A 288358-nucleotide genomic window follows, 5' to 3' on the forward strand; every position below is an offset into this window, starting at 1 on the left:
TGTTATGGAGCACAGGCTTCAGCAGCTGCCGCACATGGACTCAGTAGTTGCAGTGTATGGGCTTACTTGCTCCACGGCATGTGGGATCTTCCCAGATCAGGGACTGAACTCATGTCTCCTGCATTGGCAGGCAGATCCTTACCCACTGCACCACCAGGGAAGTCCTCTTGGCAATTTATCAATCAATTAGAAAAAAACATCAGTAGATACAGAGAGGAGCTGAACATCATTATTTATTTTAACCTAATTTCTATTTATACATCATTAGATAGTCTTTTCAAATACACATAGAAAATTACACATAATGATAATGTAAAATTTCAAAAAAATTAAAAGATCTGAAAATATATGAAGTAAATTCTCTTACTACAAAGTAATTAAATTAGAAATCAAAAACAATAAGATAAATAAGGAAACCTCTAATATTTAGAAATTAAACTACCCACCTCTAAATCATTCATGTTTCAAAACAAGAAATCAGAAATAATTCAGAAAATATTTCAAACTGAATGATAGTGAAAAAACAGCATATTAAAAATGTACACTATACAGCTCAAGCAGTGGCTAAAGGGAAGTTTCAGCTTTAAATACATATGTTAGGAAACAAGAAATGTCCACCCCAAGAAACTAAAAGAAAAAAAAAAGAAGAAGAAGAGCAAAGTAAACCCAAAGTAAGTGGAAGGAAAGAAGTAATAAAGAGCAGAAATCAACAAAATAGAAAATAAACAATGCCAAGAAATTGCAAAGCTAAATCTTAGTCTTTTAAAAACAACAAAATAGATAAACTCAATTAAAAATTCATAACAGAACATCTCATCAATATCAAGAATGAAAGATTGGTAATCATTTTAGATATTCTAGATATTAGAAGGATAAGAAGCCAACTTTTTTAAAGCTCCAATTTTCTTTAACATTTATTTATTTGGCTGCATCGGGCCTTAGTTGCAGTACACGGGATCTTTCATTACAGAGTGTGTCCTTCTCTAGTGGCATGCAGGATCTAGTTTCTCTGCGGCATGCGGGATCTTTGTTTCCTGACCAGGGAAACAATCCACATCCCTTGTATTGGAAGACAGATTCTTAACCACTGACTATCAAGATGTCTCTAAGCCAATTTTGTAAACAACTGTTTGCTAAGCACATTGGCAACTGAATAAAATGGGCAAACTCCTTGAAAACTACAGCTTACCAAAATTTACACAAGATGAAGGAGAAAATGGGAATAGCCCTATATTTACAAAAAAAGTTGAGTTTGTCATCACAAACCTCCCCACCAAGGAAACTCCAGACCCAGACTCCAAACAAAACCCACCAGGTATTATAAGAGAAACCTGTCAAATATTCAAAGTATCAACATCAATAGTGCACAAACTCTTTCAGGAAATAGGAGGCAGAGGGAACACTTCCCAACATGCTTTCTGAGTAAAGCATGACATCAGCACTATAATGTAACAAAAAATGACCTCTAAAAAAGGACCTTTTTTAAAGCATCAAGTTAACAAACTAACACTTTCATGAGAATTTCAAAATCGAAGTCAGCTCCACTGTAACAGAAATGACTAATTCAAGCCACTAAGAACCAACTTCAACTCCCATTGTAATATTAAACTTCATTTCATGATGTCTTTTAAGATCTTGCAGTGTTTGGTAATAAATGATTGCTTCAAAAGAAAAAAATAAAATGAACTTTGGGCAAAGAAATCCAGAAAACCAAATTACTGGTTTAGCAGAAACCCAAATATAGTACTTGAACCCTGGAAAAACTATATGTGTTTTGAAGGGAACGTTATAGAAAAATCCAGGAAGCAAATGGGCCTATGCTCCTAGTAACTGGCATGTTCAGCAGAACTTATAAACCTGTAAATGTGAATTCTTTGAAGAAAGCATTGCAGTTTCTATTTTGACAGATGTTCTTGTGGTTTTTCACTGTGTAGCTAAAGTGACCTTCCTGCTCAGAAGATCTGTGATAATGAGAAGTGAGAACTTCTTTAGCTAGTTATTAAGAACCAGCATGCTACCTAGAGGATAAAACTGAGTTCAAACAGTGACTCTGACCCAGTGAACATGCCCAGGGGTCATTCAACATGGCCAAGCATCCCTCCACAGAATAATTTCATTAGGATTTCCCAGAGAGAGAAATACACACAGCTATAGAAAACCAACAGTGACTACATTTCCCAATTGAAAATTCGGGGACTACATTCTGACAAAAGACTTTGTGGCTGGCAGCCTGACAGTACTGGTGGTTTATAAGAACAATATAAAGCTTGTTCATGATTGAAATAGGAACACAGAGAATCTGGGGCGTTGGGCTGCCAGCATGATTCCAGTGTGGTCTGCAGCCTTGGCCCACTTGCAAGCTGCTCATCTTGCTCCATGTCAGGGACATTGAAAGCAAAGAGTGAGTGTTTAGAACTTTTATAGCAATCTGAACTCTGACCACATCCAATATGTGCCCATTTTTCACTAATTCATGCTTATTGCTTCTTAGAAAAATGCTAGTCCAAAAGAGATTGAGAACAACTAAAATGATGCAGTCCTTCACCAAAGATTGTGTGTGATGCACTGTCCTAGAAGAGTCTCTAGGAAGTGTGATTTTACAGCTGTCAGTTCTGGTGGGAATTGCAATTAATTAGCTACTGATAAGTGGCTTCCACAGCAGCGCATTGGTAAAGAATCCACCTGCCAATGTAGAGGACGCAAGAGACGCTGGTTCAATCCCTGGGTCAAGAAGATCTCCTGGAGAAGGAAATGCCAACCCACTCCAGTATTCTTGCCTGGGAAATCCCACTTCAGAGGAGCCACAGTCCATGGGGTTGCAAAGAGGTGGACACGATTGAGCACAAGCATTAGCTACTGACGACACTCAGGGTGTCAAACTTCCCAGATGATGTTTAAAATAGACATGAATGAGGAATTCCCTGGCAATCCAGTGGTTAGACTCCCTTGCATTCACTGCCAAAGACTCAGGTTCAATCCCTGGTCAGGAAACTAAGATCCCGCAATCTGTGCTGCACAGCCTAAATAAATAAATGAATAGATAAGTAAATAGACATGAATGAATGCAAGATTATCTCTGCTGATCTAGTCACATCCTCCACCTTCCCCTGTGCTTCTGGAGAGAAAAGTGGGGAGGGTGTCTCGGTCTTTGTGCCTAGAAATACCAGGTCTGAGACGTGCCTGGCAGCCTGATCTGCATGTGAGATCATTCCTGGAGTGATGACAAAGTGGGAGAAGGATTCTGGCCCCAGACAAGGAGCAGGAACTTTCCCGCAACTCCCGGGCTGAGAAATTTCTTGCTTCAGAGCAGAAGCCCCGCCCCATAACCACTCCTGAGTGTTTGCAGGGCAGACAGCAGTGTCCTCAGCTGGACGCTGACAGCACAGAGGCCTGGGTCGCCTCACATCTTCCAAGAGTGCTGGAAGCTCCTCCGTTTTTCTGAGTCAGCCCCAAGCTTCACCTCAGTGTGGTTACTTCCAGATGCAAACTGGAAATGATGTGGCCCTTTCTTGTTCTGCAGCCTCCACAGTGAATGCGTGTCCCGTGTCCTGGGATCCCATCATCACTGGTGATCCCTTTATTTTCTTTTCTTTTAAAAAACTGTATTGGAGTATAATTGCTTTACAATGTTGTTATGGTTTCTACTGCACAACAAAGTGAACCAGCTATATGCATTCATACATCCCCTCCCTCTTGAGCCTCCCTCCCCACCTCCATCCCACCCCTCTAGGTCATCAAAGAACGCTGAGCTGAGCTTCCTGCGCTGTACAGCAGCTTTCAACTAGCTATTCATTTCACGTATGGTGGTGTATATACGTCCGTGATACCATCCCAGTTCGTCCAACCCTCCTCCGTCTCCCACTGTGTCCACATGTCCGTTCTTTGTCTCCAGCTCCATTCCTGTCTTGCAAATACGTTCATCTGCATCATTTTTCCAGATTCCATTCTATGAGTGCATGCTCAGTCACGTCTGATTCTGTGCAACCTCATGGACTGTAGCCCGCCAGGCTCTTCTATCCATGGAACTTTCGAAGCAAGAATACTGAAGTGGATTGCTATTTCCTACTCGAGGGGATCTTCCCGACCCAGTGGTCGAACTCCTGCATCTCCTGCAGTGGCGGGTGGATTCTTTACCACTGTGCCACCTGGGAAGCCCTAGATTCTGAATATATGCATTAATATTCAACATCTGTTTTTCACTTTCTCACTTCACTCTGTATGACAGATTCCTTTCATTTTCCATGTAGCAGAGGTTTTATTTCACAGAGTTAACAGTCTGCAACCTGCTTACACTGCTCTGAAGGAGGCTGACCCCATTTACCCTCACATTTTAAGGACAATCAAAAAATTCCAGTGTGATATTTGATTTCATGATAAACCCACCTTGCGGCTCATCAAGTTTGCCTGCAGAAGGTGTGTTTGCCAGGGAACAAGCCGAGTATTTTTTCTGTGCTTTGGCAGGGAAAATTTCTGAGGTGGATAAATTTGGGGACACGGGGAACAGAACTCAGGCCATGAGAGGGTCCAGCTGAATATGAAGGGACAGCGGGGAGGGGTCTGGAGCTCAGAGAGGCAAAGCAGAAGCCAGCAGAGATGTGGACAGCAGCTGGGGCCTGGCTGGAGACTCTGAACATTATACACATGCTTCTCAGCAAGGCCCTGGCTACATGGCTCTGCTCCGCATTCCCATCAGCCTTGGGCTAAACATCCCACAGAAGGGAGAGCTGAGCTATTCAGGGTGTGGAGTGGGTAGAGGAATGGAGGCAGCCACCAAACATTGGCCTGTGTCCCTGGGGGCCCACACCTGCTACGTGCCCCACCTGACACTTGGGATTGACTTGTTACTGCTTCTTCACCTGGATGGGCCTCTCGGACCTGCCAGCATTTTTAGGGTGATCCATGGCCACACCGCAGGCCCATTTCAGGAGATGAAGGCAAGTTCTTGCCACTCTCCTTGGCAGAGGGCCAGACGTCAGGTCAGCCGATAGGGGACCTTGTTTATGACAACCAGTGAGGTACTGGGCAACAGCCCAAGGCTCACAGTTACCTAGGAGCAGTCAGGGATCTCATGAGAGTTGCTTAAAATCAACATTATTTGTGTAATGTTATGCAGATAAAGTGGGCTTTGCAGGTGGCGCTAGTGGTAAAGAACCCACTTGCCACTGCAGGGAATACAAGAGATGTGAGTTTGATCCCTGGGTCAGGAAGATCCCCTGGAGGAGGCCACGGCAATCCACTCCAGTATTCTTGCCTGGAGAATCCCATGGACAGAGGAGCCCAGCAGGCTACAGTCCAGGAGGGTGCAGAGTGTCGGACATGACTAAGCACGCCTGCACACGTGCACATAAAGTGAGCCATCAACTGGAGGACGAGGGTCGCTGGAAGTCTCCAGGGGATCTCAGACCCTTCCCCGCCAACCGTGTCATCTGAGGACAACTGTGAATTCTCCCACACAGGGGCAACTCTGTCCCTCACCCTGACCCCTAGGTGGCCGCTGGCCCATTCGTCACACAGGTGGAGCAAGCTTTCAGCAGTGGGTGTGCAGGCCTGGGTGGGAACTTTGAAGGTGACAGAGACATGGATTTGTTTAGATGTGGCCCTCAAGGAGCTTAGGGAAATCAATCACTACAGATGGTCACAAAACAAGGGGAGAGTAAGAAGGTCCAAACTAGCAGGTGGGCAGCCCGAGCAGGGCCTCCACAGCTTGTAAAGATCCACATGGGCAGTTTTCTATGGGTCCAGGGTCAGGTTGGTGAGTTTTATCCTCCCAGCATCTGTCCACTTGGCCCCTCTTTCCAATCATCCCAGCGCCCCCAAGTTCACTGTCCCCCATTAGGCATTTCTCCTCCAATCTCTCTGGCCCTAGACTCCTCACAGCATCCACCTAATCTCCCCAACTCTGCATGATTTGGGGGAAAGGTCGAGGTAGACATGGCCCACCGCTCTGCACTGTTGGGGGCCCTGCATCCCTCACTCCAGCCTCCGTGGCTGGTATATAGTTCCCCATAAGGACCCACACACTCTTCAGGGTGGTTGACACTGTAAGGCTAACCAGTGCAGATCTGGCCTGGTCAGCAGTGGCTCTGCTTGACTCACTCCTTGACTCACAGGAGTGGGCCATGGTGATATGCACTGCCCTCTTTGTCTGGACGCCCCCTCCTACCACCCTTGCCCAGAGAATCAGTACATGTCCATCCAAGGGGTTCTTTCCTGTGGTCAGCTGAACAAGCCCCCAGAACCATCGACTCCTAATCCTGGAACTTGTGAAGTTCACCTCATATGACGAAAGGGACTTTGCTGGTGTGATTAAGGATTTGGGGGTGGGCCCAATATAATCACATAGTTCCTTACCCAGGGGGAGACCGACAGCAGAAAGGAAGAGGATGTGATGGTGGCAGAAAAGCCTGGAAAGATGCATCCTGAAGATGGAGGAAGGAGCCAAGAGCCAAGGAACACAGGTGGCTTCTAGAAGCTCAAACAACCAACGAAATGCATTCTTCCCCAGACACCACGGCTTCAGCCTGGTGAAACTCTTCTGGCCTCTAAAAGAGAAAAGGGATAGAACTGTGCTGTTTTAAGCCATACATTGGTGACAATTAGTTACAGCAGCCCAGGAAACTAACACACTGCCCAATCACTACCTTGGAAGGCCTTCCAGTACAGGCACCACGAGAGAAGGGTGGGGCCTCCCACAACCCCCATGTCAGTGGCCCCACAGCTCCCCGAAGGCCACAGTGACCACCGCAGTGCTGGGCTTTGCAGACATCTGTGAATTGTTCCCTGAGGATGTGGGGAATTGAACCCCAGCCACATGGTTCAGCAACAACGCCATCTATAAGCATGGCCCCACTCGTGACTGACTGGCTGGCCTGGTGACAACTACCACCTGCTTGGTCAGAGATAAGGACTGGCTGAGGAAAAGCCTCTGAAGTTCTTCTGGGGTATTTCAACTTGGAGCTGAGGGTGCAGGGCCAGCCTTCACTGACTAGTGTGAGAGGCAGGCCAGAGAGCCAGGTGAGGCTCAAGGCTGGTCCCTGTAGGCCTCTGGGCAACCTTGACTCCTGGCTTGCCCTTGCCAGACCCAGTGAGTCCAGAGATGCTGGCTGTGTGTGTACATATTCAAAGCAGTGTGAGTCTGATTAGCCATACTTCCTACTTGGAGCGTCCCTCGGAGAAAGGCAGGAAGAGTGGGCCAGCACCCAGGGGCTGGGCTTCATTCTCTCACCTGTATAGAAAAGAGCTCCAGTGCCTCGGACATGTCATCGGCCCATCATGCCTTGTAGCCTCCAGGGCATCAGGAGGGAAGGACCATCTGTCTTCTTGCATATATGTTCTCCATCACAGCCTGGGGGTGGGGGTGGGGGCCGGGGCCATAAAGCAAGTTGGGAACCCCAACCCAAGACTCCACCCAGAGCAGCCACCTCCTGTCTTGGGGCCCACATCTCAGTTCCCACTTTATCTGGGATAGATCATAAATTCCACACAACAGGCTCTTAAAAAAATTTGTTTACTGATGTAACCTAAATACCTAAAAACATTATGACACACACACACAGATAGGGACTTAGTGATCACTTTTTGGAGGAATGACAGCTCATGATAGATTTGGTTTGTAAGCATGAGCACTTCAAAAATATTACAATTGGAAACAATGTCAAGGTTCCAAATTTAGAACTCTTCTTTACCTAAATGTGCTAATTTGGCAAATTGAAGGCTTGAGTAAATTGTGGATTGTCATGTCCGTACATGGGTTTTTGTTGTTGTCGTTTGTAGAAAAAAGGATCAGCTATAAAACAGTGAAGGCCAAAGAACATATTGACACTGTTCAGAACGGTATTTGCACATTGCATGAGACAAATGAGAGGCCATCACACAAATAATGACTACAGAAATGCAAATTAAAATAAGGACAGCATTTCTCAATGATTGGGTTGGCAGAGCCCAGGGCTCTGTCCACTCCCATGATGAAGTGGAGAGAGAGGCCTCCACCATCAGGGGGAATGGAAACCAGCACAAATCTTGGTGAGTAATTAAAATTGTGTATCCCCAACCCAGGCCAAGCCTTGCATGTGTGACAGAGAAACCTCAGAACAACCACATGCCCACCAGGAGAGGAGCAGCAGCCCTGGAGGAAGGCAGACCTCCTGGGAAAAAATTCGTGATTATTGTGAGGGGAAAATAAGAGCAAACTGCAACCCCACATGGAGAGTGTGATGCTATCGCTTGTGGGAAAAAGTGTGTGTGTGTCCACAAGTCTGTGTGTGTGTCTGTGCATGTGTGTGAGTGTTCATATGCCTGTGGTTGTGCATATGTGTTTGTCACATGTGTGTGCATGTGTCTACTTTTTTAAGCATAAGGTGCAGTCAGGAATAATGGTGATCATCATAGTTAATTGATTTTCACCCTGTGCCAGGTGCTGTTCTAAGCACTTCACACATATTCATGCATTGAATTCTCCTAACAATCCTACAAGGGGGTTACAATTGTTACCTCTGCTTTACAGGCTAGGAAACTGAGGTAAGGAATAGCCACATGACCTCCCTAAGGTCCCATGACCTCGTAGGGAGCAAATCTGAACCCAAGTGGCCCAGTTCCAAAACCCAGACCAGAATCACTTTGTTCTGCTGCAAGCCCAAAATATGAAAGGCAGGGCAGGTTATTGAACATTTTAAGGACTATAGATGTTTTTCAGTTTCCTATTGTACTTTTAAATTATTTTTAGATTTAAAGTTATTCCTTTAAAAAAGGAAAAGAGTGACACCTTTTCCCTCACAGTAGAAGAGTGCTGTGAGATTCCTCCTCCTCCTCCTCCTCCTGAGATGATGTAAGTGTGCTTGATGGAGAAACATGGGTAATATCATGCAGTTATGCAATCAGGTGTACATTTCACATGAATTACAGCGCACCTGGAGACACTGATGAAATCCTGGATGCCTAGAGCTGTCAGATGCGGTTTTTCAAAAAAAAGGAATACACCAGCCCACACCCTGACTTCACAACCTATAATTAATTAGGGAAAGAAAGAGAGATCTGTCTGGTTTTGTGACTTCAACTTTCCACCTGAAATATAAAGTTCTAAGAATATCATTTGGCTCTGCTCATTGCTGCCTTTGCTTCTTGCTCTAACTTCCAGACTTTTTTATTTCTATTTTCAGTGCTGCTACCAAAATGAGAATGCAAATATATTCTGCATAATTCATAAGCTATACTATGAATGTTCAAGTGCTACTACTTGTGTCACAGCCACAAACGTAAGCACAAGTACGTCCAGACAGCTGCTCTGTCTCTCACTCTCGAGCCAGCCAATAGAGCCTGGAGTTAAACCCAAGACTTGTCCGCAATTCCGGTCTCAAATTCTATGTTTACTTAATTAACTAGAAAAGGCTAAGCTGTTCATCTCACGTGCTAAATAAGTGGGAACAACTTTGCTGGTGGAAAGCACAGCAATGTTTGTGCCAGGCTGGTACCCCATACACTGTACCCTTTCCCATTTCTGGTACCAAGTATCTTTCTTGTCCACAGTTAGGTTTAAAAAAAAAGTACACATTGATTGAAATTCTAGGCACAAGTCCATTCATGAAATCAATGACTGCTATTTGTGGGTTGACCAGGACAATAACTTGTATCCCACCTCCAGAGATCCTGATCTAGTGGCCTAGGTGGGCTCAGGCATGTGGAGTTTAAAAACTTCCCAGGAGATCACAGTAGGGAGTCAAGTTTTGAGCTTCCACACAAAAGAGCTCCTTGAATAAATCCCATCCCCAGAAAGAGAAGCACCAAGGATGTGTGGTTGTGTCCATCAAGCACATGCTGCATACACCCCACATGCAAGCTCCCTAGGACAGAATGGACACAAGGGAACTACCATGGACACCAGCTGAGGACCAAAGCGGGTCACAGAAATGAAAACACCGCTGTGTGGGGAATACTGATCAATATTGGCACATGCTGCTCTTTGTCCAAATATAATCTCATTGAATTCCTGCTCTGGCTCACAGGCTTAGAGTCACTTCCTCTTCCCTTGAAACTGGACTGGCCAGTCTATTGCTCTGACCACAGACTGCGGCAGAAATGACCTTCTGAGATTTTTGCATCCAGTCCTTAAGAAGGTTTGTACTACTTTCTCCCAAGTAATGTCAGCTCACTGTGCTACCAGGAGGTCCAGGCTGGACAAATGAGTGACCAAAGGTCCCCAGGAGAGGCCCGGGAGATGAGACACCATTTGGGACATTCCAGCTGGTAGAGCTCTCAGTTGAACACAGCCGCAGGAGACCACAGATCCCAGCTGATGTCAAGTGGAGAAGAGCTGGCCCTGAAGAGCCCTGTCCAAACACTGATCCACAGAATTCTGAGCAATAAAATATAGTGTGGTGCTGAGCACCAAATATGGAGAAGGTTTGTTACTTGGCAATAACTAAACCCCACTAAATCTCCTCTGTATTACTGAGGCTCTGCTAACCTATAGTGCCCAGGGCACAGACACACATGTCCCTTGAGGAGGCTTGCAAGGTGGAGGTGCTTGGTAGAGCCAGATGCTGGGAATATATTCACTGAGTGATCTTTTTATGAAATGTCTCCAGTGGTCTGAGGTGACCTGTCCTTACCCAGTCAAGGTGACGGGCCCGTAGGGACCTGGGGGAAGAAGCTGACACTCCACACTGGATGTGCAGCTCTTTACTGATTACCCGGATCCCAGACTCATTTTCTGTCCTGCTTTGTGTCCTCAGAGGTTGCCCCTTGGAACTCTCATGCCTTGTGAGAGTCAGGTGTAGGTCAGTAAGTGCAGGAGACTGGAGGGCGCATCCTCAGGGCATGCAGGGCTTTCTTTGGTGCCACAGTCGGGAGAGGCTAGGGCATCTGAGATGCAGTGATGCAGCTTCCTGCTTCTTTTCCAAGCTGTAGTGTACCACCCAGATCCCCTTCAAGACAGCAAGGTCTATTCCCCTGTGTAGGGAGGTTTGCACAATTTCACTCACCTCACATGCTAGCAAAGTAATGTTCAAAATTCTCCAAGTGAGGCTTTAATAGTACGTGAACCAAGAACTTCCAGATCTTCAAGCTGGGTTTAGAAAAGGCAGAGGAACCAGAGATCAAATTGCCAACATCCGCTGGATCATAGAAAGAGCAAGAGAATCCCAGAAAAATATCTACTTCTGCTTCATTGACTGCACTAAAACCTTTGACTGTGTGGATGACAACAAAATGTGTAAAATTCTTAAAGAGATGGGAATACCAGACCACATTACCTGCCTCCTGAGAAACCTGTATGCAGGTCAAGAATCAATAGTTAGAGCCAAACATGGAACAATGGACTGGTTAAAAATTGGGAAAGGAGTACATTAAGGCTGTATATTGTCACCATGCTTATTTAGCTCCTATGAAGAGTACATTATGTGAAATGTGGGCTGGATGAATCACAAGCTGGAATCAAGATTGCCAGGAGCAATATCAATAACCTCAGATATGCAAATGACACCAGCCTAATGGCAGAGAGTGAAGAGAAACTGAAGAGCCTCTTTATGAAGGTGAAAGAAGAGAGTTTACAAGCTGGCTTTAAAACTCAGCATTCAGAAAATGAAGATCATGGCATCTGGTCCCATCACTTCATGGCAAATAGATGGGGAAACAATGGAAACAGTGACAGACTTTATTTTCTTGGGCTCCAAAATCACTGCAGATGGTGACTGTAGCCATTAAGTTAATAGTTGCTTCTTGGAAGAAAAGCTATGACCAAACATAGACAGCTTATTAAAAAGCAGAGACATTATTTTGCCAACAAAGGTCCATATAGTCAAAGTTATGGTTTTTCCAATAGTCATGGATGGATGTGAGAGTTGAACCATAAAGAAGGCTGAGTGACAAAGAATTGATGCTTTTGAACTATGGTGTTGGAGAAGAATCTTGAGAGTCCCTTGGTCTGCAAGGAGGTCAAACCAGTCAACCCTAAAGGAAATCAGTCCTGAATATTCATTGGCGGGACTGATGCTGAGGCTAAAGTTCCAAAATTTTGGCCACCTAGTGCAAAAAACTGACTCACTGGAAAAAGACCCTGATGCTGGGAAATATTGAAGGCAGGAAGAGTAAGGCCCAACAGAGGATGAGATGGTTGGATGGCATCACCTACTCAATGGACATGAGTTTGAGCAAGCTCCAGGAGATGGTGAAGGACAGGGAAGCCTGGCGTGCTGCAGTCCATGAGGTCACAAACAGTCAGAGAAGACTGAGTGACTGAACAACAGGGAGGTCCCTGTCCCAAAACCACATCCCTCCAGGCAGCTGACATCCAATGACTGGTTAGGACAGAGTGGAAAGCCTTGAGCCTCTGCCCAAAGTCAGGGATGCTTTGAAGGACACTCCAACTGGGGGTCAGCTGAGGTCACTGTTGACATTAGCTCTGTTCTGGCCTCCCTCTGTCCCACACTGCTCCCTTCCACCAGCTGTCCCCTCCAAGCCCCCTAATTCAGCTCTCCCCCCAACTCCTCCCTCCAGGCCCATCCCCTCCCTCACCACCTCTGTTCCTCTCTCAGGTGCAGATCCCCTGGATCCATCTGGGTGGCAGCCAGCTCCTGTACATTATAGTGTGTTGTCCCTGCAAGTCTGAGGTCATGTTATTATCACCCCCTTTTCACAAGGAGAGAAAGAAGGAAGGAAGGGGTGGAGGAGGAAGGAAAAAGAAAAGGAACTGGAGAATCAGAGAGACATGAAACTGACCAAGCCATCCACTGGTAGATGAGGCAGGTTTAACTTCCATCCATCTGGTTCCAAAATCCATGTGACTGTTAGGGGAAGCACGCTGATTGAAACTGCCCACCCTGGCCAGGCACCATAGTAACCATTTGCATGAGTTGTTTTATGACAGGAGATCCTGATAAGGAATACAGAACTAATAAGCCACCACCAACCGGAAGAGTTCAGGAAAGGTCTAAAGGAGACACCGCATGTCCGTTCACTTCCCGGAATCCCTCTTGCTAGCATCCATCTTGGCTGAGTGATGCGTGTGCCATCAGGAAAGACTTTGAATTAGAATGACTGGCCAAAGACCACCCAGAAACTAATCCCATCATCATAAAACCAGAGACTGTGAGCCATGCGGCAGAGCAGTTCTCCTGGGTTCGCTTACCCTACTGCTCTCCACCCGGGTGCCCTTTCCCAATAAAATCTCTTGCTTTGTCAGCACATGTGTCTCCTTGGACAATTCATTTCTGAGTGTTAAACAAGAGCCCAGTTTCGGGCCCTGGAATGGGTCCCCCTTCCTACAACATGACCAAGGTATTTATTTGATTGTAAAGAGAGTGGCCCTTCTTAGCCTGTCAACTGAGGAACAGAGTTGTAACTCTCTGAGGTGAATTTCATTTCTAAAAGTAGAGGAATAAGAAAATAATTTTTAAGTTTTCCTTTTAATGTGTGAGAAATATGCCTTCTCTCACATGAGTGGAGGAAGCTGTAGGAACCAAGTGAACAGAGGGCCACCATGATGATGGAGTTATTGGGAAATGCAGAAAGAGAGAAATGAAACTTTGGGGACAAGCTTGTCACCCTACTCCTGACGTCACCTCCACAAAGGCTTCTCTTGGATCAAAACTCTCCTCTGCCCCCGAATGATGGATCAGCTCTCTTCCAAAGTAGAAAGATGTATGCTAACAAAACCTTTTTCCCCTGAACCTCACACAGTCAATTTCCACAGAAGAGCAACAGCAGAAAATAAAATACCACCTACACTCAAAGTAAGAAAGGGGAAACCACACATTAACTTAGAGATAGCCAGTCAGGGCATCTGGGCACAGTGCCCAGCTCTGACTCCTTTGCTTATACACACAACACACATACACACCCAATGCATACATCACATGCACAACACAAAGCAGAAACAACACACAAAACATATACAACAGACAATATACACAACCCATACAGCACACAACACACATACACCCCATCACACAACATAACACAACACATACACCCCACTGTACACAATACACACAACACATACAACATACACACAACACACATAGCACCCACAAAACAGAGAAACAGACTACACAAAGCATGTACAACAGACAACACAACACAAAATATACACAACTCACACAAAATAACAGAGAACACACACAATTCACATACACACACTTTTGAGCAATCCAGTGGGAAGAAGCAAAGTAGATATGCCCTGACCACCAGAAACAAGGAGATCCCAGGTGGAGTGATGGAGCCTTTCAAGGGGCCAACTCAGCGGCCAGGTTTCCCCCCTGGGGACCCTTTGGTGGGAGGGATGCTGGCAGGTGGAGGTCAGCCACTTAGGGACTTTTCCAAGGAGAAGATGAAGCAAGGGAAACACAACCAGAGCCCTGGATGGCCCAGGAGCTAATTCAAGTCAAACACCACTTTCTAAGGGTCCCTTTGACCGTGGAAGAGTCCCAGCTGTGTTAAACCTTCAGGGTCCTCTGCCCTTTCCTCCTCAGGCTGTAAAGGGAGTGAGAGTACTGGGTGCAGCCCAGAAACCCACTGGGGACCAGCAAGCTCTCAAGAGGGAAGGCCTAGTCTCTCCCTAAAATGGTGCATTTCTTTTTTTTAAATTTTTGTCCATGCTCTGCAGTATGTGGGATCTTAGTTCTCAGACTAGTGATCGAACCCATTCTCCCTGCTTCGGCAGCTCAGAGTCTTAATCACTAGACAACCACAGAAATCCCCAGTGCACACTTTGGATTTTTTAACTCAGCTCAGATTTGAATGGGTGAAGACAGAGGAGGTCCCAACAACAGACTGTTTGTGTTTTCTAGTGCAACATTGAGGGGCTTATGATGACATCTACAGAACATTAGTCAGGGGGGATCTTAATAGTAGCATTTACTGCCACCAGCAAAATGAAGTCTCCTGGAGGATACAAGAGGGAAATTGGTGAGCCCAGGGCTTCCCCAGTGGCCCAGTGGTAAAGAATCTGCAAGCAATGCAGGAGCTGCAGGAACTGCGTGTTCAGTTCTTTGTTCTGGAAGATCCCCTGGAGGAAGGTATGGCAAGTTCAGTTCAGTTCAGTTCAGTCACTCAATTGTGTCTGACTCTTGGTGACCCCATGGACTGCAGCACACCAGGTTTCCCTGTCCATCACCAACTCCTGAAGTTCCTCAAACTCATGTCCATTGAGTCAGAGACACCATACAACCATCTCATTCTCTGTCATCCCTTTCTCCTCCCACCTTCAATCTTTCCCAGCATCAGGGTCTTTGCCAATGAGTCAGTTCTTCACATCAGGTGGCCAAAGTATTGGAGATTCAGCTTCAGCATCAGTTCTTCCAATGAATATTCAGGACTGATTTCATTTAGAATTGACTGGTGGATCTCCTTGCAGTCCAAGGTACTCTCAAGAGTCTTCTCCAACACCACAGTTCAAAAACATCAGTTCTTCAGCGCTCAGCTTTCATTATAGTCCAACTCTCATATCCATACATGATTACTGGAAAAGCCATTGCTTTGACTAGATGGACGTTTGTTGGCAAAGTAATGTCTCTGCTTTTTAATAAGTTGTCTAGGTTTGTCATAGCTTTTCTTCCAAGGAGCAAACATCTTTTCATTTCATGGCTACAGTCACCATTTGCAGTGATTTTGGAGCCCCAAACAATAAAGTCTGTCACTGTTTCCATTGTTTCCCCATCTATTTGCCATGAAGTGATGGGATCAGATGTCATGATCTTAGTTTTCTGAATGTAGAGTTTTAAGCCAATTTTTTCACTTTTCTCTTTCACTTTCATCAAGAGGCTCTGTAGTTCTTCTTCACTTTCTGCCATAAGAGTGGTGTCATCTGCATATCTGACGTTATTGATATTTCTCCCGGTAATCTTGATACCACCTTGTGCTTCATCCAGCCCAGCATTTCGCATGAGGTACTCTGTATATAAATTAAATAAGTAGGGTGACAATATACAGCCTTGATGTACACCTTTCCTGATTTGGAACCAGTCTGTTGTTCCATGTCCAGTTCTAACTGTTTCCTCTTGACCTGCATACAGATTTCTCAGGAGGCAGGCAAGGTGATCTGGTATTCCTATCTCTTTCAGAATTTTCCACAGTTTGTTGTGATCCACATAGTAAAAGGCTTTGGCATAGTCAATAAAGCAGAAATAGATGTTTTTCTGGAGCTCTCTTGATTTTTCTATGATCCAACAGTGTTAGCAATTTGATCTCTGGTTCCTCTGCCTTTTCTAAATCCAGCTTGCACATCTGGAAGTTCGTGGTTCACATACTGTTGACACTTAGAGAATTTTGAACATTACTTTGCTAGCATGTGAGATGAGTACAAGTGTACAGTATTTTGAGCACTCTTTGGCAATGCCTTTCTTTAGGGTTGGAATGAAAACTGACCTTTTCTAGTCCTGTGGCCACTGCTGAGTTTTCCAAATTTGCTGACATATTGAGTGCAGCATTCACAGAATTATCTTTTATGATTTGAAATAGCTCAACTGGAATTCCATCACCTCCATTAGCTTTGTTCATACTGATGCTTCCTAAGGCCCACTTGACTTCGCATTCCAAGATGTCTGGCTCTAGGTGAGTGATCACACTATTGTGGTTATCTGGGTCATGAAGATCTTTTTTGTGCAATTCTCCTGTGTATTCTTATCACCTCTTCTAAATATCTTCTTCTTCTCTTAGGTCCATACTGTTTCTGTCCTTTATTGTGCCCATCTTTGCATGAAATATTCCCTTGGTATCTCTAATTTTCTTGAAGAGGTCTCTAGTCTTTCCCATTCTATTGCCTTCCTCTATTTTTTTGCACTGATCACTGATGAAGCCTTTCTTACCTGGGCATGGCAACCCACTCCAGTATTCTTGCCTGGAGAATCCCATGGACAGAGGATCCAGCCCACGGGGTCGCAAAGAGTAGGAAACAAGTGGAGTGACTTTTCACAGCACAGCATTGTGTTGTGATGAGCAGAATACTGTCCCCCTCAAAGATGTCTGTGTCCTAAGCTCTGGAACCTATAAATACATTAGGCTACATGACAAAGGAGGATTAGGATAGCAGGTGAAATGAAGGAAATTAAAATGAAGGATGCTAAGTAGCTGACCTTAAAATAGGGAGATTTTCCTGGACAGTTGAGTGCATCCAACATGGTCTCAGGTCCCAGCTGTGGGTGAGGACACGAGAGACCAGAGGTGTGGGAAAAGAACTTGATCTGCTGTTGCTACTCTGAAGGAGTGAGGACATGATCCCAGGGATGCAGATGACCACCAGCAGCTGGAAAGGCTCCCTGCAGCCTCCAGACAGAATTGCCACACTAACTCCTTGCTCTGAGCCCCAGGAGACCCATGTCAACCATCTGGACTACTGAAGTGTGAGATAACAGATGTATGTTGTCTGAAGTCACCAGGTTTGTGATGATTTGTTACAGCCACAGTAGGAAACTAATGTGTGTGTGTTAGTTGCTCAGGTGTGTCCGACTCTTTGCAATCCCATGGACTGTAATCTGCCAGGCTCGCCTGTCTATGGAATTCTCCAGGCAAGAATACTGGAGTAGGTTGCCATTCTCTTCTCCAGGGGAACTTCCCGACCCAGGGATCGAACCTGGGGGCATTGCAGGCAAATTCTTTACCATCTGAGCCACCAGGGAAGCCCTAGAAAACTAATACAATTGCAGAAAAATTAGGAAAGGTATTATATTGCATGAAAATTGAACCATATTACATGGACTGAATTGTAACCTTTTTTTTTTTCATATAACAGCACACAGAAAATGTTCTTCTTTGACAATCATATACACACTTCTACAACACAGTCTCAGTACATGGAGTACATGTGCTAGAATGTGTTTTTTCCACCCCTATTGTTACGGTTGTTTGTTTCAGAGGTTAACAGTCTGTGTGCACATCCTTGATTAGTATCTCAGGACAAACCCCTAGAACTTCAACTACTTTGACAAAGAACGAGAACTTTCTTTTTAAATGTGTGGCTTTGGATTTCCAACATCATTGCTATGACACACCACCCCTCCTTTGGCCCCAGACCTTGCTGACACAGGGCATTGACCGTATATCTTCTTGATCATTTCTTCTGAGAGGTACTCCCTCCACCTCCTTTCTTTACCGCCAGACACTTTCTCTTTGGGATCACATTGCCAGAGGCTGTGACTGGGTGAGCTGGAGCCATGGCTCTCTGGACTACAGGTAGCAGCCCAAGGGTAGGACAGATGTTCTTCCAAGGTTTAAAGACCATTAAGTTTCATTGATCTGCTCCACTTAATTTTTGAAGTACTTTGTCCTTTCTATTCCTCTTAAAGCTTTGTTTTTCTTTTTTTTATGTAGAATTTAAATTTATTTATTTTAATTTGAGGCTAATTACTTTACAATATTGTATTGGTTTTGCCATACATCAACATGAATCCTCCATGAGTGTACACGTGTTCCCAATCCTGAATCCCCCTCCCACCTCCCTCCCCATACCATCCCTCTGGGTCATCCCAGTGCACCAGCCCCAAGCATTCTGTATCCTGCATCGAACCTGGACTGGCGATTCATTTCACATATGATATTATACATGTTTCAATGCCATTCTCCCAAATCATCCCACCCTTGCCCTCTTCCACAGAGTCTAAAAGACTGTTCTATACATCTGCATCTCTTTTGCTGTCTTGCATACGGGGTTATCATTACCATCTTTCTAAATTCCATATATATGCGTTAGTATACTGTATTGGTGTTTTTCTTTCTGGCTTACTTCACTCTGTATAATCAGCTCCAGTTTCATCCACCTCATTAGAACTGATTCAAATGTACTCTTTTTAATGGCTAATACTCCATTGTGTATATGTACCACTGCTTTCTTATCCATTCATCTGCTGATGGACATCTAGGTTGCTTCCATGTCCTGGCTATTATAAACAGTGCTGCAATGAACACTGGGGTACTCGTGTCTCTTTCAGTTCTGGTTTCCTCAGTGTGTATGCCCAGCAGTGGGATTGCTGGGTCATAAGGCAGTTCTATTTCCAGTTTTTTAAGGAATCTCCACATTGTTCTCCATAGTGGCTGTACTAGTTTGCATTCCCACCAACAGTGTAAGAGGGTTCCCTTTTCTCCACACCATCTCCAGCATTTATTGCTTGTAGACTTTTGGATCGCAGCCATTCTGACTGGCGTGAAATGATACCTCATTGTGGTTTTGATTTGCATTTCTCTGATAATGAGTGATGTTGAGCATCTTTTCATGTGTTTGTTAGCCATCTGTATGTCTCCTTTGGAGACATGTCTGTTTAGTTCTTTGGCCCATTTTTTGATTGAGTCATTTATTTTTCTGGAATTGAGCTGCAGGAGTTGCTTGTATATTTTTGAGATTAGTTGTTTGTCAGTTGCTTCATTTGCTATTATTTTCTCCCATTCTGAAGGCTGTATTTTCACCTTGCTTATAGTTTCCTTTGTTGTGCAGAAGCTTTTAACTTTAATTAAGTCCCATTTGTTTATTTTTGCTTTTATTTCCAGTATTCTGGGAGGTGGGTCATAGAGGATCCTGCTGTGATTTATGTCAGAGTGTTTTGCCTATGTTCTCCTCTAAGAGTTTTATAGCTTCTGGTCTTACGTTTAGACTTTTAATCCATTTTGAGTTTACTTTTGTGTATGGTGTTAGAAAGTGTTCTAGTTTCATTCTTTTACAAGTGGTTGACCAGTTTTCCCAGCACCACTTGTTAAAGAGATTGTCTTTTCTCCATTGTATATTCTTTCCTCCTTTGTCAAAGATAAGGTGTCCATAGGTGTGTGGGTTTATCTCTGGGCTTTCTATTTTGTTCCATTGATCTATATTTCTGTCTTTGTGCCAGTACCATACTGTCTTGATGACTGTGGCTTTGTAGTAGAGCCTGAAGTCAGGCTGGTTGATTCCTCCAGTTCCATTCTTCTTTCTCAAGATTGCTTTGACTATTCGAGGTTTTTTGTATTTCCATACAAATCTTGAAATTATTTGTTCTAGCTCTGAAAAATACCATTGGTAACTTGATAGGGATTGCATTGAATCTATAGATTGCTTTGGGTAGTATACTCATTTTCACTATATTGATTCTTCCGATCCATGAACATAGTATATTTCTCCATCTATTAGTGTCCTATTTGATTTCTTTCACCAGTGTTTTATAGTTTTCTATATATAGGTCTTTAGTTTCTTTAGATAGATACATTCCTAAGTATTTTATTCTTTTCATTGCAATGGTGAATGGGATTGTTTCCTTAATTTCTCTTTCTATTTTCTCATTATTAGTGTATAGGAATGCAAGGGTTTTCTGTGTGTTGATTTTATATCCTGCAACTTTACTATATTCACTGATTAGCTCTAGTAATTTTCTGGTGGAGTCCTTAGGGTTTTCTATGTAGAGGATCATGTCATCGGCAAACAGTGAGTTTTACTTCTTCTTTTCCAATTTGGATTCCTTTTATTTCTTTTTCTGCTCTGATTGCTGTGGCCAAAACTTCCAAAACTATGTTGAATAGTAGTGGTGAAAGTGGACACCCTTGTCTTGTTCCTGACTTTAGGGGAAATGCTTTCAATTTTTCACCATTGAAGATAATGTTTGCTGTGGGTTTGTCATATATAGTTTTTATTATGTTGAGGTATGTTCCTTCTATTCCTGCTTTCTGGAGAGTTTTTATCACAAATGGATGTTGAATTTTGTCAAAGGCTTTCTCTGCATCTATTGAGATAATCATATGGCTTTTATTTTTCAGTTTGTTAATGTGGTATATTGCATTGATTGATTTGCGGATATTGAAGAATCCTTGCATCCCTGGGTAAAACCCACTTGGTCATGGTGTATGATCTTTTTAATGTGTTGTTGGATTCTGATTGCTAGAATTTTGTTAAGGATTTTTGCATCTATGTTCATCAGTGATATTGGCCTGTAGTTTTCTTTTTTTGTGGTATCTTTGTCAGGTTTTGGTATTAGGGTGATGGTGGCCTCATAGAATGAGTTTGGAAGTTTACCTTCCTCTGTAATTTTCTGGAAGAGTTTGAGTAGGATAGGTGTTAGTTCTTCTCTAAATTTTTGGTAGAATTCAGCTGTGAAGCCATCTGTACCTGGGCTTTTGTTTGCTGGAAGATTTCTGATTACAGTTTCAATTTCCGTGCTTGTGATGGGTCTGTTAAAATTTTCTATTTCTCCCTTGTTCAGTTTTGGAAAGTTGTACTTTTCCAAGAATTTGTTCATTTCTTCCACGTTGTCCATTTTATTGGATACAATTGCTGATAGTAGTCTCTAATGATCCTTTGTATTCCTGTGTTGTCTGTTGTGATCTCTCCATTTTCATTTCTAATTTTATGATTTTACTTTTATCCCTTTGTTTCTTGATGAGTCTGGCTAATGGTTTGTCAATTTTATTTATCCTTTCAGAAAACCAGCTTTTGGCTTTGTTGATTTTTGCTATGGTCTCTTTGTTTCTTTTGCATTTATTTCTGCCCTAATTTTAAAGATTTCTTTCCTTCTACTAACCCTGGGGTTCTTCATTTCTTCCTTTTATAGTTCTTTAGGTGTAGAGTTAGGTTTTTTATTTGACTTTTTTCTTGTTTCTTGAAGTATGCCTGTATTGCTATGAACTTTGCCCTTAGCACTGCTTTTACAGAGTCCCACAGGTTTTGGGTTGTTGTGTTTTCATTGCGTTCATTTCTATGCATATTTTGATTTCATTTTTTATTTCTTCTCTGATTTCTTGGTTATTCAGAAGCGTGTTGTTCAGCCTCCATATGTTGGGATTTATAACAGTTTTTCTCCTGTAATTGAGATCTAATCTTACTGCATTATGGTCAGAAAAGATGCTTGGAATGATTTCAATTTTTTTGAATTTACCAAGGCTAGATTTATGGTCCAGGATGTTATCTATCCTGGAGAAGGTTCCATGTGCACTTGAGAAAAACCGAAATTAATTGTTTTGGGGTGAAATGTCCTATAGATATCAATTAAGTCTAACTGGTCTATTGTATCATTTAAAGTTTGTGTTTCTTTGTTAATTTTCTGTTTAGTTGATCTATCCATAGGTGTGAGTGGGGTATTAAAGTCTCCCACTATTATTGTGTTATTGTTAATTTCCCCTTCATATTTGTTAGCATTTGTCTTACATATTGTGGTGCTCCTATGTTGGGTGCATATATATTTATAATTGTTATATCTTCTTCTTGGATTGATCCTTTGATCATTATGTAGTGGCCTTCTTTGTCTCATTTCACAGCCTTTGTCTTAAAGTCTATTTTATCTGATATGAGTATTGCTACTCCTGCTTTCTTTTGGTCTCCATTTGCATGGAATATCTTTTTCAAGCCCTTCACTTTCAGTCTGTATGTGTCCCTTGTTTTGAGGTGGGTCTCTTGTAGACAACATATATAAGGGTCTTGTTTTTATATCTATTCAGCCAGTCTTTGTCTTTTGGTTGGGGCATTCAACCCATTTAAGTTTAAGGTAATTATTGATAAGTGTGATCCCGTTGCCATTTACTTTATTGTTTTGGGTTTGAGTTTATACACCCTTTTTGTGTTTCCTGCCTAGAGAATATCCTTTAGCGTTTGTTGGAGAGCTGGTTTGGTGGTGCTGAATTCGCTCAGCTTTTGCTTGTCTGTAAAGCTTTTTATTTCTCCTTCATATTTGAATGAGATCCTTGCTGGGTACAGTAATCTGGGATGTAGATTATTTTCTTTCATCACTTTAAGTATGTCCTGCCATTCCCTCCTGGCCTGAAGAGTTTCTATTGAAAGATCAGCTATTATCCTTATGGGAATCCCCTTGTGTGTTATTTGTTGTTTTTTCCTTGCTGCTTTTAATATTTGTTCTTTGTGTTTGATCTTTGTTAATTTGATTAATATGTGTCTTGGGGTGTTTCACCTTGGGTTTATCCTGTTTGGGACTCTCTGGGTTTCTTGGACTTGGGTGATTATTTCCTTCCCCATTTTAGGGAGGTTTTCAACTATTATCACCTCAAGTATTTTTTCATGGTCTTTCTTTTTGTCGTCTTCTTCTGGGACTCAGGTCAGTTCAGTTCGGTCGCTCAGTCGTGTTCGACTCTTTGCGACCCCATGAATTGCAGCACACCAGGCCTCCCTGTCCATCACCAACTCTGGGAGTTCACTCAGACTCACGTCCATCAAGTCAGTGATGCCATCCAGCCATCTCATCCTCTGTCATCCCCTTCTCCTCCTGCCCCCAATCCCTCCCAGCATCAGAGTCTTTTCCAATGAGTCAACTCTTCACATGAGATGGCCAAAGTACTGGAGTTTCAGCTTCAGCATCATTTCCTCCAAAGAAATCCCAGGGCTGATCTCCTTCAGAATGGACTGATTGGATCTCCTTGCAGTCCAAGGGACTCCTATGATTCAAATGTTGGAGCATTTAACATTGTCCTGGAGGTCTCTGAGATTGTCCTCACTTCTTTTAATTCCTTTTTCTTTTTTACTCTTGATTCATTTATTTCTACCATTCTATCTTCTACTTCACTAACCCTATCTTCTGCCTCCATTATTCTACTATTTGTTGCCTCCAGAGTGTTTTTTATCTCATCTATTGCATTATTCTGCAAAGGCTTGCAGAGTGCGGCAGAGAGGAGCTACTCCATGTCCGAGGTCAAGGGCAGAAGCCGGGAGGACCCCATGCCCAAGGGGTGGCAGCCGAGAGGAGCTACCCCACATCCGAGGTCAGGGGTGGTGGCTGGGAGGAGCAACCCCACATCCAAGGAGCGGTGGCTGCGAGGGCACAGGAGGGCCTAGAGGAGCTATTCCACGTTCAAGGTCGGGAGGGGTGGCGGTGAGGGGATACCCCTCATCCAAGGTAAAGAGCAATGGCTGAGCTTTGCTGGAGGAGCCATGAAGAGATACCCCATGCGCAAGGTAAGAGAAACCCAAGTAAGATGCTAGGTGTTGCAAGAGGGCATCAGAGGGCAGACACACTGAAACCATACTGACAGAGAACTAGTCAATCTAATCACACTAGGACCACTGCCTTGCCTAACTCAATGAAGCTAAGCCATGCCCTGTGGGGCCACCCAAGACGGGCAGGCATGGTGGAGAGGTCTGATACAATGTGGTCCACTGGAGAAGGGAATATCAAACCACTTCAGTATTCTTGCCTTGAGAACCCCATGAACAGTATGAAAAGGCAAAATGATAGGATACTGAAAGAGGAACTCCCCAGGTCAGTAGGAGCCCAATATGCTACTGGAGATCGGTGGAGAAATAACTCCAGAAAGAATGAAGGGATGGAGCCAAAGCAAAAATAATACCCAGTTGTGGGTGTGAATGGTGATAGAAGCAAGGTCCGATGCTGTAAAGAGCAATATTGCATAGGAACCTGGAATGTCAGGTCCATGAATCAAGGCAAGTTGGAAGTGGTCAAACAAGAGATGGCAAGAGTGAATGTCGACATTCTAGGAATCAGCAAACTAAAATGGACTAGAATGGGTGAATTTAACTCAGATGACCATTATATCTATTACTGTGGGCAGGAATCCCTTAGAAGAAATGGAGTAGCCATCATGGTCAACAAAAGAGTCCAAAATGCAGTACTTGGATGCAATCTCAAAAACGACAGAATGATCTCTGTTTGTTTCCAAGGCAAACCATTCAATATCACAGTAATCCAAGTCTATGCCTCAACCAGTAACACTGAAGAAGCTGAACTTGAACGGTTCTATGAAGACCTACAAGACCTTTTAGAACACCCCAAAAAGATGTCCTTTTCATTATAGGGGACTGGAATGCAAAAGTAGGAAGTCAAGAAACACCTGGAGTAACAGGCAAATTTGACCTTGGAATATGGAATGAAGCAAGGCAAAGACTAATAGAGTTTTGCTAAGAAAATGCACTGGTCATTGCAAACACCCTCTTCCAACAACACAAGAGAAGACTCTACACATGAACATCACCAGATGGTCAACACCAAAATCAGATTGATTATATTCTTTGCAGCCAAAGACGGAGAAGCTCTATACAGTCAACAACAACAAGACCGGGAGCTGACTGTGGTTCAGATCATGAACTCCTTATTACCAAATTCAGACTCAAATTGAAGAAAATGGGGGAAACCACTAGACCATTCAGATATGACCTAAATCAAACCCCTTATGATTATACAGTGGAAGTGAGAAATAGATTTAAGGGCCTAGATCTGATAGATAGAGTGCTTGATGAACCATGGACGGAGGTTCGTGACATTGTACAGGAGACAGGGATCAAGACCATCCCCATGGATAAGAAGTGCAAAAAAGCAAAATGGCTGTCTGAGGAGGCCTTACAAATAGCTATGAAAAGAAGAGAAGTGAAAAGCAAAGGAGAAAAGGAAAGATATAAGCATCTGAATGCAGAGTTCCAAAGAACAGCAAGAAGAGATAAGAAAGCCTTCCTCAGTGATCAATGTAAAGAAATAAAGGAAAACAACAGAATGGGAAAGACTAGAGATCTCTTCAAGAAAATTAGAGATACCAAGGGAACATTTCATGCAAAGATGGGCTCAATAAAGGACAGAAATAGTATAGACCTAACAGAAGCAGAAGATGTCAAGAAGAGGTGGCAAGAATACACAAAAGAACTGTGCAAAAAAGATCTTCATGACCCAGATAATCACCATGGGGTGATCACTCACCTAGAGCCAGACATCCTGGAATGTGAGGTCAAGTGGGGCTTAGAAAGCATCACTACAAACAAAGCTAGTGGAGGTGATAGAATTCCAGTTGAGCTACTTCAAATCCTGAAAGATGATGCTGTGAAAGTGCTGCACTCAATATGCCAGCAAATTTGAAAACCCAGCAGTGGCCACAGGACTGGAAAAGGTCAGTTTTCATTCCAATCCCAAAAAAAGGCAATGCCAAAGAATGCTCAAACTATCACACAATTGCGGAACCATAGATCAAATTGCCAATATCCACTGAATCATGGAAAAAGCAGGAGAGTTCCAGAAAAACATCTATTTCTGCTTTATTGACTATGCCAAAGCCTTTGACTGTGTGGATCACAATAAACCGTGGAAAATTCTGAAAGAGATGGGAAGACTAGACCACCTGACCCGCCTCTTGAGAAACCTATATGCAGGTCCGGAAGCAATAGTTAGAACTGGACATGGAACAACAGACTGGTTCCAAATAGGAAAAGGAGTACATCAAGGCTGTATATTGTCGCCCTGCTTATTAAATTATATGCAGAGTACATCATGAGAAATGCTGGGCTGGAAGAAGCACAAGCTTGAATCAAGACTGCTGGGAGAAATATCAATAACCTCAGATATACAGATGACACCACCCTTATGGCAGAAAGTGAAGAAGAACTAAAAAGCCTCTTGATGAAAGTGAAAGAGGAGAGTGAAAAAGTTGGCTTAAAGCTCAACATTCAGAAAATGAACATCATGGCATCTGGTCCCATCACTTCATGGGAAATGGACAGGGAAACAGTAGAAACAGTGTCAGACTTTATTTTGGGGGGCTCCAAAATCACTGCAGGTGGTGACTGCAGCCATGAAATTAAAAGACGCTTACTCCTTGGAAGAAAAGTTATAACAACCTAGATAGCATATTGAAAAACAGAGACATTACTTTGCCAACAAAGGTCCATCTAGTCAAGGCTATGGTTTTTCCAGTGGTCATGTATGGATGTGAGAGCTGGACTGTGAAGGAGGCTGAGTGCTGAAGAAATGATGCTTTTGAACTTTGGTATTGGAGAAGACTCTTGAGAGTCCTTTGGACTGCAAGGAGATCCAATCAGTCCATTCTAAAGGAGATCAGCCCTGGGATTTCTTTGGAGGAAATGATGCTAAAGCTGAAACTCCAGTACTTTGGCCACTTCATGTGAAGAGTTGACTCATTGGAAAAGACTCTGATGCTGGGAGGGATTGAGAACAGGAGGAGAAGGGGATGACAGAGGATGAGATGGATGGATGGCATCACTGACTTGATGGACGTGAGTCTGAGTGAACTCCGGGAGTTGGTGATGGACAGGGAGGCCTGGCGTGCTGAGATTCATGAGGTTGCAGAGTCAGACACGACTGAGCCACTCAACTGAACTGATTGCATTTTTCATTATATATTGACTCTTTTTTATTTCTTCTATGTGCTTTTTAAACCTTTCTTGCATCTTCTCAATCCTTGTGTCCAGGCTACTTATCTGTGAGTCCATTTTGATTTCAAGATTTTGGAACATTTTCACTATCATTATTCAGAATACTTTATCAGGTAGGTTCCCTATCTCTTCCTATTTTGTTTGGTTTGGTGGGCATTTATCCTGTTCCTTTACCTGCTGAGTATTCCTCTGTCTCTTCATCTTGTTTGTATTGCTGAGTTTGGGGCGGCCTTTCTGTATTCTGGCAGTTTGTGGAGTTCTCTTTATTGTGGAGTTTCCTCACTGTGGGTGGGGTTGTACGGGTGGGGTTGTACAGGTGGCTTGTCAAGGTTTCTTGGTTAGAGAAGCTTGTGTCAGTGTTTTGGTGGGTGGAGCTGGATTTCTTCTCTCTGGAGTACAAGGAAGTGTCCAATAATGAGTTTGAGATGACAATGGTTTTGGAGTAATTTGGGCAGCCTATATATTGAAGCTCAGGGCTGTGTTCCTGTATTGCTGGAGAATTTGCATGGTGTCTTGCTCTGGAACTTGTTGGCCCTTGGATGGTGCTTGGTTTCAGTGTAGGTATGGAGGCGTTTGATGAGCTCCTGTCAATTAATGTTCTCTGGAGTCAGGATTTCTCTGGTGTTCAAAGGATTTGGACTTAAACCTCGTACTTCTGGTTTTCAGTCTTATTTTTACAGTAGTCTCAAGACTTCTCCTTCTATACAGCACCGTTGATAAAACGTCTAGGTTAAAGATGAAAAGTTTCTCCACAGTGAGGGACACCCAGAGGGGTTCACAGAGTTACATAGAGAAGAGAAGAGGGAGGAGGGAGTTAGAGGTGACCCGAATGAGAGGAGGTGGAATCAAAAGAGGAGAGAAGCTAGCCAGTAATCACTTCCTTATGTGCACTCCACAGTCTGGACAGCTCAGAGATGTTCAAGGACTTATACAGAGAAGAGAAGAGGGAGGGAGACAGAGGTGGCCAGGAAGATAAAAGGGGGGAATGAAAAGGAGAGAGACAGATCCAGCCAGTAATCAGTTCCCTAAGTGTTTTCCACTGTCTGGAACACACAGAGATTCACAGAGTTGGGTAGAGAAGAGAAGGGGGAGGGATGAGACAGAGGGGACCTGGTGGTGAAAAAGGAGTCCAAAGGGGGAGAGAGCAGTCAAGCCAGTAATCTCGCTCCCAAGTAAAAATGGGTACTGTAGATTGGGTTCTTAAAGGTACAAAATTGATAACAAATACCAAAAAGTAAAGATTAAAAATCTAGAGCAGATGTTGGATTTTCAAAAATACAATATTAAAGAAAAGAAGAAGAAGAAAAAAACAAAGTCACAAAAATTATTAAAAAAAATATATATGAAGTTTGCTTTAAAAACTAGGGTCTTTTTTTGGAAAGTAATAGGTTATAAAAATGAAAACTAAAGGAGTAATAGAGGACTTAAAATTTTTAAAAGTTAAAAAAAAAGAAAAAAAAGAATGATTATAAAGATAGTAAAAATATATCTAGGACTTTCTCTGGTGTTATTGTGGGCAGTGTGGGGTCAGTTCATTTTCGGATAGTTCCTTGGTCCGGCTTATATTTCTCAAGATCTATAGGCCCCTTCCTATGTAGTTGGTACTAACTACAGGGTTTTAATCTATTGCACCTGTCACTTCCAAGGCGGTTCCCTCTGTTTTAGCTTCTTCTGTGTGCTGGTCTCTACAGGGTCTGATTTCCACCCTGACACAAGGGGGGCGGTGGTGGACACTTTTTAAAGGCTCACTTGTTCAGTTGCGCTGTGGGGAGGGAGGGATGCTGCAAACAAATAACACTGGCGTGTGCGTGCAGTGTCTCAGCCACACTGGGCCTGCCCCCACTCACGGTGCATGTGCCCTCCCTGCCCACACGGCTCAGGGTCTAGGTTGCTCCACTGGGAACTGTCCAAGGCCAGCCCTGGGCTGCATGCACCTCCCAGGTCTAAGCTGCTCAGGTTCAGGAACTTGGGTAGTCCTCAGAGGCACAGACTCCATGGGCCTGCGTTTTGTGCCCTTCCCAGGTCTGAGCAGCTCAGGTGATGAGGTGTTTGGAAAGTGTGGTCGCTGCGACTTATCACCTGCCCCGACCCTGCTGCTCAGTTTTCTGGGTGTACAACCGGCTCACTTTCTCAGGCGGATGTTGACTGTCCAGAAACCCAAGAAGTCTTAGTTAGCAAAGAAGCCTGCTTGCAGTTTGGTGGATAATGTCTCTCTGGGGCTGCGATTGCCCCCTTCTGGATCTGGCTGCCTGTCACTGCAGGGGGATGGTCTGCAGCCAGCTAGTTCTGTTCAGTCCTTTGTTCCGTGCGTTAGAGCTCTTCGCATGGTAGCTTTCCCACAGTCTGGTCTGCTAGCCCAAGTCAGTTCACTCTGATTGCCCTCAGGGCATTCAGGCCTGGTCCATACTCTAAAGCAATGCAGCCTGCACCTCCCTGCCCAGCCCCCACTTGCTAATGGCAGGTGCAGGTCTCTGCACTGCTTCTCTGCTGGGGGAGTTACAGTTGGGCTCGTAATCTGTGGGTTTTAATTATTTATTTATTTTTCCTCCCTGTTATGTTGCCCTCTGTGCTTCCAAGGATCGCCACACACTCGGCAGTGAGAGTTTTCCTGGTGTTTGGAAACTTCTCTCAAGACTCCCTTCCCAGGACGGAGCTCAGTCCCTACCTCTTTTGTCTCTTTTTTTTTTTTTTTTTTTTGTCTTTTATATTTTTTCCTACCTCCTTTCAAAGACAATGGGCTGCTTTTCTGGGTGCCTGATGTCCTCTGCCAGCATTCAGAAGTTGTTTTGTGGAATTTACTCAGCGTTTAAATGTTCTTTTGATGAATTTGTGGGGGAGAAAATAGTCTCCCCATCCTATTCCTCTGCCATCTTAGGACCGCCCCCAAAACTTTTTCTTTCAAGAAAATTTGGGACCTAGACCAGTCACTGGCAACCTTTCAAATTGCTTTGAAATAGTCAAAAGCCTTTGATTCTTCCATGTGCTTTTAGCTGGAAGAAAGGCTGTTAAGAATTGTCATACAGTGTCCAAAACACACATATATTCACCATGGTCTTTCTTAGTGTCACTCACTAGAAGCCAGGCATGCACAGAGCACCCTTTAGTGTCCATAGGAACCTGGAGCCTCTGGTTGGCAAATGAAGTGATGCTCCCTTCGAAAAAGTCTGTGCATAGAGGGGAGGTGTACGGGCTTCCATTCCAGCTCAGCCTGGGAAAATGGCTAGTGGTGAGCCTAGCTGCTCCAATTCAGCACACACAGGCTAAATTAACTCATGGCTAATGAGATCATTCCATCAAAACAGTTCATCAAACAGAAACTGGATGGGAAGATTCCCAGAGTCTCCAACACTGTCCAAGACTGACCATCACCTGAGCCCTCTCGGATGGCCTGAAGGAGCCAGCCTGGAGGTTCTTAGAGCCCAGCAGCCATCTGGCACTCGCCCAGCCCAGCCTCACTCTCTCCACCCCTTTCACCACCAAGCATCTCCCTAGTCTAACTTTTTCTCCTCTGATATCCCATCTTCTCCATCCCAGGAAAAATTGCTCATCATCTCAGCAGTGTAGGTGTGTGTTTGTGGTTTGTGTGGGAGAGGGGAAGATGTGGATTGTGTGCCCACATGACCATGGTAAAGGCTCAGCAGGGGTGTGCAGTCCCAAGAGCGTGCACTTGCTTGGGCCTAGACTGAGTGTGGGTATCACCAGCACAATTCTCCACAAGTAGAAGTGCCATTTCCAGCTTCATTTTAATTCTCAAATTCAAGCCAGTCCCTTCCAGGATGAACAAGGGCTCCACCTGCCCTTGACTTCTCTAGGTTTTACACACCCTGTTTAGTATGGGGGGAACCTCATTTCACAGACAATAATACTGTACCAAACCCCCACAAGTCTGGCACAAATTGCCCACCAGGCAAGATAGCACCAGGTACTTTGTGAAGAAGGTGAGTGCTTGGCCATCTCAAAGCCCAGTGCTGGGGCCATCACTACCCAAGTCATGACAGGCATCAGACCACCACCCTGGACCTCACGGCTACCCCATCTCCAAGCCAAGTGTCTTCACCGCACCACGGGGGCAACTGCTCCCAGCATCAGGCTTCATAGGATCTGGCTGACCTTGAGATACTGAAATCAGTCCCTCCAGAGGCACAGAGCTGGTCCCATCCTCAGGCCCCGTTTTCTAGATGGGCAACCTGTCTCCAGCTTCAAGTGGGGAGGAGGACTCATCAGCTTGAGACTCTCTAGAACAACAGATGGTAATTTGTTGACACTGAGAGATTTAAGGGGACTCAATTGCAGTCCTACTGAAAAAGCTTTCTCTAAAATAAGAAAGCACACAGATTCCTCAACGCACAGAAATTGCTGACAGCTTTGTTTTCAACCCAGAAGGAGTAAAAAGAAGCTGACAACTTATTTTTGCAGGTTAGGCTCATTCAAGTCTATTTTTAGATATTTTTCCTAAGTAAGTGCACCAGAATAGCATTCAGTTTGAAAAATCACCATCTGTTCCCGAGCAGTAAGCCCTGTCTGGAGGGTTCTGGGGTAGGCATGCCCGGCTGATCAGAGCCGGTGTCCCTGCAGACTAGAACAAAGGGTATTTTGTGTCCCCAGAGTAGTGCGGAGAGAATGCCCCGCAAGAGTCACTGCCGTTGTAAATGTCCATCAAACAACCCCTAATCTATCTTATTTGTAAATTGAGCACCACAAAAAATGCCCTCGCCTTTTAAAAATAAGTTCAAATATTCCCTTGTATTTAAATAGATTTCTTATAAAAAGATCATTCAACCTTATCTTGGTTGTTAAGATAAAAATTAACCTACAGAAAAAGCCAACGCAGGATACTATAAAAGGCCCCTTCCCCGCCTAGATTTCCGGCTTACGAGAGCCGCTCCCTCCCACCCTAGCCAAGTTCTTTCCCAAAGCCCCACTCAGGAGTGACTCACGCTTTTCTATGAAAACGCAGTTGGTGCATGAAATAACATCACGACAGTGGGAATCTGACATATGAGTAACAGGCTCTGAGCACCTCCTGGAACTAGCGTCGGCATGTGGCACCCGGGGAGGGCTAGGGTGACGGCGGGCGGTCCCTAGGCCCACAGGCCTGATCAGGCCAGCTGGGCTCTGGCTATTTTTAGCCTCCAGTGGACTTAGTTCCCGCCACCCTTTGGAATAGCCTAGCTCTAAATGTCGTTTTTCTCCTATAAGCCAGAAAAGGCCTGCAAGGAAGGCTGCAGATTTAGTTGGTCAGTACAAGCGTGGAAGGTCTGACAACCAAGATGAGAAGCCCAGCCCAGCGAGCACAGGGAAGGGCCGGTTCAGGGACCCCATGGCCACCACATAGTGCCTGTTGCTGTTTCTCAGCACAGGGTGTGTGTGTGTGTGTGTGTGTGTGTGTGTGTGTGTGTGTGTGTGTGTGTGTGTGTGTGTGTGTGTGTGTGTGTGTGTGTGTGTGTGTGTGTGTGTGTGTGTGTGTGTGTGTGTGTGTGTGTGTGTGTGTGTGTGTGTGTGTGTGTGTGTGTGTGTGTGTGTGTGTGTGTGTGTGTGTGTCTTTGCATAGAGACCCCCAAGACCCCAAGATCTGCTCATTATTTTTGGCCTCTCTGAACAGTTTCCAAAATAATTATCAGAAGGAACTCCTGCTTGCTCACATACATTCCCTTTCTCTCTGTCTCTCTCTCTCTCCTCCTCCTCCTCTCTGTCTCTTTCCCCTCTCTATATATACACACAGAGTCCTTCTTGGGGAAGTCACTACTAAAAAATCCTATGTGCAGTAGTTATGACATAGGATTTTGTAACTCGCAGTGAAGTTCAACGGAAACTCAAGCACAACAAGCCACCTCTTATCTAAGCCTTGTTCCAGGAAGCAGCTCTGTTCTTGTTACCACCCTCTCCAGAGCCATCAGCACGTAGGCAGCATCGGACAGCCCAGAACTGCTTCCTGCACCTTTGCACCAGCTCTGGGATAACTCCAGAGTCAATGTTTACCCACCCTAGTGGCTTTCAATGAAGCCAGAGTGTGGGAAGTCACGGGGACAGGGACCTCTCCCAAGCTTGATGGTGGGCAAATGTGACCCCTTAGCAGTGAAGCTAAAACAACAGGCTCCCCTGCTGAAGTGGGACAAAAGGGCCATCAGGGTAGGACTGTAGCCTGAATTTCACACAGCTCAAGTCCCATCTCCATTAAAACATTTGCCTGCCACCGCTGTCCCTCAAAGCCAAGTGCACAAGGTTATTGTACAGTCTGCTCTTTGAAGAGTAGGGGCTTGGGGCTTTGGAGAAGAGTGTATAGGCAGAGCGGTGATGGCTGGATTCCTGCTTCACCATCTTTTCCCCTTTCTCATTTTTCTCATAAGCACATGCGGCTGCCCTGTAGGCTAACTAATCTTGTATCCTTTCTAAGTGTCTCATCAAACATGCAGGCATTGTGTAAGATGTTCAGGCAAAAGAAAACCAAGCATTCTCTTCTTTAGAAGTTTTATTTAGGGAACAGGACATGCTATTTACTTATTTCTCTCTCTTTCTTTTTCTCTCTTTTTTAAAGTATAGTTGATTTAGAGCTTCCCTGGTGGCTCAATGGTAAAGAACCCGCCTGCCAATGCAGGAGACATAAGAGATGCAGGTTCAGTCCCTGGATCAGGAAGATCCCCTGGAGAAGGAAATGGCAACGCACTCCAGTATTCTTGCCTGAGAAATCCCAATGGACAGATAAGCCTGGAGGGCTATGGTCCACGGAGCCACGAAGAGTTGGACACAATTTAGTGACTGAGCATACATAGTTGATTTACAAACGTGTTGGCTTCAGATGTAAAGTGATTCAACTATATACATATTTCTATTCTTTTTCAAATTCTTTTCCCTTATAGGTTATTACAAAACATTGAGTACAGTTCCCAGTGCTATACAGAATATATAGTAGTGTGTGTTTGTTAGGATATATTATTTAGAAAAAGTCCACAGGTGTTGCCTAGTCATCTTACAGCAGGAAACTGCAGAATTGCTCCAGATGCAATAAAAAAAACAGGGCACCTGTGTTTCTGAGTGTGGACATCATTATGTTTTGAGGGGCCCTATCTGAAAGTAACTGGGCATTTATCAATCTCTCTTAGAAAATGAATAAAATGACAAATAACAAACATGGATTGAGTGATGACTTAATATAAACCAACTTAAGATGAACCAGCACTTTATTAAACACAGCAGCTCTTACAACACTGGGGAAGCATGTGCGTACCTGTGCCAAGCTTACTTACCCCGTTAGTGGCAACGTGGATTTGTAGACCGTTACAATAACCAAGTGATTTCCTGAGTGTTCAACCACAGTGCAAGTGCAGAGGTGAACAAGAAAACCCATTAATAACTGGAAATATAGGCACATGGGCCTGCCCAATGATACTCCATATGTATATCTGCTGTCATTAAAACCAAGTGTGGTGGGGGTCTCCTGCATTGTATCCCCACCTCTAAGAATGGAGTCCTAATAAAGGCTGTCGATTACAGCACCTCGCCCTTGTCCCAAGTCTTCCCAAAATATAGAGGTAAGATCACTCTCCACTTTGGTTGAAAGACAGGAAGACACGACCTGGGGACCACCAGGGGCACGTCCTCTTCTGTGCGTAGGGGAGAGGGAGAGACGAGAAAAGATGGAGACCACAAGTCTAGTTGTCCCAAAAGCTGGCTGGTCAGAGAATTCTTTCCCTGCCTAATTTAGTTCAAGTTAGGTTTGTGTTACTTGCTACCAAAAGAATTCCTTCATGGGCCTTGGTGACTTATCCTGACCATGCCCCCTCCATCACTTGACCCCTTTCCCTGACAGTGGATTATGTATCTTACCTACCTGGCTAATTTAGGTCCTCACTGATAGGGCCACACACTGGAGCACACTAGTAACCCCATCACCCTCTCCCAAGCCCTCAATATGCTATTGGTCTAAAGCAAATGCCTTTAAGCTGAGGTCTAAAGAGAGCAGAATTCCCCAAGCATAAGGCTTAGGAGGCAAAGCCCACAGATTCCACCCAATCCAGGTCCCAGACCACTCATTTAACTACAATCACTTTATTGGTTATTAGATAATGGACCGCCTCCCCTATATTAAATTTACGAAAAGTCAAATACAGTTTTTAGGGGTCTATTACCCAGCTCATGAAAACCTCCAGAACCTTCTAACAACACTCACAAAAGTCAATCAATGAGGGATAAAAACCCCCATGAAGAGCTTCTCTCCAATCATCCTTCAGGGGTAAGCATATCAGCAAGAACCTGGTGAGGAGATTACTAAGCGGCTTAATCTACTGTCAGGGAATGGGGTCAAAAATGGACTTCTGAGACCTACTAGCCCTGTCATGCACCCCCCCCCCCGATATGGATTTTGTGGGGACAGAAAGCTCAGTGTGCTTAGCCCCCATTTATAACTGAGTTCCCTTCCTCGCTGCATACAGTGTGCTAAGGTGACTAACTAGCATGGAGGCCACAGGCTACCTGGGTCTGAGGATGTGACCTAGAGGGGTGGGGGTTAGAGCTGGGGACAGTTGCTGGCAGGACCTGAGGTGGCTCTTAGCAAACACCTGCGTTTGTGGACATGCTTTAACATAAGTTGTAGACACAAAAAGAGAAAATGCCTTTAGGGCAAGTTGTGGATGGACAAGGAGGAAATGCTTTAAGGTGATTTGGGGGCATCATGGGGGATGGATGACCAGTTGAGTCAAGGTTGGCCCTCAGGGGCTGCTGCGATTTTTCTGGCCGGAATAGCAGCCCTCCCTTCAGTTGGAGAGGCCTCCACCCCCCCACTTGGGCCTTCCCTGGAGGCTCAGGCGGTAAAGAATCTGCCTGCAATGCAGGAGATCCAGGTTTGATCCCCGGGTTAGGAATATCCTCTGGAGAAGGAAATGGCAACCCACTCCAGTATTCTCGCCTGGAGAATTCCATGGACAGAGGAGCCTGGCGGGCTACAGCCGATGGGGTCACAAAGAATTGGACGTGGTTGAGCGACTTAACACTTTCACTTTCTTTCACATCCCCCACTTATAATGTCCACTGCTGTGGCCACAAAGGGGACATGTGATCTACAAGGCCCACCAGAGGCCACTCCTGGGAGATTCTGAGTTAGACCTGAATGAAGAGAGTCCCCCTTCTTCCTTAGTGGTCAGGCAGGCAGCGTGGAGCTGAGACCAGCCAGAGGATGAAGCCATATGCCAGAGGACACATGACAAGAAGTGAAGACTGTCCTGAAGCCCTGAGACCCTGGTTCCCCTGTCTGTCCAAGTTCCATGCTGAGAATCATGAAACTCCTTTGTGCCTAAGCCACTTTAGTTGATTTCCTCACATTCATATCAAAGAGTCCTTATCCCCAAGCATGTCACACTGTACTCAATGAAGATTTAAAAATCTTTAACAAGATGCAAAATTTTAATTTACTATTTAATCATGTGAAATTAATAACAAGCATCATATTAACTTATCTGTCATGTTGGGGGATATGAGAGACATAGCTTTGTGGCCCCAAAATGTTAAATAATAGCAACTGTATATTCACACTACTATGTATAAAATGATAAACAGAACCTACTGCATAGCACAGAGAATGGTGCTCAATACTCTGTACTCTGTAATAACCTAAATGGGAAAAGAACTTGAGAAATAATAGATACAAAAATATGTGTTACTGAATCACTTCGCTGTACACCTGAAACTAACACAACATTGTTAATCAACTATAATATAAAAAATAAAGAAAAAAAAACTGTATATTCAGTTTTGAGCTCATAAGATGGAGCATTGCAAAAATAGATCTGATGTTTTTCATAGCAAATTAGAATACAAAAGGCAAAACTAAAACAAAATAGAAGTGTTTATGCATGAACCAAGCTCATGAAACCCCCTTCTCTGGACAAAATTCCCAAATAGGTTTCTCTGTTTCACTCAGTAGCTTTAAAGCAGTTGTTAATCACAGACCCATTAAGAAGCCAAAACACATTCGGTTATTTCTGAAGCACGTGATTTTGGAACTCTGTTTGAATCTTCCATAGTGGCGTGATGAGAGTTATGTCACAAAGTTAATCATTCCCAGTATGCTTGTATTCAGGGTAATGAAAAACTTGTGCAAGCAGCCATGAATCAGTGAGCGGCACATTGCATAATGGGTTTTGAAGCACGTGTCGGGGATCCAAGCCCACGTCTGCACAATGCAGGCCAGTTTGTGCCTCCTATTGACCTTTCCTGAAGCAGAACTGGAACCATGTGATGCATCCTTCCTGCCAACAGTCACTTATTGCCAATAATTAAGTTGGATGATATGGTGAAATAGACATTTTGGTTCCTTTGGAGTTCTAAAAAGAAGACTCTTTGAAGTCCCTGGTTTCTGGCACAGAGCTGTGGCTGGCTGGGATGTGTTACACTTGGTCATTACAAAAACTATCCATTAAAATGAAAATCAAATATTTTGCTCAAATAGTTCCTGGCATTTGTGTTGGAAACAATAGACATAGCCCCACTGTAAGATTATTTTATACATAAGAAAGGTAAAAGCTCAAAGATGCTAGGAGCCAAATCATACGTGTAATACATCAAATCTCAATCCATCATGTTTGATGTTCTTGAGCAATACTGTTAGCGAGAAACTATTACTTAATCTTGCCAGTATTATCCAAAGAGAACACTTGCGAAATAGGACAAACATGCTGTAATTACTACATGAATAAAGAGTCTGTGTAGCATAAACTGTTTCTGTAACATCAACACAGACTCTAGTGAAGCACACCAGTAATTAGCCATGTTAACAATGGCCAATATGTTTGAGGAGCTGTGAGAATTAACAGTGCCAGTAGAGGTGTAAGGACTCTGAAAAACTACCTGTTGTTTTCAACGACACTGTAACTAAAAAATTCTTCTGAAACTTAACCCAGGGACAATTATACATTCTAGGTACCAACTGGAATATAGCTGGTTTCCCAGCAGATATTAGAAATAATCAAATCAGTAAGTGTTATTTTCATTATACTTTTTCTTGTAGGAAAATAACTCTTGGATTCTGTCATTAACAAACTCTTACTGTATTTGAAATCTTGCCCAAGATCTAACAAGGTCAAATTAATAAGCTGCTTTGTCATTACAGTCTTCATGTTCAACAATGGAACATGAATTTAACCACATAGAAGAAAAGTTTATATTTCTCCAAAAACATAAAACACTTATAAATGCTAGAATTGCAATAATTAACTCTTGACTTTTATTATTTGAACTCTGCATTTATGGATTGACTTGCTTTAATCTTCAGCTATCAGTTTAGCCACTGATGGATGAATGAATACAAATTCTCAGCAGACCAAGCCAACTCATGATAAGGAGGGGGCAGCCTCAGCTGGAGCAGAAAATATCTGTTTCCTGAGTCCATCTTCAGAGCATACAATTAAAAGACAACACAGCAATAAACCCTATCCTTTACTGACTGCAAATAAACTTTACATTTTGGCTGCAAATATTTGGGGCTGAAATAATAACAACAGTAAATACTATATTGGTGATAATTATTAATATATTCTTAATATTGATAGTTAATGATTAATATATTATTTTTATTCAACAAACATCAGTTTATTCAATAGACATAAATTCTGATGTACCAGAGGTCAGACAGCTACTCTGAATACCTTATTTATCAATAATATCGCTTGATACACACAGTTGCATTAGAATCAGCTGGATGAGTGACATCAGTGGGAATGGTACAATGAGAATCTCCAAAAATCTCCTCCTCTATGGAAGCAATAATTGTTAAAATTAAAGTTTACAGAACTTTGGAATTCAACCAAAGGCTTGTAACAATCCAAAGAACATTTAATCATGAAAGATGACTGAATCTCAATGAGAACATTAAGCTCTGTGACTTTTTAAAGATTTATTTATTTAGTTTTGGCTGTGGTGGGTCTTCATTGATGCACACAGGCTTTCTCTAGTTGTGGTGCCTGTTGTATATAGAGCCTCCTTTCTAAATCCCTTGTGTATCTTGAAAGCCAACAACCTCAAAATCAGCACAGCTGTGGCCTGACTACCACGTCTATAGCCTTCCCACAGCCCTCCTCCTAGAAATTTGTATTATCTGACCTGTCTGGCAGCTCCTTGGAAAATCAATTAGTGGGAAAACCCCACTCATATCAAAAGGCTTGCTTTTATCTGACCTGACTCAGAGCTCCCTCATTGTGAACAGATTTTTCAGCAGAGTACTTGTGGAAAACAACCAGTGACAACTGTTTAGCATCCAAATAGTCTGAGGCAGTGATTACAGTTGACACAAACAAGAAACTGACCAAAACACTGAAAATGAGAAAAGGGTGAATGAGATGTCCACAAGGGGCTATGTAAAGCTCTGACATATTCCTAGTAATGTAGAATGCAATGGGCGCATGCAGGACTGTATACACCATCGGGAATGACTTGAGGAGGCCCTCTTACCTCTGGTTGACCTTGAGGCTCTGCACAAATAGGAAGTGAAGACTAAACCAAAGTTGCCAATTGCCTGACCAAGCATTCATGACATGCACCAACATGCTAGTATTGTTGCCTGGGAAATCCCTGGACAGAGGAGCCTGGTGGGGTACAGTCCATGGGGTCGCAAAAGAGTCTTAGCAACTAAGAGACTTAGCAACTAAACAAGAAGAGGATAATTCAAATCCATGCAAAAAATTAGGTGTACTGATAAAACAAATTGTTATACACATATTAAAAGCAGTAGAAATTGTTTTTCAGTTTGTAACTTTATCCTTCCCCCTGGAATTCAACTGCATAAGTTAATCTTTATAAAGCTATTCTTACAGATTTATAATGCATAAAGATTTAATTTACATGGTGATAGTAGTACAGAGGAAGAGAAGGGTACAAAGCTACATTAGAGCAGATGTTTTATGTACTATTGGAATTAAGTTGGTATTAATCCAAGATAGATTTGTAAGTTAAGGTTGTAATTTCCCAAAAAACTATTATGAATTAAAATGGTACACTAGTAATTATCTGTTGAACACAAAGAAAGCAGTAATTCAATAAGAGAGGAACAAAAAGATGTGACATGTAGTAAATAGCAAAATGGCAGATGTAAATATCACCTTATCAATAATTACATTAATTGTAAATGGTTAAACACTCCTTCAACAGGAAGAAGGAGCAGAATGAATTAAAATAACATAATCCAACTTTGCGCTGTCTACACGAGACATGCTTTAGATTCAAAGACATAAGTAGGTTGAAAGCAAAAGGACTGGAAAACTATACCATGTAAATTAGATAAAACAAACTTTAAGATAAAAACTCTGGGAGATAGTGAAGGACAGGGAAGCCTCACATGCTGCGTCCATGGGGTTGCAGAGTTGGACATGACTGAGCGACTGAACAAAAATAAAAACAGTTGGTATAGATAAAATAAAGGAGAACACTTCATAATAATAAAATTGTTAATCCACCAAGAAGACATAATACTTATAAATATATATGCATAACAGCAAAGTTGAAAATTAATGAAAAAATGAAAGAACTGAAGGGAGAAATACACAATTCAACAATAATAGTTGCAGACATCAATTCCTCCCTTTCTATAATGGACAGACCAACTAGACAGATGATCAAGTAGGAAATAAAAGGACAAAGCAAGACTACAAACTAATGAGATTTAATAAAACACTTCATCCACTAACGGCAGAATACACATTCTTCTCATATACACGTGAAATCTTTTCCAGGATAGATTACACTGCTGCTAAGTCACTTCATTCATGTCCGACTCTGTGCGACCCCAAGGATAGCAGTTCAGGATAAATTATATGTTAGGCCATAAAACAAGTCTTATTAAAATGCCAAGAACTGAAGTTATACAATGATGTGACTGAAGTGGGTTCACCAAACAATATGAAATTAAATTCAAAATCAATATTACAAGGAATCTGGGATATTCACAAGGCTGTTAAAATTTAAGAACACAATCCTAAAAACCCCAAAGGGTCAAAAGACAAATAACACAAGGCAAATTATAAAATACATTGAGATGAATGAAAACAAAATTGCATGTCAGTGTCCCAATACCGTCTTCAGATTCAGTAATTCACTAGAAGGAGTCACAGGATTCAGCAAATATTAACAGCTATGGCATACTACACAATCAAAAGGATACCAAGCAAAAGCAGCAAATGAAACAAGGCAGGGGCAAAGATCAGGGGAGACGGTCACATGCTTCTGAGGGTGTTCTCCAAGCGGAGTCACACAGGATAAGTTTAACTCCTCTAGTAATAAATTATAACAATATGTGAAGTGTGTCCAACATCTCATTAGAGACTCAGAGACCAGGGTTTTTGCTGGGGAGTAATCATGTAGGCATACCCCAACTGGCAAATATCCAAACTCTGTAATCAAAAAAGGAAATCAGATGTTTAGCATAAACCATATTGTCTGTACAAACAGTTTAGATATAATTTATCAGTTCTGCAAATGGTGGGAATTGTACATCATCTAAGCTCCCAACTGCAGACCAAGGATCAACCTTGAATCAGTACTTCCCAAGGATAGCAGTTCAGACCTGTTATACTAACTTTTCCACAAACATATCAAAATTTATGGGATAGAACCAAAGCATTCTTAGAGATACTTGCATAGTTGTAAATGCCTAAGTTAAGAAGATCTCAAATCAAATAACCTAACATTCTATCATAAGGAATTAGAAAAATATGAGCAAACTAGACCCAAACCAAGTAGAAGAAAGGATATAATAAATATTAGGGTCAAAATAAATGAAATAGAGAACAAGAAAACAATGAAGAAAAATCAACAAAATAAAAATTTGCCTCTTTAAATAGCAACAAAATTGACAAACCCAGACTGACATTAAAAAAAAAAGAGAAGACTAAGTATTAAAATCAGTAATGAAAAAGGGTCATGTAAAGGAATACTATAAACAACTGTGTGTGAACAAATTAGATAACCTAAGTGAAACAGAAAAAATCCAAAAAAGACACAAACTATTGAAATGACAACATATTTCCCAACAAATACTTGTACACCCATGCTCACAGCAGCATTATTTATAACAACCAAAAAGTGGAAACGACTATAAAAAAATCATCATCAGCTGATGAATGGATAAACAAAATGTGGTATATACATACAGTAGAATATTTGCAGTCATAAAAATAAGTATTGATACATGTTACACCATGAATACGTCTTGAAAACATTGAGTGGAAAAAAATCAGACATAAAGGACTATATATTGTATAATTCTATTTATATGAAGTATTTAAAGTAGACAAATTCAGAGACAGAAAGTAGATTAGTGATTACTAGGGGCTGGGGGGAGGGGCAATCAGGACTGACTGATAATGGGTACAGGGCTTCTTTTCAGGGTGATGAAAATATCTAGAATTAGACAGTGGTCATTGTTGTACAACTGTGAACATACTAAAATCGCAGACTTGTACACCTGAATGGGTGACCTTTATGGTATGTGAATTACAGTCCAAAGGAAAGTTTATCAAGGTGGCTTTTATCTCAATATCAATTTTAGGGCTCCAAACACAGAATCAACTCAGAAGTTATGGAGTAGAGTCCCCAAAACACACCTTGGTGATGCCTTTTTCAGGTTCCAGCAGCTTTGGAAATCCTTGTTCTCAGGTTGAATGAATAGACAAGATGAAGTCTTTTTTTTCCCTCATAGATGTGGCCTCCATTCTGAATCTGCTGAAGACCTCAGCCAGGTAGGCCTGGTCCAGGCCAGGACTTGGCTGGCTCCTTTCCCTGGTCCCTCTAACTACAATACTCCTCATATTCACTTTCCAAGACAAGCTTATGCCTGGGGGAACTTAAAAATGCCAGGTCTGTCTAGTTTTTCAGGAAATTTGACATATATTTTCAGATCTACGCAAGCGAACATTTTTTAATACCCATAGTAAATGAGAGATCACACACTCTACCTAAACTCAGGAGTACCAGTGTCATGGATGGGCTGGGAAACACACCCTGTTAGTCTTTTTAGAAGAGTGGTTGGACAATAACAAGCCACATACACATTCCCACAAAGACCATAGCAAAAACAGTACCTTTCATATTAGATGAACACCTTTCTTTGTGTCCTGTAAGCATCTGAGTCACTGATAGGTAGTATGCACAGCGTGCATAATTATCCCAATCAAACCACTCCAATAATTACATTTCTTTCCCCCAAGTCAGATGTGGGATGTCATTTCCTGTCTTTTATGGCACAAAACACATTTCTTGTATTTTTAAAATGCTCAAAATAAGGCCACTCATGAGCAAGTTCTAGGCTTCATAAAAAGTTTGTTTCAGAACAGTGTTAATAGACAACTCAAAAGAAATGTTACTCAATGTAGGAGAGGCGGTGAGGAGTTTGAACTTTTCTCAGTTGCCAAACTGCTCTTCACTTTCTGTAAACTGCACAAAGGATTCATTCAGAAAGGTTTAGAGGCTGAAAGTGAAAGTGACTTAGACTACTTTCAAAAAGGTCAAGAAGTGCATTTGCCCATCCCAGTGCCTCTGAAACCTTGGCCTGTGAACAGCACGACTAAAACAACACAGTTCTTTCGTGAGCTGTCGCTTGATGCCATGGTGATTTTCACTATTTCTCTTAGAATTCAGGCCCTGCTCTGTGAAATGGGTTCATAAGAGACTGTGTTTGCAGAACATTTGACAATCAGTCTTTGAAAAGGCGTTAGGACTGAATCTCGGCAGTGAGATGTGGGGAGTAGACAGGCAGCCAACCCACCATGCTCCCACGGTTCAGTGGCCATAGGGAGCAAATCTCCTAGAGTCTCCTAAGGGACAGGGAGCCCACCAGGCAGCCACGTGAAAGCCAACAGGGCGATGAGAAAATGGACAATCCCCCCTCCCCAGCCCTCGAAACTGGTACTATAAGCACGGCATTCAGGCCTGAGGATGAAAGCGAAACTGGTAGCGGCTCAGTCGTGACTGACATTTTGCAACCCTGCAGACTGTAGCCCGCCAGGTTCCTCTGTCCATGGAATTCTTCAGGCAAGAGTACTGAAATGGGTAGCCATTCTCTTTTCCAGGGGATCTTCCCAACCCAGGGATCGAACCCGGGTCTCCTGCATTGCAGGCAGATTCTTTACTGTCTGAGCCCCAAGAGAAGCCTGATACTTTTTCTCAAAATATTAAAAGAACTACTGCTAAATTATGGATTATCCCAAGGGCCAAAGTAGTTATTAAATACAGACCAACTTAGGTCACTGCTCTCGGTGCTTCTTTATGACCCAACTCGCTAGTGAGCTGTCCTTGCAGCCGCGTATTTCCCATCTCTTCAGCCTGTGTTGGGGTTGAAGGGGAGCCATTGGATGACTTCTGGGACAGAGCTGAGTTGGAGCAACTGTCCTCTGCCCCAACCCCTTGCCCACTTTCTTCTTTAACCTCAGTGGCAGGGAGCTGCTTCCGGGCCTGGGAGTATGGAAGCAGCTTCCCCTATTGATCATAGCCTCATCTCTGTGTGTGGATAAACACAGAACAGAGCAGAAGAGGAGTGTTGGGGGTGGGGACCTGTGTGGCTTCCTCTGGCCCCTGGCAGCCTCGAAGGTTCCAGTTTCACACTGTAGTTAAAAACAGTCACCAGATTTCCCCAACCTCGTTTCCTTGGTGAACATCCAGGTTCCTGAACATGACCCTGAACTGGGCGGTGGTTGTGAAATGCGCCTACTTGTTCCAACAGGTCTCTTTTGAAACATGAAAAAAATCAAACATCACCACCGCTTCTGTAGAAGATGACCTTACTGATTCCACAGCCCTTTTGCAGGGACACATCCAATCTGTCTTTGCAGGGATCACAAACAACTATTGGATTCCTTTATAGGTGAAGAAACAGGCTCAGAGGGAGGAGATGCTTTTACCAAAGGGCCTCATCACTGGTTTCAGAAGAGTTGAAACTTGGGTGAAGAACACCTGTGAGATGTGGGGAGTAGACAGGCAGCCAACCCACCATGTGCTTTCCAAAAAAGCACAAAGTAAATTTACAAGCACCTGAAACCGTGACATTGAGAAATGAATACAAGACTCGGGGTGGCCCTGACTAGTGTAGAGTAAGAGCAAGAGGCTCATCATTCTTCCCCAGAAGCAGCATGGGGTGCTCTTGACCCACACGCGCTTCTTTCCGATGTGTATTCTTACCAAACACGAGTCCTCGACTCACTGTTCACAGCTGCCAAGACTGGCTCCATATCCTCTAGGTGTCATGATGAGCGTCGGGGGCTCTGAATTCAGAATGCCCGCCACAGACATAGCTCTGGCTTCAGTTTCTTAAACGATAAAATGACAAACCCATTTCCTAAGGTTTTTAAGTACTAGATGTGACCAGATAGCCAAAGGGCTTAGTTTAGAGACACTGAGCAGGCATCGCTTTAACCATCACAGTCTGCTCCTGTCTTCTGATCCCTCAATATGCACACTTAGTGTCTCGCCAAGTCACAAGAAAACTAGAACCACTTTGAGCAAAGGTTGACACACATCTATTGGTAGTCTTTGGTTGTGCTGTTCAGCTGTTTTCAGGCTTAAAAGTAATGACAAGTCAACAGTCTCAGGTTCAGTCCCGGACTCCACCACCCGTCATCAAACTGTGTTCGTTTCCTGCTCTGGATTCCAGGAATAACCAGCACCTCTCCTTCCCTGGACGCTATGAAGAGTAAACAACTGCAAATGGACACACCTGGAGGTATTTAGGGCTTCGTAAGTTGTAGTCATGATCATCCTAACAATACCCAGCTCTAATTCTCGTCTCTTGCACATTAATATCCTCAATGATATTGTCAAACTGTTCCCTTGAATCCAAACATGTAATACTGTGTTTTCTATACTTCAAAATGGGATTGACACCCTAGTGGCCATGAGCTCACTTTGCTGGTCCCAGGGAAAGGTCACCTCACTGTAGCAGGGCCACCTTCCTACTTTGAAGCTGGTGCTGCATGGATGAGTGTCACAAAGGCTGGCCCTGACCACTTGGGATGTGTGTGTCTTCGAGGGTCCTTGGGGCCTTTTATTCTCTCCACCAGGTAACCAGCTCTCTCATACTACCCTGGGGTTTGGTTTGGAAAACAAACACTGTGAACCAAACTGTTTGATGATTAGGAGCCAGCCCTCTGAGGGGTAGCTGAGTTTTGGGATGTTCCCATCTGAAACAGTAAGTTTTCAGGGCTTGAGATCCACAAATATTTTAAGCAGTTTTTCATCCTCCTACCTGCCAAAATATCCCCAACCACATCTCACAATCTGTAGCCTGTTTCATCAACACAGAAGAATGTCTCTTCATTTTATCAAAATATCAAGTAACTTTGAAATGCTGTTATTTTTTCTTTTGTGATGCATGTACATGTCTTGTTTAAATATGAGAAAATTTCTGTCTTCTGATAAAATCCAATAAATGTCGATATACACATTAGTTAATATTTAACTAGGTGAGTAGACAATAACAGAAGGATTAAACATTTAAAATGTTTGCCTGTCAGGATTTTGGACACCAAATCAAAAAAAAATGTAGGGCCTCCCTTAACTAGAAGATGGAGTGGAGATCAAGTGAGGAAATGGGCCAGCGGGTAGCCAGCTATGAGTCCATTCAAAAAACAAGCATTTTCTGTAATTACACTATCCACAAAATGACACCCAATTACTCTAGTCCGTATCCAGAGCGCTATTCTATGTACTGTCAGAAAAAGTCTGTATGACAAGCCAATTTTTTTGACAGCAGAAGGGGGAAAAAAAAAAGCACAGGAAAGCCAGGTGTTTTTTATTGAAAACAACACAAACTTGAAATGACCATTTAAATCACAGAAAACGAATCACAGGAAATCCGAGTCTTCTCTAAGCTACGATTATAAGTCCTCTCTTGACTCAGAACCACTGTAACTTGGATACCTCTTTTCCTTCCAGATAAGTTATAAATTAACCAGCACTACGTTACCTCAAGGCTAGTAGGTCTCCTGCTCGAGATAACACGAAATGTTTTTGCCCTGAATTGTAAAAGTGCCTGGTTAATCACCCTCCCTCTCTCTCAGCCGCCTTTAACTTCATCTGAATCTATGGCTACATCCACTGCATTTCCGGCTTACTGCGTCAACTTGACGTGGTTTCAGTTTAAGGACTTGAAAACACTCTAAGTTCTGGAGGAAAAGAAAACAAGTTGGGGCTCACCTGTGAGAGCAGGTGCTCCCTTTGGAAAAAGCAGCTCTCCTACCTCCCCCGACCACCAGCCATTGGACCTCAACCTGGATGAAGTGTTAGGACCACTTTCCAGCAAGACTGCTCTGCTAAAGGGAAAAACAAGAGAAATGCAAATATCTGTAGACAGCTGAGCAGACACGTGGAAGTTACTACAGGAGGATGTCTTTGCTTTCAGATCTACTCCAGTGACTTAATCAGAACTTGTTAAATGGTGTTCAATCAGCAGCAGACTACAAATCCAAGGCAGGAGAGACAAGTCACTCAGCACACTCAATTTTCCCCATGAACCTAATTATTTCCTATTCAGAAAGGAAGTGACCTTTGAATATGTCATGGACAGAGAAAAATGGTCCTGAAACGTTTAGTTCAGTTGCTCAGTCATGTCTGACTCTTTGCGACCCCATGGACTGCAGCACACCAGGCCTCCCTGTCCAACACCAACTCCCAGAGTTTACTCAAACTCACAACCATTGAGTCTGTAATGCCTTTAAAGGACCATGAGAACAAGGACCAGCACTTTATTTGCAAGTTATCCTGTAGGAAATGAAGTAGGTACAACTTTGTCAGCAAAGTGTACACACCAGCAGATACAATCACCAAAGCCAAACATAAATTTTAATAAGCTCCTTTCATACAACGCTGGTCAGCTGAGCCAACGTCACAGTCTGCATAGTGTCAGTGGCAAAGGCGACAGGGCACGGGGCTGCCCATAGCACAAGGGTGTGAGCTGTAAGCAGGCCTGCCTCTTGGCAGGGTGTCCGTCAGCTGAGGGTAAGTTCATGCTTCTCTCTCTCAAGGATTTTAGAGTCGAGACCGAGAGTTCAATTTCTCAAATTAAAAACGAAGTTTCGATGATTTCAAAAATTCCAAGTCTATGCTTTCCAAGAACGAAGAAGCTGTGGTGAGTGTGGAAATGCACCAAACAGGCAGTCACCCACGTGCTGAACTTGACTTCACTAAAATGAAGCACAGCTGCAGTGTTTGGGGACAGTGCGGCACCCCAGAGCTGGCAAATAACAGGAGTGGGTGGGTCCCAGAAAAGGGAGGCTTTGCCTGTGCTGCTGGACTCAGCCCTGGATGCAGCCCCAGAAAGCAGTGAACGGTTTGATAAAATGAATACAAAATAAAGGTAGCTCAGATTCATCCAGGGAGTGTACTGTTCGTCTCCCTTTTGTTGAATTACATAGCTAATTCCCACATATTTCCTATCTGCCCCCCAGGCAAGGCCATATAAACTCACATGACCCCAGAGCCCCTCCATCCCTAGGTGCTTACCTGGACAGGGTTAGAAAGGTATGATGGTTGTTAGGTGGGGGAGAAAGGGTTGCCGTGTTCACCTTCTTTCCTTACTGAAATCAGGTACAAATAGCTAGGGAGAGGAAGTGAAGAGCAAACTCCGCTTCACCCTTAATCCACGACCAAGGCACTTCAATGGGCCAACCTTGGTACACCACTTTACTTCTGGGTTAGGCCAGGGAGCCAGGCCACTGGCTAGGAGGGCTTCGAGGTTGTTCCAGGCCTCCAGTTGGCTGTACAAGGCCCTTGGCCCCAATCTCTGACTGGATTAATTCTCCACCATCCACACTGTATTCTCAGACTGACTACGTAAAGAGGTCACCTGACAGAATCAGCAATAGACAGGTGGATTCTTCTAAAATCCAACATGCAATGACTTATTCAATATAAAAAGAATGGGGTAAGAGAAAAAATTTCCAAGTTTTCTTTTCACTAATTTTATTCATACTTGGTAATTTTCACTCAGAATCCTATCAACTCCTTTTTCAGTATGATGTAAGTCTGTAGGTGCATGTATATACAATCCCTTAGAAACTTTATTTGGTATAACTTCACATTTTTGGTGTATAGAAATAAAATTTATTTTCATACTATAGCACAGGAGACATACAATCAATATTTTTTCCTAGAGTGTATAATATATAAATTATTCACATTAAAAAATTAAGAACAGAAAGCCTCATATGCAGGAGGTATTTAAAAATGTATACCTAATTTTGAATTGGTGTTTTTGACAGTGCACACAACTAGCTTACAAATCTGAATGAGTATGATGATACATATTTGAACAAAGTACGCAGATGGGCCCACTCCAGATACTTAATTCAGTACAGATAACTCGTTCTTCACTTTGGTCACTGCAACTCCAGGTGCTGAGGCATATGTGGATCTGAAAGGTACTTCCAGGAGTATTATTTATTACACTGGCATTTTAAAGATTTCTGTTCCTTCTATTCTCCTTTATAGCGAGGGGTCCTTTTCTCTTTAAAAGCAAGAAGACCTTCAAGTCTGTCTTTTGTTGGAATAGTCTAAGAGAAGCAAAACAGTATGTTATCTGTGCCCAAAATGAAAAAACAACTATAAAAGTTTAATGGGCTTTATCTAAGGAAACTAATTAGAAGACGATCTAAAATGGTGAAATCATCTGAACAATTTAAATTACATGAACAAATTTATCATTCTAATTCCAATATGCTTTTTTCTTCCATTTTATTGAACATACTTCAATACAATTAAGAGTTTATTTTTTAGACAATTTTAGGTCTACTAAAAACCTAAGCAGAAAGTTCAGAGTCCCATATACTCCCCTCAAGCCCCTCACTGTTTCCCCTATTATTAACATCCTTTATTCATGTGGTATATTTGTTATGACTAGTGAGCCTATACTGACACAGTATTATTAACCAGTCCATAGTAACATTAGGGAAATTCTATGCGTTTTGACAAACACGTAATGTCATGTATCCACCATTAATTACAGCATGACAGAAAACAAGTTCACTGGCTACACATCCCTAATGCTTTACCTAGTCATCCCTGACCACCCTCCCCACCACCCCATGTCTTTTCCAGAATGTCACATAGCTGGGAGTCATAGAGTATGTACTTTTAAGATTCAAATTCATTATTTAGCAATATGTATTTAAGGTTCCTTCTTGTCTTTTCCTGGCAGAGTAGCTCACTTCCTTTCACTGCTGAGTAATAAACACCCCACTGAATGGATATATTAATACCACAGCTTTTATTCATTCACCTACAGAAGGTCATCTTGGTTGTTTCCAAGTTTTACAAAACTTAGGAACAGCAGCTTTATAAAGCTGCTATAATAAACACCACTGTGTAGCTGTTGTGTGGACATGGGTTTTCAACTCATTTGGGTAGATGCAAACTTGGATGATCACTTTAGGTCATGTGGTAAAATTATGTAAGAAATGGCTAAACTGTGAAATCCTGTTTTTATGTGCATTTCTTAATGTCATATGATGTGGACCATATTTACTTATGCTTATCTGCCTTCTGTATACCTGCTTTGGTGAGGTATCTCTTCAGACCTTATATCTTCTTCTTAATGAGTTATCTTCTTACTATTTCTTACTATAAAAGCTATTTGAGATTTAAAAGTTCTTTTTGTATCTTGGATATAAGTCCTTTATCAGATATGTTTTGCAAATATATTTTTCCCAGTCTATGGCTTATCTTTCCATTCTCTTCAGTGTCTTTTGCAGAGTAGTAAGTTAATTTTAATAAACATAAATTCTTTTTCTTTCATGAATTACACTTTTGGCATTATATATAAAAAGCCAGTGCCAAACTTGAGGTCACCTAGAATTTCTACTATGCTAACTTCAAGAAGTTTTATAGATTTTCATTTTACATTTAAAAATAAGTCTATAGGTCATTTTCAGTTTTTATAAAAGGTATAAGGTTAATTTTATTTTATTTTTTTTGTAGTTGAATGTCCACATGCTTTTAGTACTATTGATTTTCAAGACTACTTTTCTTCATTGAATTGCCTTTGCTCTTTTGTCAAAGATAAGCTGACTACATTTGTATGAATCTATTTCTGAGTTCCCTATTCTGTTTCATCAGCCTATTTGTCTTTATTTTTGCCAGAGCCACACTTCCTTGATTACTGCAGCTTTACTGTGAGTCTTAAAATATGAGCAGTGTCATTCCTCCAACCTTGTTCCTTACTAGTGTGGTGGCTCATCTATGTCTCTGGACTTTACATAGAAACTTTAGAACTGGTTTGCCAGTATTAAGAAAATAGCTTTCTGGTATTTTTATTGGGATTGCACTACACGTATGATCAAATTGGGAAGAAGTGATATCTTAAAATATTGAGTCTTGCTATCCTTGAATATGAGCTATCTATTTATTTAAATAGTGATTTCTTTCACCAGAGTTCCTTCTTTAGCTTGGATTGTATTGATTTCTGAGTGCTGAACCAGCCTTGCATATCTGGGGAAAAAATATTACTTGGTTGTAGCATATAATTCCTTTTATAGATTGCTGAACTTAGTTTGCTATTATTTTGTTGAGGATTTCTATATCTATATTCATGAGAGATAGTGGTTACAGTTTTCCTTTCTTGTAATATCTTTAGTTTTGTTATGAGGGTAATACTGTCCTTGGGCTTCCCAGATGGCACTGATGGTAAAGAACCTGCCTGCCAATGCAGGAGATGTAACAGATGAAGGTTTGATCCCTGGCTTCAGAAGATCCCCTGGAGGAGAGCAAGACAACGCACTCCAGTATTCTTGCATGAAGAATCCCATGGACAGAGGAGCCTGGCAGGCTGCAGTCCACAGGGTTGCAAAGAGTCGGACACGACCTAAGTGCCAGCACTCACACATGCATTGTCCTAATGGAATAAGTTAGGAAATACTCCCTCTGCTTCTATTTTCTGGAAAGACTGTAGATAACTGGTATCATTTCTTCATTAAATGTTTGGTAGAATTCACCAGTGAAAACTATCTGGGCTTGGTGCTATTTCAGACGCTTATTAATTATTGATTTAATCTGTATAAAAAACACAGGACTATTCAGATTATCCGTTTTTCCTTGCATGAATTTTGGTATATTTTATCTTTCAAGGAATTGGTCTATTTCATCTAGGTTATCAGATTTGTGGCCATACATAGTTCACAGTATTCTTTTATCCTTTCAGTGTCGACAGGATTGGGAATAATAACCTTTCTTGCATTTCTGATAAACTGATTTCAGAACTTTCTTTTCTAATATACACATTTAATGCTATAAATTTCTCTCTAAACATTATTTTTTATGTATTCCCACAAATTTTGATAAGCTGTATTTTCATTTTGATTTAGCTCAAAATGTATGTTAAGTCCTCTTGAAACTTTCTCTTTGACACATGACATTTAGAAGCACACTGTTCAATCTTATTAAAAAGATTAAATCTCACTATTAATAGGTAAGGTTCCATCTATCTTTCTTTTACTGAGTTTTAATTTAATTCCCTTGTGGTCTGACAGACTACTTTGTATGATTCCTGTTCCTTAACATTTGATAAGGTGTGGCCAAATATGCTTTTAAAATTTTTCTTCAGACTCTGAGGTTGTCCATTTGTAAGAGGTTTGTAATTTAGTTCATTCATGGCATGTGTTCATCAATGACAGGTGGCAATTTATATACACAGACTACAGTTAACACTCTAGCTCTTGCTTCTAATTCATGATTCTGCCATGCTTAAACAGAAGCTAACACAGTTTCCGATTCTCAGAAAACCCAGAACAAAACTCTTATGCCACTTTACATGCCCTAAAACAAAATGTTATCTTTCATTCAAAAAAAGGACAGAAGAAAGGAAGGGAGGAAGGAAGATTTGTTCCTCTACAAAAAGCCCTATTAATTTGTGTATAAAAAAGAAAACTGTATGTAATTATTAGTGAACAAAATTTCAGTGGGTAGGAGAAAAGGTTCAGAACATCAGGAAAAGTCAGTGAGTCTCAAACTCTGATGTTCCCTAGAGGCACATGGTCATAGCTGCCTTCCTCCCATCTCTCTGCTCTGGAGTGAGGGTTCAAACCACACCCAGAAAACACAACATGAGCCAGAGACACATCTACAGAACAAATGCTACTAACAATTATTCCAAAGGTTTTCTAAAGTATGTAGACAGGAGTCATCATTAAGTGAAACAGAATCAGTCACAAGAGCTGGTGATAATTAAAGAAAAGAAACAAACAATTTCAACCCATTTGTATGATTTTGTAATAAGCATGAGTCGAATCTGCTCATGATATATAATTTAGTTGACTTATACAGAAGGTAAGGGGTATCTGCACTGAATTATAGAGATTTTATCACATACCTGAGCATAACATGCTTCTTCTATGGCTAATCCTGTTACTAAATCAACCTGATAATAAAAATATAACTCATTTTAGCAAGAATTACTTTTTAAAAATATGGTATATCAAAATAAATTCAAATTTAACCCTTATTCCAAAAGAACAGAATTCTTTGATGTAATACAGCAAATCAGAAGTATGACCAGCATAACTTAGTTTGCCTGGGTTCAAATTCTGACTCTACTATATGCAAGCTGTGTAGCCTTGCTTACACAGGTTCCTTAAGCTCTTTTGCCTCAGAGAGGTGCATTTGAACCAGTAGCTAATTATAGTATCTACCAAATGGGGTTACTGGAAGATTAAATGACTTAATCTAGGTGAAGTCTTTATAAAGTACATAAGATATATCTATATATTGCCTGGCAGCTCAGACAGCAAAGAATTTGCTTGCAATGAAAGAGACCCAGGTTTAATCCCTGGGTCAGAAACACCTCCTGGAGAAGGAAAGAATTTTTAAAACCCAATCAAATGCCTTTAAAAATTTTTTTAATGTATTTACGGCTAAAAAATTCAACCCTGTTTTACTGCTATGAAGCCCAGGAAAATATAGCACTTCTGGGGCTGTAAGGAAGAAGTATCTTTTTTAAAATTCATATAATTTATCCAAGATACAACTGCTATAATGCAAAGCCCAAAGTAAATGGGTGGCTGCATGGATCCCTTGGCCTGCTTCTCTCTCCCCTGTCCTAAGGCCTCCACTCCTTTGGACTGTATCTCCAGAGTAACCCCAGGGCTCCCTACAGGGTTCACATAGGGAAACCCTATGTAAGAAGGAGGCACATGGAGAAGTTAAAGATGGTCTCCATGCTTAGTAGGAGCTTTGGAACAGGAAGCTCTCCTTAGAACATTTTTTTTTTTTTGGTAGTATGATAATGGTGCTGAGAATACACAGAATACTCTTGTTTTGGTTTTCTATGAACTACTAGCCAATAAGTCTATTAACTCAATGGCAAAAATAATAAGCATGTTATATGCTGCAGGGCACAAGTGAAATTACTGAATTCTGTGATTATGACACGGAATCAACTACAGCTAGAAGCAGAATGAAATCACTAATGCAGCTAAAAAACACCTCAATAGCTTTCAGTAATCACAGCAGTAAAGTAAATATTTTAGAATATGAAAAAATAATGGTTCATTTAAGTTAATCTCCACTACCTATTCCAACAAAAAGCTTAGGACACTCACCTCCATTCCTTGATTAATTGCTAATTTTGCCACTCTCATTGCAACAGGTCCCTAAAATTCAAACAAAACATATTTTAAGTGTTATTTACGCAAATCATGTTGGACATCTCAGTCAAATTCAGAAATTCCCTTTGCTGGATCCATAGTATAGAAGCAACAATGGCTGTAAGACAACTGACGGAAAATTCATTTTAGGAGATTTGCAAGGCCTTTGGGCTTCCCTGATGGGGAATCACCTGCGATGTAGGAGATGCAGGCTTAATCACTGGGCTGGGAAGATATTCCACAGGAAGAACACCAACCTACTCCAGTATTCTTGCCTGAAAAATCCCAAAACGGTCACAAAGAGTCAGACACAACTGAGCGACTAAGCACGCAAGCAAGGCTTTTAATTAGTAATAAATCATAATTGTAACAAACTACTGCACCACCATATGATGCAGAGCCCACAGCATGCTAGAGCACAGCACAGCACACTAGATGTTTGGAGGTCAGCAGGTGGCATGTGTCCAGTAGAGGGCTTTCCATTGTTCAGCAAATCTTCCTACAAGTTAAGTAGGAAAAAGAAAAGGAGGTAAGAGTGTTTGGTACAATTAACATACCTATCAGTGGTTTGACAGAAGGTTGGGCTGTATATTGTCACCCTGCTTATTTAACTTATATGCAGAGTACATCATGTGAAATGCCAGGCTGGATGAAGCACAAACTGGAATCAAGACTGCCAGAAGAAGTATCAACAACTTCTGATATGCAGATGACATCACCCTTATGGCAGAAAGTGAAGAGAAACTAAAGAGCCTCTTGATGAAAGTGAAAGAGTGAAAGTTTAATCTGGTTTAAAACTCAACATGCAGAAAACTAAGATCATGGCATCTGATCCCATCACTTCATGGCAAATAGATGGGGAAACAATGGAAACAGCGACAGACTTTATTTTCTTAGGCTCCAAAATCACAGCAGATGGTGACTGTAGCCATGAAATTAAAAGACACTTGCCTCTTGGAAGAAAACCTATGACCAAACTAGACAGCGTATTGAAAAGCAGAGACATTACTTTGCCAACAAAGATCCGTCTAGTCAAAGCTATGGTTTTTCCAGTGGTCATGTATGGATGTGAGAGTTGGACTACAAAGAAAGCTGAGCACAGAAGAATTGATGCTTTTGAAATGGTGTTTGAGAAGACTCTTGAGAGTCCTTTGGACTGTAACGAGATCAAACCAGTCAACCCTAAAGGAAATCAGTCCTGAATATTCACTGGAAGGACTGATGCTGAAGCTGAAGCTCCAATACTTTGGTCACCTGATACAAAGAACTGACTCACTGGAAAAGACCCAGGTGCTGGGAAAGACTGAAGTCAGGAGGAGAAGGGGATGACAGAGGATGAGACGGTTGGATGGCATCACTGACTTGATGGACATGAGTTTGAGTCAGCTCCAGGAGTTGGTGATGGACAGGGAAGCCTGGCATGCTGCAGTCCATGGGGTTACAACAAGTTGGACATGACTAGAGATTGACGCTGAAGGTCTTGATTAACATGGGAATGCAGATATCATCTGTTTTAGGTAGTGGATCTGTATCGTTCTTCCCTGGGCATCAGTAATTCATCACAATGATGATGTACTAGTAAAGACATGTCCTCCAGGCGGTACTCCCACATTACACAAAAGCTGCAAGTCCAAATGAGTCCTTCAAGATGTGTGAGGGTCAAAACTGAGAGTCCTCTGTGAGAAGGTTTTGTCTTAGAAAACCACAATCCTCCAGATGGAATTTATTCGATCACATTTTAAATTCCTGAAAATTGTTATGAGTGATGAATTAGAATTCATGTATAGTTTAAAGCACCTTTTGAATTAAAATGCAAGAGGCTCTAAATAAGAGGCACAACAAAGGACTCCAATAAGTGCATAAATGCACGATAAGTGCATGATGGCATGAAAAATGCCTTTTTTTTTTTTTTTTGGCTATCAGTTTTAACCTACCTAAATTCTCTTCCTAAATCATATGCTGAAAAAATTTAAGACCCTGCAATTTTCTGAGACTTACGCAAGTATATTAGATAGAATTCTTTCAAATGTAATTTGTATGTGCTAGTTTTCTTTTTAAGAACAACAATTCATGAAAACACAAAATAAAACAAAACAAACAGAGTACTTTTCTCAATGAGAATTTTATCCTTTCACTTTTATCACCAGCTGACCCAGACAAATGCTGGCCAGACTTCCACATGCACACAAGTCCCCAGGTCCCTTGTTAAAACGGTGATACTGATTCAGGGGTCGGGGATGGGCCGTGCTCCCAGGGGATGCCTGGACTGCTAGTACACAGACCACACTTTGGGCAGCAAGGTTTAGGAAACTGAAAAAATAGGAAAGTGAAAACACTATTAGATATAAGGCTTATTCAATTAGCTTCTCTTTTAAAATATGAAACCAGTGTCTCTGCTATATATACAAACCATTTTCCCCCTCAGATAGAAAAACAGAAGTAGATACACACAAATACAGAAATCACGCAGATATCCTAATTGTTTAGAAGTTTCCTAATTACTCAGAGACTAATCATTTAGTAACAAGATCTTTAAAAATAAAGATTATTCCATCTTAAATTCTGTTTTGTAACATGCATAGAGTTTCATAGTTACACATTTTCCAAAGTCATCTGACATCTCCCTTCAGCTGGGGGAAAAATAATGTTAGCAATTAATGTTCTCAGAGGGGTGTCCTTCAGACAAAAGGGACGATGAGGACAGCCTGGTTTACCACATGGCAGGGTGCAGCCAGATGTCAGTTTGGAGGTGGGGAGGAGGAGGCTCTAGGGTGGGGTGAGCTGCGGGCACTGAGAGAGACAGAAAGAGAAAGAGAGAGCACGCATGTGCGCGAGCGAGACAGCATATGAGAGCGCCAGTTCTCAGGAGTGAGATAAAGAATGGAACCACAGAGGCACCGAGGGGCTAATGAGCCACCCGCCACCCTGGCAGAGATCTGTAACAGGGAGCTGAACACTCACATCCAAGGACCATGGGAGGCTGTGAAAGGCTGTGAATCTCAGAACTGGAATTACGCCCAAACCTTCCTTAAAAACACTGCTTTATTTTAATTGAGACATGCACTGGTCGTCAAGTTTTAAGCTAGAGGAAGTTGCTAAATCTGTATGGAGTTAAACTATCACTTCTCCTGATATGTGTACACCTTTAATCTCTCTTTAGCTAGATGTTTCCTTAACATTTTGAAGAAACATTAATACTAAAGTTACAGTGAGAGCTTTTCTTAAAGTAGTGAAAGTCTTGTATTAGCTATCGATTCAGAGTATAATGCTGTGCGATACCTCATACAGGGAATGAACATATATAAGGGCCCCACCCTGAAAGAGTTTACTTAATTGAGAAGGACTGAAATAGCACCAACACTAGGCAGTGTGGCTTTAGAAACCAACTCAATTGAGAGGCCTCATCTGACAGCTTGCAGGGGACAGGTGTGCCACAGCAGACCTGGGCTCTGTCTCACAACAAAGAACTCCAAGGATGCCTCCTGAAACTGGATACAGAACCCCGAACAAATGTGAAGGGTGCATGCATTTTTCTAGAGAGAATGATGAGAGTTCCCAAAAGAACTTATGGCCTCAAAAGAGGTTACAAATACTGTTTGCGTTAGAGAGGAAGTGATTTTGACTCCAGAAATGGTTCGGTTCAGTTCAGTTCAGTTCAGTCGCTTAGTCGTGTCTGAATCTTTGCGACCCCATGAATCGCAGCACGCCAGGCCTCCTTGTCCATCACCAACTCCCAGAGTTCACTCAAACTCATATACATCGAGTCGGTGATGCCATCCAGCCATCTCATCCTGTTGTCCCCTTCTCCTCCTGTCCCCAATCCCTCCCAGCATCAGAGTCTTTTCCAATGAGTCAACTCTTCGTATGAGGTGGCCAAAGTACTGGAGTTTCAGCTTTAGCATCATTCCTTCCAAAGAACACCCAGGGCTGACCTCCTCCAGAATGGACTGGTTGGATCTCCTTGCAGTCCAAGGGACTCTCAAGAGTCTTCTCCAACACCACAGTTTAAAAGCATCAATTCTTCAGCACTCAGCCTTCTTCACAGTTCAACTCTCACATCCATACATGACTACTGGAAAAACCATAGCCTTGACTAGACGGACCTTTGTTGGCAAAGTAATGTCTCTGCTTGGTTGCTGCTGCTGCTACTGCTAAGTCGCTTCAGTCGTGTCCGACTCTGTGCGACCCCATAGATGGCAGCCCACCAGGCTCCCTCGTCCCCGGGATTCTCCAGGCCAAGAACACTGGGTAGGGTTACCATTTCCTTCTCCAGTGCATGAAAGTGAAAAGTGAAAGTGAAGTCGCTCAGCCATGTCTCACTCTTAATGATCCCATGGACTGAAGCCTACCAGGCTCCTCCATCCATGTGATTTTTCAGGCAGGAGTACTGGAGTGGGGTGCCATTGCCTTCTCCTCTGCTTGGTTAGGGGACAATAAAAGTTTTACAATCCATTGGGAATAAAGACAAATCACTAATTGTTTATTTAGTAAAAATCCTTTAATCTATGATTTCCAAACAAAGGACTATTTGAAAAATACTTCTGAAAGAGTGAGAGAACCAAGAGACCCTTGAAACAGGTCCCTTGACGCTCTGTTTATTATTAATACTACTGCTCACGAGGATTAAGATCTGTGAGTAAATGTGCAGTGATTCCCAGACTTGAAGTGTACTTCTGAAGAAGTGGATTGTGCACAAAGGAGTTAAAACAAGGTCTCCATCACCATGAAAACAAACACAGTAAGATAAACAAACTGGTGCTATTTAAGCAGGTTATCTCAAGTTAAGTGATCTCAATGAAAGCTCGCTTGACATAATGGACTGTGGGCTCCTTATTTATTTGTGTTTCAGTTTGGGGACAATCCAGCGTGAAAGCCCATGTGTACAGTTCAGGTCAGGAGGACTAGCTGGCAAACAACTTAAGTTGCTGGGAATCTCTGTTGCATGTGATAAACACGCATGTAATATATTATCAATGTACAGCTACAGTAAGGGCCTTGAATTACCTTCAAATCTTAATTCTAAAGGCTCTTAATATTAATCCAGTATACGATTTCTAGTTTTACAGCTACCTGTACACTTCTGTACTTGGAAAGCAAGCAAAGGACATTATAGGTAGGTAAGATGATCACTGGTTTTGTCAATTTGTTGTAAGGTTATAACAAAGAGCAAAAAAAAAAAAAAGAAATGTAGTTAAATACCTGAGGTAAAAACTCTCTTGCTAGGTCCAAGGCCTTTCTGTAGGCGGCGTCCCCCTCCTGGTTCTGTTCTAGAACATGGCTGATCAAGCCCACTGACTTGGCTTCTTGGCCATCAAGCACACGCGCAGAGAAGATGAGCTCTTTTGCCAGGGACATCCCAATGGCACGCGGCAGTCGCTGCGTTCCCCCTACAGCGTGGATGAGACAGAAAACGCGTGCAATGACTTGACACCCTTTCGTTTTAACATCTCAATTTTTCATTTCTTCTATTGTAAAAACAAACCAGGGCCAGAAGTTTGTATGTTAAAATTAAGTAACTGGAAAACGAGTTCAAAATTTAATCTCATTTCTTCATTACTTTATAAAATTATTAAAACTTAAAATCACTTGAGAATCTTGTATCACTATTAAGTGATTCTGACACTGTCCATCACTGGCAACATAGCTGGCATGTTCCTGAATCCAATCCATAATCATTACTATGTCAGGAACCAAAAGATGCACAGTAGTGGAGGGGGCTGGGGGCAGCCTCCTTTCCCTTAGCTCATTCACTAAGAGGAATGACAGGTCCACCAAGCTTAGCATTTCTCCTTCAGTTTAGATAAAACATCAAATTCTGAGAAATTCAACTCGTGTACTTTTAAAGACTTATTCACGGTAAATGAACTGTAAACTAATTGTAATTTAATGAAAATAAAAACAGATAATTGCTCATGAAAACAGGCTTTGTCCCACGGTTTTATTTTTTTAAGGCAAGTGCTAATCATCCTCTGTTGCAGTGTTCTATTAGATCCATGCTCATTCCAGTATCTTTAAGTGAGGAGACTGCAATTTCATTAAATAGAAAGCTAAACACAAGCAGGTCATATTTTTACTGGTAGCTTTAATTTCTACCAACAGGAAGATGAAAATGGCTGCAAATTTTAAATCTTATCCCTAAGTCTTATCCTCGAAGCAGCAGCTGGGCTGACCAGGAGGCGGAGGAAAGGCTGACTGTGAAGGTTCTGGGGAGAAAAAGAAAACTGTTGGTCACACATCTGAGCGAGCTCACTGTGTGTCTCTTTGCCCATGAAGTTTATTCTGCATTAGTTGCCAACATTTACAAACTGAGTGGGTGATTTCATATAAAAATTAGTTTTAACCTGGAAGTTAACTGCAGCTGTACCTTTTAGATACAATGCACTCAAGCTGCCACAGCCTCCACCACTTCCAATACGTAGACTGGGAGGTTTTGATTTTCTTTAAGCGATTTTAAAAGGAAGGTAAAATCATTTCTTATCCACATCTCAATCAAAAGTTGGGGGGGTGGGCATGAGAGGCAAGTTTCAAGAAAACATATAATCCCTTCAATAATTAAGTATATTCCTATGTGTTTAGCAAACAAAGCGCTCTGGTATTGGAAGCTTATGATGATATTATTAAACAACTATGTTGAGAACCATGACCATGTTTTGAAAATATAGGTGATTTATTAAAAAAAGAAATAAAAACAAAGCTCAAACGGACTGACATTTTCTGTAGGGATTGTTTTTGAACATAAATGAGTTTAGGCTTCCCTGGTGGCTTAAGTTGCTAAAGAATCTGCCTGCAATGCAGGAGACCTGGGTTTGATCACAGGCTGGGAAGATCCCCTGAAAGACGGCACAGCAACCCACTCCAGTATTCTTTCCTGGAGAATCCCCATGGACAGAGAAGCCTGGCGGGCTAAAATCTATGGGGTTGCAGAGTTGGACACAACTGAGCGACTAAGTACAGCATAGCACAGAGTACTGCTTCTATAAACTGCAGCTACTTATTGCTTATACTCCCCAAGCAGTTAGAGATGGTAAGTTTAAAGGTATTTTATGCAACATGGCAAAAAATGTGTGTGTAAAATGAAGCACTGACAAATTTAAATCCAACTGTAAACAATCATGTTGCTCAGTGTAGGTCTGAGAACTTACTGCATAAACTTCATGGAAAAAGACAAGTTGTTTATGGTATTTCTAATGGCAGCTGATCAAAACAGAGAGATGCAAGTAATACAACCCAGATAGTTATATTTACTCATGGAACTGAGGAGGATTTTGAAGAGACTAAAGAACGTACAGCTATAGTATTCATAATAAGCACAACATTAGAGAATGACTCTTTGTTGTGTTCTATGAAAAGTTTAACATGTGTTCTATGAAAAGTTTAACAAAATTAACATGTTACCCTCAATGGTCATTGTTAGCGTTCACTTCTTATTCAACGGAAACTCAGTATTTTGCAAGTCCAAAAAGCTTAAGCACATTCATCACATTATTTTGTAACAATTTAACAAAGGAACAGCATAAAACTAACCTCATGAAACAGTTGAATGGCACAAAACTCTAAACTCTCAACTTTGCTAGATGAAATGTTTGCAGACTTAACTGTCTGCTGGAGGAAATGATGTGAGGCTGAGACACCTGGTACTGAAGAGACCTTTCTGTCTGCCGAAAACAGCGCATCATAGGAGCTAAGGAAAAATCATCAACTTGGCTCATCAACAACTAACACTGCATCCAAGACTTGGCTTTTTGGTTGACATCACAAGATATCTACGTTAGGAACCTCATGTAAGTGCAGTCATACAGTATTTGTCCTTTTGTGGCTGGCTTATTTCACTTAGCAAAATGTCTTCAAGGTTCATTGATACTGTAACATGTGTTAGAATTTCATTGCTTTACAATGCTGAATATGTTTTGTTTATTCATTCTGCTGAACATGTTTTGTTTATTAATTCATTAGTTGAGGAACATACGGCTTGCTTCCACCTTTTGGCTATTAGAAATAATATTGGTATGAATATGTGTGTACAAACATCTCTTCAAGACCCTGCTTTCAATTTGTTTGAGTAGACGTCCATAAGTGGAACTGCTGGAAAATACAGAAGTCTGTGTTTAATTTTTGATGAACAGCCATACTTTTTCAAAACAACTTCACCATTTTCTATTCCCACCAACCTGGCAAAAGTGTTCCAATTTCTCCACATTTCTTACCAACACTTTGTTATTTTGCTTTTTGATGGCAGTCATCTTAATGGGTATAAATTGATATCTCATTGGGCTTTTGATTTGCATTTTCCTAACAACTAGTAACTTGAGCATCTTTTTATGTGCTTATTGACCATTTGTATATCTTCTTGGAGAAAAGTCTATTTACGTCCTTTGCCCATTTTTAACTGGGTTGTTCTGTCATTGTTGAGTTCAAAGAGTCCTTTATAAACTCTGGATATTAATCCCTTATCAGACACATGATTTGCAAATATTTTCTCCCAATTCATTGGTTGCTTTTTCACTGCTGATAGCATCCTTTGAGGCAAGCAAAATTTTTAATTTTGTGGAAATTCAATTTATTTTTTTCTTTTGTTGTCTTTGCTTCTGATGTCATGGCCAAGAAGTAATTGCCAAATCCAATGTCAAAAGTTTTTCCACTGTTTTCTTCTAAGAGTGCTGTGCTTTCAATACTTACATTAAGGTATCTGATTCATTTTGAGGTAATTATTGTATATGGTGTAAATGTCCAACTCCATTCTTTTGCAGGTAGGAATCCAGTTTCCCTAACACTATCTGTCAAAACTGGCATGCTTAAATAGTTACACAAAATATGTGATTTGACTTCCTCATGCTCACCAAAACTTAATCTTCAGGAAACCTGTTTGGTAAGAAATCATCTGATCCAATCTCATATGCTGCAATCCAGTTAGCAGAAATCAAAGACTGATAGTTTGAACCATATTTTTATTTTATGGAATTAAAGGTAACTGACCCTTTACTATCCTCAAGTATATAAAATTTGTGATTTCAACCTTTATAAAGATGATAAGACCTGTTTGTTTGTCTCTGTCAACTAATACTGATAGCGTGAGCAAAGAGCTGTACAAATAGACGTGACTGAACTGCAGTCCAATACCACACAGAAAACTAAACATGACTGATGTGGAATTTCAGATTTCTACAAATATCTCAGGAATAGTTACTCCAAATAGAAAATCTGTGATGCCAACATTCTAGTCCAATTTGGAAGTACTTCTGTTTAGGCTATTTTCTATTATGAAATAAAGCAATTAACTCATTGGAAAAGCAAGGCTCAGTGCATCACTGCATCCTGCAACCTGAGAGAGAGAATGTGCCACTGATATGCAGTGTGGAAGAAACGGCACCAGAGTTAAGTTCCAAATACAGAATGCAGTACCAGAGAGAATTATTTCAACTCACCTTTCATTAATTCTGAATATTAAACTCCAATATTAGCTCAGAGGTAAAGCGAAGATAAGTGTGTTATATTTTTCTGCCAGTTGATTTTCTTATATTGGGCTTACTTCAGCAGATCACACAACCTGTTGAGTTCCAATAGGGATTTGAGTTCAAGATGACAAAGTGCCATCTCTAGATAGTCTTAACGACTGGTGAAATTAATCAGAACTAAAAATAGGGTCATCCCCAGTGGAATTAAAATAGTTCCATTCTGACTGCTGCCCTAACATATTCAAAATCAAACAGGTCTGAGACTGATTCAGACTTACACTACTGTCCATCCCAAGAGCTTCCAGCATTGACCCCTGACTCCTTTGGGCCCTGCTCTGAGACTCACAAGAGTTTTGGTAACTTGCCCAGAGTCACAGAGTTAGGTTGCAGAAACAGAATCCAAACCTACCTCTGCCTGATTCTTATCTACTATGTGGTAAAAAAGTAAAAAGCAACTTATGAAATAAATTCATGGCTTGACTTTATTTTATAAAATAAAAGGTATGCATGGGGTATATATACGTAGCTGCATAATATTAAGTAGGCACATACGTATTTAAAATGTATCCAGAAAGCTGTCTCTGTGGGACCAGCTCATAGATAATGATCATTTTTTTATTCATTCTGCTTGTCTGTATTTCAAAAATGTTCTGCAACATACAGGTAATAGGAATAAAAGTGCTACATCATTTTTCAAGAGCACAGTACAGGAAGACAAAAGAGCTGGCCACTAGGTAAAAGCCTCCCAAGCCACTTTCTGCCTGTGTTCCCGGGAAGCTCTCCAGGCAGTGGGAAGCCTCAGGTCTCCTGGGTTGCAATGTTAATACTATGAAATCATGGTAAGAGGTTGGCCATTCATGTGACATACTTGCAAGTATCCCACAGAACTACCAAATAGGAAGAGATATACGAACATGAGCTTCTGAGAACCCATGCAACAGCTCACAAGAATCCTGCTAAAATACAAGTAATTTAACCCTTCCCAAGGGTAGTAAATTTAGAGCATGTTTTACTTCCACAAAAAACAACTATTCTTAAGTCACTTCATCACCAACCAGAAAAAGCGCTTTGTTGTGTTCCACGAATCTGCATGAAGGGCCATCAGAGTAATAAGCAGAAATAGCATACCAAAGCCACACTGCTATGTCATGAAGAAGAGGGAGCATTGTGGACAGTGACCCTCCCCTTTCTATTGTAGGCATGCTCAGAAAATGCCAGTTGTTTTTAAGGCTTTTTTGTTTTGTCTCTGTCAACAAGGAGACTTTGATTCAGTGGGATCTGTTGATCCAGTGCTGTAAAAGAAGAGGCAGGAGATGATTCATTTTTAATAGGCGACATAATTTACATAACCAAAGGAGTGCGTGCCACTTTACAACAGGCACCTCAAATGCTGTATACTTGTTACTTGGGACCATTTTGGAATTTCTCTTCTGGAACTCATTTCCAAAATTACACATTTGTTCACTCATTGAAGTACTTACTGCAACTCCCTATTCTAGGCAGGCAGCTACAGCTGTGAACTGAACAAATCCCTGGGGTGCACAGTTTAGATAGAATGGCCAAGGAGGTGACACTAGGGCAAAAACAGAAGGAATCAAGGGCATCAAGGGGTGCAGAGCACACAGATCCTGTAGGGGCTGCACCTGACTCTCAGAGCCGCACAGGAAGACCAGAATGGCGGGAGCACAGTGCAAGGGGAGCAGGCCCGGGTCCCATGGGTCCCTTGGACCTGCACGGAACTACAGCTTACTGTGTGGGTGACAGAAAGCCAAAGAGCATCTGAGAGCATCTTCTGAAAATAGTGGTGTAGGAATATTAATCACTAGTGCAGATTTGGGTCTGAGGACAAGCTATGGTCATTATGAGTCAAGAAGATGGAGGAAGTAGGTAAATGTTCATCTGCCTTGTGGCATGGCTCCAACAGGCTCAGAGAGAAATTTCAGAACAACTTCCCAAATGCTTCAAACGTCTGTCACGTTTTGGCTGCCCAACATCCACTGTCCCCATTAAAATCCTGATCTTGCTGTTGGAGAATACCCCCCAGTCTCCGCCCCCCCGCCCCCAGCCCCTGCCCCAGTTGTATACAGGCTGGGACAGTAGAGAATTGCTCCAATGGAGGCCAAGAAAACCAGACCCTTCTTCTCTCTGCCCTGGCATAGCAAAGCAGGCATCCAAGACAGGTCAGTCACTGGATGTTACTTCTCAGGACTAGGAGTCCTGAATGGATGATAAATAAAAATAAATTTTCCTTTTCATATATGGCAGCCGAAGTCAATTTCTATTATGTGCTTTCCAACATCACGAATGATACAATGACATAGTAGGACTTTTGCTTTTCTCTCTCCTTCAAAAATGGTTAGATGAAGCTGAATGGGGGTTTATTTGTTCTACTTTTCCCAAATAAAATCCATTTGTTCAATCTCTTAATTTATTGGTCAAGTGATCAAATATGTGCTAGATGCTGTCCCAGGTGCTGAACAAATGGCAGTGAATGAGACAAGCCATCCCAGATGTTACAAAGCTTACATCTTAGAGAACAAAAGGAAAGAAAAGGGCAATTAAACAAGGACAAGAGAGAACTGAGGTTGTGATGAGTGTTACAAAGAGAATTTAAGGCGGGAAAAAACTGAGATAAACATTCAGTTCAATTCAGTCACTTAGTCGTGTCCGACTCTTTGCAGCCCCACAGACTGCAGCACGCCAGGATTCCCTGTCCATCACCAACTTCTGGAGCTTGCTCAAACTCATGTCCATCGAGTCACTGATGCCATCCAACCATCTCATCCTCTATTGTTCACTTTTCTTCCTGCCTTCAATCCAAAATACTGACAAAGAACTGATGCAATCAAGTGGCCAAAGTCATTAGATGACTAACTTAGTTTGGGTGGTTGGGAAGGACCTGTTTGATAAAGATGAGGCCCATGTCTGAATGCTAACAGGGAAGCTACATGAAGATCAGACAGAACACCAGTGATGAGATCAGCCATGTAAAGACTCTATGGGGAAGCCAAGCTTAGCATGTTTGAGGAAGAGAAGGAGGCCACTGTAGCTACGGTGAGGGAAGTGGCAGAAGTGAATTTAGACAGGCAGGGTTCACATTATATAGATATAGTAGAGGTTTACATCTTATTCTATGTGTGATGTAAGACACTGGAGGGTTCTGAGTGGAAGTGACATAATTCAATTTGCATTTTAAAAGCTCCTTTGCAAGCTTGGTAGAGAACAGATTATAGGGGTAAGATCAAAGTGGGGTGTCCAGGTGGAGACCACTGCTGTCCTCCAAGTGAGACACAATGGCAGCTTGGACTGATAGAGGGCAGCATAGGAAGGGATGGGAGAGGGACTTGGGGTGAGTGTCCAAACTTGCTAGTAAAATGGTGTAGGGGAAAGGGAAATCAATCTAATGCTTAGGTATCTGGCTAGAGTGCAATTAGAATGGAATGTGTTTACTGACACTGGGAAAAAGGGGGTGCACTCTGGCCATGTTATGGAGCAGTCAAGCATGTGATTAGATATACAGTCAAATGGTTATTAATAATCACTATCATATAGATGGCATTCAAGGTCAGGGGCCTGGATATAATCACCTAGGGAGACTGTTTGGATAGAAAGGAGCTGAGGAGGAGTGAGCAAAACCCTGAGAAGTGCCCACTGAAATGAGTGAATAGCAGAAATGCAGGAGGAAGGTAATGCTCAGCTGGACACCCACCCCCATCACTGCCCTAGCCTTCTTCCACGGGAGTCAAGTTTGCAGGGGTCTTCTAGGAAAGTCTTTCCTCACTGAAATAAAGACACCCAGGAATAAACAGGCCTTCTCGGAGGATGCGTCCATGTCGACATGTGACACCTGGAGCAGTGACAGCCACCTTGCAACCGTGATGGAAGCCAGCAAGGGCAGAATCTTCAAACTAAAGACTGCACAGCCGATAGAGGTCACTAAGCTGCTGAACTTAGCAATCCTGAGACTTCCCTATTGTGACTTCTTATGATTTTACCCGGTATTTTCTTACTGTTTAAGCTTCCTGACATGTAGATTCTTGTTATTTGTACCAAAACTGTCTGTAACTGTAGATGAATTAAGGTAAGAAACCTGAAAATACATTTTAGACAGCAGAAAGCAAACACACTAGGAAAGTAATGGCACAACTTCTCGGCAAAATTAACTACATATTTGAGATTTGTGGTTGTGAGATGGTTAGCATGGTTTCTTCTAGTAACCCCTAGTCATTTGGGGGCAAAAATGGAGCAGGTAGATAAGCTAGAACTTCACTAGACAAATGTTAAGAAGAGACGAGGTGCTAGGCAATAGCAATGGTTGACATGTATTGAGCAGACTATGCAATAATACCATGTCAACTATCCTAAGCACTTCACACATATTTAATTAGCTCATTTAATTCTTACAGTTCCTCTATGAGGTTGGTGCAAAGGCAGTTAAGGTCATTTGTAAGTTGTCATATCACAAAGGACCATAAAACCTAAGTTGGGTAAAGAGAGGAAGGACTTGGCTGACAGTGAAACTGCCCATAGACTTGATGATTCAATGAGGTCCCTATCTGAAAGGTTAGGATATCACAGAGTGAGATGCAGGAAGTCTAGATTCAGAATGGAGTGATTACTGATGATGCTGGCCCATCATTTATCACTGCACCACCTGGAAAGCCCTTGGATCACAATAAACTGTGGAAAATTCTGAAAGAGATGGGAATACAGACCACCTGACCTGCCTCTTGAGAAACCTATATGCAGGTCAGGAAGCAACAGTTAGAACTGGATATGGAACATCAGACTGGTTCCAAATAGGAAAAGGAGTACGTCAAGGCTGTATATTGTCACACTGCTTATTTAACTTATATGCAGAATACATCATGAGAAACACTGGACTGGAAGAAACACAAGCTGGAATCAAGATTGTGGGGAGAAATATCAATAACCTCAGATATGCAGATGACACCACCCTTAATGCAGAAAGTGAAGAGGAGCTAAAAGCCTCTTGATGAAAGTGAAAGAGGAGAGCGAAAAGTTGGCTTAAAGCTCAACATTCAGAAAACGAAGATCATGGCCTCCGGTCCCATCACTTCATGGGAAATAGATGGGGAAACAGTAGAAACAGTGTCAGACTTTATTTTTTGGGCTCCAAAATCACTGCAGATGGTGACTGCAGCCATGAAATTAAAAGACGCTTACTCCTTGAAAGAAAAGTTATGACCAACCTAGATAGTATATTCAAAAGCAGAGACATTACTTTGCTGACTAAAGTCCGTCTAGTCAAGGCTATGGTTTTTCTAGTGGTCATGTATGGATGTGAGAGTTGGATTGTGAAGAAAGCTGAGCGCTGAAGAACTGATGCATTTGAACTGTTGGAGAAGACTCTTGAGAGTCCCTTGGACTGCAAGGAGATCCAACCAGTCCATTCTGAAGGAGATCAGCCCTGGGATTTCTTTGGAAGGAATGATGCTAAAGCTGAAACTCCAGTACTTTGGCCACCTCATACGAAGAGTTGACTCACTGGAAAAGACTCTGATGCTGGGAGGGATTGGGGGCAGGAGGAGAAGGGGACGACCCAGGATGAGATGGCTGGATGGCATCACGGACTCGATGGACTTGAGTCTGAGTGAACTCCAGGAGATGGTGATGAACGGGGAGGCCTGGCATGCTGCGACTCATGGGGTCGTAAAGAGTCGGACACGACTTAGCGACTGAACTGAACTGAACATATGTTTAAAAAATTTAAAGCGAGCTTTTTATTTGATATTTCATAATTAATTATAATGTAATATGTAGCCAGGAGTTGGTGATGGACAGGGAAGTTTGGCATGTTGCAGTCCATGGGGTTGCAAAGAGTCAGACACTACTGAGCAACTGAACTGATGTAAATAATATAATTTATGGTTTTGTATTATAAATTATGTCTTAGCAATATGTATAAGGTAGAAAATTTCAAGTCTGTCTGTTTTTGTTTCATTAAAATATAAAACTTTTAGTGCTTGTATTTCCCTGTCTTATGATTTCACGAAGAAAGAAGTCATGCTAATAAAGGGCATTGTTGAAATACGTTAAGTTAAAAGTTATCTAGATGCTGCGTTAAGGGCATTTTGTTGATATAATTAGAAGTGACTGCTGACTATTAAGAAGTAAGTGTCACCTTTTGATTATTTCTAAATCCCCTCTCATAAACAGAAAGCTCCACTTAAGGTTGTATATTCCTTGAATTGTAAAGGAAACATTGCAATAAAATGTTAACATTGGGGGTTCCCTGGTGGCTCAGTGGTAAAGAATACACCTGCCAATATGCAGAAGACACAGATTTGATCCTTGCTTGATCCAGGAGGATCTCACATCCTGTGGAGCAACTTAGCCTATGTGCCACAACTACTGAGCTTGTGCTCTAGAACTGGGGAGCTGCAATTACTGAGCCCACGTGCTGGAACTATAGAAGCCCACACATCCTAGAGCCTGTGCTTTGCAACAAGAGAAGCCACAGCAATGGGAAGCCCATGCACTGAAACTAGAGAGTAGCCTCCACGTGCCACAACTGGAGAAAAGTCTACACAGAAACGAAGATCCAGCACAGCAAAAAAAATAAACAAAATTATTTTTTAAAAAAATGTTAACTTTGGATTAAAATGTCTGTTGCAACTGATTACTGTGAAACTCCGTCAGAGGGCTTTAGGCAAGAGTTTTCTTAACAAATCTTGGCTAGATGTTTACAAAACAGACTTCCTCTCACTTCTACAATGGAAGAGAAGTGTTTTATGTGAACTAACATGACATGTTTACTGGTCTCATAATAGATCATGTCACAATCATACAAAAAGCATAAAAACAACTATTTTTCAATTTGTGACCAATGTTTAGAGTGTTGTAATACTTCATATTTCCTGGGATTTTTTACCTTTTTCTTAGCATGTTTTGAAACAATGAGAAAACATAAGACAAACCAACAGACAGACAGACAGACAGACAGACAGACACACACACACACACACACACACACACACACACACACACACACTTACATACAGGAACATATAAGACAGGAATACATGTGAAGGAAAACCTGACAGTCTGGCTAAATCCCAGCAGAAACTATCTAAAATATATCAGTTTGAGCTCTGCTTGGCTTATACTAAAGGAGTACTTAGGACAAACTTGGAAACTTTCTGAGACCTGGGGCACAGAAAGAAAAACTGGACATAAAACATTTTTCTTCAAGAGCAAATTAAGCTTCCTGGCAACAAATTAAAACCTTTGTGATAAGGCCTTCATTAATATTATAGAAAGTTTTCTTGACTAATATCCAATATTCTGTTAGAGAGACAGGTTAAGAACAAAACTATACTTTTAAGTGTTTGCAAACACTTTTCCCAACAAATATCTAAAGCATAACTGTATCTTTTTTTTAACTTCTAAAGAATATAATTGCTATATACTGCATGAAACAAAGCTGGTGTTCAGTGGCTCAGTTGAGTCTGACTCTCAAGCCATGGACTGCAGCATGCCAGGTTCCCCTGTCCTTTACCATTTCCCAGAGCTTAACTCAAACTCATGTCCGTTGTGTCAGTGATGCTGTCCAACCATCTCATCCTCTGTCGTCCCTTTCTTCTCCTGCTGCTGCTACTGCTAGGTTGCTTCAGTCGTGTCCGACTCTGTGCGACCCCGTAGACCATAGACAGCAGCCCACCAGGCTCCGTCATCCCTGGGATTCTCCAGGCAAGAATAGGGGAGTGGGTTGCCATTTCCTTCTCCAAGGCATGAAAGTAAAAGTGAAGTCGCTCAGTCATGTCCGACTCTTAGCGGCCCCATGGACTGCAGCCTACCAGGCTCCTCCGTCCACGGAATTTTCTAGACAAGAGTACTGGAGTGGGGTGCCACTGCCTTCTCCTGCCTTCCATGAAACAAAGTGTCTTACTTTTTAAAATGATTTGTCCATTTTGAGCCACCCCATGTCCACCACCAGCACAACATGCTCCTCTACCACTCTTTGTAGCTGTGCGGGCTCTGAACTTAGGTTCCCTGGCAGCACTAAGTGGTTACTGGAGTCTTCCTTCGTGGATACCTCTCTCCCACCCCAGCACAGCTAACGGGTAGGCAAATGACTTAAATCAGACCAGTCAAACTATCTCTTGCAATCTCATACATGGGGTCACAAAGTGTTGGACACAACTTAGCAACTGAACAACAACATATGCATATATGTATACATGACAGCCTTAGAGAAAATTATTGATTAGTTTTCTTTAATACAGTGATATTTACTAAAAATACAATGTTTCACGTCTACCTCACTGGGTAAATCATGTAATATGAAATAAATAAAATTTAGCAGCTTGATATTTTTTAAAACACTGAAAACAAACCAACTGTGCAGTTAACATTCCCTAACCCAAATGGCTGGTGAATACAGTAAACCATAAACCAGGTAGTCCGCATTTAAGAAAAAACAAGTTTCACCATTTCTAATGATTAAATAAGGACTGTATCAGTTATTTCTTGTGCACTGCAAATCATCTCAAAACTCAGTGGCTTGAAATAACAGATATATATTCCAGGACTGGCTCTGGGTACCTCTGAGGCCACAGTCCTCTGCTTCCAGGCTCACTCACATAGTTGTTGGGAGATTCCCTTGGTCCCCTCTACATGAGTCACTCCACAGGGCTGTTTCTTCACAAGGCAGGTGACTCTTGAGTAATTCAAGAGAGAGAATGCACAAGATGGAATCCATAGATGTCTAATAACCTATCCAAGAGGTAATTTCCCATCTCTTCTGCCATATTCTATTGGACAGAACAGAGTTTATAGCCCCAGGCTTCACGAGCAGAGAAACGGCACACAGCATGAACATTTAGAGGCTGCTTACCACAAGGTCTAAGACTGATTAAGCAACACATGCTGTAAAGGTCATCTTTTCTTCTCCCCATCTTTCCTTTAACTAAAAACAAGTTTTATCAGAGCACATTCTGACTGTTTCCCAAAACTTTAAAACCACCTTTCATTTATTTCAAAATTAAGGAGGACATGAACAGAACATGTTAACCATTATCTTGAAAAAAGTAATAGAGGGGGAAAAGTAGGGAAAGTACAAAATGAAAGATGTTCCTTTGGAAAGCTCATCCCATTACAAATAGTCTTTGCCAACTACAAGCAGCAGAGAAAATGACACCCACATATCTAGCCTTTCTATAGAATGCACCGATTTAAATGATCAGCAAAAAGCTTGGACACTCTGATTGTATATCATAAAAACTGGACCCTAATATTTTCATTAAATGGGAGAGGGGATCTAAGAAATGGTTTAAGATTCTCAATGTCCAAATGATTTCTCTCTGGATTATACAAAACTTCCAAACAAGTACAATTGATTAAAGAAACCATATGTATAAATATTTGACTAAATGACTAAACAATGGAGTGAACATGAAGATCTGAATATTTTTAATTTTTCTTATCAAAAGCAGGTCACATGGTAAATATTTGAAAATTCTGGCAAAGCTGCATCATTATTAATAATTTACTACATATTATACAATTTAACAAATTACTTTTTATGTTTTTTGCAAGAATCCTGAGGCCACTACTATTACCATCCTTATTTGGCAAATGAGGAAATCAGAGGCTCAGAGAAGTAAAGTGACCAGCTCATGCCCACTAGGTACACCAGTGGCTGTGAGTGAATTAGGTATGTCTGATTCTGCAGCCCACTTGATTTCCTAATGGCAAGCTACTTCCCCCTAGAAAAGACCAGATGCACAGCTCCTCAAATAGTTATTCTTCATTAGGGCAAGGCTCTGGTAGGAGTTATTATGGTGAGGCAAACATAATTGCAGTTTCAGACCATGAATTTTAAATCATGATAAAGTGAAGTCACTCAGTTGTGTCCAACTCTTTGTGACCCCATGGACTGTAGCCTACCAGGGTCCTCTGTCCATGGAATTTTCCAGGCATTTCCAGGAATTTGCCATTTCCTTTTCCAGATAAATCATGATAACTAGGCTCAAATATATCCTTATTAATCAAAATAGGAATCATTACAATCAACACATTTTTGCCAATGAGAAATAAGTTTATTCCCATAGCAAAAAATTCATGCTTCAGGATTTGACGAACTCTTGGAAAGCGTTTTCTGCCTCTTGCTAGTTGCAGGAGCAGTTTACCTGCAAAAAGTTATTGAGATGCTTGAAGAAGCGGTAGTCAAGTTGGCGAGAAGTCAAGCAAATGTGGCAGATGAATAAGATTTCCCAAACTTCAAAACTTTGTAGCCCAATTTGTTCAACTTTTGAAGCATTGGTTGTGCAACATATGGTTGGACTCTGTCATGGAGAAGAATTGAGCCCTTCCTGTTGACCAATGCTGGTTGCAGGAGTTGCAGTTTTCGGTGCATTTCATCGATTTGCTGAGTATACTTCTCATATGTAACGATTTCACCAGGAGTCAGAAAGCTGTAGAGAAGCAGATGGACAGCAGACCACCAAACTGTGACCTTGACCTTTATTTGGTACAAGTTAGGCTTTGGAGAGTGTTTTGGAGCTTCTTCTTGGTCCAACCACTGAGCTGGTCTTCACCGGTTGTTGTAAAAAATTCACTTTTCATAGCATGTCACAATCCAATCGAGAAATGGTTCGTTGCTATTGTATAGAATAAGGGATGATGACACTTCAAAATGACAGCTTTTTTAAAATTTGCGGTCAGTTCACAAGGCATCCACCTATCGAGGTTTCTTATGTTTCCAATTTGATTCAAATGTAGAATGACCGACGCTGAGCTCTTAGTTAACTTCTTAAGTAGTTATAAGAGGATCAGCTTCGATGATGGTCTCAGTTGGTTGTTGTCAACTTCTGACGGCTGGCGACTATGCGCCTCATCTTCAAGGGTCTTGCTTTCTCTGCAAAACTTCTTGAACTAACACTGCACTGTATGTTCATTAGCAGTTCCTGGGCCAAATGTGTTGTTGATGTGATGAGTTGTCTCTGCTACTTTACAGCTGATTTTGAACTCAAATAAGAAAACTGCTTGAATTTGCTTTTTTGTTTAATATCATTTTCTTATATGTGTGTGTTTACACGCACAAATGCACACTAAATCACTTCAGTCGTGTCTGACTCTTTGCAACGCTATGGACTGTAGTCTGCCAGGTTCCTTTGTCCATGGGATTCTCCAGGCAGGAATACTGGAGTGGGCTTCCATGTCCTCCTCTAGGGGATCTTCCTGACCCAGGGATCGAAGGGGTTCGGGGGTGGGGTGGGGTGGGTGGTTACCATTAAAGGAAAAGGTCAGAAGCATAAAAGATGTGGAACTGACCGCAAGGCACAAACCCTAAGATGAAGGTGCCTGGGCCAGTGGGGCCATGCCTCCTCACCCAGACCTCCTGTGTCGAATAGCCCACTTAAAAATTTTTTTTTAACTGTGAACAGAAAAACACCATAATAAGCAAAATAAATTAAAAAAAAAGATATTTCAAGTAGGCAAAACTATAAAGATGAGCTAATTAGTATTAGTTCTCATAGGGAGAACCACAAAACATTTTGTGTAATGAGTAGAAGATTTTATTATTTCTTTTTTCTTTTTTTTCCATTTTATTTATTTTTTACTTTACAATACTGTATTGGTTTTGCCATACTTTGACATGAATCTGCCACAGGTGTACATGAGTTCCCAATCCTGAACCCCCCTCCCTCCTCCCTCCCCATATCATCTCTCTGGGTCATCCCAGTGCACCAGCTCCAAGCATCCTGTATCGAACCTAGACTGGCGATTCGTTTCTTATATGATATTATACATGTTTCAATGCCATTCTCCCAAATTATCCTACCCTCTCCCACAGAGTCCAAAAGTCCATTCTACACATCTGTGTCTCTTTTGCTGTCTCGCATATAGGTAATGATCTTTAGAAAGATCATTACCATCTTTCTAAATTCCATATATATGTGTTAGTATACTGTATTGGTGTTTTTCTTTCTGGCTTACTTCACTCTGTATAATCAGCTCCAGTTTCATTCACCTCATTAGAACTGATTCAAATGCATTCTTTTTAATGGCTGAGTAATACTCCACTGTGTATATGTACCACAGCTTTCTTATCCATTCGTCTGCTGATGGACATCTAGGTTGTTTCCATGTCCTGGCTATTATAAACAGTGCTGCGATGAACACTGGGGTACATGTGTCTCTTCTGATTCTGGTTTCCTTGCCCAGCAGTGGGATTGCTGGGTCATAAGGCAGTTCTATTTGTAGTTTTTTAAGGAATCTCCACATTGTTCTCCATAGTGGCTGTACTAGTTTTCATTCCCACCAACAGTGTAAGAGGGTTCCCTTTTCTCCACACCCTCTCCAGCATTTATTGCTTGTAGACTTTTGGATTGCAGCCATTCTGACTGGCGTGAAATGGTACCTCATTGTGGTTTTGATTTGCATTCTCTGATAATGAGTGATGTTGAGCATCTTTTCATGTGTTTATTAGCCATCCATATGCCTTCTTTGGAGAAATGTCGATTTAGTTCTTTGGCCCATTTTTTGATTGGGTCATTTATTTTTCTGGAATTGAGCTGCAGGAGTTGCTTGTATATTTTTGAGATTAGTTGTTTGTCAGTTGCTTCATTTGCTATTATTTTCTCCTATTCCGGAGGCTGTCTCTTCACCTTGCTTACAGTTTCCTTTGTTGTGCAGAAGCTTTTAATTTTAATTAGATCCCATTTGTTTATTTTTGCTTTTATTTCCAGTATTCTGGGAGGTGGATCATAGAGGATTCTGCTGTGATTTATGTGGGAGAGTGTTTTGCGATTTTATTATTTAGAGAACTAGTCAGCAACTGTTTCATATTAAGAAAGCAGGATAAACCATTCATTATTCAGAGCATATCCAAGCAAGATGAAGCAACTCTAACTTACTGGAAACAAATTATTTTTATAAAATACATCCAACATCTAGTCAGTTTTTCATAACTCTGAAGTCATGTCACAAGGAAAACAGAAAGCCTGTACAAAAATAATCTCCTGCCTATACCCTAAACAAAATAAAACAATCATATGCTATAAAACAACTAAAATCTCTCTCTGAAATGGGGAGATAAACTACCCCCAACATACAATGGCCACCTGTAGACTTCTTGGTTACTCATTCTGCTCGTAGTTACTCAGCGTTTTCATAAATGAACAGAAACCTCAGCTGCAGTTTTAATAAACATGTTTTTTATATATTGTTTCATATTTTAAACTACATTAAGTTGCTATTGGATGTAAAATATATATGAATTTTACTTTTCTAAAGTCTGACTCTCCTTCCCTCTTACCCACCTTTTACAACCAACATGCACGGTTGAGTATATGAGCAAATGACCAGGATGAGACAGGCTGGTCGCTGCCCTTTACTCCTTCTGCCACGTCCTGATTATACACCCACACATGGGAGGTTCCAGAGGCAACCCCTGCCCTCTCCCTGTTCCAGGAGAACATCTGAAGGAACTTTCACACAAAATAGGGATTAACTGCTGCCTTCTCAGCAAGAACAATGAAAGTTCTGTCACGACCACCCGATAATATGTCTTATTCAACAATGGACTGACGATGGCGATCCTGTGAAAAACTAAGTTTGAGATACAAATGTTAAAATTAAGCCATACTGTCAGTATTTTAAATGAAAAACCTCTATACACACTGGAAACATAATAGGCACTGAGGACAAATTAATGTACACAGCAGATTTTCCTAGGGAAGATATTTGGCTAGCATAGAGCTAATTCCTCTACTCTCTTTAAAAAGCAATAAAAATTAGTTGAAAACTCAATGAGGGAGGGAATGAGGAGAGGGGAAGGAAAGAGCAACGAGAGAGAAGTGGCACAGTCGTGGAAAAGCAGAGGCCAGGTCATGCACACAACGGATTTCAAGTATGGCCACAGCACGGTGGGACTTTGAACAAATAACACAGAAGCCATGTAGAGTAAAGATGGTAAATGGACAAAACTTTGTGTCAATACTACACAAACCCTTTCCTGTTTGGAAAAAAAGGTGCTGTAGAGGCACCCCCAAGAAAAAAATTTAAAACCCTGAGGGACAGGGCCCCTTTTTTCACTAGGTTGTCCTACAAAATGGAGAGGTTGCCATTCTGGTTTTTATATGGTAAGAAAACTGGAAAAAGAAGGCAGAAATTATCATGCTCATCTCACCACTAATTACCTTCAACAATAAGGATTTAATAAAAAGAAAGGCAAAAGTAAAAATAAAGAAAAGAAGATCACAGAGATCAGGATAACCGAGCAGGGAAAAGCACGCCAGTAAGCCAACCATGAGCTCTCGAGTGCAGCTTTTTACCAACTCTCTGGAAGCAGGGTGTTCCTTCGAGACCTTCTGCAGCCAAAATGGCTTCATAAAGCAAAGAAGTGGTTACCTTCGGACACATCTTGCTAACAGACACATAAAATCAATCGAGCTCAAGCACAGACAGATACTCACAGACACAGTTCAAAGCTCTAGCAGCTTGATGCAGAGGTGCTGAGGGTGACTGCTGGGGAAGGAGCTTGGTGGCGCCACTGCTGCCCCACACGGAGGCACTGCCTCTGTAATGGCTACTGCAAAGCAAACCCTCAACACTAGTCCTAGTTTTTGTCTCTTTTTCATAAAAGTGTAAACTCTCTTCAGATTCCTTTTGGTTAGTAAAAACAGGTACTAATGTAGGTCTTTCCTTAAAAAGTGACATAAATGGGACTTTCAAAAAGAGGGATATGCCTGTACTTGTATACCAATGCAGGAGGTTTAAGATATGGGTTCAATCCCTGATTAGGAAGATATCTCCCAAAGTAGGAAATGACAATCCGCTCCAGCATTCTTGCCTGGAAAATTCCATGAACCGAGGAGCCTGGTGGGCGACAGTCCATGGGGTCAGAAAGAGTCAGACACGACTGGACAACTGAGCACATATCTGTATCTGCTGAGGGTAGCAAATGCTGGTGTTAGGGACTTACAAGTATCACCTCATTCAAACCTTCCAGCCTCCTTATGAAGTAGGACTATCATTATCCTCTACTAGAAAGGACACCAGAGGCCCCACGTCAGGGCTGGTAAGGCAGGAGTCAGCATGCAAACCTGGCAGTTGCTCCACCTACAACGCTCTCACTCCATGCCGTCTCAGGAGTCACCCTGGGCCCCAGCCACGCTCCCCAATCATACCCATGTGCCATGTGTGGTCTCCCCATCCTTTCTATCTCAACCTGGAAACAGAATACACACAGGGTCTGGTGGGAGGGGATGGGGACAAGAGCAGAGCCCACGCACACCAGGGACCTGCTGTCCTAATATTCCAAGGCCCCAACCCTAGGGAACAGAGGGTGTGTCTCATGGGACACGGCCCTGGTGGAGAGAGCCTGGGAAAGGACTCTTATAACGCTGCACTAATAGACTGCCTCCAGCCCTGGTGGGTGACGCCTGTCTCCCCTCATCCTCTCCTCTCATTCTCTGAGAAGACAGGAAAAACAAGCCACACTTAGCCCTGAACCCACAGTTCACTCACTGTGTAACAGAACAACAATCCTGATAGAGACGATAAAAAAAAAAAAAAGTGATAAAGAAAAAGTATGTGGATGTATTCATAATTGTGTTTTTATCTGTATATTTTTGGGTAAATTCAAAATTCTTTCTAAATAATATTTAGAACACTAAAAACAAAACCAAAAAAAAAAAAAAACACACACACATGGTGATGAGAAAGACATGGCATTCTAACAACAGAAAAATACACCAGTATCCTCACGGCTCAAAGCAGAGCAAACAAGGCACCTTCAGAAGACAGCAAAAGCACACAACAGGCTAATGACACAATCTTTAAGGAAGCTCAGCGCAAGGACTGAGGGCAAGTTTAGATAATTTAGAGAAGACATGAAATCAATGCATAAGACAAAACTGATGATAAATTAAGAAACTGGCAATGAAAAGTGAGGTTGCAGAGTTTAGAAAAACACTGGGGAACAAAATTAACATTAATAGAGAACTAACAAATGAATTGGAAATAGCACCATAAAAGAAGAAAGACAAGAAGCTAAAGGCAAAATACTTGCAAAAAAAGGTAGTATATGCACAAGAAGTTAGAAGCTAAGTAAATAAACATAGGACCCTATTTAACACAGAAAAACACTGTTCCTAACAGAATACAAGACAACAAGGCTATGGATCAAAAGCCAGATGATCAGAATGTCAAAACAGAAAGCTCGAAAAAGTGTGGAAACCTTAAAGTCGTCCATAAGTAGCTGAACCATGCTGCCAACCGCCTTCCGCAGACTTTTTACATAAAGACACTCAAGTCCTCACTTAAACCAGGATCTCAGTCTCCTAAATCCTCCTCTGCCCTCCCCAATTCTCCAGCCTCCTCACACTGCTCTTCCCTTCTCTGCAGCCTACCTACCCTTCCCACTGCCAGAACCCTTCAGACACATTCTTGTCAGGATCCTTAACCTTACGTCTTCTCCTTAATCTTGCCATTGCCTTAATCTTTCATTGCACCAAACTGGCAACTCGCAACCATGGGCTAAGCCACCCTTTTACCTTCTTGGGATTCTGCTGCTTGACAGTACAACACTCTGCAAGAAGTCATGAGGATCTATGGAGTGGTACCTGGAGTTCAGCCCCAGTGCCAAGGAACAACCCTGGTCAAGAGAAGCCCTGGCAGACAGCCAAAGCTCTTGTTCCCATACAGATGGGCCCACAAGCTAGCACTCCCTTACCCCACCTCAGCACAGGAAAGTGTCTCTCATCTTCTCTCTGGTCACACGCATGCTCCGAAGGATATCCTCTCCCTCTTGGTCACACACACACACACACACACACGCAATACCTCACCCCCTAACTTCTCCATTTCCTGCCCCTTTCCTCATCCACTGACATCACTGGTCTTAGAAGGAAGAAGTATTCCTTCTCCAGTCTAAAAGAATCCCTCTATTTCCTTCAGATCAGAGACCGGGGGTCACTATACCATTATCATTCTCTCTGTATTACTGACCCCCTCCTGCCTACTGTGTCTTCTTCCTCTGACCGTAAGCACACTCCCTGTGTTTCCACAGATAAAACATTCACTAAAACACAGTCTTTCAGTAACAAGAAACCTGACAAACACTTAAAACAATGGCACAAACCATTATTTCAAGGATGATTCCTGCTGGTAATGATTTTCTTCAAGAATGATTATGATAGTAATCATAGATCTTCCTTTAAGTAACCTAACTTACTAAAAACTAAATTCATGTATTTTATTTTTTTGATTTTTAATAAACTATTGTCATGATCGGAGAAAGCAACGGCACCCCACTCCAGTACTCTTGCCTGGCAAATCCCATGGGCGGAAGAGCCTGGTAGGCTGCAGTCCATGGGGTCGCTAGGAGTCGGACATGACTGAGCGACTTCACTTTCACTTTCACTTTCATGCACTGGAGAGGGAAATGGCAACCCACTCCAGTGTTCTTGCCTGGAGAATCCCAGGGACAGGGGAGCCTGATGGGCTGCTGTCTCTGGGGTCGCACAGAGTCAGACACGACTGAAGCGACTTAGCAGCAGCAGCAGCAGTAGCAACAGCACTGTCATGATAACTAGACATAAGAGATACCTCAGGTTTAAAAAAAGCACCTGTTTCAGGCAAAGGAAAATGCTGGCTAAAAAAAAGCTGGTTTTTAAAAAAATTAAGTTTTTCTGAAAGGTTCTCCAGTTAATTTTGGATTAAAACCAAGAATGGTAAAACAAACAAACAAAAAACAAAGAATGATGTAAAAGAAATGTTTGATAAGGGGTGTCCAAGAAAAAGAAGTAAAGTAAAAGAACTTTGGCTGCTGTCTTGAGGTTCTGAATTCAAATGCCACACCTTCCCCACCTACCCCGTTGGCCACCCACCCCAGCCAGGGGCAGTCCCATGACCTACAATTGGCCAGTGGTGCAGAAAGCAGGGGCTTCATTCACCAGCACCTGCAGGTCTCCACCTACACTCAGAACATGCTGGAACCAGTCAGCCTGTGGAGGACAGAAGATGAAGGATGGAGGGGAAAGACTTAGTCACCCTAGTTAACCCAGGGGGTCTCTCCTGGACCAAATAATTGGGCCAGCTACCAGGCCTGTGGGAGGCCCCTGCAGGAGCAGACCTGCCCAAGGCACCTAGCCTAAATCACTCACACATGGGCACAGGACCTAAATAAATGGTTATTGTTTCGAGCCACTTACTTTCCGATTGTTACACAGCATCATTGTGGCAAAGACAGCTGGCACACAGACAAAATCTCTTGGGGGAAAAATCACTAAACATAAAGAGAGGCACAACTGTATTTAATTTCTCTGAAACATGGACTGAGAATAGAGTGAATCCACAGTTAAGCAAGGGAAGTTTTGATTCATCCTATCAGAACACAATAGATGAAGAAGACAAAACACTGGTTAGACACAGACAGAGGCCAGATCTGTACCGCTGTCTGCTCTGAACACTAAGTCTTACTGGGACACAGCCACCATGAGCAGCCAGGACAGAGACCATAAAGCCTGCAAGGCCTGATGACTTTACCATCTGGTCCTTTATAGAAAAGGTCTCCCCACCTCCCCAATATACATGATTGGATAAAATACAAATAACAAGTTTCACCTAAAGAACTCTGTACCCTATTTGTTACTTTCCAACATATAAGCAACATGTATGAAAACAAACTATATGCTAGGTCACAGAGTAAATCTTAACACATGCAAAGTAATTCACACTAGATAGTCTGTGTTTTTTGCATACAAAGTAACAAAGATCAGATATCAAACAAAAATAATCTCCAAACTATCTACATTTCAACATTAAAAACATAAAGATATACATACTAAATGACAGGTAGGCATAATAAACAAGATAGTTACAAAAACCATATAAAACTTCTGAACAACTGACTTATGCATAAGAAAGTATGGTAACATGCTTCTAAAATTTATAAGTTTAATTTAAAAATTTTAAAAATATGTAACAAGTTGACTACAGCTCTAAGAACTAGGCTATTTGGATCAGACGATTGTTCCCTCTGTAAACAAACATGCAGAAACTTAGGTGTCAAGTTAAAAAAAAAAAAAAAAAAAGATAGATAGCACTAGACATCCCAAAGAACAGCAATGACCTTCCAGGCCATTTTAGGTATGAAAATGGGAATCAAAATCACAGAAGTGAGTAGAACACAGGCACCCCTACAGTTCAGGTTCTTGTTTCAAGGCTCTAGGGCCACAGGGATACAGAAGGGAAGTCAGGGCTCAGAGCATGAACAAGGAGGCCGGAGGAGACCCACCCAATGTGCAGGTGGGACTTCAGAGGGGGCTCTTAAGGAGAAGGTAAACCAGATCTCCATCCTCATAAGCATAAAAGGCTGCTTTGGTGCTGAACAGAGCAAGAGAGGGAGGGGGAAAAGAGGGAGAAACTCCCTGCCACCGTGAAGTTCCATATCACAGAACCTGGCTACTTGTGGACCCTGAATGTGATCTAAGGGATCCAACTGTCACTGCTCTGGGACAAACGGCAGAACAGATGCAAATCTCTGGGGTGGGGGGAGGGGGTGAGAGACACACAGTCAACCCCCACTAGAGGCCCTATGAGTAATTTTTCATGGGGAATGGCCAGCAAGCAGCCAAAAATATTCAGACACACACACACAAAGATAAGAAGAAGAACCTACAGAGACAAGGGAGTGAAAAGACCCACGCACACTTCAGAAACTCAATGACCAGCTACATATTTTAGAGCAACTACATTTACCATATGCAAACAAATGACAAACTTGAATATATTCTCAGGGAACAGAAAACTAGAGAAAGTGACATAGCAGATTTAAAAGTGAACCAAACAGAATTTCTAGAGAGGGAAAACTTAGTAACCAAAATGGAAAACTTGACATATATTTGGCAGCAGACTGACTGAACATAGCAAAAACAAAGTATAAACAAACTGGAAAATGGATCTGAAGAATTATCCAAAATACAACACACAGAGAAGGAAAAAACAGTGATTAGGTCTAACATAAATCTGATCAGAGCGTAAGAAGAAAGGAAAGAAGGAACAGGCAGAGACAATATTTCAAGAGATACGGCTGGGTACTTCCAAAATACTGAGGATATGAATTCATATATTAAGAGTGCCAGTGAATTAGGAACAAGCCAAATAAAAGAAAAATTTACCTTAATGAATAAAATGGAGTTCCAGGAAGCCAGACAAGGGAAAAAAAAAAATTGTTAAAACAACCAGGCCAAAAAAAAAAAAAAAAAGACAGATTATCTTCAAAGGAACAAAAGCTAGACTAGAGCCAAGTTCTTTGGTACGACAAAAGCCAGGAGAGTGGGATATCTTCACAGGGCTGAAGGAAAACAAATGCAAACCTAGAAACCTACATCCCACGAACTTACTGTTCAAAAATGAAGGCAAAAACATGAGAAAAAAGAGAAAGTTGTATTTGTTTCTCTCAATATGTGTCAGGTTAAATTCCAAACAGATTGAGATCTAAAAGTGAAAAATGAAGCCATCTAAGGGCTTAAAAAAAAAACAAAAAACACTAGAGTGAATTATTAATAATTTGGGGACTATATCTTAAAATCTATAGGTAGTAAAAAAACCATTAAGGCATTAAAAATAGAACTGCATAAAAAAAGAAAAATTCCAAGGAAAATTAAAAGATATATAAAATAGGAAAAAAATTTGCAATTGGAAAAATATCACAGCTAAAGAATTAATTCTTAATATGTAACAATACTAAAAATTGAGACTGATAATTTAATAAGAGAAAAAGGCAAGAGTTAGACAATTAAAAATTCAATTGGCCTGAAGGAGGCCAGAATATGCTACAATAAAATATCTCTTTAAAATAAGGATTACTTTGAGCTGAAGGTTAACTGAGGTACAGCAGACATAAGAAAAGACCTAAAAGTAAAGTTTTTCTTTTACAAAGGAAACATATATTTATAAAGGAAATTTCCATTTGTAAAGATGTCTCCCACTCCAGTACCAGGAAAAGGAAGACAACTTTTAACAATTCTTATAGGTGGCAACCCACTCCAGTACTCTTGCCTGGAAAATTCCATGGACAGAGGAGACTAGTAGGCTACAGTACATGGGGTCGCAAAGAGTCGGACACGGCTGAGCGACTTCACTTTCTTTCTTTTCTTTTCTATAGGTGAAGAATGCACAGACTTCTCTGCATTATGGGACTTCCTTGCGGTCTAGTGGTTAAGAATCCACCTGCCAGTGCAGGGGACGTGGGTTTCCCCTCTGGTCGGCAGATGCCAGGGGGCAACTAAGCCCATGCACCATAACTACTGAGTGTGTGCTCTGTAGCCCATGTGAAACCACCACTAAAGCCCAGGAGCTCTAGAGCCTGTGCTCTGCAACAAGAGAAGCCACTGCAATGAGAAGCTTGCATACCGCAACTACAGAGCAGCCCCCATCACCGCTACAGAGAAAGTCCATGTGTATCAATGGAAGCCCAGTACAGCCCAAAAGTAATTACTTACAAAAAAAAAAATCTGTGTGCTAAATCTTACTAAACAACCTCTGTTTACTGTGTATTTCCTTGTCCTATTCCATAACCCACCCTACTCCCCACCAGAACCCCAAACCCCTTTTCCTTTTCTTAGCCTAAGACAGTACACGTTTTCAAATTCTAACTGCGTCCCTGAGCTACTCATAACTGAGTCTCTCCACATGTATGTGTGCTGCACATGCTAATAAACTGCTCCTCTCTGACTCATCTGTCTTTTGTTAATTCCTAGCACCCCCACCAGAGAACCTAGAGGGCAGAAGAAAAGTGTTTTTCCTCCTCACAGGCCCTTAAAACATGTGAAAACTACCAACTCTGCTTATAAAGAGAAATGCAAGTTGTATAGCTTCAAAATACCCTTTCTCATCTGCTTGCTTGGCAAATATCCCAAAGATCGACAATGCTGTTAGGGAGGCTGCTGGCCTGCAAACTGTTACACCCCCATCACAGGAAAGTTTGCCACCTATGAGTAGCTACCCCTAGCCCCAGCCACTACCTCATTTCCAGGATTTTACTCAAAGACAGTCTAGTAAAAACGTGAAATGGCATGCATGACAGACACATGCGGTTTTTCACTGTGACATTATAGGTACTTACAAAAGAGCAAAAACAAGCCAAATGTTTATCATAAGACAGTCTGAGTGGATTACAGTAGCACACAATGGCGGGGGGGGGGGCAGGAAGACATCTATTTTTAATAATAACTGCTTTATATAGCGTGTGTATGTGTGTGTAAACTTAGTTTTTTAAGAAAATGCCCCTGTTTTCTAAATCTGTTGTACCACTTTACATTCCTATGTGTGGTGTATCAAAGTTCCAGATATTCTACATCCTTGTCAACACTTGGTATAGTCAGATTTGTTTAATTTTTAGCTATTCTACTAGGCATTAATGGTGTTGTGGGTTTAATTTGCACTTTCCTTATGACTTTGAACACCCCTTTATGTATTTATTTGTCATACACACATCTTTGGTGAAGAGCTTTCTCAAATAACTTGACTATGATTTAATTAGAGTGTTTCGTTTTCTCACTCTTGAGTTTTCAGAGTTCTTTACATATTTTAGATACAGGTCCTTTATGAGACATAAAATTTACATGTATTTTCTCCCAGTTCGAGACTTAAACCATCTATTCTATCAACAGTGTCTTCTGACAATTGATACTCTTCATTTTGATCAAGTTTAGTATTTCCTTTTTTTCTCATGTGGATTATGCTTTTCGTATCTTACTTAAGAAATCATAATTTCTAGCCTAAGAGCATAAGGCTTGTTTTCCTAAGTTTGCTCCTTAAGTTTTATAATTTCAGTTTTCATATTTTGGCCTATGATGCATTTTGAGTTCATTTTTATATATGCCAAGAACTATGGATTGATGCTCATTGTTTGCATGAAAGTGAAAGTTGCTCAGTCGTATCTGACTCTTTGCGACCCCTTGGACTATATATGGTCCATGGAATTCTCCAGGCCAGAATACTGGAGTGGGTAGCCTTTCCCTTCTCCAGGGGATCTTCCCAAGCCAGGGACTGAACCCAGGTCTCCAAAATTGCAGCTGAGCCACAAGGGAAGCCCAAGAATACTGGAGTGGGTTCAGTTCAGTTCAGTTCAGTTCAGTTGCTCAGTCGTGTCTGACTCTTTGTGACCCCATGAATTGCAGCACGCCAGGCCTCCCTGTCCATCACCAACTCCCGGAGTTTACCCAGACTCATGTCCATCGAGTCAGTGATGCCATCCAGCCATCTCATCCACTGTCATGCCCTTATCCTCCTGCCCCCAGTCCCTCCCAGTATCAGAGTCTTTTCCAATGAGTCAACTCTTTGCATGAGGTGGCCAAAGGACTGGAGTTTCAGCTTTAGCATCAGTCCTTCCAAAGAACACCCAGGATTGATCTCCTTTAGAATGGACTGGTTGGATCTCCTTGTAGTCCAAGGGACTCTCAAGAGTCTTTTCCAACACCACAGTTCAAAAGCATCAATTCTTCGGTGCTCAGCTTTCTTTACAGTCCAACTCTCACATCCATAACTATACCAAAGTCTTTGACTGTGTGGATCACAATAAACTGTGGAAAATTCTGAAAAAGATGGGAATACAGACCACCTGACCTGCCTCTTGAGAAACCTCTATGCAGGTCAGGAAGCAACAGTTAGAACTGGACATGGAACATCAGACTCGTTCCAAATAGGAAAAGGAGTACGTCAAGGCTGTATATTGTCACCCTGCTTATTTAACTTGTATGCAGAGTACATCATGAGAAACGCTGGGCTGGAAGAAGCACAAGCTGGAATCGAGAGAGCCGGGAGAAATATCAATAACCTCAGATATGCAGATGATACCACCCTTATGGCAGAAAGGGAAGAGGAGCTAAAGAGCCTCTTGATGAAAGTAAAAGAGGAGAGTGAAAAAGTTGGCTTAAAGCTCAACATTCAGAAAACGAAGATCACGGCATCTGGTCCCATCACTTCATGGGAAATAGATGGGAAACACTGGAAACAGTGTCAGACTTTATTTTTCTGGGCTCCAAAATCACTGCAGATGGTGACTGCAGCCATGAAATTAAAAGACGCTTACTCGTTGGAAGGAAAGTTATGACCAACCTAGACAGCATATTAAAAAGCAGAGACTGGAGTGGGTGCCCAACCTAGGAATCGAATCGGGGTCTCTTGCATTGCTGACAGATTCTTTACCAACTGAGCTATCAGGGAAGCCCCAATATGAACAACCAATAGTTGAAAAACCATTATTTCCCCCATGAACTACTTTTATGCCAAGCTTTATTTTTAAAGGTTTAAGTTTATATTGTTTATTATTTTTGTCTCTAAAGGATCTACTGAGAATGCCTCAAAATAAAATATATACCTCTTCTCTAAAAATGTGGAGTGCAATGATATACTTCTATAGTAATAGAAGAAAGAAAAACCAGAAGCATAAATTCTTAACAATGTTGGGCTTTTGACAAAGGACACCCTAGTGAAAAGCTGTAATACAAAGGATACCTGGGGGACCTGGGAATGGCTCCAGAGGTAGTGGACACATAGCCCAACACGCTGTCATGACTATGGGTTAAGACACAGGAGTTTTAAGAGCTGCCTGGTAAGCCTTACATTCTTACCGCTTCACACTTCCACAACACTAGCTATTGTCTTCACTGCTTCACATTAAGTGTATACCACATTAGCTACACACTTGTACTCACATGTCATAATCAGTAGGCTAGCATGGCAGGTATTTTTGCTCGTGGTCAATAATGTAACAAAGCTGTTTGTCTGTAGTGGAGAGCTCCATGTAAATGACGCAAGAAAGAAACACAGAAATAAGGAAAGAATGCAATACTTCTGAACACAGTCCTAGAGTTCTGCAAGAGCTCTACTGGCTCTGGGAAAACTAAAGCCACAGTGGCTCTGTGACACAACTAAGGAAACAATATCTCACAAACCATCATGTCAATCCCCCTTTTCCTGTTACCTCACCCCTGCGGCTGTTCTTTCAGCTGATTACACAAAAGTTGTTTGTTCAGTAGATTTTTTTTTCCCCCATAGCAGTAACATAAAATCAGCAATGTAATATATACTTAATGCTCAAATATCATATATCTTTGCTCATGATTATGAATGTGACAGATAAAATATACTTAATGACCATGTTTAAAATATGCTTATCAACCACTGCTTTTCTTCATTTTAAGTAAGAAAGTTATTTAAATTTAAGAAAATCCTGGGTTCCTTGGAAGCTGTAGTCTCCACTAACATCTTCTTTTAAAAAAGGAGGGAATAAAACTACTGTCTCCCTGAGAAGGTTGGCAGTACATGGCCACCCCACCACGTAGTGATACAGGGTAGCCTCAAAAGAGCCTCCTCATTGTGCTCCCACCGTCCTCAGGACTGGTCTACCCCCAGCCTGTCTTGGTGTGCAGCTTTTCTCACGCCTCTGTAAAACTGTTTCAATATCACAATCATATTAACCCATTCCACAAAGAGACATAAAGACTACTGTATCCTTTAGCAAACATAAGTTTTAAAGTTTATCTTCTGCCAGGTCTGCTGTAAGGATCAAAAACAACAGGAGAACTTTCTCCTCCCTATTTCCACACACAGATGGCAGTTGTGTCCCCAGACAAAACTCCCCACCATCCCCCCTGGCCTCTTTCCCCCTTGAGTCGCCGGATGCCTGACCCATGCTTATGGAGTATGTGTTTCTAAATCACTAACTAAAAATCTAAAAGAAAGAAAGTTGCATATTATACTTTTTTCTCTCCAGAAAACAGTTTCTGTAACTTAAATCTCATTAAATAGGATAAAGTTTCAAGTTTCCAATATCAAATGAATCACTGATTTTCTCCTCAAAGGTGGAGTGACAGTTTCTCTTAAGACAAGCCTATCAGAATGTGGACTGACTGTGGATTGAGACGTGCTGACATGCAACCCAAGAGCTCTTGGCTTCTGACAACTCAGAAAGGGATACAGATTTCAGTCCTGGAGGACTCCTAATAGTATGCATCAATGTGCCCCTCTGGGTAAAAAGCATGCTGTGTCTAACAAAAAGAAGAAACCACTAGTAAACAAACTGATTCTTCCTCAGTACCTGGAGAAGTGAGTGAGCCCATCAACAGGTCTGCTCTGACCTAACAGAAAGGGCACTGTCCCGGGTTGGGGTACCGGGGGTTCCACAGTCCCCAGAGGGATGACATTTTACTTTAGTGAATTCTAGTTTCCTCATCTATTAGGGGAGGAAGATGAATGAGCTTGCTGCTCTAAGTACTTGCAAGAAACATATCAGCTCCTGGCTCGTACCACTATGTACAGTAGCAGGGGTGTTCCAAGGCCCCACAGCAACAGAAAGGGTCTCAGAAAGTTTGGAGTGCACCAAACACATGTCTAAGTGGTGGACTCTCAGCTGAGACATGAAAATGAGTTCTTCTCTCCTAACTCCATCTCCAGTACAGAACTTTCTCCTCCTCTCGTAGGTTCTTCTATAATGCAGATGCTGCCAAGGTGTCATCCTCTTTGGAGCGTAATTAAATACTCATAGATTTACTCATGTTGGATCTTTACTACTTACAAAGTAGCTGGGTTTCTGAGAGGAGTCACTGGAGAATGGAAAATACAAGTCTGTCACTGGCTGATCGTGTATTCACTATAAAAGTCAGAAGCTGTGGTTTCCACTGATATAAGCTCCCAATCAGCCTGTAAAAGAAAAATGAAAAGGGAGCCAAATGTCGACTGCAGGCCAGGAGAGAGTCAACTTTCCCTGTGCTCCTGCTCGTCCTCAACCACCTACTTTAGTCCCTAATAATTCTACAGCCCGTGTACATTCCATTTAGCAAATCTTCTGATAAATTCTTATACTGCTCAACCAAAGAATTAATTCATACTGCCCCACTAAGTGCCAAGATTCTGTGACTGTAATTGGTAAGGGGTTATATACATTGTCACTATTCCAGTTCTTTCAAAGTCCTCTCCACTCTTACACAGTTCTCTGAGTCTAGCCGAGCCACCAACACTGCTGAAGAAATCAGTCAGTCTACTAATCTTTTTCTTTTTTCCCCTTTTTCTCTACTTGGTGGGGGCGGGCGGGGGGGTGGAGTGGGTCATTTAAAAAATTTTTTTCATATGATCAAGGAACAGATACATACATGGCAATAATAATGCCTTGGGAAAAAAAGCACAAAACAGCAAGCATTTATCTAGTGCTTATTATGTGCCAGGTCCTTTCTAAGTACTTTATAAATTGATTCAACTCCCAGGCCAACTCTTGGAGAGTAGTGCTTTAACCCCTGCTTCAGGCCTCAGAGGCAATCATGAGCAGAGCAGTGTGTCTCTGGGACAGGGGCATCTGTCTCTGTGAGGCTCACAAAGACTGGGCAGCAGTCCTCATTGAATTCCAGCTCTGACTGTAGGAGAGTACAAAGGACAGGGGACACCTGGCTTACCAAGGAGGTCACATACTGGAAATAAAAAGCAAAAGAACACTTGAAGTCAACACTATTAAGAGTAAGATACCACTGGATGTGGATGTAATACATGTTTTGACTAAACTGGAACAAAGGTATCATAAAACCTTAAAGGCAAAGAAATAAAGCCAGTAAAATGGACTTTAACATGGAAGTAGCAAAACAATCTTTCAATTTTTACATTTGTACTACAGGATGAAACTCTAATCACATACGGTGCAGATGAATATTTAATAAGAACAGACTGTTTCTAAACAAGTTGTTATTACTAGTGGCTTTTTAAAAAATCTTTCCCTTTAAATCTACTGTATGATTTATAATTTTTAAAAGTACACTAGGGAATATTACTCTTTAGAAAATAATTCAGCATATAAACTCCTTTTCATTGTTTGAAATTATGAAGTTTACAAAGACTACAATAGACCTTCAAAAATACAGAATGAAAAGCAAGCCTGTACTGAATGGACATTTCAACCTCAGACTATATGCAAGTGATTTCTTCTCCAAGGCAAATCCGGAAAAATGAATTGGCAGGCACCATTCTCATATTTCACAGAATGCACATGTCAGGCCTCTCCACAAGGCATAATGTGAAGTAAAAAAACTGCAACTCTCAAGTTGTATCAGATAATCTGATGTTGGATATTTATACTTATACATAAATCATGACTTACATCTCCTAAAAACTAAGTCTGTAAATAATATCTTCCTCTGTATTGTTAAGTTTATAAAGACATTCCACCGAACACCTGTCAAAGCAGAAAATAAATTATGGGGGTATGATCCAAAATGCAAGAGAAATCTGAGAGATTATTAATTGGATGGAGGTGGCCCTGCATGACTCCTCACCCAGAACAGGCCTCTCTCTGCTTCAGCTGAACCAGATTCTTGTCAAGTATGGTGAGGAGTTGGCTTTCATGGCTTTGTAGCTCTTCTGTGATCCTAAATCTTGGTGCTGGAGAGCCAAGGAAGACTGAGGCAACAGGCAGCTTTGGAAGCTGCTTACTAAAGTGATTTCCTTATCCCCATGCAGGCTGCATGTGAATTAACATTCAGAACCTCTTTCTGACCAGCCAATCAGAATAAAACTTTGGGGATAAAACTATCAGGTTTTAAAACTAAGAGGTATAAATCAAGTGCTAGGTCAGGGAACAGGGAAAATCTTTCAAGAGGAAGGGGCAAAGGGGCAGTGCTGAGATGGCGAGCAAAGAGGGAGGTCATCCACCTGCAGCTCAACTCAAAGTCCACTCAACAACAGGTGAGGTTTACATGGGTCACAGAGATGAAATGGGAAGGGCAAAATTGAGAAGCAAAATTCAAGTTCCACGCCAGGATGAGTTCATGCTTCCTTTGATTAAGCAATACGAGGTAGGTACTGAAAGTTTTGGAATCAAATTAACCTGTTAAACATCATATGGACATAAACATACTGAGACTAATTACAAAATACTGGATTAGCTCAGGTGGCAGGTCGTGGAAATCTGAATCAACATAGTGGCAGCAGAAACAAAAATGAATTAAAAGATGGCTAATCTAAAATAGCAAGTTGTTCAAGAATCTCTTCAGTTAATACAAAAGTAAAGACCTGTCTATATTGGTAAACAATGCACTATGTTTACACTGCAAAGATTATTTCCTGAACATGCAGCACTTCTCTTAACAACAATCCTAAATGGTGAAGTGAGGTCATCAATACATCTACTAGATATAATATCCTTAATTAGTTATGTAACCCTGAAGAAGGTCCTAAGATTCAGTTTCCATATCTATGATACAGGAATAATTTACCTCTTGGCTTGATGGTGCAATATGAGACAATGGGATAATGCCTATCCCACCTGTGGATGCCACAAACGAACCTGGAATCTAGTATAAACTCAAAGGTCAACTAAATCTGATGTTCACAGCCTGCAAACTGAAATGTATCAAACTGTCACACAAAAGTTGCAGTGAGATTTTATATTCCAAAAGTCCCTATTTGGGCCACAGGTTTGGAATTTAGACTTCTGACAGTCTTAAATTCACTAAATGTATACACTAATATGTAAGCAATTCTCAGTATCAGAGCAAACTAATTAAATGTTGGCATGCTATTAACCCTCAGAATTAGTAAATACAGTTAAAGCCATGTAAGCTGCACGGCTGAAAACACCTAAGAGTGATAAAACAAAATCATGACTATATCGTTTGTATGACTTCTGAAAATCTTAGTATCTTCAATTTAATTGTCCCAAAAGGGTAGCTTTTCCACGAAGGTATGAATTATACTGACATTATGTATTTCATCTAGTTCTGCAGTTTACTTGCCTTTAATTTGCTGCCCAAATGTGTAATGTGTGAATGATGGCAGCACTACAAAAGAATGTAATTTTTAAAAGAAAAAGCTTTGCACAGCTGCTTGTAATAAAATAACAAAACCTAACAGCAAGGGCTGATTAGATAAATATAGTAACACATGCGTAAGTCTGAAATAGATCTGAGGAAAACTGTTACAGAGGACATTTCCTTGACTATCCTGACAAGCAATTTTAATGATTAAATGTGCCCATGCATGTATATGTACACATTTAAACACTAAAAGCTATTTAAAATACTCCCTTAAAAGAGTCAAAGTTTAGTTTCTTATTTTAAACTATCAAATGCTAACTTGGTACACAGTGAAGCTATCATTTATAGAAATAACCTTTATTATTTAAAATCAAAAGCATAATGTGAATTAGCTTAGAAAATGGCTTTTTTAAAATTTCCAAAAACAATCTAACTGCTCATGAATTAAAGCACTGTAACTTATGCAGCTCTATTTAGAAAATAAATGAAAGACAAACTTTAAGTTCTGGCATTTAATCTGCTATTTTACAGAAACTAAATATAATTAAATTTAAGTAATGTCATACAAACATTTTGCTTCATTTTCATCTTATTTTAGAAACAATAAGGGCTGATCATTGGTAATATATGGAAGTATTTGAAATTGCTTTTGGCTAGTCTATTAAATCAGTTAGTGAGGCTTAAACTGTAAAACAAATACACATCTACCCAGATTGCAGCAATTAAGCTTATGGTTTATTTAGTGGCATAAAATAACACTTCATAAAATCTGTCCTAAAATAACATTTGCTAATAAAACTGACCAAGATTATTCTGAAATTCTATACTTCTTATAATGAGATGACAAATGGGACTCTTATTGCTGCCCCTCCCCACTTCTGTTCCCTAACCATGTATGTTTAAGTCTATTTATGGAATTTTCTATTCTGTATGTCTGTTCTCCCACAAGTATCATGCTGTCTTGATTTTTTTTTATACAGTATGTCTTGAAATCAGGAAGTATGATTCAGTCAACTTTGCTCTTTGCCTCTCCATAAATATTTTTAAATCACCTTGCCATTTTATTAAAAAAAATAAAGCTGCTAGGATTATCGCTAAGATCTATAATCTATAGATCACTTTGGGGAGAATGATATAATAGCAATATTGCATTTTCTGACACATGAATGTCTTATGTCTTTTCATTTACTTCAGTCTTCTTTCATTTCTCTCTACCATGTTTGATAGTTTCGAATATACAGATTTTACACATATTTTGTTAAATGTATTCCTAAATATTTCATGTTCTTTGATGCTACTATAAATGGGAATCTTTTTTAAATTTCACTTTTCAATTGTTCAATGTAACATTATAGTACAATTGATGTTTGAGACTCTGATGAATTCAATCACTAATTCTAATAATGTTTTTGATAAACTACTTAAGATTCTCTCTGAACATGATCATATGGCACTTGTGAGTAAAGAGTTCTTCACAACCGTTTCTTCTTCTTGCCTTACTGTACTGGCTAGACCCTACAAGTAGAATGTTGGAGACGTGGTGAGAGTGGACGTTCTTGTCTTGTTTCCATTATTTGTGGGAAGGGGTTCAAGTTTTCATCAATGAAAACCTATAAGCATTTTACAAAGGCCTTTTGCCAGATTGAGGAAGCACGCTGTTATTCTGAGGAAGCACCCTGTTATTCTAATTTGCTAAGAGTTTTTAAATCATGAATCAATACTGAAATCTATCAAAAGCTTTTTCTGCAAACACTGAGATGACCACAAAATTTTTCTTTTATTCTGTTAATATGAATTATATACGTCTGTAAAACACATTAAGCCCCACTTGGTTACGTTACCTTTTTAAATGAAAAAATTTTAATGTTTGTTGACTACTGACTGATTCATGTAGAACAGTCTGTCTCTTAATTCAATAAAATGTTATGCAATTTAACCGGGGTGGATAAGTGATCGTGATATTCAAGCTCCTTTAGGATTTATTACACCAGTTCAGTCGCTCAGTCGTGTCTGACTCTTTGCAACCCCATGAACCTCAGCACGCCAGGCCTCCGTGTCCATCACCAACTCCGGGAGTCCACCCAAACCCATGTCCATTGAGTTGGTGATGCCATCCAAACAACTCATCCTCTGTCGGCCCTTTCTCCTCCTGCCACCAATGCCTCCCAGTATCAGAGTCTTTTCCAAGGAGTCAACTCTTCTCATAAGGTGGCCAAAGAACTGGAGTTTCAGCTTTAGCATCAGTCCTTCCAAAGAACACCCGGGACTGATCTCCTTTAGAATGGACTGGTTGGATCTCCTTGCAGTCCAAGAGACTCTCAAGAGTCTTCTCCAACACCACAGTTCAAAAGCATCAATTCTTCAGCACTCAGCTTTCTTTATAGTCCAAATTTCACATCCATACATGACCACTGGAAAAACACAGCTTTGACAAGATGGACCTTTGTTGGCAAAGTAATGTCTCTGCTTTTTAATATGCTGTCTAGGTTGGTTATAACTTTCCTTCCAATGAGTAAGCATCTTTTAATTTCATGGCTGCAATCACCATCTGCAGTTATTTTGGAGCCCCAAAAAATAAAGTCAGCCACTGTTTCCTGATCTATTTCCCATGAAGTGATGGGACCGGAGGCCATGATCTTCGTTTTCTGAATGTTGAGCTTTAAGCCAACTTTTTCACTCTCCTCTTTCACTTTCATCAAGAGGCTTTTTAGTTCTTCTTTACTTTCTGCCATAAGGGTGGTGTCATCTGTATATCTGAGGTTATTGTTATTTCTCCCGGCAATCTTGATTCCAGCTTCTGCTTCCTCCGGCCCAGCGTTTCTCATGATGTATTCTGCATGTAAGTTAAATAAGCAGGGTGACAATATACAGTCTTGATGTACTCCTTTTCCTATTTGGAACCAGTCTGTTGTTCCATGTCCAGTTCTAACTGTTGCTTCCTGACCTGCATACAGGTTTCTCAAGAGGCAGGTCAGGTGGTCTGGTAATCCCATCTCTTTCAGAATTTTCCACAGTTTATTGTGATCCACACAGTCAAAGGCTTTGGTATAGTCAATAAAGCAGAAATAGATGTTTTTTCTGAAACTCTCTTGCTTTTTCGATGATCCTTGCAGTCCAAGAGACTCTCAAGAGTCTTCTCCAACAGTTCAAATGCATCAATTCTTCGGCGCTCAGCTTTTTTCACAGTCCAACTCTCACATCCATACACGACCACTGGAAAAACCATAGCCTTGACGAGACAGACCTTTGTTGGCAAAGTAATGTCTCTGCTTTTCAATATGCTGTCTAGGTTGGTCATAACTCATATGACCCAGCAATTCTACTCCTGGGCATACACCTGGAGAAAATCATAATTCAAAAAGATACATTCATCTCCATGTTCACTGCAGCACTATTTACAGTAGCCAGGATATGGAAGGAACCTAAATGTCCATCAACAGAAGAATAAAGGAGATGCAGTATATATATACAATGGAATATCACTTAGCCATAAAAAGGGACAAAACTGTGCCATTTACAGAGATGTGGATGGACCTAGAGACTGTCATACAGAATGAAGTAAGTCAGAAAGAGAAAAACAAATATTGTATGATGCTTATATGTGCAATCTAGACAAATGATACAGATAAAATTATTTGCAAAGCAGAAATAGTGATACAAACATAGAGAACAAACATGGATATCAAGCAGTGAAAGTGGTGTGGGATGAATTGGTAGACTGGGATTGACATATATACACTACTATATATGAAATATGTAACTAATGAGCACCTACTATATAGCACAGGGAACTCTACTCAGTGCTCTGTGGCAACCTAAATAAGAAGGAAATCCAAAAAAGGGGAATATATGTATACATATAACTGATTCACTGTTGTACAGCAGAAATTAACACAACAATGTAAAGCAAATATATTCCAATAAAGATTAATCTCAAAAAGAATTTCTATGTCTGTTTTTATGAGAGATACTGGTCTGTAAATTTCTTTCTTTTCCTTTGTTTGGTTCGGTAGGAAAGAAATGAGGGAGGGCCTCATAAAATGAGTTGGCACCTGTTCTCTCCTTCTCTGTTTTCTGAAAGAACTTAGGTAGGACTGGTCACAATTCTTCCATAAATGGCCAATAAATTTTACCAGTGAAGCCATCATGCTCAGAGTTTTCCATCTGGAAAAAAATTTTACTTACAAATTCAATTTCCTTTTTTATAAAGTCGAGGTATTCAGATTCTACTTCTTATAGCCTTAATTTTCGTGATATCCTGGTATAAAGTTATTTATGATATTCTCTTATAATTCTTTAATAGCTGTAGGATTTGTAGTGACGACTGATCTTTTAATCCTGATATTGGTAATTTGTGTCTTTTTTTTTTGTTTTTTATTTCTTGATTATCAAGTTAGCTGACAGTGCTAATGGCTTTTGGTTTTACTGATTTTTTCTCTAATTTTCTGTTTGTACAAAGTCTTTTTCACTAACTTTATCTTTATTATAAGTAGTGGTTCAGTTCACTGACTCTAGATCTTTCCTTTTGCTTCCTAATATCAACTTTTGAAACTCTAATTCCTCTCTAAAGAGCACTGCTTTAGCTACATAACACAAAATTTAATGTTGTTTTCATTTTAAGATCAGAATATTTTCTAATTTTCTCTTGTGATTTCTTCTTTGACCCATGGATTTACTTAATATTCATTTAATTTCTAAACATCTAGAGACTTTCATTCATTTTCAGTTACTGATTTTTAATTTAACTCTGCTGAAGTCAGAAAATACACTCTGCATTATTTCAACCCTTTAAAGTTTATTAAAATTTATTTTATCGTGTTCATCTTTCTATTTTAATAAATATTCCATGTACAATTTAAGTTTTCTATAAACTCACTGATTTTCTTTCCATTTGCTCCAGTAATTATGAAATCTTCAGCAAAAATAGTGGATTTCTTGTGGCTCAGCTGGTAAAAAGTCCAGCTGCAATGTGGGAGACCTGAGTTTGATCCCTGGGTTGGGAAGATCCCCTGGAGAAGGGAAAGACTACCTACTCCAATGTTTTGGCCTGGAAAATTCCATGGACTGTGGAGTCCATGGGGTAGCAAAGAGTTAAACACGACAGAGCAACTTTTGCTTTTCCTCTCCTTTTCATTTTCACTGTATCTGCTTCCATTATTTTGAAGTTCTGTTACTTTAAAATATCCCTCATTGTTATTAGTAAGATTTCTTATTCTGCAATCTAGTTTTCTGATAGTAATATAGCTATTCCAGCTTTCTTATATATCGTTAGCATGTATATCTTCTTCAATTCTTTTAGTTTTAACCTATCTGTATCTTTATAGTTAAAACATAACTCTTATAAACAGCATATAATTGAATCTTATTTTTTTAATCCATCTGTTTTTAATGACATTATAAAGAAAATTTTACATTTACTATGATTATCAATACGGTTAGGTTTAAATTTACCATCTTGAGGTTCACTATTTTTCTCATCTGGCCTTTATTACCTATTCTTTGGATTTCCCTGGAGGCTCAGACGGTAAAGAGTCTGCCTGCAATGCATGGGACCTGGGTTCCATCCCTGGGTCAGGAAGACCCCTGGAGAAGGAAATGGCAACCCATTCCAGTATTCTTACCTGGAAAATCCCATGGATGGAGGAGCCTGGTGGGCTACAGTCCATACGGTTGCAGAGTCGGACGGGACTAAGTGACTAACACCACCTATTCTTTTATTATCTTCAAGATTTTAGCATTTTTAATATTCTAGTCTATCTTCAATACTAGTTTATTAACATTTTTTTTTAATGAGTGGTAGCCTTTCTCAAGTAGGGTTTTGGGAGAGAACAAAGCTAAGAGGAAGTGACATGAGTAAGTGTTTTTAAATGTCCCAATGACAGTACACGACTCCCGATGAACAAGACAGAAGTTAATTAACTATGTCAATACACTCTTCTCTATCTTTCCACAACTCACCCTGGGTCAGCTATGCTATGCTTTTTCTTTAATGATATCAACTGTAATCATTCATATCTCAAAGTCAATAGCAATCAAACCTTCTTTAAAACAGATTAGTGCTAAAAGTTGAAAATCAACAACCAGCATCTACATTACGCCAGACCAAGAGGTGAGCTAAAATTACATTTCATTCTTTGTAAGTCTGATCACTCTAAGAATTAAAAAAAATATATATATATATAGTTCTAAAATTAAATAGACCCATTTTTCTCACTGAAAAGTATGGCCTGTCCACCACATAGGTCACAAGAGGAGTTTTCCCTTGGGTTTCTAACTTTTTTCTTTCTGGGAAGTTTGGGAGGGGGTGTGACAAAGGCTATCTCCAAGCTGTCACTCCTTGCTTTCCCCATGAGTTTTATACTCCTCCCTCCAATTTGGAATGGTTACTATCAGGACCTGTTTTATTGCTATTATTCCTGGATTTGTATTGATGCCCAATTAGGTTGATTCATCTATTTCCCAAAGGCCAAGTTATTTCTTAATAAGGGTACTTGGGAAACAAATTTTCTAGCCTTTATACTGAATAGAGAATAAAGTATAAGGAAATGAAATGTCTCTATTAGGACAGTGAAAACGTCTTCATTCTGCTGTTATAACTGAATGTCAGTTTGTCAGGTATAGAGTTTTGGGTTACATGTGTTTGCCTTTGGACTTAGTTGGCAATACTTACAGTATCCAGTGTTAAGACTAATAAAACACTGATGTGAGTTGGAAACTTCTTCATACTTGGATAATTTTTCTTCCTCTGAAAATTTTTATAATCCTGTCTTATTCTTGAAACACTGAAATTTCACAAATATTCACCCATGGGTGACTTGTTTTCATTAACCGTGCTGGCTCTCAATGGGTCATTTTAATGTAAGGACATGTGTCTTTTCTGCCTCTGGGAATTACCTTGCCTTTCTTTTTTGATACTTTCCACCCCTCTTTTTTTCTTTTCTCTCACTTCTAATAAGTCAAAAATCAAACATCATAGATTCATTTCCTAAGCACCTTTTGCATTTTTCTTTTTGGGGTCTTTGTCTACATTTTGAAAGATAACTTCAACTTTCTTAGATTTTCATATCAGCAATCCTTTAAAAAATACATAAATCTAAAAGCATTTCTTGTAATATCATTGCTTCTGCAGTAGCAGTTTTCTTAAGGCCCCCCCCTTTTTTTTCCTTTCATGTTGTCAATTCGTCTTATAAACTCAATGACCCCTCTGGCTGTTTGTTCATTTAAGATGGAAAGACAAGAAGACAGAACTGCTCTCCTTTTCTCTGTTAGTTGGTCTATTTTTTTTTTTTTCCAGAAAGGCTTCTTTTTTAATTGGAAATTATAACTCTATGTTTAATCAGGATAGGCAGGCTTTACTTGATGTGAACAGGAATCAACCTGACTGCTGAGCAGGAAACCTCCCCCAAAATAAGGAGGGTTTTAAAGTGATACCAAAATCCTTAGCAGAAGTCTTAATTTTCTAAATTTAGTTATTAATACATATATGAAGCAGAATCAGTTTTTACCTATTTTGCCTAATAGTACATACCAGCTTGCCTCTGTTTTAAATATGTGTGCACATATGTGAATATGTGAGCATGCGCACTGTGTATTGGGAGAGTGGGGCAGGGAGACTGATCTGTATCATTTAACAAACGCTTCAATTATATCCTGTTTTTCAAAACCTCATATCTAAGTTATAACCTCTGAAACAGCTGCTGACTCTGAGCCCCTCCAAGATTCCCTTAGAAAGACTGCCTTCCATTTCTTCCGAGGCCCCCAGGCAGTATATCTAGGTTCAGTTCAGTTCAGCTCATTTGCTCAGTCGTGTCCAACTCTTTGCGACCTCATGAATTGCAGCACATCAGGCCTCCCTGTCCATCACCAACTTCAGGAGTTCACTCAAACTCACGTCCATCGAGTTGGTGATGCCATCCAGCCATCTCATCCTCTGTAGGCCCCTTCTCCTCCTGCCCCCAATCCCTCCCAGCATCAGTCTTTTCCAATGAGTCAACTCTTCTCATGAGGTGGCCAAAGTACTGGAGTTTCAGCTTTAGCATCATTCCTTCCAGTGAACACCCAGGGCTGATCTCCTCCAGAATAGACTGGCTGGATCTCCTTGCAGTCCAAGAGACTCTCAAGAGTCTTCTCCAACACCACAGTTCAAAAGCAACAATTCTTCAGCGCTCAGCTTTCTTCACAGTCCAACTCTCACATCCATACGTGACTACTGGAAAAACCGTAGCATTGACTAGACGAACCTTTGTTGGCAAAGTAATGTCTCTGCTTTTGAACATGCTATCTAGGTTGGTCATAACTTTTCTTCCAAGGAGTAAGTGTCTTTTAATTTCATGGCTATAATCACCATCTGCAGTGATTTTGGGGCCCCAGAAAATAAAGTCTGACAGTTTCCACTGTTTCCCCACCTATTTGCCATGAAGTGATGAGACCAGAGGCCATGATCTTCATTTTCTGAATGTTGAGCTTTGAGCCAACTTTTTCACTCTCCTCTTTCATTTTCATCAAGAGGCTTTTTAGTTCCTCTTCACTTTCTGCCATAAGGGTGGTGTCATCTGCATATCTGAGGTTATTGTTATTTCTCCCAGCAATCCTGATTCCAGCTTGTGCTTCTTCCAGTCCAGCATTTCTCATGATGTACTCTGCTTATAAGTTAAATAAATAGGGTAACAATATATAGCCTTGACAGACTCCTTTTCCTATTTGGAACCAGTCTGTTGTTCCATGTCCAGTTCTAATTGTTGCTTCCTGACCTGCATAGAGGTTTCTCAAGAGGCAAGTCAGGTGGTCTGGTATTCCCATCTCTTTCAGAATTTTCCACAGTTTCTTGTGATCCACACAGTCAAAGGCTTTGGCATAGTCAATAAAGCAGAAATAGATGTGTTTCTGGAACTCTCTTGCTTTTCCATGATCCAGCGGATGTTGGCAATTTGATCTCTGGCTCCTCTGCCTTTTCATAAAACCAGCTTGAACATCTGGAAGTTCTCGGCGCGTGTTTTGCTGAAGCCTGGCTTGGAGAATTTTGAGCATTACTTTACTAGCGTGTGAGATGAATGCAATTGTATGGTAGTTTGAGCATTCTTTGGCATTGCCTTTCTTTGGGATTGGAATGAAAATGGACCTTTTCCAGTCCTGTGGCCACTGCTGAGTTTTCCAAATTTGCTGGCATATTGAGTGTAGCACTGTCAAAGCATCATCTTTCAGGATTTGAAATAGCTCCACTGGAATTCCATCACCTCCACTAGCTTTGTTCGTACTGATGCTTTCTAAGGCATGTTTAATATAAATACTTTATAGGCTAAACTGCAAACTTTACATAAAACTGTAAAATAAACTGAGATTTTAGAGAAACTATGAACACATCACAAGCTGCTTGGGATCCCTGAGTGCATGTGTTCCCTTCAGGTCTGCTTTAGTAGGAAATTTTAGAAGCACAAAGCTAGTCAGGAGTAAAACCAGCTCTCCTGCATCATGATGCAGATTTCTTTAGTATCAGTTCAGAGAGCAGAAAAAGAAGTGTCCCCCTAACCTGCTGCTGTATTTCTAAGAGCCAGAGCTAGCAATGCATGTGCTAGAAAGGTACCCCAACTTCCCAATGTAAAATTCCATGGAACAACTAGCATTTGCATGGCACTTTGCAGCATTCAAAGCAGTTTTTAAGAAGATAACAAATCTAATAAATCTTACAACAGCTTTGTAGTAGAGATTTATCATTACTCTCATTTCACAAGGAAAGAAAAGCTCAGAGACCTAACCTGCCAAAATTAGTAACCTGCGGCATAATTAGTAAATGACTTAAACGCAGCCTCTTTAACTCCAAAGCTTCACAATGTAGAATAAAACCTGTGTGTCCCTTAACTGTTCACCTGCTCCTTTTTTGGGCTCTCTGGTTCTTGTTTAATGGTTGTAATAGCCAAATAGAAAAACCCAAGGTTTTCAGATGTATGTTTTCAGTTGCCTGCATTTTTTATTCCTTTGGCCCTCATCTACTTGCCCTACAAGTGTAAAGCAGATGTGAAGCTACTGCTGGGAGCATGCACCCTCCTTCCCTGGTTGTGTCTTCAACTGAATTGATTACTGGCTTCAACTGCCATGTCCCTTTCCTGCTCTCCCGGGTTCAAGGGAGCTTGAATCTCACATGGGTAATACTTGGTCACCTCTTCTCTGCTGTAGAGGGTACTCCAGGCAGGCAGGTTAGATAAGTGATGAAAGAAATCATCTCCATCTTCCTAGTTCCTTTTTCCCTACTCTGTGAAGGCTTTCCTTCCCTAAGGCCACTACCACCTTTTCCATACTAGTTCTTAGAAGACAGATAACAGCGCAGTTTGGCTGGTTCTAGCACCTCCATCTATAAATACCACATTCCTGCCCAGAACTCCTATTCTTGGAGTGACACGTCTGTCCCACTAACTCTAAGCTTTACCCATGAAAGCTCTGGTCACCAAACATCAACTCCAGAGCACTCTGAGGATGCCCTTCAGGAAGGTAAAATGAAGACTGTAAACCCAAGGAGTCAAATCTCTGGACAACATTACCATTAAAAGTTTAGTCACAGAATACTATTTTCTTTTACACTCAAACGTACAAAGTATTTCATCCAAACTCTGTACTAAATTACGCTTGAGTACTATCCCATGGGCCTCCTCATCCTAGGTAACATTTCTATGACAAGAACATCCTCTGGGTTAAATTCATTATAACATAACTCACTCCTGTGTCAGGAAGGGCAGAAAATTTAAAGTGCTTGCAAAACCTATGAATATGAAAAGAACACACATGTACACTTACATTGAGAAAAATATGACCCTCCATGTACATATTTTTTAAAACCCCAAGCTTCTATTTTTTATGCTGATATACCAGTTGCAACTATTTCACAGTCTTCTTTTGAAAGCTGGATACCTTTCCAGCATATGCACTGCTACGTCTGGGTCTTCTGAGGTAAATCCATATATCCTCAGTTGTGATGAGTCTATATTCAAAGCCACTGTGCATGATACATCTAAGCACAGAGAAGAACAGCATATACTTAATAAACAGCATTAAGATGCTGGCCTGACTACCCTTTCACCAGGTTTATCCTACACCAAGGTGACATGATTCAGATAATTAACCCTTTCCAAATGCTGAAAAAGTTCCCTCCTAAGAGATGGGTTAGCTATAGAAATGCTTACCTGTCCAAAAGGCCAAATGCAAAAGGATGTGACAGAGTCAGAGAGTGATCCAATACAAAAACCATGCAATGACAGATCTCAATATAAATGCTCAATTTTTCATTTCACTACTTCTGAAATGAAAAGTTTCAGAAAAATAAAAATTTTTCAGAAAAATTTCTGGAATTTCATTTCAAAAATGAAAAATGACTGAAAAAATTTAATTTCTTTTCAGTATATAATTCTAGTACTGTTTTAATTTTTATAAAAAGAAATGTCTTCAATGATAAAAGTATATTTTATTCTATATGAATTTTTAAATGCTTCAAGTTTAGTCATCTTCTAACTCTAAAACTGTCACTCTGAAATTAGAAGAGAGAAAATGAAGTACTTATTTACTTCACTTATCTTTTTAAAAAACCTACACTATATAAAAATTCAATGAGGAAATATTTTATTTCAGCTGCCTTTCACACAACATCCAGTAACTAATTAATTGGCTTTAAAACACTAGGGCACCTGGGTAGCATTTTTAAATACAATTCAGCAAAAAGAAAAACACTGCCAAATACCTTTATAAAGCCTGCTATCCAGATGGGTACAAACTCTGTCTACAAACACTAACCAAAAAGAGACAAAAAGTCAAGGTCTACAGGCCAAGTTTGCAGACTGTCTCTGAGCCACAGAGCTGGAAACTGCCACCAACTGTATAACATGAGCTGGCATGACATGTTTACTAAAATTAAAATACCACTTTAGACTTGGTATCTCTGTGACTCTCTGGACTGTAGGCTCCCCTGTCCATGGAATTTTCTAGGCAAGAATACTGGAGTGGGTTGCCATTTCCTCCTCCTGGGGATCTTCCTCTCTCAGGGATCGAACCCATTTTCAGGTCTCCTGCATTGGCAGGCGAGTTCTTTACTGCTAGCGCCACCTGGGAAGCTTTTAGACTTGAAAAGGATATGCTTTTTTTAGCCAATTAAAATTCTGGTGAAGGTAATAAGCAACTAAAATTCATTCTGCTTAGTGTAAGGAAAATGAGATTTCTGGAAGGATGTCAAGGAAGGCTCTGAAATTTAACAGGCACACACCTCAAGTCCATCTGAAAATGCCACAGTCAGGGTCATGCTGTGGGAGCTCCACCACCCCCTGTAGGGTCACCTGGGAGAGCACCCACCCTGGGGGAGCTCAAGGTTACATGCCCAAAGGACAGGAGGGGGCACTCTGGCTCCCTCCTTAGTGGGAACAGGCTAGGTGATCTCCTCATGGAAACTGGAGTGTTTTCAGAAAGGAGAATGGACACTAGGAAACCAAAACCCAACAAATGCCTACGGCAGACCATCAACAGTCTGTCAATACTAATATTTCTCAGTGTAATTTGATGAAGTCAAGTCATATTTACATGGTTATGGCTCTCAGAGGACTCCAACTATTTAAACATCCCTATATAGGGCATGTTTAATCAAGATAATCATGATGGTGTGATCACTCACCTAGAGCCAGACATCCTGGAATGTGAAGTCAAGTGGGCCTCAGAAAGCAACAGTATGAACAAAGCTAGTGGAGGTGATGGAATTCCAGTGGAGCTGTTTCAAATCCTGAAAGATGATGCTGTGAAAGTGCTGCACTCAATATGCCAGCAAATTTGGAAAAACTCAGCAGTGGCCACAGGACTGGAAAAGGTCAGTTTTCATTCCAATGCCAAAGAAAGGCAATGCCAAAGAATGCTTAAACTACCGCACAATTGCACTCATCTCACACGCTAGTAAAGTAAGGCTCAAACTTCTTCAAGCCAGGCTTCAGCAATACGTGAACAGCAAACTTCCAGATGTTCAAGCTGGGTTTAGAAAAGGCAGAGGAACCAGAGATCAAATTGCCAACATCTGCTGGATCATTGAAAAAGCAAGAGAGTTCCAGAAAAACATCTATTTCTGCTTTATTGACTATGCCAAAGCCTTTGACTGTGTGGATCACAAGAAACTGTGGAAAATTCTGAAAGAGATGGGAAAACCAGACCACCTGACCTGCCTTTTGAGAAACCTCTATGCAGGTCAGGAAGCAAGTTAGAACTAGACATGGAACAACAGACTGGTTCCAAATAGGAAAAGGAGTCCGTCAAGGCTGTATACTGTCACCCTGCTTATTTAACTTATAAGCAGAGTACATCATAAGAAATGCTGGACTGGAAGAAGCACAAGCTGGAATCAGGATTGCTGGGAGAAATAACAATAACCTCAGATATGCAGATGACACCACCCTTATGGCAGAAAGTGAAGAGGAACTAAAAAGCCTCTTGATGAAAGTGAAAGAGGAGAGTGAAAAAGTTGGTTCAAAGCTCAACATTCAGAAAACTAAGATCACGGCATCTGGTCTCATCACTTCATGGCAAATAGATGGGGAAACAGTGGAAACAGTGTCAGACTTTATTTTGGGGGGCTCCAAAATCACTGCAGATGGTGATTACAGCCATGAAATTAAAAGATGCTTACTCCTTGGAAGGAAAGTTATGACCAACCTAGATAGCATATTCAAAAGCAAAGACATTACTTTGCCAACAAAGGTCCGTCTAGTCCAGGCTATGATTTTTCCAGTGGTCATGTATGGATGTGAGAGTTGGACTGTGAAGAAAGCTGAGTACCAAAGAATTGTTGTGGTGAACACCGTGGTGTTGGAGAAGACTCTTGAGAGTTCCTTGGACTGCAAGGAGATTCAACCAGTGCATTCTAAAGGAGATCAGTCCTGGGTGTTCACTGGAAGGACTGATGCTAAAGCTGAAACTCCAATACTTTGGCCACCTTATGAGAAGAGTTGACTCATTGGAAAAGACTCTGATTCTGGGAGGCACTGGGGGCAGGAGGAGAAGGGGACGACCGAGGATGAGATGGCTGGATGGCATCGCCAACTCGATGGACATGAGTTTGAGTAAATTCTGAGAGTTGGTTTTGGTCAGGGAGGCCTGGCGTGCTGGGATTCATGGGGTCGCAAAGTGTCAGACGCGACTGAACTGAACTGATACAGGGCAATAAAAGAATAAACACATTATTTTGGGGCTCCACATAGAATTTTTTTCAATTCAGATTGAATCAATATGTGACAGGCTCTGGTGCTGCCATATGTGGTACCTGTCAAATCAAACACTGTAGTTATTCAGCCAGGAAAATACGCTTTAATTTCCAAATAAATTTGCAAAGTAATATTCTTTACTTTAAACAGATAATAGGTTTGCCTTAACACTTTTCAAAAGACCTAAATTTTATGAAGATTAAATATTAGTATTTATAGAAAATTCCACTGAAGGTTACCTTTCAAGTAAAAAGGGTAAAATATAGAGTAAAAGTAAACACCATAATAAGATCAAACTACTGAACTGAACCGTAACAAAAAATATTAAGGTGTAAGTTAGATTTCATATATCTAGAAAAAATTAAATATTAATAGTTCAAAAAGGGTAGATACACAAACTTTTATTAAAAAAGGTTTCAAAATACTTTAAAAATAATATTTATAAAACAATAACAATATATAATATTTATAAGTTCTCCTCAAAATACTCAGTAATATGAAATTTGAAAATATCACTTACATAGAGTACTTAGAATTTAACTGAAAGGACTGTTTGTTTGATGGAAATTATGCAAAAAATAAATCGGAAGTTATAGCAGCATTCATCCAAACCCATCATAAAATAGTTTACAACAAATTAAATACAAAAAAGCAAGCTTCCAAACGGTGGCTGCGGTATGCGCATTTACTCAGAGACAATTAACGCATGCAGCTGGTGCTAACCTTCAGTAAGTTTCAATCAAAGCTTGACAGCCACCAGTTATACTTCACACACAGGGTAATTATAGCAAATGGCATTTAGGCTTAATGTTCTGCCATTTCTTTTTCTTTCTGGAATGTAATCAACAAGATATTAAGATTGCTTCTGCTTAGCTCTTCTTTAATCTTCACATTGACAAAAATAAATATTCAATCATAAGGCATTTAGCGTAAAGTATAGGTAGGGGAAAAAGACCTGAGGTTCAGTAGAATTTTCCCTATGTCAATTATTTCAACAAATGATATATTTATAGACTTTCTACATAATAGAATAATTTAGCCTTTTCATAGAGAAATACAATATCTTCACTATGCTTCTCGTTTTCTGCAACACCCATACTTCTCTACATACATTGTACTCACATACAAGCATCAGTGTGAAATGCTTCTGCATGCTCACTAAGGAAAAACTACAGCAGCTCCCCAGGAGGTGATGCTGTTCTGAAACCCTGTGCTTCTACATGTTCTTTGTGTGTGGTAGGACAACTGAAAAGGATGATGAGCATATGGTCTAGATTTAATAAAGCAGGTGCTTTCATTTTTATGTAAAGTATTATAAATGCTAACTCATATGTGAATGTACTTTTTAAACTATATTCTACAAAAATTGCACATATACATATATATACACACACACAAACATATGTAACACCTCATTACATGTATACTTGCTGAAATGAATTTAGGCTGGTCTTTAAAAAGTCTGCCTATCAGCTATCTATGTATCTGCCATCACTCTCCCGGACCAATCAGCACATCTTGAGAATCAAAGTGGTCCAAAAGCTATGAGTGTTCTGGGTGAGCCTTGCTCCCTTCTGGGATTCCAAACTGCTTCACTAGAAATCGCCTTTGGGTACCAGCAGTCCCTTACCGCTGTTGGTAAGACGAGCAGTGCATCTCATTCTAATGGCCTTTTGGTTAAGACTCCTTTTCTTCTCTCTTAATTTTTATCATTACCACATTTATCATTATCTACCAAAACTATGTTGTTTATTGTTCAGTTGCTCAGTCGTGTCCAACTCTTTGCAATCCCATGGACAACAGCATGCCAGGCTTCCCTGTTCTCTGCCATCTCCCGGAGACTGCTCAAATTCATGACCATTGAGTCGGTGATGCAATCCAACCATCTCATCCTCTGCTGCCCCCTTTTCTTCCTGCCCTTAATCTTTCCCAGCATCAGGGTCTTTTCTAATGAGTCATCTCTTTGCATCAGGTGGCCAAAGTACTGGAGCTTCAGCTTTAGCATCAGTCCTTACAATGAATATTCAGGGTTGATTTCCTTTAACATTGACTGGTTGGAGCTCCTTGCTGTCCAAGGGACTCTCAAGAGTCTTCTCTAGCACCAAAATTTGAAAACATCAATTCTTCAGGGCTCAGCCTTCTTTATGGTCCAACTCTCACAACTATATAAACTGGCTATAGGTCTGTCATAGCTTTTTTTCCAAGGAGCAAGCGTTTTAAATTTTATGGTCCTAATCACCATCTGCAGTGATGTCTGGAGCCCTAGAAAATAAAATCTATCACTGTTTCCACTTTTTCCTTATTTGCCATGAAGTGATGACACTGGATGCTATGATCTTAAGTTTTTTGAATGTTGAGTTTTAAGCCAGGTTTTTCACTTTCCTCTTTCACCCTCATCAAGAGGTTCTTTAGTTCCTCTTGACTTTCCGCCATTACAGTGGTATCATCTGCATATCTAAGGTTGTTGACATTTCTCTCAGCAATCTTAATTCCAGCTTGTGTTTCATCCAGCCTGGCATTTCACATCATGTACTCTACATATAAGTTAAATAAGCAGGGTGACAATAAGCCTTGACAAACTCCTTTCCCAATTTTGAACCAGTCTGTTGTTTCATGTTTGGTTCTAACTGTTGCTTCTTGACCTGCATACAGGTTTCTCAAGAGACAGGTAAGGTGATCTGGTATTCTCATCTCTTCAAGAATTTTACAGTTTGTTGTGATCCACACAGTCAGAGTCTTTAGAAGTAGATCTTTTTGTTGTAATTCTCTTGCTTTTTTCCTATGATCTAACAGACGCTGGCAATTTGATCTCTGATTCCTCTGCCTTTTCTAAATCCTTGTAAATCTGGAAGTTCCTGGTTCATGTACTTCTGAAGCCTAGCTTGAAGGATTTTGAGCATTACCTTGCTAGCATGTGAAATGAGCGCAATTGTAAGGTAGTTTGGACATTCGCTGGCACTGCCTTTCTTTGGAATTGGAATTAACACTGACCTTTTCCAGTCCTGCAGCCACTGCTCAGTTTTCCAAATTTGTTGACATGTTGAGTGCAGCACTTTAACAGCATCATCCTTTAGGATTTGAAATAGCTCAGCAGGAGTTTCATCACCTCTACTAGCTTTGTTTGTAGTGATGCTTCCTAAGGCCCACTTGACTTCCCACTCCAGGGTGTCTGGTTCTAGGTGAGTGACCACATTGTCATGGTTATCTGGGTCATTAAGACCTTTTTTGTACAATTCTTCTGTGTATTCTTGCCACCTGTTCTTAATTTCTTCTGCTTTTGTTAGGTCCTTGCCATTTCTGTCCTTTATTATCTTTGCATGAAATGCTTCCTTGGTATCTCCAATTTTCTTGAAGAACTCTCTAGTCTTTCCCATGCTACTGTTTTCCTCTATTTCTCTGCACTGTTAAGAAGGCTATATTTTATTTTTTCAAAAATCTGCCTCCTAAAATGTGAACTTCATGAATGAGAGGTTTGCTCTCTTTTACGTAAGTTAGCATAGCTTCTGGATCACTTTGATTCTCAAGATGTGCTGACAGTTCCAGGACCATGTTGGCAGATGCACAGGAAGCTGATAGGCAGGATTTTCAAAGATCAGCCTAAATTCATTTCAGCATTTTTTCAGTCACTACAAACTCTTGGTACATAATAAGCACTCAACAAAATACCAAACAGATAAATGAATACATCTCACAGATCTATAAACCAAAAATAATACTTTACTGGGAAAATCAGGTCAGACATACTAGGCACAGAATATATTCTAAAAAAAAAAAGAAAACAAAATTCTGAGTATACAACATTTGCACCTGACCATCAACTATATCTCACTGATATGGAAGTGGATGGATAGAATAATCTGTATTAGTCAGACTTCTTGCTGCTGCTGCTACGTCACTTCAGTCATGTCCAACTCTGTGCGACCCCATAGACGGCAGCCCACCAGGTTCCCCCGTCTCTGGGATTCTCCAGGCAAGAACACTGGAGTGGGTTGCCATTTCCTTCTCCAATGCGTGAAAGTGAAAAGTGAAAGTGAAGTAGCTCAGTCCTGTCCGACTTTTCGCGACCCCTTGGACTGCAGCCTACCAGGCTCCTCTGAACATGGGATTTTCTAGGCAAGAGTACTGGAGTGGGTTGACATTGCCTTCTCCAGACTTCTTAGCTGTTGGCAATGTAAATTAACTTTGGCTGATATGCACACAACAGAATTTACTGTAAGTTTTCTGGACCACTCCAAGAATTGCCATGAATACTAAAAAGCTATGTTTAATAGACAGAACCAAGAGTCACCATGAGCCAGGATGGCAGCTCCAGTCCACTCCAGAGAGGTTAGGACAGTAAGGACACTATCTCCCAGGATTTGGACAAAGCTCTCACCACTGCCCAAAGGACCCTTCACTGTCTCTACCTGTAAAGGTCAAGCTTCAAATTCAAAAACCTAGGCAGAAACTTTTGCTAGCAGGTACCCACAGACTTAGAAAGAGGGGTTCAGAAAAAATGAAAATTAAAAAAAAAACAGATAAAAAGGTACATTACAATAGTGGTGTAAAACAAAGTTCACTTGGTATTAATATAAATAACAAAGGAGAATGTTCTTCCCTGTAATCATGTAACTCCTAATATCTGCATTACAAAGAATTCTACTATACTTGACTAGAGTGAAATAATTATTGAGGTGGCTGTTCATTAACACTGTGAGAATAGATAAAACTTCACGTATTTGAAAAATTCAGATTTCTGCAATATCACCTAGTATTAGAAATGCTATACTTATTTAAAATTGCACAAAACAAAGGCATCAAAATGAAGTATTTTAAATCCTCTACTTTGAAATGGTTTTAAGGCATCTAAAATAACAAGCATGTGTGTACATTCGTGAAGCAAATCAGCAAAAAATAATTGCAGAGCGACCCAAATAATAGGGTTTGGGAGGGGCTGACTGCTCCAGTTACAGAGCAACCACTGACTCATGAAAATTCAGTTGTTTGCATTTTTAAAAGGGCCTGAGCTCTTTGAGGAACAGCAGGGTGTTTTTCTGTTTTTTGGGGGGGCAGCTTTATTTTGTGTAGCCACACACACACACACACACACACACAAACCACATGAATTTTAATCTACTTTATTTTTTCTCTTCTCAGAGGTGTGAAAGGGCCAGTCAGGTAAGCTTGAGTTTTAGAAGACAATCTATCCCTTTCTTCTTCAGCCTCCTCTAGCTCAAATGATGGGCCTTAGAAACCTCTGTCAAGATCTGCTATTTACAGCAGGAAAAACAGTTTTTACAAGCTCCCTGGAATCCGAAGAATTTGTCCCCAAAGGGCACTGAAACATGCCTAGTTAACAACAAACTACAATAAAGAAAGTAACAGAAGCAGAAAACAAATGTACTGAACACACCGTTAACCAAAAGCACTCGTCGAAAATACTTACAAACAAAATTTCTAGGTATATTGCCTAAAAATCCTAGAAATAAAACATTTTTAAAAAGCCAACTTCTTTCATTCAAGGAATATTTACTAAGCACCTATCATTTCAAAACAGTGCACTACATAGATGTTGCTGACACAAGTCAACAAAATCGACCAGTTCCTTCCCTTGTAGCACTCAGTGCTGAGGATGCATGCTGAGGCAAGAATAGATTGCCCCAGGCTAGGCATTTACAACTGGCCTCCTGTTTACATTTCTTGGGGCGAACAAAAGATGGGCTCCAGGCCGAACCCTTAAAACTAGCCTCTTGTTTCCATTTCCTGAAACAGGGGATAGGTGGGCTCCAGATTAGATATTTATAAACAGCCTGTTTGCTGGCTATAAAATACTAAATTCAGGCGATAAATCTTGTTTGGGCAAAGGGTCAGGAGGTCATATATTTCCCATCCTTGGTGCAAGGGAGACATTTCACATGTGCAGAAAGGCTCCTTGGAGGTCAAAAGGAGGGAGCACCACTCCATAATATGTGATGCTAAGAGCGCCCCATAGGCCTCTGGGCTGGAATCCACCTTGGAAAAAGCTGTGTACACATGTCAGGGAGGATCCTAGGGCAGGTCAGGTGTGGAAAAAGAAACCAAACAAAAAGAACTGTTCTATATAAATGATTTAACCACCTCTTTGCTGAGCTCCTCCTTCCTAGGGGGAACGCCCACACCCTTTCTCCCCAGGTGTGCATCTCTGCCTTGCTTCAGTCTTAACCGTTTCTCTGTGTGTTCACCCATTTGGTGCAGTGCTATATCTCTAATAAACTTTGTATTTGCATTGATCGTTTCTTTGCCTCAGTGAGAAATGCATTTTTCACTGGGGGCAAAGATCCAAGGAAAAATAGCTTTGAGTTTCTAGCCCTGGCTGGTCTGGTGGCTAGGATTCCTGGTTTTCATCCAGGCTACCCAGGTTCAATTCCTGGGCAGGGACTGAAGATCTCGCTTCAGGCCATGGCTCACTGCTGCCTCACTGAGATCACATGGAGAACATAATGAAATGGGCAAGAGATATAAATTAATTAAAACAAGGAGGCCATTAGACTACGGGACTTTAAATGCCTTGGCAGCCTATGTAAGCAAACCAAAATCTAAGTCTGTAAATGCCTCGAAGTTACAAAATCAAAACACTAAGAGTAACCAATCACAAACATCAAGACTCTGCTATAGCCAATCAATAATTTCCTTCCTTTGCTTCCACTTTTTCTCCATAAGTCTCTCCCAAACCACCTGCTGGTGGAGTGCTCCTAACCACTTCCAGTTTCAGTTTAGTTGCTCAGTTGTGTATAGTCGCTTTTGCGGCTATACAGTCCATGGAATTTTCCAGGCCAGAATACTGGAGTGGGAAGCCGTTTCCTTCTCCAGGGGATCTTCCCAAACCAGGGATCAAACCCAAGTCTCCCACACTGCAGACGGATTCTTTACCAGCTGAGCCACCAGGGAAGCCCAAGAATACTGGAGCGGGTAGCATAACCATTCTCCAGCAGATCTTCCCAACTCAGGAATAGAACTGGGGTTTCCTGCATTGCAGGCGGATTCTTTACCAGCTGAGCTACCAGGGAAGCGCAAGACCAACTAATCACAAACATATAGACTTTCTACTACAGCCAATCAATAATTTCTTTCCTTTGCTTTCCCTTTTTCTCCATAAAAGTCTCTCCCAAACCACCTGTTGGTGGAGTGCTCCTAACCACTTCCAGTTTCAGTTCAGTTGCTCAGCCGTGTCTGACTCTTTGCAACCCAGGAACTGCAGCACATGCCAGGCTTCCCTGTCCATCACCAACTACCGGAGCTTGCTCAAACACATGCCCATCAAGTCAGTGATGCCAGTTTGGTGCTGCCCAATTCAATTCAAATTTATTTTTGCTCAAATAAACTCTTAATATTTTAGTATGTCTCAGTTCATCTTTTAAAAATTACAAACTAGAAGAGGACAAGATATTATAAAGTTCTTATTTCAATACCTAATGATGTGATCATAATATAGGTTATATAAAAAAATTCAAATCCTTTCAGATTTTGTAAATTATTTCTCACTGAATTCTCAAAGTTGTCAAATTAATGCATGAAAAATTAACAAAACCTTTATAAGTGCAAAGTCACGTGTATGAAAACAAAGAGAATTAAGTAAATATCAAAATGGCAACTCTTTATGTCTCTGAAAAGTATTTAAATTTTATTAAATAAATCTATGTAAATTAACAATAAGATGAAAGTAGACCTTAAATAATGCTAAGAAGAAAAACATTTACTAAACAAATAATTAAACTGACACACAGAAAATATCCTAAGTCCACAAACTTCCTTACAAGCATTGTCCTTTAATTCTACAGTTTGGAAAAGCTCCAGTTCTACTGGAATACATTTCCTGAGCAGGCGAAATGATGCTATTTCTAAGACTTGCTCTCTTGGCAGAATTAAGTGAAGCATATACCCCTCCTTAAGTGGCACCCCACTCCAGCACTCCTGCCTGGAAAATCACATGGACAGAGGAGCCTGGAAGGCTGCAGTCCATGGTGTCGCTGAGGGTCAGACACGACTGAGCGATTTCACTTTCACTTTTCACTTTCATGCGTTGGAGAAGGAAATGGCAACCCACTCCAGTGTTCTTGCCTGGAGAATCCCAAGGACGGGAGAGCCTAGTGGGCTGCTGTCTGTGGGGTTGCACAGAGTCGGATATGACTGAAGTGACTTGGCATTGGCAACCAGATGGAATGACAATATATTAGGCAAGGAAGGGGCAGGAGTAGCAAGAGAAGAAAGGACACTTAAAAATACAAACACATTAAAAGGATATTGATGATGATGAACATACTGCATGCTCATTATCTACCAGAAAACTTTTAGCTCATGTCCATTTATTCCTTTCACCCCCACAATGCCATTATAAATTACTCATAATGATTATAACTCTTTATATATTAGGAAAGCATGGAGAGGCAAGCCACAAACCCACTCCAGAGTCCACACTCAATGAGGTTTTCTCAATCTCTTTATGAGACACTGAACTGATACAAAAATGCTTTCAAAATAGCTCATTTTAAATATCAGGCATTTCAGGACCTACGGATAATTAATTTTAAAGCAGTCCTATAGTTACTCCTTATTTTCCAAGTACTTGCAATGGCATAGGGAACCTCCTTGACTGCATTTAAAGTTGGCCAAAGTAAGTCAAAGTGTGACAGTGAAGTCACTCAGTCGTGTCCAACTCTTTGCGACCCCGTGGACTGTAGCCCACCAGGCTCCTCCGTCCATGGGATTCTCCAGGCAAGAATACTGGAGTGGGTTGCCATTTCCTTCTCCAGGGGATCTTCCTGACCCAGGGATTGAACCCAGGTCTCCGACATTGCAGGCAGATGCCAAAGTAAAACAGAATTCAAAATACATATATTAGAACTGAACCAGCAAATCCTACCATGCACCAGGCTAAAGTTTACTTAACAAATAGCTCCTTGTTTTTCATAAGGTATCAACTACTCCAACAAGCCAAATCTTCAAGCTGAACAAAAATCCCATAATGTATCATCTAACAGGGTGACTATGACCATTCTCAGACACTTCTTCTGCCTCTGAAATGCTGATGACCAAGTGTAACTATTAACAGGTCAAGAAATGAATTAATTCCGGGGCACTGGAAATTATGTTCATGAAATGAAAAGTGGTCTTGCTGACATTGCATCACTATTTCTAGGCAGCGCACCTGAACATCAAATAAATCTGACATCACGGAGACCTGCCAAAAGCCAGTGACCTAGTTTCATTAGGGTGGGAAAGGAATAGCAATCTGTCCTTTGAGACTAGTACAAAAATAACTTCTTTAAAGAACAACTTCACACTTTTTAGCAGCTTTAAATAATCTTTTCATGCAAGGGCAAATAGAACAGCCAGAGCCAACAGCAAATAGGAATTTTGTTTATGTACCCCCATAAGTTAAGATGAACTCATTATGTTATCAATATTTCCAAAGCTTGGAAAAAATTATGGATATGTAAAATTAAATAAGAAATTGTTTTCAACATCTAATAATTCTCTTATATCAAGTGATTATTAGACTAGGCAATTATGAGACAATCGTGGGCTTCCCAGGTGATGCCAGCAGTGAAGAATCTGCCTTGCCAAAGCAGGAGAAGCAAGAGGCTCAGGTTTGATACCTGGGTCGGGAAAATCCCCTGGAGGAGGAATTGGCAACCCATTCCAGTATTCTTGCCTGGAAAACTCCATGGACAGAGGAGCCTAATAGGCTACAGTCCACAGGGTCACAAAGAATAGGACATGACTGAGCACAAACACACACACACAGACACACACACACACAGACACACACACACACACAGCCTAATACAGGCAATCATACCACACCAGCAGACTAAGATCATTTTTGAGAAACTCGATAAAAATAATTGGATGACTTTGCCAATGCCACAGTCAAAGAAAAATATAATAAAATACAAGACTTTAAAAGAAGTATCTTTATATTACATGTATATAGAAATATAAAGAAATACTGAACCTATGCACAGTACCACAGAAACATTATCTGACACAATAAACACTAGCAAAAATTAAAAACAATTACTTTACGAAGAGCTGAGCCAAAAACAAGTCTAAAAGATGCTGGGTCTATGAAACCTATTTACTATGGGATTTTCTTCCTGAAATAAAGAATGAGAGAAAGAGGATAAAATTACCTCTTAGAAGAATTACTTGTATAGCGTCTACAAACTGTATAATGTACACAAGAGTCACACTTTAACAGAAGGAACTCAGAGGTATAGAGTAAAAGGCTGGGTAAGACACATAAGGCAAATGACGCTCAAATGAATTAGGGATTCACAGCATCACAAACAGGTAAAACAGAATTCAACATAAAAGCATTTAATGGGAAAATAGGGATATGTTGTACTGATAAAGTGGTATAAACCATCGTGAAGATACATAAGACTTCTTTAGACACCAGAAAACATGGAATTGAAATATATGTATACAACTGATCCCCAAACAACACAGGTTTAAACTGTGTGGGTCCACTTAAATGAAAATTGTTTTTTCAGGAATACTACAGTATTATACAATCTGTGGTTGCTTGAATCTGTGAATATGAAACTGGATATGGAGGGCCAACTATAAAATTATATGCAGATTTCTGACTGCGTGAGGGGCTGGTACACCAAAACCTCTGAGTAATTCAAGGGTCAAGTGTATAAGAAAATGTATGACACATGAAATACAGAAAAGCGAGAAAAGAATGTAATTAATAAAATATAGTCTATAAAACTATGTCTAAACCCTACAAACAAAACGATGCTTACTTTTCAGAAGCCAAGGAATATTTATATTCTCATAAAAGAAAGGCAATGCAAAGAATGCTCAAACTACCGCACAACTGCACTCATCTCACACGCTAGCAAAGTAATGCTCAAAATTCTCCAAGCCAGGCTTCAGCAATACATGAATCGCGAACTTCCAGATGTTCAAGTTGGTTTTAGAAAAGGCAGAGGAACCAGAGATCAAATTGCCAACATCTGCTGGATCGTCAAAAAAGCAAGAGAGTTCCAGAAAAACATCTATTTCTGCTTTATTGACTATGCCAAAGCCTTTGACTGTGTGGATCACAATAAACTGTGGAAAATTCTGAAAGAGATGGGAATACCAGACCACCTGATTTGCCTCCTGAGAAGTCTGTATCCAGGTCAGGAAGCAACAGTTAGAACTGGACATGGAACAACAGACTGGTTCCAAATAGGAAAAGGAGTATGTCAAGACTATATATTGTCCCCCTATTTATTTAACTTATATGCAGAGTACATTATGAGAAACCCTGGGCTGGAGGAAGCACAAGCTGGAATCAAGATTGTTGGGAGAAATATCAATAACCTCAGATATGCAGATGACACCACCCTTATGGCAGAAAGGGAAGAAGAACTAAAGAGACTCTGGATGAAAGTGAAAAAGGAGAGTGAAAAGTTGGCTTAAAGCTCAGCATTCAGAAAACAAAGCTCATGGCATCTAGTCCCATCACTTCATGGGAGATAGATGGGAAAACAGTGGAAATAGTGTCAGACTTTATTTTTCTGGGCTCCAAAATCACTGCAGATGGTGACTGCAGCCATGAAACTAAAAGACGCTTACTCCTTGGAAGGAAAGTTATGACCAACCTAGACAGCATATTAAAAAACAGAGACATTACCTTGCCAACAAAGATCCGTCTAGTCAAGGCTATGGTTTTTCCAGTAGTCATGTATGGATATGAGAGTTAGACTGTAAAGAAAGCTGAGCACCGAAGAATTGATGCTTTTGAACTATGGAGTTGGGGAAGACTCTTGAGAGTGCCTTGGACTGTGAGGAGATTCAACCAGTCTATCCTAAAGCAGATCAGTCCTGGGTGTTCATTGGAAGGACTGATGTTGAAGCTGAAACTCCAACACTTTGGCCACCTGATGCGAAGAGCTGACTCATTTGAAAAGACCCTGATGCTGGAAAGATTGACGGCAGGAGGAGAAGCGGACGACAGACGATGAGACAGTTGGATGGCATCACCGACTCAATGGACATGGGTTTGGGTAGACTCTGGGAATTGGTGATGGACAGGGAGGCCTGGGGTGCTGTGGTTCATGTGATTGCAAAGAGTGGGACAGGACTGAGCAACTGAACTGAACTCAGCTGAATGGTCAATGTAACTGTTATACAAAATGAAACCTCAATCACTTTCTAAAAGTAGTGCTACAGAAAATAGTATATAAATATGTTAAAGTGAAACTAGAAATTATTAATAGGGAACACCAAAAATAACTTGGAAACTAAAAATGACAAAAACAAGCTAAAAAAAAACACCCAAAACTATCCTTTTGGGTTACTATTAGATAAGAATAAAACTCAAATCTGGAAAATAATGTTTGCTACATGAAAAATAAATGCTAAACAGCTAATATTAGCTTTAAAATACAAACATTTTCATCACAAAGAATAGAGATTAAACCAACTAATATTTAACTTTTTAAGTTAAATAATGAAAGCACAAAAACAGAGAAAAGATATAATTATCATAAAAGTAGAAAGTTATAAATTAGAAAAGAAAAAAATAGCAAAACGGCGGTAAAAAACCAATAAACCTAAAGAGCTGGTTCTGTGGGAAATTAAATAAGGAGCAACAGAAGAGAATAAAAATACAAATTAATGAATGAATAAGGGCAAACACCCAAATATGAAAGGAAATTAAAAGATTTATAGAATACATAATATACATGTCTATGTGAGCATATTTGAAAATCTGGGTAACAGTATTTACCAAGAACTATCAATTCTTAAAAGAAAAGTTTAAAATGTCAAAATATATAAGAATATAAAACTAAAATTAATACAAAAATTTTAAGGGTGATATTTAATTCCAGGATTACTTCCAGTATATGAGAAAGCAGATAATCAGTAAGAATTCCAAATAATTTTTAAGATGTTAATATTTAATTCTACCAAAATCTCACAAGATAACATATAAAACAAAACTTCAAAATAATCTTTTCTGTAAAAATGAATGGGAAAAGGATCATTTCAATATGTGTATGTGTGTCCCCAGTCTCATGACTCTTTGCAATCCCATGAACTATAGCCCACCAGGCTCCTCTGTCCATGGAATTTTCCTGCCAAGAATTTTGGAGTGGGTCGCCACTTCCTCCTCCAGGGGATCTTCCAGACGAGGGATGGAACCTGCCTCACCTCTTGCATCTCCTGTATTAGGAGGCAGATTCTTTCCAATGTGCAATCTGGGAAGCACCATTTCAATATAGGCATACAGAATTCATAAAAATCATTAAGCCTGAAAGAGTAATACACCATTATCAGAGCAGTTCATTTCAAGAAAGCTAATCTCTCAATAATAGAAAATCTATCTAAGTAATTTCAGTATCAAAAAATCCAACACTATCAGTATGTCAAAATATTTCCTTCATAGGATAATGAATACATATCTCAGAGTTAAAGCCAGGAGAATGCATTACGGTGAAACACCAGAAATTTTTCTACTAGAGCTATAAATAAGAAGGAAGGACAGTTATCTAAAATATGTCATTAAATCAAAAACAGCAAGTCACAGAGCAAAATGTATATATATGGTAATATTCATGGGAAAAAAACCTACATAGATCTGTATTAACACACTGGTAGATGCACTTTAAACCTGAAATAACATGTACAAACCATTAACAATAATCACTTATTGGGATTAACATTTTCCCTTATTATTTTTATCAAAATTATGAGACATGAGACAATGTGAAAATGTTAGACACTCAGATATGTCCAACTCTTTGCAACTCCATGGACTGTAGCCCATCAGGCTCCCCTGTCCATGTAAATTTCTAGGCAAGAATACTGGAGTGCCTAGCCATTCTTTCCCCAGGGGATCTTCCTGACCCAGGGACTGAACCCAGGTCTCCTGCATTGTGGGGAGATTGTTTACCTTCTGAGCCACCATAAGCAATTAGTATTAAGGAATTTCAGTACAGTTCAGTCACTCAGTCGTGTCTAACTCTTTGCAACCCCATGGACTGCAGCACAGCAGGATTCCCTGTCCATCACCAACTACCAGAGCTTGCTCAAACTCATGTCCATAGAGTCGGTGATACTATCCAACCACCTCATCCTCTGTCGTCCCATTCTCCTCCTGCCCTCAATCTTTCCCGGCATCTGGGTCTTTTCAAATGAGTCAGTTCTTTGCATCAGGTGGTTAAAGTATTGAAGCTTCAGCTTCAGCATCAGTCCTTCCAATGAACATTCAGGACTGATTTCCTTTAGGATAGACTGGGTAGATCTCCTTGCAGTCCAAGGGACTCTCAATAGTCTTCTCCAACAAAACAGTTCAAAAGCATCAATTTTTCGGCACTCAGCCCTCTTCATAGTCCAACTCTCATATCTATACATGACTACTGGAAAACCACAGAATTGACTACATGGACCTTTGTTGGCAAAGTAATGTCTCTGCTTTTTAATAGGCTGTCTAGGTTGGTCACAGCTTTTCTGTCAAGGAGAAGCATCTTTTAATGGCTGCAGTCACCATCTGCAGTGATTCTGGAGCCCCAAAAGATAAAGTCAGCCACTGGTTCCACTGTTTCCCCATCTATTTGCCATGACGTTATAGGACCGGATGCCATGATCTTAGTTTTCTGAATGCTGAGTTTTAAGCCAACTTTTTCACGTTCCTCTTTCACTTTCGTCAAGAGGCTCTTTTGTTCTTTGCTTCCTGCTGTAAGCGTGGTGTCATCTGCATATCTGAGGTTATTGATATTTCTCCCAGCAATCTTGATTCTAGGTTGTGTTTCATCCGTCCAGCATTTCTCATGATGTACTCTGCATATAAGTTAAATAAGCAGGGTGACAATACACAGCCTTGATACACTCCTTTCACGATTTGGAACCGCTCTGTTGTTCCATGTCTGGTTCTAATGGTTGCTTCTTGACTTCCATACAGATTTCTCAGGAGGCAGGTAAGGTGGTCTGCTATTCTCATCTCTTTAAGAATTTCCCACAGTTTGTTGTGATGGACACAGTCAAAGGCTTTGGCATTGTCAATAAAGCAGAAATAGATGTTTTTCTGGAATTCTCTTGCTTTCACGATGATCCAACAGATGTTGGCAATTAGATCCCTGGTTCCTCTCTCTTTTCTACATCCAGCTTGAACATCTGGAAGTTCATGGTTCACGTATTGCTGAAGCCTGGCTTGGAGAATTTTGAGCATTACTTTGCTAGCATGTGAGATGAGTGCAATTGTGTGGTAGTTTGAACATTCTTTGGCATTGCCTTCCTTTGAGATTGGAATGAAAAATGACCTTTTCCAGTCCTGTGGCTCTGCTGAGTTTTCCAAATTTGCTGGCATACTGAGTGCAGCATTTTCACAGTGTCATCTTTTAGGATCCAAAATAGCTCAGCTGGAATTCCATCACCTCCACTAGTTTTGTTTGTAGTGATGCTTCCTAAGGCCCATTTGACTTCGCATTCCAGGATGTCTGGCTCTAGGTGAGTGATCACATCATCATGGTTTTCTAGGTCTTGAAGATCTTTTTTGTATAGTTTTTCTGTGTATTCTTGCCACCTCTTCTTAGTATCTTCTGCTCCTCTTAGGTCCATACCAATTCTCTCCTTTACTGTGCCCATCTTTGCATGAAATGTTCCCTTGGTATCTCTCATTTTCTTAGATGTCTAGTCTTTCCATTCTATTGTTTTCCTCTATTTCTTTGCATTGATCACTGAGAAAGCCCTTTCTTATCTCTCCTTGCTATTCTCTGGAACTCTGCATTCAAATGGGTATATCTTTCCTCTTCTCCTTTGCCTTTTGCTTCTCTTCTTTTCTCAGCTATTTGTAAGGCCTCCTCAGACAATCATTTTGCTTTTTTGCATTTCTTTTTCTTGGGGATGGTCTTGTTCACTGCCTCCTGTACAGTGTCATGAACCTCTGTCCAGTTCTTCAGGCACTCTGTCTTATCAGATCTAATCCCCTGAATCTATTTGTCACTTATACTGTATAATCATAAGGGATTTGATTTAGGTCATACCTGGATGGTCTAGTAGTTTTCCCTACTTTCTTCAATGTAAGTCCGAATTTTGCAATAAGGAGTTCATAAGCTGAGCCACAGTCAGCTCTGGCATTGTTTTGGCTGACTGTATAGAACTTATCCATCTTTGGCTGCAAAGAATATAATCAATCTGATTTCAGTATTGACGATCTGGTAATGTCCATGTGTAGAGTCTTCTCGAGTTTTTGGAAAGGTTGTTTGCTATGACCAGTGCATTCTCTTGGCAAAAGTCTGTTAGCCTTTGCCCTGCTTCATTCTGTATTCCAAAGCCAAAATTGCCTGTTATTCCAGGTATCTCTTGACTTCCTACTTTTGCATTCCAGTCCCTATAATGAAAAGGACATCTTTTTGGGGTGTTAGTTCTAGAAGGTCTTGTAGATCTTTATAGAACCATTCAACTTCAGGTTCTTCAGTATTACTGGCTGGAACACAGACTTGGATTACTGTGATGTTAAATGGTTTGCCATGGAAAAGAACAGAGATCATTCTGCCATTTTTAAGAAATTTGTCAACTTCTAAACGACTAATTCAATTCTCAAAGTATAGGTGATTTTCTAATGGTGAGGTATCAGGAAAGAGACATCAGATTCCAGAAGACAAGGGGTGAAAGTATAGGAAAAGAACAAACCTGGCTTCTGGAAACTGGCTAACATGCAATAGAATCAAGAAAGGGGCTGCCACTAAAGGTTGTTGTAACTAGCGATCACAAGTGTGAAAAAAGTATATTCATAAGATGCCACTATAAAATGTAAAAAATAAAAGCAAAAAGTGAGACATTACTATAAAAACACATGCTAGTTTAGCAGTGTAATTCTATACACAAAAAGCTTATTTCATAACAGCCAATTTTGCATACAAAGATAAGAAATCTGAATGTTAACTGGACATTTTCAGCTCAACCACAATCATAACAGGTGGTGACATCTATGAGTAACAAGGAAACATTGGCGAATCTGTTTCAAATTATAGGTGGACCTTTCAAATACCAATGCCAAACATCTTTTAAGACTGGTACTCTTAAGTTTGACTTCACTTCTGAGGGTAAAAGATCCTGGAAGTAGTTTGGGGAGATTTCAGTGAATGGTAATCTAGCAACCATCAGCCTGGGTGCATAGATCTTTTCTCACAATGCTTTCGGTAATTTGATGAAAATAATGCAACTGAGTTCTAGTTTAAGATGACAACCAGGAGGCTTCTGAATTTATATCTTTCATAAGACACACCAAATCTACAGCTAGGGAAGGAACAATGTCCTCTGGAGGAAACCCCAAAACTACCAGAGAGATCCCTCACATTGGGCAAATTAGGAGGGAAAAAAAAAACCCCACATGGAAACACAGGAGAGGCTGAGACACGATCTCATCATTAACTCCACACCCAACACAGTGACACACAATCTGGAGGCAAGTCAAAAATCCAAACTTCTTCCAGAGGATCAAAGCATTTGAATCCAACATCAAGCGCTCCAACCTTTAAGCCCTGGACCTGAGAGATGAAACCCCAAAATACCTAGGTGTGAAAGTCAACAGGTTCGTCTCAATGAGAATGACAGCTATGATAAACTAAGTAGTTCTGGGTTTGACAGACTCACCTGGCTACCTCACAAACCCAGAACAGAAGCAGCTGTTTGAAAAGGGCCATCTTTCTGAGAAAGAGGCCAATTTGCTTTTAAAGTTTCAGTCCAAGGAACAAGCATTCAATTCAATACCTACCTAGAGGCCTATTGAAATACTATCTAAGACAGCAGAGACAAGTGGATACCATATTTTTACTCTCCTGCCTCACTCCAGTCACCAGAATCTACTAAAAATGAGCTTTTATACACACATCTGGCACTCTGATTTTTCCCACCTAGGAAATACCCTCCTTGATCACTAGGCTCTGGAGGCCAACAGAGCTTATATTCATAGTTATACACCTGATGGCACAGTAGAGAAGTAGCTGAATAAAAGGTCTAGTATTTTTGTGAAAGAGGCCAATTAGCTTACCTTCATAACTAGGCTAGAGGGGCAGTTTCTAATTAAACATACATCAAAGGGCCTACTACAATCTTCTCTAGAGACAAAGAGCTGGGATGTACCATCTTCCTAACCTCCATCTGCCCTGTTCAAGTCGATGTTGCCTCTGAGAAAAATCCTTGTACACACATATGTTACCCTAGTTTTTACAGCTGCCACCTAGTGAATTGTCCCTTGATAGCCAAAATCTGTTGACCGGCTGGCCCTGTGTTTATGGAACAAAAGGACAACAAATAACTAAGAAACAGTTCTTAACTGGCTATCACTGAAGGGCCAGTGTAGAGCGAGCAAACAGAAAGACCCTCTCCTAGCCTTTCCCTGAAAGAATTATGGTTGCATGCCTTAAAAGTTGTTCCTGAAGGTCTGGCTTCTAATTGACTTGAACCCAGATGCTGAGATCCTCCCCTCTGAGACACTGACAGGTCCTAGCACACCCTCAATTACCTAGAGCCACTAAAAATAAAGCAAGATGCTTGGACAAAACTGAAATTTTAATAGACAATAAAGAGCTAGGGCAGGGCTGAACAATAAGTATCATCTCCAAGCCTGGGAGAGGTGGCTGTTCTATCTAATGTATAAAAAATAACATGGAAAGCCAAGGAAAATAAAGAAACACAGGAATATATATTTCCCAATAAATGAATGAGATAAAAATCTCAGAAAAAGCCATTAACAAAGGCAAGTGATTTACCTGAAAAAGAGCTCAAAATACCAGTCATAAAAATGTTCATTAAGGACAGGAAAAAAAAATGCATGAACAAAAAGGAATTTCATAAAGAGACAAAAAATTTAAGATGCAAACAGAAGTGACAAAATTAAAGAATACAATACCTGAACTGAGAAAGAGAAGAATTAATAACAGGCTAGATGAAGTAGAAAAAAGGATAAGGGAACTCAAAAGACAAAGTAGTAGAACTCATCCAATCAAAGCAACAAAAAAGAATGGAAAGGAATGAAGCTTAAGAGACTTATGGGACAACATTAAGCATACCAAAATTCCCAATATAAGGGTCCCAGAATGAGAAGAGAATGAACAAAGGGCGGGAAACTTATTTGACAATGACTAAAAATATTGCTAACCTGGTGGCTCAGTGGTAAAGAATCTGCTTGCCAATGCAGGAGACACAAGAGACCTGGGTTCAACCCCTGGGTCGGGAAGAACCCCAAGAAAGAAATGGCAACCCACTCCAGTATTTTTGCCTGGGAAATCCCATGGACAGAGTGAGAGAGTCAATTCCTAGGTAGGTTGATAAGAAGTCCAGGGTCCCTGAGCAGGAGAGAGGAGTCTGGAGTTCTCAAAGTGAAATGAAGTCGCTCAGTTGAATCCGACTCTTTGCGACCCCATGGACGGTAGCCTACCAGGTTCCTCTGTCCATGAGATTTTCCAGGCAAGAATACTGGAGTGGGTTGCCATTTCCTTCTCCAGGAAACCTTCCCAACCCAAGGATTGAAACCTGGTCTCCCGCATTGTAGGCAGACACTTTACCATCTGAGCCACCAGGGAAGTCCAAGGAGGAGAAAAGGACAAACTTTTTTTTCTACATTCCTTAGTCTTCCTCACATAAAACTTTTTTTCTTTAAGCCTGGAGCTAATGATTACACAAGAAAACAACTCAGCTTAAACTCTAAGGATTATATAACAACAACGCACCCTGCTTAAGGACATGTTTCTCCTTCTTGAGAACCTTTTGACTAATCCTGCTATATTAAAATGTATACTATGGGAATGGATCTGGTAAGATCTTTCTATTGTTAGCTCTAATCCCATTATCTTAAAATGTATATTGTGGGAGTGGGTCTATTAAGCCCTTTACAATCTTGAGACATTCTTTTGATTTATTGTAATAACCAATTTAAAAAGTATATAGCTCCCTTGCTAAGACTAGAGAGGGGGGCACTCTCTGTCCCTCTTCTGATGTCTATGTCAGAAGCTTTCTCTGTCCCTTTTTCACTTTAATAAAACTCTGCTACACAAAAGCTCTTGAGTGATCAAGCCTGGTCCCTGGCTAAATCTGCTTCTTCTGAGATCACAAATATGACATCATTCACCAGTAAGCTATCAAGAGGAGCCTCGCAGGCTACATACAGTTCATGGGGACACAAAAGAGTTGGACATGACTTGGTGACTAAACAACAGATAAAAAGTCATCAAAATCCAGGAGGCCCACAGAATTCAACTAGATTGGCCATGAAAAAAAAGTGTTAAACTTCTTTAAATTGAAACAAAATGGCACTACTTAGTAGCAAGAAAACATATGAAAGTATAAATCTTAAGAGTAAATGACTCATTAAGCTGATATGAAAGCTAAAAGATAAACATAACTCCAATAAATTGATAATCACACACAAGCTAAAAATGTGACATGACAAAATACAAATTGTGTGGTATAAGAATAAAAATGTAGAGATTTAGAGTGTATTTAAGATATTAACTTAATACATACAGGCTTGTTAAGTTGCTTTATGTAAAATTCATGGCAACAAAGCAAAAATCAAGAGTAGTTACATAAAAGAGAAGGAGATAAGCATATAAGCTTATCAGTAACAACAACAACAAAATCTCCAAATCCCAAGGAGACCAAAAAAAGAAGAAAAGAACAAAGGAAATCTCCAATGAAAAGACACTAAATGGCTGAGTGGGTTTAAAAAACAACAAAGATTTATCTATAGGCTAACTTTAGATAAAAGACTTTAGACACAAGTATACACAAAGAGAGAAAGTCAGTTCAGTTCGGCTACTCAGTTGTGTTCCAACCCCACGGACTGCAGCACGCCAGGCTTCCCTGTCCATCAGCAACTCCTGGAGCTTACTCAAACTCATGTCCAGAGAGTCGGTGATGCCATCCAACCACCTTATCCTCTGTCATCCCCTTCTCCTCATGCCTTCAATCTTTCCCAGCATCAGGGTCTTTTCCAATGAGTCCATTCTTCGCATCAGGTGGCCAAAGTATTGGGGTTTCAGCTTCAGCCTCAGTCTTTCCAATGAATATTCGGGACTGATTTCCTTTAGGATAGACTGGTTGGATTTCCTTGCAGTCCAAGGAACTCTCAAGAGTTTTCTCCAACACCACAGTTCAAAAGCATCAATTCTTTCACATTCAGCTTTCTTTACAGTCCAACTCTCACATCTATACATGACTACTAGAAAAACTACAGCTTTGACCAGATGGACCTTTGTTGGCAAAGTAATGTCTCTGCTTTTTAATATGCTATCTAGGTTGGTCATAGCTTTTCTTCCAAAGAATCTTGCTTTTTCAATGATCTAACGGATGTTGGCAATTTGATTTCTGGTTCCGTCACCCTGCTTATTTAACTTATGTCCCGAGTACATCATGAGAAATGCTGACTGGATAAAGCACAAGCTGGAATCAAGATTGCCAGGAGAAATATCAATAACCTCAGATATGCAGATGATACCACCCTTATGGCAGAAAGCAAAGAGGAACTAAAGATGGCATCCAGTCCCATCAGTTCATTCCAGGTTTGGTCCCTGGTTCAGGAAGTTCCCCTGGAGAAGGAAATGTCAACCCACTCCAGTATTCTTGCTTGGGAAATCACATGGACAGAAGAGGTAGGCTGCAGCCCAAATGGTCACAAAGAGTTGGATGCAACTGAGCAAGTGAGCACTGTACTAAAGGGAGAAATAGATAGCAATAGTAGTGAGAGATTTTAATACCCTATTTTCATCAATGAATAGATCATTGAGACATAAAATCAATCAGGAAACACTGGTCTTAAATGACATGTTACATCAGATGGAACTAACAGATCTTCCATTTAAAAGCAGTAGAATACACTTTCTTCTCAAGCACATAAGAAACATTCTCCTAAATCATATGTTAGACTACAAAACAAATCAACAGACGTAAGAAGACCAAGATCATACCAAGCATCTATTTCAAACACCGAAATCAACAAAAATAAAACTAAAAACATGATTAAACAACATGCTCCCAGAACAACCAGTGGGTCAAAGAAGAAATAAAAATATGTCCTGAGACAAAGGAAAATGGAAATACACATATCAAAACTTGTAAGGATGCAACAAAATTAGTTACAATAGGAAAGTTTTTAGCAATAAATGTGTACCTTAAGAAACAATGCAGATCTCAAATGAACAATTATCAAAGAGCTACAAAGAAACTTCTAACCCAAAGTTAACAGAAGAAAAGAAAAACGAAAGGTCAGAGCAGAAATAAAAAAAGATAAACCTTTCTTGAGACTCTTCAAAAAAGAAAAGATTCAAACAAATAAAATAAAAACAAAAGAGAAGCTGTCACAAAACATACCACAAAATACAGTGGATCATAAGAAAATGAGAAAAATTAGACACCAACGAATTGAGAAAGAAAAGAAAAAAATTCCTAGAAACATATAACCTACCAAGACTAAATCATGAAGAAACATAAAATCTGAACAGACACAATACAAATAAGGAGACTGAATCTGTAATCAAAAACCTACCAATGAAAAGGACCACCAATGACATTTTTCATAGAAATAGTACAAATAATCCTAAAATATGTATAGAACCACAGACTCCAAGGGGATTCCCTGGTGGCTCAGACACTAAACCATCTGCCTGCAACGCAGGAGACATGGGTTCAATCTCTGGGTCGGGAAGATCCCCTGCAGAAGGAAACAGCAACCCACTCCAATACTCTTGCCTGGAAAATTCCATGGATGGAGGAGCCTGGTGAGCTACAGTTCATGAGGTCGCAAAGAGTCTGACACAACTAAGCGACTTCACTTCACTTTACTTCACTTCACAGACTCCAAATAGTCAAAGAAATTTTGAGAAAGAACAAAGCTGGAGAATGATGCTTCCTGACTTCAAATTATAATACAAAGATACAGTAACAAAACAATATAATACTGGCATAATGATATACATATGGACGAATGGAACAGAACAGAGGACCCAGAAATAAACCTGTGCCTATATGGTCAATTCACTTATGATAAAGGATACAAGACTACGGGCTTCTCCAATAGCTCACTGGTAAAAGAACCCACTTGCAATGAAGGAGATGCAGGAGATACTGGTTCAAATCCTAAGGTGGGAAGATCCCTTGGAGGAAGAAATGGCAGCCCACTAAAGTATTCTTGCTGGGAAAATTCCATAGACAGAGTAGCCTGATGGGCTACAGTTCACAGAGTTGCAAAGAGTCAGCCACGCCTGAGAAAATGCACATCACACACATACAAGACTACACAACAGAGAAAGGCCAGTCTCTTCAAAACGTGGCACTGAGAAGAATGGAGAGCCATATGCAAAAGAATCAAATTGGACCATTATCTTACCCCACATACCAAAATCAATTCAAAATGATTAGGGCATTCCCTAGTGGTCCAGTGGTTAAAACTCTATGCTCCTAATGCAGTGAGCACAGGTTTGATCTCTGGTCAGGAAATTAGGATCCAGCATGGCCAAAAAAAAAAAAAAAAAAAGGATTAAAGACTTACATGTAAGACCTGAAAACATAAAATTTCTAGAAAAAAGCAGTAAGGTCCCTAACATCAGTCTTGATGATTTTTTGGATCTGACATCAAAAGTAAACGAAACAAAAGTAAAATTAAGTAAGTGGGAGCTGTTGTTTAGTTGCTAAGTAAGTGGGAGCTGTTGTTTAGTTGCTACGTTGCATCTGACTCTTCTGTGACTCCATGGACTGCAACCAGCCAGGCTCCTCTGTTCATAGGGTTTCTCATACAGGAATACTGGAGTGGGTTGCCATTTCCATCTCCAGAGGTTCTTCGTGACCCAGGGATGGAAACTGCATTTTCTGCTTGGCAGGCAGATTCTTTACCACTGAGCCACTTGGGAAGCCCAAGTGGGAGTATATCACATTAAAAAGTCACTGCACAGAAAAGGAAGCCATCAACAAAATAGGTATTTCAGAATGGAAAAAGAAAGTCAAAAATAAATGATATATCTGATAAAGGATTACCACCCAAAATATATAAATAACTCATACAACACAATAACAAAAAACCTAAAAAATTCCAACTGCTTAAAAAAAAATGGGCAGAGAATCTGAAGACTTTTTTCCAACAAAAACACACAGACCGTCAACAGGTACATGAAAAAATTCTCACATCGCTAATCATCAGGGAAATGCAAAATAAACCCACAATAAGATATAAACTCACACCCATTAGAATGGCTATTACTGAAAGATAAATAGCAGCTTGTGAGGATATAGAGAAAAGGGAACCTCTGTGCAGTTGGTGGGAATGTAAGTTGGTGCAGCCGCTACAGAAAACAGTATGGAAGGCCCTCAAAATATCAGAGAAATAACATATGATACAGCAATTCCACTTCTGGGTATTTATCTGTAGGAAATGAAAACACTAACTCAGTAAGATACATGCACCTTCATATAATCTCTAGTTCACTACACTATTATTCACAATGACCGAGACAATGGAAGCCAACATGTCCATCAACGGATGATGAATGGATAAAGAAAACGTGGTGTGTATACAAACAATGGAAGACTATTCAGTCATAAGAAGAAGAAAATCCCACCATGCTATAGCATGGATGGACTTTGAAAGCATTATGTTAAGTGAATGATCTCACTTATCTGTGGAATCTTTCAAACAACAACAACAAACTCACAGATTCAGAACCTGATGACTGTGAGAGTCGCAGGGTGGGGGTTGGGTGAAATGGCTGAAGATGGTCAAAAGTTACAAACTTCCAACTATAAAATAAGTAATTACATTACATCTTGGGGATGTAATGTACAATATGGTGATACAGTTAATAATACTGCATTGTATACTTGAAAGTTGCTATGAGAATAAATCATAAAAGTTCCTATTGGAAGAAAAAATAGTAGTCCGTGTGGTGACAGACGTTAGCTAGACTTGTGATCATTTCACAACATATACACATACAGAATTATTATGTTGCATACCTGAAACTAATTTAATGTTATATGTCAGTTGTATCTAAATAAATAAATAAAGCAAACAACTGAAAGATGGATGCACAAGTATTCATTTAAGAAATCATAGTACCTCCTTTACAACCAAGATAAAGTTGCAAAGAGTGGACTTACTTTCTGCCTGCAACAGCCAAAACCTTTTCATAATACTAGACATGAGACAACAAAGAACAGTGAAGAGGGAAAATGGGAAACAAGCAAGGTGAGCTCTGTGTCTGCCCAAACTTATTATCTAAAAACAGTTTCCAGAACATAGCAGAGAGGCAGAAGCAAGTCAATCCAATGCAACTTTTCACTTGAAGATAGGCTGTAATCCCAAGAGACTCAAGTAACTAGAGAGTGCAGCACAGAGATAAGACTCTAGAAATCTGAAGAAAGGAGCTCTCACTTAGCAAAGTACTGACCATTATGCATGTGAGAAAACTCTGAGTCCAGGGAAAGAACTACCTGAAAGGATGAGAGATTCAAGAAGTTCACTAACTGCCAAGCAAAAGGACTATAAAGAAAACTACACCAAAGCACATCATAATTTAAACTGCTCTCAATCAGTGATAAAGTGATAAATAAAACTGTAAAGCAGCTAAAAAAAAAAAAAAGAATGACAGCAGAGTCCTTGCCAGAAAAGAAAGGCAGCTATGAAAACTGTGAAGCACATTCTGAAGATACTGAAAGATAGCAAATGCCAACCTAGAATTCTATACCCAGAAAAAATATTTCCAAATACAGAGTTAAAATAAAGACCTTTCCAAATATTCAAAAGCTGAAAGACTTAAGCAGCAGCAGACAGCACTACAGCAAAGTTAAAATAAGTCCTCCTGGAGAAGAGAATGATAACAGATGGAAGAAGAGAATGACAACACAAAGAAATAAAAGAATTAGCAAGAACCATAGATGTGAACACAGAAGATGTTTTCCTAATTACTTAAATCTCTTTAAGGAATAATTGATTATTTAATAAGAATAATTAACCATGCTGTGTGGGTTTATAGGCTATGCTAAAAGTAAAGTATATAACAACATCAGAACAAGGGTTAGTGGAAAACAACAAATGCACTTTAATAGTAAGTCAATAAAGGTGATAAAACAGAATCATACAAAATATTCAATTAATCCAGACAAAAATGAAAAGAAAAAGGGGAACAAAAACAGAACATATAGAAAACAAATAATAAAGCAAGAGATTTATAGGTATCAATATCAATCACATTGAACATAAATAGCCTCAGTTGTGACACAGGGTAAAAAAGCAAGATCCAACAATATGCTGCCTACTACAAACATATTTTAAATAAAAAGACACAAACAGGTTCAGAATAAAAGAAATGGAAAGACTATACCAAGCTAACACCAGTAAAAAAAAAAAAAAAAGAAAAAACAAAACACCTGAAGAGCTACACAAATAGCAGTCAAGAGAATTACATAGCAAAGACATTACAAGGATTGAAAAAGATCATTTTAAGATGACAGGGGTTCAATTCATCATCAGACATGACAAAAGTAAGTATCTAAGCACTTCAATAACAGAGCCTTGAAATACATGAAGCAAATACCAGTAGAACTGAAAAGAAAACAGAAAAATTCACAGTCACAGCTGGAGGTTTAAATTCTCTCAACAGTTGATAGAATAAGCAGAGAAAAAAATCAATAAAGACATAGAAGAATAACATTATTGGCCAACTGAATTTAATTTACATATACAGAATATTAAAAAATTATAGAGACAAAAGACCTAACACAATATGTTAGGTCTTAGCAGACCTAACACAAGATATGCTGTGTTCATGGGTCTACAGAGTCAATAATGCCAAATTATCAAATTTCCACAAATTGATTTTCAGATTGAAAGTAATCTAAATCAAAATCACAGCAGCATATATTTATAGAAATTGACATGATTCATATGGAAATGCAAAGCATCTACATTAGACACAACAACTTTGGCAAGAGGCCTAACATACTACTTGATTTCAAGATTTACTTTAATGTTCCAGTAATGAAAATGGTACAGTATTAGTATCAAGATAGACAATTAATGAGATAGAAATGAGTCCAGATATAAAGCTACACACATATATGGACATCTCATTTTTGAGAATGATCCAAAGGCAAATAAAAGGACAATCTTTTCAACAAATGGCACTGTAACAATAAATGTCTATATGGAAAAGCAGTATCAACTTATACCCTCACACCATATACAAAAACTGATTCAAAATGGACCACAAACCTAAACGTTTGCCAAAAACTATACAAGTTCTAGAAGCATAGCAACCCACTCCAGTACTCTTGCCTGGAAAACCTCATGGACGGAGGAGCCTTGTAGGCTGCAGTCCATGGGGTTGCACAGAGCCGGACACAACTGAGCAACTTCACTTTCACTTTTCACTTTCATGCATTGGAGAAGGAAATGGCAACCCACTCCAGTGTTCTTGCCTGTAGAATCCAGGAACAGTGGAGCCTGGTGGGCTGCCGTCTATAGGGTCGCACAGAGTTGGACAGGACTGAAGCGACTTAGCAGCAGCAGCAGAAGCATAGCAGAAAAACATTTATGTCTTCTGTTTAGGCAAAGATTTCTTAGATGCAACATTAAAATCATGAAAGAACAAAATGATAAATCAAATTTCATCAAAATTAAAACCTTCTGCTCTTTGAAAGAACTGCTAAGACAAAGACAGTCAAGTCAGATCAAAGGAAAACATTTGCAGAGCATAATTCTAAAAACGGGATTTACATCTGTAATACTCAATACTAGTAAGAACACTCTGGAGAAGGCAATGGCACCCCACTCCAGGACTCCTGCCTGGAAAATTCCATGGATGGAGGAGCCAGGTAGGCTGCAGTCCATGGGGTTGCGAAGAGTCAGACACGACTGAGCGACTTCACTTTGACTTTTCACTTTCATGCATTGGAGAAGGAAATGGCAACCCGCTCCAGTGTTCTTGCCTGGAGAATCCCAGCGAAGGGGGAGTCTGGTGGGCTGTCGTCTATGGGGTCGCACAGAGTTGGACACGACTGAAGCGACTTAGCAGCAGCAGTAAGAACACTTATGAACAACTCGAAATTCAGTAATAAAACAACGCAGTTAAAAATCGGTGAAAAGTCTGAACAGACAGATCATCAAAGAAGAAATGCAAATGTTAAGTAGATGAAAAGATGTTCAGTATAATTAGACATTAGAGTAAGGGAAATTACAACCACAACAAGATACCATATGTCCTGGAGAAGTTCTGAACTCATACTAAGCACTGGTGAGCTTACCAGACATCAGTAATGATGCAAAAGAAACTGGAATTCTCATTACTGCTGGTGGGAAATCTAACAGACATCTAGTCCAACCAACTTGGAAGCCACTTTGGCAGATTAAAATGTAAACATACGTTTTATCATATAAAGTTATCCAGTCCTAAGCATTTACCCAAATTAACTGAAAGCATATATCCATACAAAGGCTTATATACAACTGTTCACAGCAGTTTAACTAGAAATAAACCAGGTGTCTACCCACATGTGACTAGATAATCAAACTGTGGTATATCCATACAATGTAATACCAAACAGCGATTAAAAAAAAAAATTAGGTACTGAAACTCATACATGAATGAATACCAAAAGAAATACACTGAGTAAAAGAAGCCAGGCAAAAAGATTACATAATATATGGTATGATTTATGTAAAATTCTAGAAAATGAAACATATCTGTGTGTGTGTGCGAGTGTCAAAAACATGCTAAAAATACATGCAGCTTACTGTGCATCAACTGTACCTTAATACAGCTGTTAAAGATACTTTAAAAAGAAGAAAAATTACAGCAAACCACCACTCAATAACAAAACAAATATCTGTCCTGACAATGTGCCAGGTAATATTATAAGCACACATACTATCCTTGCCAATTCTCACAACAGCCCCATGTGTAGACATTATTCTCATTTTACAAAAGAAGAAAGTGAAATATAAAGTGCAGAAATAACTTGCCTAATAACGACTGCTTAGTGAGGGAGGTAGAATTCAAGCCCTGAGACACTCAGCCCAGAGCTCCTCCCATGAACCAGGACTTCACCTACAGGTAGAGATGGCTGCTCATCAGCCATGCAATCAATCACAAATGCCACAGTTGAGTGAGTAAGAATGTTCAATTTGTATAAATACAAAGAATGCAATTTTACCAGCTCTCCAAACAAGCTTTCTTGTTATCATTAGACCAGAACAAGTATTTTTATAACATAAAATGCTCAGGGTCACATACTGAGGATAAGTCTGAATGGTTCACACCCTATTTTGCATGCTATAGGCATCAGAGAGTCAAAAACCAGTTACCAAAACCAGTGATTTATGAAAAGAAAATTCAACTTTATTGTCAAAATACGGGAGAAATGTACTACCATTCTTCCCAATTTACACATATAGTATTAATCTGCCTTTATGAATTTTTTACATATTTAATTGCTCAGCATCTGCTTTCTACACTCCTTCAAGTGATTCTTAAAACTTAGTTATTTAACTTGATACATAAACACTATAGAAAATCCAAATGCAAATAAGGCTATATTGATTATAGTTGGGAAAAGGAAAGTAAGATGCTGCTCAGCAAATGAATAATCTGATTTCTTAAAATACCAAGTTATTAGTTATTTAAAAAAAAAAAAGAAAGCAACAGACATAAATCTGAGGTCAGCCAAAATGGCTGATTAATTCAACCTCATTATTATATAATTTGAATATATAAAGCAATAAGGTGAATTTTAATAAAGAAAAGCATGCAGTAAAAGTAAACAAAATATTTATGATTAGTAAATCTCCAATTTGCTTCATGCAATCAGTCTTTGAAGTTAATTTCCTTCTGTCTCCTCCAGGAGCAGTAAAAGTAGCCCTCCCAATCCATGGATTCATCCAACCTTCTCCAACCAAGTATATTCAGGAAAAAAAAAAAAATTACAGAAAGTTCCCAAAAGCAAACTGGCAACTATAATTGGCAACTACAGTTATCCCTTGGTATGCGAGGGGTATTGGTTCCAGAACCCCTCACGTATACAAAATCTGCTGATGATCTAGAGTCTTACATAAAATGGAGTATTACAATGAATACAATTGCCCCTCTATATCCATGGATGTCACATCCCTAGATTCAACCAGCTTCAGGTGGAAATTTCGATACACGGTTGAATCCATGGATACAAAACCCATGAATAAAGTGAAAGTGAAAGTGAAGTCGCTCAGTCATGTCCAACTCTTTGCAACCCCATGGACTGTGGCCTACCAGGCTCCTCCCTCCATGGGATTCTCCAGGCAAGAGTACTGGAGTGGGTTGCCATTTCCTTCTCCAGGGGATCTTCCCGACCCAGGGATCAAACCCTGGTCTCCTGCATTCCAGGCAGACACTTTAACCTTTGAGCCACCAGGGAAGTCCAATTGTATATTTACTGAAAAATATCTGCATATATAAGTGGATCCATGCAATTCAGGTCCATGTTATTCAAAGGCCAACTGTCTTTACCTAGCATTATATACAAACTGTATACACTGCATACAATTACACTGGATTTTTAACTACCTACACAGCATTTATATTATACAGGTACTATAAGTAAGCTAGTGTTAGTGCTAGTCTAACACTAATGGAATACTCAGATGATTACCAGACCTGTAGTGTCAAACTGCAGGAATGAAAGAGACGGTCTCTGGCTTTAGGTAGCTTCAAAGAATTGTATTGTTTTATATTTTACATTTAAATTTATGATTCTGAGTTCATTTTGTACACATTGTGGGATTTAGGTCGAAGTGTTTCTTTTCTTTTGCATATGGATGTCCAATTTTTTATCACCATACTTTCTCCACTGACTTGCTTATGTGAACTATCAATTATCATCCAGCCATATCTGCACAGGTCTATTTCTAGATTCTGTTGTGTTCCACAGATCAATGTGTCTCTTTCTCCCAAATCCACACTGGGTCTTCAGACCATAAATTCTCTTAGTTTTCCTTACTCTGAGAATATTCTCATTTCATCTTCATTCCTAAAGGACATTTTTCCTAGAATTCTAGGTTGACAGTTTTCTCCTTTTAGCACTATAGAAATCCACTTATTTCTGGACTCCACTGCTTCTGATGAAGAATCCAGTCGCTCAAGTTGTTGTTTCCCTATCAATAATGAGCAACTTTCCTTCAATTTTAAAGATGATGATGATCTGGCCTTTAGCTTTAAGCATTTGATTATGATGTGTCTGGTCCTGGACTTCTTTGGGCTTATCTGGCTTTGGTTCACTCACCTTTTTAAATCCTTAGTTTATGCCTTTCACCAAATTTGTGAAATCTTCAGCTATTTTTTCTTTAAAAATATTTTTCTGGACCCAACTCTTTCTCCTTTCCTTCTAAGACTCCTGTGACACAGATGTTAAACATTTCAGTACCATCCTCTAGGTCCCTGAGGTCCAGTTCATTTATTCAGGTTTTTTGGTTTTCTTCTCTGATACTGAGCAACTCCCACTGGTTAATCATGAAGTTTACTCACTTTCTTCTGTTATCTCTATTCTAAAACTTTCTATACTTCCATTTGTTCCTGTGGGTAAAGTCCAAAACTAAGGCCCAATATCATGTGCTGCCTAACCCTGAGGGAAACCAAGTGAACCACAAATGACCTGACCACACGGTCTCTTACCAATCCTGTTCCAAAGGATTATTAAGTCACCTAGACAAACCACCCTTCTCATCACGAAGACTAGGCAGTGTTCCTACTTATCCCTGGAGAGAGCGTTCCAGGTTCCTACCAGATTGTGAGACAACTCAAACAAAACAAATCACATCCTCCCAAAGGAACCAGGGGGCACACCACCTTCTCATCACTACAAAGCCTGCCTCCCACACTTTTCTTCGATGTTCCCGAGCACAACCTCCATATGATCCTGTGTACCATGTGGTGGCCTCCCTTGGGCTGTGAGTACATCCAACTAAGAAACTGCTATCAATCACACTTGTCTAGTGTGTTTGGCCATCTCCAGCAACCTAGGAAAGGAATCTCTCCCTCACCAACAAGGTGAAGAGGAGGCAACTGAAACAGTTCACCCTTACTTCTTAAAGCAGTAACTGCTTTAAAATCTTAGATAATTCCAACACCTGTCTTTCTGGATGACATCTGTTTGATCATCGCTCATGTAAACTGAGACGTTCCGGTGTTCACATGCTGAGTAATTCTGGCCTGGACGTTTTTGTTTCAGCATTCAATCAACTTGGCTGTACTCGGGCTGCACATTCCAGCCAGCCTTCTGTGAACTGTGGTTTCAGTGTTAGTTATGTTTGCAAGGCCTTTGGCCAGTCTCAGATCTGGGCAGTGGCTCATCGCTTGGTTCAAATAGTGTCTAGTTTGCTGCTTAGCGTAAGACACACATGCGCAGCTGAGGAATGAGTCCAGGAGCCCACTAACACATCTGTGGGGTCCCATTCCTGAGTTCCTCACTCTTTACTATTTCCCTGGTACTTTCTGGGTCCTACAGGGTGCCCCTTTTTTGGTCCTCCAGCCAGAACATTTGAACTACAGCAACAGGCTCCTAGTAGGAATGGGTTTCTGCCTCTAACGTGGCCCTATTCATTTCTATCCTTGGCAGAGCAACCAGGCAAATCTTTGAAGGCCTAAGATCACATTACATGCTGCGTGCTAAGTCACTCAGTTGTGTCCCATTCTTTGTGACCCCATCAACTGTAGCCCACCAGGCTCTTCCCATGGGATTCTCCAGGCAAGAACACTGGAGAGGGTTGACATTTCTTTCTCCAGGGAATCTTTCCAACCCAGGGACTGAACCTGCGTCTCCTGCTTTGGCAGGCAGACTCTTTACCACTGAGCCACCTGGGAAGCCCTAAGATCGCACTCTAACTCTGCTAATAACCTGTGTGGGTCTCTCTCACTCAGGGTAACAGCTACCTCTATGCTCTGACTTCTCTGATACTCGTCAGACAGCATCTCCGACCACTCTCCTCCTCCCATCTCTTATGGTTGCAGTGGTGGGGTGAATGTTCCAGGCATGCTCCCATCTTAGCCCTTTATCCTATATGCCCCTCTGTCTGAAATGCTCTTTTTTCCTATCTGTATGACAATTTCCTCAATTCCTATCAGTCTTAACCCCAATGTTACCTTCTCAATAAGGCTTCCTCTGAACCCTATTTTAAAGTGCAAGCTCTCATCCCTCCTCAGATCCCTTCCCCTATTTCTTTTTCTATAGCATTTTATAGTTCTGCCATAATTCACAACTTACTGTTTGCCATGTCTACTGCCTGTGTCCTGGAATGTCAGCTGCAAGGCACCAGTGATCTTTCCATGTTTGTTCACGGCTATATACCCAGTGTCTACACCAGATGGCTCAACAAATATTTGCGAATTGAGTGAATAAACATACCTGGAACCTAGTGTGTGAGCAAACGGAGCAGCAGTAGGAGAGAAGTTTTAGAGACGTGCTGGGGACCCACAATACAGGTCTTATAAACTGGGTTTATGACTGACAGGATCCACACTGTTTTCTCAAACTCACAATTCCAAGTTTCAACTGCCTTATTCCTGTTTGAATCCAACAACTTTGTAAGAGAGCAGTTATGATGCCTGTACACGTTTAATCTCTCCTACCAGATTTCAGATGGGCACTTCAAGGGAACACTGCTGAGTCATCTATATTTATACGTGTATCTGTATCTATCTGTTTCCTCTACAACAACTAACCATATGACTTACCAACCAATAACTTCTGAAACACCGTAAATAGACAGAAAAGAGTAAAGTGGTCATTGAACAGATTTTAAAGTACAAAGAAATGAGACTGCACAGTGTATGAAGTGTGTTCATGAATGCACTAGACTTCAGAGAGTCAAACAAGCACTGGCCTTTAGAGGTCACTAGCAATCAGTCCACTGATCCAGCAGCGCTGTCCACTGCACATAACACTGGTAAATGTTTGATATCATACAAGCCTCTTAAGAAAAGCAGTCTTATTTTTGTTGTTATGCTTTTCTTCTTCCTCAAATAGTATGACCTTATTAATCAGATTTGGCACAGAAAGGTCCTATGCTATTTTTGAAAATCAAATTCACCCTCACAGGATCAAGATGAGTCACTGTTGAAGATATTCAAAAGAATAAGGTCAGATACTGATGTAAATTCTAAGATTTCAACAAAGGTTATAAACAAAACTTTCCAAAATGACTACTGTGTTCAGAACAACACACACACTGGATTTAAAAATCTGTCATTACTTCATAGACACACCTTAAAATAGAGTTCCTGGACACCATGCCAAGAGACGCCTTATTGCTAAACACAGCCTACAGTGGGACAGGCAGTGATATCTCAAACCCCTCATCCTGGGGAGGAGAAAGAGACAAAACTGGGGCCTCTTGCTCTGGTCCTGTGAAATCTGAATGCTCTCACTTCCTTCCTTCTTTTTGGTTTTTAACAGAAAATAAAATAAAAACTCATTTTTCTTTCTTCCTTTCTTTTTTTAATTTGGGAAGCAGTCAATACCAAGAATAATTAAAGATTCTTTTCCTGTAAACCTTCCAAGAGGAGGATACTGGAAGTGTACGCACAGTTAAGTCACCACCGTAACCAAGTGATCAAAGTTACTGTCACCCAAAGTGGGACAATCTAACTCTTAAGTGCCAACACATTAGAAGAAAAGGAAATATAGAACATGGCCTACTTACTATTCTCTGCAAAAATTTTTTATCATAAACCTAAATATGAGGAAATAACTCAGTCAAATCCAAAATGTGTAAACTTCAAGAAGATAATTTGTCTGACTTTTTTTTGAAAGATTACTGTTCTAAAAAACAAACAGAGATGGAAAACTTTTAAAAAACAAACAAAAGTGTAACCTGTGACCTTTAAATAAATCCTGAATTAGAAAAGCAAAACAAACCAAAAGAAACACTATAAACAACCTTTTGAACCTGGGATAATCTGAATATTAATATTAATTTTAATACTGTTAGGTGTTACAATAGGGTTGTGGTTAGAGTCCTTTCTTATTCTTATGAAAAGCACATTGAAATATTTAAAGATTCACCTCTTAGTTTGAAATGGTTCAGCAAAAAAAAAAAAAGGCGGGGGGGGGGGGGGGCGGGATATGCATATGAGAGAGAGACAAAGAGTGGAAGGGTCTCTCTCATGAGGAGAGACCTTGGTGAAAGGTATAAAGAGGTTCATTCCACTGCCTTTCATATTTCCTAAAGTTTGAATATTTCAAAAAAAAAAAAAGGCTAGAGAGAATGAAAGTCAACCACAGAGCAATGGAAATACTAGACATCTTGTCCACAGTGGTGTATATCCAAGCAAAAAGCAAAGAACAGTTTTCTTAGTTATAATAAAGTTTCCTGACATATACCCAAATCCTCTAGTAGAAGCTGTTAAGCAGAGACAGGGAATAAAAGATACTGCCACTATTTTCTGTGCACATTTAACAGAAATTTTCTAAACTGTCAAATAACAGAATCCTAAGCCCCTGAACTTGTTTTATTGTGGTTTTATAAACATGTTTAAGGGCAGTATTGTTTGGGGAGCTATTTCCAAAAGATAATTTTATTTTATAGTACCGGAGCATTCTCCCAGTTAGAGAGAAGACAGGAAGTTTAGCTGCTTTCTTAAAGGTGAAAATACTGGAGAACAGATAGGGCTATTTAGTATATAAACATCCCAAATATAATTTAAAATATCATAGGAAGATTCCAGGGTAACAATATTAATGACTTTTAAACTTTACATCATTAAATTTTATTTTTTATATTTTATAATGTCTATATAAATATGTATAAAACAAATAAAGGTACTGGTACACTCCATTTTTATCTGACAAACTACAGCTTGAAGAAGTTCAATTTGCGTTTAGTCTGTTTCTACCTTTCTTTACATCTTACTTTTTTTTTAAACTATGTAATTTTAATAGTCAAGTAAAAACTGAAATTTAGAACACTAAACCTAAAACTTATAGTGATGGTCCACTCATTAGAAATAGTACTATCACTTTAAAACAATCATTTTATAATTTAACTTGTTGCATTATAAGAAAAATTATAAAATATACCATAAAAATAATCATGTTGTTATTCAGACTCAAGTTCAAGTAGAAACAAAAACCCAAAAGTAAATATCAGGTTTTGATCATTTCTTAGTAAACCGTTATCATAAAAGGTTAGAAGTGATAATAATATGCAAACTAAGAGCATCAGGTTAACTCTTGCAGCTGATCAAACATACAGTAAATACGAATGGAGAGGTATAGTTTCACTTGGATTAACTTTCAAATGCTGGCCAGTATGAAACCATGAACTTGCAACAACTTAGAAGAGCATTTTTCTCAGAGTTACAGACATAGATCTTCTAGACTGAATGGAATCCATACATTTTACCCCAAAATATTTATTCCATCCATAGGATTAAAAAGGAAAGAAAAGTCTTATTTTTTCCCCCCACAATACTCTTGCTGTATTTGAATTCTTTCTAGTTATCTTCTATCCATCTTCTATCCATAGCCACCGTTGTCTGAAACAGATGGAAGGCTGGGACCTCTGACACTGAAGACAGGCTCACTGATAAGGGTCAGGAGCACCTGGCTGCTCAATGAGCATCTACATCACGAAGCAAGTTCGGTACCACAAGGAAGGGAGAAAAAAATTCAGTGTAGCCTGCTACGTCTATTATAGTAATAAGCTCTTCATAACAGCAGCAATGTTCACAGTCCAAAAAAAAGGCAAGGGAACACCCCAGAGATCATTTTAGTCATAGAAAATCCACCAATTTAAAAACAGTTTTAAGAAAAAATAACACAGGGGACTTCCCTCCAATGCAGGGGGCGCAGGTTCAATCCCTGGCTATGGAGCTAAGATCCCAGGTCACCTGTGGCCAAAAAACCAAAACATAAAACAGGAGCAACACTGTAACAAATTCAGCAGAGACATTTTTTTAAAATGTCCACATTAAAAAAAATATATTTAAAAGCAGAAGAAAAAATAAGCAGTATTTTCATAGAAGGATCATCTAAGAGAAAGGGAAGGAGAAAAATGAAAATGGAGAAAATATTTGTGGATTAAAAAAATTTTATATGCATAAGACAGAAGAGGATTTTCTCCATAAAATTTTCAGAAATAACCTCTTTAGATATACTTTATAAAAATGCTTGCTTAAGCTATTCTGCTGTTATTAAAACAAACAAAAACAGACTTTACTTTGGGATACTTTAATAACCATAATACTAATACAACAGTGAAGCAAAAACTTCTGCATGCACCTCTTATTATCTAAATGTGAATATGTGGCTTTATACAAAATTAGACTTTCAATAAGTTCAGTATTACATAATTACATGCACTATGAACTTGAAAGCTTTATTATATTAAAGGAACAACTGACATATATTACTTCAGATTCACTTAGAAATAAAGGGAAGAAAAAAAAGACAGAAAACTATCCTTTATAAATATATGGAAAATGTTAAAATATTCCAAATTTTATGACAAATAAATTCAATAAAAATTTTTTAAATAACAGTATTTATGAGAATCCAAACTCAATCATATTACAAAACATAGGTTCTGATTAATGGATCCACTATTGCAGAAGACCCCAAAAACTGAAGTACACTGGAAAGAAAAGGCTAGTTTCTAGACCTAATACGACACAGGCAGCTCCCAACAGAAGACAGAAGGAGCTAAAGCTTTATAAATCCTTTCGGCTTTTTCACGAGTCACGGTAAAAAAGACCAGCATGGTAAAACAGGTAGACAGTAAATGCTTTTACTTACAAGAATATCACTTTTTGCACATTACCAAAGTAGAAAACTTAGTGAATCATATACATTGATCTGGGTAGTCTTTAATTTCATTGAATTATGTTTTAATTTCTATCTACACACCCTAATCAAATAAATAGTCTTATAATAAGGTTAAACAGATAATTTTAACTCAGGTACAAAAGAAGTGTTCAAACACTGCTCTAAATTTTTAATTATTATTTCATTCATAAACTAGTAAGTTATCAAGGAGTACAGCCTCAGATGAAGCCTACTTTTTGAAAGAAAAGACTTCAACAGAATGGTAATGTCTCCAAATTCTCTGCAGCAGACAAAAGAACAAAAATTTCAGATTTACCTTGTGATGAAAGATTTCATTATCAACGCTGGAAAAGTACTTTATTAATCTGCCAAAAGCAGCAGCTCAACAATCTTTTTTGTAGTAACAGAGAAGAAATAACACCTCTTCAGATCCAAATTCAGCCTACCAAACAACACCAACCTTTGTCCAGCTGCACAGAAACACAAGCAAGCTGGCAAGAAGCCTGGGAACCTCTGCCCCCTCCTCCACTGGGGTCTGTGTGTTTCAGGCGCTAAGGACACACACATTTACATACTCACATTGAAGTTTCAAAATACAAGTGTAATCCTTCAAGAATCATGTGACGAGTGTAATAATTTTAAAGTTAAGAAATCATACAGAAAAGCACAGGACAAGCACAAAAAGAGGGCAAGACAGCAACAGGCAACGCGTCTGCAATCTCCACACCTACAGAAACCAAAAAATGCCTTTTGAATAAGGACTCTGTTACAAGCAAACAAGACCGCATTAGTCTCTTTACCCAAAATGTTTGTTGCCTTTTCAACTAACACCTTTTTTCCTTATGCTCTGTTTCCAGGGACAGATCAAGATGGGCATGAACAATTCATACCTCCACCAGGAATAATTGCCAACTTTGTCTCAACCAGGCCCATTTTTGCAGAGGAAGCTGAAAAGGAAAGAAGAAAATTAAGTAACATCCATATCATCAAATTCAAATATGATGACTTGAAAAAGTTAGTAAAATAAGCTAGAAATATTGTTTACTAATTAAATTTGTGTCATAAATCTTAAATCACTTCAGAAAGTATTCAGTTATGGAAATAAGTAAACATTCTAAATGATATATATTAAGAGATTCACACAACTTTTTCTGATAAAAATTGCTTGGCAGCAAATCAATTTTTGATGTAGAAAGACCAGGGGTGTTAACTACATAATTTGACCTGATACTGCCAAGTCATGTTTGAAGGCATAGATCTCATTCATTATTCAGGATCAGGAGGGAGACTGTGTCTGACAAGTAAGAATTCTTTAGCTGCCTGAACAGTCCTCTAGATCAAATAGCTTAATATATCATATCAGATATGGCAACTCTTCAAGACCAAATCTCTAGTTACTTTTGACAAATGGTTTTACTGTTCTGACAGCTGGATAGGGTTCCTCTTTCCATGTTTGTTTTCACAGCTACTTTAAAACATCTTAATTATTTCTTTATTTGCATATCCAAATGTGCTTAGACTAAGTCCTATCTCCTAATCCCCAGAACTTGCATTCTTTCAGAAATGGATTGCATATAACTTTTCAGTTTAAAACCCAAAGATCTGGCAAGAAAATAGAAATCTAAAATAAACTGAAAAGGGAAAGTACACAGAAATTAATAACTGCAAATTCCAAGAGCCAGTTACCATAAAATTATTAAAAACATAATTATCATGATTCTACATTTAATAGGCAGCTCCATCAGAAGAGATAGTGGGAACCAGGGAAAGAATAGTGACAAATATTTGCTGCCTGCTGCCCTCAGTCCTTGGTCTGAGAGCCCCTCTTTCTCGCCCTGATGAGGGACAATGATACAGACAGCACTGTGATCATACAGAACGTAGGGTCGAGGATAGCAGGGGCAGCATGCAGTACCCTGGAAGAATAACAAGAGGTGAGAGCTGTGACTTGAGACTGCCTGGGTTCAAATCCCAGCTTGGTCACTGATTTGTGGTTTGTTTCTTCACCTGTCTCAGCCCTAGCTTCCTGAAGCACCAAAAGCGTATCTATCTCACAGGGCTATTAGGCAGATTAAGTGAGCCTAAGTATATGCCGAGTATTAGGTAAGCACCGGGTCAATACTCAGCACATGGTTAGCACTAATTGTTTCCTTTATTATTTTCATAATCACCTTATCCAGTTCTCAGAAAACTTTGCAGGAACAAAGTGAACCTCAAAGACATTAAGTCCTTATTACCGTAGCCCTAATAATAACGAAATGGCTGGACTAGGCACATGCCGGAGATGAAATCACTTAATCTTCACAACAGAAACCTTCATTTCCCCCACTGTAGAGGAGGAAAGTGATCTAAAAATGACAGAACCTAAGATCCAAATTCAGTTCCATCTGACCCAGTTCCTGTTCTCCTTTACTCCTGCTAAGACTGAAACAGATACTATAAAAGACTGTTTCCTTAACTGGGAATTTTAAATACTTCATTAAGCTCAACAGGTGACTTTTTTTACATGTTTTATTCAACAATATGTGGGAAAAAATATTTAGAATTATCTGAAGGTAAAGAATCCACCTGCCAATGCAGGATATGCAGGAGACACAGGTTCTATTCCTGATTCAGGGATAGATCCAAGGGATCTTGGAAGGGGAAATGGCAGCCCTCTCCAGTATTCTTGCCTGGAAAATCCCACGGACAGAGGAGCTTGGCAGGCCACAGTCTAGTGGGTCACAAAGAGTTGGACACAACTGAGCACACACAATAACTACAAATCTCATTTTTTTAAAGTTATGTTTTTTATTTTTTAAATTATGAAAGTATAAAAACATCTACAGAAGACTTGGAAAATACAGAACAAAGTTACATATAGTTCCACTATATATGACAATTATTTTAAGTAGGTAAAATTAAGATTTTTAGTTGGAGTTTCAATACCAAATTCTCAAAAATTAATAGAAAGAAGTTAAGTTTTAATAGGACTAATTCTCACCTGCTACTCTTATATCACACGCTAAAGCCAGTTCAAGTCCACCCCCTAAAGCAAGTCCATCAATTGCTGCAATGGTTGGCACTGGAAGATTAGCTGAAACAGAAAGAAAGACTTCATGCTTCTCCAGTAAAGGTATTCTATGCAATTATTTTACATTTTTTAATGTCAATATAATTTTAAATGGAATATTATCTATAGAATTTTGTATTGCTTTTACTTTTAACTAAACATTTACATTTTAGAAAATGTAATGATCATATAGTGTTCTACCAGATAAAATATGCAGTAATATCTTTAAATCTTATCACACTATTGAAATACTTTCATAAAAACTTTCTGTTGAATTAACAGAATCACAGTTCTGACTTTGTAATCGTTGAACCTGAAGTCTTTTATGAGATGTTTGGTTCATATAAATTTCAAGTTGAAATGACTTAGGTATAATGGATAATTCATGACCCTTTTACAGGTTCTCTTGGTTCTTAGAATGATAGAACCCCATTCAGAGAAGTAATATAATTACTCAAACAAGACAGAAGCAGTCTCAGTGGTTGCCAAGGCATCAACCCAGTAGTTCTACCATTTGGTAAGAATACAATGAACACAAATACACATACACACACGATGAATAATTCCTAGAAAATACCACATACTTCAGACGGAAGAGACACTCGAACCTGCCTGTAAGTATGACTGGGAAGGGATTAGCCAATCACAAACTCAAAATCAGACTTTCTTTAGTTCAGAAACAGATTACTATTTTACTGAAACTTTTATACATTATGTTTTTTATAAATGGTTCAAAAACTGACTGGTTAATTATTATATAAAGCAGAATCCTTTCTATTAATCCTATTTTTGACTATGGGAATGTGAAGTTTAGGCTGAACAACTTTAACATATGAATAGAATGGGGATATTAAAAAGGTACCATCTCTTAATGTATTCTCACCACAAAAAAGAAATAATATTGTGTGACATGATGGAAGTGTCAGCTAATGGTACAGAGGTAATCATATCACAATATGTAAATATATCAAATCAACACATTCACCTTAAACTTACACAAGTTACATGTCAATTATGTATCAATTTAAAGTAAATTTAAAAAATGAATAAAAATAAAATATTAAAAAGATACCATCACTAGAAGTCTATCTTCCATAGGTATTCTGATATGTGAAATTCCTCAGACAGAGATGTTTATTCAAATGTGTTGAAGTATACTGAGTTTTATTCATACGTGAAGAAATTTATCAAATTTATTCTAAGAGAAACAGTCTGAAAAGGCTGGGATAGAGCACACATAGATGCTGCCATCTGAGGCAAAAGCACTACTGGTTGAGCAGGAATGAATGAGTCTTTGCAACAGGGCATATTTCACTGTTTGTACCTGTCTGAGCGTTTTGGGGGGAGGTGGGAGCTTGAAAATACAGGGCAAATTCAAAGGTGCTCCATACAACGTGCTTTACAGCACACCTGATGAAAAAATGAACAGACAGCGATGTCAGTGTTTACAGTCAGGAAATGAATGCAATGAAAAAATAAAATTTTATTTTATCTGACAAAAAAGTAAAATTGACGATGTAATATAATGGCAAATTAATCTGAGTGGTTCCCACAATCACCTCAAGCCACTACAAGTAAAATGGAATTAGTGTCACACAGGTTCCAAACCCCCTTCCTTTCTACAAAGCTAGCTATAGAAATTATCCTATTTCTAGACTCCTTCAATCTGCTACCTCCCCAATGTCCCCAGTCTCAAGTCTCTCTCATCAAAATCTTTCCTGAAGTAGGCCTCACTGTGGCCTTGGCTCATCTTCCTCTAAGATAAGCTTCTGGAGGGAAAAGAATAAACTTCCACTCACCTCCACCTCACAGTTCTAGTCCCACTCGTCTCAGAGAGACTGTTTTTGCTTCACTTCCCAGTGACACTGTGATACTGTCCCATAGCCAGTGGGCACTATCCAGTCCCTATTAAACTTACTGCCTCTGAAGATCAGAGACTTTAATCCTGGACACTCCTCCTTTTAGAGTTCCTCTCTTCCTTTGCCTGCTGGGTCCCTGCTCTCATCTCTCCTGCCTTTCTTTCTGCCTCTGGTTATAGAACTCAGTCTTCTTCCCCTATCAATAGAAGCTCTTCCCAGGAGGTCTGTTTCCTTTCACCATCTATAATACCAATGATATCCAAATCACCACCTGAAATCCAAACTTCTCTCTAAACTGCATCTCTATAGTTACCTGCCTGTTGGATATCTCTACTTGGATCCTTCATCATGTTCAAATCAACTTCCTGTCAGTCCTTGGAGATTCTATTTCACTTAGCATCTCCATTCACCAAGCTACTCAAAACAGACACACAGAAGTCATCTCAAATGTCCTCTTTTCCAGGGATCTTACATCTAAATGTTTTCTAAGTCCCATCTAACAGCTCACAAATTGGCAAATCCCCCTCCCTCTGCTACAGTTAGAGTTATGGGCCCCTCATTTCTTGCAAGCAGGAAGCCTCTAACAGACTTCCTTCACCTTCACAGTAAAGGACTGAATTAGTCAATCTTAAAAGAAAATCAATCCTGAATATTCGTTGGAAGGACTGATGCTGAAGCTGAAGCTCCAATACTTTGGCCACCTAACTCAAAGAGCTGACTCATTGGAAAAGATCCTGATGCTGGGAAAGATTGAGCCCAGGAAGAGAAGAGGACAGAGGATGAGATGGTTGGATGGCATCGACTCAATGATGAGTCAGACATGAGTCTGATGCTCAGACACGAGTCTAAGCAAACTCCAGGAGATGGTGAATGACAGGGAGGCCTAGCACACTGCAGTCCACGGGATCACAGAGTCGGACATGACTGAGCAACTGAACAACAATCCTCAATGTGTCCCTATCATACCTTCTGTATTTCTTGTAGGATAATTTTCTAAAATGCAAACACATTCATGAAACTCCTCTATTTAAAACAGTACAATGATTTATTCCACATTCAAGATAAAAACAGTGAAAAACTCAGCATGGCACAGGAAACGGCTGCCCACCTACCCAACCTCACCACATACTCATGTTCCAGGCCCAAACGACTTAAGGCACCTTCAGAATCATTTACATCCAAACCTGTGTACAAGCTGCCCCCTGCCTAGAATGCTAGCTAGCCCCTAATTATCCTTAGAGGTAATTATCTTTATGCTTCCTTGGTACTTTATACCTGGTTTTTCAACAGAGCATTCACACCACCTTATCGCCCATTCAGAAACAAAGATTTAACATCACATAAAGCTAATCAATAATATCCTTCTTACCACTCTGCAACAATCCTCAAGATTTTTCATTGCCTCTTCTATCTCCATTAATCCTGATATTGTCTCTATTTTTCTCTATTGTCCTATATTGTCTCTACTTTTATTAACTTCTTTCATTTTATACTTAAATGGAACAATATGAATATATGCAGCCCTATGAAAGTGAAAGTGAAGTCGCTCAGTCGTGTCTGACTCTTTGTGACCCCGTGGACTGTGGCCTACCAGGCTCTTCCGTCCATGGTATTCTCCAGACAAGAATACTGGAATGGGTTGCCATTTCTTTCTCCAGGGGATCTTCCCAACCCAAGGATCAAACCCAGGCCTCCCATATTGGAGGCAGAAGACGCTTTAACCTCTGAGCCACCAGGGAAGCCTGTACTTAAATGGAACAATATGAATATATGCAGCCCTACAGAGCTACAGAAAACAAAAAAAACTGCAGAGTTCCTCAGCTGGAGAGAGCAATAGGAACAGGGGGAGTGTTTTCTCCTCACTGTGGAAAACGCTGGTCAACAGTAATTGCCTTCAGGACTCACTAAATCTGCTGGAAGCTGACTCATCAGAAAATGAATTAACAGAAGTGAGTTTAAAGGGCTTTTAAAACATCAAACCTGGCTTCCCCTGTGACTTAGTGGTAAAGAATCTGCCCACTAATGCTGAAGATGCGGGTTCAATCCCTGGGTGGGAAGATCCCCTGGAGAAAGAAATGGCAACTTATTCCAGTATTCTTGCCTGGGAAATCCTAAGGACAGAGGGGCCTGGTGGGCTATGTCCATGGGGTTGCAAGGAGTCGGATAGGACCTAAGAGACTAAAATACACACAAACATACAAACCAAACCCAGGCTTGAAATATGTGTACTACCAAGTTTCAGTTTCTGAAAATTTCAACTCATGGTAAATAGGGATTATTTCAAGTTCCTTAGATTTTTTTAAATGGGAGCAAACTGATGTGATGAATATAGCAAGAGGAATTTTTCTTCACATCAAACTGGGCACTGAAAATGTAGACTAAACATTAGTGTAAAAGGAATAAATTAACTGTAAATTACAAAAGAATTGCTTGATAACCTCGTAATCCCTAAAGCATAATGGAGCGAATACAAGAAAAGGACAATTCTTGGTCATCTATAATATTCTTAACACTGAAACACAAAGACATGATTGTCTCAAAAAGAGCTGACAAGCCTTTGCTCTACATTTTTATTAGTTAATATTCTCAAACAAATATTACACTTAAAAATCACACTTAGCTAATAGAAAGTTAAGAAGTATCATTTTTTGGTAAGTATAAAATATCATTAAAAGAAGAAAAATAAAAATGAAAATGCAATTAATGAATATGCCCTTTCCCTTCACTGTGAGAAGTCTATAAACAAATTGTTTGTTTAGTTCAATTGCTAAGTCTTGTCTGACTCTTTGCAACCCCATGAACTGCATGCAGCACACCAGGCTCCTCTTTCTTCCACTCTGTCAGAGTTTGCTCAAATTCATGTCCCCTGAGTCAATGATGCTATCTGACAATCTCATCCTTTGCCACCCCCTTCTCCTTTTGCCTTCAATCTTTCCCAGCATCAGCATCCTTTCTAATGAACCTGCTCTTCGCATCAGATGGCCAAAGTACTGGAGCTTTAGCTTCAGCATGAGTCCTTCCAAAGAATTTTCAGGGTTGACTTCCTTTAGGATTGACTGGTTTGATCTCTTTGCAGTTTCTTGAATATTGCATTTTAAGTCAGCTTTTTTACCCTCCTCTTTCACCTTTATCAGGAGGCTCTTTAGTTCCTCTTAACTTTGTCATTAGAGTGGTATCTTCTGCATATGTGAGGTTGTTGATATTTGTCCCAGCAATCTTGATTCCAGCTTGTGATTCATCCAGCCCTGCATTTTGCATGATTTATTCTGCACAGAAATTAGATAAACAGGGTAACAATATACAGTCTTCTTGTACTCCTTTCACAATTTTGAACCAGTCCGTTGTTCCATGTAAGATTCTAACTGTTGCTTCTTGACCCACATATATGTTTTTCAGGAGACAGGTAAGGTGGTCTGGTACTCCCATCTCTTTAAAAGAGTTTTCCACAGTTTGTTGTGATCCATATAGTCAAAGATTTTCGTGTAGTTCATGAAGCAGAAGCAGATATTTTTCTGAAACTCCCTTGCTTTCTCCATGATGCAACGAGTATTGGCAATCTGACCTCTGGTTCTCTGTCTCTTCAAAACCCAGCTTGTACATCTGGGAGTTCTTGGTTCCCGAACTGCTGAAGCCTAGCTTGAAGGATTTTGAGAATAACCTTGTTAGCATGTGAAATGAGCACAGTTATAAATCAGTATGAACATTCGTTGGCACTGCCCTTTTTAGGGATTGGAATGAAAACTGACAAATACTACTTTATTAAAATAAAATGATGGGGGAAGGGATATGTTCAACAGACAGGTTTCAAGTTCCACAGGAGGTGAAGTATGAGGGTGCGGTTTATACAATGCAGTGGCAAGAAAAGAGAAAGAAATTAACAAATGGAAACTCGCAGAGATGAAAGCACTCACTGGAAGGAAGGGTTTAAAATGAATCAGCTCATGCTAAAGGCTTTCTTAATTCTGAAGTTAGAGAATGTAACACTTTTCTGTTATACACTTTAACTTTTTAGAAGTAATAAAAATTATTTTTAAATGTGAGAAGAATTTAAGATATTTACTCAGTTAAAAGTTTTTAACATTACGTGTTTAACATTACAACTTCTATAAAAATATAAAGTAAAAACGACAAGAAATGTGGAGTCCTTAACATAAAAAAAGAACACAGAAAACAAGAGTATTAATAAGTACCATCATGTCATTAAATAGGCAAACTACTTGGTACTGTTGAATATTAATATAAATTAGCATTCTGTACAGACTTCCCTGGCAGCCCAACGGTTAAGAATCCACCTTCCAATGTAGGGCACACAGGTTCAAGCCTTGGTTGGGGAACTAGGATCCCCAGCTGTGTGGAGCAATCAAACATGCCCCACAACAAAAGATGCCGAAATGAAGATGCCGTGGGCCACAACTAAGACCCAACATAGCCCCAAATAAGTATTTTTTTTTAAAATTAGCATTCTATAAAGCTGACTATAAAATTTTTCCTACTAAAGAATTAAGCAGAACAATTTAATTAGTATTCAACGATCAATTAAATTTCAATCATCTTATAGTCCTGAAGTTTTATATAACCCTAAATTTTCCCTGAAGGATGTTTTTCTTGTAAACTTTTTTCAGGAAAACATGAGTCATCTCAAAGTAGATGCTAGTTTCATAGTTACCTAATATGCTTGTTTTCACACACAGTATTTATTCTACTTGGGAGCACTTAATAACCTTAGAGAAAACTCAATAAAATGCACATTTAAGAAGCAGATTATCAGTTTCAAAGCATTGAGAAATATCAAATTGGCAGTTGCAGAATGCGACTGAGTGAAACGGGAACTGCCGTGAGCAGTGTCTATTCCCAAAAGCAATAGGAAGAAATGATGACTCAATGTGTTATGCAACCAACAGGATCAGATTCTATTTTGAGTTTAGTACCAGGAAATGAGCCAGGTATGACAAAGAAGATAATAATCGTTTGAATGTTCCTAAAAATATAATTAAAGCAAACGATCAGAGTTTTGCTATTTTAAGAGAAAATAAATGAGCTGCAAGTGGAGGTCCTGTCTATCTGAGTCTGCAGGACATCTTCTGTGAGTATAACTAGAATCAGAGGCCATGAATGTAGGGGGAAAGGCAAGTGAGGGTCTCCTTTCAGCTCTGAGATAAATATAATACACAACGTAGGTTTTCAGATGTTTCTAGAAAAAAATAAACAATGTGATTATTAAGGGAATATGCTAATGTAAGTTATGAGTCTTAAATCTGGTTTTGCTTGAAGAACAGTGTTCTCACAGAAAATTAACTATTTCCAAAAAAATGCCCATATAATAATACCAGAAGTCTGACTTTATTGAAATCATTCAAGCAGAAGAGAGAAAAATATCTGACCCAAACAGACAGATTTTTCTAACAGAAAAACGTATAAGAACAGGAGATTTTTCAGTCACATGAAGAAATGCTAATCAGAATTTGAAAACTTTCAAAATTAAATTATTTCCTTACAAAATTTTAAGAGCAGAAAAAAGATGTTTGTTAAATAGATGAATTTTGTGATCTATCCTTTTAACATAATTACCTATATTTCAATGCAAATTCAGCCCTGTATTTACAAAGCCAAATTAAAGCTTTTGCAATTTTACTTAATCGGGGAAAAAAAAGGCAAAGGAAACTAGAAATGACTGGCATTTTAAAGTATTCGTCTGGAAGAGCATTTACAAAAATATTATCCACATCACATAAGATTTTACTATTTAAAATTCTGGTGAAAACCTATTTTAAATATTTCTTTATCATTAGATAGAAATTCCTTCAGGTCTCAACGTTAAGAGAACTGGGCCTGCACCCTCAGTTTTTACTTCAAAGGGAACTGTAAAAATGTTTTCTAGCTCTTCATGAAGTACCTTCTAATTAGACAAAGACTGGTCATAAGTAGCTAAACACCTCTGCTCTCCAACTGTGCATTCTACTGATATATGGCTAATCTGCACAATGGAGGGCCAAGTAGTGAGGCAGCCACATCATGGAGCTGGAGCAGGGGGGTGTTAAGTTCAGGAATAAGGGCAGTTATTAGATTGAGATCATCATATGTTTGTGCATCCATGCTGACCTGCTGATACCTAATAATAGTTAACTGCTTTCAACCTACATATCCCACACCCGAAGTGAGCAGTGGGGACTTGTAATAATGACTAATCTTTTAGAAATCTGAAAAATTCTTTAGAATAAAATGTCTCAAAGAGAGCTGTAAAGTTGTATTTTTCCCCCCCTTTGAAAAGAGAAAAAGACCTAAATTTTGTTCAAGATTTTGGAGTTTTTAAAAAGAGGCTTTCTAAGAAGCTAGGAACAGTAAAGTAAGGAATTTAGTGACTCAAAATATAAATCTTCTTTCTGATCTCTACTTTAATAGAACAGCTTTCAAATGAATCTAGTACATTTTGGTTTCTTATAGATTCTCTTTCATTTAAAAAAAGCAGAGCACAGAAGTCATCGTTTAGACCACAAAGATACTCTAGTTGTGGAAAATGAAAGTACAATGGGGCAAAAGGGGAAAGCAGCATCAAACAAGTAGGGTATATTCTAATCTGTACTATTACTGATACTGCTGTAATGACTGATTTCAAGATATACATGGCTATTAAAAACCAGCTCACAAAATTCCTGAAACTTTAACAATCCCTGAGTCCATACTATAACAGAGCACAGTGAGCGGTAACCTTTAGCCATTGGTGTGCCTAACTCCACATTCTGTTACCAGGGAAGGGGTCCTGTTCAGCTATTGGTCAGCACATCAGTGGGCCCCACCAAAAGTAACCAATTATCAATGAGCAACCATTAGTACTGCTCAGCTACCGGCTGGCATCACAGTGGGCCCCACCCACGGGCAACCAATTGCCAATGAGTGACTATTTGTGGTCCTGCTCAGCCATTGGACAGCGCAGTAGTGGGCCCTGCCCACAAGCAACCAACTGTTAAGGAGAGACAGTGAGTGGAATTCAGCCAAGGGTCAGTTGCATGGTAGTCATAAGGTAAAGCAGAGAAGGCAATGGCACCGCACTCCAGTACTCTTGCCTGAAAAATCCCATGGGTGGAGGAGCCTGGTGGGCTGCAGTCCATGGGGTCGCTAAGAGTCCGACACGACTGAGTGACTTCACTTTGACTTTTCACTTTCATGCACTGGAGAAGGAAATGGCAACCCACTCCAGTGTTCTTGCCTGGAGAATCCCAGGGACAGAGGAGCCTGGTGGGCTGCCATCTATGGGGTCGCACAGAGTCGGACACGACTGAAGCGACTTAGCAGCAGCAGCATAAGGTAAAGAGTGAGGAAATGTTGCAAGTCTGTGTGGCCAACGCACAGTGAGGCCCATCAATACTAAAACATTTGAGTTTGGAAGAGAGAAAGGTTTATTACAGATTCACACAAAGAGATGGGTGGCTCATGGAGGGCCCTGGGCACTCCAGCTTACCCGCAGGCTGAAGGCTGGGTGAGCTGGAGGGCCTCCAGGAGAAGGCCTGAATCTGCCTCTTACCTCACTCTCCACCTGATGACTACCACACCACCAACCAACCCTTGGCTCAATCTCTTCCCTAACAGTCACTCACTGAAAGTTGTTTGCTTGTGGGTAGAGTCCACTGAGGCACCGACCAAAGGCCGAGCAAGACCTGTTGCCTAGGAACAGGATGTGGAGTAATGAGGCACAGCAATGGCTACCTGCTAAGGCCTGTGCTCATCCTGCCCTATTACAGAAAGAGGGGGACCCCACCCTTCTCCCAGAGGCCCTCCAGCTCACTTGACCTTGGGCCAGCAGGTGATCTGGTGGGCCCAGACAACAAGCTGGGGTATGTGTCCTGCAAGGGCATCAGATTCCTTACCAAGACCACCCAATAGCGTTGGCCCGGGCCTTGAGAGAACAATGAACCTCTCCCCCATTCCTGTCTCTGCAATCTAATAGGAGTGGCAGACTGTCTGAGTTGCAGTCTGTGGGACCTGGCCTCCACCTCGTATGGACAGTCTGAGGGCCAGTTGGGTTGGACACCTGGCTCCTTCAGGGATGGCAGCTGGGCAGAGTTGGGGACTTTGCCCTTTCTTGTCAGAACTGAGAGTAACATTCATTTTACAGGAATATAGTTACCTGGCCATGACCTGACTTCAAGAACAAAGGCTTTGACTCCAAGTAGTATGCAACAAGTAACCATGCCCCTCCCCCACCTTTCCTATTTAAAACAGCTTTGCAAAAAGCTTTCAGTAACTTTGGGGTTCTTAGGGCATAAGCTATGCATGGCCCTGTAATAAACCTTTCCCTGTTCCAAACTCCAATGTTCTAGTATTGTTTGACCTCACTGTGCATCAGGCATATGGACTTGCATTTTGGGTAACAATACAAACAGGTGCCAGAACACGTGTATAGGAAACAGTCCCAAGAATATAATGCTTGGGACTTCCCTGGTGGTCCAATGGTTCAGAATCTACCTTGCAATGCAAGGGATGCAAGTTCAAATCCTGGTTGGGGAACTAAGATCCAACATGCTGCAACTACTGAGCCCATGTGCTCCAAAGCCATGGAGCACCCAGAGAGCTTGGGTGCTACAACCAGAGAAGCCTGCCAGCTCTGGGCTGGAGCCGGCATGCCACAACTTATGAGCCTGTGAGCCACAACTGGAGAGTCAGTGAGCCATGCGACACAATGAAGATCCTGCATGCCGCGATACAATGAAGATCTTCAAAACAAAGACCCAGTGCAGCCAAATAAATAAATGATTTTTAGAAATCAATTGTATTAAAAAAAAAAAAGGGAGATATTACCATGCTGAATCCTCCTCCACCATCATCCATTAACATCCACCAGACAAGCCATTTCTTCCCATGGGAAAAACAGCTCCAGGAAATCCTTCTCCACAGAAAATGAATTATGTGAGGAGAACATTAGGATGAGGACCAAGAAGAACACTGGTGGCCTATGTGCAAATCTGGTCCATAAACCAATTTTGTTTGACATCCAACGGGTATCTTCTCAATAAAAACCTTCAAACTGGAGTGGGTGCATGCTAAGTTGCTTCAGTTGTGTCCAATTCTTTGCAACCCTAAGGAGCAAAGCCTGTCAGGCTCCTCTGCCCATGTGGATTCTCCGGGTAGGAATACCAGAGTGGACTGCTATGCCATCCCTCTACAGGATCTTTCCGACACAGGGATCGAACCTGCACCTCTTATTTCTCCTGCCTTGGCAAGTGGGTTCTTTACCACCAGCACTACTGGGGAAGCCCTCAAACTGGAGATACTTTCTAAAAATCTGGAATTCTGGCTTCTCTTGAAAATAAGAAAAAGGAATATCAGGAAAAATGCAGAAAATTGTTCAAGAAATCACACAAGAAATGTTTGCAGAACTCAAGCTCTATGAAGCTACTAAAAACATTGATCTAATTTGACAAATATAGAGAATATAATGAAGCATAATAATAACAAACTACCGTAAAACCACCAAACCAAGAAACAGGACCTAATAACCTATCCCCCATTCTTTCACCTGCCTTCTTAAACCCAAAGGTAATCACCACAGTCTGTTTACCATTTTAGTATTTTTCCCTGTATACATATGTGTATGTGATTTCATTACATTCATACACATCTCTAAACCATATGTTCTTCTGCATCTTTTAGTTTTATAAAAAATTATGTTGTTTTAATTCAATATTTTAAAGACTTCTGTTTCATATTTAAGTTTATTTATTTGTTTGCAATACTGTCCACATGCAACTGTACAAATATACCAAAACATCTATCCACCTATTGAAATTTGGTTGTTTTCAGCTTGTTATTATGAACAGTATCACTACTATAGTCTTTTTCTTATAAGTCTCCCCAGAATACACATGTCCAAAATGCCTACAGATAAGCATAGTTTCAGACTCCAAGTAGCAACTCATTCATTTAAAAAGCCAAAATCAGAAGTCTTAAAAATGAAATAGGGTAGTATCAAATGCAATGCACAAAGAAAGGTAATTATTTCATGATACTCTGATACTCATCCACCTCTATGTGTTTAATGGACCAAATTGTAAATATATTTGTTACTACAAGTCTAGTAAAAATAGTCTTAAAGATACTCTTCTAGGTAAATACCCCATAAAAATGTGAACTATTCAGTCTTTTGAGATGTGGATGCCCAACTCTAAGACAACAACAAACTTTTCTTAACTATTACACCAATTTATACTCTCATTGGAAGTGTATAAAACTTTGCAGTAAGTTCCCTGCTATCTTTGGCAATGTCAGGATAAGAATTTTGGCCAACCTGGTAAACATAAAACAGCATGCTACTGTGGTATTAATTTGCATTTCTGTGACTACATATGAGATTGATCATCTTTCCATATGCTTACTCCCCATTTCTCTTTCCTCTTGTACAGAAAAATTTCTGTCTGATTTCCCAGCTGCATATATGTATGCATGCACTGACCCACGTGTGCATGTATATATATACACAAAAATCCTTTGGCAGTGTTTCAAGTCTTCTCTCCCAGTTTGTGTTTTATCTTTCTACTTTCTTTACAACATCTTTTAATGAACAGATGTTCTTAAGTTTAATTTCATAGGACTTATCAACCTTTCCTTTTGCTTTGTATTCTATGTTTAAGAAATTTTTAATTCTGTCAAGATCACGCAAGTTTGTTTTACTTCATAAATGCAGTGAAGTCTGCCATCTTCCAGTGACCTCAATGACCTTTCGGTTTTGGGTCCTATATTCCACTCCACTGGTCAATCGTCTATCCCAAATCCAATAACATTATATTATTAATTTTTAATTTTTAAAATAGGTCTTCAGTACTAATAACGTAAGGACCTTCATTTTCTCCTTCTTTAAAAATACTGGCTCTTTTGAGGCCTCTCTATGCTCATTAAGTTCCTCATAATAGTAATGTGTTTTTAAGTTAAATCTGTACATCAGATCATTTGTGAGAATCATTTCTTAGATACTGAATCCTCCTATTCAAGAAGATAGTACGTCGGTATTTAATTTTCTAAATGCCTTTCCAAAAAGTTTCATAATTTTTCCATACAGCTTGAATATATTTTTAGATTCATTTTTTTTCCTACTGTCAATAATATCTTTTTTTGACATATGTTTTGTCTGACTTCTATCGTTTGGACTCTAAAGGCGGCCAAGCCCAGAAGAGTTGATGCTTTTGAAAAGTGGTGCTGGAGAAGACTCTTCAGAGTCCATTGGACTGCAAGGAGATCAAACAAGTCAATCCCAAAAGAAATCAACCCTGAATATTCACTGGAAGGACTGCTGCTGAAGCTGAAACTCCAATACTTTGAGCGCCTGATGCAAAGAGCTGACTCACTGAAAAAGACCCTGAGGCTGCGAAAGACTGAAGGTAAAAAGTGAAGGGGGTGGCAGAGGATGAGATGGTTAGATAGCATCACCAACTCAATGGACATGAATCTGAGCAAACTCCAGGAGATAGAGGACAGAGGAGCCTGGCGTTCTGCAGTAAGAGCTAGACACGACTTATGACTGAGGAACATCCTTTGTCTGTTCATGGTAGGAAGAAAGACAATTGATTATTTTTTTATATGAATCCTATATTCAGCTATCTTGCAAAGTCCATTATTTCTAATAATTTGTAGATTCGTTCAGTTCAATGGAGACAATAACCACTTGAGAAAGTGTTACATTTCTTTTTTTTCAGTCATTACTTTATTTCTATTTCCTGCTTTTACATATCAGGAAAAGAAAATGTCAAGATTTTCAGAACGCTGAAGAGAGGTGACTGGAGGCCTCTTGTTGTTTTCCTGATTTTAGGAGATCACTTTTACATTTTACTAACAATTGTCAGTCTAAGAAAGCTTCCTTCTAATTCCAGTTTGCCTTCAGCTTTACCTAAGATAGATTTGACATCTAATTCTTTTTATCAACCTGTTGAGAAAAACATGATTTTAATGTGCTGTGTCTGTCTGATTTTGGTATCAGGGTGATACTGGCTTCACAGAAGGAGTTTGGAAGCGTTTCTTCCTTCGCAAATATTTTGGAATAGTTCACAAAGGACAGGTGTTAGCACTTTTCTAAATGTTTGGTAGAATTCACCTGTGACGTCATCTAGCCCTGGAGTAATCTGTTGGGAGTAATTTTATTATGGATTTAATTTCATTACTGGTAACTAATCTGCTGATAGTTTCTACTTCTTCCTGGTTCAATGTTGGGAGATAGGACATTTGTAGGAATTTTTCCATCTCTTTAAGGTTGTCCATTTTATTGGTGAGTAATGATCCTTTGTGTTTTCTGTGGTCTCAGTTATAACTTCTCATTTCTGATTGTACTGATTTGTCCCCTCTCTTGTTTCTCTATATGAGTTTCGCTAAAGGTTTATCAATCTTTTTTTTCCCTTTTCAAAGAATCAGCTTTTTAGATTTCTTTACTCTTTTCTTTTTCTAGGTAATGAGAGGGTAACAGGCAGGAAGGCTGGGGTCTCCAAACAAGGAAACAGGCTGCAAGGGTCAGTCATTTTTTGTCTCTCTCTTAAGCGGCAGGAGGAAAGTGTTTTTTTCCCATTTGTGTTGCCATGATGACACCTGGTTCCACCAGAACTTAACTTTTCTCAAACCTTGAGCTAACCAATGTATTTTTCTTGTGGAAATGTTTGTCTTAAGCTATGTTAATGACCTATGTATTTACCCTAGACTCTGTCTTCAAGTCAGATTCCTCTAAAACTCAAAACTTTTGACAAACCAGTATGATTTACTCATACAATCGTTCTCCTAATCTATGTTAATGAATCTATATATTTACTTGGAAATCTGCCTTTCTTCAAGATTCATGTCAATCACTTTATGGCCTGGAACAGCTCACCTTGTACCAAGTTCCGTTCAGTTCAGTCGCTCAGTCATGTCCCACTGTTTGCGACCCATGAACGCAGCACGCCAGGCCTCCCTGTCCATCACCAACTCCCCGAGTTCACTCAGACCCACGTGCATCAAGTCAGTGATGTCATCCAGCCATCTCATCCTCTGTCGGCCCCTTCTCCTCCTGCCCCCAATCCCTCCCAGCATCAGAGTCTTTTCCAATGAGTCAACTCTTCACACGAAGTGGCCAAAGTACTGGAGTTTCAGCTTTAGCATCATTCCTTCCAAAGAAATCCTAGGGCTGATCTCCTTCAGAATGGACTCGTTGGATCTCCTTGCAGTCCAAGGGACTCTCAAGAGCCTTCTCCAGTACCACAGTTCAAAAGCATCAATTCTTCAGTGCTCAGCCTTCTTCACAGTCCAACTCTCACATCCATACATGACCACAGGAAAAATCATAGTGTTGACTAGACAGACCTTAGTCAGCAAGGTAATGTCTCTGCTTTTGAATATGCTATCTAGGTTGGTCATCACTTTTCCTCCAAGGAGTAAGAGTCTTTTAATTTCATGGCAGCAGTCACCATCTGCAGTGATTTAGGAGCCCCAAAAAATAAAGTCTGACACTGTCTCTACTGTTTCCCCATCTATTTCCCATGAAGTGATGGGACCAGATGCCATGATCTTCGTTTTCTGAATGTTGAGCTTTAAGCCAACTTTTTCACTCTCCTCCTTCACTTTCGTCAAGAGGCTTTTTAGTTCCTCTTCACTTTCTGCCATAAGGGTGGTGTCATCTGCATATCTAAGGTTATTGATATTTCTCCCGGCAATTTTGATTCCAGCTTGTGTTTCTTCCAGTCCAGCGTTTCTCATGATGTACTCTGCATATAAGTTAAATAAACAGAGTGACAATATACAGCCTTGACATACTCCTTTTCCTATTTGGAACCAGTCTGTTGTTGCATGTCCAGTTCTAACTGTTGCTTCCTGACCTGCATACAAATTTCTCAAGAGGCAGGTGAGGTGGTCTGGTATTCCCATCTCTTCAGAATTTTCCACAGTTTATTGTGATCCACACAGTCAAAGGCTTTGGCATAGTCAATAAAGCAGAAATAGATGTGTTTCTGGAACTCTCTTGCTTTTTCGATGATCCAGCAAATGTTGGCAATTTGATCTCTGGTTCCTCTGCCTTTTCTAAAACCAGCTGGAACATCAGGAAGTTCACGGTTCACGTATTGCTGAAGCCTGGCTTGGAGAATTTTGAGCATTACTTTACTAGCATGTGAGATGAGCGCAATTGTGTGGTAGTTTGAGCATTCTTTGGCATTGCCTTTGGAATTGGAATGAAAACTGATCTTTCCCAGTCCTGTGGCCACTGCTGAGTTTTCCAAATTTGCTGGCATATTGAGTGCAACACTCTCACAGCATCATCTTTTAGGATTTGAAACAGCTCAATTGGAATTCCATCACTTCCATTAGCTTTGTTCGTGGTGATGCTTTCCAAGGCCCACTTGACTTCACATTCCAAGATGTCTGGCTCTAGATTAGTGATCACATCATCATGATTATCTGGGTCGTGAAGATCTTTTTTGTACAGTTCTTCCGTGTATTCTTGCCACCTCTTCTTAATATCTTCTGCTTCTGTTAGGTCCAGACCATTTCTGTCCTTTATTGAGCCCATCTTTGCATGAAATGTTCCCTTGGTATCTCTCATTTTCTTGAAGAGATCTCTAGTCTTTCCCATTCTGTTGTTTTCCTCGATTTCTTTGCATTGATCACTGAAGAAGGCTTTCTTATCTCTTCTTGCTATTCTTTGGAACTCTGCATTCAGATGCTTATATCTTTCCTTTTCTCCTGTGATTTTTGCCTCTCTTCTTTTCACAGCTTTTTGTTAAGGCCTCCCCAGACAGACATTTTGCTTTTTTGCATTTCTTTTCCATGGGGATGGTCTTGATCCCTGTCTCCTGCACAAAGTCAAGAACCTCATTCCATAGTTCATCGGGCACTCTATCTATCAGATCTAGGCCCTTAAATCTATTTCTCACTTCCACTGTATCATCATAAAGGATTTGATTTAGGTCATACCTGAATGGTCTAGCAGTTTTCCCTACTTTCTTCAATTTCAGTCTGAATTTGGGAATAAGGAGTTCATGATCTGAGCCACAGTCAGCTCCTGGTCTTGTTTTTGTTGACTGTATACAGCTTCTCCATCTTTGGCTGCAAAGAATATAATCAATCTGGTTTCTGTGTTGACCATCTGGTGATGTCCATGTGTACAGTCTTCTCTTGTATTGTTGGAAGAGGGTGTTTTCTATGACCAGTGCATTTTCTTGGCAAAACTCTATTAGTCTTTGCCCTGCTTCATTCTGCATTCCAAGGCCAAATTTGCCTGTTACTCCAGGTGTTTCTTGACTTCCTACTTTTGCATTCCAGTCCCCTATAATGAAAAGGATATCTTTTTTGGCTGTTAGTTCTAAAAGGTCTTGTAGGTCTTCATAAAACTGTTCAATTTCAGCTCTTCAGCATTACTGGTTGGGGCATAGACTTGGATAACTGTGATATTGAATGGTTTGCCTTGGAGACGAACAGAGATCATTCTGTCGTTTTGAGATTGCATCCAAGTACTGCATTTTGGACTCTTGTTGACCATGATGGCTACTCCATTTCTTCTGAGGAATTCCTGCCTGCAGTAGTAGATTTAATGGTCATCTGAGTTAAATTCACCCGTTCCAGTCCATTTTAGTTCGCTGATTCCTAGAATGTCGACGTTCACCCTCGCCATCTCTTGTTTGACCACTTCCAATTTGCCTTGATTTGTGGACCTGACGTTCCAGGTTCCTATGCAATATTGCTCTTTACAGCACCGGATCTTGCTTCTATCACCAGTCACATCCACAACTGGGTATTGTTTTTGCTTTGGCTCCATCCCTTCATTCTTTCTGGAGTTACTTCTCCACTGATCTCCAGTAGCATATTGGGCACCTAATGACCTGGGGAGTTCCTCTTTTGGTATCCTATCATTTTGCCTTTTCATACTGTTCATGGGGTTCTCAAGGCAAGAATACTGAAGTGGTTTGCCATTCCCTTCTCCTGTGGACCACATTCTGTCAAACCTCTCCACCAAGAACCACCCGTCTTGGGTTGCCCCGTAGGCATGGCTTGGTTTCATGAGTTAGACAAGGCTGTGGTCCTAGTGTGATTAGACTGACTAGTTTTCTGTGAGTATGGTTTCAGTGTGTCTGCCTTCTGATGCCCTCTTGCAACACCTACCATCTTACTTGGGCTTCTCTTACCTTGGTCGTTGGGTATCTCTTCACAGCTGCCAATGTCATCTCAAAATGCATGTTGTGGGTGAGGGGCCTGGTGCCAGTCTCTGAGTTTTAAGACATTCCTTTTCAATAACCTCAGATATACAGATGACACCACCCTTTGGCAGAAAGTGAAGCGGAACTAAAAAGCCTCTTGATGAAAGTGAAAGAGAGTGGAAAAGTTGGCTTAAAGCTCAACATTCAGAAAACGAAGATCATGGCATCTGGTCCCATCACTTCATGGGAAATAGATGGGGAACCAGTGGAAACAATGCTAGACTTTATTTTGGGGGCTAAAAAATCACTGCAGATGGTGACTGCAGCCATGAAACTAAAAGACGCTTACTCCTTGGAAGAAAAGTTATGACCAACCTAGATAGCATATTCAAAAGTAGAGACATTACGTTGCCAACTAAGGTCTGTCTAGTCAAGGGTATGGTTCTTGCTGTGGTCATGTATGGATGTGAGAGTTGGACTGTGAAGAAGCCTAAGCGCCAAAGAGTTGATGCTTTTGAACTGTGGTGTTGGAGAAGACTCTTGAGAGTCCCTTGGACTGCAAGGAGATTCAACCAGTCCATTCTAAAGGAGATCAGCCCTGGGATTTCTTTGGAAGGAATGATGCTAAAGCTGAAACTCCAGTACTTTGGCCACCTTATGTGAAGAGTTGACTCATTGGAAAAGACTCTGATGCTGGGAGGGATTGGGGGCAGGAGAAGAAGGGGATGACAGAGGATGAGATGGCTGAATGGCATCACTGACTCAATGGACGTGAATCTGAGTGAACTCCTGAAGTTGGTGATGGACAGGGAGGCCTGGCGTGCTGCAGTTCATGGGGTCGCAAAGAGTCGGACATGACTGAGCGACTGAACTGACTGAACTGACTTTCTCAAATTAGCAGAGAGCTAGTAGCCAGCTTCCCTTGTGGCTCAGAGGTTAAAGCGTCTGCCTCCAATGTGGGAGACCCGGGTTCGATCCCTGGGTCGGGAAGATCCCCTGGAGAAGGAAATGGCAACCCACTCCAGTATTCTTGCCTGGAGAATCCCATGGACTGAGGAGCCTGGTGGGCTGCAGTCCACGGGGTCACAAAGAGTCAGACACGACTGAGTGACTTTACTTACTTACTTACTTACTTAAAGACTAGCAGGGGGATACTCTTTCTGCCAGTTTCTGATGTATATGTCAGAAGTTTTCTCTATCTCTTTTATACTTTAATAGAACTTTATTAAAATACAAAAGCTCTGAGCGATCAAGCCTCGTCACTGGCCCCAGCTTGAATTCTGCTCTTAGAGGTCAAGAATCCTGGCATCTTTCACAGTTCGGCAACAACCTTTCAGTATCTCCTTTATTTCTGCTCTGATCTTTATAATTTCTTTCCTTTTACTAACTTTGGGTGGGTTTTAGCCTCCATGTGTTTGGGATTTGGGTTTTTTGGGGTTTTTTTGAGGGTTTAATAATAAAAGTAAATAGTAATTTTATTGTTTTGTGGCTGATGCCTATCTCACAGTGTTGTGGTTGCAAAAGATGCTTGATAAGATCTCAGATTTTTGTAACTTTACTGGGGCTAGTTTTGTGGCTCAGCATGTGACCTATCCTGAAGAATGTTCCACATGTACCTAAAAAGAATGTGTACTCTGCTCTTTAGAGCACAGGTCTAATGTGTTGATTGAGGCCAATATTTCCTTATTCATTTTCTGTCTGGATTATCTGTTCACTGATGTAAGTGGGGTGTTAAAATCCCCTACTATTATTGTGTTACTACCAATTTCTCCCTTTTATGTGTCTAGGTGTGCCTATGCTGGCTGCATACTCAATTGATCCCATGGTCATTATGTAATGTCCTTCTTTGTCTCCTGTGACAGTCTTTGTTGTAAAAATCTACTCTGTCTGATATAACTATCCTGACATTCTTTTCATTTCCACTTGCATAGAATAACTTTTTCCACCTTCTTACTTTCAGTCTGTGTGTGTATCCACGCTGTGTTTGTATCCATTCAGCAACTATATCTTTGATTAGAGCTTTCAGTCAATTTACATATAAAGTGATTACTAATAGTGAAAGTCACTCAGTCTGGACTCCTTGCTACCCCATGGACTATACATATATACAGTCCATGGAATTCTCCAGGCCAGAATACTGGAGAGGGTAGACTTTCCCTTCTCTGCGGATCTTCCCAACCCAAGGATCAAACCCAGGTCTGCCGTATTGCAGGCAGATTCTTTACCACCTGAGCCACAAGGGAAGCCCAAGAATACTGGAGTGGGTAACCTATCCCTTTTCCAGAGGACTTTCCCAACTCAGGAATCAAACCAGCATCTCCTGCATTGCAGGCAGATTCTTTACCAACGGAGCTATCAGGGAAGTCCAATTACTGATAGTAATTACTGAATTATTGTTATTTTGAAAATTGTGTTTGGGCTTTTTGTGAAGTTCTTCTTTTGCTCTATTCTCTTGTTATTTGATTATCATCTTAAGTGTTACATTTGGATTCCTTTCTTGTTTTGTGTGTACATCTATTATATTACTACATTTTTTGGTTTGCAGTTAGCATGCAGTTTAAATATACCAACATGTATGTTTTGAGTAATTATTTTAAGCTGATGATCCCTTAAGTTTAAATGTATTTTAACAACTCTGCATTTCTACCTGCCCCAATATGTCACTGTTTTTGACATCATATTTTATATTATTTTATGTATCCCTTTACTACTTATTGAAGATATAGGTGATTTTACTACTTTCATTTCTTAACTTCCATACTACTTTTATATGTGGTTGATTTACTACCTTTACTATATATTTGCCTTTACCTATAATATTTTTTTCTTTCATAATTTTCATATTTCTAGTTGTAGCCTTTTTATTTTTAGTTTTTTTTTTTTGAGGTGTGTTTATTACACTTGGGATAAGTAAGTGGACTATCCAACTGACTAAGATTCAAGGAGGGGTGATCAGAGCTGACTTAGGAGGACAGAGAGTCATATATGGAAATTTAACAAGGATCTAAGGAGGCTCCCTGGAGTAACAATGTTCATGGGTCAATGAATATACAGGCCTCCTGAGTTGGTCTATTTTTAAAAAGAAAATTTGCTATATTATTAGGTAAATTCCAAAATCAACTGTCTCCAGGATTGAGGGGATATTAGAATCCCACAGAATGCTAAATCAGCAACCCCTTTCCCTCACTAATCTACCTGAAAAAAAAAAAGACAGTCTGAACAAAACCCTCTTTCATTTTTCCCAGTTTTTTTCTAGGATGAACCCTGACAGATAATTGAACAACTGCCCTTTGGATAGTGGCTGCAGAGAATTGAGCAAAGGGCCTGGGAATTCTGAAATACAGATCAGATGACATTCTTAAAACTTAATCTTGAGTTCTCTAACATTGTTTTACTGGTCAATATTACTAAAATTGTATCATGCCTGAAATGTTTACTACTCCAGTGAAAATCATTCCAGGTTTCCATTTTTCCCCTTCTCAAATATATCACTATTTCTCCAGATTTATTTTTCTTAATCTCATCATCCATCATGATAAAAACTTGGCCTTTTCTTTTTCTCTTTGAAAAACCCCTCCACTACTCTGTGTAAAGTTGGTTTGCTACTGCTATAAGCTTTTCTTGTCTGTAAAAGTTTTGATCCCTACATCAAATCTGAATGAAAGCCTGTGGGTAGAGTATAATAGGTTGTAGGTTTTTCCCTTGCATCAATTTAAGTGTATCAAGCCACAACCTTCTGCTCTGCAGGGTTTCTGCTAAAAAGTCAGCTGATAACCTTAGGGGAGTTCCCTTTTAGGTAACTTGTTACTCTTCCTTGCTGCTTTTAATAGTCTCTCTTTATGGTTAGTTTTTGCCATTTTAACTATACAATGTATCTTGGTGTGATATTTTTGGGGTTGATCTTGTTGGGGGCTCTCTGTTCTTCTTGGTCCTTTCCCAGGTCAGGGAAGTTGTTAGCTATTATGTCTTCAAATACATTCCATTCCCTTTTCTCTCTTCTTCTGGGACTCCTAAAACGCAAATGTTCAGATGCTTGGTGCCCTACAAGCCTCTTAAACTGTCCTCATTTCTTCTTATTTTTTTTCTGTTCCGTTTCATTGATTTTCACTACTCCATTTTTCCAGCTAACTTGTTCCTCTCTATGATCTAATCTACTGTTGATCTCTTCTAGCATATTTTTTTTTTCTTTCAGTTACTGCATTCTTAAGCTCTGTTTGGTCATTTCATATTTTAGAACTCTTTGTTAAAAACTTCTATATTTTCAATCTATACATCCAATCTTTTCCTGATTTCTTTGAACATTTTTAGGATCAATTACCTTGAACTTCTTATCTGGTAAATTGCTTATCTCTACTTCATTTAGTCCTTATGGAGTTTTATCTTGTTCCTTCATTTAGAACATGTACCTCTGTGGCCTCTTTCTGACTAATTTGTCATTTCTATTGCTATGTATTTGGTAGTTTGGTTACATTCCCCAACCTTGGAGAACGGCTCTTTAGTAAGAGACATCCTATGTGTTCCAGCAACACACTCCAACAGTGTGTTGGAGTGACATACACCCACCAGAACTGTATGCTCAAGGTATGCTCCTCATGGGGGCTGCATGGGCCCTGCTGTTACAGCAAGCTGACTACTGTGAACAGTCTGGCAGGCATAGCTGGCTCCAAGTCAGCTGTTTGCTAGGTCCTTACTGCTGCTGGTTGATGCTAGGCAGGGATGGGTCACAAGGTGGTTGGCTGGCTGTGGATCCCTAGGGGGTCCCGAGGTTAGTAATGGATCACTGGTGGGCAGAGCCAGGTTGTGGGGCGGGTAACTGCAGAGCTGGGGTTCCTGGATCTAACATTGATCGGCTGGTAGGCAGAGCCAGTTCTTGACATAGCTGGCTGCAGGGCCCAGGGTGTCCCAAAGCTGTTGCTGTCCTGTTGGTGTGTATGGCTGAATCCTGGGTAGGCCTGCTGAGGGGTCCAAAACGTCTTAGAGCTAGTGTTGGCTTGCATCAGGGCAGGTCCTGTGAACAAGCTGGTAAAGCTGGTCTGAGGTTAATACCAGTCCCTGCGTGGGCAAAGCCAGATCCTAGAGTCTTTGGCCCTGGAGGTCCTGGAGTTGGTGTATCAACACGCTAGTGGGCAGGCCTGGGGCCGAAGGTGACGTGAAGCTGGTGCCTGCCCAGTGGTTGCTGAGGTTGGTCTAAGGCTAGTGCCAGCCAACTGATAGGCAGAGTCAGGACCTTAAGTCTCTGACTGCAGGGCCCTTAGGTGGGCATCTATCGCCAGCTTACTAGTGTGCAGGGCTTGGTCCCAGACCCTCTGGAGGACAGGGCCAGGTCCCAGAGTAGTTGTGGGCTCAAGAAGTCTTGAAGCAGCTGGCATGGGGTCACAAAAGAGTTGCACACAACTAGCGACTTCGAAGCTGGTGGGTGAGGCTGTATCCCAGCCTAGTTGGTTGCTTTGCCTGAAGTACCCTAGCTATGACAGGCTGGTGGGTGATAAGCTAGAGTGTGCTGTTTTGTGCTAAGTTGCTTCAGATGTGTCCGACTCTTTGCGACTCTATGGACTGTATGTAGCCTGCCAGGCTCCTTTGTCCATAGGATTCTCCAGGCAAGAATACTGGAGTAGGTTGCCATAACTTCCTCTAGGGGATCTTCCTGACCCAGGGATTGAACTCCCATCTCTTACGTTTCATTGGCAAGCAGGTTCTTTACCATGAGCACCACCTGGGAAGCCCTCACAGTACACCATCAAAGATAAAGCCAAGAGAATAAGACAGTCCACAGACCGGGACAAAGTATTTGCAAACGACACATCTGATAAAGGAATGTTATCTACAATATACGAAAAATTCAAAGCTCAACAATGAAAAAAGCAATTCAATTAAAAACTGAGCCAAAAGCCTTAACAAACACCTCACCAAAGAAGGGAGAAGGCAATGGCACCCCACTCCAGTACTCTTGCCTGGAAAATCCCATGGATGGAGGAGCCTAGTAGGCTGCAGTCCATGGGGTCACTAAGAGTCAGACACAACTAAGCGACTTCACTTTCACTTTTCACTTTCATGCAGTGGCGAAGGAAATGGCAACCCACTCCAGTGTTCCTGCCTGGAGAATCCCAGGGATTGGGGAGCCTGGTGGGCTGCCGTCTATGGGTCGCACAGAGTTGGACACGACTAAAGCAACTTAGCAGCAGCAGCAGCACCAAAGACGACATAAAGATAGTAAACAAGCCTATGAAAAGACACATCATACATCATCATGGAAATGCAAATTAAAACAATAAAGAGATACCACTACACACCTATCAGAATGCCACAACCTGGAGTACTGACAAATGCTGGCATGGATATAAAGCAGCAGAAACTCATTCACTGCCAGTGGGAATACAAAATGGTACAGCCACTTTGGAAGACAGTTTGGTAAATTCTTAACTAAACAGACTCTTAACCACACAATCTAGCGATCATGTTCCTTGGTAGTTACACAAAGGAACTGAAAACACAGTTACTCAAAACTCTGCACACAGATGTGTACAGCATCTTTATTCATAACTGCCAACACCTGGAAGCAACCAAGATGTGCTTCAGTAGGTATATGGATAAACAAACTGTGATACATCTTTACACTGGAATATTATTCAGCAATAAAAAGAAAAGAGCTCGCAAGGCATGAAAACAACCTGGAGAAAATGTCAATGCGTATTACTTAGTGAAAAGAAGCCAATCGGAAAAAGCTACATATTATATGATTTCAAATATCTGATACTCTGGAAATGCAAAACTATGAAGACAGTAAAACATGGTTGCCAGACACGGCAGAAGGGATGGACAGAACAAGCACAGAAGGTTTTCAGGGCAGTGAAAACACTCTGCATAACACTATAATGATGAATACATGTTATTTTACATTTGTTCAAACCCATGGAATGTAAAACACTAATAATGAACCCTAATGTAAACATATGGACTTGGATAATTATATCAATGTCGGTTCATCAGTTATAACCAATGTGCCACTCTGGTGTGAAATATTAACAATGGGGAAAAGGTTATGCATACTGAGGGCTGAGGATATATGAGAAATCTCTTTACCTACCCTCCATTTTGACATGAACCTAAAACTGCTCCTGAAAAATAGTCTTTAAAAGAAAAAAAAATTGAGTTGCTGCAACATGGACCATAACAGCCCCACAAAGCCTAAAATATCTGTCAGTCCTTTTAAGAAAAAGTTTGCTAGCCTGTGGTTTAAACAAAGAGATTTGATCAAGACAGTTTTTACTTGCCCCTCAAAATCTCAGTAAGTCCCCAAAAATAGACATCTTAAAAGATTTATGCCCATTGTAATATCATAGTGAAAAGTATCTCTCCCAAGTTAGGGAACCCATGGAAGGGAAACAAGTAGACTGGATCAGGATCCAGAACAGAAATGCTACCACTACAACCACTGAAAAGAAAACACCACTACTAAAAAAGGAATAGTTCTTCATGTAAGAAGTCCCAGAAAATTCCAATTTCAGATTCAATAAAATAGAAAGAGGCTGAGAAGAAACATCAAGGTAATGTTTACAACTGAACCAGTCTTAACAATTCGTCCTAGCATATATATATACAGTTACGGACAGCATAAACTTTTACTTCCAAGATCAAGTTCTCTGACCACAATGGAAAACAAATCCATGCTCTGCCTCAGAAGACATCTATCTGACCATGCAGTCGTGTGGAAAGAGAAGCAGAGGAGAGCCTCTAATAAAACTGACAAGGGATAAACAAAAGGTAGGAAGATGACAAGAACTATTTTAGAAATCAAAACATATATATTTTAAAACTTAGCTCTAAAAACAAAAGGTAACCAACAGTAACAAAACCCCAAAGATGTCACATGGTCAAATTCTACTACTCTTTCAAGTAACAAGATTTCCCTGGATAGCACAGAAAAAGATGAAAAACTTCTCACTTTAACACAAAACACATAATTAGAAGATCCCATCTCATTTATGCTTATATCAAAACATATAAAATTAAATCCAGTGGTATATATTAAAAACCACCATAACCACTAACCACAATGACCAGGCAGTATTTATTCTGGTAACACAAGGCCAGTGTAGCATCAGTAATGCTAGTAATACAATTTAGTATAATCAAAGCTGAGACAAATTCTAATAGATACCATCTTGACACATACCAAAAAGGCAGCTGACAAATTTTAACCCTTATTCTTGACAAGAAGAGTAATAAACTCCAAAACAAGCTGAAATATAAGAAAACTCCCTGAACTTCATAACTACCGGCAAAATATTAAATGCATTCCTCATACTCAAATAAAGGGATGAAGATGATCACTTCAGCAACTGAATATTGCGCCAAAAGTCTTAGCCAATGGGAAAATGTATGAAAAATGTTAAGATTAAAATGTTGGAAAAGGAGAAGATATAAAACAGCATTATTTATATATAAGGAACTTTTTTGCTTTCTGGAAAACACAAGAAAATTGAGAAATAACAATAACTAATACAAGTAGTAAGCTAGCATGATACAAAACAAGCACAAAAAATTTAACAAATTTCCTACGGACCTACAACAATAACCAGACTTCAACAGAAATATCAGGAAAAGATTCCATTCAAAGGAATAAGTGCTATAAAATAAGGATAAATCTGAGAGGGGAAAAAAGATACAAGACTGAAGCCAATGCGAAGAAAACTTTCTTAAAGAACATTAAAACATGAATGATCCCCCCCTAAAATGAGAGACACGCACATGATGAATGGAAAGACTCTGAATCACAAAAACGCTAATTCTTTACAAACAATATTTACAGAAATTCCAATCACAGGCTCATGAGACTATTTTTCCTCTTCCATTTAAAATTAACATTCCTAAATTCATTTGGAAGAATTGAGGTGTGAGGAATAGCAAAGAAATCTTCAGTTTAAAAAAAAAAAAAAACAAAACAATGAAGAGAACTTACTACCCTCTAGATATATAAAGCTCCTGGAATTAAATTAGGGTGGGATATTAAGAGACAATACCTGTGATACATTTAACAACAGAAGATCAACACAAAACTGACTTTTAAGTAAATAGTTATTAAATGATACTATAGAAAAGGAGATGAAGAATGTGAAAAGGCAATCTACAGAAGCGGAAAGGCAAGTTTAATTTGAAAAGATATAACATTACACTAGCATCTGGGAAAGTGCAAATTAAAATGTTAAGATCTATTTTTTCTTTAACTTTGGCAAACTAAAAAGGTAGCAACATTAAATGTTGCAAGAACATGAAGAAACAGGTACTGTCATATAATTGACGGAATATAAATTATTGTAATCTTTTTGCAATATAATCTGGTAGCATTTATTAAAATGTAAAATGAACACATGATACTTAGAACTGCAATACCATATTTAGAAATCTATCTTATATATACTAATGTTCTAAAAGAATTTGTACAAAGGAATCACTATTTTATTATAAAAAACAAAAGCAGTTTAAAACAACATGAAAACAAAACAGCCAAAACAACAAAAACATCCAATGTTCATTAATGAAGAAATAATTTAAAATTCTGGGTAAGACCATGCATTACTATGCAGTGACGTATTAAAAGGTATTAATAATAAAAGCAAATTTATATGTACTAAAATATAAACCTTACAAAGAAGACTGTAATTCTAAAGAAACAGTATAATCCCACTTATGTAAAAAATAAATCCAAATCTGTATGTCTGTGAAAGCAATTATTTAAGAAATATGTCAAACGCTTATGTCAAATTATTCTTTGTTTTCTAATAATTACCTCCATAAGTAACATCATCGTAAGTATGAGGCAGGTTTAATAACAAAATATTTTTCAAATTAAACATTAACATACATTCTGTTTTACAACCAGCTATACACCATGATTATCTAATTATGTAAATATTTTAGCCAAAGCTTATACTTAAAGATGGGAAGATCCCCTGGAGAAGGGAAAGGCTACCCACTCCAGTATTCTGGCCTAGAGAATTCCATGAACTATACAGTCCATGGTGTCACAAATAGTCGGACAAGACTGAGCGACTTTCACTTCATAATACTTACAAACAGTGTGCAACTTTTAAAATCCAATATTTAAGGTCACTTTAACCATGTTAAAAGGACAATTTAATTGTACTTACCAATTTCATTAATCATTGCTCTTATTTTGGAGACAAAAGGACCAACTTCACTGGAACTCATTTTGGCTCTTTCCTTAAGATCAGCACCTGCAAAGTATTTTATTTACAAATATAACCTAGTTAAAATTTTAAAGCAATGAATTGAACATCACATAAGATTCACATAAAACCTGAAGACAGACTGGATTTATCTATCAAAGCAATCATATTCTCTAAGCATTTCTTCATCAGCATCAGACTGAACAAAATACTTGCTTGTCTATACATCTACCAAGCACTGAAAGGAATGCTTCTCAAACTCTCATGTCAGGACCCCTTTATACTCTTAGAGGAAGAGGTACTGTTAAGATTATACATGTATCTATCCATAGTATTCTATTAGAAAATGAACCCAATTAAAATTTTTAATTATTTATCCACTGAATACAAATAAATCCATTCATGTCAACATAAATGACTACAGATTGATGCCACTTTCTTGGTTCCTGACAAGATGCTGGCAGTTCTATCCACCACTGCTTCTGCCCCATCAGTGCAAATGCTAACCCAATGAAACATGCAAATCACACCTTACTGCTATGAAAATCACTGTTATTTTATGGATGCCTGACTTGGTGACTGCAGATCACATCTGAGAATCACTGACTTGAAAATATATACAAACCAACAATTTCATAATTATGAGTTTACCATAGAATCGTAACTTTGAAACAGTTAATAAACATAATTACTTCCTTAAGGGATCAGTTGGGACTTCTCTCATAGCTCAGTTGGCAAAGAATCCACCTGCAATGCAGGAGACCCCGGTTCGATTCCTGGGTCGGGAAGATCCGCTGGAGAGGGATAGGCTACCCACTCCAGTATTCTGGCCTGGAGAATTCCATGGACTACAGAGTCCATGGGGTCACAAAGAGTCAGACACGACTGAGCAACTTTCCCTTCATTTTCAAGGGATCGTTCCTTTGTGGCTCAACAAAGACATTCTTTTTAGTAAAATTAAACCCTCTGAAAAAAGGTAGGTCCTCATTTAAATAAATAGACAAATAAAAAACAAAGTAAAATTACAGCATAGAAGGTACCTACTCAGCTACCTGCACTCGTACAAGCCAATTATGAGTTGATCAGGACTAGTGCAACAAACAAGTAGCAGCTGAAGCTGAGACATTCTGAGCCCATACACTTCTGTGGAACTGAGAACTGCAGTTGATAAAACCCATATCCTAGAACCCATATCCCCTCCTTCTGGGGCCTCCCTCCCATCCCCGCATCCCACATCCCTCGCACCTCTCCCATCCTACCCCTCTCGGTTATCACGGAGCCCCAGGCTAAGCTCCCTGTGTTACATGGCAGCTTCTCACCAGCCGGCTGTTTTACACACAGGAGTCTTGCCTGGAAAATCCCATGGACGGAGGAGCCTGGTAGGCTGCAGTCCATGGAGTTGCTAAGAGTCAGGCACGAGTGAGCGACTTCCCTTTCACTTTTCACTTTCATGCACTGGAGAAGGAAATGGCAACCCACTCCAGTTTTCTTGCCTGGAGAATCCCAGGGACAGAGAAGCCTAGTGGGCTGATGTCTACGGGGTCGCACAGGGTCGGACACAAGTGAAGTGACTTCCGGCTTAAGTCAAGCAGTGGGACCTCAATATGGTGGGGCTTCCCTTATAGCTCAGTTGGTAAAGAATCAGTCTGCAATGCAAGAGACCTGGGTTCAATTCCTGGGTCCAGAAGATCCCCTGGAGATGGAAATGGCAACCCACTCCAGTATTCTTGCCTGGAAAATCCCATGGACAGAGGAGCCTGGCGGGCTACAGTCCATGAAGTCACAAGAGTTGGACACGACTTGGTGACTAAATAAAGACTAATATGGTAGTCTTGTTTTTTGGATGTCTGATATATGTCTTCATAGTTAATTTTTCCCATGAAGAATTAAAATTTAGCATCAAAGAAAAATGTTAGTAGTGCCAAAGGAATTCTAAACTAGTAGGATATATTTGTTAAAGAAATAATGGTTCCATTCACTATCATTTAACATGAAGAATACAATTTTAAATTCAGAATGTAAAATGCTGCCCAGTGCATGTTAGGTAACACATACTGGCTAATAAGCAGCTACATGTAGTATGATATGAGGGAAGGGAATGGACAGGAAAGGAGCCAACGCCATGAAGTAAAAGCGGATAAGACAGGGAATCTGAGGAAGTCGTCCTGAAGGAGCCCTCGTAACTGAACCACGGGATCCATCATGTCCTCGGACCCCAGGGCACCACGAGGGTACCCTCTAACACACTAACGAGAGCTCCGACTGGGGTCTTACCAACATTCTGACCCTGTGACCATGCAGCATGCCTGAAAACCATTCTCAGGTTAAAAAGACAAAGCTGCTAGAAACCATGCCAGCAACTAAAGGGAATCAAGGTTTCCTCTTAACATATGCAGCCCATTTACCTGCACACTAGACCCAGCAGAGAAGTGTAGGAGACGTGTCTGATTATGGAATGCAGCTTTATCTACACAACTGTGTGAGAGAGAAAATGAATGGCTTTAAAGCAGGGAAAGAAACTAACTGCCAATGCAGAATTCTAATCTAATCAAACCTATCCTTCAAAATGATGGTGAATAAAAACACTTTACAGGTCAACTCACAGACACATCCTCAAACACACCATCAGGCCCAAGCTAAAAGAGGCACTGAAGGGAATGCACTTCAGGCAGACCATCAGAGTAGAGTTTTAAAACTTATTTTATACTGCTTATAAGAGATTTTCTTAAAACATAAGGGCACTGACTGGCTAAAGTAAAAGTGTAAAAAAATGCAAACACTAACCAAAAGAGAACTTGTAAAGTTATCTTCATCTCTGACAAGAGAAGTAAGGCAAGAAATATTGCTCAATGAGAGGGTTATTTTATAATAAGAAACATGATCCATCACAAAAGACGTAAAAATTCTAAAATGGCATACATAAAAAGACAGCCCCAAAATAAAGCAAAAATTCACAGAACCAAAATGAAAAAACTGTCACACCTACAACTACAGTGGACTCTAATAGACCTTTCACAATAACTGATAAAGCAGTCAAATATTCCTATCAAAAAATAAAAAACAGGAAAAAAGTCCCAAACCAGGAGAAAAGAAATAGCAAACACTGGAGCAAAAAACTTTTAGTAGAAAACAAATGTATGCGAGAAAAATCAAAACAGTCAGCTTTTGAAAAAAACTAAAATAAATAACAGATCTTTTAGCAAGATGGATCACAGATAATCAGAGAAGGCACAACTCTCAACTGAGAATGAAAAGGACAGTAATACTAAGGACTTCACAGACAATAAAACTATTAATAATTCTGACTCCATGAATTTGAAAAATGACATGAAATGAACAAATTCCTAGGAAAACACAACTTATTAAAATTGACAGAGAAACAGAAAATCTGAAAATGCAAATAAATACTTTAAAAACTGAATATGTAAAAACTTTCCTACAGAGAAAACTGCATGCCCATATGGCTACAAAAGTAAATTATCCCAAAAATATAATGAAAAACATTTACCATCAATCTTAAATGATTATATGAAAAACAGTAAAACAAAAACTTGACAAGAACATCATAAGAAAAACAATGAGAGACCAATTTTTCTCATAAGGTCTCAAAATCATAAACAAAATAGCAGTATATCATACCCACTAGTAACATACATGTATTAAGACCGACTTATACTCAAGCCAAGATTTAAGGCTGGTTTAATATTATAATTTTTAATTTAAGAAATTAAGAAAGATGAAAATCATACAAATTTTCAGTAGAAAATTAGCTGACAGAATTCAACACTCATTCCTTAACACCTCCATTGATGTCATAATTTACTTAAAATTCAGTCATTTAAAATACACAATTCAGTATTTTTTAGTAAATTTAGAGAGTTGTACAACAACATTCAGAAAACTAAGATCATGGCATCTGGTCCCATCACTTCATGGGAAATAGATGGGAAAACAGTGGAAACAGTGTCAGACTTTATTTTTCTGGGCTCCAAAATCACTGCAGATGGTGACTGAAGCCATGAAATTAAAAGATGCTTACTCCTTGGAAGAAAAGTGATGACCAACCTAGATAGCATATTCAAAAGCAGAGACATTACTTTGCCAACAAAGGTCCGTCTAGTCAAGGCTATGGTTTTTCCAGTGGTCATGTATGGATGTGAGAGTTGGACTGTGAAGAAGGCTGAGCGCCAAAGAATTGATGCTTTTGAACTGTGATGTTGGAGAAGACTCTTGAGAGTCCCTTAGACTGCAGGGAGATTCAACCAGCCCATTCTAAAAGAGATCAGTCCTGGTTGTTCTTTGGAAGGAATGATGCTAAAGCTGAAACTCCAGTACTTTGGCCACCTCATGCGAAGAGTTGACTCATTGGAAAAGACTCTGATGCTGGGAGGGATTGGGGGCAGGAGGAGAAGGGGACGACCCAGGATGAGATGGCTGGATGGCATCACGGACTCAATGGATGTGAGTCTGAGTGAACTCCAGGAGTTGGTGATAGACAGGGAGGCCTGGCATGCTGCGATTCATGGGGTCGCAAAGAGTCGGACACGACTGAGCGACTGAACTAAACTGAACTGATAACTATCACAACCTAGTTTTAGAATATTTCCATTATTACAAAAATGATTCTTCATACTCATATAGAGTCACTCCCTGTTCTCACCTCTAGTCCCAAACTAATATATTTTCCTATAACTTTGCATTCTCTGGACATTTCATACAAATAAAACCCATACAATATATAGTCTTCCACTTCTTTCTTTCACACCACATAGTGTTTTTCAGGTTCATCCATGATATAAAGATGAATCAGTATCTTTTGCCTTTTTATTACCATATAGAATTCATTGTAGAGACAGATATTTTGATTATCCATTCATTCATTGATGGACATCTGCACTATTTCTACTCTTTGGTTATTATGAAAAATATTACCATGAACATATCTGCATTCAAGTCTGTGTAGAGGAACTTTTTCACCTTCACCCAAAGACTCACTTGGGTAGAGTGGAACTGCTGAGCTATATTGTAAATTTCTATTTAATTTAAACAGGGACGGAAAAAAAAAAAAAACCTGCCACTGCTTTCCATGATGGCTGCACCATTTTACATTCTTAGCAATGCATAAGGGTCTCTGTTGTCCTACAAGGACACTAGTCTGCCTTTTCATCATAGCCATTTTAGTGACATGATGTATTTATTATGGTTTTAAATTTGCATTTCCTGAATGACCAATGTGGCTTCCCTGGTAGCTCAGATGGTAAAGAATCTGCCTGCAATGTGGGAGACAGGGTTCAATCCCTGGGTCAGGAAGATCCACTGGAGAAGAGAAAGGCTACCCACTCCAGTATTCTTATCTGGAGAATTCCATGGACAGAGAAGCCCATGGGGTTCCAAAGAGTCAGACAGAAATGGGTGACTAATTTTCATTTAATGACAAATATGATAAACCTAGACAGCATATTAAAAAGCATTATTACTTTGCTATAAAGGTTCATATAGTTAAAGCTATTGGTTTTTCTAGTAGTCATGTACGGATGTGAGAGCTGGACCATAAAAGGCTGAGCACTGAAGAATTTATGCTTTTGAACTATGGTGCTGGGGAAGATTCTTGAGAGTCCCCTGAACAGCAAGGAGATCAAACCAGTTAATTCCAAAAGGAAATCAACCCTGAGTATTCACTGGAAGGACTGATGCTGAAGATGAAGTTCCAATACTGATATGAAGAGTTGACTCACTGGAAAAGACTTTTTTTTTTTTTTTTTGAAAAGACTCATGCTGGGAAAGACTGAGGGCAGGAGGAAAAGGGAAAGACAGAGGATGAGATGGTTGAATGTCATCACCATCTCAATGGACATGAGCTTGAGCAAACTCTGGGCAATAGTGAAGGACTGGGAAGCCTGGTGTGCTGCACTCCATGGGGTCACAAGATGAACAGTACTTAGGAACTGAACAACAACAATGAGGTTATTAGTACCTTTTCAAGACGCTTAATAGCCATTCACACAGTTGACTGAAATGTCTATTCAAATCTTTTGCTGTGCAATTTATTTGATTCTTAATCGGTTGTAAGAGTTATATCTTAAATAAAAGTCCTTTTTCAGAAAAATCATTTGGAAATATTTTCTCCTATCTGTGGCTTATCTTTCAATAACTCTTGAGTTTTCAATTTTAATGAAATCCAGTTTATCAATATTTCTCTTTTATTATGCCTTTGTTGTCCTCTGTAATCAACACACTCATCATTAATTAAGAACTCATAGCAAACTAAGAACAAAAGAATCTTTTTTCATTTGTTAAAGAGTAAATACAAAATACCTATAAGCAACATCACCTTTAATGGTCAAAAACTTCCTCCCAATTATCAAGAATGAGGCAATGTATTCTTTATCATTTCTACAAATGTAAATAGGTGTATTAGTCTGTGTAATAAGAAAAATTTTAATTACAAAGATCATAAGAAAAAAAATAGAACTGTCCTTATTAGCAGATGAGTTAATTATACATGAAGAATACTCAAAAGAATTTATAAATCATAAAAATAAGCTGGATACAGGTTCAATATACAGAAAGCAACTGTCTTTCTATATACTAGAAAAAGAAAATTTTTAAAAGATATCATCTACATTAACATTCAAAAATCAAAGAGCCAAGGAATAAATATAATAAAAGATGCATAAAATCTTGACACAAAAATATACAAAAAGACTTCCCTGATGGTCCCCTGGTTAAGAATCCACCTTCCAATGCTGGGGATGTGGGTTCAATCCCAGGCTGGGGACCTAGGAGCCCACATGCTGTGGGACAGCTAAGGGCTAGGCACCTCAACTAGCGACGTGCACTGTAAACTACAGAGCACATATACATCTTGGAGTCCACACGCCACAACCAGAGAGAAGTGCATGGCACAAGTAAGACCTCACATAACCAAAATAAATAACTGGTTAAAAAAAACTTACAAAGTCTAAATTATATAAGTCCTAAATAAATGGAGGGGCTTCTCTGGTGGCTAAGTGGTAAAGAATCCACTTGCCAATAAAGAGACCCAGGTTTGATCCCTGGGTGAGGAAGATTCCCTGGAGAAGAAAATGTAAACCCACTCCAGTATTCTTGCCTGGGAAATCCCATGGACAGAGGGACCTAGTGGGCTTCAGTCCATGGGGTCGCAAAAGAGTCAGACATGACCTAGTGGCGCAACGATAATAAAATAAATGGAGGAATATATTGTGTTCACCATGTGTTAGAAGACTCCGTTCTAAAAGATGTAAATTCTCTCCAAAGTAATAGATTCATTATGGTACCAATCAAAATCCTAACTCTTCTTAGAAGTTGACAAAGTAGATATGCAAAAGCCCAATAAATAAGCTTGAAGAAGAAAAAGTTGGAGAATTTATACTGAAATAAAATTATTATAAAGCTATAGTAAATAACAAAATGTGATGTTTATCAAAGACAGAGAAACAGAACAAACAGAACAGAACAGAACAGAACAGCAAGTCCAGAAAAGACCTGCTTGACTTATGACAAAGATGGCACTGCTAGAACATTTCAATAAATGAGGCTGGGACCACTGCAAGAGTCAAGCACGACTTGGGGACTCAGTTCCATTCAGTCGCTCAGTCTTGTCCAACTCTTTGCGACCTCACAGACTGCAACAAGCCAGGCTTCCCTTTCCATCACCAACACTTGGAGCTTGCTCAAACTCATGTCCATTGAGTCGACGATGCTATCCAACCATCTCACCCTCTATCGTCCCCTTCTCCTCCTGACTTCAAACTTTCCCAGCATTAGGGTCTTTTCAAATGAGTCAGTTCTTCACATCTGGTGGCCAAAGTATGGGAGTTTCCACTTCAGCATCAGTCCTTCCAATGAATATTCAGGACTGATCTCCTTTAGGATGGACTCGTTGGATCACTATCAAGTCCAAGAGACTTTCAAGAGTCTTCTTCAACACCACAGTTCAAAAGCATCAACTTCACTTTCTTTATAGTCCAACTCTCATACCCATACATAACTACTAGAAAAACCATAGCTTTGACTAGATGGACCTTTGTTAGCAAAATAATGTCTCTGCTTTTTAATACGCTGTCTAGGTTGGTCATAGCTTTTCTTCCAAGGAGTAAGCATCTTTTAATTTCATGGCTGCAATCACCATCTGCAGTGATTTTGGACCCCCCAAAATTAAAGTCTCTCACTGTTTCCATTGTTTCCCCATCTATTTGCCATGAAGTGATGGGACCAGATGCCATGATCTTAGTTTTCTGAATGTTAGGTTTCAAGCCAACTTTTTCAGGGCCAAAGGCACTGTTGATGTTGTGATTTGTCTCCGCTGCTGTATGATCCATTTTGAACTCAAATTTAAAAACTGCTTGGATTTGCTTTTTGTCTTATCATTATTTCTACAGTCTAAAATCATAAACATCAAGTAATAAGTCACTAGCAAAAAAAATAAAGCTAGAAATGAGTATTAAAATGATGTACAACATAACCACATTTATTTAAGAATATATTTCAATATAAAATGGCAAAGTTCAACAATGCAAAATTGCAATTACTTTTGCACCAACCTAATACATTTCTAATTGTGGCCCACAGGACAAATGGCAGAACCTGGACTCATGAAGGCCTGTATTCTTTCCTCCTTATTCATGACTACCAATAAATCCTAATTTCCTTCCCCAAAAGACAAATGAAAAAAAAAAAATCCCTGACCCCCATACACAATTACCTGATCCAGCTACCACCAATTTTCTCTTTTTTTAAATAAGCCAGACTCCACAAAAGGGCTGTTCCAATCTCTCCTCTTACAGTATGTCTCTAAGTAAAAGGGACAAAAAGACAGTAAAAAATAAGTATAATAAATAACCTACGTAAAAAGTAATAAACGTTCAAGAGTAAAACAATCAGGAAATGTGAAGCTGGAGTAGAAGATGTGACCCAGGTCACAATATTAAATAGTATGATCACACTGTTCTTACTGACAAAGTGTAATAAAATTCAGTGAGATCTCTGTAGTTTGTAAGTTCCTGATAATTTAATAGTTGGTTCTAAGTTACATATTTTAATTACTTATATTGCTCCTGTACTGCAAACTCTTTTCAACTAAACATGCAGTAATTAGAAATGTAATACCCCAGGAAGACAATGCACAGAGTTAATACATTATTAAACAATTCTGAGAGAGTATCTATTTCATTTAAATATTATCCACTAAAATGGTCCTCTCTTAAAATTCTTGGGCTTTTTAAAAAAAAATAAATTCCTTCTTTTGAATATGCTTTAGGAGTGTTATGTAGTAAATTTCTACTTATTTATATTTGCCGTGGACTAGTCCAGTAAGACTTTCAAAAGCTTATGGGAAGCAACTATAATATTGTTTGTTGTATACTGCAGGATATCTAGCTTCCTTGGCTCCCAGTAATCAAATGACAGTAAAGCCCCTCAATCATCATGACAAGCAAAAATGCCTGCCCAAATTCCAGTATGTTCCCCACTGAGTGTTACAATCCCCCTTGAGATCTATTATCTAATATGGTAATATTCAGTGGTCTTTAACTCTTTTTGTTTCCATTACTGCTGCACAGAATTTTGAAACACAGTATACTCCCTTGAACATTTTTATACTGACAACTAAAATTTTTCATAATTTAAGTTTAAATAGATGCTAGGTAAAGGCCCTAAAGCCTGCGTACCACAGCTAGAGCCTGCAAACTGCAACTACTGAAGCCCACATGCTCTACAGCCCCTGCTCCACAAGAGAAGCCAGCACCGCGGTGAGAAGCACACACACTCCAGCTGGAAAGCAGTCCGTGCTCTCCACAACTAGAGAAAACTTGTGCACAGCACCAAAGACCTGGTGCAGCCACATATCAACAAACAGAAATTAATATACGTATAGTTTTTAAAAAAAAAGTTGCAAAAATTGCAGTACACTATAAACACTGGCACCTTAAACTACAATCATCATTATCAATGTATCCAGCAGAATCTACATACCACAGTGACTGATTCTCAAAATCATTCATGTCTAAAACAACACACAAATCCTTGCTTAACAACAGAAATACCACATCATTTACTTTATGAACAATTTTATGAAGTGTTATATTCCTATAACACTTTTCTGTGATTTTTTTGCTGGTATCATCAGCTTTTATTCTTAAAAATCTTCTTTTGATCACTCTGTCACATTTCTATGCAACAAAACATATATACAAACAGAATTGATTTTTATTAAATTCCTTGTAACCATAAAACACTGCAAGTTTTCCTCTGGATTGACTTTTGATTACAAGTATAATTAGCATACAGTTGATTGAAGCAAAAATGCACATCTGACAACTAGGTACTAAAAGTAAACTTTCTTGGAAAATGTTATCTCAATGAGACAGATGAGACTACCTGCCCTCCTTTTATTATTTCATATATGTATAAATGAAATCACTTATTGCTAGAATATTTCAGCAATGTCTCCCAATTCTTTCAACTCCTTTAGAGTCAGCTCTTGAAAAATCACATAGTAATCAAGAAGCATTTAACAATTCCATAAAAACTACACCGTCTTTAAATCATGCTGAAAACAAAGAATTGGACACTGCCAAAATAAGGATCCTAGTTGAAATTCTTAACGTGGGTACTGTAAACAGTTATTTTATAGCAATTCATAGCTTTCTACCTGCCTGAAGCAAGGAAGCAAAAAAAAAGGAGGTGGGGGGGGGGGGGCAACTATGAAAGAGAAGATGGTAAAGTTAAACAACAGATCAGACTGAAAAGTTCTAAGAAAAAACTGCATAAAAGCTGTATTATCAGCTAGATTCCTTTAAAACAATCCGTATCTCCGGAATGGCTAGAGGAGATCCCAACCGCAGTCTGGGGGAATCACTGCTTTAAGTCATTTCCCTCAGAAATGTAGTTGCTGGGTCATGCAAAGTGCAATGATCTTTAAAAGTTAATAGCAAACTGTGTTTCCAAAGTATTTCCACCTCCATACACGATCACCAGCAGTGCATTGCTCTGCATTATCACCAGTGCCTGGAACTGTCACACTTAGTTCCGCTCATCTAATGGGTGAGAAAAGGTGGCTTTAAGCAGCACTTTTCTCAGTACAGTAAAAGATGAGATATCTCAACTTTGTAGAACATTACTGTACAGTGAACAAAGTCATCATTTCAGAACTGTTTCAGTTTATGGACATGTGCTATCAATCCAAAGCACCGTGGTCTTCTGTGCTCCCACTCCAAATAGGCTTTAATCTCTTCCATGGAAACAAAACATCAGGTCAAGATAAGAAAGGATTTCCAGGTGCCTCAATCTGCATCTTAACCTCCAAAAAGCACCAGATGGAGTAGGCACTGTCCCGGGGTGCTGCCCATCTCAGATCAGAAGATGTATCTGTTTTCCTTTCTTGTACTGCTCTTGCACAGTGGTTGCAGTAGTGTTATCCTAGTCTCACAAAAACAGCTGAGAAAAGGTCTTTCTTTGTTACTTATCAAATAATATATGTAAGATTGGAATTATCTGTTCCATGAAACGTGTGAATAGAATATTCCTCTGCACTCATGGAGACCGAGAGTTTTCAATGTTATAAGACTAGTCAAGTTTTCAATTTTTTAAGTAGGTTTTGGTTAAGTTTTATTTGCCAATAGTTTACCTAGTCCACTTAAAATATCAAATTCACGGACATCAGTTATTCTTAATATTATTTTACCAAATTAATCTCTGTGAAATGTATACCTATGGCATCCTTTTTCAATCTGAACATTGTTTAGTTATTCCCTCACCATTGATAAATCTTGATAAATCAGAAATTTGACTTTCTGACTTTCAAAGAACCAGCTTTGGACTTTATTATTCTTCGTACTTACTGAGTGTTTTCCATGTCATAAGTTTATGTTAATCTTCAGTTTCTTCCTTCTACTCTGAGTTTATTCTGTAATCACTTTTGTCATTTTTTTAAACTGGATTCTTAATTTATTCATCTTGAGCATTTATTCTTAAAGTACAATCTTAACTACATTATACAACTTTTAAAGTATTTTGTTAGAATTTAATTCTGAATATGTTCTAATTTACATTAAGATTCCTGTGTTGAGCTGTAAGTTATTTAGAAGTTATTTTAAATTCCCCCCTGTAGGGGACTTTTTCTAATTACCTTTTGTAAATGACTTGTATCTTAACTGCCTGTAGTCACAGAACTCAGTCTTTGAAATCTGTGGAGGCTTTATAGCCAAGCAGATGGCTAATTTTCATGAATATTTCATGTGCACTTGAAAGAGATGCACAGTCATCAACTGCTGAGGGCAACGATCCACACAGGTACAATATATTAACCCTCAGTAGGCCAGGAAAAATAATCAACACCCTTAATCAGCTGGGCTGATAGAGTCTCTGTATTTTATTTAATATTTAGGTCATTTTATAAATAATTCACGGGTGTTTCCCAGGTGGCACAGTGGTAAAGAATCTGCCTGCCAATGCAAGCGATGAAGGTTTGATCTGCGGGTTGAGAAGATCCCCTGGAGAAGGAAATGGCAACCCACTCCAGTATTCTTGCTTGAGAAATCCTGTGGACAGAGAAGCACGGCGGGCTGTAGTCCGTGGGGTCCCAAAGAGTAGGACATGACTGAGCAACTAAGCACCCAGCACATAATTTACAGAAAAATAAAAGGATATAGTGAAAAAGCAAATTAACTGAAAAGTTTAATCAAAGTTTAAATACAGAAAATCCACATTGTTATTTAAATCCTAGGGACGGCGGAGCCTGGTGGGCTGCTGTCTATGGGGTCGCACAGAGTTGGACATGACTGAGGCGACTTAGCAGCAGCAGCAGTAGCATGTACAGATATGTGTATGATACATACACATCTACAAATGCATAATGTGTGTATATATACATTCACACACACCACACACACATACACACACAAACACACATAAAAAGCATGAAACTGGTCACCAACTGACATGCATGAATCTGGGACATATAGTTTTATAAAATCTGATTCCAGATTTCAATTATATCTCTACTAGACAATCATCACTTCTGCTTCTTCTTAAATCTGCACCATAGAAATGCAGTGCTTTTTTAAAATTTTGATGTCCCATAAACTTGCTGAGAAAGACAGCCATATTATTTGTTCCTTGCTTGTTAATATTTACTTTTAGATTTATAAACATACATCAAAATGATCCAAGCCAATGTTCTGCTTTCTTTCCTAAATCATATATTCACTTCCTATCACCTTTGTATATACACTTTAATTCAACACTCTTCAATTATAAGCTGTATCAAGTAAATGTTCATATACAACATTACATGTAATGCAAAAATAAGTCACATATTCTCTTAGCAAAACTGAAGAGTCCAACTTCTTATCACAAAATACTGCAGAAACACACTGGTCACTCATCAGTTCTTGAGTTCAAAGAAAATCCATCTAGGATATCGCTATTTGGTGACTCATAGTCTAAGACTTCACTCATATGATCAAGTTCACCATAATAATTAGGGCCTAGAGTCTACTACCTCTGTTGACCATTATTTTGCCCATTTAATAGCAGAAATACCTTCCTCTGTCAACTTTTCTACTTTCGTACCATTACATGTAGAAAATGAAAACTATTAAATTCTCAGTTGTGTCCAATGAAAACTAAAATGACTACAAAGATGGTACCTCCAGAGTTCATTTATATTTTCTTAAAATATGTGCAACTCTTGAGGTAATGTAATAAAATCAAAGATAATACAATAGTAATGACTTGACTACTATAACATCTATCTATGATTCCATCATCCTTTCATTTTAGTCTTAATATAGTTGGGAGTAATTAAAGAGTGATGATAAAAATTATTCTAGGATAATAAAATTACCTATAACAGATAAAGTGATATAAGAACCCACAGCATCTTAGATTCATAAAAAGGTCCAAAGGACCCATATGGTATATACTATAAGAGAAAAGGAGTTTTAATTTTCTATTTTAAAGTAAGTTTTCTGTTCTTCAGAAGACCTCTAAGACAGAAAGAAAGCCATAAAGCATCATCCAACAAATCCAAGTAGAACTGTTCAAAAAAGAAACTAGTAAACTAAATCTGGGTCCAAGGGACTCTGATGATAATAAGGGTTAAATTTATTAAGCTATTCAAATATTCTTTCTATTCAAATAGACTTTCTTTTTTCTTCTTTAATCTATTAATAACTAAGAAAGGTACTAAAAAAAAAATCCAATTGTGGTGGATATGTCCTTTTTTCCTTACAGTGACCTGAATTTTTACACTATATATTTTGAGGCTATTTCTAACTGCACAGAAGTTCAGACTCATCATTCTACCAGGGAAATTTAAACTTTTGTCATTATCTAGTGACCTTCTTTATCTCTAATAATTACTATTCTGATAAAAATTTGTTTGAAAATCTATTATATTTGATATCAATACAGTTATACCAGCTTTACCATCTTTCTTTTAGTCAGTATTAGAGTGGTATATCTTTTTCTACTCAACTTTCAACACCCTTATGTTTTCGGTGTTTCTTATGAATAGCTTAGTGATAATTTCTTAAGTCAGCTACTACTCGTCTTCTAATTAAAGAATTCAGTACACTTGCATTCACCATATAGGTAATAAGTCTGAATGTATTTCTACAATTGCATTTGGGGATGTTCAGTAATAAATCTGAATGTATTTCTACAATTGCATTTGGGGATATTTAGCCCTGTACTTCTATTCCTTCTCCCACCATCTCCCTCTCTATTCTAACCCTGAGGGTTAAACACTCTAGGGGTTCCAAAAATTTTGTGAGATTTACCTCCGAGAGCCTAACCAGTTTCTCAAAGTAAATAAGGGAGAAAAATCCCCTCTCCCTTCTGACAGAGCAAGAGGAAATGGAACCATTTTGAAATACCAGAGCACTCTGTCCTTAACAAAGTCTGCCTTCAGGGGAAAGTAATTAACCAAAGCCTAACTGACCAGCGGGAAGGGAAATACCAATTCCAGTCCATTCAGTCATCCAGTCCTCCAGTCCCGCCTAAAGGGTTAAAAAAAAAGCACTGAGAAACACTTGTGAAGTTCCATTTCAGACACATAGGCTCACTAAAAACCTAACACTTAATCACAGCACTCCCCTTCCCTGCAACACCAAGCCCTATCTTCTTGATGGCCCAACAGAATGTACTGGGTAAAGGACCTACTGTAAATAGACCAAGGTTGTAGTGTTTTCATTGTCATCTGTTTCTAGGAATCTTTTGATTTCCTGTCTTATTTCTTCAGTAATCTCATTATTTAGTAATGTATTATTTAATCTCCATGAGTGTGTTTTTTGCAGTTTCTTTCCTGAGTTGTTCAGTTCAGTCCAGTCCAGTTAGTCACTCAGTTGTGTCCAACTCTTTGCAACCCCATGGACTGCAGCACATCAGACCTCCATGTGCATCACCAAACTCATGTTCACTAAGTCAGTGATGCCATCCAACCATCTCATCCTCTGTCATCCCCTTCTCCTCCAACCTTCAATCTTTCCCAGCATCAGGGTCTTCAAATCAGTCAGCTCGTCACATCAGGTGGCCAAAGTATTGGAGTTTCAGCTTCAACATCAGTCCTTCCAATGAACACCCCAGACTGATCTCCTTTAGGATGGCCTAGTTGGATCTCCTTGCAGTCCAAGGGACTCTCAAGAGTCTTCTCTAACACCACAGTTCAAAAGCATCAATTCTTCGGTGCTCAGCTTTCTTTATAGTTCAACTCTCACATCCATACATGACTACTAGAAAAACCATAGCCTTGACTAAAAAGACTTGTTGCCAAAGTAATGTCTCTGCTTTTTAATATGCTGTCTAGGTTGGTCATAGCTTTCCTTCCAAGAAGTAAGCATCTTTTAATTTCAATGCTGCAGTCACCATCTGCAGTGATTTTGGAGCCCAAAAAAGTGAAGTCTGCCTCTGTTTCCCCATCTATTTGCCTGAGTTGATATCTAATCTCATAGTGTTGTGGTCAGAGAAGACAGCTGATTTGATTTCAATTTTCTTAAATTTATTGAGGCTTGATTTGTAGCCAAGATGTGGTCTATCCTGGAGAATGTTCCCTGTGCACTTGAGAAGAAAATGTATTCTTCTGCATCTGGATGGAATCTCCTGAAGATTATCAATTAGGTTCATTTGGCCTCATGTTTCACATAAGGTTTGCGTTTCCTTATTGATTTTCTATATTGATGGTCTGTCCATTTGTGTAAGTGGGGTGTTAAAGTCCCCTACCATTATTGTGTCACTGTCAATTTCACCTCTTATGTCTGTTAGTGTTTGCCTTATGTACTGAGATGCTATGTTGGGCGCATAAATATTCACAATTGTTATGTCTTCTTCTTGGATTGTTCCCTTGATCATTATGTACTGTCCTTCTTTTATCTCTTGCATTAAAGTCTATGTCGTCTGAAATTAGAATTGCCACTCTGGCTTTCTTTTGGTTTCTATTTACATGGAGTAACCTTTTCCATTCTTTTACTTTCAGACTATATGTGTCTCTATGTCTGAAGTGGGTCTCTTGTAGGCAGTATATAAATGGGTCTTGCTTTTGTATCCATTCAATCAGTCTGTATTTTTGGTTGGTGTGTTTAATCTGTTTACATTTAAAGTAATTATTGATATCTGTTTTCCTATTGGCATTTTCTTAATTGTTTTTGTGGGTCTTTCCTTTCTCTTGTGATTACTGCCTAAATAAGTTCCTTCGGTATTTATTAAAGCTGGTCTAGTAGTGGAAAATTCTCTGAAACATTTGCTTGTCTGTAAAGCTTTTGATTCCTCCATCAATTCTGAATGAGACCCTTGCCAGGTACAGTAATCTTGGTTGTAGACTTTATTCTTTCAGTACTTTAAATATATCCTGCCATTCCGTTCTGGCCTGCAAAGTTCCTGCTGAAAGATCCACTGTTAATAGTATGGGTTTTCCCTTTATGTTTCTTGTTCCTTTTCCCTTGCTGATTTTAACATTCTTCCTTTGTGTTTAATCTCTGTTAGCTTGATTAATGTGTGTCTAGGCACGTCTCTCCTTGGGTTTATCCTGTAACTGACTCTGCAAGGAACTGGAGCGATTTTGAGATACCCCACATCCATGGACAGAGAAGCCCCATGAAGATGGTAGGCTCTAGAGTGGTGGCTGCACAGTACTAGAGAGGCAGCTACAAGGCACCAGAGCAACTTTGAGGAGATACCCCACGTCCAGGGGCAGAGAAGCCCCAACAAGATGGTAGGTGCTGGAGCGGCAGTTGCGTGGCACTGGAGTGACTTTGAGGAGATACCCCATGTCTAAGGGCAGAGAAGCCCCAGCAAAACGGGAGGGGTGAAATCATGTTTAGAATCAAACCCCATACCCACCAGAGATCCTCAGAGGGCTCAAACAAACCTTGTGTGCACCAGGACCCACAGATCCCACAGAGACTGAGACAGAGCTGTGTCTGAGCATCTCCTGTGGAAGTACGGGTCAGCAGTGGACTGCTGCAGGTCAGGGGCTCTGAGTGCAGTAGACCCGGGTACAGCATAAGCCCTCTTGGAGGAGGTCGCCATTAACCCCACCATAGAGCCACCAGAACTTACACAGGACTGGGGAAACAGACTGTGGAAGGGCACAAACAGAACCTTGAGGGCACGAGGACCCAGAATAAAGGAGCAGTGACCCCACAAGAGACTGACCAGACTTGCACATAAGTGTCCATGAGTCTCCAGTGGAGGCATGGGCCAGCAGTAGCCTGCTGCAGGGTTGGAGTCACTCAGTTCAGTGGTACATGCATGGGACCTTTTGAAAGAGGTCCCCATTATCTTCATTACCTCCACCATTGTTCAGGCTCAGGTCAAATAACAGAGAGGGAACACATCCCCGCCCATCAACAGAAAACTGAATTAAAGATTTACTGAGCATGGCCCTGCCCATCAGAACGAGACCCAGTTTCCTCCTTTGTCAGTCTCTCCCATTGGGAAGCTTCCATAAGCCTGTTATCCTTCCCCATCAGAGGGCAGACAGAATGATAACCACAGTCACAGAAAAATAACCAATCTGATCACATGGACCACGGCCTTGTCTATCTCAAAGAAACTGAGTCATGCAGTGTAGGGTGAGTAAAGACAGACAGGTCATGGTGGAGAGTTCTGACAAAATGTGGCTCACTGGAGAAGGGAAAGGCAAACCACTTCAGTACTCTTGCCTTGAGAACCCCATGAACATCATGAAAAGACAAAGACAGGACACTGAAGAGGAACTCCCCAGGCTGGTAGGTGTCCAGTATGCTACTGGAGATCAGTGGAGAAATAACCTCAGAAAGAATGAAGAGATGGAGTCAAAGCAAAAACAACACCCAGTTGTGGATGTGACTGGTGATGGAGTGAAGTCCAATGCTGTAAAGAGTAAGACTGCACAGGAACCTGGAAATATTAGGTCCATGAAATTAAGGCAAATTAGAAGTAGTCAAACAGGAGATGGCAAGAGTGAACATCGACATTTTAGGAATCAGTGAACTAAAATGGACTGGAATGGGTTAATTTAACTCAGATGACCATTATATCGACTACAGCGGGCAAGAATCCCTTAGAAGAAATGGAGTAGCCATCATAGTCAACAAAAGAGTCCAAAATGCAATACTTGGATGCAATCTCAAAAATGACAGAATAATCTCTGTTTCTTTCCAAGGAAAACCATTCAATATCACAGTAATCCAAGTCTATGCCCCAACCAGTAACACTGAAGAACCTTAACTTGAATGATTCTATAAAGACCTACAAGACCTTCTAGAACTAACACTCAAAAAAGATGTCTTTTTCATCATAGGGGACTGGAATGCAAAAGTAGGAAGTCAAGACATACCTGGTTCAGTTCAGTTCAGTAGCGCAGTTGTGTCAAACTCTTTGTGACCCCATGAATCGCAGCACGCCAGCCTCCCTGTCTATCACCAACTCCTGGAGTTTACCCAAGCTCATGCCCATTGAGTTGGTGATGTCATGCAACTATCTCTTCCTCTGTCATCCCCTTCTCCTTCACTAGATGGACCATTGTTGACAAAGTAATGTCTCTGCTTTTAAATACGCTACCTAGGTTGGGCATAACTTTCCTTCCAAGGATTAAGTGTCTTTTAATTTCATAGCTGCAATCACCATCTGCAGTGATTTTGGAGCCCAAAAAAATGAAGTCTGACACTGTTTCCACTGTTTCCCCATCTGTTTCCCATGAAGTGATGGGACTAGATGCCATGATCTTAGTTTTCTGAATGTTGAGCTTTAAGCCACTTTTCCACTCTCTTCCCTCACTTTTATCAAGAGGCTTTTTAGTTCCTCTTCACTTTCTGCCATAAGGGTGGTGTCATCTGCATATCTGAGGTTATTGATATTTCTCGCGGCAATCTCGATTCCAGCTTGTGCTTCTTCCAGCCCAGCGTTTCTCATGATGTACCCTGCATATAAGTTAAGCAGGGTGACAATACACAACCTCGTACTCCTTTTACTGCAGCCATGAAATTAAAAGACGATTACTCCTTGGAAGGAAAGTTATGACCAGCCTAGGTAGCATATTCAAAAGCAGAGACATTACTTTGCCAACAAAGGTCCATCTAGTCAAGGCTATGGTTTTTCCAGTAATCATGTATGGATGTGAGAGTTGGACTGTGAAGAAGGCTGAGTGCTGAAGAATTGATGCTTTTGAACTGTGGTGTTGGAGAAGACTCTTGAGAGTCCCTTGGACTGCAAGGAGATCCAACCAGTCCATTCTGAAGGAGATCAGCCCTGAGATTTCTTTGGAAGGAATGATGCTAAAGCTGAAACTCCAATACTTCGGCCACCTCATGCGAAGAGTTGACTCATTGGAAAAGACTCTGATGCTGGGAAGGATTGGGGGCAGGAGGAAAAGGGGACGACAGAGGATGAGATGGCTGGATGGCATCACAGACTCAATAGATGTGAGCCTGAGTGAACTCCAGGAGTTGGTGATGGACAGGGAGGCCTGGTATGCTGTGATTCATGGGGTCGCAAAGAGTCGGACACAACTGAGTGACTGAACTGAACTGAACTGAACTGCTTTTCCTATTTGGAACCAGTCTGTTGTTCCATGTCCAGTTCTAACTGTTGCTTCCTGACCTGCATACAGGTTTCTCAAGAGACAGGTCAGATGATCTGGTATTCCCATCTCTTTCAGAATTTTCCACAATTTATTGTGATCCACACAGTCAAAGGCTTTGGCATAGTCAATAAAGCAGAAATAGATGTTTTTCTGGAACTCTCCTGCTTTTTCCATGATCCAGCAGATGTTGGCAGTTTGATCTCTGGTTCCTCTGTCTTTTCTAAAACCAGCTTGAATATCTGGAAGTTCACAGTTCATGTATTGCTGAAGCCTGGCTCAGAGAATTTTGAGCATTACTTTACTAGCGTGTGAGATGAGTGCAACTGTGCGGTAGTTAAAGCATTCTTTGGCATTGCCTTTCTCTGGGATTGGAATGAAAACTGACCTTTTCCAGTCCTGTGGCCACTGTCGAGTTTTCCAAATTTGCTGGCATATTGAGTGTGGCACTTTCACAGCATCATCTTTCAGGATTTGAAATAGTTCCACTGGAATTCCATCACCTCCACTAGCTTCGTTCGTAGTGATGCTTTCTAAGGCCCACGTAACTTCACATTCCAGGATGTCTGGCTCTAGATGAGTGATCACACCATCATGATTATCTGGGTCATGAAGATCTTTTTTGTACAGTTCTGTGTATTCTTGCCACCTCTTCTTAATATCTTCTGCTTCTGTTAGATCCCTACCATTTCCGTCCTTTTCAAGCCCACCTTTTCATGAAATGTTCCCTTGGTATCTCTAATTTTCTTGAAGAGATCTCTAGTCTTTCCCATTCTGTTGTTTTCCTCTATTTCTTTGCATTGATCGCTGAAGAAGGCTTTTCTATCTCTCTTTGCTATTCTTTGGCACTCTGCATTCAGATGCTTATATCTTTCCTTTTCTCCTTTGCTTTTTGCTGTTCTTTTCACAGCTATTTGTAAGGCCTCCACAGACAGCCATTTTGCTTTTTTTGCATTTTTTTGCCATGGGGATGGTCTTGTTCCCTGTCTCCTGTGCTACATCATGAACCTACATCCATAGTTCATCAGGCACTCAGTCTATCACATCTAGTCCCTTAAATCTATTTCTCACTTCCACTGTATAATCATAAGGGATCTGATTTAGGTCATACCTGAATGGTCTAGTGGTTTTCCCTACTTTCTTCAGTTTCAGTCTGAATTTGGTAATAAGGAGTTCATGATCTGAGCCACAGTCAGTTCCCGGTCTTGTTTTTGCTGACTATATAGAGCTTCTCCATCTTTGGCTGCAAAGAATATAATCAATCTGATTTTGGTGTTGACCATCTGGTGATGTCCATGTATAGAGTCTTCTACTGTAGACATACCTGTAGTAACAGGCAAATTTGGCCTTGGAGTACAGAATGAAGCAGGGCAAAGGCTAATAGAGTTTTGCCAAGAAAATATACTGGTCATAGCAAACACCCTCTTCCAACAACACAAGAGAAGACTCTACACATGGACATCACCAGATGGTCAATATCGATTAGATCTGATAAAACAGAGTGCCTCAAGAACTATGTACAGAGGTTTATGACTTTGTATAGGAGGCAGGGATCAAGACCACCCCCAAGAAAAAGAAATCCAAAAAAACAAAATGGTTGTCTGAGGAGGCCTTACAAATAGCTGTGAAAAGAAGAGAAGCAAAAGGCAAAGGAGAAAAAGAGAAAAGGCAAAGAAGAAAAGGAAAGATATACTTATCTGAATCCAGAGTTCCAAAGAATAGCAAGGAGAGATGAGAGCCTTCCTCAGTGATCAATGCAAAGAAATAGAAAAAAACAACAGAATGGGAAAGACTGGAGATCTCGTCAAGAAAATTAGAGATACCAAGGGAACATTTCATGCTAAGATAGGCACAGTAAAGGACAGAAATGGTATGGACAAGAGACGCAGGAAATGGCAACCCACTCCAATATTCTTGCCTGGAAAATTCCATGGACTGAAGAGCCTGGTAGGCTACAGTTCATGCAATTGCAAAGAGTCAGACATGACTGAGTGACTTCACTTCACTTCACTTCACTAACAGAAGTAGAAGATATTAAGAAGACGTGGCAGGAATACACAGAAGAACTATACAAAAAAGATCTTAATGACCCTGATAACCACAATGTTGTGATCACTTACCTAGAGCCAGGCATCCTGGAATGCAAAGTCAAGTGGGCCTTAGGAAGCGTCACTATGAACAAAGCTAGTGGACGTGATGGAATTCCAGTGGAGCTATTTCAAATCCCAAAAGATGATGCTGTGAAAGTGCTGCACTCAATATGTCAGCAAATATGGAAAACAGCAGTGGCCACAGGACTGGAAAAGGCCAGTTTTCAAAAGGCAATGCCAGAAACTGTTCAAACTACTGCACAATTGCACTCATCTCACAGACTAGCAAAGTAATGCTCAAAATTCTCCAAGCCACGCTTTAACAGTACGTGAAATATGAACTGCCAGAAATTCAAGCTGGATTTAGAAAAGGCAAAGGAACCAGAGATCAAATTGTCAACATCTGCTGGATTATCAAAAAAGCAAGAGAGTTCCAGAAAAACATCTATCTCTGCTTTATTGACTATGCCAAAGCCTTTGACTGTGTGGATCACAATAAACTGTGGAAAATTATGAAAGAGATGGGAATACCAGACCACCTGAACTGCCTCCTGAGAAACCTGTATGCAGGTCAGGAAGCAACAGTTAGAATTGGACATGGAACAACAGACTGGTTCCAAATCGGGAAAGGAGTACATCAAGGCTGTATATTGTCACCCTACTTATTTAACTTATATGAAGAGTACATCATGAGAATTGTGAATAACAACTACTGAAATTAAAAATACTCTAGAAGGAACCAATAGTTGAATAACTGAGGCCTAAGAATGGGTAAGCGAGCTGGAAGATAGAATGGTTGAAGTAACTTCTGAAGAGTAGCTAAGTCTGCTACGTCGCGTCAGTCGTGTCCGACTCTGCGCGACCCCATAGACACAGCCCACCAGGCTCCCCCGTCCCTGGGATTCTCCAGGCAAGAACACTGGAGTGGGTTGCCATTTCCTTCTCCAATGCATGAAAGTGAAAAGTGAAAGGGAAGTCGCTCAGTCGTGTCCGACCCTTTGTGACTCCATGGACTGCAGCCCACCAGGCTCCTCTGTCCATGGGATTTTCCAGGCAAGAGTACTGGAGTGAGGTGCCATTGCCTTCTCTGAATAAAGGAAAAAGAATGAAAAGAATTGAGGATAGCCTCATAGAGTTTTGGGACAATATGAAACCCACCAACATTCAAGTTATAGGGTTCCCAGAGGACAAAGAAAAACAGAAAGGCAGTGAGAAAAGTTTTGAAGAGATTGTAGGCAGGTGTATTCTTCACCACTGAGCCTTTACCGGGGAAGCTCCACATTAAGAAGCTATAAAATGAGAAGTAAATTTAACCTAAAGCAGAGAAAATAAAATAATAAAAAAAATTAATGACACAGAAAACAGAAAAAAAGAAACAGTGAAACCAAGCCAGTAAAAGATCAAGAAAAGTAATAGATGTTTTGCCAGAACTTTTGAAAAAAGATACAAATAATCAATACCAAAAATGAAGGAGGAAACATCACTATAGATTCAAAAGACATTAAAAGGATAACAGAATATACCCTTCACAGATCGCTGCCTTGTTGTGCCGAAGGGGCTTGCATAATTTGATGGAAGCCATGAGCTGTGCCATGTAGGGCCACCCAAGACAGATGGGCCACAGTAGAGAGTTCTGACAAAACATGATCCACTAGAGGAGGGAATGGCAAACCACTCCAGTATATCTGCTGTGAGAACCGCATGAATCTATAAAAGGACACAACATGACACCAAAAGATGAGTCCCCAAGACCTGAAGGTGTCCAATATGCTACTTAGGAAGAGCAGAGGACAACTACTAACAGCCCCAGAAAGGATGAAGCAGCTGGCCCAACGTAGAAACAGTGCTTGGCTGTGAGTGTGTCCGCTGATGAAAGTAAAATCCAATGCTGCAAAGAACAGCACTGCATAGGAACCTGGAATGTTCAGTTCCTAGAATCAAGGTAAATTGGAATGTGGTCAAGCACAAGACAGTAAGAATAAACATCTACATCTTAGGAATCAGTGAACTAAAATGGACAGGAATGGGCAAATTTAATTCAGATGACCATTATATCTACTACTGTGGGCTACAGTCCCACAAAAGAAATGGAGTAGCCCTTATAATCAACAAGAGAGTCCAAAATGCAATACTTGGGTGCAACCTCAAAAATGATATAATGATCTCAATTCATTTTCAAGGCAAGCAATTCAATATCAGAGTAATTCAAGTCTATGCTCCTACCACTGATGCCAAAGAAACTGAGGTTGATCAGTTCTATGAAGACCTAGAAGACCTCCTAGAACTAACATTTAAAAAAAAAAAAAAAAAGGATACTCTGTTCATCACTGGAGATTAGAATGCAAAAGTAAGAAGTCAAGAGACACCTGGAGTAACAGGCAAGCTTGACCTTGGATAACAAAACTAAGCCAGACAAAGGCTAACTGATTTCTGCCGAGAGAATGCACTGGTCATAGCAAATACCCTTTTCAACAACACAAAAGATAAATTTACACATGGACATCACCAAATAGCCAATACCAAAATCAAATTGATTATATGTTCACTGTGGCCAAAGATGGAGAAGCTATATACAGTCAGCAAAAACAATACCTAGAGTGGACTGTGGCTCAGATCATCAGCTTCTCATAGCAAAATTCAGGCTTAAACTACAGAAGGTGGGGAAAAACACTACGCCAGCCAGGTATGACTTAAATCAGATCCCCTATGAATCTGCAGTGGAGGTAACAAATAGATCCAAGGGATTAGATCTGGTAGACAAAGTACCTGAAGAACTACAGATGGATAATATTGTACAGGAGGCAGCGAACAAAACCATTCTAAAGAAAAATAAAAGCAAGAGGGTAAAGTTATCTGAGAGGACCCTGAAAATAGCTGAAGAAAGAAGAGAAGTGAAGAAAAAGGGAGAAAGGGAAAGTATACACAATCAAATGCAGAATTCCAAAAACAACACCAAGGGACAAGAAGGCCTTCTTCAATGAACAGTGTATAAAACTAGAAGACAACAGAGGGGGAAGAACTACAGGAAGACTGGAGTAATCAAGGGAACATTTTAACCAAAGATGAACACAATAAAGGACATTAACGGTAGAGACCTAGTAGATGCTGGACATCAAGAAGAAATGGAAAGAATACATGGAAGAATGGTATAAAATAGATCCACATCAACCAGATTTCTACAGTGGTGTGGCCAGCCACCCAGAGCCAAACATTCTGGAGAGCAAAGTCGACGGGGCCTTAGAAGCACTGCTATTAATAAAGTCAGTGGATGTGAAAGAATTACAACTATTCAAAATCCTAAAGGATGATCCCATCAAGGTGGTGCATTCATTATGTCAGCAAATCTGGAAGACCCAGCAGCGGCCACAGGATTGTAAAAGGTCAATCCTTATGCCAATTCCCAAGAGTGTTAGTACTAAAGAATGCACTAACCATCAGACAATTGCACTCATCTCCCATGCTAGTAAGGTCATACTTAAAATCTTTCATGCTGGGCTTTAGCATTATGTGAACCAAGAATTTGCAGATATCCGCTGGGTTTAGAAAAGGAGAGGAACCAGAGAGTAAACTGCCAACATTTGCTGGATCACAGACAAAGTTTGGGAATTCCAGAGAGACATCTACGTCTGTTTCATCGATTAGGCCAAAGCCTTTGACTGTATGGATCATAATAAACCATGGAAAGCTCTTAAAGAGATGGGAATAACAAACCATCTTACCTGTCTCCTGAGAAACGTGAATGTGGGTCAAGAAGCAACAGTCAGAACCCTGTATTGAACAATTAATTGGTTCAGGATTAAGAATGGAGTATGACAGGGCTGTCACCTGTTTGTTTAATTTACACGCTGAGCACATCATGAGAAATGCCGGGCTGGATGAGTTACAAGCTGGAATCAAGATAGGTGGCAGAAACATCAACAACTTCAGAAAAGCATATGATGCCACTCTAACGGCAGAAAGTGAGGAGGAACTAAAAGAGCCTCTTGATGAGGGTGAAGGAGGAGAGTGAAAGAACTGACTTTAAACATTAAAAAAACTACAATCATGGTATCCAGCCCCATTACTTCATGGCAAATAGAGGGGGGAAAGGTGGAAGTAGTGTCAGATTTCCTCTTTTGGGGGCTCTAAAATCACTGCAGATGGTGACTGCAGCCATGAAATCAGAAGATGTTTGATTCTTGGTAGGAAAGTTATGACAAACCTAGACTGCATGTTGAAAAACAGAGACATTACTCTGCCAACAAAGGTCCATATAGTCAAGGCAATGATCTTGCCAGTTGTCACATAGGGTTCTGAAAGCTGGACCATAAAGAAGGCAGAGCACCAAAGAATTGATGCCTTTGAACTCTGGTGCTGGAGAAGACTCCTGAGAGTCCCTTGGACAGTAAGGAGATCAAACCAGTCAATCTTACGGGAAATCAACCCTGAATACTCATAGGAAGGACTGTGCTGAAGCTGAACTCCAATATTCTGGTCATCTGATGTGAACAACGGACTCACTGGAAAAGTTCCTGATGCTGGGAAAGACTTAGGACAGAAGGAGAAGAGGGTGTCAGAGAAATCAGATGGCTGGATGGCATCATTGATGCAATGGACATGAACTTGGGGAAACTTTGGGAGATGGTGAAGGACAGAGGCCTGGGGTGCTGCAGTCCATGGGGCTGCAAAGAGTCAGACACAACTGGGAGACTGAATAACAACAACAAAAGGAATATTACAAGCAATTTCATGCCAATAAAATTGGAAACTTGGATAAAACAGATAATTTCCTTAAAAGACACAATTTATCAAAATTTACATAGAAATGGATAACTTGAATAGTCCTATATCTACTAAAGAAACTAATTTCATAGTAAAAATCTTCCCAGCAAGAAAACTCTTAGACCAGATGGATTTGCTGGGGCATTTTACTGAACAACAAAGAAATAACACCTATAATACACAAGTTCTTCCTATAAAACAGAAGAAACAAATTGGAATATTTCCAATTCATTTTATGAGACCAGCAACACCTTACCACCAAAACAGACTGGAATATTATAAGAAAAGAAAGCTACAAAGTAGTTTCCCTTATGAACAAAGCTGTAAAATTCATCAACAAAATTTTGGCAAATCAAATCCAGTAATATTCAAAAACATTAATACATCATGATCAAGAAAGATGTGTTCCAGGAATACAAGGCTGCTTCATATTTGAAAATCAATCAATTCACCATATTAAAAGAAAGAAAAATCATATAACATCAAAACAGATGCAAAAACAAAAAAAGATTTGATAAAATTCAACAATTCATGACTTGAAAAACAATGAAACAAAAAAACAGCAATAAAACCTTCCCCCTAACATTCTCACCACTTGTACTCAACACTGTAAAGAAGGTCCTAACTGATGTAATAAGAATCAAACAAAAGGTCAACATAATGGAAAGGAACAAGTAAAACTTTCATTTTATTTACAGATGATTTGAATATCTACAGAGACAATCCCAAAGAATCTACAAAAAGAGATTCCTAGAACCAAAAAGTGAGTTTAATATGGCTACAAGATACAAAGTCAGTATATAAAAATCAATTGTATAAGAGTCTAAATTATGAAAGGTCACTTTACAGTATCATCAAAAATATGTAATATTTAGGAATAAATTTAGCCAAGCAATTTCAAGACACAGAAACTGAGAAGTGAAAAGCATAGAGAGTCTGGGTATAGCTCACACTCATATGGTCAAGTGATTTTTTTTAAGAAAAGTACTAAGATAATTCAATGGACAAAGAGTTTGTCTTCAATAAATGGTGCTGAAAGAATTGGATATACATAAAAACCCTAGCATATAATAAAAACATATTCAGTCTTTGTCATGGGATCCTAGTACAGAGCTCTTAAAACCCTTGGAATTTCCTGAATGACAGAAGTATTTTCTATCTATTTTTATTCATACTGAGCCCCTCTCAACCATACCAGAGCTCATGTTAATGAGATAACTATTGGAAAGCCCCTTAAAAGTTTTAGGATGGAGGTTGGCCATGATTACAGATTAGAACTTTTTATCCCTACCCATCAACCTCTGGAGAGGGTAGCAGAACCAGACATTGAGTTCAATCACTAATGGCCAATTATTTAATCAACTGTAGCTGTGTAGTAAAATTTCCATAAAACCTATTAACAGTTGGGTTTAAAAGCATCTAGGTTGTTAAACACATGGTTGGGAGGGCATCATATCCAAGAGGGCATGGAAGCTCGTTAACACCCTCCAGTCCAATCTTGCCCTATGCATTCTACCACTTTGGCTGTTCCTGAGTGGTAGCCTTTGTAATAAACCAGTGAAGTTGCTCAGTCATGTCCGACTCTTTGCAACCCCATGGACTGTAGCCTACCAGTCCATGGATGGCTCCTCCATCCACGGGATTTTCCAGGCAACAATACTGGAATGGGTTGTCATTTCCTTCTCCAGGAGATCTTCCCAACCCAGGAATTGAACCCAGGTCTCCCACATTGTAGGCAGACGCTTGAGCCACCACCAGTAATAATAAGTAAAGCAATTTCTTGAGTTCTTTGAGTCAGTCTAGCAAATCCTATTCCTGACATGATATGGGGGTGGCGAGGGGAGGACTTGTACACCAATTCACTACATCTCTGACACCAACTGGATGTCAAACAATTCAACTCAATTCTAATGTTAACTCCCTAAATCAGCACAGACCATACTGTTAAAGGTTCAGTCCCATAAAATTGCTTTCACTTTACATGCCAGTCATAAGTACTGGAGATTAACCATACTTCCTACCAATCACCTATAAATCAAGAGTTCCCTACAAATTCCTCATCAGATTCAAAAATTCATCAGAAAAACTCACAGAACTTAAGAAGCCACTTTGCTTACATTTGTTGTTGTTGTTTAGATGCTAAGTCATAGCCAACTCTTTTGCAACCCCATGAACTATAGTCCTCCAGGCTCCTCTGTCCATGGGAATTTCCAGGCAAGAATACTGGAGTGAGTTGCCATTTCCTTCTCCAAGGGATCTGCCCAACCCAGGGACTGAATCCACATCTCCTGCATTGGCAGGCAGATTCTTACCAGTTTATTATTAAAACACAACTCAGGAACAGCCAAATGGGAGAGATACATAGACAAGGTACAGGGGAAGAGGGGCACAAAGGTTTCGCCCTCCAACATTTCCATGAGTTCACCAACCTGGAAATTCTCCCAAACCTCATTGTTTATAGGTTTTTATGGAGTTTTCACTACACGAACAATTGATTAAATCTCTGGCCAGTGGTGACAGAACTCAATTTTTGGCCCCTCTACCTTCTTGAAGTTAGAGAACCAAGGCTGAGAGTTCTAATCCTCTAATCACATAGAGAAGATACTCTTACTATAATGTGAAGGAAATCCCCAGGATTTTAGGAGCTCTGTGCCAGGAACCCAGGGCCGACATCAAGGACATATTTTATTTTGATCAGATTACCTAAATTCACACCTTGCAACAAAAATTAAGAATGTGTCATAGGCTTAAACATAAAACACAGTAACTAAAAAATTTCTGGAAGAAAACACAGCATGAGAAACTCTCTGTGACTCTGAAGTAGGACAAGATTTCTTAGTTCACAAAACTGAAAAAAAAACAAATTGAGTAACTGGACATCAACTGAAAAATTTGTGTTCTTCAAAACAAACTTAAGAAAAAGACAAGCCAAAGAGTACGAAAAAATACTTTAAAAACACGTATCAGCAAAAGGTCTTATATCAACAATATATTAAAAACTCTGTAACTCAATACAGTTTTTACTAAAACATGGGCAAAAGACCTAAATACACTTCTCCAAAAAAACACATAAAGGTGACAAAAAAGCAAGAGAAGAGGTACTCAAAATCATTATTCATTAGAGAAATGATATCTAAAACCACAATTACATACAAGTGCACACCAATTAGTATGTCTAAAATTCAAGACTGACAATATCAAGTGTTGGCAAGGATGCAGAAGACCTGGAAGGCTCATACATTGCTGTCAGGAATGCAAAATGGCTAGAAAACAGTAGCAATTTCTTATAAAACAAAATGTATAGTTTTTATAAACCCAATAATTCCACTCCTTAGTATTTATAAAAGAGAAATGAAAATATGTTCACAAAATGATTCATATGTGACTGTTCATGGAAGTGGTATTTCTAAAAGCCAAAATACTGGAAAAACCCAAATGGCCATTAACTGCGAAACAGATAAACAATTCATAGTATATCTATGCAATGGACTACTCAACATATAAAATGAATACTCAGCAATATAATAAAAATCATACTCAACAGTAAAGTGAAACCACTGAAAGTGAAAAACACCATATATCATGGGTGAGCCTCAAAGCATTATGCTAAGTGAAGGAAGCCACACACAAAAGGCCACCTACAGAAAGATCCCTTCTGTAAGACATTCTAGAAGAGGAAAAACTATGGTAAGAGTAACAAGTCCAGTGTTTTAAGGGGGTCAGAGTAGGAGAAAGGGTTGACTACAAATGTACATAAGAATGATTTTTAACAGCACCACCCATCAGGAAGCTGGCACCAGCCCCAGGACAACCTGACCCTGAAGCCAGCTGCAGAGCACCCAGCCCTAACCACGAGTGATCTGCAGCCTCTACATGAGGCAGAGCCTGGCTGTCAACCTGGCCAGAGGCCAGCACCACTTACCAGCATGGTAGTTAGCCCTGCCACAACCAAAGGGTTCACTCAGCCCACTTAGGGAGCATCCCTAGAGCATATAGCTTTGGTAACCAGAGAGATGTGCGCTGATGGACCCCACAGGACACTGCCTACATGAGGCTATTTATCCAAAATTGGGAAATGGAACCAATCTACCTAAGTGCTTAGTCACTCAGTCGTGTCCAACTCTGCAACCCTATGGACTGTAGCCTGCCACCTGCCATCAACCTAATACACAGAAATAAAAATTAGGGAACTGGAAAAAATGAGGTAACAAGGGAATATGTTTCAAAGAAACAAAACGCCAAAAAAATTAAGTGAACAGGTAAGCAAACTCTCTGATAAAGAGTTCAAGATAAAGATCACAGTTCAGGACTTCTTTCAAGGTTCAGTGAATAAGAATCTGCCTGGCAATGCAAGAGACATGGGTTTGATCTCTGGTCCAGGAAGATCCCACATGCCACAGAGCAACTAAGCCCATGTAACACAACTACTGAGCCTGCACTCTAGAGCCCACAAGCTATTAACTACTGAGCCTGCACACCACAACTGCTGAGTCCATGCTCTGGAGCCTGTGAGCTTCAGCTACTAAACCTGCATGGCTAGAGCCCATGCCCTGTAACTAGGGAAGCCACTGCAATGAGAAGCCCAAGCACCACAGGAAAGAGCAGCCCCCGCTCGCCATAACTAGAGAAAAACCTGCATGTACCAATAAAGACCCACTGTGGCCAAAAATTAAAAAATGAAAAAAAATTTTTTTAAGATGTTCGATGAACTGAGGAGAGTACATGTAAAGCACTTTACTGTCATCGTTTGCAGATGACATGATACTCTATATAGAAAGTCCTAAAGACACCATCAAAAAACTATTAGAACTCATCACTCAAGTTAGTAAAGTTGCAGCGTACAAAATTAGTATACTGAAATCTGTTTCCTTTCTATACACCAGCAACAAACTAACAGAAACAGAAGTTAAGGAAATAATCCCACGTATAATTGCAGCAAAAATATCTAGAAATAAATTTACCAAGGAGGTAAAAGATCTATACTCAGAAAACTGCAAGAGACTGAAGACAATACCAACAAATGGAAAGATACACTGCACTCATGGGTCTGAAGAATATTGTGAAAATGATCATACTACTCAAAGCAATCTCTAGACTCAGTGCAACCCCTATCAAAATACCCACAGTATTTGAACCAGAACAAGTAATTCTAAAACTCGTATGGAAACACAAAAGACCCCAAATAGCCAAAACAACCTTGAGAAAAATAGAGTTGGAGGTATTATACACTCTGATTTCAAACTATATAATAAAGTTACAGTAATCAAAATAATATGTTACCTACCCAAAAAACAAAAATATTAATAGATTAATGGACAAAACAGACAGCACAGAAATAAACTCATACTTTAATGGGCAAATAATCTACAACAAAGGAGAAAAAAATATGCAACAGGGGAATACATGGTGTAAAGAAAACTAGACAGCAAATGTAAAAGAATCAAATTGGGTTATATTCTCACACCATATACAAAAATAAACTCAAAATGAATTAAAGACTAAATAGAAGATCTGAAACCAAAAATCTAGGAGAAAACTTAAACTCCAGGCAGTATGATCTTCGACACTGGTCTTAGCAATATTTTTTTGGATATGTTTCCTCAGGTAACAGAAACGAAAGAGAATATAAACAAATTATACTATATCAAACTAAAAAGCTTTGCACGTTGATGGAAACTACCAACAAAACAAATGGAAAACACATTTGCAAATTATATTATCTGATAAAGGATTAATATCCAAAATAAACAAAATACTCATACAACTCAGCATCAAAAACAAATATTCTGGTTAAAAAATGGGCAGAGGACCTGAACAGCCATTTTTCCAAAGAAGGCACTCAGACAGGTGAAATCACTAATCATTATGAAATATAAATAAAAATCATAATGAAATATTACCTCCTATCTGTCAGAATGGCTATTAAAAAAAAAGAAAAACAAATAACAACTGTTGATGAGAATGTGGAGAAAAGAGAATCCTTGTGCACTGTTGGTGGAAATACAAATTCATACAACCACTATGGAAAACAGTATGGGCACTCCTCATAAAACTAAAAACAGAACTCTCATATGACCCAGCAATTTCCCTTCTTGGGATCTTTCCAAAGAAAAGAGTGTAGAAATCATCATTCATATTTTTGAATACATAGACTTGTATATTTCTTCTTTCCAAACAAAAAACTAAAACACTAATTCAAAAAGGTACATGCATCCATATGTTCAATGCAGCATTATTTACAATCGCCAGCATAAGGAAGCAACCTAAGTGTCCACTGATAGATGAATGGATAAAGAAAATGTGGTGTATATACATATGTGGTCAGCAGAATATTGCTCAGCCACAAAAAAGAAAAAACTCTTGCCATTTCCAAGAACGTGGATGGACATAGAGGGCATTATGCCAAGTGAAATAAGTTAGACAAACGAAGACAAATATTCTAAGATTTTACTTACATGTAGAATTTATAAAACAAAACAAGTCAACAAACAGAACCAAACAAAAATAAGTCACAGACAGAGAACAAACCAGTGGCTGCCAAAAGGGACAGGGTAGGAAGATGAATGAAATAGATGAGGAAGAATAAGACGTACAAACTTCGATTTACGAAAGATATGAGTCATAGGGATAAAATGTATAGCATGGAGAATTTAGTCAATAATATTTAATAACTGCATGGTGACAGATGGTAACTAGACTTATCACAGTGATCATTTTTGTAATGTATGGAAAGAATGAATCATTATGTTGTGCACCTGGACTTCACACAGTGATACAAGTCAGTCACACTTCAATTAAAAGTGAAAAAAGAAAGCTTTATGTTGTATATCACAACTGTCCTCATGGTTTAAACACCTGTCAAAACTGACATATGTACTTAAAACAGCTACACTTTACTGCAAGTAATTCCTGTGTCTATAACACAGGTTTTTTTATTTCCAAAAAAGAACCTTACACGGAATTAATACAAAATTATATCGTTTGACATTACTTATCAAACTCTCTAAGGGACTAACATTCAAACTAACAAATATAACAACTTGAGATCCTAAACAATACTGACTAGATAACTTCATTAATCAGAGGACTCCACATATCTAACTGTCATGACATCTACATCCACTTGAACAATCTATCACTCAATAAAGAACACTGACAATTTTAGTGCCAAGTTTTTAGTCAGAACGTAATTTACTAGAACTCAAAAGCAGAAGCAAAAGTACCTTTACTTTAAAAAAAAAAAAAAAATACTAGTATAATTCAGTGAATCACTCAGTTTAGAGTTCTACATCAATTACCAAGAACTGTTTATAATCTATTTCAGGAATTTCAAGACAAAAAAAAAATCCTCAGCCTCAGTAATCTCTCATAAAATTTTTTATAAAAACAGTACATACATACTTCGCTACCTAGTGTTAGAACACTAAAAGAACAAGAAAATGAACAGAGGAGCAGGATTAAACATGTACATCCAATACAACAGCCTAATTAAAAGGTCTTTCTCATGATTTGATTACAGATAATGTTAAAATTTTGACTCAAACATTGAAACAGTAAAATTATTTCAGTTTTTTTGGTATGTCTGTTTCTGTGCATGTAAGAAACAAGATAAAATTACTCAGTACTTCACAATGAACTCTAACTATCAAAATGGTATTTCTCAGTATTCTAAGAAAAATATATGCACATCATAAACCCAGAAGCAATGTTCAAATCCATAAGAAAGAAAACGTAACACTGATTCCCAACCTAGAGTCATGCCCGTGGATAAGGGACAGTATCTGAAAGCATGTGTAAAAAACATTTACAGTCATAATGGCTATGATATACATTTTTGCACATTTAGATTTCATTGTGGCTAATCAGAGAAAATCCATTTAACCATATTACTGTAACCAGAATGCCATTATAACATTACACATATTCTCAGTCACCATAGGTGACTTTAAGTGCATGAAATTTTAAGAACTTAGAGACCTCATAACCCAAAAGATTAAAATCACTGATTTAGTAAAAACCCTGCCCCAGGAGTCAGAAGGAATTCCAGCAAAGCCACCACCTTTAAACAGGCACTTAGGTTCACAGGGGTTCTATTAAATGAAAGTATCTGAACTGTGACACACGGTTTTTACACTCTGAAATTTTTCCTCTCAAACACTGCAACAATCATTCAGAAACTCAATTAATGTTATGATTTTGGTTACCTAATATGGAAAATACACTAAATACATTTGCTGTTTTTCAAAAGTATTTTCTTTGTGTATATTCACTTAATACAACTTCTTAGTATACTTATTACAGAAAGCTGAACTACATCTGTAGACATAGTTGGCACAGGTGCAGTCATAATGGGAATATCTCATACAATAATGGTAGCTATCTCATACAACATCCCTTCTGACTATACAGTGGAAGTGAGAAATAGATTTAAGGGACTAGATCTGATAGACAGAGTGCCTGATTAACTATGGACGGAGGTTCGTGACATTGCACAGGAGACAGGGATCAAGACCATCCCCAAGGAAAAGAAATGCAAAAACGCAAAATGGCTGTCTGAGGAGGCCTTACAAATAGCTGTGAAAAGAAGAGAAGCAAAAAGGAAAGATATTCCCATCTGAATGCAGAGTTCCAAAGAACAGCAAAGAGAGATAAAAAAGCTTTCCTCAGTGAACAATGCAAAGAAATAGAGGAAAACAACAAAATGGGAAAGACTAGAGATCTCTTCAAGAAAACCAGAGATGACACCAAGGGAACATTTCATGCAAAAATGGTATCGATAAAGGACAGAAATGGTAGAGACCTAACAAAAGCAGAAGATATTAAGAGGTGGCAAGAATACACAGAACTGTACAAAAAAGATCTTCACGACCCAGATAATCATGGTGGTGTGATCACTCAACTAGAGTCAGACATCCTGGAATGTGAAGTCAAGTGGGCCTTAGGAAGCATCACTATGAACAAAGCTACTGGAGGTGATGGAATTCCAGTGGAGCTATTTCAAATCCTGAAAGATGATGCTGTGAAAGCACTGCACTCAATATGCTAGCAAATTTGGAAAACTCAGCAGTGGCCACAGGACTGGAAAAGGTCAGTTTTCATTCCAATCCCAAAGAAAGGCAATGCCAAAGAATGCTCAAACTACCATACAATTACACTCACCTCACACGCTAGGAATGCTCAAAATTCTCCAAGGCAGGCTTCAGCAAGACGTGAACTGTGAACTTCCAGATGTTCAAGCTGGTTTTAGAAAAGACAGAGGAACCAGAGATCAAACTGCCAACATCTCCTGGATCATCGAAAAAGCAAGAGAGTTTCAGAAACACATCTATTTCTGCTTTATTGACTATGCCAAAGCCTTTGACTGTGTGGATCACAATCAAAATTCTGGAAGAGAACTGGAGTTGGAAAATACTGAAAGAGATGGGAATACAGACCACCTGACCTGCCTCTTTGTATGCAGCTCAGGAAGCAACAGTTAGTACTGGACATGGAACAACAGACTGGTTCCAAATAGGAAAAGGAGTACGTCAAGGCTGTATATTGTCACCCTGCTTATTTAACTTCTATGCAGAGTACATCATGAGAAACGCTGGGCTGGAAGAAACACAAGCTGGAATCAAGATTGCCAGGAGAAATATCAATAACCTCAGATATGCAGATGACAACACCCTTATGGCAGAAAGTGGAGAAGAACTGAAGAACCTCTTGATGAAAGTGAAACAGGAGAGTAGAAAAAGTTGGCTTAAAGCTCAACATTCAGAGAATGAAGATCATGGCATCCGGTCCCATCACGTCATGGCAAATAGATGGGGAAACAGTGGGAACAGGGGCTGACTTTAATTTTCTGGGCTCCAAAATCACTGCAGATGGTGACTGCAGCCATGAAGTTAAACGACACTTACTCCTTGGAAGGAAAGTTATGAGCAACCTAGACAGCATATTAAAAAGCAGAGACATTACTTTGTCAACAAAGGTCAGTCTAGCCAAGGCTATTGTTTTTCCAATAGTTATGTATGGATGTATGGATGTGTATAAAGAAAGCTGAGTTCCGAAGAATTGATGCTTTTGAACTGTGGTGTTGGAGAAGACTCTTGAGAACCCCTTGGACTACAAGGAGGTCCAACCAGTCCATCCTAAAGCAGATTAGTCCTGGGTGTTCATTGGAAGGACTGATGTTGAAGCTGAAACTCTAATACTTTGGCCACCTCATGCGAAGAGGTGACTCACTGGAAAAGACCCTGATTCTGGGAAAGACTGAGGACAGGAGGAAAAGGGGATGACACAGGATGAGATGGCTGGATGGCATCACTGACTTGATGCATATGAGTTTGGGTGAACTCCGGGAGTTGGTGATGGACAGGGAGGTTCCCGTGCTGCAGTTCACGGGGTGGCAAGAGTCGGACACGACTGAGCGACTGAAGTGAACTGAACCGAACAGATTTAAATAAAAAGTCAGAAATCAATCAGTGCAACCTCCAGCACATGTGGGGATCACTTTTTATATATATATCTCTCTCTAAACTTTTTTATTTTATATTGGGGTATAGCCAATTAGCAAAGTTGTGGTAGTTTCAGGTGAACAACCAAGGGACTCGGTCATGCATATATATGTATCCATTCTCCCCCAAACTGCCGGAATCACTTTAATAATGCTTAATTACCTGTTCCTCTAGTATATTAGAAAAAGGATACAGAGAAAAGAACCAAAGGCAGGAGCCAGAGCTACTGTCGGTGAATACGAAAGTAGTCTGAGACAATTTCAGAGAAATTGCTCACAACCCAATAACCTTTGAAAAAAACAATCAGTGAATTACACAGCACACTTTAAAGGCTAATTGGTGGTGGTGGTGGTTTAGTTGGTAAGTCATGTCTGACTCTTGAGACCCCAAGGACTGTGGCCCATCAGGCTCCTCTGTCCATGGGATTCTCCAAGCAAGAATCCTGGAGTGGGTTGCCATTTACTTCTCCAAAAGGCTGATTAAATTCAGCAAGTACATGGTGAGTCTCTATTATATGCTGTGATGTGAGAATATATAAGAAGATTTTCAAGGGAGAAAAAGAGAAGTTACTATCTTCAAGAAATTTGAAGCAAGATCACTTCATAAGCTTTAAGTTTCTGGAAATGAACAAGATGCCACTAGAACACAGATGTACAGAGAAGAGAAACCATTGTGGGGGCAGAAAGGGAAGACGTAAATAAAAAGAGTAACTTTAGGGAATGGGGAGCTAAGAGAATGACCAATAAGTGAGTACACTATTTGTGAGGATTTTTCTTTTGAATATGACTACTTCAGAATAAAAGTTAACACTCTAATTATGTGAAAGGCTGTATTCTTCAACAAGAATGAATAAATGCTGCTCCTGCTGCTAAGTTGCCTCAGTCATATCCAACTCTGTGTGACCTCATAGATGGCAGCCCACCCAGGCTCTGCCATCCCTGGGATTCTCCAGGCAGGAACACTGGAGTGGGTTGCCATTTCCTTCTCCAATGCATGAAAATGAAAAGTGAAAGTGAAGGCACTCAGCCATGTCTGACTCTCAGCGTTTTGCATATTATGAAAACAATTTTAATAAATGTTAGTCCTTATAAAAACTATGAACAGCTACAATATATTGACTGCTGCACTGTGCGTTATGTACACTGTCACATCAAACCTCTGACAACACCAGGAGGATAGCATTACTCAAGCTGGACACACGTAGAAGCAGCAGAAACTTGACTGCAAATCGTCCTCACCCAGGCAGTGGATCAGCCAACTCTCTCTGATTACCAAACTGAAGCTAAAACTAATCCTTTTATATATGGTACATTGTATCAAAAACTATAATATAATTCATTTACACTGAATGTTCTTAAACACCATAAAATTTTACAGCATTTTAAGGTGGAAGCTACAGAGTTAGAAGCTTGAAAAATCTAATAATGACAAACTAAAGAATGTCGGCCTAAAGCAAGACACTTCTTAAAAACATTCTGTTTAAAAATACTCCCCCATGTTCCCAGCACTGCTCTGGGAGTACTCCAAATGCTCCAAAGTACTTGAATGAATAAAATACTACATGTTGTTCCCTCAAATCTTTGAATAATCTCAAGTAGATTATCCCATTTATACGTTTACTGGAAGAAATTTTTTTCACCCCTCAACTTCTACCTTCATTTACTTATTAATAAAATACAATAATACTGTATATTATCAGCATTTATTTATCTTAATCATCTATATTTTTGACTAGTTGAAACAGATTCATTCAATCTCATGACTTAGAAATACTTACAAATATGGAAAATGCAAGGCAACTTAATCTTTGGCTTTTGGTAACACAGCACAAACGGAAAAAAATAAAAACACTTCACTGCTGTAGACACCAATTTAAAATAACAATTTGTGGACACATATTTGAGTGGGCACTACTACAAACACAAACCTCCGAAGCTTATGTCTACATCTAACGTTTTACACTGGGGTAGTTACTACTAGTCAGTTGAAGTACTTTTTAAGTAACTTATAAACACAGAGCACATTGTTTTGAGTAGGAGACACAATTTTTCCTTGCCAGCTCATCTTTCATAAAGATCATTCAAGTACCACAAACAAATATTCTAATTGCTCAAACTACTTTTTCAACTTCCAAAACAACTTCTCCACATGCTGCAAAGATTTCTTTCTGAGAAAACATTTTTTTCTTCTTGTAACAACAGTAGAAAAACAAAGAGGAATTGTTGGTAATGAAATTCAAACCACAGAACACTTTATAATGGAAAATAGGCTACTACTAAGGAAACATTAGACTAGTTTTAAAAATTTAATCTTTTTACATACCAGCACAGAATATCCCAGGGACTTCACTTCTGACTATTATGGTCCGTACTTTCTTATCAGATTTTAAAGCATCCACAGCTTTTGAAAGCTAAACAGAAAGAGGGAAGATAAGTAGGAAAAGAGGAAAAATCATTTTCAGGTTGGTGTCAACACTGTACCATAATCTAAACAAATAATTTAATCTTTACACTCACCATTTTTATAAGGTTTTTACTCAATGAATTTTTGGCATAGGCTCTGTTTATTCCAAGCACCACAATTCCTAGTTAAGGGGGAAACAAAAAGCATTTGAGTTAGTAAGGTATTCAGGGAACAGTTCAGTTCAGTTCAGTCGCTCAGTAGTGTCTGACTCTTTGCAACCCCATGAACCACAGCACACCAGGCCTCCCTGTCCATCACCAACTCCCAGAGTCCACCCAAACTCATGTTCATTGAGTCAGTGATACCATGCAACCATCTCATCATCTGTCATCCCCTTCTCCTCCTGCCCTCAATCTTTCCCAGCATCAGGGTCTTTTCCAATGAGTCAGCTCTTTACATCAGGTGGCCAAAATACTGGAGTTTCAGCTTCAGCATCAGTCTTTCCAATTCAGGGTACAGATTCCCATATATACACAGCTAGTTAACTTGGGACTTTGGAATCTACCACCTCGCTGAGGTTCACTTCAAGAGCTTTATCCTAATTTTCATGTTTACCATCCTTTTCAAGCATATTTTTGAAAAATGTGGTATACATATTTATAAAATCAATCTCATACGTAACATTCACCACTTTTATCCAGCCTTTCAGAGAACTTTGTAACAGCATGTCCCCTTCAATTTCTCTCTTTACGTACCACCAAGGTAATATGCCACATTTTACAATTTTACCCATTTTAAATTTTACATAACTTAATCAGACTAAAGAGTAGGAAGGCCACATTTACTGATAAAAATTCTAAATGATGGAATACTATTTAAAATATAGTTTCATTATCCTCAGGATACATAGAAGTACACAATAGCTAACAACTTCTGGTCACAGGCAAGCATTATGGGATCAACTTTTTTTTGCTAGTGTGTGTGTGTGTTTATCAGTCACTCAGTCATGTCCGACTCTATGCAACCCCGTGAACCGTAGCCCACCAGGCTCCACTGTCCATGGAATTCTCCAGGCAAGAATGGGTTCCCATTCCTTTCTCCAGGGTATCTTGCTGACCCAGGGATCAAACCTCCGGGTCTCCTGCATTGCAGGCAGGCTCCTTACCATCTAGTTCTCAATATTTACATCCGAGGTTTCTGTCCTGACCCTGTCCCATGTACTTAACCCGAAGTCTCTTACATTTAGAATTTTCAAGTACATTTGTCCTAAAATTACAGGAATTTCAATAAACTGTTTTACATGGTACCCATCAAATACATTCACTGCATTTTCAAGTATTATTACTGGTAAAAGAACTTCTGTCTGACTTGGTGTCAATGAGAACTGAATCTTACAATATACTCTGTCACCACACTGTTCCACATCCCAATAGAGGATTATTTTAAGTCAAAACCAAATAAGTAAAGTGGAGCTCATCTGTAAGACTACACTTTTGCTCAGTATCAAATTTATCTTGGTGTATTTATCCCTTTTCAATTCAGGCTGTTTCCTCAGTCTCTTATCATAGACAATAAGTCTGGTCTATTTATCCCCTTATACCATCTGGTTTTTGTCTCTATTTACTTTGTAGAATGGTTTCTAGTCTTCTTACTTCTCTTAAATTCTAACTCTTCTGTATTTTAATGATCACAGCAGAAAAATTATATACTGAAATGTTATTCTGCCATAAACGACTTCTTTTGTTTTCATTACTATATTTAAGGATTTTTTTGAAAAATTATGTTTGTCAGCTGCTTACATTATCTATACACTTCATTTCAGGTCAGTAAGGGGACCTCAATAAATACATTATTGAGAATCACTGGTCACATTATTCTGAATATTATAAACCTTTAACAATATATGGGGACATATCATTATATATCAGATTTCACCCAATCATAGGAACAAAAGTTAAATCGGTTTAATAATCATTTGTCATTTGTTTTCTGAATTGACCGTTCTTACTGTTTGCCTATCTTATTAGAGTTGTCATTTGCATTTCAAATAATAAATTTTTAGATTACAGATATTAATTCATTATTTATAGAACAGATCTTTTGCCTATCATTCACTTTTAAAAATCAACTTGTTTATGGCATTTTTTTGCACCAAAGTTTTAACTTTTTATATATTATTGCCTTTGCAACTTTTGACTTAGTATCTTCCTTAGAAAGAGTTTACAATGAAAACACATGTTCACACAAACACTTACACCAGAATGATCAGAGCAGCATTATTCAAAATATTCAAAACCTGGAAACAACCCAAATATCCATCAGTTGATGAGCAGATAAACAAAATATAACAAATCCATGTAGTATAATATTTAGCAAGAAAAAAAAAAGCATCATCAATACATGAGCAACATGGATGAACCTTAAAAACATGCTGAGTGAAAGAAGCCAGTGACAAGTGAGCACATACTGTGTAATTCCATTTATATGAAATGCTGAGAGTAGGCAAATCAGAAGGGACAAAAAAGGTAGATTAGTGATTGCCTAGGGCTGCTGGAGATGGAGAGATCACGCAGTGACAGCTAAAAAGTGTTGTTTCTTTTTAGGGCAATGAAATGTTCAATACTTGATGGTGGTGATAGATGCACATCTCTATAAATGTACTAGAAGCCACTAAATTGTATATTTTAAACAGGAGAACTTTAAGGTACATGAATTGTATTGCAATAAAGCTATTCTAAAAAAAAAAATGGCAATATTTACTTCGACCTAGAAATAAAGCCAAATTAGAGGAAAGAACAAGTGCAAAAAAGAAGGTACACATGTGTGGTGGAGTGTGAAAGGGGACCAAACCTTTATCCTCCATGGCAAAAAGTCAGTAGACAGATGATACCTAAACGTGAAAATTCCAGAAATGGAAATATATGTATGTTATTTTAAATGAGATGATATGTGCCCAAAACAATCAAAGGGTTTTAAATAACTGTTTCCGGAATATGGGAAATGGGGTGGAGGAAAGGACTGTTAGTTCACAAAACAAACCATATTAAATACTGTTCATATACTAACTCTATAGGTAATTAAGAAAAAGTAAAAACTGAACAAATTCAAACAAAATAAAGGATTCTCTACCCCAATGAATAAAACAATCCTCTGATACTGTCTCCTTACATTGACCACTTTCATTTCTGCTGCTCTCAACTCCACAGGAGTCTTATTTTCTCTAATATGCACAAACATTTTTGGCTGGAACCACTTACAAAACAGTCCATTCTTTTCCTTCTGAGTTTAAAAATCAGACAACTGTACTCTAAATAACTATAAAAATCACTCTATATCAGTTACATTTTCTAATTACATATTGAGAGTATGTGGAAAGTGCAATTTTTTTAGTGCTATTTTACATAAACTTTTTCTGGCAAATTTATGAAATATTAATAGACTTACATGGTTCTCTTCAATATTCTAAGTCAATACTCAATCTTGTTCAAAAATACTAACAGTTATGTTTTCTATTCCAATGTTAATTTCTCACTTCCTTCTGCTGTTTCACTTTAGCTAGGACTTCTAGTCCAATATAATACTAGTAAAAATAATAAGTTCCTTTATTTTGTCAATACATTTAGTGAAAATGCTTCTGAGCATTTCACCATTTAGTAAAATGTTTGCTATGCATTTCTAATAGCTTTTTTTCAAATTGGGGAAATTTTTCTATGTTCAAACTTACATTTTAAAAAGGTCACTCAGGCCACAGTGTAGAAAACAGATTAGAAGGAAGCAAGAATATACTAGACCAATATCCCTTATGAATACAGATGTAAAAAAAATCCTCAACAAAATACTAGCAAGTCAAATTTAGCAGTCATGACCAAGAGGGATTTATCCCAGGAATGCAAGGGTAGTTCAGCACAAAAATTGAGGAAAGACACCACACTAACAAAATTAAAGAAAATATTTTAAAACTATATGATCACTTCAACTGATGCAAAAGAAACACTAGACAAAATCCAACATGCTTTAAATGATTTTAAAGAAATTATAACTTAAAAACCTCAACAAACTAGTAACAGAAGGAAATTTCCTTAACCTAATAAAGGACATTTATTAAAAAAAAAACAACACTTACAATTAACATCATATTTAATGTTAAAAGGCTTAAAGTCTTCTCTCTGAGATAAAAAAATTAGATAAGGATGTTCATTTTCATCACTTTATTTAATACTGTAGTAGAAATTCTAGCCAGGGTAAGTAGGCAAGAAAAAGAAATAAAAGCAATTCAGATAGGAAAAAAAGTGAAAGTGAAAGTTGCTCACTCATGTCCGACTCTTTGTGACCCTGTATACTATACAGTCCACAGAATACTCTAGGCCAGAACACTGGAGTAGGTAACCTTTCCCTTCTCTGGGGGATCTGCCCAACTGAACCCAGGTCTCCTGCATTGCAGGCGGATTCTTTACCAGCTGAGCCACAAGGGAAGTCCAAGAATACTGGAGCGGGTAGCCTATCCCTTCTCAGCAGATCTTCCCAACCCAGGAAATCAAACCAGGGTCTCTTGCACTGCAGGCAGATTCTTTACCAACTGAGCTATGAGGAAAAGAAAGAAGTCTATTTCCATTCACAAATAATATGGTCTTACACACAGAAAATCCCATAAGTGAACTCAGAAAAGCTGCATAATATAATATCAATATACAAAAATCAGTTATATTTCTATACACTATCAATGAACACTCCAAAAATGAAATTAAGAAAACAATTTGTAACAGCATCAAAAATATATATATACACAATTACTTAGGAATAAACTTAACCAACAAATTTCACTGAAAACTACAAAACACACTGAAAGAGATCTAAGTAATAAAGAAAGACCTCAGTAATAAAACTGAATGATCAATTTGTTTTCAACAAGGATACCAAGACCATCCAATGGTGCACGACTTTTCAACAAATAGGGGTGGACAACTAGATATTCACCCACAAAAGAATGGAGTTGGGCCCTTTACTCACAGCATATACAAAATTATCTCAAAATCTATCTAAGACCTAAAACTGTAACACTCTTAGAAGGAAACAAAAGTATAAATCTTCACAAACCTGATTCAGGCAACACTGACTTAAATATGACAACAAAAGCACAAGCAATGAAAGAAAAAAACAGATAAACCAGACTTCATCAAAATTACCAAACAAGTGAAAAAACCCACAAACAGAAAATATTTGCAAATGATACATCTGATATGGGGCTAATATTGAGAATATATAAAGAACTGGTACTACTCACAACAAAAAGACAACTCAACTGAAAAACAGGCAAAGGAGTTGAATAAATATTTTTCCAAAGAAGATATAATAAATTAAATGAGACTCATTTGTATCATTTCTTTTTATTTTCCATATATAAGGGATGTCATATGATACTTCTCTCTCTCTGACTTACTTCACTCAGTGATCAACACCGAGTGGTCAACACCGAAATCAGATTGATTATATTCTTTGCAGCCAAAGATGGAGAAGCTCTATATAGTCAGCAAAAACAAGACCAGGAGCTGACTGTGGCTCAGATCATGGACTCCTTATTGCCAAATTTAGACTTAAATTGAAGAAAGTAGGGAAAACTACTAGACCATTCAGATATGACCTAAATCAAATCCCTTATGATTATACAGTGGAAGCGAGAAAAGGATTTAAGGGACTGGATCTGTTAGACAGAGTGCCTGATGAACTATGGACAAGGTTTGTGACACTGTTCAGGAGACAGGGATCAAGACCATCCCCAAGAAATAGAAATGCAAAAAAGCAAAATGGCTTTCTGGGGAGGCCTTACAAATAGCTGTGAAAAGAAAAGCAGCAAAAAGCAAAGGAGAAAAGGAAAGATATTCCCATCTGAATGCAGAGTTCCAAAGAATAGCAAGGAGAGATAAGAAAGCCTTCCTTAGCAATCAATGCAAAGAAATTGAGGAAAACAATAGAATGGGAAAGACTAGAGATCTCTTCAAGAAAATTAGAGATAGCATCAGAACATTTCATGCAAAGATGGGCTCCATAAAGGACAGAAATGGTAGGGACTTAACAGAAGCAGAAGACATTAAGAGGTGGCAAGAATACACATGAGAACTGTACAAAAAAGATCTCTGTGACCCAGATAATCACACTGGTGTGATCACTCACCTAGAGCCAGACATCCTGGAATGTGAAGTCAAGTGGGCCTTAGGAAGCATCACTACGAACAAAGCTAGTGGAGGTGATCGAATTCCAGTTGAACTATTTCAAATCCTAAAAGATGCTGCTGTAAAAGTGCTGCACTCAATATGCCAGCAAATTTGGAAAACTCAGCAGCGGCCACAGGACTGGAAAAGGTCACTTTTCATTCCAATCCCAAAGAAAGGCAATGCCAAAGAATGCTCAAACTACTGCACAACTGCTCTCATCTCACATGCTAGTAAAATAATGCTCAAAATTCTCCAAGCTAGGCTTCAGCAATACGTGAACCGTGAACTTCCAGATGTTCAAGCTGGTTTTAGAAAAGGCAGAGAAAACAGAGATCAAATTGCCAACATCCGCTGGATCATGGAAAAGGAAGAGAGTTCCAGAAACACATCTATTTCTGCTTTATTGACTATGCCAAAGCCTTTGACTGTGTGGATCACAATAAACTGTGGAAAATTCTGAAAGAGATAGGAATACAGACCACCTGACCTGCCTCTTGAGAAATCTGTATGCAGGTCAGGAAGCAGCAGTTAGAACTGGACATGGAACAGACTGGTTCCAAATAGGAAAAGGAGTCCGTCAAGGCTGTATATTGTCACCCTGCTTATTTAACTTCTATGCAGAGTACATCATGAGAAACGCTGGACTGGAAGAAACACAAGCTGGAATCAAGATTGCCGGGAGAAATATCAATAACCTCAGATATGCAGATGACATCACCCTTACGGCAGAAAGTGAAGAGGAACTAAAAAGCCTCTTGATGAAAGTGAAAGAGAAGAGTGAAAAAGTTGGCTTAAAGCTCAACATTCAGAAAACAAAGATCATGGCATCTGGTCCCATCACTTCATGGGAAATAGATGGAGAAACAGTGGAAACAGTGTCAGACTTTATTTTGGGGGGCTCCAAAATCACTGCAGATGGTGACTGCAGCCATGAAATTAAAAGACGCTTACTCCTTGGAAGAAAAGTTATGACCAACCTAGATAGCATATTCAAAAGCAGAGACATTACTTTGCCAACTAAGGTCCATCTAGTCAAGGCTATGGTTTTCCAGTGGTCATGTATGGATGTGAGAGTTGGACTGTGAAGAAGGCTGAGCGCCGAAGAATTGATGCTTTTGAACTGTGATGTTGGAGAAGACTCTTGAGAGTCCCTTGGACTGCAAGGAGATCCAACCAGTCCATTCTGAAGGAGATCAGCCCTAGGATTTCTTTTGGAAGGAATGATGCTAAAGCTGAAACTCCAATACTTTGGCCACCTCATGCAAAGATGATTCATTGGAAAAGACTCTGATGCTGGGAGGGATTGGGGGCAGGAGGAGAAGGGGACGACCGAGGATGAGATGGCTGGATGGCATCACGGACTGGATGGACGTGAGTCTGAGTGAACTCCGGGAGTTGGTGTTGGACAGGGAGGCCTGGCGTGCTGTGATTCATGGGGTCGCAAAGAGTCAGATACAACTGAGCGACTGAACTGAACTGAACTGAACTGAACCAGTAAGATGGCTTTAATTTTTTTAAAAAAGAAACAAGTATTGACAAGGATGTGGAGAAATAAGAACTCTCATATACACTCTCATACAGTCTGGCAGTTTCTCCAAACACCAAACATAATGTTACCACATGACCCAAAAAGATACATTCAAACAAATAACTATTCACAAAAAAGTCATATCCATTCAAGGAAATAGTATTCAGCCATAAAAACAAATGAAATGCTGATACATGCTGTATAATAGATGAACTCTGAAAACATTAAGCTGAAAGAACTCAGATATAAATCACATATGGTATGATTCTACTTCTCTGAAGTACCTGGTATAGACAAACTCCATAAAGACAGAAAGGAGATTAGTGGGTTTTGGAAACCTTGGGGAGAATGGGACGAGGAGGAAGTGACTAAGAAGCATGGCTTTGTTTTGAAAGCAATTTGAAAGGATTTAAGACAGTGGTGATGGCTGTAAACATGGAATAACCTAAAAACCCTTGGAAAGTTAAAATGGTTAATTTTGTATTATGTGAATTTCATCTACACAGACCAAAAAAATAATAATTACAGTAGGGGATACTCAACAAGATGCTGCTGCAGAGATCCAGGTGAGAGATCACACAGGCTGTGGAGCAGAGATGGAAAGCAGACTGCTTCTAAAGATATACTGAAGGTAGTACCAACATAAATATTATCAGTAACATTACAAACTGTTTATATTCAATCTCTAGATAAAACACTGGATAAGAGAACAAGATGCAATTATCAAAAGCTCTGATGATATAAACTAAGGTTACAAATCACAGAAATTGTACAGTTAGAAGATTAAAGATGTAGACCAGTAAACAGTTTCTGACCTTACACAAAAAAAGTTCAGATACTGTCTATATACATAATTATGTAGGTAACTCAAATCAGAAGTGAATAAAATTATCATTCACAACAAGGACTCAAAATATAAACTCTTTACTTTTGATAAAAGAGTTTGAAAGTAAAGAGGCAGCACCCTCCCATGGTGTTTTTTTTGTTGTTGTTGTTAAACCAATGAGCACATATTGCTACTTTAGAATTTTGTAAACCTCAATAATTTAACTATTTTTAATAACAAATCACATGTAATATTCAAAGTACTGAAAACTAGAGAACAGAATACTTTTGATAAATCATATATAATTCAGGCTCCTTAAAATACTATAATAGTAGTGAAAACTTTAACACTAAAAATATAATGAACTAACCCAGAATCTTTCACTTGAATACAAAGAGAATATGCAGCAATTTTTATAATATCCAAATTTTAGAAACATTAAAAAATCATTAACAAATGATGATTATAAACCTAAAAAATGCAAGTCAAATAAAAAACTACTGCAAACAAAAGCATATTTATTTGAAACACATGAAATTAATACATCCAGAAACAATAGCCTTTGTATAAAGAGAAATAGAGAAACAGCGGGAGAAAGGAAACCACTTAGAAGATACATTGAAACAAATTATTTCATTTTTATGAACCAAACAGGAGGCAAGGTGACCTGGGAAACACATAACATAAATGTGCAAGCCCTATGGATAGGCACTTTTTAAACTGAAGAAGAATTAAGCAAATGGAAACATGTTTTTATACTGAAAAAAACATTATGCAAATATACTAATTTTAAATTTAACACAATGCCAATAAAAATACTAATAAGCCTTTTCCTGAAATTATACATGGACATTCCAAAACTCTTGTAGAAAAATAACCATGCAGGAAAAGGAATGAAAACAAAGGAAAAAAACAAAAAGAGTAAAGATGAAGGCATGAGCACCTGGTCCTACCAAAACACAACACAGCTTTAATCATACAATAATGGATAACACATCTACAGAGATCATAGAACAGAACAGAAAGACAGTATGGAAATTCAGCTTGTGATAAAAATACCCTTCAAAACAGTGGAGTAAAGATGATTAAGCAGTGTTGGGACAACTGTATACCAACTTGGGAAAAGATAAAGCATCTGTATCTCACTGTCATGATAATTCCTTTATTTTTATCTTGGTGGTTTCAAAAAATGGTGATTTTCTATCATTGCTACCATTTTTCTATAAAAATATGTTCTTCCCTACCACACTATTTCGTGTAATCTCTATGGTTTCATCGACTCTTTATTCAAGGTGCTATATAATCTATTATATACTGTTCCATTAATCCATTAATGTTCAAATTACCCAGATATGTATGCTCAGTGAGAGCCCTGTAAGGCTGTGCCCTGCCATGATCCTTTTACTATTTGAACACTTCCTTGCTTCCTAGCCCACAAAGATATTCCAGACTCACCTTCACTTTCCCTGCTCCAGACCTGAAATCAGACATTTCTCCAAAAAGTCCTGGCTTCTTTCAATGGGGGAATAGTCGTTAGAAACCAAAATCTGGATATCAGATATGTTTACGGCTATCATGGTATCATTTCATTTAGATAATTTTTGTGGTCAGAAAAAGAAATAAATGTAAATATGTATACATACAATATACTTATGGTTTTTATAAGTTTGTCCTGGTAAGTGAAAGTGAAAGTGAAGTCACTCAGTAGTGTCCGACTCTCTGCGACCCCGTGGACTGTAGCCTACCAGGCTTCTCCATCCATGGGATTCTCCAGGCAAGAATACTGGAGTGGGTTACCATTTCCTTCTCCAAGGGAATCTTCCCGACCCAGGGATCAAACCCAGGTCTCCCGCATTGGAGGCAGATGCTTTAACCTCATACATACAATACACTTATGATTTTTGTAAGTTTGTCCTGGTAACTCTAATTCAAATCCAATGCAACAAGTTTCTTCCTCACTTCCCCCATCCCATATTTATACCTTCTCTCTCCTTCTCTTTTCATCATAATGAAAAGTCTACTTCCCAAGACCAACAGGTTTTCATTTGCTCTATTCTACAATAAAAGGAAAACAAATTCAGAACTATTAAGCCCAACCACTGCTAACAACAGACTATTAAATAAATGTCAATGTTCTTTCTGACTTACAACTAAATGATAACAACTTATTCCAAACAATAATACAATAATGTATGTGGTGACTGTAGCTTACAGAAAAGTGTAAAGAATGACAGCAATGGTATGGAAGGAAAGAAACGGGAATATGCATTTATACCTTTACCAGTATGAAGTCATATAGTGTTATTAAAAGTAGATGTAGATTAGTTGTAAATATGTACTGCAAATAACATGGCAACCAATAAAATCTCTAAAAAAGGGTAACTGATAAGCTAAAAGAGGGAAGAAAATTGGCAGAAAATTAGTGAAAGTCAAAAAATGAAAGAAAAAAACAAGGGCAATGAATAGGAAACAGTTATAAATACATAATAATCCCAACTATTTCAATAATAAATTTAAGTATGCATGGTCTAAAATACACTAACTAAAAGACAGATACTGTCAGAGTGGTTTAAAACAATACCCAACCATATGACATATACAAGAAATCCACTTTAAATATAAAGACACACTGATTTAAAAAATCAAAAGATGAAGAAAGATAATCAGTGCTAACACTAAAAAAGGGCCTCCCTGGTGGCTCAGTGGTAAAGAAATCACCAGCCAATGCAGGAGTCTTGAGTTCAATCCCGGGAAGATCAGTAGAAGGAAACAGCAATGGAATTAAGTATCCTTACCTGGAAAAATCCCACAGGCAGAGGAGCCTGGGGGGCTACAGTCCATGGGGTCACAAAAGTCAGACACAACTTAGCAACTAAACAACAACAGCACTAATAAAACCTGGAGTGGTAATATTAATTTCAGAGAAAGCAGATCTCAGAACAAAGAATAGTCTGAGTAAGAAAAGGGGGTAATGTTGGAGGGGTCACTTCTCCAACATAATAACCCATGTGTATTCACCAAACAATAGAGCTTAAATTTGCATGATTTAAAAACTGACAGAATCACAAGGAGAAATAAACAATTTCATCATTACAGCTGCAAATTTCAACTCGCCTCTATCACTAATAGATCCAGCAGGCAGAAAATCAGTTAACGGTATAGCTGAACTGAATACCAACCAAAAAATTAACTAAATCTAATTGAATACGATATCTAACTGAATATAGAATACTGCATCCAATAGCAGCAGACTACTCAGTCTTCCCAAGGTCATATGGATATTCACCATGACAGACCATATTTTGGGCAAAAAACACACCATTACAAATTTAAAATAGAAATCATACTGAAGTACACTCCTAGATAACAATGGAAATAAACTCCAGGAATCAGTAACAGAAAGACAGCGGGAAAACTTCAAAATACTTGGAGATTAAATAAGGTACTTCTAAGTAAAATATAAATAAAAGAAGAAATCTAGAGAGAAATTTAAAATATTTCTAACTAAATGAAACTGAAAATACAACTTACCAAAATATGCATGTGTCCCCCCAACCCCTTAGGAAGCATCACTACGAACAAAGCTAGTGGAGGTGATGGAATTCCAGCTGAGCTATTTCAAATCCTAAAAGATGATGCTGTGAAAATGCTGCACTCAATATGCCAGCAAATTTGAAAATTTCAGCAGTGGCCACAGGTCTGGAAAAGGTCAGTTTTCATTCCAATCCCAAAGAAAGGCAATGCCAAAGAATGCTCAAACTACCACACAATGCACTCATCTCACACGCTAGTAAAGTAATGCTCAAAATTCTCCAAGCCAGGCTTCAGCAATACATGAACCGTGAACTTCCAGATGTTCAAGCTGGTTTTAGAAAAGGCAGAGGAACCAGAGATCAAATTGCCAACATCCGCTAGATCATGGAAAAGCAAGAGAGTTCCAGAAAGACATCTATTTCTGCTTTATTGACTATGCCAAAGCCTTTGACTGTGTGGATCACAATAAACTGGAAAATTCTGAAAGAGATGGGAATACAGACCACCTGACCTGCCTCTTGAGAAACCTATATGCAGGTCAGGAAGCAACAGTTAGAACTGGACATGGTTCCAAATCGGGAAAGGAGCAAGTCATGGCTGTATATTGTCACCCTGCTTATTTAACATATATGCAGAGTACATCATGAGAAATGCTAGGCTGGAGGAAGCGCAAGCTGGAATCAAGATGGCCGGGAGAAATATCAGTAACCTCAGATATGCATATGATACCACATTTATGGCAGAAAGTGAAGAAGAACTAAACAGCCTCTTGATGAAAGTCAAAGAGGAGAGTGAAAAAGTTGGCTTAAAGCTCAACATTCAGAAAACTAAGATCATGGCATCCGGTCCCATCACTTAATAGCAAATAGACGGGGAAACAGTGGCTGACTTTAATTTGGGGGGGCTCCAAAATCACTGCAGACGGTGACTGCAGCCATGAAATTAAAAAACGCTTACTCCTTGGAAAGAAAGTTATGACCAACCTAGACAGCATATTAAAAAGCAGAGACATTACTTTGCCAACAAAGGTCCATCTAGTCAAGGCTATGGTTTCTCCAGTGGCCGTGTATGGATGTGAGAGTTGGGCTATAAAGAAAACTGAGGGCCGAAGAATTGATGATTTTGAACTGTGGTGTTGGAGAAGACTCTTGAGAGTCCCTTGGACTGCAAGGAGATCCAACAAGTCCATCCTAAAGGAGGTCAGTCCTGGGTGTTCATTGGAAGGACTGATGTTGAAGCTGAAACTCCAATACTTTGGCCACCTGACACGAAGAGCTGACTCATTTGAAAAGACCCTGATGCTGGGAAAGACTGAGGGCAGGAGAAAGGGACAACAGATGATGAGATGGTTGGATGGCATCACTGACTCAATGGACATGAGTTTGCGTGAACTCTGGGAGTTGGTGATGGACAGGGAGACCTGGCGTGCTGTGGTTCATGGGGTCACAAAGAGTAGGACACGACTGAGCGACTGAACTCAAAATATGTATGACACAGCAAAACCAGTGCTTAGAGGAAAACTGATAACACTGATGCACTTATTAAGAAGTGGAAATCTACACTTCCACCTTAAGAAACTAGAAAACAAACAACAAATTAAATCTAACGTAAGTTTGGGAAAAAATTAAAAATCAGAAGAAATCAATGACATAAAAATAGCAAATCAGTAGAAAAGAAATCAGTCAAATCAAAACTTAGTTCTTTAAAAAGATCAATAAACTGATAAACCTCTAGCCAGGCTCTCCATGGGAGAGAGAGAAAGAAAGAAAGAAAACAAACTACTAATTTCAGAAATCTTTTGAAAGAAAATACAAACTACTAACATGAGGAATTCATCACTACTGAATCTCTTTGATGCAAGCATAATAAAGAAGCATTATGAACAACTGTATGCCAACAAATTTGCTATGTTATATGAAATAAACCCACTTCCTGAAAGGCACAATCTACCAGGACAAGAAGGAGATAAGTCAAATAGGCCTACATCTATTAAAGAAATGTAATTAACAATTAATAAGCTTCCAAAACAGAAAACTTCAGGTGCAGATGGTTTCACTTGTAATTCTACCAAAACATTCAAAGGAAAAAATGATATAATTTCTCTTCCAGATACAATGACATACAATGATATACAATCTCTTCCAGAAAATAAAAGCAGAAGGGGCACTTCCTTGCTCATTCTATGAAGCAAGCATTTTCCTTATACCAAATCCGAAGATATACCAAGAATGGAAAACTAAAGACCACTATCTTTCATGAACATAAAAGCAAAAATCCTCAATAAACTGTTATCAAATTAAATGCAGCAATGTATAAAAATAATTACACCCCAAAATCAAGTGGGATTTATTCCAGGTGTGTGTTCAATATCTTAAGATCAATTAACATAATCAATCATATAATAGGCTTAACAAGAAAAGTCATACAATCATGTCAATAGATGCAGAAAAAGAACTGGACAAAATTCAACCAGATAAGGGCTTCCCTCATATTTCAGTTGGTAAAGAATCCGCCTGCAATGCAGGAGACCCTGGTTCGATTCCTGGGTCAGGAAGATCTGCTGGTGAAGGGATAGGCTACCTACGCCAGTATGCTTGGGCTTCCCTTGTGACTCAGCTGGTAAAGAATCCGCCTGCAATGCGGGAAACCTGGGTTCGATCCCTGGGTTGGAAGATCCACTGGAGAAGGGAAAAGCTACCCATTCCAGTATTCTCACCTGGAAAATTTCATGGACTGTACAGTCCACAGGGTCGCAAAGAGTCAGACATGACTGAGCAACTTTCACTTACTTTCACCCAGATAAAAACACTTATTAAGTATGAATAGCCAGAGGTTCCTTCAATCTGATAAAGGACATCTACCAAAAACCCACAGCTAATATCATACTTGGTAAAAGAATGAATGCTTTCACCACATATCAGGAAAAAGACTCGATGTCTATTCTTGATACTTTTATTCTACACTGTAATGGAGGCTCAAGGAAGGAGATTACACAGAGAAAGAAATAACAGGCATCCACATTGGAAGAGAATAAGTAAAATTTCTTCTATGTGCAGATGACATGGATCTTGTATATATACATAAATTTTAAGAAACCCATTAAAAAATTATGAGAATAAGCAAGTTCAGCAGAGTTGCATGATATAAGGTCAACATACAAAAACAACTGTATTACTGTAGAACAGCAATGAGCAATCTGAAAACTAAGAAAAACAATTCCATTTACAGTAACATCCAAAAAGAATGAAATAGTTAGAAATAAACTTAACAAAAATCGTGCAAGACTTATACACTGAAAAAATACATAACACTGCTGAGTGAAAAGATATTCCATGTTCATAGAACGATAAATTTAACACTGTTATAAATGCAATATTCCCCAATCAATCTACCTATGCAATGCAATGCCTATCAAAATCCCAGTTGACTTGACTTTCTTGAGAAAAACTGAGAATTCTCTAGAGATTCTTTGATATTCAACAACAAAAATAAACAAATAAATAAATTGTTGATCGGTTGTTGGTTTAGTGGCTAAGTTATGTCCAGCAAGTCCATGGACTGTAGCCTGCCAGACTCCTCTGTCCATGAAAATTGTACTACACCATAATTAAAAACCTAGGTTCTTCAAAATTAACAAGAATGAAAAGACAACCCATAGAACATGAGAAAATATATTCAAGTTACATATCTGAATAGGGACTTGTATCCAGAATATATAAAGAACACTTACAATTCAACAACAAAAGAACAACCCCATTAAAAAGGATTTCAGAAGACATTTCTCTAAATAAGATATACACATGGACAATAAGCACGTGAAAAGATACTCATACTCAACATCTTTAACAATTAGGGAAGTCCAAATCAAAGCCACATTAACATATCACTTCAAACCACACACAGTGGCTATAATCAAAACCCAAAATATTGGTCATGATATGAAGAAATTAGAACCCTTACACTTTGCTGGTGGGAGTGGAAAATGCTGCAGGCACTTTGGGAAACTGGCAGTCCCTCAAAATGTTAATCATAAAATTACAATCACCACAGGATCCAGCAATTGCACTCCCAAGTGGAAATAAAAAAGAGTATCCATAAAAATTTATACAGAATGTTCTAAGCAGCACTGTTCACAAGATCCAAAAAGTGGAAATGATCCAAATGTACATCAATAATGAACAGACAAAAAAAAAATCCAACCAACGGAATACTATTCAGTCCTAAAAAGAAATGAAGCACTGATACATGCCACAACATAAGAGAATCTTGAAAGCATATTGCCAAGTGAAAAAGCCATAAATAACCACATATGATTTCTTTATGTGAAATGTCCAAAGCAGAACAATCTATTGGTTGGAGGGAGTTTCAAGAGAGGGGACATACATATACCTATGGCTGATTCATGATGATACATGGCAGAAACCAACACAATATTGTAAGGCATCCTCCAATTAAAAATAAATAATTTTTTTAAACCAAAATAAAATATGTTGCTAAAAAAAATCTTTTGAGACAGAAAGTAGATGACAAATGGGTCTTAGTTTGGAGGGAGAGGGAGTACTGAAAATGGGGAATCACTGTTAAAGAAAACACGGTTTCTTTCTAGAGTGATAAAAATGTTCTAAAACTGGATCGTGGTGATGGTTGCATAACTCTATAAGTATGCTAAATATAACTGTACATTTTTAATTTTATAATGGGAATTATCTCAATAAAATTTTTAAAATATACATGTCTATCTAAATCGAGAACTTTACTGAGAATTCACATACCATAAAATATATGAAAATACATTTTTTGAAACATGAAAAACACATGAAAGGAATCAACCTTTTAAAGCAGTAGGAAGACAAGCTAGCTGAACTCTGCAACAATCCACTTGAGAGGTGATACAGGCTTGGACAAGAATAGTGCTGGTGAAGAACATGGAGAAAAGTGGAAAGATTACAAAGACACTCCAGAAGATGTGAATGCATGAGGAAGGAGCAGGTATTAAGAATAAGTTGCATTATGCATTTATTTGTTCTCCTTCTGCCAGAAGCTGGTGCAAAGTTCAGAAAAACTATTTTTTAAATGGGTCACAATTACAAGTAGAAGTCTGTTGGACTGGGAGAAGGTTGGTAGGGACAGGAGACAGGTCATTCCAGAAGGTGTGTGCAGAGCACTGACACAGGAGCAGGAAAAGGTAAGGCTTAGGTGCAGCAGAAAGGAGATGAATGATCCGTAAATATCTGCAGTTGTGAGAGCTTGCAGACATTAGAGACCACTAGAGGTTTCTAACTGAACAGAGATGCAATTCTTGCTTGGTCCTGAAAAAATAACTCCAGCACCAAGGCAAAGAATAAACTGGGAAGGAGAATGACTGGAGACCTATAAAAGAGGCCACTGCAGAAAACCAGGAGAGACCTTTGTAAACCATAACCAGTACCACTGCTCTAAACGCTGAGGAGGCTGGACAACAATGCAAGAAATAACGACTAAAGAAAGTTGGTGTCTAATTGAGCTTCCACAACAAATTACAAATATGGAACTCAGAAAACCTATGAGAGCTGATATATTCTGCACTTATCTACCTTCCGCAGCCTAACAAGGCCTACAGGGCAGAGAGCACTTTGGGGCTCCTCTGACCCAGCAGAGTCATCATATTGCCTGCAGACTACTGAGAGGACAAAATTTTGGACTCGCCTCTAATGAGAAGCAAAGACACCACAGAGACGCCTTCACTTCCATCAGCCTTGCCATGCTGTTTTTCTTTGCACTGCTTATTGCTGGTTTGACAGTAGAGCTGCTGCTGCTGCTAAGTCGCTTCAGTCGTGTCCGACTCTGTGCAACCCCATAGACGGCAGCCCACCAGGCCCCTCCGTCCCTGGGATTCTCCAGGCAAGAACACTGGAGTGGACTGCCATGTCCTTCTCCAATGCATGAAAGTGAAGAGTGAAAGTGAAGTCACTCAGTCGTGTCCGACTCTTAGCGACCCCATGGTCTATAGTCTATCAGGCTCCTCTGTCCATGGTATTTTCCAGGCAAGAGTACTGGAGTGGGTCGCCATTGAGCAAAGCCTATATAATGTTAGACAAAACTAAGTTGTCACCTGGCAAATCCCGAAAGGAAGCAGGCCAATTTTCTTAAAAAACTGTATTTACTAGTAGTTGATTTTTACATTTCAAGTGACTGAAAACATTTGAATTTATACTCTGACTTCTTTCCCTTGATCCAGCTGAAACCTAACTGAAGGACTTTTCAGAAATTTTATGAAAATATATTTTCAGTGTGCATTATTTGCTGCTGCTGCTGCTGCTAAATCGCTTCACTCGCATCAGACTCTTAGCGACCCCATGGACTGCAGAGCCCTACCAGGCTCCTCCGTCCATGGGATTTTCCAGGCAAGAGTACTAGAGTGGGTTGCCATTGCCTTCTCTGGTGCATTATTCAGGTTAAAAAAATACAGAATATGGTGCATATTACTAGCTGTACCTGCAATGTTTTTGTATCTAATGTACTGTTGGTACACCTAATGTAACTGAAATCCTGACAAGACTAAGCTTACCCAAAAGATGGGAGGATTAACTGCTCTAGTCACTCCAGTACTAATCTACTTTCCAGTTGAATTTCTCAGTATTCTGCCTGTCATGCCATACTACAACCACATTTGCCCTATGTCATTTCTCCAGAACACCATACATGTTCATATGCCATGGCTTTAGCCATGCTCTTCTGTCAGGAATAATAAATAAATGAAATAACTCATCATATACTTCAGAGCACCCACTGAGAGCTAGATTGATACTTAGTGGGCAATTAATATCACACTCCCATCTAATCTCCACAGCAGCCATACAAAGTCAGTATTACTTTTTCTATATTACACACAAGAAAATAGAATCACAGAGAAGTCTGCCTCAGTAATGTCAAATTCCATTCCAAGGAACGCCTTGGACGGAATATGCACCTGGCAAAATCCTAACTTGACCCTCAGAACCTCCCTCTGGAATCTTCCAATCTCACCGAATATAGTTGATCGTATGCCTCTTGCGGGTATTAAAACCTTCTGCTCTCATCAAGCCTTTAAAGTTAGCATAATCTTTCAATCACCAGTATCTTTCTTGATATATTAGGAGCTTACAGATATCAAACATGACTTAACTGGTTTTGCACTTCTGTTTAACAGATTATCGGTGCTCAATAGCTACATGTCAAAATTCGAAGACTACCCTTCTGGCACGCTGCTATTTCCACCTTTCATGATCCATTTAGCGTCTCCCAGCAAGGCAAGTGAAAGGAGCTGGGCTTTAACAGCATTCCTACCGACTGGCACACACCCTGGGATCATAACCCTTCCTCCCACTGTATTATTTTGCTAAAGCATCTGTCTCCTCCCACTAAAGAAGCTCAAGGGCAACATCAATATCATCCCCAATTGTGTCCCCCACCCCCCAGGTTTAGCAAAGGAACTGGAAAACCAAGAAAATACTCAAAATTGTCTAACTGAAGTGAAAATAGTCCACAAAACTATCTTTCTAAGATAAAATGAACAAAAGGAATTTTTTTTTTCAGATGAACAGCTTTAAATTGACGAATACTCAGAATAATAAAGTGCACTTTCACTGCAGCTTCTAAAACTCTCCCCTTCACAGCTGAGTTAACCGAAAGCAATTACAGAGCAAGAACGAAATCTGGAAGCAAATATCATTCAACCGGTTTATTAATCTTGGCTCATCTAGAGATGAAAGCGTAAGCTGCATTTCTGTCTTTGGCGCCAAGGGCTACTTTTGCAGGTAAGCTGCTCCGTAGTACATCTTCAGGCATGTGCTTAGTTGCTCAGTCATGTCCGATTCTTTTTCACCCCAAGGACTGTAGCCCGCCAGGCTCCTCTGTCCATGGATTTCCCCAGGCAAGAATACTGGAGTGGGTTGCCATGCCCTCCTCCAGGGGATCTTCCCAACTCAGAGATCGAACCCACAGACAGAACCAGGTCTCCCGCATTGCAGGCAGATTCTTTACCGTCTGAGCCACCAGGGAAGCCCTCTTTAGGCATGGAAAGCACTAAATAGCTGCAAAGCGTGAGTGGGGGAAGGGAGGACACCCTTCCTCGAGCTTCTCCGTAGACACTGACGTCAGCACAAACACGCGACCTTGAGACCCTTTCCTAGGACCCACGGTCACCCGGGTCACACCCCTCACCTCGGTTCTCCTCCTCCAGGTACCGCACCCGCAGCTCGTCCTCAGTCTTCACCTCTGCGCTGTAGCCCCTCTGCCAGGCCGCTCCCCCGGCCGCGGGCGTCCAGCCCCGGGCCCATATCGTCGAGTCGACCCGCGGGCACGTCCAGGAGCCGGGCAGCCTCCACCTGGGGCCTAGCCGCGCACAGCAAGCGGCCACCAAGCGGGCACGGCTGGCCTGCAGAGTGCCCAAGGCCCCAGGTGCCGCGGAAGCCGCCACCGCCATGTTGTCTGTTTACGGCGTGGGCCCGCAGTTGCTGCCCCGCCCCCGTCGCGCGCTGGCCAGCCCCGCGCACGCCGCAGGGCACGCCCAGGCCCCGCCCCCCCCGCTCGCCCCGCCCAGCCACGCCTCCGGGGTCTCCTCCTGACAGGCTCAGACCGGGAGTCCTCGCCCCGCCCAGCACCGATGACGAACTTTCCACACGCTCAGGTCTCCCTTGTCTGACAGGAGGAGTCCTAGCTTGTGCACTCAAGGCAGCGGGAAAGCAATTCTCCAAGGCTGTGGAATATTTTTAGGGAAACAAGAATTCCTGGGAGAGAGCCCCCTCCCTGCACTCTCTGGGGTCCTGAGTTAGCTGCAAAGGTAAACCGAAACGTTTGGTCTCAGGTTTGGCTGACAAGGTAGCGGCACTGCTTGAGACTCCAGTTTTCTCATGTATGTTAAGAATCTTGTTATTGTTGTTTAATCGCTAAGTCATGTCCGACTCTCTGCGACCCCATGGACTGTAGCCCACAGGCTCCTCTGTCTATGGGATTTCCCAGGCAAGAGTACTGGAGTGGGTTGCCATTCCCTTCTCCAGGAAATCTTCCCCATCCAAGGGTCAAACCTGCGTCTCCTGCATTTGTAGGCAAGTTCTTTACCACTGAGCCTCCAGGAAAGCCCCATAAGAGTCGTGGGTTATCAGTTAAACGTGCCTGTAAACGTAGGTGATTAGTACCATAGGGAGTTCAGGAAGGGCATGAAGTTCAGTTCAGTTCAGTTCAGTCGCTCAGTCGTGTCCGACTCTTTGCGACCACAGGAACTGCAGTACGCCAGGCCTCCATGTCCACCAACTCCCGGAGTTCACTCAAACTCACGTCCATTGAGTCGGTGATGCCATCCAACCATCTCATCGTGTGTCGTCCCCTTCTCCTCCTGCCCTCAATCTTTCCCACCATCAGGGCCTCTTCAAATGAGTCCGCTCTCCACATCAGGTGGCCAAAGCATTGGAGTTTCAGCTTCAACATCAGTCCTTCCAATGAACACTCAGGACTGATCTCCTTTAGGATGGACTGGTTGGATCTCCTTGCAGTCCAAGGGACTCTCAAGAGTCTTCTCTAACACCACAGTTCAAAAGCATCAATTCTTCTGCACTCAGCTTTCTTTATAGTCCAACTCTCACATCCATGCATGACTACTGGAAAAACCTTAGCCTTGATTAGATGGACCTTTGTTGGCAAAGTAATGTCTCTCCTTTTAATATGCTGTCTAGGTTGCTCGTAACTTTCCTTCCAAGGAATAAGTGTCTTTTAATTTCATGGCTGCTGTCACCATCTGCAGTGATTTTGGAGCCCAGAAAAATAAAGTTAGCCCCTGTTTCCACTGTTTCCCCATCTATTTGCCATGAAGTGATGGGACTGGATGCCATGATCTTAGTTTTCAGAATGCTGAGCTTTAAGCCAACTTTTTCACTCTCTTCTTTTACTTTAATCAAGAGGCTCTTTAGTTCAACAGCCAGTAAAAACAAGGGTTCTCAGCCCACTAACTCAGGCAGGTGGCACGACCCTTCCCAAAGTCCAGTAATCTGGTGCCACCATTTTAACAAAGAGGCTCAGCCCAACCTTGTGCAAAGGTGGGATTTAGAGCACAGAGGCCTTTCCCTCAACAAGACAGGCAGAATATCAACTTAAAACGTAGGTGCCCATCAAAGTGATCTTCCCAGGTGGCACAGTGGTAAAGAATCCACCTGCCAGTGCAAGAGAAACAAGAGACTTGAGTTTGATCCCTGGGTCAGGAAGATATCCTGGAGCAGAAAATGGCAACCCTCTCCAGTATTCTTGTCTGAAAAATTCCATGGACAGAGGAGCCTGGCGAGATACAGTCCATGGGGTGGCAGAGTCAGACATAACTGAAGTGACTTAGCACGCACGCCTCCTATGTTAGAGCTTTAGCTTTATACAAAGTAAAAAGATAAAGCCAACTGGGTTCCATTTTTGTGTCTGCTTTGAGAATGTCACTGAGGGCATCTTTTACTCTATCTTCTGTTCAGTTCAGTTCAGTCAGTTCAGTTGCTCAGCCGTGTCCGTGTCCGACTCTTTGCGACCCCATAAAGTAACACTTTTGCAATCTTGTGAAGTTGAAGGAAGGAACTTCCAAGGAAAAACTGCTTCCTCTGGTATCTTTTCCCTTTTCGTATAATCATGTTCACTTCTGCTGAGAAACTCAGAATTTAATTTACAGTTCAACTACCACAATACTTTTAATTATTTACTGTTTAAATTATTTACTGTGTAACATTTATTCAATATTAATTTCAATATTTTATAAAATTTATTAAAATTATAAATTTTATATTTATAAAAATAATTTTAAATATTTAATACTAATTTTAATATTATTTATTCAATAGGTAATTAAATATCTCTTTCCTGTTCTTTTACATTAGTTGCCAATTGTTTTGATATCTTTATGTTGGTTCATCAATAGATTGTAAACTTAAGTATAGGAGTTACGGAACACCTGACACAGTACTATTTGAAATAATACAATTTCAGAACATACTTATGATTGATTAGGACAACTGCAGAAGGCTAATCATAGATTGTTTGTGTTATATTAGAAATTGGAGTAGGGACCTCCCTGGTGGCACAGTGGATAAGAATCCGCCTGCTAATGCAGGGGACACAGCTTTGATCCCTGGTCTGGAAAGAATCCATATGCACTGGAGCAACTAAACCTGGGTGCCACAACCACTGAGCCTGTGCTTTAGGGCCCGTGAGCCACAACTACTGAAGCCTGCCCACCCTAGAGCACATCTGCCTCAACTACTGAGCCCATGTGCTGCAACTACCGAGCTTGCATGCTGTAACTACTGAAGCCCATGCACCTAGAGATAGTGCTCCACAAAAAGAGAAGCCACTGCAATGAAAAGCCCAAGCACATCAATGAGGAATAGCCTCTGCTCGCTGCAACTAGCGAAAACTCATGCAAAGTAATGAAGACCCAGCACAGCCTAAATAAATAAACTTAATTTAAAAAGAAATCCGAGTATAATGGATGGCCTATGGCTTTGATGAGCACAGAACCAGTTGAGAAAATACCATTTGGGAACACTTGCTTCTTCCCTAAATGTTGTGACTCTGGTCCTTATTGAAAAGAGTCATGAGGATATCCCCATTTGCAAAGAAAATTTGATTCTTAAAAATTAATGCAAATAACAAATATCACCATGACCGTGACAACTAATACGTTGTTGTTGCTATTTGGTCACTAAGTTGGGTACCACTCTTGTGACCCCATGGACTGTAGCCCTCCAGGCTCCTCTGTCCAGGGGATTTCCCAGGCAAGAATACTGGAGTGGGTTGACATTTCTTTCTCCAAGAGATCTTCCTGACCCAGGGATCAAACCTGTGTCTCCCACATCGGCAGGCAAGTTCTTTACCACTGAACCACCAGGGAATCCCCAGACAATTAACATAGTATTTGCCAAATATCAGGTCAGACAGACATGACTTTGGGTCCTATCTCCACATTGCTTTGCTTTGAGATACTCAGGGGTTATTTAAATAATCCATGCTTCCATTTCTTCGTTTGCAGTATAGCTAGTATGATAGCTATTTCACCTCACAAATTCTTTTACTTCAATTTCTCCATCTATAGAATGGGAAGGATTATGTCCGTTTTATAGGATTAATAACATAAGTATGTGTGGAAGTTAATAAAAGGAAATCTCAACTAAAATCAGTCTGAAAGGCCTATGGAGGGAGCTCTCACACCCTACCATTCATTGTCAATTACCCCAACAGGAAGCTAATCAGTTACTTACCCCAGGAAGTAATTTGCACTCACAAATAGGAAGTACAACTACTTTACTGCCCCAGGGGAGGAAGAATAAATTCCTTCTTGCCCGACAAGTCAAGCCAATGGAAAACACCACAGCTCAGCCAGTGAGGAGCCAGCATCACCTCAACTTTTACTGTCCTGCAGTGAAATTTTATTTTTTCTTTGCTGATAATATCTTTTCCTTGTCCTGCCATCTTTACTATAAAAACCTTCTTTGCTGTGTAACCTCTCCAAGTAGCTCTTTGTTTGCCAGATGAGATGCTGTTCGATTCATGAATCATTTTATAAAGCCAATTAGATCTTCAAATTTACTCAGGTAAATTTTGTTTTGTTTTGTTTTTTTTAAATAGATCATGTCCACTTAATAGGATTGATGGGATTAGTACGTAAAGCTCTTGACAGGGAAATGGGATCATAATAGATAAAGTTAACCACCATTTATCAGCCTCTTTTTTAGTCCATTTCAGATTTTAGATATGTTATTTAATGGCCAGAAAGCTTCCAAGTTGGTATTATTATTCCCTTTTGAAGATAAGGACACTGAGATTAAGTTACTTACCAAACTTTATGGCTAATAAGTCATGAAGCTGGAATTGGAACCTTGATATATATAACCTCAGTCCCCGTGTTTTTAATCACTGTTTTGTACAGCCTCTTAATAATGTTAAGGCATCCAGTAAAATTTAATTTCTTTTGGTTCCTTCTACTTTTCAGAAAAAAGATGTGCTCTGGGAACGATGAATATTAGTTAGAAGAGAAAGGTAAGGCTGCTGCTGCTGCTAAGTCACTTCAGTCGTGTCCGACTCTGTGCAACCCCATAGACGGCAGCCCACCAGGCTCCCCCGTCCCTGGCATGCTCCAGGCAAGAACACTGGAGTGGGTTGCCATTTCCTTCTCCAATACATGAAAGTCAAAAGTGAAAGTGAAATCGCTCAGTCGTGTCTGACTCTTTGCGACCCCATGGACTGCAGCCTACCATGCTCCTCCGTCCATGGGATTTTCCAGGCCAGAGTACTGGAGTGGGGTGCCATTGCCTTCTCCAGAAAGGTAAGGCTAGTGTTGCTATATTCTGTTAAAACTACAACTACTGTCATTGTGTGCTTAGTCACCCAGTTGTGTCTGACTGTGACATTATGGATTCCAGGTTCCTCTGGACAAGGGATTTTCCAGGCAAGAATACTGGAGTGGGTTGCCATTTCCTCCTCCAGGAATTACTATCATTGCTTTACAGCATTTGTGTACTTGCCACTAGGCAGCTCTCATCTAATAGTCTTTTTTATTCCTCCACATCCTGACATTTTTCTAATGCTTACTTCTTTGTTCAGTTGCTAAGTTGTGTCCAGCTCTTTACAACCTTATGGACTGCAGCACATCAGCCTTCTCTGTCATTCAGTATTTCCTGGAGTTTGCTCAAACTCATGTCCACTGAGTCAATGATGCCATCCAAATATCTCAAACTCTGTCACCCCCTTCTCCTCCTTTCCCAGAAGCAAGGTCTAAGCATCAGTTCTTCAGCACTCAGCCTTCTTTATGGTCCACCTCTCATCCGTACATGACTCCCAGAAAAAACATAGCTTTGACTGTATGGACCCTTGTTGGCAAAGTGATTCTCTGCTTTTTGTTATTCAGTCTAGGATTGTCATGTATTTTCTTCAAAGAAGCAAGTGTCTTTTAATTTCATGGCTGCAGTCACCATCCACAATAATTCTGGAACCTGAGAAAATAAAATCTGTCACCATTTCCACTTTTTCCCCATCTATCTGCCATGAAGGGATAGAATCAGAGTCTATGGTCTTAGTTGTTTGAATGTTGAGTTTTAAGCAAGCTTTTTCACTCTCCTCTTTCACTTTCATCAAGAGGCTCTTTAGTTCCTCTTCAGTTTCTGTCATTAGAATAGTATCATCGCCATATCTGACGTTACTGATATTCCTCCCAGCAATCTTGATTCTAGCTTGTGATTAATCCAGCCCAGAATTTCGCATGCTGTACTCTGCATAGAAGTTAAAAAGCAGGGTGACAATATACACCCTTATGTCCTCCTTTCCTAATTTTGAACCCATCCATTGTTTCATGTCCAGTTCTAACTGTTGCTTCTTGACCTGCATACAGGTTTCTCAGAAGACAAGTAAAGCATCTGGTATTCCCATCTCTTTAAGAATTTTCCACAGTTTGTTTTGATCCACACACACAGTCAAAGGCTTTAGCATAGTCAATGAAGCAGAAGATGTTTTTCTGGAATTCCCTTGCTTTTTCTATGATCCAACAAATGCTGGCAACTTGATGTTTGGTTCCTCTGCCTTTTCTAAATTTAGCTTGTACATCTAGAAGTTTTCAGTTCACATACAGTTGAAGCTTAGCTTGAAGGATTTTGAGCATTACTTTGCTAGCATGTGAAATGAGTGCAATTGTGCGGTAGTTTGAACATCCTTTGGCATTGCCCTTCTTTGGGACTGAAATGAAAACTGACCTTTTCCAGTCCTGTGGCCACTGCTAAATTAATTCAAGAAAGAAAGAAAGAAAGTGAAGCTGCTCGGTCGCGTCCAGCTTTTTGCAACCCCATGGACTGTAGCCTGCCAGGCTCCTCCGTCCATGGGATTTTCTAGGCAAAAGTACTGGAGTGGGTTGCCATTTCCTTCTCCAGGGGATCTTCCCGACCCAGGGATCAAAACCAGGTCTTCCACATTGCGGGCAGACTCTTTACCATTTGAGCCAAAGCATATAATAAATATCCGTGAATATTGGATAGTTATTGGTATAAATTAATGATTAAATAAATAAATGGGAGAGAAGAGACATATCTCCCAAGCAAAAGAATTTCAAATAATCTGTGTAGACACCTTGCCCTCAAGGAGGGAGTGCATTACTTAATGTTGGCTGCATGCAGTAACTTCTTCCAAAGGGTACAGTGTGGAAAGGGGAAAAGAAAGACTACTTTTACAGTGGAAAAACCTGACAGACCCCCCCACAGCCAAACAATCAAGGTTAAAATCAATAGCAGTAAGCCATATTGACAGAATTAATATGTACCCTTGATATGGTGTAATGAGAATGCCATCTTCCCTCCATGGTCTTCCTCCCAAAACCTATAACCACATACTAATTCTGATTTAAAATGTCAGACAAATCCCAATTGAGATTCTCCAAAATACCTAACCAATACTTAAAACTGTCAAAACAATCAAAAATAAGTCTGAGAACCTGTTGCAGCCAAGAGGAACCTAAGGAGACATGATGATTAAATGGAATATGGAATCCTGGCTGGATCCTGCAAGAGAAAATGAACATTAGGTAAAAATTAAGGGAATCCAGACAAAGTATAGCGTTTACTTGACAATAACATGTCAGTATAGGTTCATTGGTTGTAACAAATATACCATACTAAAGTAGGATATTAATAAGAGGAGAAGCTTGGAGTAGGGTATATAGAAACCATCTGTTCTGTTATCAATTTTTCCATAAGTCTAAAACCATTGTAACATTTTTTAAATTACTAAGACAAAATAAAAGATAGATGCCACAGTCCACCTGGACCCTAATTCAAAACCAATAAGTCTGTGCTGCTCTGAACTGAGCTGGAAGTCTACCCTGGTCACTTGGTCTTGGACACTTCTGGAATACCTCCATGCCTCTCACCCAGCCTTCTCCTCTAAGCCACTTGTTTGTCTTTCCCTGCCCCTTAGATCCTTTGAAGTTCCCTTCCTGCATCACGTTCTCCCAGACAGACCCAGGGCGAGTTTAAATGATGCCATCCCCACTAGACAATAAATCTCTGCTTGGCTGTTAGCATGTCTAGGATGAGAATTGGCATAAAACTCTAAGATTTGAAGGCCAATCCCATTGCTCTTTAGCTCTCTTAGCCCTCAAAGTTATAGTGTCTCTCTTACCTCTCCATCAGGTAAAAAGAGCTTCTGCTTGGTCAGAGTGTAACTGGAAAGCTGTGGTTTAGCCCATTCTCTTCAAGTCTTGGGGTTCTTGTGCTTTGTTCCTTAGACTCTTTCCCAGTAGGTAAGAATTTGATTCTGTCCTCTACATCTGTAAAGGAGTCTGCATGTGTGTGCTCAGTCACTTTGGTAGTGTCCAGCTCTTTGCTCCCCTGTCCATGGAATTCTCCAGACAAGAATACTGGAGTGGGTAGCCATTCCCTTCTCCAGGAGATCTTCCAGACCCAGGAATGGAACCAGGGTCTCCCACTTGCAGGCAGATTCTTCCCCACCAGGGAAGCCCAAAGGAGTCTGAAGAGGGTTTATTAGTCAACTTGGATCGCTATAGCAAATACCACAAACTGGGCTAGAAGTCCAATATCAAAGTGTCCAGAGATTTGGTCTCTTGTGAGTCCTCTCTCCTTGGTTTGCAGATGGTCGCCATATAGCTATGTCCACCTCTCCTCTGTGTGCTTCCTTGATGTCTCTGCCTCTTCTTCTCTTAAGTCCAATAGAATTAGTGCCCCACCTTTTTGATGTTACTCATCTTCATTACTCTGAGGACCATATATCCAAATACAGTTTCATTAGAGGTTAGGTTTTCAACATATGAATTTGAGGAGACACGACTGAGTCTATAGCAGACACTCCTCTTCTTCAGTTCCCTGTAACCAGCTCTGCTGATCTACATCCACCTACTCCAGCTCCACAGCAGCATCTGTATTTTAAGCTGAATATATTTGAGATTTGACAGATGTAGAAAGGAGCTTTCTTGGAGCTTCCTTTATCTGACTCAGCAGGAGCTTCTGAGAAATGAGGCTGTCATAAATCCCATCTTGAAAGCGGGTCTTCTCCCAGGAGAGAAATCAAAATAAACTAAACTGGCTGTAAATCCCTTCTTTGGGAAGTTTCACAGCCATGAAGAAGAAGGAAAGACCACTCCACTCACACTGCTGAAATAAACATTACCACAGATGTTCTTATCTTCAGTTTGGTTTTCTTAAAACCCATTTGTCTTGCCTAATGAAACCTTTTTGTTCATCTCATACAAGTCTGCTCCCATTCCCCTTCTAAGTTAGGTCTAACGCTTCTAACTTTAACCATTTAGGAAGTTAACTACTTCTTTGGTTAGTTTCTGTATACATACACATAGAAAAAATATCCTTTTTTCTCCTACTGATCTCTTTTGCCAGTTTAATTTGTGGGTCTCAGCCACTGAAGTAAGACAATAAAGGGAAGTTTCTAGTCTTAAACATCTGGGTGACTTTTTTACATTTATTTATTTATTTATAGCTCTGCTGTGTCTTCATTGCTGTACATGAACATCTCATTGTGGTGGCTTCTCTTGTGGTGGAGCTTGACTCCACAGTGAGCAGGCTACAATAGCTGCAGCATGGGGGATCAATAGTTGTGGTGCATGGGCTAAGTTGCTCCAAGCATGTGAAATCTTCCATGACCAGGGACTGAACCCATATCCCTTGTGTTGGCAGGCAGATTCTTAACCATAGGGAAGTCCCAAACTGGGTGATCTTGAGGTCAGTCTTCATTGCTTATATTTTCTCATGTGCAACATTTCTCAGAGCATGGTTTGCAGGCTCCTGAGGTTACCAAGATGCTTTCTGGGGAATTGAAAAGTTAAAACTATTTTACTAATAATACTAATGTGTTATTTGCCTGTCTCAATATGACAACATTTGCAATGACTATACAAAAGCAGTTGTCACTAAAACTCCTGACATTTTAGAATCAATCAAGCTGTACTGTTCAGTTCAGTTCAGTCGCTCAGTTGTGTCCGACTCTTTGCGACCCCATGAATCATAGCACGCCAGGCCTCCCTGTCCATCACCAACTCCCAGAGTTCACTCAGACGCATGTCCATCCAGTCAGTGATGCCATCCAGCCATCTCATCCTCTGTCGTCCCCTTCTCCTCCTGCCCCCAATCCCTCCCAGCATCAGAGTCTTTTCCAATGAGTCAACTCTTTGCATGAGGTGGCCAAAGTACTGGAGTTTCAGCTTTAGCATCATTCCTTCCAAAGAAATCCCAGGGCTGATCTCCTTCAGAATGGACTGGTTGATCTCCTTGCAGTCCAAGGGACTCTCAAGAGTCTTCTCCAACACCACAGTTCAAAAGCATCAGTTCTTCGGTGCTCACCTTCTTCACAGTCCAACTCTCACATCCATACATGACCACAGGAAAAACCATAGCCTTGACTAGACGGACCTTAGTCAGCAAAGTAATGTCTCTGCTTTTGAATATGCTATCTAGGTTGGTCATAACTTTTCTTCAAAGGAGTAAGAGTCTTTTAATTTCAAGGCTGCAATCACCTTCTGCAGTGATTTTGGAGCCCCCCAAAATAAAGTCTGACACTGTTTCCACTGTTTCCCATCTATTTCCCATGGAGAGATGGGACCAGATGCCATGATCTTCGTTTTCTGAATGTTGAGCTTTAGGCCAACTTTTTCACTCTCCACTTTCACTTTCAGCAAGAGGCTTTTGAGTTCCTCTTCCCTTTCTGCCATTGGGTGGTGTCATCTGCATATCTGAGGTTATTGATATTTCTCCTGGCAATCTTGATTCCAGCTTGTGTTTCTTCCAGTCCAGCGTTTGTCATGATGTACTATGCATATAAGTTAAATAAGCAGGGTGACAATATACAGTCTTGACGGACTCCTTTTGCTGTTTGGAACCAGTCTGTTGTTCCACATCCAGTTCTAACTGTTGCTTCCTGACCTGCATACAGATTTCTCAAGAGGCAGATCAGGTGGTCTGGTCTTCCCATGTCTTTCAGAATTTTCCACAGTTTCTTGTGATACACACAGTCAAAGGCTTTGGCATAGTCAATAAAGCAGAAATAGATGTGTTTCTGGAACTCTCTTGCTTTTTCCATGATCCAGCGGACGTTGGCAATTCTGGTTCCTCTGCCTTTTCTAAAACCAACTTGAGCATCAGGAAGTTCATGGTTCACGTATTGCTGAAGCCTGGCTTGGAGAATTTTGAGCATTGCTTTACTAGCATGTGAGATGAGTGCAATTGGGCGGTAGTTTGAGCATTCTTTGGCATTGCCTTTCTCTGGGATTGGAATGAAAACTGACCTTTTCCAGTCCTGTGGCCACTGCTGAGTTTTCCAAATTTGCTGGCATACTGAGTGCTGCACTTTCACAGTATCATCCTTCAGGATTGAAACAGCTCAACTGGAATTCCATCACCTCCACTAGCTTTGTTCTAGCGATGCTTTCCAAGGCATACTTGACTTCACATTCCAGGATGTCTGGCTCTAGATTACTGATCACACCATCATGATTATCTGGGTCATGAAGATCTTTTTTGTACAGTTCTTCCGTGTATTCTTGCCACCTCTTCTTAATATCTTCTGCTTCTGTTAGGTCCAGACCATTTCTGTCCTTTATTGAGCCCATCTTTGCATGAAATGTTCCCTTGGTATCTCTAATTTTCTTGAAGAGATCTCTAGTCTTTCCCATTCTGTTGTTTTCCTCGATTTCTTTGCATTGATCACTGAAGAAGGCTTTGCAGCATAAAAAAGCAGATCTAAAAAGTACTTGGTGATTTGTTGAGCTGTGAGCAGAACTAGCTGATTCATTCATGAAATACCATTTTTAACTTAAAGAACAATGAGTAACCACCCTGGTAATTCAGAATTCAGTATTTGGTAGACATTTTTAAAAAGTGAATGAGAGTTTTTCACTTCAAGGAAATTGACAGTATTTATCATCTGCAATATAATTTGAAATTTCAGTGAAAATTAGAATTTTAAAAATTTATAACTATCATCATGAGTGTAAGAGTTTCTTAGTATTTAACGACTTGCCTAATTAGATCAGTAATGATATTAATGACTGTGATTTTTAATATTGCACAATGAAATGAGTCAACATTTAAAAGTTCTGCATGACTTAATGAACCACTATTTTATAAATGACCAAAGCTGGTATTGTAAACTCATGCATGGATTAAAGGTACAATATAGAACAATGGATTTTAATATAATACAATATGAAATTTACCAGTTTCAGATTCCACATGGCAACAAATCTTTAAGAAACTACTATTTCTCAAATTTTGGTACAGTATTAAAGAAGAATATCCACAGTCATCTTGAAGGCTATTAAAATATTTCTACCTCTCCAACTATATGAGGCCAGATTATCTTCTTAATGTAAACCAACCCAAAACATTGCAATAGGTTGCATGGATAAGCAAACATGAGAATCTTGCTATTTTTCTATCATCAGACATTGAAGATTTGAAAAAATGTAAATAATGCCACTCATTAATTGCTTTTATTTTGCCAAATATAGTTGTTTTTTATGAAAACATATTATTTATGTTGACCTGTACTGTATTTATTTTTGCTATTTTAAAATAGCTGGGCTTCCCAGGTGGCTCAGTGGTAAAGAATCCACCTGCCAATACAGGAGATGCAGGAAATGTGGGTTCAATCGCTAGGTCAAGAAGATCCCCTGAAGGAGGAAATGGCAACCCACTCCAGTATTTTTGCCTGAAAAGTTCCTATGGACAGGGGAGCCTGGTGGGCTACAGTCCATGGGGTGACAAAGTATCGGAATCAACTGAGTACACACACACATTTTAAGAACTTAATAAATTTTGTAAAATGTCAACTTTAATTTTTAATAAGGTAATATCAATAGATATAAATGCATGATAAAACCCTGTTGGGGTCCTCAATAGTTATTAAAAGTACAAAGAGTTCCTCAGATCAAAAAGTTTTAGAAGCACTGCTTTTAGTATGAGTCATGTTTCTCTGTTTCTTCATATATCTAATAATTCTGGGTTATATTCTGCACATTGTGGTGATATATTGTAGAGATTCTGGATTCTGCTGTTGCTCTGAATAGCACTGATTAGTTTGTTTTGGCAGCCAATTAACTTGTCTGAACACAGACTCTGTCTCTCTTGCCGTGGCAGTAGCTGAGCTCTTCTGTTACTTCTTTTAGCCTTAGCTGTGTTGCTTGCAGTCTGCCAAGCTCATGCATCATTCAAAGGCCAGTCAGAGATGGGCAGTCTATACACAGATAATTTGGTGCATCTGGTCTGTAATTCTCTTTTTCTGAGATTTCTCCCCTTAACTTTTAGTTTGTGTGGTTGCCCTTACATTTCTCCTCTGATTCCTCAGCCAGTACATTGAGGCACATTGTACTGGGGCAACGAGTACAAATGTGCAGGTTTCTGAGTTTTAGCCATCACACAGACTGAAGCTTGCCCTCAGGCAAAAATCCATAAAAGAGGGAGAATAATTAAGTAATGTACCATTCTTCCCAGTGTCAACTCCACTCCAGTTTTTTCCTGTTCTCACTTTCTTCCTTCAGTTAGTTGTCTGTGGGTTTTTGTTGTTGCTTGTTTTTGTTTAGAGCTTCAGTTGTTATCTGCAAGAGATTTGGTCCAATATGAACTACTGTGCCATCATCAGAAGCAGAATTCCAAACAAGAGGCAAAAGTAACTCAGTTGTACTTCTGAGAGGAAAAAAAAGAAAATGCTTCCTCATATCACACCACCAAAGATCTTTCATCAAGTCTCTTAGAAAATAGAGTTAAGAGGGAAGGGAGACTTTTCCTGTTCCCTCTGTATACACTCACCCTTAGGGGGAGAGTATGGAAACCTCTGTGACTGATGTCAGTTCCCTGAGAGTCAATCTACCAGAGCCAAGGAAATGCCCTGGAATCTTCTGGTCTTTGGAGTCAGAAGGCACGTTCAGCTCCAAAAAGAAAGCTGACTTTGTTTCATAGTAAATATGAGAGTAAGAACATGTATGTTTAGCAAGCGCACGACTTAGGTGATGTTACTAGTGCACAGGTTTAATTAGGGAAAATGTAATCCTGAGCCACATATCAAATTTTGATAGTTGGGGCTTTTCTTTTTCAAGTCTGTAGCCCAGCATTGAATTCTCAATTACTTTGAATACTATCTGTGGCCTTTCTGTATACTCCCAGGATCAGCACCCAAATTACTGCCACACTGTAAAATCCAGGAAAATAGCTCCTCATACACTTTATTGCCTATAGTATCCCAAGATCCACTACAATGTCTAATACAAAGTAGATTTTTGATAATATTTGTTCTTACTGAACAAATAAAAATAAGTCTAGGCTTTCCATGAAGTTACTTAGAACTAGAACCAAACTCCCCAAAATTGCTAATTAATTTTAGAAGTATCTCAAGATTCAGCATTTGATTTTTTCAGTTAGAGTTGTAGAGCAGATAGTTCAGTTCAGTTGTGTCCAACTCTCTGTGGCCCCATGGATTGTAGCACGCCAGGTCATAAAGGGCCCAGGTACCCAGTGGGTCCTCCCCTCTGCCTCTGTGAGCACTGAGAAACCAGCAAGCCCCCTTAACAAGGAGGATGTAGCATCACACAAGAATGATGTGCCCTTGGTTGCTGTTTGGCCTGCTGTATGGTGTGCCTCTTCCCTTTGTATGCAGAGAGAAGCTGGCTTGCCCCCAGGTTCTTGTTAGATGTACCCCAGTACATCTAGCCCATTGTACTAGCAGTTGTCAGTGTTTCTGGATAGTTTTGAGTTATTGTGCCAGTTTGTTCTAATGCCCAATATGTTGTCAGAACAAGTGTGTGCGTGTGCACACATGCAAGAAGTTTGTATCATTTTAGATTTGGAATGGGACAGATTTTTATCCCCAAAGCCTAGTTGCTAATGTGAAACAGAGACAAGAAAGCATAGTTGTCAAACATAGTGACTTCCAGCTCACAGGAGGAAACTGCTAGGGGAAAGACTGAAGGGCTTGCTTAGGTTATTCAAAGGCCATCTTGCTGTTGTGAGGTTTTTTCAAGTTTCCTGGATCTTCCCATAACCTCACAGAAGGGTTACCAGATGTTAGATACATATCCCCAACATTTAAATGTACTGTTGGTTTTGTGTGGTCTTCTTCTAAGAGAGGAAGAGCCATTATTTTTATTTTATACCATATGGTACCAAATTCCTCCTGATGATGATGTCTGAAATTTTTATAGCTGTTCTGGTTGTTTGGATTTTTTTTTCCCTCAGTCCCTTTCCATTCTTTTTCTTCCAGGTATGTAATAAATGAAAGAGCTTTTTTTTTTTAAATAATAATGATAAAGTTTGATACTTTTACAGACCTTACTGCTTGGCAGGCATTATTTATGTTTATCACTTTATTTATCCTAGCAACCTCCTTATGAGATAGCTATATTATTATTATCAGTCTTATTTTACAGAAGAGTAAACTGAGGTACAGAGACGTACCATGACAGAGATCACAAAGACAGTAAGTGGAGAAGCAAAGACAAGATTTGCATTGCCACTTAGATGATGACTATGCCAAAGCCTTTGACTGTGTGGATCACAAGAAACAGTGGAAAATTCTGAAAGAGATGGGAATACAGACCACCTGACCTGCCTCTTAAGAAATATGTATGCAGGTCAGGAAACAACAGTTAGAAGTGGACATGGAACAACAGACTGGTTCCAAATAAGAAAAGGAGTACGTCAAGGCTGTATATTGTCACCCTGCTTATTTAACTTATATGCAGAGTACATCATGAGAAACACTGGGCTGGATGAAGCACAAGCTGGAATCAAGATTGCTGGGAGAAATATCAATAACCTCAGATATGCAGATGACACCACCCTAATGGCAGAAAGCAGAGAAGAACTAAAGAGCCTCTTCTTGATGAAAGTGAAAGAGGAGAGTGAAAAAGTTGGCTTAAAGCTCAACATTCAGAAAACTAGGATCATGGCATCTGGTCCCATCACTTCATGGCAAATAGATGGGGAAACAGTGGAAAGAGTGAGAGACTTTATTTTGGCGGGCTGCAAAATCACTGCAAATGGTGACTGTTGCCATGAAATTAAAAGACACTTACTTCTTAGAAGGAAAGTTATGACCAACCTAGACAGCATATTAAAAAGCAGAGACATTACTTTGCCAACAAAGGTCTGTCTAGTCAAGGCTATGGTTTTTCCAGTAGTCATGTATGGATGTAAGAGTTGGACTATAAAGAAAGCTGAACACTGAAGAATTGATGCCTTGGAACCGTGATGTTGAAGGAAACTCTTGAGAGTCCCTTGGACTGCAAGGAGATCCAACCAGTCCATCCTAAAGAAGATTAGTCCAGGGTGTTCGTTGGAAGGACTGATGTTGAAGCTGAAACGCCAATACTTTGGCCACCTGATGTGAAGAGCTGACTCATTTAAAAAGACTCTGATGCTGGAAAAGATTGAAGGTGAGAGGAGAAGGGGACAACAGAGGATGAGATGATTGGATGGCATCACCAACTCAATGGACATGAGTTTGGGTGAACTCCGAGAGTTGGTGATGAACAGGGAGGCCTGGCATGCTGCGGTCCATGGGGTCGCAAACAGTCAGACACGACTGAGTGACTGAACTGAACTTAAATGATGATGATACTATCAAAACTTTCATGGCATGAGTTTTGGGAATGAAATAACTTTTTTTTTTTGTTGGATGATCAATGGATCCGCAAAGTTTCCCAAGAAAGAAATAGAAAAGAGAATTTAAGAAGGAACCACTATATACTAGGGGCTTCTCAAGTGGCTCAGAGGTAAAGAATCTACCTGCTAACACAAGAGATGCAGGAGACTTGAGTTTGATTCCTGGGTCGGGAAGATCCCCTGGAGGAGGAAATGGCAACCCATTCCAGTCTTTTTCCCTGGAAAACCCTATGAACGGAGGAGTCTGCAAGGCTACAGTCCATGGGTTGCCAAGAGTCAGACATGACTGAACACACATGCACATACTATATGCCTATCAGAATGACTGAAATAAAAAGTACTAACACCACCAAGTGCTGGTGAGGATACAAAGCAACTAGAACTCTCAGACATTGCTGAGGATGGAGAATAGTACAGCTGCTGTGGAAATGGGTTTGACAGTTTATAGTTAAACATATACTTCCCACTTTTGGTTGCAACTTCATTCCTAGCTTTTTACCCCAGAAAAATAAACAGTTCTTTTTACACCAAAATTTGCACAAGTTTTACATGTAATAACCAAAACCTGGAAACAATTCAAATGTTTTTCAATAAGTGAATAGATAAGCAGACTGTGGAACAATCATACCACAAAATTCTGTCCAGCAGTGAGAACACACAATTGATACACACAGAACTGGGATCAATCACAAAGGCATTATGCTGAATGAAACTTCTGAGCCTGGCTCAAGAGATTAAACATGGTATGGTTCCATTTGCAAGACATCCTTGAAAAGACAAAAACTATAGTGATGGATTGACTTAGAATAGAATGTCTTTCACTCTGCCAATTCATTGTGTTTCTTAATTAAGATTTGATTAAACTTTTATTCATTTAATTCTGATCTGGTTTAAGTTCCTCATTTTTGTGATGAGTGACAGACCTGAGCAGTATTTGGGGTTTTTCAAAAGCTATTTTGCTTGATCATCATGTTCCTCTTCATATGCTCTGGGCAGAGTTGGGATGTTGGGTGTCAGAGTCCTCCACAGTCATCTCCCAGGAGTGGGCAGTTGCAGCCTCACTTGATTTGTGCCAAATATATCTGCTTATCCACATTAGACATAGCTCTCACTAACACTAAAGCCATCTCCTTTGATTTGGGATTTTGATTTTTTTTCTCTATAGATTTGATCAGGCCTCTATTGAGTTTTGACCTGAATTTATTTTTAATGTGTTTTCTACAATAGACCATGAGTCAGTGTTCATAGTCCCCGTAGGTTGAAGATTTCCCTCTTAAATATTGCTTTAATTTCAGAGAACATTTCTCTAGTCTGACCTATTTCCTTCGTTGGGAGTCATCCCCATATTCATTGCCAACTGGACACTCATCAGCCAAGAGGTCCCAGAGGTCACAGCACAGAAAGTGCCAAATGTAACTGTTCCAAGCACTTAGTTTATTGAGTCACTTTAAAACACAGAGATAAGCTAGGCGGAATGTATAGGGTTAGTTAATGAACTCAGGGTAAGGTGCAAGCAAGGTGGGAAAGCCATGCTCTGAGTCCTGCCAACCCAGTATTCCTGTTGGGTGTCTATCTCTGCATCATCAGTGTCTCTGTTGTAATGCTCTAAGGACTGGAAATAAGATTTGAACAAGGAGGTGCAATCAGAAAAGGTGCCTGTGGCCAGCGAGACAAGGATGTCCGGTCCAGCCACATTTGCCAGTTACCTTGCTAAGAAGCTATAGGTTCTAATTGCACTTAGATGAAGGCCACATAGAACTTGAAAGGTTAAAAAAAAAAAAAAAAGAACTTGAAAGGTTGAATTGAAACCTCATGAATATTTAGTACCCCAGTGCCTAATGGATATTTATAGTTGTGAGTTTAAGATTTCTCTAAGTCTTTGCATTCCTTCTCTCTCTGTGTTTAGCATACACAGACTCTGCTTGGGAACTTCTCTTTATCTGCATATCCTAGGAACTTTGCCAATACCTTCCACTCCAAATGCTTATTATCTACTTATCTACACTTATGTCTTACAGCTATACTTATTTATATATCTTTTCTCCTTTCCACTTATTTCCTTTTTTGCCCGTTTATTTTATTTCTTCTATAGCATCATCAAATATTAACAAACAACACAAAAATGCACACTACACAACATTACCCCCACCCCAATGCTATTGAGAAATGGAGCTGGAGGTAGAGAGTCCATGTCCATGTGTGTGTTATCTCAGGTTTTCTTCTATTACTTTGATCTCTGTTTAGGGCTATTAGCTAATGTGGCTTTCCACCTGCAATCCAATAAGCTTGCCAGTGCTGGGCTCCAAAACAAGACTTTCACTCAGTCACTGTCATTACTGGACAACCAACTGGCTGTTAGAACTATTAGGTTGGCCAAAAAGTTTGTTCAGATTTTTTTCTCTAAGGACATTATAGGAAAAACTTGAACAAACTTTTTAGCCAACCCAATACTTGCCTCCCAATCTTCAGGCCGGGACTTGGTCACCTAACACTCAAGGCACAGAGAGGCAAAGAAAGCATACTTTTCAGATAGTTAGATCTAGATCCTAAAGAGAGACAGAAAAGGAAGGAGCTAAGCCACAAACCCTTAGTTTTTTCCTCCCAAACAACCAATGAGATGAATCCCTTCTCTTCCCTGGGGTGAAGAAAAGAGTGGGGAGGAAAGACAGCAAGAGCGTTGCCCCAGTGAGCTCCCTCCAAGTAGAAACCAAAGGAGTGATGACGGGAAGTCTTTGCTTTCAACCTCAGGCCCTTAGTCACCACAGTCTTATTACAGTATATTATTCCAGTGAGGTATTTTATCAATTGCTATTTCTGTTCAGGCATTCCATTTATTGCCTCAAAATAGCATTCAAGTCCTGATTTTTACGTTTAAAGTAGGTCCAGCTTTCTACTTAAGAATAAGAACTTTCAATAGCCTTATGTGTATAAGCACACCGTGTACTAAATTTTCTCCTCTGGCTCTGTGCTTCTTCAAGGTGCTTCATAGGCACTGATGTCTCATATGGCCTATTATTCCCAGTCAATATTTTGAGATAGTAAAACAGAATTTACTTGCTCTCCATCCTCAGAGTTTCTTAAAAATTGTTCCTTAAGCAGTGTATCTGCTAAGGAACAAGTTAATACAGTCAAGAATAAAATTTAAGTCAAAGGAAAATGAAATAGATTTAAAATCAATGTGAAATATATATATATATATATGTTTATATTCACTTAAAAATGAGTGGTATTAAGTCCCTAAATTGCCTAGTCAGTACATTTTGTAAATGGAAAGCACCTTAGGGACTGTCTTATCCAAAGTTTTCATTTTATAAGGAGGGAAACTGAATTCAAAAACTATGACTCATGTCAATCAGAAAAATTTTTTAGTAAGTATGTGGTCCTGACTCTTTACAGTATACCAAAATATTTACTCATTATTTAATATGGAGTTGGCTCCAGCATCACAAAAGAAGTTGTGAATAAGCAAGAATCTCAATGAATTAATGCCAATGATATAGACACTCATTTTTAAAAGAAGATCATTATTTAGACTTTTTATTGTAAAAAATTTCAGAAAAGTAAAGTAATAAAATACATCCATCACTTAGTCAGTTACAGGAAAGTCTGCCCCAAACAACCCCAATGGCTTCACAGTGGCCTTGAAAGCAATAAAATATTCTGCTATATGTTCAACATAAGTTGGTGGGAAGATCAGGGATATAATTTGTATCTCATTTGGGCATCACTTGGGGGTCCAGGCTGACAAAGACTCCATAATGTTATGATACCTAAATCAAAACAAGAGGCTTCTGGGCTTCTTGTGGGACAGGCTAAAAGCAATCTGATCTGAAGAGATGATACAGGTGATTAAATGTTTGCCCCTGAACTACCTTATTATTTCTGCGCACTTTCCTTTGGCAAGATCTAATTTTCTTTCTCAACCACTCTTAGGTTAACTTCAAGAACATGGGGGAGTGTAATTCTCCAGGCATTAGAAAGTAGGGGCAATCAGATACTGGTGAACATTAGTAATGTCTGATTCTGCTCTATTTGCCTTATTAATATGTTGGGAGCTGGTTAAAATGTTTCAGTGTAAGGTATCAGTTCAGTTCAGTTACTCAGTTGTGTCTGACTCTTTGTGACCCCCATGGACTGCAACACGCCAGGCTTCCCTATCTATCACCAACTCCCAGAGCTTGCTCAAACTATTGTCCATAGAGTTGGTGATGCCATCCAACCATCTTGTCCTCTGTCATCCCATTCTCCTGCCTTCAATCTTTCCTACCATTAGGGCCTTTTCTAATGATTTGGCTCTTTGCATCAGGTGGCCAAAATACTGGAGCTTGAGCTTCAGCATCAGTCCTTCCAATGAATATTCAGGACTGATTTCCTTTAGGATTGACTGGTTGGATCTCCTTGCAGTCCAAGGGATTCTCAAGAGTCTTCTCCAACACCACAGTTCAAAAGCATCAGTTCTTCAGTGCTCTGCCTTCTTTATGGTCCAACTCTCACATCCATACCTGACTGCTGGAAAAACCATAGCTTTGACTATACAAACCTTTGTTGGCAAAGTAATGCAATTACAGTATTGCAATGTGAATTATAGACAGTATGGCAGTTCAACTCTACATATTTCAGTATGTATTTTTAAAAATTAAGCTTTTGCTTTGTAATCATGTGATTATTATCATACCTAACAAAATTAATAATTTCCCATATCTCCCATATCAATTCATAGTTGTTTTACAATTATCTCAAAACTTGCCTTTCTGTGTACACACCAGGATCTGATTCAGGACTGTATATTGCATAATTATATCCAGTATGGTATTTCTTTATAAAACACAGTCCCCTCTTATACCCCCCTCCCCACCCTTCTTCATACAACATTAACCTTTTGAAGAGTCAGTTATACTGTGTTCTGTGTACTGATTTCTGTTGTACTGTAGAAAGTCCCACATCCTGATTTCATCTGTTTGTGTCCTTGTGAAACCACTTCCACTGTTTCCCCATCTATTTGCCATGAAATGATGGGACCAGATGCTATGATCTTAGTTTTCTGAATGTTGAGCTTTAAGCCAACTTTTTCACTCTCCTCTTTCACTTTCATCAAGAGGCTCTTTAGTTCTTCTTCACTTTCTGCCATAAGGGTGGTGTCATCTACATATCTGAGGTTATTGATATTTCTCCCAGCAATCTTGATTCCAGCTTGTGCTTCATCCAGCCCGGCATTTCTCATGATGTACTCTGCATATAAGTAAAGTAAGCAGGGTGACAATATATAGCCTTGACGTACTCGTTTTCCTATTTGGAACCAATCTGTTGTTCCACGTCCAGTTCTAACTGTTGCTTCCTGACCTGCATACACGTTTTTCAAGAGGCAGTTCAGGTGGTCTTGTCTTCCCATGTCTTTCAGAATTTTCCACAGTTTATTGTGATCCACACAGTCAAAGGCTTTGGCATAGTCAATAAAGCAGAAATAGATGTCTTTCTGGAACTCTCTTGCTTTTTCCATGATCCAGCAGATGTTGGCAATTTGATCCCTGGTTCCTCTGCCTTTTCGAAAACCAGCTTGAACATCTGGAAGTTCATGGTTCACATGTTGCTGAAGCCTGGCTTGGAGAATTTTGAGCATTACTTTACTAGTGTGTGAGGTGAATGCAACTGTGCAGTAGTTTGAGCATTCTTTGGAATTTCCTTTCTTTGGGATTGGAATGAAAACTGACCTTTTCCAGTCTTGTGGCCACTGCTGAGTTTTCCAAGTTTGCTGGCATATTGAGTGCAGCACTTTCACAGCATCATCTTTTAGGATTTGAAATAGCTCAACTGGAATTGCATCACCTCCATTACCTTTGTTTGTAGTGAAAATACAAATAGATGGGGAAATGGGAAACAGCGGCTGACTTTATTTTTGCGGGCTCCAAAATCACTGCAGATGGTGATTGCAACCCTGAAATTAAAAGACGCTTACTCCTTGGAAGGAAGGTTATGACCAACCTAGACAGCATATTGAAAAGCAGAGACGTTACTTTGCTGACAAAGGTCCATCTAGTCAAAGCTATGGTTTTTCCAGTAGTCATGTATGGAAGTGAGAGTTGGACTGTAAAGAACGCTGAGCACTGAATAATTGATGCTTTTGAACTGTGGTGTTGTAGAAGATTCTTGAGAGTTCCTTGGACTGCAAGGAGATCCAAACAGTTCATCCTAAAGAAGATCAGTCCAGGGTGTCCATTGGAAGGACTGATGTTGAAGTTGAAACTCCAATACTTTGGCCACCTCATGTGAAGAGCTGATTCATTGGAAAAGACCCTGATGGTGGGAAAGATTGAGGGCAGGAAGACAAGGGGATGACAGAGGATGAGATGTTTGGATGGCATCACTGACTCAATGGACATGAGTTTGGGTTGGCTCCAGGAGTTGGTTTTGGACAGGGAGACCTGGTGTGCTGCAGCTCATGAGGTCACAAAGATTTGGACACGACTGAGGGACTGAACTGAATTGAAATGAACTGAAGCCACTGCACTTTCTTCTTTACCTATATTTATCCTAAACCAGAAGGCAAGTAGATAGGCTTCATTAAACTCAGATTAACCATTTGGGACAAGGAACCTCCTAAGGAAAAGCACAAAGTTTGTATTTTTCCACCAAAAGAGAAGTGACTGTGTGGCTGCCCAATCTCTGTGATGCTAACACAGATCACAGTCAAGTCTTTCCATGGAGTGTTGCCATTGCCCCTTTTCTAACAATGAGCAATCTGTACAGTGATGTTTTGGCATCTTGTCAGTTCCCCACTAAGCCTCACAGGAAAACATTTTAAGAAGCAATATTCATTTCCATTTGCAATGAAATGAATATCTCTCAGGCAGTGACATTTCAAATACATACAGAGATGTTATGAAAATTAAGCAAGTCAATGTAGAGAACTCGCTGTTTGAACATCTCAAGTCAGCAACGGAAAAAGTCCAAATTCTATGTTAAATGCCTCTCCATCCAATTTTCTTATGTGGTTGTACTCTAGCTTTTTGTGATACCATAGCTTCTTAGTTTCACTGTTTGCCGCTCTGGCCTCTCCTTCTGCATGTTATTTACAGATTTCTTCCTGATCCTGGGCTTCCCAGGTAGTGCTAGTGGTAAAGAACCCACCTGCCAATGCAGGAAACGTAAGAGATGTGGGTTCAATCCCTGGGTGGGGAAGATCCTCTGGAGGAGGGCATGACAACCCACTCCAGTACTCTTGCCTGGAGAATCCCATGGACAGAGGAGCCTGGTGGACTACAGTCCATAGGGTCACAAAGAGTTGGTTTGGACCTCGGGGTGCTGACCTAGGTGCTGTCTCTTCGTTCCTGAAGCACCCTCTTGGGAAGATATCATCCACATCATAGCTTTAACTGCAACCTATGTTCTGATAAGTCACACATTTCAGTGTATTAGTCAGAATTCTCTGGAGAAATAGAAACAAGAACCAAAAGAAAGTATGGAAGATATATTTAGGGAGAGAGGGAGAAAGATTAGTTATAAGAATTGACCCATGCAAGTATGGAAGCTGAGAAGTGCCAAGATGTGCTGTCTGCAAGCTGGAGATCCAGAAAAGCCAGGGGTGTAAATTCCAGTCTGAGTCCAAAGGTCTGAGAATCAGAGGAGCTGATGGTAAAATTCCCATGCCAAGGACAGGAGATTCCATCCCGGTTTGTTCTGTTGAAGCCATCAGTGGATTGGCTGAAGTCCACCTGCATTGGGAAGGACAATCTACTTTACTTAGTTTACTGATTCAAATATTAATCTCATCCAGAAACACCCTCACAGATACACCCAGAAATAATGTTTAGCCAAATACTCATGTGCCCTGTGATTCAGGCAAGTTGACACATAAAATTAACCACCACACTCAGTATACCTGACCACTAGGCTAGTACAGTGGCCTCTCCACCTTCAACTTGTTAAAAGCAATGTAGTAACATTGAAAACTGAACTCATGCTTCAACTTCATCTTTCCAAAAATAGCTCCTTTGAACTGTGTGTAACTATTCAGGTGTTTCTCTCAAACTTCCTTCTACTTGTTTGCAGGAAAAAAGGAACAAATGGTTTGCCTTGGAGACAACAGAGATCATTCTGTAGTTTTTGAGATTGCATCCAAGTACTGCATTTTGGACTCTTTTGTTGGCCATGATGGCTACTCCATTTCTTCTGAGGGATTCCTGCCCACAGTAGTAGATATAATGGTCATCTGAGTTAAATTCACCCATTTCAGTCCATTTTAGTTCGCTGATTCCTAGAATGCCGACATTCACCCTTGCCACCTCTTGTTTGACCACTTCCAATTTGCCTTGATTCATGGACCTGACGTTCCAGGTTCCTATGCAATATTGCTCTTTACAGCATCGGATCTTGCTTCTATCACCAGTCACATCCACAACTGGGTATTGTTTTTGTTTTGGCTCCATCCCTTCATTCTTTCTGGAGTTACTTCTCCACTGATCTCCAGTAGCATATTGGGCACCTAATGACCTGGGGAGTTCCTCTTTTGGTATCCTATCATTTTGCCTTTTCATACTGTTCATGGGGTTCTCAAGGCAAGAATACTGAAGTGGCTTGCCATTCCCTTCTCCAGTGGACCACGTTCTGTCAGACCTCTCCACCATGACCCTCCTGTCTTGGGTTGCCCCACAGGCATGGCTTGGTTTCATTGAGTTAGACAAGGCTGTGCTCTTAGTGTGATTAGATTGACTAGTTTTCTGTGAGTATGATTTCAGTGTGTCTGCCCTCTGATGCCCTCTTGCAACACCTACCATCTTACTTGGGGTTCTCTTACCTTGGGCGTGGGGTATCTCTTCATGGCTGCTCCAGCAAAGCACAGCCACTGCTCCTTACCTTGGACGAGAGGTATCTCCTTACTGCCACCGTTCCTGACCTTCAACGTGGGATAGCTCCTCTAGGCCTTCCTGCACCTGCGCAGTGACCACTCCTGGGAAAACTCTATACTTTCTGCTAATTTTACTATGATGTAGTGAAGAAGGCTGAGCGCCGAAGAATTGATGCTTTTGAACTGTGATGTTGGAGAAGACTCTTGAGAGTCCCTTGGACTGCAAGGAGATCCAACCAGTCCATTCTGAAGGAGATCAGCCCTGGGATTTCTTTGGAGGGAATGATGCTGAAGCTGAAACTCCAGTACTTTGGCGACCTCATGCGAAGAGTTGACTCATTGGAAAAAACTCTCATCCTGGGAGGGATTGAGGGCAGGAGGAGAAGGGGACGACAGAGAATGAGATGGCTGGATGGCATCACTAACTCGATGGACGTGAGTCTGAGTGAACTCCGGGAGTTGGTGATAGACAGGGAGGCCTGGCGTGCTGCAATTCATGGGGTCGCAAAGAGTAGGACACAACTGAGAGACTGAACTGAACTGAACTGAGCTGCTCTAAAAAATAAAGTTTATTTTTTTAGAATTAAAATATTTTAGCCCAATCCAATAATTTGAACAGTCCTTCTTTGCCTCTTGGATTACCATCTCTTCCTTTCTGCCAACATGACGTCCAGTGTTGGGAGAGGTCTCCAGAAGTCATGGCAGAAGAAAGAGCTGAGGTTGGCCATGGTAGTCCTCAGTCTCTTCTGGGGTCTGGATCAGTAGTCTCCTCTAGATTGTGCCTTAGGTGAATGCCTTTGTTGGCTTCCTATATTCCTTCTTGGAAAAAAAGAAGGTGTTGGGCACAGGATAGAACATAGTCATTCCATAGAGCAGCCTCACCTGGATGACTATGTGCTACCCCACTTCATCTAAAATATAACTAACTGAAAAGAAGGCTTAAAAAGCCCCCAAGACTGAAGAGAAAGGTGATCAGGATTTCAAAGGGATGTGGTAACTTGCTGATATATTTTCTTATCTTCTCAGCATCTTTCCTATCTAAAATCTGTTGGAGAGCTGGGCAGTTTTTGTTTTAAATAAAAAACCATGAGACAGAAGTCATCTACCTCATCTATGCCTTTCCCCCCACAAATAAAACATCTTTGCTATTTATATATGAAAGTAAAAACTCTTAATTCAGTTCAATCTTTTTTAAAATAATGCAATGTAATGAAGAATGTTTTTATACATATCTGTGGGCTTCCCTGGTGGCTCAGATGGTAAAGAGTCTGCCTGCAATGCAGGAGACCTGAGTTCGATCCCTGGATTAGGAAGATCCCCTGGAGAAGGAAATGACAACCCACCCCAGTATTCTTGCCTGGAAAATCCCATGGACAGAGGAGCCTGGTAGGCTACACTCCATGGCGTTGCAAAGAGTCGGACATGACTGAGCAACTTCACTTTCACTTAGATTCAAGGCATTCATTATTTTAACTTCTTAGCCATCCAACAAGAAAATTGAGACTTGGAAAGGTAATTACCCAAAAATATGTAAGTTAAAAGAGATGGAGCTAGTGTTATATCCCAGACTTGTTTGATTACCAAGGCTGTACTATCCTCAAATATCCCTTTTCTGATTATAATTTCCCCAAGCTGCTTCTCCCACCAGGTGGGCTATCACCTTCATTTGACAGAGCTTGCATGGAGCTGTAACTCCAGGATATCCATTTCGGCCTAACGTTGTAAAATATATGTGATCATAATAGCAGTGACTGTTAACCCCTTGTGATGTTTGATGGACCTCTCTCAGGAACCCTGTGGATATTTGTATTTTAATCCTCATTTTTTAAAATTGGGGAAGTTAAAAGGAAAAAACTTTGCCTTTAGTTCTTTAGCCAGTGAGTGCCAGAGCTGGCGTCTGAGCTTCTGACCTGTGCTGCTTCTGATCACTAACTGTCTTCAACAGCAGTTTTCCAGAGGACAGTACTGTCTCTTTGCTTAGTGTGAGAGCCCCATGCTTCTGTACATGCCTTTGGGATCTGTTCTCACCGTCTATCCTCTGTCTTTATATGTTTACTTACCATCTTGTTCCTTCTCTGGCCTTTGCAGTTCTGTATCCCATTTCACTACATTTTGTTTCATTTAACTGATCAGAACATGGAACTCAGTCACATACTTTGCCCTGTGAAATGTTTCTAGAATAGGGTTTTATGGCCTCTCTTGTTTCTAAATCAAATTTATTTTTTAAACTGTTTTAATTACATGATAGAGGAGCTATCCCACGTTGAAGGTCAGGAACGGTGGCAGTAAGGAGATACCCCTCATCCAAGGTAAGGAGCAGTGGCTATGCTTTGCTGGAGCAGCCGTGAAGAGACACCCCATGCCCAAGGTAAGAGAACCCCAAGTAAGATGGTAGGTGTTGCAAGAGGGCATCAGAGGGCAGACACACTGAAATCATACTCACAGAAAACTAGTCAATCTAATCACACTAAGAGCACAGCCTTGTCTAACTCAATGAAACCAAGCCATGCCTGTGGGGCAACCCAAGATGGGCAGGTCATCATGGAGAGAGCTGACAGAATGTGGTCCACTGGAGAAGGGAATGGCAAGCCACTTCAGTATTCTTGCCTTGAGAACCCCATGAACAGTATGAAAAGGCAAAATGATAGGATACCGAAAGAGGAACTCCCCAGGTCATTAGGTGCCCAATATGCTACTGGAGATCAGTGGAGAAGTAACTCCAGAAAGAATGAAGGGATGGAGCCAAAACAAAAACGATACCCAGTTGTGCATGTGACTGGTGATAGAAGCAAGGTCCGATGCTGTAAAGAGCAATGTTGCATAGACACTTGGAATGTTAGGTCCATGAATCAAGGCAAATTGGAAGTGGTCAAACAAGAGGTGGCAAGGGTGAACGTCGACATTCTAGGAATCGGCAAACTAAAATGCACTGGAATAGGTGAATTTAACTCAGAAGACCATTATATCTACTACTGTGGGCAGGAATCTCTTAGAAGAAACGGAGTAGCCATCATGGTCAACAAAAGAGTCCAAAATGCAGTACTTGGATGCAATCTCAAAAACTACAGAATGATCTCTGTTGTCTCCAAGGCAAACCATTCAATATCACAGTTATCCAAGTCTATGCCCCAACCAGTAACGCTGAAGAAGCTGAAGTTGAATGGTTTTATGAAGACCTACCAGACCTTTTAGAACTAACACCCCCAAAAGATGTCCTTTTCACTATAGGGGACTGGAATGCAAAAGTAGGAAGTCAAGAAACACCTGGAGTAACAGGCAAATTTGGCCTTGGAATGTGGAATGAAGCAGGGCAAGGACTAGTAGAGTTTTGCCAAGAAAACGCACTGGTCATAGCAAACACCCTCTTCCAACAACACAAGAGAAGACTCTACACATGGACATCACCAGATGGTCAACACCAAAATCAGATTGATTATATTCTTTGCAGCCAAAGATGGAGAAGCTCTATACAGTCAACAAAAACAAGACCAGGAGCTGACTGTGGCTCAGATCATGAACTCCTTATTCCCAAATTCAGACTGAAATTGAAGAAAGTAGGGAAAACCACTAGACCATTCAGGTATGACCTAAATCAAATCCCTGATGATTATACAGTGGAAGTGAGAAATAGATTTAAGGGACTAGATCTGATAGATAGAGTGCCTGATGAACTATGGACTGAGGTTCGTGACATTGTACAGGAGACAGGGATTAAGACCATCCCCATGGAAAAGAAATGCAAAAAAGCAAAATGGCTGTCTGGGGAGGCCTTACAAATAGCTGTGAAAAGGAGAGAGGCAAAAAGCAAAGGAGAAAAGGAAAGATATAAGCATCTGAATGCAGAGTTCCAAAGAATAGCAAGAAGAGACAAGAAAGCCTTCTTCAGTGATCAATGCAAAGATATCAAGGAAAACAACAGAATGGGAAAGACTAGAGGTCTCCTCAAAAAATTAGAGATACCAAGGGAACATTTTATGCAAAGATGGTCTTGATAAAGGACAGAAATGGTCTGGACCTAACAGAAGCAGAAGATATTAAGAAGAGGTGGCAAGAATACACGGAAGAACTGTACAAAAAAGATCTTCACGACCCAGATAATCATGATGATGTGATCACTAATCTAGAGCCAGACATCTTGGAATGTGAAGTCAAGTGGGCCTTGGAAAGCATCACTACAAACAAAGCTAGTGGAGGTGATGGAATTCCAGTTGAGCTATTTCAAATCCTGAAAGATGATGCTGTGAAAGTGCTGCACTCAATATGCCAACAAATTTGGAAAACTCAGCAGTGGCCACAGGACTGGAAAAGATCAGTTTTCATTCCAATCTCAAACAAAGGCAATGCAAAAAAATGTTCAAACTACCGCACAATTGTACTCATCTCACATGCTAGTAAGGTAATGCTCAAAATTCTCCAAGCCAGGCTTCAGCAATACGTGAACCGTGAACTCCCTGATGTTCAAGTTGGTTTTAGAAAAGGCAGAGGAACCAGAGATCAAATTGCCAACATCTGCTGGATCATGGAAAAGCAAGAGCGTTCCAGAAAAACATCTATTTCTGCTTTATTGACTATGCCAAAGCCTTTGACTGTGTGGATCACAATAAACTGTGGAAAATTCTGAAGGAGATGGGAATACCAGACCACCTAACCTGCCTCTTGAGAAATCTGTATACAAGTCAGGAAGCAACAATTAGAACTGGACATGGAACAACAGACTGGTTCCAAATACGAAAAGGAGTATGCCAAGTCTATATATTGTCACCCTGCTTATTTAACTCCTATGCAGAGTACATCATGAGAAACGCTGGACTGGAAGAAACTCAAGCTGGAATCAAGATTGCCGGGAGAAATATCAATAACCTCAGATATGCAGATATACTACCCTTATGGCAGAAAGTGAAGAGGAGCTAAAAACCTCTTGATGAAAGTTAAAGAGGAGAGCAAAAATGTTGGCTTAAAGCTCAACATTCAGAAAACGAGGATCATGGCATCTGATCCCATCACTTCATGGAAAATAGATGGGGAAACGGTGGAAACAGTGTCAGACTTTATTTTTCTGGGCTCCAAAATCACTGCAGATGGTGACTGCAGCCATGAAACTAAAAGACGCTTACTCTTTGGAAGGAATGATGCTAAAGCTAAAGGTCCAGTACTTTGGCCACCTCATGCAAAGAGTTGACTCATTGGAAAAGACTCTGATGCTGGAAGGGATTGGGGGCAGGAGGAGAAGGCGATGACACAGGATGAGATGTCTGGATGGTATCACGGACTCGATGGACATGAGTCTGAGTGAACTCTGGGAGGTGGTGATGGACAGGGAGGTCTGGCATGCTGTGATTCATGGGGTCGCAAAGAGTTGGTCACGACTGAGCGTCTGAACTGAACTGAACTGAACTCCTTGGAAGGAAAGTTATGACCAACCTAGATAGTATATTCAAAAGCAGAGACATTACTTTGCCGACTAAGGTCCGTCTAGTCAAGGCTATGGTTTTCCTGTGGTCATGTATGGATGTGAGTGGTGGACTGTGAAGAAAGCTGAGCACCGAACAATTGATGCTTTTGAACTGTGGTGTTGGAGAAGACTCTTGAGAGTCCCTTGGACTGCAAGGAGATCCAGCCAGTCCATTCTGAAGGAGATCAACCCTGGGATTTCTTTGGAAGAAATGATACTAAAGCTGAAGCTCCTGTACTTTGGCGACCTCATGCGAAGAGTTGACTCATTGGAAAAGACTCTGATGCTGGGAGGGATTGGGGGCAGGAGGTGAAGGGGACGACCGAAGATGAGATGGCTGGATGGCATCATGGACTCGATGGACATAAGTCTGAGTGAACTCCGGGAGATGGTGATGGACAGGGAGGCCTGGCGTGGTGTGATTCATGGCGTCGCAGAGTCGGACACAACTGAGTGACAGAACTAACAAACTAATTACATGATACTTAGAGATTCTTCTTTATATTTCTCTTTTGAAAAATTTAAAATCTACAGAAAAGTTGAAAGAAGAGTACAACAAAGACTTGAATATACCGTTTACCAGGTAAAAGATATGTTCACCAGTTTTTTGCATTTGTTTTTCTAAATAAATTACAGACATCATGACTCTTCATTGCTAAATGTTTCAACATGTATTCCTTAAGAATGAGAAAATTCTGTCTCCATATGTATACTCACTATCACATCTCAAACCTAAAAACTGGTCCAAAGGATCATTTATACTTAGAATTTCTGAGAATGTCATCCATAGCTTTTTCCTACTTAAAATTCCTATATTGCACTTGGTGATGCCTCTTTCAGTTCAGTTCAGTTCAATCGCTCAGTCATGTCTGACTCTTTGAGACCCCACGAATTGCAGTACTCTAGGCCTCCCTGTCCATCACCAACTCCCAGAGTTCACCCAAACTCATGTGCATTGAGCCAGTGATGCCATCCAGCCATCTCATCCTCTGTCGTCCCCTTGTCTTCCTGCCCTCAATCCCTCCCAGCATCAGGGTCTTTTCCAATGAGTCAACTGTTCGCATGAGATGGCCAAAGTATTGGAGTTTCAGATGCCTCTTTAGTCTCTTTTAATTTAGAACATTATTGACTTTTTAAAAAGAGTTTGACAGGCCAGTTGTCTTGTAGAATGTCTGGATTTCAGGTTTCACTGATTATTTCCTGAGGGTGAGGTCCAGGCTGCATATTCACATCACATCAGAATTTCACTCTGCCTCATTCTGTTAACTGCTGTTTGATCACTTGACTATGGGAGGTTTGTATTTGCTTTTTTGTTGTGCTGCTAGATTGGCATTCTTTTGATAGAAATGTAAACATTTCTGGTTGTTAAAACACTGGGATATAAAGAAAATAAGACAGCGGTACTATCAAGGGACAAAGATAGCAAATTTAGCTTCATTGAGAGGAGGCTGTATTTGCCACCTCATGCTAGGTTGGGGGCAGGACAGTGAGGAAGGGAGATGTGAGGATGTGGGATCTGCTGCTCCTGCCCACAGCATTGACACCTCCAAGATACCTGTGTTGAGTGACAGTGACTTGAGTAATGAGTATGCTGTGTGCTAAATAGCTTCAGTTGTGTCTGACTTTGAGACCCTATAGACTGTAGCCTGCCAGGCTCCTCTTGTCCATGGGATTCTCCAGGCAAGAACACTGGAGTGGGTTGCTCAACCCTCCTCTGGGGGTCTTCCAGACCCAGGGATCGAACCCACATCTCTTATGTCTCCTGCATTGGTAGGTGGGCTCTTTACCACTAGCACCACCTGGTAATGAGAACACAAAGTAAAGTCAAAGTTGCTCGGTTATGTCCAAGCCCATGGACTGTACAGTCCATGGAATTCTCCAGGCCTGAATACTGGAGTGGCTAACTGTTCCCTTCTCCAGGGGATCTTTCCAACCCAGGGACTGAACCCAGGTCCCCTGCATTGCAAGCAGATTCTTTACCAGCTGAGCCACCAGGGAAGCCCAATGAGAACATGTTCCAAATCAACTTGTCTTTCTCTTAATTTCATCCTCTGCATTGTCATAGCATCCAACAGATCATGGTAGTCCAGCAGGCTTTCACATTCATTCTCTGGTGTGATACTCCAGTCATCACTGTGGTGGTCCAAGGGCACAGCATCCCTTTTCTCTTTCCTACAATATTGCTGCTTACGGCTCTCCCTACCAATCTCTTGCCCTTAACCACCACTCTAGTTTATCCCACGGGCTTGTATGGCTGGATCACTTCACTCTTCTGCTTAAAAGTCTTCACCAGATCCTCATTTCTTACGGGGCAAATTCAAATATTTTCTTGGGACACAAACTTCCCATCCTGTTTTTCAGTGTAATGTCTTTATCAATAAACTTTGTTAGTTGAAATATAACACATGTACAGGAAAGTGCAGAATAATAAGTACACAGTTTGATCAGTCTTCACAAAGTGACCTGCCTGGTCAGGAAACAGAGCTTTGGCAACATCCCAGAAGCCCTCCTCAATTCTTCTCCCAGTTACCTCTCCCTCCCTAAAATTTACCAATATGCTCCTGACTTCTAACACTATAGGGTAGTTTTGCCCCTTTCAAAAAAACTTTATGCAAGTAGAATTATATAGTGTGTATTTTTAAAGTCTGGTTTCTTTTGTGCAATATTATATTTGTAAATTTTACCCAGGTTGTTCATTGTCTTCATTGTGTGACTATACCAAGATTAATTGATCAATTAATTGATCTGTTCTACTGTTGATGGATATTTGGATTATTTTCAGTTTTTAGGTGTTGGGAGTAACATTGCTATACAAACATTTGTGTACAGGTTTTTTGGGTGGATGATGTCTTCATTTCCATAGGGGATGTATATAGAAGCACGATTGCTGGTTATAAGGTATGCATATATCTATCTTTATCAGTAACTGACAAGTTGATTTCAAAGTAATTGTACTAATTTACAGTCCTACCAACAGTGTATGAACATTTCACTTAATCCATATCCTTGTCCAAACTTGGTATTTTAAGCTTTAAAGTTTTAGCCATTCTGGTGAGTATATAGTGTCCATTGTGGTTTTAATTTGTGTTTCTCATATAACTAAGAACATGAGCCAATTGGATATCCTCATTTGTGAAATCTGTTCTTTTTCTTACAGATTTATACAAGTTCTTACAGATTTATACAGCACATTTTATGACTCTCTTGTTGGTTATGCTGATAGAAATCAAATGTATTGTCAGTCCCTAGCTGTGGGTTGACAATACATTCACCTGGTATATTTTGATGAAGAGACCTTTCTCCTTTCAACATAGTCCAATTGCTGGGAAACTCTTCTTTTGGATGTCAGAGGATGTCTGTGGTTTTCTTGGCCCTCCCTCTGGGCCTGGCAGCCTCATGAGACTTTATGTAATGATAGAGAAAACCATTTGTAGACAGCTTTCCTCTTAGCAGGAGAAGAAACAGATCACTCTCAGCAGTATGAGTGAATTCCCTTATATTATGCTTACAAATCAGGTCACATCTCCCCTGCTAGCTGCAAGGGAGTCCACAAAAGTGAGCATCTATTTTGTTCCTATTTCTATATTCTGAGAAGGCAAGAGGGAAGGAATTAGAAATAGTTGTTAAGAGTCCAATGGGCAAGGTCTACACAAGAAAAGAATTGAGTGCTAGGGCTTTCTGCTATTATTGGCAAGTGGAAGTCATGTTATTTGCCCCTCCCCTCATTGAAAGGTGTTGATTATCTGTCAAGTTGAGTCGTTAAATGAATTCCACTGAAATTGCATCATGAAACTGGGATATTAAGATGGGTGACATGATTGATAAAAGTGAAATGGGTATGAAAATACCTCCATATGGAATCTCCATATGTGCATCTGTTTTAGTGTAAATTTTCACATACAAGCCTTTTTAATATGAAAAAATACAAACTTAACATTGGTCATCTTAAGAGGATCACATTAGAAGAGGGAAGCCTTAAAATTTTTCTTCCTGTACTTCTATATTTCTCTTATATTTTTATAACTTGAAAAATATTGTGAAAATTGATACATTTGTATCATGTTAGAATCAAATCCCATTTACCAAGGATAAACTGTTTTGGTTCACCACTGTTAATTTAACATTGCCTTCATTTCTGAAATTACCCAGTGTTGTAAAAAAATTAGAAACAGACTTCCCTGGTGATCCAGCCTTTAAGAATCGCGTGCCAATGCAGGGGACACAGGTTTGATCCCTGGTCAGGGTAGATTCCGGAGAAGGCAATAGCAACCCACTCCAGTACTCTTGCCTGGAAAATAACATGGACAGAGTAGCCTGGAAGGCTGCAGTCCATGGGGTCACTGAGGGTCGGACACGACTGAGCGACTTCACTTTCACTTTTCACTTTCTTGCATTGGAGAAGGAAATGGCAACCCACTCCAGTGTTCTTGCCTGGAGAATCCCAGGGACGGGGGAGCCTGGTGGGCTGCTGTCTATGGGGTCGTACAGAGTCGGACACGACTGAAGTGACTTAGCAGTAGCAGTAGCAGTAGCAGGATAGATTCCACATGCCACCAGGCAACTAAGCCCACGCATCACAAATGTTGAGCCTGTGCCTTAGGGCCCATGCTCCACAATAAGAGAAGCCACCATAATGAGAATCCCATGCACAACTAGAGAGTAAGCCTTCCTTGCTGTTACTAGAGAAAGTGCATGTGCAGCAACCAAGACCCAGCACAGCCAAAAATAAATAAATAAAATTTTTAAAAAACTAGCAGGTTTTTGGAGTGGATAAACCACATAGGAGATACCTTAGCTTTATTCTTACTATGCAAAGTTAAATAATTACTTATAGGCTGAATGGTCTCATGTGCATATGCTGACGTTCTAACTCCTGACACCTCAGAATGTGACTGCGTTTGGAGATAGGACTTTTATAGAGGAAACAAGGTTAAAATGAGGTTATTAGAGTGAATGTGAATCCAATATTACTAATATTGGATTAGTAATGGTTAGTAACTGGTTTCCTTCCCTGAAAAGGAAATTAGGACACAGACATGGACAGAGAGAACCATGTGAAGCTGCAGGGAGAAGATGCCACCCACAAGTCAAGGAGAAGGGCCTCAGAAGAAACCAACCTTGCTGGCACCTTGACTCAGACTTCTAGCACCTAAAACTGTGAGAGAATAAATTTCTACTGTTTAGTCCACTCATGCTTTAGTATTTGTTATGCAACCTCCCCTAGTAACTAATGCAGTTACCTAATCTTCATATATGGTATACTTTCAGTCCTTTATTTCCATCTTTACTGAGTTATGAAAGAAAGTGAAGTCGCTCAGTCGTGCCTGACTCTTTGAGACCCCATGAATAGTAGCCTGCACCAAGCTCCTCTGTCCATGGGATTTTCAAGGCAAGAGTACTGGAGTGGGTTGCCATTTCCTTCTCCAGGGAATCTTCCCAATCCAGGGGTCAAACCCAGGTCTCTCACATTGTAGACAGATGCTTTACCGTCTGAGCCACCAGGGAAGTCCAATTGACAAAATTATAATATATTTAAAGTATGCAATGTAATGATTTGATATTCACATACATTTTAAAAGGATTCCCACCATCAAGTTCATTAACACACCCATCACCTTTCATATATACCTTTTTTTTTTTTTTTTTGGTGAGAACACTTAAGTTCTACTCTCTTAGCAAATGTCAATTATACATTATAGTATTTTCAACTGTAGTTAAAATTATTAACTATTCTAATGAATCACATTATTCATTAGATCCTCAGACTTTATTCCTCTTATAACTGAAAGCATGTTCCCTTTTATCAGCCTCTATCTATATCTCCCAGCCTTCATCCCCAAACAACCACTTTTCTACTCTCTGTTTCTGTGCATTCAACTTTGGTATGTCTTCATTCTAGTGCGATGATAAAAGAGAAAGTATGGCCTCATACTTACACCTAATCTTTTGTTTGAGGTTTTAGCTTTCAACTTGATAAACTCTTTCATAAGTCCTTTCACTGTCAGGATAAATCAGTGAAGTAAAGTAAAGCAAGTGTTCTTGCCTTACAAATAAAGAAACTGAGACACCTACCAAATAAGACTCAGCCGAAGTCACATAATATGTGAGGGGCAAACTGAGACCAGATTTGGAGATGTAGTCATCTAGACCAGTAGCCCTTTCCATTGACTGTTTTCATTCTATCAAATAGAATATTTAATGATAACTATTTCAAACAGGGCTTACTTCCAAGTATGTCAAAGCCACTCAACAAATGCATATTGAGCGTGTGTGTGTGTGTGTGTGTGTGTGTGTGTGTGTGTGTGTGTGTCTTTCTTAGGAGCTGAGAAGACAGTGATAGAATGTGGTGTCTGTTTTTGAGGAGCATGCTGTCTAGATGTGTTGACTGACATCTAAACGAGCAATATTTTATGCAATGTGAAAAGCACTATAATAACAGTGTGAGCAAAGCATCATAGCAACACCCTTGAGGAGGACTTCACAGGTGTAGACTTTGTGCTGGGCTTGAAGAAAGTAAAGAACTTGTCAGATGGAGGTCTGGTTTCCAGCAAAGGAACTTCACTCAAGGAGTCCAGAGCTGTGGGAGGTGAAGACTAAAACCTGGTGGCTGGAGAACTAAACGGAGGACAATGGTGGGGGATGGGGGCTGGAGGAGGGGTGACAGTTCTAAAGAGCATGTGAGGGATTTTGGCCTTTGCCATAGCAGATATTCTCAGATGATTGCATTTCTTTTACAAGGTAAAGAGTTAATAGCTGTCATAAGACTGTTGAATATTTTACTAAGTAAAATCCAAACTGCTATCATTTGAAATTAACATCATTTTTATAAGGAATAATGCCAAGAATGTAGGTGGGTCATATATCTACTAAAAAAAAAAAAAAGCTGAATACATTAAGCTTTATGAAAAACTCACCATATTCTCCACTTTTCACTAATTTCACCACAACAGAGTTTGGTGGAGGCCACCCTACGGATCACATTTCTCAGACTTTAATGGGGATATGTGAATCACCTGAGGATCTTGTTAGAAGGCAGATTCTAATTCTGGGTGGAGCTAAGAGTCCATGATTCTAGAAGCTTCTATGTCAAGTCCTTGCTGCTGGAGTCTTGAACACGCTTGAGTAGCAAAGGTTAGTCTACACAGCAAGACTGGCTCGACTGCATTTGTATTTTATAAAGTTAAATCAGAAAACTATGTGTGAAACTGGTTGCAAATGAATTGCTACTACAGTTAATCGTACAACAAAAGTTCTGCAGACATTTGTCCCATACATTATGAAAAATCACTGTAACTTAGCTTTCTGGTCCTCTGATTCATTGCAGGAATTCTTCAAATGGCAAGAACTCCTCAAAGACTTGCAAAAAATTACATTCTTTGAATGCACTATATATGTTTCCCCTATTTAATAGTTTGGTCTTACTATAGAAATGGAATTTAGCAAAATTCTTATATGTTGTATATTTCAAGAAGAGAGCATCTACAGCCAAAAATAAGATGATTTTAAAATAGCATAAATTGAAACAGCAGTAGTTGATTTAGTGCCATCTTTTCTCAGGGATTCCAGCAATGATTGAGTCCTGTACACGGAGAACAGATTGTTCCATGTGAGGCCTATTAGAAGTTAACTCCAAAACAGATGTTTTTGAAGATTCTGTTACCATTATAGACAAGCTGTTCTCATTTTGCAGAAAAACAAATATGTAATAATAAATTATCATACTTACCTTAATGACTTAATGATTCTTTAGTAAACGTTCACAAAAGGGGATAGGAAGTTTAAAAATGTACTATTTAAAATAATATTTTTATTACATTAGAAGCCTAACATATAGTGAGCAATAACAGATGATGAATCTTACAAATATCTTACACTTATTGGGAAGGCTGCTGGAACCCAAGGCAGAAAACAGCAAAAGAGAATGACTTTGGGGTCAGTTGTCATTTTCAAGAAGCTCTAAGTTCAGAGACCAGATGGTATTCTTTAAAAGATTAATTTGGAGATGCTCCCCATAAAATCTTTAATAGGTGATTATTTTTCCAAAGCTATTTGAACTCTAGCCCTCAGAGAACTTACAATTTTTAAAGGGGGTCTTAATATTCTTTGGGCTTCCCTCATAGCTCAGTTGGTAAAGAATCTGCCTGCAATGCAGGAGACTCTGGTTCAATTCCTGGGTCAGGAAGGTCCCCTGGAGATGGGATAGGCTACTCAGTAGCCTATCCAGTCCAGTATTCTTGGGCTTCCCTTGTGGCTCAGCTGGTAAAGAATCAGCCGGCAATGAGGGAGACCTGGGTTCGATCCCTGGGTTGGGATCCTCTGGAGAAGGGAAAGGCTACCCACTTCCGTACTGTGGCCTGGAGAATTCCATGGTCTGTATAGTCCATGGGGTCACAAAGAGTCAGACATGACTAAATGACTTTCACTTAATATTCTTTGGTCTTTTATCCCATAATTGGATACCCAGTACTTGAATAAACACAACTCCTGATGGATTCAAAGCTCAATGTTATGTAGTTCCCAATGCCTCAATAAATTTCGCTTAGTGATACAGCCTTTCCCCGAGCCCTGGGAGAGACTTAGGCAGGCCCATGACTCTCCTGCTCAGTTTAGTAACAGACAGTATTGGGCACCTTGTGAAACTAACCCAGCCTCAGTTCTAAAATATAGTATAGGCATTCAAAATCAGTTCAGTTCAGTCGCTCAGTCGTGTCCGACTCTTTGTGACCCCATGAATCGCAGCACCCCAGACCTCCCTGTCCATCACCAACTCCTGGAGTTCACTCAAACTCACGTCCATCGAGTCAGTGATGCCATCCAGCCATCTCATTCTCTGTCGTCCCCTTCTCCTCCTGCCCCCAATCCCTCCCAGCATCAGAGTCTTTTCCAATGAGTCAACTCTTCACATGAGGTCACCAACGTACTGGAGTTTCAGCTTTAGCATCATTCCTTCCAAAGAATTCCCAGGGCTGATCTCCTTCAGAATGGACTGGTTGGATCTCCTTGCAGTCCAAGGGACTCTCAAGAGTCTTCTCCAACACCACAGTTCAAAAGCATCAATTCTTCGGCGCTCAGCCTTCTTCACAGTCTAACTCTCACATCCATACATGACCACAGGAAAAACCATAGCCTTGACTAGACGGACCTTAGTCGGCAAAGTAATGTCTCTGCTTTTGAATATGCCATCTAGGTTGGTCATAACTTTTCTTCCAAGGAGTAAGTGTCTTTTAATTTCATGGCTGCAATCACCATCTGCAGTGATTTTGGAGCCCCCCAAAATAAAGTCTGACACTGTTAAAATAGTTGAAAATTTTAAAATATTTATATTACCTATAAATATTATGCACTAAAATCTTGGCTAGTGAGAAGAAATAGGAGGAATAAATAGGGATGTGTGTATATCTTTATAATTCAAAAATACTGAGGAGCTTTGAACTGAGGTCCTAAAATACACCTTAAACAAAATTACAAAGAAAGTCCCAATTGGTTCATCAAGTATATGAAGAGCAGTTATACTTCTACCTCTGTGCCCCCTATACAGAGCAGTGGTCTTTATGTGGGGTCATCATGTCCAGGATGTTACAAGATTATCCTCCTTGAAAAGGGAACCCTCTTACACTGTTGGTGGGAATGCAACCTAGTACAGCCACTATGGAGAACAGTGTGGAGATTCCTTAAAAAACTGGAAATAGAACTGCCTTACGACCCAGCAATCCCACTGTTGGGCATATACACTGAAGAAACCAGAACTGAAAGAGACACATGTACCCCAATGTTCATCACAGCATGTTTATAATAGCCAGGACATGGAAGCAACCTAGATGTCCATCAGCAGACAAATGGATAAGATAGCTGTGGTACATATACACAATGGAGTATTACTCAGCCATTAAAAAGAATACATTTGAATCAGTTCTAATGAAGTGGATGAAACTGGAGCCTATTATACAGAGTGAAGTAAACCAGAAAGAAAAACACCAATACAGTATACTAATGCATATATGTGGAATTTAGAAAGATGGTAACGATAACCCTGTATGCAAGACAGCAAAAGAGACACAGATGTATAGAACAGTCTTTTGGACTCTGTGGGAGAGGGCAAGGGTGGGATGATTTGGGAGAATGGCACTGAAACATATATATTATCATATGTGAAACGAATCTCCAGTCCAGGTTCGATGCATGATACAGGATGCTCGGGGCTGCACTGGGATGACCCAGAGGGATGGTATGGGGAGGAAGGAAGGAGGGGAGTTCAGGGTGGGGAATACATGTATACCCATGGTGGATTCATGTTGATGTATGGCAAAACCAATACAATATTGTAAAGTAATTAGTAATTAGTTATAAAATAACTTTATATTAAAAAAATAAAATAAAAAATAAAAAGAATGTATATATATACACACACACATACCTATCACTGAATAACTTTGCTGTACAGCAGAAATTAACACACTGTAAATCAACTATTCTTCAATAAAAAAATATTGATAAAGAGTGAAAAAAAAAGATTATCCTTCTTGATGTAGGGAAAATATTGGAATTTCTTTTTATATTTATTTCTCTAAAATCAGAACATAAAACCTCATTATCATTTAATGCTTTGACTCTAGTACACATACTGAGTGTGAGTGTGAGAACTGGTGATGTGGATGGAGAGACAGATAAATGGATGGATGGATGTACTTTTTCTTGGTATAGCTAGAACTGTGTGATAAACAAATGAAAGTTGGAAATCTTTGGTCTAAAATACTAGAACAGTTTTCCTTTGCATTTTCAGAGACTTGTCAGGTGACTTAATTTATTCAAATTGTCCGTAAGGGGTGTAATATCAAATAATCTTTATCTTTTTTTACATAAAATTTATTTCTATTGAGATATAATTGACATATATCATGTATTAGTTTTAAATGTACAATGTGAGAACAATTTTTAGATGGAAAAATCAGAAACACTAGTAATAATACATGGTGGTACTTTAGTTGCTAAGTCATGTCTGAGTCTCTGCCTCAAATCTGTGGGTAAAAGATAAGCCTGGAAAAATCAGTATTGGCCAAAATGTTGAGTGCCAAATAAAGGAGTTCGGCTTTTATTATTTATTAACAAGAGGACCTACTGAGGTTTTAAAAAAGTGAGTGGAGGTCATATGTGTGGGCTTAGTCCCTCAGTTGTGTCCAGCTCTTTGTGATCCCATGGACAGTAGTCTGCCAGGCTCCTCTGTCCCTGGGGGTTCTCCAGGCAAGAATACTGGAGTGGGTTGCCATGCCCTCCTCCAGGGGATCTTCCCAACCCAGGGATCGAACCCAGGTCTCCTGCATTGCTGGCAGATTCTTAACCATTTGAGCCACCAGGGAAGCCCTTGTGTGTGTGTGTGTATATATATATATAATATAATATAATATAATATATATAGTACATACACAACACACACATACATGTGTATGTTTTTATTGAGATATAATTGACATATAATATTGTATTAGTTTTAAATATATAACAGAACAATTTTTAGATGGAAAATCAGAAATACCAGTAATAATACATGATGGCGGTTTAGTGTGTTAATACAAACACACACACACATATACATATAGATGTATATACACACAGAGACATATGTGTGTGTGGTGTGTGTGTGTGTATACTGTATATAGCATATTATGTAATATAAGCACAAAGTAAAGAAGATTTGGGAGTTAAGGGACTGCTGTAGCACCCCACAGACATGAGGCAAATAGGCCTAAACCAAGAGGATAATATACTTATTGTCCTTTTTCTTTTTTTCTTTCTTCTTTCTGCTTTTTAAAGCACTGCTAGTTTGAATAAAAGGCAGTGTGGACCATAGTCAAGAACACGGCTCCTGAAATCACATCCTGACTCTGCTACCTGCCAGTTCTGTGAGCTTAGGCAGGTGTGATGGTTAATTTTATGTGTTGACTGACTGGCCACGGGGTGCCTAGATTAAACATGATTCTGGCTGTATTTGTGAGGGTATTTCTGGAGGAGGTTAACATTTGAATCCATGGACTGAGTAAAGCAGGTTGCCCTTCCCAATGGGCAGGGCCTCATCCAATTTGAGGTGCTGACTAGAACAAAAGGTAGAGGAAGGGAGAATTCTCTCTCTCTCTCTTTCTCTGCCTTATTGCTTGAGCTGGGACATCTCCTCGTTTTTTTCTGCCCTCAGACTGAGATTTGCACCATCTGCTCTCCTGGTTCTCAGGCCTTTGCACTCAGATGGTTATACAACTGGCTTGGCTTTCCTGGCTCTGCAGCTTACAGAAGCAGATTGTGGGCCTCTCAGGCCCCATATTTACATGAGCCAATTCCTCATAATAAATCTCAATCTCTCTCTCTCAATAGATGGAGAAGTAGATATAGATATCCTTAAATGCTATTGGTTTTGTTTCTCTAAACACACTTGACTAATACAGCTGGTTAAGTTCACACGTCCCTGATGGACACAAGAGCTCTCAGAAGTATAGACAGTACTGTTCACACTATTGAAACTCAGCGCTTCCACATCCTTACACTGACCAGCTATATTTCCTAAGGCAAACAATTTCTGGCACTACAGGCAGAATATTCCTCTGAATGAAGTTTCAGAATCTGCTGTCACCAAACCCTGGTTTCCCCATCACTTTGTTCTCCAGTCATGTGGGAGTGAGGAAGTGGGGCGGGGATGAGAAAAGAGGGTGCAGAGGAAATGCTGCCTGTGTTCCCGACTTGATACACACAATAATTTTATATGTTTAAAGCCTTGAGTTCTTATAAAGGCATGCTCAGGAATATGACCTGTTATTAGTTCTCTATTATGCTTTCATCAAAAACATATATTACTGTATTTTTAAGGCAGACTTCAATTTTGGCACCCTGTTCATGTTTTTTAGGCATCAGAGAAATTGGCAAAAATGTTAGGCAGTGACAAACAAAAAGTAGTAGGTTCTAGTAATTGCTTGTATTTCCTTCTGCTTAACCATTGTTTATTGCTTTCATCAGTTATTATATTACACTTTTCTCCATCACTGAACATTTTGGCCTGAAGTTAATTTACCTTCAAATTCAGTGAACACAAGAGTGACACTTTCTGCATTTCTGCTTTATTGCATGACTCTAAAGAGGTGCTAAGATGATTCCTTCTACCTAGCGAAAACACACTTTCTGAGTGTTTTGCAAGCTTTAGGCCTAATTTGCATATTCATAGCAAGGCAATTATCTTGATTTTTTTTGAAAAAGATGTTCATTTGCAATATCAAAAATTTCAGAATCCTTTCACTTGAATTATCAAAATAATTATCACAATTTTGCACAGCAGTGATCTAGATGTGATCTCAGTTGCCACTTGGCCTACAGTACAAAAGCAACTACAAATCAAAGAAGCAAAACATCATTTACTGTGACATTTATCCTACTTTGTAGAAGACAAAGAATAGGTTCACTCCAATCCACCTTCTCAAGAACCCTGGTTGGCTCAATTCATTACTGGTGAAGCGTCCAGAAAATGCTGATGCATGCCGGCATGTCAGAACTTTTCAGCTAAATTTCACACCTGTATTTTTCGTATTGTATGGTGACATGATTTTAAGGAGAGAAAAGAAGCAATCTTATGAACTGTCTGCTGGAAAAGGCTGGTTGTATGGCAACTTAGCAGTTCTCGGTAAGTTCCGAGAAGGAAAACTGCTGCATAACCTCTCTGATTCTGTGCCCAGGTGAGCCAGCCTCCTGTCCCATCAACTTCCTGGAGTTGCCCCCTTCTCCTGCCAGGAGCCTCCTTGTGGGTTTCTTCTTAGCAGGTTCAGTTCAGCACTGCCGTGTTTTCTAACCTTTCTCCCCATCCTCTTTTCTGGAGAATTCAGTGCACGCCTGGACAGGTCTAGGGGACCTGCTGGGAGAAGCTCTGAGTCCAGACTTCAAGAGTAAGTAGAAGTGGGTGACTCCAGAGCACCCTTAGGAAATTTCCAACCTGGCAACATGGATGCGTGAAGATGCTCTGTCGCTTTTAATCTGCACCCAGGCCAGGCACAAGGGCGGCTCACGGCTATAGCGGAGGTCAGCGTCAGTGACTGTCCGGGCACAAGGAGAGCGCACACTGTCTGCTCACATTTGCCCAGTGGGTTGTGGGGCTCCTGGGATGAGCCCACACCCCAGCCCCACATGACTTCAACCCAGCCCCGCTCCCCAAAACTCTGGAGACCTCTGCTCGTGTGTCCACCCACAGCATCCTTTTCTGTTCACCCTTTGCACTCTGACCATGAATCTCTCTCCCTGATTCATCCCGGCCTTCCGCAAATCTTTCCCTTCACCCTTGCCCACCTGCTCTCCTGATCACACACTTGATTTGTTTTTCAGCAGGCAGTTAGGAGACTGAGACTGTGTTTTCCTCTAGCCATTCCTAAGTGAATCAGGGGTAGTTTTTCAAACCAGGAACTCAAAGTCCTTAGACAACAGGTTCTACACTTACTTTTGAATTTTATTTCTTACCAATCTTCTGTCTTTTAAAATTTACTTTTAATTGGAAGGTAATTGCTTTACAATATTGTTTTTGGTTTCTGCCATACATCAACCAAATACAGTATCATAAAGCAATTCTCCTCCAATTAAAAAAGAAGCAACCTAGATGTTCACTGGCATATGAATGGATAAGGAAGTTGTGGAACATACACACAGTCGATTATTATTTCGCCATAAGATGGAATGCATTTGAATCAGTTCTAATGAGGTGGATGAACCTGGAACCTATTATACAGAGTGAAGTAAGTCAGAAAGAGAAAGGCAAATACTGTATATTAACTGCATATATATGGAATTTAGAAAGATGGTAGCAACAATCCTACATGCAGGGCAGCAAAGGAGACACATGTAAAGAAAATACTTCTGGACTCAGTGGGAGATGAGGATGGGATGATTTGAGAGAACAGCACTGAAACATGTACATTACCATTTGTAAAACAGATGACCAGAGCAAGTTTGATGCATGAAGCAGGGCACCCAAAGCCAGTGCTCTGGGACAACCCAGAGGAATAGGGTAGAGAGAGAAGGGAGGGGAGTTCAGGATGGGGTTGAGGGGAACACATGTATACCAAAAACCATCATAATATTTTAAAGTAATTATCCTCCAATTAAAATAAATTAATTGGGAAAAAGAAAAGGTTTCTGCCATACATCAACGGGCTTCCCAGGTGGCACTAGTTGTAAAGATCCCATCTGCCAATGCAGGATACATGAGAGATACCAGATCAATCCCTGGGTTGGGAAGATCACTTGGAGGACAGCATCGCAACCCACTCCAGTATTCTTGCCTGGAGAATCCCATGAATAGAGAAGCCTGGCAGGCGATAGTTCATACAGTTGCACAGAGTCACACACGACTGAAGCAACTAATACGCTTGCATCCGTCAACATGAATCAGCCACAGGTATGTATATGTCCCCTCCCTCTTGAATCTTCCTCCCACCTCCCACTCATCCCACCCCTCTAGGTTGTCAGAGGGCACCAGGTGTGAGCTCCCTGCATCATATAGCAAATTCACACTGGCTATCTACTTTATATATGGCTTATCAATCTTCTAAATGAATTTACTTCTTCAGGGATCAAGAATACCTGCACTGCTCCTCAGCTCCTCTGTGAGGTCCAAGTGCTAATGCCCCTTGCAGCCCATTCTTTTCTTGCTGGGATGTCCCCCAGGTCCTTGCTACGGCTGCAGTCCACTCTTCATCTTCTCTTGCAGGCATACTTTTCCCCATACATTCTACCTCTTGGTAATGTCTACTGGCTGTTTCCACTTTTAGTGTCTTGGTCTTTCCATCACAAGCAAATTCAAAACTCTTCAAGAGGAGAGACTGTCCTTTTTTGCTGTTTCCTCCATAGCACACAGCACAAAGGCATCTAGAGGCAATTCTTAATAATGGGCAGGGCTTCCCTAAGCCCCCAAGATCCAGCTAAGGTGGTCTCCTAGCCTCAGTTACATGGGTGGTCAAGGTCCAGATGCCCATCTAGATTCTGCAGTTTCCTCTGGGTGCCAACCCTCACCACCCCTGCTCCGAGGCGAGTTACCTTGCTCTGCCTAATGCCGACCCAGAGTCAACAAACAAAAACCCACTCACAAAGCAGCTTAGCGCTTAGTAGGACTTACCGAAAATTTGAGAAGGAAATGTTATTAATGTATTTGCCACATACTCATCAGTGGCCTGCTTGGGCCTCCTCTCTCCTGTCTCTTTTCTCTCTACCCGCATCCTTTCAAAAGTAGCCTCCTGAACACAGCACAAACCACCCCACCCTCTTCTGCTCTCATTTTCTCTGCAAAGCAACCTACCTTTTTCTTATGGTGCCCAGCACCTGCTGACATCATTGTTTTCAGGACTTCCCTTGTGACCCCAGTAGTACATCAAAGTTATTTTCTAAAAAAAACAAAAGTCCCTTCTCATGGTATATCTGGTATATCTGTTAGAATAACTTTATTATTTTTTTTTATTAACTGGGTCTTTTGTTGTTGTTGTTGTTGTTGTTTAGTCACTCAGTCATGTCCAATTCTCTACGACCCCATAGACTATAGCTTGCCAAGCTCCTTCATCCTTGGGATTTCCTGGGCAAGAATGCCGGAGTGGGTTGGCATTTCCTTCTTCAGGGGATCTTCCTGACTCAGGAATTGAACCTGTGGCTCCTGCATCTCTTCCATTGTAGGCAGATTCTCTACCACTGAGCCACAAGGGAAGCCCCAGAATAACTTTTGGGAAAACTTGTTACATTGAAAAATCTGCTCACTTCAAGGACAGTTCATTCTGAGGCTTCTGCTAGTCTCCCCTTTGTTAAATCACCATGTATTGTTACCGAATGATCTTCCTCTCTTTTCCTATCTTCAGAATTTTGTTCGTGTGCACTTTCAAGTGGGTCTTAATCTTGACTTCCAGAACCTTGGACTTTATTGAAGCACTTTCCCCAAAGTAACCTTGTCCTCCTCACGTGGCAAGGCTGACAAAATGGAAATATAAAAAATGGCAGTGGTATCTGTCTGGGTTGCTTCGCTTAGTTTACTTTATGAAGTACTTCTATTTGTTGCCAGTAACACTATCAATGCTCAACAACAACAATCATGCCTTGGCAATCTCCATCATAACTCAATGGAGATAGTGGCATGCCCTCCTGACTTTTAAGAAATGTTCTTTGTCACCGTCTAATGTTACCTGCTCTCCTTTGCCAAGACTGCTCCCACTTACCTCCACTAGCTCTTGAATTATTTTTTCCCTTATATTCATTAGAATCACGAAAAGCTAGCTCTGCAGAAAATGCTGCCAAAGTCTTTAAACCAGTCATATTTTACTTCACCCTCCCATAAGACATCCTAGTTTACGTTTCTAACTCAACTGCAACTCATAATTCTAAATTCTCTTTATTTCTCTATCTTCACTGGAAACTTGAGTATTCCTTATTTACATTTTCCTGGTGTGAGTAGTTTGTGGACACCGTAATGTCACTCCAGTGGTTGTACTACTTCCTAAACAAGCCCTAGCACCTGCCCCACGAAGTGCATGAACACACATGCACACACATACACACACACATAACTGGGCGCTGCTAGTGATTCTCACTTTTGAGAAATAATTTTTAGTTTTCAAAAATGAACTCAATAGCTACCATTAAAAAAATCTAACATGGTTTTTTAGACCTACCCAGATGTTCGTGTTTTTTATTTGGGACTATTCGCTCCTTGAAGATGAAAATGAGTCATTACACAACTATGATGTCACTCAAAAGGAGATGCTTACATAGCACTTCCACTAATTTGCAAAGAAAGGGTACTTACAGCTTGGACACCTCCTTAGAGTCCCCCCTTCTTTGCTGCAGATTGGAGAGACTCTCTAGTCTCATCTCCCTGGATTATTTTAGAGGAAAACTAAAGTGTCAGATGATACTTGGCTGGCCTGCCTTGTCCTGGTCCTGTGGGGCCTGGGTTCTGGCTGCTGTGAGAAATTTTGGCAAGTTAACTTCTGAGAGTCCAGGTATTTTCCTTTATAAAGTGGGCACAATAATAATGAGATACTGCTGAACACAGGAGGGGTGTGCTGTAGGCAGGCTACAGGGGACACGTATCTGTGTTCTACACATTGGCCCCGCGACACTGCCTGTCTGTCTTGACTTCCCCACCCACCCACCACACTCCTTGCTCACCTCGTCCTGGGGCAGGTGGAGGGGAAATCCAGTCGTTTCTGCGGCAGCCTCCCTCTTAGCTCCACTGCTGACCATCCAGGCTTCCCTCTCTCTGCTCGTGGCCAGTGGCTGACGTGGGGCCTCTGTGTTCCTGGCTGCCACTCCCTGCCTGACAGCCATCTTTCTGGGAATTCCTATGGATTCTGGTGCTCTGCGGCTTCCCTCTCTTACTTTTTGCGTATAGTTAGAGACTTATTTGGCTTCCCAGGTGGCACCAGTGGTAAAGAACCCACCTGCCAATGCAGAAGACATAAGAGATCCCTGGGTTTGATCCCCTGGATCAGGAAGATCCCCCTGGAGTAGGAAACAGCAACCCACTCTAGTATTCTTGCCTGGAGAATCCCATGGACAGAGGAGCCTGGTGAGCTACAGTCTATAGGGTCACAAAGAGTCAGACACGACTGAAGCGACTTAGCACACACAGATTCAGTTGGCTTTAATCACATTTTATACCACTGATTAGAACCTTGTGAGTGGGACAGAGAAGAGGTAGCATTTCCTCAGCTGACACTGTAGAGCACAAGTATCACAGTGTTATCTGACTTAATCTCTCTTTGGTTCCTTGTTGAGTCTGGAATTCCTTATTTCAACCTTTATTTTTTTTAAGCTTTTTGTTTTGTTTTGGGGTATAGCCAATTAGGGGTTCCCTGGTAGCTGAGCTGGTAAAGAATCCACCTGCAATGTGGGAGACTCTGGTTCAATTCCTGGGTCAGGAAGATCCCTAGAGAAGATACAGGCTATCCACTCCAGTATTCTTGACCTTCCCTGGTGGCTCAGATGATAAAGAACTCCCCATGTAATGTGGGAGACCTGGGTTCAGTCCCTGGGTTGGGAAGATCCCCTGGAGGAGGGCATGACAACCCACTTCTGTAATATTGCCCAGAGAATCCCATGGACAGCAGAGCCTGGCTTGCTACAGTCCATGGGGTCGCAAAGAGTTGACATAACTGAATGACTAAGCATAACACATAGCTGATTAACAGTGTGATAATTTCAGGTGAAAAGTGAAGGGACTCATCCATACATATACATACATCCATTCTCCCCCAAACTCCCCTCCCATCCATGTTAACATTGAGCAGAGTTCCATGTGCTATACAATAGGTCCTTGTTGTCCTCCTTTATGCTTAAGAAGTACCATTTTAAATATCCTAGCCATGTCTTCAGTTCAGTCGCTCAGTCGTGTCCAACTCTTTAGGACCCCATGGACTGCAGCATGCCAGTCTTCCCTGTCCATCACCAAACTCATGTCCATTGAATCTTAGATGCTTGAAATTATAAGACAAAATGACTAGGGAGGGGGGCGTCCAGATGCAATATAGTTACCACAATAGCTAACGTTAGCAATTCACAGGGGAGGTAACACAGCCTCGAGTGCGACACAGCCCAGCACTCCACTGGGCGTGCTGAAGGGAACTAGAGCTTTTTTTCTTCCATGTGGAGTTATTGTTTTCTCCCCAGTTGTGAACTTGGACAGCCTTTTGTTTTCCCACTTAACACAGGAACCTGACTTTACACCCTGTCCTATTTTGATTCATGTTGTTATAGTCATTCCATCCATTCTAGGCTGTGAAATGCTTTTGGATGTCGACTACCATCCAGTATCTTAACCCTCCTCTGCCCTGTAACATTTGCAGATGATATAGGTGTCCCTCTGGGCCTCATTCAGTCACTAAAAAGTGCTGAAAAGACAAGTCCAAGGGCTGAGACTGGCAACACATTCCCTAGGCGTCAGGAGATTTCAGAGCAAACTGGTCACTGTGTCCAAGAGGACAAAGTGGATGGCCTGTGTGTGTGTCCCAGCATTCCCTTTAACTCAAAGGATCTCTCTTTAAAATGTAAAAGTGTAGGAAGTTTAAAATACTAAAAATCAGGCAGTCAAAAGGGCAGGGGCCCTCTAAACTGGGATGTTATAATTGGGAGATATGCGTAACAGAGTGAGGGCTAAGTCATCCTTCACATGTATTATGAAGCCTCAAGACCCCCTCCCTATGCCCCCGGCATACACACATACTTCTAGGATGAAAAAGAAGGCAGCGTGGGAACAGTTCTGGAGAGGCTTTGGTGAGGAGAACAGCTCTGGAGGAAGCTGTTAACCAACATCCACTCACCCCTTCCAGCCTACCCAGAAGCCAGTCCCACCTTGCAACAGAAGACAC

At 40.0% G+C, this 288358-nt stretch overlaps 1 protein-coding gene and 1 long non-coding RNA gene across 4 annotated transcripts; both read right to left on the bottom strand.

Annotated features, from left to right (window-relative positions):
- Window positions 1–215: 215 nt before the first annotated feature.
- Window positions 216–32127, bottom strand: LOC132659286 (uncharacterized). The gene is made up of 4 exons (XR_009599520.1): window positions 31993–32127; window positions 31166–31290; window positions 7226–7345; window positions 216–6542 (listed from the first exon to the last, which is right to left on the bottom strand). It is a non-coding gene; the product is annotated as an uncharacterized LOC132659286 (long non-coding RNA).
- Window positions 32128–36432: 4305 nt separating this feature from the next.
- AUH (AU RNA binding methylglutaconyl-CoA hydratase) lies at window positions 36433–237538 on the bottom strand. Of its 3 annotated transcripts, none has more exons than XM_042242981.2 (10): window positions 237242–237538; window positions 217077–217144; window positions 216883–216970; window positions 177092–177178; window positions 148883–148975; window positions 146790–146846; window positions 59857–60044; window positions 54613–54663; window positions 53385–53432; window positions 36433–41427 (listed from the first exon to the last, which is right to left on the bottom strand). In XM_042242981.2, exons 1-10 carry the CDS (start codon window positions 237501–237503, stop codon window positions 41353–41355), a joined length of 1017 nt encoding a protein of 338 aa, XP_042098915.1. In that variant the 5' UTR covers window positions 237504–237538; the 3' UTR covers window positions 36433–41352. The 3 variants fall into 3 exon arrangements, with proteins under 3 accessions (XP_042098915.1, XP_027819987.1, XP_027819988.1); XM_027964186.3 differs by lacking the exon at window positions 36433–41427 and adding an exon at window positions 47734–49575; XM_027964187.3 differs by lacking the exons at window positions 36433–41427; window positions 53385–53432 and adding an exon at window positions 47734–49575.
- Window positions 237539–288358: the final 50820 nt, after the last annotated feature.

The sequence above is a fragment of the Ovis aries genome, chromosome 2 (genome assembly GCF_016772045.2).
Source record: "Ovis aries strain OAR_USU_Benz2616 breed Rambouillet chromosome 2, ARS-UI_Ramb_v3.0, whole genome shotgun sequence".
NCBI classification, from domain to species: domain Eukaryota; kingdom Metazoa; phylum Chordata; class Mammalia; order Artiodactyla; family Bovidae; genus Ovis; species Ovis aries.

What these genes read in the sequence shown, in the direction of transcription:
- AUH (XM_027964186.3), bottom strand. Translation starts at nt 237,503, where the DNA reads ATGGCGGTGGCGGCTTCCGCGGCACCTGGGGCCTTGGGCACTCTGCAG. An exon ending in GTAAAAACCTTATAAAAATG is followed by an intron (nt 216,971 to 217,076) that starts GTGAGTGTAAAG and finishes CTTTCTGTTTAG; the next exon opens with CTTTCAAAAGCTGTGGATGC. An exon ending in AGCAATGATTAATGAAATTG is followed by an intron (nt 148,976 to 177,091) that starts GTAAGTACAATT and finishes TTTCTGTTTCAG; the next exon opens with CTAATCTTCCAGTGCCAACC.